The sequence below is a fragment of the Condylostylus longicornis genome, unplaced genomic scaffold (assembly GCF_029603195.1).
Source record: "Condylostylus longicornis isolate FDR11 unplaced genomic scaffold, ASM2960319v2 ptg000244l, whole genome shotgun sequence".
NCBI lineage: Eukaryota > Metazoa > Arthropoda > Insecta > Diptera > Dolichopodidae > Condylostylus > Condylostylus longicornis.
The window spans coordinates 79,229-367,586 of NW_026578211.1; the positions used below are offsets into that span (position 1 = coordinate 79,229).

The following is a 288,358-nucleotide window of genomic DNA, read 5'->3' on the forward strand; positions in this document are numbered from 1 at the left end:
GATAAATTATTGGGAAAATTAAAATAAAAATATAAAAAGAACAAATTTCCATCTGTGTTTTAATTTAGTCATTGTTATATAAGGCTCCATAGTTCCGATTTTTAGTAATTTGGGGTTTTTGTTTCTTCTTTTTTTTTCTCTGTTCGGGTTGAATAGTTCAACAAATTACGACTAGCCAATAGTATTTATTAGACTGTGTAATTTAAAAAAAAAAAAATTTAACAAAAGGGAAATGTAATCATGTTTTGGAAAATTTTACACTACCATTTATAATTATTGGAACGTAAATTAATTACATACATTTTAATTTAAAACTTTTATTATTTTAGTAACAGTAAAAGGATTACCAAAATTATTATTATTATTTGGAATAAAAGAATAGACATGAATGTAAATTTTTTAATGAAATAAACCGTTAAAGAATAATGAACGCTGATATTATAGACATATTAGAGAGAATTAAGCTACAACTATGGAGTGAGTGAAGAATTGAGAGTGGCACCATAAAAGGTTGCTTGATGTTGAGGTTTGAAAACATATAAGGTACTTCTTATAATTAATTTATTTTTGAGTGAAAAAAATACTTGTAACATAAAACATCAGATTCCTTACAAATAGTCACTGTCACTAATAATTCAGGGAACTTTGCAAATTTTTGTACTATAATCTAAAACCAACAATACCTTTGAATTGTTCAATAATGTGCGACATGTATATTGTTATCCCCATGTCTATGGCTAAAATAAGATAGGAATAGTAGTTTAATTCATTATACAATATGTATATATACTAGTATTGAAAAACAAACCTTCGATTCTGAAATTTCTCAGAATTTTTTATTGAATTGAAAATGGTAAAATAACCAGTTCCCACTACAAAAAGAATTAACATTTACATAAAGGTAGAAATTATAAAAATGTTTAGAAATTTAGCAATCAATGACTTCAAATGACTTGTAGGCAATTTTATCGTTTCATACTCGCATATAAATTATAACTATTCAAATACTCAAAGACGATAGTGTTGTTTTTAAAAAATCCTTTTTAATTAAACAAAACTAGATAAAAGAACTTACAATAATCAAGAATAATGTTCAAATTCCTTTTTTTTATAAAGAAATTTAAAACGATTACTTATATTATCATTCCCATTGAATCATATAGGACAGGTCAACGTAACAATTACACAAAAGGACTTAATTTAAACTTTGGTGGTATATTTACTAAAAAACCAGAAATTTGTCTGAAAAAATTATCATAACGATTCTTGAAATTAAAAACAAATTAATTTTATATTCTTATCTTATATGCCTAACAACACTACTTTTATCTCAGCAGGATTTTTTCTTAATACAAGACTAAATTTAAATGCAAGAACTAAAAAAGTTTTAAAATTTTCAAAATAGTTTCATAACTGGAAACCAAAATTACTTCCTAATGACTCAGCAAAAACTAAAAGAAATTTTTCATTACAAAAGAAAAAAACAACAAAAAATTTAGTTTCAATATCGCACACGTAGTTATTCTTTCATATCCGATTCTACCAAAGGGATGCTTAAAACTTCACATAATCGCACAAAACAAAGGATAAAAATCGACCCCTTAAAATTTTGTCGTCTCATATATTCATTTTTACCGAAAAGAAAAGAAATCGAGCATACCTATACATCATAGGTCAGTGTATATGAAAAGTATACAACATTACAAAATAATAAAGACCTCACCTACAACAACATAACCATTAATGACCATCCTCTTTAAAAACTCATCTTTTATAAAGGTAATTTATTTATGTGCGTGCCATACAATTTTCTTTTCCTTTTCTTATTTTTTTCCATTTGTTATCTTACATATAGGTACCAAAAATAATTGGAAAGAAAAAATGTAACAAAAAAAAAATTGGAAAAAAAATAACAGCAAAAATGTCATAAAACCTTAGTGACACCAAGATGCAAACATCCCAAGTAAAGATTTTTTAGGTGATATTAAAGAAATTGTACTTCATCGTTGGACATAGCTATCATAAGTTTTTGAATGTGCGAGAATACAAATATTTGATAACGTTGATAATGAGAACACGAACATTTCAAAAATTAACGGAAGAGTAAAAAAAGGGCTACATTTCGATCACTTAGAATTTAGTAAATAATCAAATGAAAATATAGAAACATAAAGAAAAAGTAATAATCTAGGTTTGAATAATTGACTACAAATGTTTAAACCTTTAAAATAATGCAGGAGTATTTTACAGCAGTAAAGAGTGGCCAGAGTATCCGTTTGTAAAATTTTTAAGAGAGATTAAAAAAAAACATTAACTTCAAAGAAAGCTTTTACACGAATACCTCTACCTAATCGTGGTTTAGAGCCGAATAGGGTCAAGGAGTCTCGGAGAATAATCCCCAAACGACGTCTGAAACCAAAAGATAATAAACCATTTTCCGAAGCACACCCCTTTTATTGAATCCTGGTCAAAATTAAAGAGCTATACGAGTCGTGCTCATAATCAGCTTGACTGGAGGACCAGAAAAATAACTCAATTGCCAACGAAGTATCTGGATACCTGGCCTTCTCCGAATTATTTACACTTGTCTAGATACAACGGAACTCTATCTAGATTGATTTCCTTTCTCAGCAACTCGTGGGATCAAATATTACAGGAATAACATTAACAACACCGATAAGTCTGGTACTCATAAAAAGCAACTTGGCAGAGCCAGCTCCGCACAGTTAAAATGAGCATCTCAAAACGCGAGTCCAACAGAAAAATCGGAGGTAAGCAATAGCAATACGAAATATGATTTCTAAATCTAGCTATTAAAGTGTAATTTTTCATTCATCACTTTCTACACACGAAAAGACAAAATTCTACCTCAAACCTCTATTTTTTACTATTACAAATACATCTTGTTCAAAATAAAATAATTTTTAACGCCAAATAAAAAAATCTGATGTGGTCAGCACATAACCGACCGCATTGTGTATTGTCTAGTTAAATAAAAGTGTTCCAGAATATTATAAAAATGTCTGTTAAATACTTCTTTCCAATTTTTAGGACATTAGTAAGCTTATAGTTAACATACTTAGAAAAATGTAAATTTGGCTCTTAATAGAGTTTCGCTTTGTGCTACCCGAATTCCCTGAAATGCTCGCCAGTTAGTTTCGGTAACAACCAGAACTCAAATATCAAATTTCAAGAAATTCCATCAATTTGTTCTGTGGATATGGTGAAAAATGTAAAATCGGCCCGCAAATCAGTTCTCGAGCCCTGATCTTTCCAAAAAATTTATATGTTCATTATTTTAATACGAGGAGTTTATATATTAAATTTCAATGAAATCGGTTGATTATTTCTCTTTATATACACAAAAATGTATATTTGGCCCGTAGTAAACGTCTAGTTGCCGATGCCTGATTTCTTCCAAAACATACGAATTTTTGCGGACCGTCGAGCTGAGCTTATATATAAAATTTCAAGTAAATCGGTTGAATATTTTCTTCAAAATGTTCAAAAATCTAAAACAGGCCCGCTAAAAAGTGCAGTTCCCGAGGCCTGATATATACCAAAAGTTGATCGATCCGTGCCATGGTGGAAACAAACTTACATATAAAATTTCATCAAAATCGGTTCAGCCGAACTTGAGATACACGCGTGCACACACAGACCGACAGACCGACAGGTTGCTAAAAATAGTTTATTTACACTTCCCTACTATGGAGAAGTACGTTCCCACCGAAAACTCGATATGCAAAATTTGTTGCCATCACATAACCTACCTATTGTTTACACAATACGGTCGGTAAAAATATCAGAAGTATAATTCTCCATAGTTGAATTTTTTTTTAAAATTTAAACGTCAAATTAACGTCATAATGTTATACGAATAAAGTTTTAAAAATAATCGGCAAAAATGGCATTTTTATGGCAAATGTAATATGAAATATGGGAACAGAAAAGAGAAAAATGTATATATGGTAAATATTTATTAAAAGAAGACAAAAAAGGGTCAAAACTTGACGCCATCTGAAGAATTTTTGTGGCGGTTTTTATGTATTTTATTTTTATTGCTTTTTATACTATACTTAAAATATTTTTAAGTAAGAAAGCAATGAATAATGTATATTTCTATTTTATTTTTACCTTGTCTTTATTTTGATTATTTTAAAATGTACCTACTTCGTATAAAATTGCTTTATAAAGGGCAAACACAAAGAGAAAGAAAACGCGTGGTAGTCTGAGTCTGGCGGCTCTTCTTCTTTATAACGAAGTTCTACTATTTATTTATTGTGCTTTTTTTGTGTGTTGTTCACTTACATTCAAACTGGTATCAGTTTCACTTTGCATATATTAATTTTTTTTTTGCTTGTTAATTTACACTACGTTTGGATCGTTTAAAAATGCTTATTTTTTGTTTTACCTACCTTTTAAACTATTTATTTTTCCAATCTAGTTCAATGTTTATGCGAATGTGCATAATATGTAAATGGCGCGCGAATCAAAAGCATTTTATTTGTTTTGTTTTTTTTCTTTTTTCATTCAATATTTTTTTATTCTTTTTCGCCTTTTTTCTGAATTTGAATTTGGTATTCTGTTTGATTTTATTGTTTGCAGAGGCACTGATTATGCAATTTAAATAAATATGTATAAAGAGCGTGTTTATTTGATTAAAATCAGCATTAGCTACATAAAGAGAAAATAAAAAAAAAATATTCAGTCAGACATGAAAATTATGGTGGCGTTTGGTATTTTTTTCTGTTATTTTGTTTACTTATCGTTTTAATATTAATTTTAATAAATTTTGTCTTTTGAATTCCAACTGTAATAAATATTTTATGATTAACGAGACAAAATCATCTTTTATTTATTTAAGGGTACTCTGTGATGAATTCAGGTAGCCATTAAAGATTAATTTTGTTTTTTTTTGTTTGTAGTATGTAATATTGTACGATTTGAATGCTTTTAACTTGTAATGGTTACATCAAACCATGAAATGTGCACTTACATGCACACAAACATGTACGCAATGTATGCAGGAGAACAAAAATTATACACAATTCATACAGAGGTGGAACTACATATTATATGTAAGTGTATATATGTATGTATGGATATGCATTAACATAAATGCAAATATATACAAAAACAAAAAAGATTAAAGCAAATATTGAACATTTGGCATGATAAAAAATCATTAAATTAAATTTTGAAAAAAGTGCATAAATGGAAATATTAAAAATTTAAAAGGATTAACATCAATTAATGGCATTTAACAATAACAATTTCATGTGTATGTGTGTATGTACATATACTATATAAAAATCGCCCCGTTCACGTCGACACGATGAAATTGAGATTGTCATTATTATGGAGAAGCTCATGTCGACAATTTGAGCTTTACTGAGCGATTATTATTTTGCAAGACATATGTGCCAGAAAATAAATGTCAACAAAATCAAAGTGATGAAAATAACTAAGGATAGCGCAACGAATCTGCTGGCTCCTCGTTCCCACAACATGGGCAGTGTAATAAAATGGAGCCCAATAAAGTAACCGAATAAAGGTTCAAGAAGGCAGAATTCGATAGAAAGCGACATATATAAAAAGGAACGAAGATACCCAGAGCAACCAAACTCGGAATATTTCTGATCCTGTCTAAAATCTGCTCTGTTTTTATAAAATAAACTAATGAGAAGGTACAAATGCTTCAGAATATATGTATATCATATATTCTAGCCGATAATTATAAACAATGAGGAACTCTAGATATACTAACAAGCAAGGGAGCTATTAATAAATAGAAAGTGAAGTGGATTGGAAATATTGTAAGAAAACCGACAAACGATCACGGAATCAGAGTGGGCTTATGGTGAGATACGCGAGCTTTAAGAAGATTTATCACCAGAAATACGAGGCGTACATCGGAGGCAAACAACTAGAGTTTGTTATGAGATCATGTCAATCAAATAAAGCAAGGTGGAATAGTCAAGTGGAAGCCGAATTCTTCCAAATGGAAGTACGAAAAAAACAAAATTTTTTGTATTACAATATAGTGGCTAGTGTAAAAAAATATTTAGAAGCTCTGCTTAATGCAATTTCTAAAAGCATTCACAATACTTTGAATATATTTGTAAATTGAAAATATTAATGAATTGCATATTTTAAGTCTTGTGAAACTGCATTTCTATAAATTACTATATAGTTCATCAAAAATTCAATCATTCATTCATTTTGAGGTCAAGAAAAATATTAGACTTTAGATTTACTTAATTTAGAAATCATGTTTTTGAATGAACTATTAACATCTTGTGAATTGTAATGTACATATGTTATGTATTTATTTTTATGCAAATTTTAAAACAAATTTTCCTCGGTCTATCAAAATTATTTTTAATATTACCTTTGAGTGAAGGTTAGAGAACAAGTTTTTTATTTCTTTTTTTTTCGGAAATTATTAGTTACTTATGCTAATAAGATACACAAGCAATATAAGAAACAGATTATTAAAAATTACTGCATTTATACTTTTCCTCTTAGATTGCATTTTTGAAAAGAGTAAACGATAGCATAAATACATTTGTTTTTTCATAAGAAAATTTTTGGATATCTACTTTGAAGCTTTATTAATACACAAGTATTTGGAGCTAAAATTCTATCCAAAATAATGATAATATCGCCCAAAACAAACTGCTAACAATGAATTTTTGCACATTTTCAGTCCTATTACTTAAATTTTTCTAAAGTAATTCCAAAATTTTCCAGTAATGCCAAAATGTAGTTAGTTTACACCTTCCTTGAAAAATTGCGGATAAAACGTAAAATACATTTCACGTTAGGGTGACTCAACCTGCAATTGGCTAATACTTTCCAAAAATGAAGTCTTCCACTATGAACTAGTGTCAAATCAATCTGATTTTTTGCTAGGAATTATTTTCATAGAGGATGTTTTGAATTTTATATCGTAAAGTGTTTGTATATTATTGGCTATTACATCAGCCGTATTAATTTTTTGAATTAATTTTTTGAATTACTTTGGAAATGGTAATAATTTTTGAGGCGCCATATAATTGCCATGGTATCACTGCCATATTATGGTGTCATATTTTATAATTTTCAATAAATATTAATTGGTTATAAAATCAAAACATTTCTATATAATAAAAAAAATGATGATAACCTACTAATAATAATTAAAATAGTGAAATATAAGATGTTTAAAATGACCATCAATAAATATTGACTATCAAACTTTTCAATCAAAATTTTATGAAAATATGCAACTTATGTAAGAAGAAACAAATTATAATGACTGTAAAATGTAGTTAATAGCACATGCGTTAGCTTTTAAATTTCTCGATACATTTGCATAATATTGAATTGGTTGCATACATAAAATATAAAATTTTATTCAAAAATTTTAAAATTCGATTAATGTTTAATGTTGAATTTTTAATTAAACTCATTTATGTATAGCATTGCCAGTGTTTTATCAATTATCATCTTTACTTTAAATGAAATCATTTTGTTATGACATTTTTTTTATCTTTTTAACCTTAGTCACTGTTTGAATTCTCATTTTTATCATAGTGATGTTCGATTTTTCTTGGCTGAAAAATTCAAATATCCTCACAGATAATTATTATATAATATGTAGGGGTGAGGGTATATTCAATGATTTTCCACAACATTGTATGTAACACCAAGAAGAATACATTCGCGATGTCATAAAGTATATATATATATATATATATATATCCTTTCTCAGAATCAAATTCTAAATCTGGCTGTGTTTACCTTTCCGTCCATTTGTTATTGAAGCGCTGTTCAATATTATTGAACAACACAAAGAGTCCATAGTTAAAGAAGAACACAAAGAGTTTGAGATAAAGACTCAAAAATATTTTAAATGCACGAAAGTCGGTATGAAAAATGACGAAGATTCGATCTCTTAAACTGGTACCTCATGTAAAAGTTCAGGGTAGTTGCTTTAAAGAAAACTTCTCAAATATGATTATGCAATGTATACATATAGCTGGAAAGATCTTCAAAATTTCTACTTTTTTTCAACGATTTTTTTCAACATAGCTTTTTTAAGATCACAGGTCGTGGGAAAGATTTTTAAAATATTGAATAGCATTGTTCTCGTGCCGCATTTTCGTGTTGATAGTCTTAAAAAACTCCTAAGTGCAGATTGTTAAGTTGTAGCTTGTAGATCGATATCTTGCTTTCCACATAGGAGAACCGGTTTAAATGAACAGTTAACTTGAAAAATACATTCAATATCCGATTTTAAATTGACTTATTAAATTAATATATTCAATTGTCTAAATTTTTATTATTTTAAATAGCTATCTGAAAACGTTATCCAAAAAAGTGATATTAGCTGAGTAAAAAATTCATTTTGATTTAATTTAAATTGCTATAAGCAACACATTAAAATTAATACCTACATATCTCTAAATCCCTTTTGTTAACCTTCTATTAATCTTTATCTTGTTAATAAAATTGTACAACAATTATTATACATAATCATGTACATATGTACATGATTTTCATAAATTTCAAGCATACTGACAGCTTAGCTTGAGTACCTGTTTTTGATTATTAATTATTATTTAAATGTTAAATTCTCTCTTTTTTTTTTAGCATAAAACTCAAATTTTGACACATTGTACTGTAGAATTAAACATAAAGGAACACTTAATTATAATGCGGCTTAGACAATATTAATTACATTTCTTTATAAACTATTCATTTTCTTCAGATTCCTTTACAATTATTAAATTAATTAATTCAAAAGTTTTAAATAGAATATATTTTTGATTTTTATGTTCTCATATAACATTCATATGATATGTAAGAGAGAACTATAACTACTGACTGACATACGATTTTTTGTATCCCTATTTAAACTACAATTAATCATAGACCTCAACATAATATTTTCTTTATATAATTATAATTTATTTTCTATAATAATAAATGTATATATATGTATGTATAATTATCAAAGAATTAAAAATTAATCTTGTAAATCTTGTTAGTCTTATACACTCTAATTTGATGGAATTTTAGAATATTTTCGTTTTAAGAAGAAAAAAATTGGTGAAGACGACTATATAAAGGAAATGATTTGTGTCTAAAAATTCAATTGTTGAATAAAATATATAAGAATTATATAGAGTATTACAAGGACAGGTGAAATGTATTTTTATTGATATTTAAAATTTTTATACCTGATAATTTACTTATGTCATTTAAAAAAGAATTTTTTTGCAAAAATTAAATCTGAATTTCCGTTCGCCTTGAAATAGCTTCATATATAGTTTAATATCAAATTTTTATATGATTAATGATTTTGCAGTTTTATACGAATATTATACATTTAATATAAGCAATTAACTTAGTCTTTTATAGATAATATTATGAAATTATAAAAATTTTTGATTTTTTTTATAATATATAAGAAAAATGGGGTGAAGAAAGGTAAATAGAAACTAACTAAAAATATAAACACGTCATTTCGAAAAATTGTTTTAATGATATGCAACAAATACTCGTATGTTGAAAAAATCTGATGTGGTCAGCATAAAAACGATCACTTTATGTTATTCGAATTCCCGGAAATTATCGTCAGTAAGTTTGTAGGATATGGCCAAAAAAGTAAAACTGACACCTAATGAGAGTTTCAAGTCAATGCTGCCTGACAAAATTTGAATAGTTGTTTTAAAGCCTATATCTGGAATCGTGGGAAATTTCCCATTTTGAGGGAATTTTGAAGCCTTCAAGGGAAAAAGGCCAAAAATTATCAGAAAATCCATTGAAATTTTATTTTCTCCAATTTATCTATTTTAATTTCTTTTTTTAATTGTGACTAAATGCATTTTTGACACTTGATCAAAAATAAAAAGTTCTATTATTTATTTTGAAGCTCTTAAACTGATATAATGATTATATATATTACAGTTTGAAAGAACCGGTTTAATAAATCATTACTAATTAAGTTATGCAATATTTTTGTTTTGTAAAATGTGTAAAATAACTTCTTAAATGGAAATTACATGGGAAAAATAAAGTTGAAATGGGAAAAAATGGCAATATTTGAATTTAGGGTCGTAAATTGAGCAAGAAAGAATTGGCAACGCACTGCCTAATAAAAGTTCGATGAAATTTCTGAACTGAGTCCCAGAATATTCTCTAAATGCTTTAACATCCTAAATCAAATATATAAAATTTTTTCCTACTTTGCATTCGTAGCGTGCATATCCGGAGAAAAATCGACATTAGAAATTTTGCTGCCATATCACATATAACTGAGCTCTTTTACTGCACATACAGTAACGCAGTCAGCAATTATCATGTTTTGAATATAATCAATCAATAAGAGAAAACTAGCATGTAGTCAACAACTGTAGTCAGATATATAATATAAACATTTAATTCATTAAAAATTAAAGAGATTAACTTTACACACACAACTTATATAGTATAACAATTTAAGATCAAGTTAAGAAGCGAAATTATATGTATAGGTACATTTATGTATGTAGTATACATCGAATGTGTGTATAATTATAATACAATTGAAGATAGTATAGAAATTTGTTAACTAATTATACTGTGATCTAAATGAAAAACACTGAGAGTAAATGAGAGTAAAGATCGAAAAAAATAAAAAAATTTAATGTGCTACTGTCACAAGTCGGTTGTATGGATGTCTGCTAAAATACATTATGTATTTATGTGTATATACTAGCATATATATTAGCATAAAATTGAAAAATTAATGGTTTGCCTGACGCATTGAACTGTGTAAATCCGCCGAATAAGTATGTATAATAAAGTTTCTTTAAAAAAATGAATTGAATTTGAATAGTTTCTGTATATAGACCGTTAAATATATAATTTCTAGATATATGCTCCAATTATATACCATTAAAATATATTTAATTCAATTTAAATCACTTAAATACATATTCGCATAAAAATCTCTTATCATTATTTTTTTAATTAAATAATTCCAAGAAAATACTAACTTTTATACAGAAGCATTTATTATTAGACGCATATTATTTAGACGCATATATCTTTATTATATTATCAAAAGTGTTACAATATTGTTTATTTACTATAATAAAATACAGAAACATTGTTGCATTCTATATTAAAATAAATTGTATTCAACTTATCTATTAATTTCTTTTAATATTTATTACAACATCGCACGTAAATTCATTCTCCCTGTTATACTATATTCTATACTTGTAGTCAATATTAAAATGTTATACTGAATGGAAATACTTAAATATTTATTTCGTATTGCAACATATTCACATATATAAAATCGTATAAAAAATAAACTGGAAGCTTAAAAGATTAATTTTTATTATGATTTCTTTAATACACGCAACTCATCCCTCTTGGCCTGTTTTGTATACGAAAAATAAAACCGAAATCATCTGCTCTTAAATAAGTAATTAACAAAAAAAATTAATTTATCTATTGAGATTAAAGCGTATAGGCCATTATACTTGAAAGATAAATATGTTTAGTTGTCGTGACTTTACGTGTGGGGTCATTTTAGTGAGCTTATTTAATATACTCGTATATGAGCATTTGTGTCCATAATAGCTAAGGTATTTTATTTCTTTATACATACATTTGTGTATGTAGTTAGGCATTATAGAACAAAATTAATTATTCGTTTTGAAAGTGTGGTAAATAGAACATTAAAATAATATTAAATTGCATAGTAAAATAAATTTTGTATGAAATAAAATTTTTTTTGAGATTTCTTCTCTATTTTCTTTAAAGAAAATATTTTATTGATTGAATTTTTGTACATATGGAAAAAAATATTGTTTAAACTTTATCTCGTAAGAGGCATTGATTTGGACTAAAAAATTTTTTTTTAGCTCATTAAGATAACCCTACCGAATCACAGAACGTATTATAGTCCGATAGTATATTTCTTATAAGTCTTATAAGATAGTATATTTCTTATAAGATAGATAAGTACCTAACGACCCTAAAATTTGCTTCTCGCTTACAACGCCTTCAAAACTCCCTTGGTAACAACTCGTCTTCATGTCATAATCTTCTTCTAATTCCAACTTTTATACATTTTTTTTTCTTACATTTAATTTTAATTTTCGATTGACTGATATCCTCAACTACATTACTATATTTTGAATGGCCATGTTTATAAAAAGCATCTGCTTTTTCCTGTTCAAAAAAAAAATTAATATAACATAATATTATTCGTATAACATTTATAGTTAACAGCACATAAGCATGGTCATATAAGTACAACCCAACAATTTCAATAAAATTTAATAATTTTCAAATTGTATAAAAGAAAAAATAAAATTCAATTTGCAAATATTGAACTATAAGCAAAAATTGAGAAAATCCAAATATGGTAGGCAATTATTTGTATAAAGTGACTATACGTATTTCAATGTAAAAATTTCAGTGTAATTGCATAAATATATTTATACGAAATACATAAGTATATAAACGTAAATATGGTGGACTATCGTTAATAATTGCATAATGAAATAGCTTCCCCTTAATTTTCTTAAAGTTAAAAATTCAAGTTCATTAATGGAATAAAAATAATTTAAGATCAACGTGAAAATCAATGCACAAAATTTTTGAAAATTATTAAATAATTCGAATTGTTATTTGATTTGTGACTTTGGAAAAATAAATGTTTAAGCCACTGCTCATACTATGCTTACAATTAAATTCCACACGATTTCAATGAGCAAGACTGGAAAATAAAAATAGGCGTTTCAATGTGAAGTCATTCGACTCTATCTATATAACTATTTCGAACTCCTCTATATAATTCCATATTTTCCCAAACAAACTACCATTTTAATTTTGTTTTGCCATTTCATCATTTTAAACATAAGGTACACAATATGCAGTAGCATTTAAATTCAGATCTTAATTAAAATTTCTTAATTAAAATTCAAGTCATTTAGACCATAAGTCATGCCTTTTTTTACAATTTTCAATCTTAAATTAATAATTTAACAAAATCTTAGTGGAGTGCATAGACAAAAAAAATATTGGGCTCTACATCATTTCCACTTTTTGTCATTAAAACCTGAAACACTTGCATGCTACAAAAATATTTATTTAAATCCAGTAGCTTTATTTTTATATGCTTATGTACAAATCGTGACTTTAGTACTCTTGAGTTTTACAATTTTTACTTTCCTTTAATAAGTTTCAATTTTTTTTTTATATTGTAAAATATTTTCGAAACAATTCTAAAACTTTAAAATTTTATGTAATTTTTCATTGCGTATTTGTCCAAGTTTTCAAATTATGGTCTGTCCAAATAATACAAACAGTATATATGTATAAGTACTCATAGTATTTGATAGCGATCTTTAAGTTATTCATGAAAATTTCAATTTAAGTAAATCTTTAAAAAAAAAAGAAAAACTTCATAATTATACAGCTAGCACAGCTTACTGTAGGATATGCATAGTTAAATTTACAGTATGGAAGCACTTTAACGAGAGTTAATGGAAATTAGCCCCACACCAGTAGCAGAATTAATTTTTGGATAGGCTTAAGTAATAGAAAATTAGTAAACGTTTACATCCATAATTATACAAGTTTAAACTTGAAATCTTTTAAACTAAACACTATAGGATGTCAATTACATAATACAATTTTCAGTGCTATAATATTAATTAACATTAAATCAAAATTCATGAGGAGAGTCACTACCTTCATATAGAATTGTGTAATGAATGATCTGTGTTATACGATATGACTTTTGACCCTGTATTTTATATGGGAAACCAGTTATTTCTCGATATACTTTTGAGTAATCTCATATTCACAATCATACAATTAAAATGGCATTATAAACTTGCTAACTAAAAATAGCCCCATTAATAAAATGAAAGTTGATGGTATAAAAAGTGATAATATTTGTACATACCTACATACATATAAAACCTAGTGAAACCGAATAATTTCAATGACTATTTGGGAATAGAAACTATTCATATAATTAGTGTTGATTCTATATACAATAAACAGAAAGCAATTGTAAGATAAATTTCCAATTATACTATTAAATGTTATAATAATATTTAGTTTTTCTTTCTTTAAAAAGTTTTAAAATAATATTTAAAATTTTTTGAATAATAATTGGTTTCTGTATAATTTTATAAAATCATTGTTAATACAATAGTAAAGTTTTATAATCAAATTAATTTTCAGTTGGATATACGAGTTTTTTTTCTTACAAATTTATTATATGTGTGATTCTGAAACAAAAATTAAGTTTATAATGTTCTGGAAGTAAAAAATATAAATTTTCAAATAATTCTCAATTTTAAAGAAATATAATAGTGTCGAAAAATTTCGGAATATTTAAAATCATCTTAATGAATTATGCTCATAGCATTTACTTCGACAAACTTGGTCCTTCTTCCCGTAAGTGCTTCATAATTGTGCATCTGGAAAATAATATCTGCACAGACAAGTAGTGAACTTATGGTTATATCCGGTTAACTTTTTGAAAAAAAAATAAAATACTCGTATTCTTAGTGTTTTCTGCGCAGGCTATTAACGAGTTGGAAGAACCACAAATTTTTTGACTCTTATATTAGTTCTTTTTTGGAATGCAATTATTTTCTAGTACAAACTTCAACGCAATTGGGCAAAAATTATAAAATGTTGTTAAAATTGTTGAGTACCTTGTAGACGTGAGGGATAAAAATTAGACAAGAAAAGTAACAACAAAAAAATATGCAACCCAAATATTTTCTCTTAACTCTTTTTTTTTCTTGTTTTTTCTTAAATATTTTGTTCCCTATTTTAAAAAAAAAATATTTTCTTGAGTATTTCCTTTATACAATTTTATCAATTTTTTTCTTAAATAATTTCTTAATAAAAATATTTTCATTGGAATCTTTAAATTTTCAAGAGAACTATTTTCGTATAATATGTAAATAATTTATTATTATGTGTACTTACTGGTGAATTCCAATATATTTTTAACGTGATTCAGTTAAAATTACCTTATTTGCTGCTTTTACTCTTTTGCTCTTCTTAAGTAGCAATTTCAAATGCGTAGGTATGTACTTAAATAAAAAAATTACAAAAAAAATTCTGACGTGGTTAGCCTATAACCGACCGCAATATGTATTATATGACTTAGCGAAAGTATTACAGAAGATTATGAAAATGCCTTTTAAAAATTTCTTTCCAAATTCGCTTTGTGCTACCCAATTTCCCTGAAAAATTCGTCAGTTAGTTTTAGTAGCAACCAGAACTTAAGAATTAAATTTTAAGGAATTCCAAAATACCCCAAAATTGATCAATCCATAACATAGCCTAAAAAACCTACCATATATAATTTCATCAAAGTCGGTTCAACCGAATTTAAGACACACGTGTGCAAGCACAGATTGATAGACAGGCAAAAACTCAACATCCGAAATTAGATACCATCAAATAACCACCCTTATTGCATACAATGCAGTTGGATGCAAAAAATAAAAATCAAATTATTTAAAATTTAAATTTTTACCATACTCGTAAAATTATTGAAAAATTTGCAGAATGTTCCATTTATTTGGTATTCCATTTACTTAATTTTCAGTTAATTTCTGCATACTTTTGATATACACCTCAGATTTACTAAACTTGATATTCAATATCAATTACCGTGAAAGACGACAGTACATAACAAAATCTTATACCACAATTTTCACACCAAAACTTTTCTAGTGCCTGGCTGAACTCGGATTCGATTACATATTCGAAAATTAAAGTACAACGTGCTCAATTTTGGTTCAAACATAGAAAAATTATGCCAACTACCGAAGATTCTTGATCCTTTTTACCGAAATGTTAAAAATTTTATTTATCACATTATCGTTAAAGTGCCGTTAGCAACAGTTTTTGAAGCGAGAAACATTAAAAAACTCTTAATGTTAATTATCCGATTATGAAAATTATTGATCTCAAAAAGATTCCGAATCATTGACCAATTTTATGCAAAGATAAGAATTTTAAATGTTCAATTTAAATTTTATAACACAAATCAAAAATAATTCTTATAGTATATGTATAATAATATTTTACCACATATATATATATATATAAATTCATAATGCATAGTTTATTTAAAAAACTCATAGAGCAGGTGGGAAATCTTTATGAATTTCCTTAATGGATCACGCAAACATAACTATCTTAAATCTATAATTTATTGAATAAAAAGCTAACCTTCAACACGAACTTATTCAAATAACAACATAAGATTAATTTGATTTACGAAAAGGGCTAAAACTGTTTTGATATTGAATTGCAAAATTATACAAGAAAAACAAAACGGTCACTTTGAATGAATTATTTCAAATTAACGATTTTCTTTATTATCTTAAAATTACAACCTGTTCACATGCAATCAATATTAGATTTTTCATTTACATTTGCAATATTTAAGCAGATTGGCGGTCATTATGTATGTAGCTATATAGAGAGAAAATATTTAAATTCAAAAAGATAATTAAATTATAGCTACAATAGGTTTTAATTTAATTTCATGCATTGACTGCGATATAACAATAAAGAAATCATAAAATGTATACAGTGAATCCTAGGAATAACTAAGCACGATACAAATTTTATTTTGTCAATAGTTAATAATAAATTACAGTATATCATCAAAAATGTCAAAATACAGCTTATGAACAAATTTCTGCCATTTTAATCTGACAATAGTCTGACTATAAGTCGTAGATAAGTACCTAACAAGCCTAAAATTAGCTTCCCGGCTAGTGACTGGAAAAAATTTGCTTTTTGAAAGAACATTTAAATAAGAACTTAAACTTAGTTGCCATGTACAAATTCGAAATTGAATTATAATGGTAAACTGTATGTTAAGTGATAGTAGAGTTCACACTCACAATATAAAAATCGACTCCCTAAAAGGATATTGTGAATAAAATTTAATACTGATTTGACCGATAAAAATTGTTATTGTAGATTGTAGATTCTAAGGGAACTGAGTGGGGACAGGAGCAAAAAAATTGTTATTGTTCATAAATTTTTGAATAATTAGTGGAGAACTACTGTCAATCTCGAATACGTTTCTACAACACAATCACCAAATGTTTACATAAGTCAATAAATTTACTTTTGCAAAGTCATTTCAAATTACTTGAAAATTTTCCGTGATCATAATTATTGCTTATTTCTCAAATGTGCTCAATTTATGCTGCGAATTCTTATTTTCCAAGTTAATTTTGGTTATAAATTACAATTCTTTCGTAAATGCAACCGGATGTTCAAAAACGTGTTGGAAATTTTAAATTTACTTGACATTTAAATGTCGTATAAGTTATTCCATTTGCATAGCAGTAATTTATTACACCAAGAAATTGACATTCTCTGGATCTGAACAAGTAAATTGTCACACTTGCATGTGATAAAAAAAGGAACAACATTTTTATTATCTTAAAACAAATTAAAGTAAATGAATTTTTATTATTTTCGGTTTTTCTTTTCATTTAAACGTTCGAATTTTAATAACTTTAAAAAATTAATTTAAATGTATTCAAAATGGATTATAAAACAAAAAAAATAAAATCATAATCGATCATTTATACGAGATCATACATATATTAAATTATACAAAGTAACGAACTTGGAATACCGTAGGCTATTAATTGTCATCACTGTATTTTTTTAAAATACAAGTAATAATTTTTTATTTTCGGTATCAGGCTACAACTTAATAAAATCTCTGATCAAAACACCAAGATATTAAAAGATTCTCTATACTCGTACTATATACAATGTATGTTTCTGGTATACAATGACAATCATGCCAATTTAAAAAGAAAAAATTCAATGGTAATAACTTTAAACATCTACGATCTTAATTTTAGATATAAAAATAAATTATCATAAACATTTTATTTAGCATTTCTACTCACCATAGCTTGCAGATAACATGAAAGAAAAATTTAAAAAAATAATTTATAAATTAAAGAATTTACTGAAATGTCGTCATTTTGTCCCCTAATTTTCCATAAAAATTCAAAATTTCATAAAATTATATTATCTTTTGACATGAGAAACGATTAACGATATCCTGTCAGAAATTGGAATATTCTTCTAAATAATTACAATAATATAGAAATAAAGTACAAGAAAAAAAAATATAATTTTAATCTTAATTAAAATAATACAAAGTTTAAGAATCTTGTATAACCCTACTCGATGTTAATTTACAATGTAAATAAACCTACATTATTAAATAAATTAAATTCTCATGTGAATTCAACCATTATGACAATGACGTTTATCGGTCTATACCAGTACTACATATAATTTCATTAAAAATTAAGTTATCAGACCAAAAATATTATAAATTACAATTTTGTATTTATGACATTTTTAAGTTATATTTTTCTATTATATTGTATATAACAGAAACAAAATGTTTAAATAATTGAATTAATTAATATTAATTTACATAATAAACTAAACTGATATAGATATTTTATTCTGAAATTTCAAAAAAAAAAGGGAGAACATTTTGTAGAATCACCTGTCAAATATTATATTTTGTATTGAATTCATTTCATTAATATAAATATCAAATAATTATGAAAATATTGTATAATATAATTTGAATATATAATAATAATGTTAGTCTGTATATTGTACTGCATATTATAAATGAGCAAAAGAATGGTTAAGAATGCAATTAAGTCAACAAAAGCGATTAAACAAACGAAGGTGGGTAAATACATGTTTTGTTTGTAGAACGTGAATTTAACATAATAAATTTTTTGTATTTATTGTACGGACTTTGTGTTTGCCTTACATAATATGTGTAAATTTTGCATAAATTTAGGAGAGATCTTAAAGTTGAATAACAATTAAAGATTAAAAAAAATTGCTTATTAATTTAGTTAGCGAATTTATAGTATGTTTTCCGATTTATACCTTTTTGACATATCAGCTAATTCGAATTGTCAAACTGGCAATTTGACATTTGATAAATTTCTCGTGGTAGAAGAAATAAATTGTCACAGTTCTGCGTTTGCAAAATTTACAAAACTTTTAAGAATTGTAACTTAAACCGGTAGGATTTCCCGTAAAACTAATAGGTTCACTAAGATCTATTCGCCATTAATCGAAAAATGTTTGAGTTTTGTAAAAAAAATGAAATTAATTAGACGGAATGAAATTAATCAGTACTTTTCTGTTAAAATTTTTTTTGGAAATATGCCACAAATAATAATTATTTATTTATCTTTAATTCATTACCATAATTATGTAAATAAAGAAAAACTGTATATGAGTGATCCGTAACTAATAAGGGCATTTTTAATGAAGAATAAATTTGCTTTTGCATAACTAACGCAAGACTCAAATAATTTTGATAGCAAAACTGTCAAAATTGATAGGTGTAGCAAAACAAATTTATGCAATTAATGTGAAAATAAAATTTGAGCCTTACTGTATAAGTTTTTTAAAATATCATTTCAAAACTGTACCATTCATATAGAGTGTGCTACTTTTTACTCCTTCTACTCTTATACTAGTTCCTGCTATCAGGATTTTGGCACTCATATATTAGTTGAATTTCTTCTAAAATAAATAATGAAACTCAGTGTTTTTACAATATTAAAATTATTTATCAATTTCTACCGTAATAATATTATTTCAATTTGACTCCAATGACGAAACAGGTTTTAATAGTTAATATTTTTATAAAAAAAAAATTTGACTATATTTTAATTAAATTGTCAATTTCTCTTTTTCAATTCAAATTCATTCAGTAATTCTTAATAACATTGTGAATTGTACAACATGAATACCTACTGCGGGTAGATTTATTACAATTTTTAATCATTTTTGACATGTATACTTGCAAGAGGAGAATACTGTAATACTCTCTTATATAGTGCATAGTGTTGACATTTAATATCTACAGTGTATACGTACGCATATGAATACAAAGTGCAATAATAATCAATTTCAAGCGCCACATGCCAATTATGTGCAAATAGTGTTTTAGATTCAAATAAAATATATGGAAATTTTTTATCTGTTAGCATTGTGCCGTACAATATTAAATTAGACTTATAAAAGAGAAATGGGGAAAAAAAATTAAAATTTAGAAAAACAAAAAAAAAAACAATTCAGTTTTACAAATTTCGAAAAAAAAGAACTAGTTTTTGTTTTTCTTTCAACAATAGCCATTAAATCAACAAAAATTGTAACTAAGCCGCACTTTTAATGATTTTTATTTTATTTTTTTTTTCTGGTCCCTATAATAAAAATTAATTTTTTATTCATTTACTGCTGTTATACTACTGCTGCTGGAGGTCTAATCCAAAAAATTCTATTATTCTCTATACAAATTTTTTTTTGGTGCGGCGTTTCTTTTCTTGTTTTTGTTTTTATTTTCTTACACTGTTATATAAATCAAAGGGTGGGTGCCCTATTGTTTTCAATATCTATTATGTAATAGAAGTCACAGTGCGTAACTAATGTTCGCGGGTTTTATTTTACTTTCTTTTTTCTCTCGAAAGAAAATAAAAAATAAAAATATTTTAAGTTACTTTTTTTTTTAAATTTTATAAACATTTATAGAAAAAAAAAATATTTAGGGTAATAATTTTTTGATAAGTTTTCTGTTATACCTGTAATAGGCCTTTAATATACCACTTTTGTATTTTGTAATACACAAAAAAAGGTGGCAGAAGTATTAAAAAATGTGTGCACAGAACCTTTAAATGTTGGACCATTGTTATATTTAGTTTTATATCGTAATAGATTAAATTATTTTTATGGAAAAAATAAATAAATTTAAATTAGAAATAAAAATAAAAATTTAATGCAATAAATTTTTCTATAGGATAAAAGAGCACGATCGCGTATGCGTGCATTTATGCTTTTGTTTATATTTTTTGACAATTTTCTTATTTATACCGTATAGCGTTATTTTGATTCGACTATAATAATTAAGATAAGATAAGATATAAAATATATAATATGTGTAAAATAACCGAAAAGGGTAAAAGATTCTAAAAAAACAAAGAACAAAACAAAAGACAGTTTAGATCTGAATTTAAAATAATCAAATAAGGGAGAAGAGAAATGCGATGATTAGAATTTAAGTTGTATGAAATATTGTGATTAGTTTATCGATGAAAATGTCATTATTTTTAAAGAAATATTTATAAACAAACACCATTAACTTTTATGTTATGAATCTGGAAATATTTAAGGTTTAATACATTCCTCAAAACATTCCATTAAAATATTTAATTCCGCTGAACTCGAGAAAATTTTCCCAGGCGATTTCGCGAAACAAAATATTGACGCGGCCAACTATGGTCGATCAACAACAGTTACTCGGTCAATTCTCTGAAATTCCTTCCATCATCGCACGATTCCTCTCTACAAAATTCTTGTCTATAAATAGCTTAGGTGAGGTTAGGTCGACGCGGGTTAAGAACATGCCCAAACTTTTCAGAAACCGACAAAGGTCCCTAGCATTTACATTCGCCAGGTCCGTAGTCTGCAAAAAGAAAAATGACCCAAGACATCTGTTCCTTGACCCGTCTGTTCTTTGCCAAAGCTGTAAGCGAGCAAAAGAGATATACCACCGTTTACTCCTCCACCGTTTTTGTGACTCCTATAACAGCTCCAATGTCTCTACGGTGGAGAAACATCAGATCCCTGGTGCGACGCAGACCATAGTTCTCTGGTTGCGTTACATTGGCGTTACAGCCTCACATGTGGTGAGGCTCGCCCATATTCGATTGGCTTACTCAATTACCGCATCGAATTCCCTATAAATAAAAATTTCCAAATGATTCCCTTTATGTACGTAATACCTTAAAACGATTTAGACCTCAATAACGATTTTTTTCGCCGGATACCCGATTCCACCAAAAAAGTAATGATAAATGGTCCTACAAAATGAAAAGTGACCTTCATTTCTTTGGCATATCATTTCATTTTTAACCAGTTTTTTTTCCAAGTAGATCCTGCTGAGAAGCCTTTATCTGTAAAAATGCCTTTATCTGTAAGAAATATTACAGTCGTGAATAAATTTTAAAATTTTCTAACAATCTCAATTATTTACTCAAGTTTTATAGAATCTTAAATCTCTTCCCACTACGATTTTCTTTGATGTAAAAATATTATTGCAAAGTAGGGCACATACTTTTTTATTACTAATATTTCTTAAAGTACATTTTTCGCATAAAAGAAGGTTCTGATGTAAGATTTAAAATATTTTTGAAATTTCACTTTTTCATCATAAATTCATTCTCTCATTTCATTTAAACAAGCTGTGGGTACTAAAAATTTAAAACAATACACAAAAACTTCACAAACTTTTATCACATTATTAGGTTTTTAATTAAAAATACTTTCAATTCAAAGGTTCTAGATACATACACACGTACCAAAACACTTATATACATATCTATATTCTATCTGTATTTCTTCTAAAGATTTATTTTTGAAAATTGTAACTAAATCTGAATAGACCAGAGCAAAAAAAAATAGCATTTGGAGCTCATTCTACCATAACAACGTAAACCTTAATGAGAAAAAAAGCATTCATTCAGAAGACAAATTACAATAACCGTTATACATACATATATACACAAATTGTATACTAGGGTCTTATATGTAATTTTGGAGAATTCAAACCTAATCTACCATCTTCTCCACAGCAATATTAGTTTTTCTTTTTCTATTTTGGGAGAAAATAATTTAGAAATAATTTTTAAGTCAACCATAAAGTATACAATCGCTCGTATACAAAATACTGATTAAGGCAATTGCTGCATTTTAACCGCAAAATACCACATTCATTTATTGTCTCTAATAATAATTAACTATATATATGTATATAGAAATGTTATACATATACTTATAGTACTTAGTAGTACATTTGTATAATTCTATATCGATATGTCCAATTCCTATTATTACATTTTAAATGAAATATTTTAAGAATGGATAGTTCATATGAATTAGTGTTAGTGTATGAACGAGTACCAGTTAGAAGTACACTTACTGCCTGATATAATTTTAGGCTATGAAAAGCACAGTACGAAAACTTTATTATTCAGTAGATTTCATTATTATTACGTACATAACGTATCTACATAAATAAGAGAATATTGTACATAATAAAGCAATTAGTTTTAGTGTCTAACGGTTTATGTATAAAAATATTTATTATACGCACAAAATGTATGCCGCAATTCTTTTTTTTTGTATAATATTAGTGTGTAATAATCAGATGTATATAATGGCATAAAATTACCATAAAAACGCCATATGAATTATTTTAGTAGGTGTAATACGAATTTTGTAATTAGATTATATTATTGTAATATCCTTTGGTAGACAATAATAATTATTAGATTAAATAAAGTGAAATTGTTTCAATTATATTAGTTGATTTTTTGTGAATAAAACTTCATGCGAGTTTTGTGGTTTTAGAAATACGCATAAGAATTACTTCTTTAAATGAAAACCTGTAAAATTGGTTATTTCTTGTAAAATTATATTACAGTGGGGACTCCATAGCTTGAATCCGTACAACTCAAAAATCTCTTTAACTCGAAGCAATATAGAGCTGCCTTGAAAATTGGCCTCACTTCACATAAATTATTCTATTACTAAAATTGCTTCTAAAGCCAAAATAAAACTCCATAAAAGATTCCATGTAACGAATTCTAAAATTGTCACTGTCGCCGACAAAATTTTCAAAACACACGGTTAGGTATCGAACAATATCGCACTAAAATTAAATGTATTACTTTCCTCCAACTCGAAATATATCCAAATTATCCTGCGACATTGAGTTATGGAGGTTCCACTGTATTTATTGAAAACAATAGGTAGTAAAGCAATTCATTAAGCCCACATGATCTCACAATAAAATTAACACAATAACAATCACATTATACAGCAATTTGAATTTAGACCAGGGACCAAATTTATTTTGGATGTAAATGTTAAAGAATGCTCTACTATTTTGAGTCGAATTCCGGGAAAGTTTAAAAACCACTTCTATAAACACATATATGCACGAATTTTGATATCCTGGAAGCAAATATAAAATGAAGGAACTTGAAAATATTTATTGATTACATCGCAGTAAATTATAGCTATTAGGAAAAATGTAAAATTTGCATGAATTATCAATAAAATCGGAAAGAAAAAAAATTTTTTTTTCTTAATTTACAACATATTTAAATTTAATTAAATTGAAAAGTAAAGAAGTTCTTCACCTTATATTATGATCAATAAATAATAAAAATAAAAAAAATATAATAACAGAAAATTAGTGTTATTGGGTAAAATATTAAAATCAATTAAGCAGACCACCAACATTTATTTCAATTCACATCAAAAAAATTCTACACTTCATCCTTTATAAATTTACACAGGTACACATACATATGTACAAAAATTATATAGATTCATATGTAGATATACGGAAATACATACATACAATGTAAATATTATAAAAGTATTAAAGTGGTATAACAAATTTCTTTCTTCGTTTATTTGTTGTTGGCATATACAGAAATCATTAGGAGAGCTGTTTATTTTACTTTGTTATATGTTATCTAAGTATGTATAAAGAAATGAAATCAAAGATTTGCACAATCGCTACTCTTCACTAATAAATCGGTCACCAAATTGCCCTGAAACTTTAAGAATTTTTTTAAAACGCCTGGTTTCTCAGATCATTTTCTTTTTTTAGAAAACTGCCGCTAGTACCTGACTACCTGACGCCTGGTAGTGATGATCGGAGTCAGAAAAAGAACGAGTTTAATAATCATAGTACATACATATACTGATTTTGTTTGTATAACTAATATTTGATAGATTTTATATAACGTTAAAAAAGAGACCGATTGTGATCACGGGGAAAGGTTTAAGGTCACCGGAAATCTTAATTTTGATATGATCATATGGATTATTAAGAAATTGCGTTAATACTACAATTTCCTTTTTTTGCGCCGGCTCAGCTAGTAATAGAGTAGCTCATGAGTAAATTAATTTTTTTTTAAATACAATATAATTTTTTTAGATACAATATAAGTTTTTATAATTTAGAACCTACAGAAATAATCAAACTTTGTCTTTTGAATAAAATTGCTATGAAGTGAGGTATATTGTTTCATTGCTCATGTAAATTGAATGAGCGCACCGCACCGCACCAGTAATTTCATTTCTACAATTAAACAAAAGCGTAAATATTTGGAGTGCAACTAGTTATAGATACCCTATTATTTACAAGGATTAAATTATACATTTTTTTTATACATTTGTTTCTTCTTATATAAAAAATGTTTTTTCTTATATCTTTGGAAACATTGTTAATCGGGTTACAGCGGCTACTTAAATATTACTGACAAAAAAAAGAACAAAAAGAATACAGAAAGCAAAATAAAAAAAATTATTTCAATTTGTTCTGCATTTTCTCGTTGCCTTGCCAGTGTTACAACACCTGAACTGAAATAATTAAAAAATTAATTATTAAAAATATAAAAGAAGTAAATTAACTTTCATTAAGTTAAAAAAAACAAAGACAAAAAATTAAAATCTTTAAAGGTACCCGCACATTTGAAAACCCACACGTACGCTTTAAGTTTAAATGTTATGAATGTAATACACATACATACATTTTACATTATTTTTATATAAATACGCAGGAAGATGAATTGCATGAGTAAAATTTTACTTATCAAAATTCAATTAAAATTCTTCTTATCTTTATACTTAATATAATTAATAGTTCAATTATATTATAGTACTTTTTAAATATACATACAAACTATTAATTTAATTTTAATAGCAACCTTAATGACTTACCTTATATAAAAAGTCGTCTTGTTTAAAATTACTTAGAATCCCGACACGATTTTTATTACATGTCACCTATACCAATAAAATGTTTAATATCTTAAACATTGAATGAATAAATAATGCTATTTTTATATTGTGTCGTGTCGTGAGTAAGTTTTTGTGCCTTTTAAAAAATTTTTTATCTTAATGTCGCATTATTCCCACTGTCCTATAGTTTTTTTTTTGTTTTTCAAAACTAGCTATGCAGCAAAAATAATTTTGCTATAATAAAATATTTGGAGTTTCTAAAATAATTATAAAATTATTCAAGAATTTCAATTTATATGTGATAATTAATTATATAAGAGCCAAAGCCTCTCTCAGTAACATATTTTAAATAATTTGAAAAAAATTTTAATTAATTTACATAATAGTATTGAAAAATTTTACGTTAGAATGAAAACAAATCGCTATAGCAGTTATTTAAGCCCCATAGGATACACCAAGGCTTCATAGAATGACATAAATATAAAGAGAGCTGTGAAGTACAAGTATGGTTATAAATGTATAGAGAATGCCGACGGCGTATAATTTAAAGCAAAAAATTATTTGCAAAGTCAAATTTAGAGAAAAGAGAAAAGCGTCGAATTTAATCAAATTTTTGAAACGCGGATCCATATTTTACATCCTAAACCGATAGATATTATAAAATTTTATAAGACCTTTGATGATTTAAAAATGAATGTAATGAATGTTGGAATCAGCGCGCATTTAATCAATTACATATTTTAATTCGCCAGGGTAGAATATCTTGAGGGTATAACGTTATAAGTAATATAATTGCATTATTTAGCATAATTTTTAAAAAACGAATATATTTTTAAATAAAGTTTGGTCAAACCAATGGTTTGTATTGTAGCACTTTTCCCTTCAACAAGTGAAAATTCTGCTTTTAAATACAGTCTATGTATACCTATCACATATTCTAAAAATTATTTTCATTCATATACAAAACTATTTCTAGGATTGCATATATTTAGGATGATGCATACATGCAGTCTTTCAAATAAAGCAAAAATTAATATAAAGTGGGTTAACATAATGCTCGATTTTAAGGGTTAATTGTGTGGTTTAAGAAAAATAATTATACTTTTTAATATCATGGAATTTACCGTTAGTTTTTTACGTTAATAGAAATTTGAAAAAGCTTGCGGTTTCGGAAGTATAGGGTGTCAAAAATTCAAATTTTACAAATTTCAAGAGGCGATAACTTGAGAGGGGGTGGAGATGGAAAAAAATTTTCTTCTAACGAAATGAACTATTTGTTAATTTCTAAAAGCTCCTCAAATTGCAAGCTTCTACAGGCTAGGGTCTAAAAGAAAAACGACATCAAAAATTTGGAAAAAAAGGACTTTAGATAACGGTAAATTTGAACGGCCATTTTGTTTTTCTAAAGTTTAGCTATAGTATACCGCGTTAGGGAAAGCAAACCGTTGCCTTTCTACGTTTGCAAAATTTCAAAAATGCTTATGGTTTCATTGCAACAAATAGTTAAAAAAGGCCATTTTTAGGGTTTTGGGGGGATATAACTTCTAGAGGGGGGGAGATAGGTAAAAATTTTGTTCTACGGAAGTAAGTTTCTAGCAAAGATCTATGTACATATAAAATTTCAGCTTTCTATCTTCAAGGGTGTAGAAGTTTTGTAAACAGACACACGGACAGACACACGGACGGACGGACAGAGTGAAACTAATAAGCACTTTTTTTCAAAAAATTTTTGGAAAAGTTCTAAAAAATAGTATTGTGCTGTTTTTGTAACCGGGCACTGCATTTCTTAAATCACCTAGGTTTTAAAAATCTAATTCAAACTTGGCCTCCTTTATGAGTTGTTTTTATTTTCCAAATTAATCAAGGTTCTGGGATTTGCAATTGTAAATAATCATTGAGACGGGCTTAATTAAAGGAAAACCAAAATCAAAGCGGAGTGGTGAGCTCGACATGCATGTGCATGGCTCAGATTTACTATCTCTTAGTGACAGGAACGGGACAGTAAAATCACGTGTCTAAAAATCTTCAGATCACTACTAAAAAATAACAATTGCGCATGTATAAGTGTATTGTTTTGAATTTGGATAGCTCATAATATCATATTATGTAATTTATTATCTCCAACTCTTCCTATTAAGTACATACACACATATTTCTTCCGCGTTTACTCAAATTTAAAAATATTTTGTAAGTTTTTTTTTTAATCAATTTAATAGAGTCATAAATGAAAAACAAAAATATACAAAAAAAAATTGTGTTTGTTTTGATAGTGGAATCCCACAAAATAAAAATTTATGGAGATTCCTAAAATATTTTCAATAATTTCACGTCTAGTCAGCATTTCTTTTGCGATTATATTCATTCATATGTAGACACATATGTATATATATGTATGTACATACATAGTTCTAATTTTTGTTGTTTGTGATGTAATCAAATCGTCCGTCTATATACATAAAAAACAACTCTGTTTAAAATTAGAATGGAATTTATTGTTAACGATAACTTAAATCTTGTTAATCGGATGAATGAACGCATATAGTTCTAATTGCTTTAAAATGCGTAAAATTATTTCTTATAACATCATTAATATCACCCGTTTATTTAACATTATGACATAAGGGGAATATACAAAAATCGGATATACATATCTAGATCTGATTAAAATGAAAATTTATTGATAGAAAATTTTAAAAGAATTTTGTTTTATAAGATGAGAGAGGCTACACACTTTTTTTACAATTTGTTCAGAATGTTACAAATGAATTTGAAAAATATTTTAAAATTTATCATAAGTTGAATTTTATTTTGGAAAATAATAATTACAAATCTAGTGGTTTTAATGTGTTACAAAATAAAGCTAGTCGATTGGGTCTTTGGTATTATGTATGCGTAAATGATATAGAAACTATATGCTGATAACAAGATGATTACGAAGTTACAAAATGTATCAGCTTGCGAAATGGAAAGTAAAGCATTCACGCACATATTGTAGGCTATCAATAAATTTTAAATTTAATGATAGTGTTGGAATATTGAAAGGAAAAGCATGTAGGGTAAGAAATTTTATAAAATAATCAAATAAATTAGACATATTGTGAAATAATTTTCTAAATTGAAATTTTAACATTATGCTGAAGTTTATTACTAATACTTTAATACATTAAAATTCAACGTTAATAAGAAAAATTCTAAGGGAACCGGTATATCATACAAAATCTTATGTAATGATATTTGGAAGCAAATGCTTATAGATTTTGCATTGCCGATTATAACAGGTTTGCATAATCTAAGTTTCAAACTATAGTTAATAGTAAATGCCCTAGCTCAATTCCCGCTATAATCAACGCGTTTCTAATCAAAACTCTTAGATTTAGCCTAGTATATATTACATATATGAAGTTCCGAAGTCTTTGAAAAATTATTTTTTATAGCAAAATTTTATGTAAAACTGACGTGAACCTATGGGAACTCACATTTCGGATGCTGTTTTCGTTTCATGTTGGAACTGAAACTATTTAATTAAATTATAGGAAACTTCGGAACTCTTTGAGAGGAAGTGAAAACTTTTTGTACGTTTTGAATTTTTTTATGCGTTTCCATGAAGTGATGGGCCAATTTGAAATGTATACTATGAAAACCTTTTAACGTATGCATTTAAATTACAATGCAAGACGGGAGGAAGTCAACACAGGATATACACATACATACGTAACAAAATAGAATATCCAATTATGAAAAAAATTTATTAGTAATTGAAATAATTTTAATAGCTTCAATTTGCAAGAACTAATTTTGCAAATATTCAAACAAGTTTTTATTAAATAAATATTCGAAAAATAAAATAGGACCTATATAATTATGCATGGCTATTAAAATTCTTTTTCTTTTTAATCATGAAATGTGCATTTAATTTTTCAGCCGTGTTTCTTATATAACAAAGATTAAAGACAACAACAAAATTTCTTCTATATTCCGCCTTTAAATATTATTAGAATCAAAAAGAAAGGTGCAAATTATTGACTTTTATGGAATATAATAAATAATTTTAAAAGAGAGAGCGTGGTACTTTATAGAGTAATTTATAATTTAAAAATCTAAAAGATATTTTTAAATATACTTAAATAAAAGTCAAATAGAATGTAGACTGAAATCAGTAATAAAAATTGCAAAATATTGTAATCATACACTTACAAATTGTACCAGTTTGTGTCCTTTTTACATTATTATTATATAAAAAGTATTGAGTATACTAAGTCATGTAGAAGATTTTCCATTCTAAATTGAGAAAACAATCTTATGAAAATTAAAATTTTTAAATAGGAACATAGCGTCGTCAATGTTGTTTTGCATTTTGAAATTTTAACACGATTCTTTGATGAAGCGAGTACAAATGCCTGTTTCAGAACTCGTTCAAGAGCTTTATGACCCCCGCAATATATCTATTTAATTTTACCTCTTCAGTAGTTCGAAACTACTTTAGGCACTTAGAATCATTCTACCAAATATAATTATATACTTAAATAGAACATTTGTGTTCTGTGGACAACAAAAATAGTCAATTTTATTTTATGGCGTTTCAGATTTAAAATTTGGAAGTTCCTTACTACTCGTATATTCTGGTTCAGTAGAATATTTTTAAGGTCATATTCTTTATTTGTTATACTGTGGTTGTACAATTCAAAGTTCAGCAATTATTTAACCAACATAATCTAACCCATTTAATTTAATTAAATTAAATTTGTGATTTTCTATGAATAATAAGAGCCTTATGGTGTATCTAGTTTTTGTATTCGCCGAGTGACAAGAAAGTGAGTGACCGATCGAGATACACGTTTAGGCTGTAAATTTTTATAAAGGCTCTTAGATTACTTTCACAAATAAAATTTTTTGGTACTAAATATTTATTAATAATACCTATAGTAGACCGTATCACAAGATTTGTAATTAGAAATACCGATAATTAATTTCAGAAGACCCTAATAAAAAGGGGGATTATTTAGTTCCAGATCATAAAAAATTTTGCAACAAACAACATTCTATACATTATAATTGTAAAATATTTTATAATATAATTAATTAAATGAAAATATTAATAAAATTTTATATCGCCATTTTGATTAAAACTATATTACTTATAAATATAACATTTAATTAAAATACCATTACAATTTACTATCAAAATTATTGATAATATTATAATAATTATATAACAATTATTTTGTATTCATATTTAAAAATATTTTATTAGTTTTCGCTTTTTTGATTTTACAATCTTAAATATTTTTCAATATCGAATGAAATTATTTCATAAAAAACTATATTTATTCGTTTTTGAATTGGCAAATTTACTGTAGGTCTCTTAAAAATTTTTCCCCTTTAAATTTACAAAAAAAAATATTAAGTTTGCTACATACAAATAGTACTAAACGAGCTTCAGTGAATATTTAAGTCAAGAAGAAAGAAGACAAGCACGTTGTTTACAATTTTACATCCAACACCAATTCGCTAATTTCTTTTGTCATTATAACGGAAAGTTGTACACCGCATCCAATTAGGATTTGAAAGACTCGGTTTTCTTCAGACCCTCCGAGTCCAAGTCCTAATAGGTCAGAATCGTCGAGTCCAAGTCCAAATAACTATTTTTTTTTTCGTAGTATTTCGACTACGTATTGAAGAAAAATATACATATATTTTATACCTTGTCAAAAATATCGCTTAAACGTATAATAGCACTTCTCAGTATTTTTAGAAATTGTTTTAAGTATTAAAAATTAAAATAAATTAATTTTCAAAATTTAACGAAAATTACTTTATGATATTGTTAAAAAAATTATTATACATGCCCTTTCAAATTTGTCCAAGTATTTCTCCATAGACTCAGCGAGTCCGGGTTCGAGTACTCGAACCCAAAAAACCCTACATCTAATTTCTCGACCGTCTTCCTTTATTTCACTCCTTTTATTTTCAATTTGTTTCAAATTTTACAAATAATATTACCTTGACTGCCCATCAATATCGATATTCAAAAATCTTTTTAAAAATAATATGCTGCTATGGATAGCATCTTCCTGCTTATTGCTGCTAATGCATACTTCTTCTTGTATATTAATGAGGTTTGATGTTCCATCATCATTACTTCTGGAATCGTCTTCTATAATCTACCTTACCTCAAACCTTCTAATTTCAGAAATTTTGATCTTCATTCAATACTCCAGTCGTGAAAATTTAAAAAAATATTATAAGCTTTCTTCTTTTTTAATAACTTGTTCACTTTTATTTTTCACAGCAGACGTCCCGGTCCGCTCCTTGTATAAATTATCGGTGTCCCATTATTTAAGTAGAAGCTTAAAGAATTCTCATTTTAATCTGAGGCAAGCAAGTAAGTAATTACTCAATCAAATTATTTATTTTTTATTTTCTAACAAAATATTTAGTCATTCCAGTTTTTCTATAATTAATAAAATAAAAGAGCAAAATATTATTAGTTTTTTATTAGTTGAAAAATATTTGACATGACAATAAATCGTAATGTAGTAAGACCATAAATTGTCACAATATATTTTTTTTTCAAATAAATCCATAAAATATAAATTTTCAATTATAAAAACATAAATCGTCAGTATATTGCATAAAAATCGATTTCGAAATTAAAATTTTAATATATTTTTACAATAATTGATTCGAATATAGCTACAGTCAGTGTCAATGGTCTTCCTTAATCAATTTTATTTTGATTAGGCAAACATTTTTTTATAGTATTTCTAATATTTCATATGTTTTATTAAAAATAAAATAAAAATAATTGAATAAATTCCTCATTCCATAGGAATTTCACATGATTATACGCACACACATACGTTATATGTAATTTTACGGTATATGCACATGTAATACTAAAAAGTCAACTCACATTATTTAAAGTAGACTAATATGGAAATAAGCTTGAAAAAAAAATGAAAGCATAAATCATGATTAAACAAAGATGCATAGAAAAGCTTTAAATTGAAATGAGAATTGAAAATTAATGGTATTACAAAAAATATTAAATTAAAAAATCATTTAAAAAGCAAAAAATATTTTTTTTTTTCCATTTTTCATTCAAAATTATTCAAAGAAAACGTATAAACAGTCTTCTTTATTAGCGCATTTAAATTTTTCTTTGAATACGCTTTTCCAAAAAAAATACTAACTGCATAGTTTAGTTAAAAAGGCATTTACACTGGCTCTTTATTTCTATTTCTTATAAGAAAAATTATAGCGAAAAATCATAGTATAGCTTTAAAAATTGAAGATTACTTACTGAAATCTGACGAACACGTGATTATTAGCTTGTCTCTGAACAGTTCGGGTTCACAAAAATACTTATAGTTAAAAAAAAATTTAGAAATACAAAAAAAAATCACGTGAACTCAAAAAATTACATGAGCACTGCTGGTGTTATCTCAAGGAAATATAACCAAATTCGTGGCTATATTCTTTACGCTCTACAAAACATTTTGGGCACAAATACACAATTATGTTTGGACTAGCTTTTTATTTAAATTATTGTGGAGTTCGGCAGGTACACAAAAAGAAATTCGTTTCTCTTTTTCCCTGTGGTTGTTTGGCTGTATACAGAATTAGTTTTTTAATAAAATGAAACCATTATCGGTGCGAGACTATCGGTAGCAGCAGCCTCCTAAATCAAAAACATTCCTTAAAATTTTTATTTTATAATTATCATTAAATTAGTTGCATAATTTCTAGAATGGTACCTTCATTAGGTAGATATTAATATTGTAAACGCTGCTTTACAATCATATTTAATTTCACTTTGCGCATACATATAAGAACAATATCAATTAAACGCTAAATATGAAAATATGCTAACTTGCATATGCACACCAAAATATTACACAGGTATAGGTAATCAAATTAGATACAAAAATTAATGATCACAGATCTATAAAAAAAAATATGCCTATATACAAGTTGAACTGATATTCAAATTAATTTTTCACCAAAACTTCAGAAGAAGAAAATGAGAACAACAAAATGTAGTAAAAATAAAGAAAAAAACTGGGCCACCCATCCAAAATTTGAATTATTATTAAAGCTCATAATTGCTTAAATTTTAATGAATTCAAAATTTTATGTGCTCTGCACTGCATTCTCATATTTTCTATCAACATATCTTAAGTATATTTTTAAAATAAGCAGAAAATAATAATAATATTTCATATATAAAAATACACTAAATTAAATATTAAATTGTTAGGCTGTCTGTCGCATTTACGAAATTTTTCATGCATTATCCAAATTTTTAGTTGAAATAAGCTGCTTTTATAAGCTGCTAATGAAATAACGAAAAATGCAAATTAATCAAAACAAACTATACACTACAGCCTAACTAACCTTGGTACTCTTGAAAATGATCTAATGTACAAAATATAGCTTTCGAAAATTAGACCAGCATGATCGGTTAATATTGGAGTATAACTATTTTGTTAATTAAATTTTTTATTTTAAAAAATTAAAAAAGGAAATGGTTCTCAAAGCTGTGATTGGGAATTGTAATAATTTTAAGTCAAATAATGACTTGATTTCTTCAGTCAAACCCCTAATAAAAATAAAATATTTTATTACTCTAGCAACATATTATAATATTAGACCATCCCATTGAATTCTCTTTTATTGAGTACGACTGACAGAGAAAGATCTAAACTTGTCGACTTAAATGTAAATCATTTCCTCGCATTCTAATTCAAAATTTCTGGGACTTCTTATTTTCGGAATATCTTTTAATGAAAAGCTATATCCAAGAATTTTTACATTGACCGGCATTTGTTACCAACATATAGTACGTTATGGTCACCGAATTTTGCTCACCAAAAATAAATTTTATTTTTTGGATGTACACAATTAAATTTTAGGAAATATGTGCTCTAAGCAAATCTATATATTCTTCCTAGTAAAATTTCTTTTAAAATTTTCAACGCTTTAGGCGTCTTCAATTTAGTTAAACTATAAATGCATAGTATAATCAGTGGAGACCTATATTTGAAAATATCATAATTTCTAAGATCATAGATCAGATATCATGTCAGTAGGTTTGTTTTCTTCATTATTCTTATCATTTTAAAGTTTTGTTTTTTTTCTGAATTTTTCATTCCCAATTATTAATTTTTTTTTTGGATATAGAAGCTCACGACGTGATGTATTTTCAAGAGTTTTCTATATATTCAAAATTAAATATTAAAATTACAAAGGTATGTGATCAAATATGGCTTGACGAATTGTTATTTATATTCATTCATCTACAAGTTTATCTGATTTTTAGTTGTTTCTTAATTTAAATTTAAATAATTAATTTTTTTTAGTGTATATACTTAGAAATGCATCTGCATAATTGCACGCATATATAACGTATTTCATTATCAAACGCAGTTATAAACGCAAGCATATAAATTTTTGTTTTCTGTTTAATCTAAAATTGATAACGCTTATATACACTTGCGTATTTGGATAGCTGTTGCCGGTAATGGTCAAAGAAATAACATTAAAATAAAGGGGAGGGCTTATATAGATCGTTTGTTTTGTTGCCCATTTTTGTAACTTTCTTTGTTTTAGAAACTTTTTTATCACCTGGTTTATTAAATTAATAAAAGAGTTGTAGACCTACATAAGTATGTAGGTACACAATTTTATGCTTTATTATTAATGTTATGGCTTTAAAGATTAAAGATCAAAGATTTTTAGTTTTCTTTTTCATAATTTTATTCTTTTTGAATATGTAGTTTATAAGTTTTTAATTGGATTAACTTTGTTGAATTTAACGGGCATATTTCTATTTTTTTTTTGTCTGTGTGTTACGGTGACATTGCATTTTATTTGTTAAAAGTGAAGTTTCCAAAATATTAATATTTGATTTTTGGGGATTATGTTTTTTTGGTCAATTTACAATATAAATGAGAATCATTAAATAATAGATTAAAATTAATTTGTAAATTCTTTAGCGCCAATTTATTAGAAAATTTTTAATATGTAGAATCTTTCTTTTTTTAAAGGTGTAAAAGAGACCTACAGAAAATTAAAGAAACTTAATTAATTTCAGAACATCGCATTAAGAATAATTTATTGAGAATGGTAATTTTCTAAAATTGTTGTATTATGCGTCTGTTAAAAATTTTAAGAGAAAAATTCTACAATAAATTTATTGTATTAAATTTGAAGGTCTTGGGCAATTGAAGGGCAATTTTTAAAGCGTTAAAAATTAAAGGATTTTATTTTAAAAAACTTAAATTCTATGTTCTTGAATACAAAATAAATGATGGTTCATTTATTTATTTTACTATACTCGGCCATGCATTTGTCCGTCCGTTTTTGAACTTGTTTAACCTCTTAAAGTCCTAAAAATCCTTGTTTTTTAATATTTATTTTAATTAAACCCTGCAAACGCAGAAAAGTAGTGGCTGGTCAATTCCACCGTGACATAGCACAGTGGAATTAACCATTATCTTGAACTCGTTTTTTGATTATGCATTTTCTTCTAGACCGCACATTGTCTGAAATTTTAGTAGTTTTTAGATATTAATAAAAAGTTTATTTCGTTGAAAGGAAATTGTTTTCCATGCTCTCAAAATTTGTAAAATTTGACTTTTCGGCGTCTTATATTCCCGAAGCTGCAAGCTTTTACGAATTTTAATAAATGCAAAAAGCTGACTATAAATGTTGACAGTGCTACTTTATAAGACCTTGGTTTGAATCAATGGTATTATTTTAAATTTTTGTTTAGGGAACCCATAAGTTATAACGTATCATTATAAACATAAGGTATTCAACAAAATGAAATAATTCATCAAGAGGTAAACAGTGCTTCAAACAAGGTTACTGTTATGCAAAAATTATAATCTTTTATATATTATAGGTTTAAATAAAATATTATCACTCCAAACCTTAACGTCGTGCCACTTTTCAACATAATCCTACGAGAACATCTGTAAATTTCAACTTCCTACTTCTAATTCTCTGAAGAAATACTATAATACAAATTTTTACCTGGCCAAGTATACATAGAGCAATATTTTCGATTAAAAATTTATAATATCTTGTATTGGCTTTTTCACTTTTGTCTGCGTAGCGTGAGGATTGGCAGAAAGCTGAACGCATAATTACGGAAGAAAGGATAAGGTGGGCTGTTGGCACTTTCCAGCCCTTCAAGGCGTCGGGAGTGGATGGGATTTCACCAGCACTTCTGCAACGGGGGTTGAAGCCAATTATGCCTTTCTTAATAAGAATATTTAGGAGTAGCTTGGCTCTCGGATACATTCCCGAGTCCTGCTGGGTGGCTATAGTTGTTCTTATTCCCAAAGTGGGAAGAAGGGACATGGTGCCCAAATCATTCAGACCGATTAGCCTCACATCGTTCTTATTGAAGACGATGGAGAAAATAGTTGACAACTATGTCCGGGTGGGACATAGTTGTCAACTATTTTCTCTGTTCCGCCTTGCTACTACCCTAGAAAGCACAATAGAACAGGAAGAGGTGGCGCTATGCGCGTTCCTGGATATCGAGGGGGCCTTCGACAACACTTCTCATGAGGCGATTGCCGGCGCCCTGTGGCGTAACGACGTGGATGATAGCACCTCTCTATGGATGTCCAATATGTTGGCTACGAGAGTTGCGTGGCCAGGGGATGCCCACAAGGTGGGGTTCTGTCTCCGCTAATGTGGAGTTTGGTGGTGAATGAACTCCTTGATTCAGCCTGGAAAGGGGGTATTGGCAACAGGAGATAATGATTATGTCGAATAGCCGGGCTGCGATTGGAGCGCTGAACTCGTTTTCAGTATCCTCTGCGGCAGTATGGGGCTGTTTTGAGAAGCTCAATGAGTTAGGCAGATGCAACCGGGTCACACTGTGTTGGGTGCCGGGCCATGTGGGCGTGGAAGGAAATGAGGCCGCTTGCAAGGATGCGCTTGCAAGGAAGGGGGCAAACACACCTCTTCTTGGGCCGGAGCCCTTCTGCGGAATCGGACCTCATACTATTCGTTGGGAATTGAGGAAGGAATCAGAAAGAAGGCGGTCAGAGCGCTGGAGAAGTCTTCCAGGGCTCCTGCGAGAAGCGATTATGACCAGAAGCGATTTAAGAAAATTATAGGGATCAGCAAGAATCAGGTAAGAGTCCTCACCGGCATTTTGACGAGTCACTGCAGACTTAGGTGACACCTCAGTCGGTTGGGCCTGGAAAATGAGGATACTTGCAGATTCTGTGGGGAGTATGGAGAGACCTCGGTGCACCTCCTGGGGGAGTGTGGCGGGGTTACAGTCTTCTGGTCCTCACAAGTTGCTTGAGTTCATCACGAGGGTGGGTCTCGAGCATGTGTTGTAGGGCATTCCCCGCATTTGGATGGGGGCGAACAATAGATTATTATACGTGGTCGCGGTGCACTGTTGCCCCCGTTGTACAAATCTACACTCTACAAAATGCGTAACGCCAATACTCCCTAATGATGTGAGTGAGAAGGTTTAGATTCACAGTTTTCAATTGCTTTTCGTTGCATTTCTGCTCTAGAATAACGTTCCATTTAATTTTAATAAATGTTTTGATTATTTTTGTGAAAATACTATATGCTGAGCCATATAACTTATATTTAAGCCATCGCTAATTTCACTTAAACTGTTCTTGTTACGTACTTGCTTATGCAGTGCCACCAGCTTCTCCCTTCATTGAAAGTGGGTATAACATTTGTTCTACTTTTTAAAAGAAATAACACTTTACTAAAAAAATACAAGCATACACACTTTGAAAGATTTCCTGAACATCCGCTAATGTTAATAAGATGTCATCAAAATAACTTTCAATTGTTTTCTTCTAAAAAACTATGTTTTAGGGTTTTGAAAGCTTAAACTATGAGACCAACATTTTTGTATTAAATACACTAACAACAACAATTTTCTTAACTCATAAAAGTTCATTCATTTTTCGACTGATTGAAAAGATTTTCACTTCTTATATAATATACCAATTTAATGTTGAGTATAACTAAGCAACTCACGTACACTTTTAAAAAATTAATTATATTTATTAAAATGTTAATCATATAAATTTCAATAACATTTAAATTAACGCTTTTATACTATTGAACATGCGCCATGTGCACAGATTTATTTTGCAAGTGGCTTCAATAAAATCAAAAGAACCGCTGACTGATTTTAAATTTATATTCTTATTATTCATTATTATTATTTAAACCACATAATAAATTTCAAAAAGAAAACATCTTATTCTGACGGCTTCACAAAGAGATTGTTTAAAAATATAATTATTAAGGTATAGAGTAGTAATGAGATCAACCACATTTACTAAATGCATACCACAAGAAGGTTTGTGTTTTAAAGGTCGTCTTATACGTCGTATAATTGGAAAATGTACGTTCAATAGTTATTGCATTTAGCATTATTCTTTACAGTTCCTTGATTTATACATTAAAAATAAATTTGAAATTTTCTTTTTGCGCAAATATGAATATACCCGATACTATTTAAGTGCATTTATACACAAGTATACAATACATAATTAAAATTTAATGCACATTACGTAATGCATAATGAACGTACAAACTTATCTTAAGTATATTTAAAACTATCCATGATGTTAACCCAAGCAACCGCATAGTATTATAATAAAACTGATATACAAATCGCATTCAATTTAATATTAACTTACATGTATATTAAATACGCAATTATGTGCATTAGAAATTCAGAAGCCATAAGTAATTTTTAATTAAGTGGGAAAAAAGTAATTAAACATATTGTTTTCTTTAAAAACGTTATTGAATATTAATGAGCATCTCAACGCAATTTCTTTGATCGGCGGAAGTAAATTCCTTTGTTAATCAAATTTTTTTAGTTGAATGCCGTTCATAAATGCAGAAACAAAATGCGACAAACGGGTAACTAGATCAGTCAACAGGTGAAGCATCATCAAGCAAAGAATATTTTATCATAAGCATATATGAACGTTACATAACGTGTAATTTTAAACACACAGTTACATAATAAGCGTATGTAGGTTTAGTTTAATTGCTTCAGCAGTATCTCCATATAACAAACACCTATAATCCCTAGAGTTTTTTTCGTATAGAGATTTTACTATGGCATAGTATAGAGATTTTCGAAAAAAATGCAACAAGAATGTTATGCACAAGTCACAACACATTCTAAAAATTTAAATATAGCTCCGTTCTCGCAGACCACTGTTAATAATGACATGTGAATTGTCAATATCCACCAAACGTCATTAAAATACAGTTACTATGATTTTGTCACCAAATTAAGATTTTTTTTAAGGTTTTTTTTAGTTTGTTACATGGAGGGCATATTTACTTGAAGTGCAAGTGAATTTTTTGTTATTAAGGAATGGCGTCAAGTAGAAAGCCGTTCTATGGAGATGGCGTTATATAAAGGTTCCTCTGTATTCATTAAGAAAAATCATGAACAAATCAAAAATCTTAAATGAATTCTTCAGTAACTGACAGTCAGTCAGTCACGCGGGACAACAATACAATTATAGGGGACAACTTCTTGAATTATTGTGAGTACTCGCCATGATTTCAACGATGTTTTGTACAGTAATTTTGTAGATAAGTAAAAACTAACATTTAAATTTTGAGTTCCAGAATTTATCTTCGAATTTTCGCAGTACAGCATAACTTTCGCAGGAAGATAAGCATAACTACTATACTAAAATAACAATAAATCAAAGTGTTTTTGCCAAATCAAATTGTATCCAGCTCACATCTAATTAAGAAATTCTGATTTGGAATAATGTATTTGTTTCTTTTTAGTCTTTTTAAAAACTTTTGCTATTATTGCTAACAGTGAATCCGACACCTTTCGTTTTCAACAATAAACATAATTTTTCTTTTAATCCCATAAAGAGATTCAAAAAACAAAACATGGTCCTTATTTAAAGAATCCTAAAACAATATTATCCTTAAGTTTAAGCTTCATTTATCTCTTAAACCATATTGAGCACGTACACAACGCATAAGCATCATCAATATTGTTTGTTGAGCATTCACATATTTTTGTTTTTACATTTTATCACATCGTTTTTATCAATAAATCAAAAACAATGTTTTTTATATGCTTAACTTAACACTATATTCGCATTATTTTAAGATCACCTTGTTTCACATACATTCATACGCATGTTTAGCATTATATTTTAAAAGATCAAGCCGGTCAAGTGTAATGAATTAATAGTAGCATCTGTCTAGCTACTCAATTGTAATGTTTTGTCGATAGATTATATGAAAAGACCAACTACAAAATAAGGAGAATAAAAACAAAGAGGATATTTTTATTTAAAGATTTTAGAAATCTATAAGATTTGAATAAACCGAGGAGATGAAACTCAGCTGTAAAAACACACGTACCGACGTACGCAATATAAATGTTCATATACATATGTGGTTGATATTAATAGATTAACTGTGAGAAGATTTAATGAAAGAAGAAGAGCTAGAGAAAATCAAGTTAATCAAGTGATCAAATCGATCGTGATTCTTTTTTTTATTGCTGTTATCGTTGAGAATCTCTACATATAATTCCGATAATATTCTGTTTTTCATATTTATTTTTTCGTTTATTTATAATTCAAATAATCAAAATAATTTGTTCTCTGCCAATAGATAAGACAAAAAAGCAAATCTTATACCACCATGATAATGGTTACCTTGATGATTACGATATCATTCTCTATCATGATCATTTGATACTCTTATACCATTAATCAATGTAATAAAGATATAGTATTCTTTCCTGAGCAAATTTACATAAATATGTATATACTTTATCTCGAAAAGTTACAATACCAATAAAATAAATACATGCATATATTGTAAAAGCGTTATACTGTTCATGATATCAAAAAAATTTGGCAATAGGAAAAAATGCTATACATTCCGTATGCTGAACGAAGCTTGTTTTTTACAAGAAAACAAGTAGTATTCGTATTGGTAGCAGAAGTAGTAAGAGAGTAGTAGTAATAGTAAGAGAGTAGTAGTAGTAGTCAAACTAACATCTAGTAGTAGTAGTAGTAGTACTAGTCAAACTAAACCAACAAAATTTTGGTAAATTTTCCTAAAATTCTTGTAGCTCGAAAACGGTTCCGATTTAACATTATGTTCTGAGCAAAAATTTTCCACATTTTTGACCCTCTATATATTTAAGCAGTTAATCAAAATTGGATATATAATATTAATCTAGGACTTTTACGGTTTCAGCATTAATCTCATATGTATAATAAGCATTTGTTCTATTTCTTGAATTTTGGAAGAACGAATTTATTGTTATAAAAATATGATGTTCTTGCGATTTAACTATGCCAACGGTGATATCGGAACAAAGGTAAACTATGAGAATGAAACTTTCAACATTGGTAAAGCAATTAATTTTCATCATTAATTTCAAAAATGTTAGCAGAACTTCTCATAAACTATTTATTACACAATGCTAGCATATATTATGCCTCATAGTTTCGAAGATCACTTCCATTCTAATTAAAATTAATAATTAATATTCATAGTTTTTTTATTTGTCATTTTTTGTCTTAATTAACGCGCCTTATTAGATTCTAACTCTTTTTGTATTAAAATTTTAATTTTCGAACGCTTTTAATATGCAGTTACAATATTTAAAAAAAAAATTGTTTTCTTTTTTAACTTTAAGAAAAGGTTTTTGATAAATCAAAATTTTAAAATTCTCAGATTTTAAAAAGATTATTGACCCCGCCAAAACACAATTCATAAATTCAATTTTAAACTTGCATAATATAAAACTGAATTTTAAAATTAAAATTCTGAAGAATAAAAAATAAAGCGGATTCATTTCTCTTATACCTGCTGCATTTTAAAGAATAGTGCTGAAAAGATTCTTTTAAAATTTTGAAAATGAATTTATGTAAATAATTAAAACAAAAAACAATTGGAAAAAAATATATTAATTATGAGAAAAAATTATAAATGTAAAATTTTAAATTTAAACTTTTGAACCCCATACTTATGTGAGAATCTGATAAGGTCAATTAACTTACATAATATTTTTTATAGAAGAAAACTGAAATTTAAAGTATACAAATTAAGCTATTGCGAAAACTTCAAAGTAAAGCTTCTTCAAATATTTAAAATAGTCCTTTCTTACTTGTGCTGCACTACAAGTAAGAAGGGGCTACTTTAACAAGTGTGGTTGTTATTACGACAAGGAAATATTTAGTGTTATCGTTGGTAAATCGATATGATGCGAATTGCTTCTCGGCTTGAATAAATCATGTGATTGGATTCGCAATCCAAAGAAAATGTTGCCTGATGCATATGCCGTCCACATGTCTTTTCACAAGGCTCGTTCAAATATATTAGTATAGTTACAATCTTAGGTAAGTATTATTATTAAACAGCTGAAGTATTTATTATTAAACAGCTGAATATAGGTAAATAATCTATTATTTTAATATTAATATATAAATATATAAATAATTTTTTTCGTTTACAAGTGGAAACACTATTTTTAAAAACAATCTACTGCATTATTTAAATTACTTTCATTTATATACAAAAAAAAATTTATCTAAATTCTAAATAAAATTAAAAAACAAGTTACTTACGTTATTTTTGTATGAAATTCTCTTTTCTTTTGTTCGATTAGTTGAAATTATGATAGCTTAATATGTTGGATGATAAGATAATTTAGTTGACTGTTGGATGCGTGATGCATATTTTTCTTTTTATTGTATTATCTACGACAATTGAAGCGGACTTGTTGTATTGAAAATGAAAATAATGTTGATTAAATCGAAATTGACATCCAACTTTCTAAGTATGAGCCAATATGTTTGAAATGTGTATGTGTTGTATTACGATGAATTTAGGCTGATGTTCATAATGGACATCTAAGCTCCTTAGCAACGATCATTTTTCACATTTTGGCAGTGAAGTATTGCTATTTCATGTGTTCCTATTTACTGTTGAATAATTTTATTGTTTTCTTTTTATGTAAGTAGCAGTAAAATTAACACTTTTTTTCAGCGTTAATGCTTTTATGCTTTGCACGTCTCTACAATCCTGTAGACATATTTTATGTAACTTTTGCAGTTTCTGCGTTTTTCTCTTCGGATTAATTATCGTTAATCATAATTTATGTAATTATAGTTATTATTGTAGTTATTTAATTCATTAATTATTATTTTAGCTATTTGAGTAGATTTAGGTGCAGCTTTATCTAATATGTACGAGCATAATGAAATTATGTTAATTTGTTAATTATTATAATATTATATATTGTATGTATATAATATTAAAATTAAATATATTTTTGAGATAATAATTAGAAGTGCAATTATTATTTTAATTGAGTACTTTTTAATTAGCTAAGATGTTCTTCTTAAGATCAATTTAGGCTGAACCAATTTGAATGAAAACTAACACTTGAACTAACACTTGACTGCTGGATCAAATTTTGGCGAATATCAAGATGTTATACGAGTATTTTGGGAATGTTATGGCTGTTTGATTAGGTGCTAAAGGACCTTTCCATAATATTTTGTAAGAGTTTCGCTGAACTAGAAAATGTACTTTCCGGTTGGTAATTGTTATTATCATTATCTAAAACTATTACACAAACGCGTCATTTTACTTGTCTTAAGAAAGTTATTTTGATACAGAAGCTCAATATCGGAGCAGTTGTTTTGCGAATGAAGACTTATACTAATTCTTATTTTAATATTATATTTCATATTATAATCATCATATTTATTACTATTTACAATATTTTAATGAAATTATAACTTTATTGCTAAATATGTAATTATATTTTCTATTTCCATTTATTTTTGTAATACTTTAAACAACAAAAAAATAAAATCAAACAAATGTAAAGAATATTGCCGAGTATACATAAATTACTATTGAAAATCATGAATAAAGATTGTATAACAAAAAAAAAAACCTTTTAAAAGCAAATTCACGGATAAGAAATTCTATCATCTCTATTTTTAAAAGCCAATTAGTGTAAATGGCTAATAAATTGATGTTCCTGGAGGAAATTTAAATAATCTATATTATAAATTAATTTAAAGGCTTAAGTTAGAATCTAAAAGTTGTATAATTATAACAAAATATATGAAAGCAAAATATTTTTAATTTATAAAAATTTATGGGATCAAATATCACAAATGCTTTAAATTTTAATAAAAATATTAAAGATAATTATTAATTTTTTTTTTCATTTCCATTTTTAAGCAGCATTTTATTTAATAAATTAAATAAATATGAAAAAAATAAAAGAGGAAATAATATGTAGCCTTGATAAAAGTGTTCATGCTAAACGAAATGAACGGAAATTACAATAGTGATCTGAACAACTTTGAGGTTCAATTTGGTATGATATCAATATGTTAGTTGCTGTCCTAAAAATATAACATTAGAATAGCTTTAATTGTACTTTTCGCGCAAAATAACATTCAAAAATACAGAGTGGTATATATTCTATGCTTATTATGTCATTCGGCTTCAAATACATTAACGCAGTATCCTACGAATTTGACATAATCATATCTGTTTGTCATATCAAATTTTTTCCTTCTACCGTTTGTACTCGTATAAACAAGAATGTATATTACAGCAGCCGTACGCAAGTTATAAATTTTTTAATATGGGGAAAAACTGACAACGTGCAAACTAAATTATTGAAAGTTTAAGAAAAAAATATAGAAGAAAAACTGAAAAAAATCCGAGATAGATACCGAAAAAAATTTTAAAATTACTTTTAGGAAGGACGATCTAACAGAGTGCAGAAACTGAAATAAAAATAATGATTAAACAATGTTAAAAAGAAAAGTTGGGAAATTTAGTGCTGCAATAAAAGGAGAACAGAGAGAGCTGAGATTGTACCGAATATGCGAACTTATTAAAATTCTAAAAACCTAAAATTAAAATATTTGGTTACTTAGTATTCAAAAATCTTATTTGAACTTCACTTGTTAGCTCACCTTAGCATGCTCTTAAAACAATCAATAATTTAGAAATTTTATTATATTGATTTTAACTTTATTGTTTAGAACTTCGACCCAAAAAGAAAACCCAATTAAATTAAATACTCCTTTATTGGTGTTGCTTTAACCACTACATTTACTATATTTTCATTTGCACTCATTATTTTACCAAGTGTCAACTTAAACCCATACATATTAATTTTATGACATTAATATAGCTTAAATGAGTTATTGTTATGTTCTTTCTTAATATTAAGGAATTCTCGTCTATATTATGTAGATGATTCAACAAATATTTGAACTCTTGCTTCAAATATGCTTATGAAATTCCTTTTTCTTCCTTTTATATTTTCTTTTATTCTGAAATGTATAATAATTCTTTAATTATAATTTCCATATAAAGTGGATATAAATTATTATTAAAAATTTATGTTACTATAATAGCTTAATTATTCCGCACATACTCTTTTAATATAAATTTATTAAGATTAGTTTGGTTTTGAAACACATATGTATACGGAGGCAGAGGTTATTTATTAAAATTAAAAAATAATATTAATGCAAATTGTATGCCTATATACTTCAGTAAAAAATTTTTAATTTAATTTCTTCTTTGAGAACTTCATTCGCAGAGCTAATTAACATTAACACTCAAAGTAATTGCTTAATATTTCATATTTTATAGCAAATAAATTTCTTATTAGCTACTCCACCTTTTTATTGTGAACTTATTTTTATATGTATATACGAGTTTGAATCTTATAATTTTTCCTAGACAAAATTTTAAATTATTAAGTTCAAGTTCTGGTTAGTTGTATTATAATACTTGAATACAGTGGTAATTGTTAAACTTTTGTTGTTGCATAGGAAGTTTTAGTAAAATTGGATACTATGAAAAATATAAATTTATATTAACCGTGTACCTTTTCTTTTGTTGAACTAGAAGAGATAGAGCGATTCTAAGTGTTTTTTGTTGTGATCATCAAGAATGCATAAAATCAGCTAATGTATGATAATAAGTTGTAGAAAGAAACTATATATGTGTCCTATATTTTTACTAACACTTATACCGTCACCAAGTTGTAACTAAAGCTCATACAATCTACATACATGCGAAAAAATGAGTTATTACAATACTATTATGAAAATACGGGATGAATTCCTTACTTAAAAATGATTGAAAAAGTGTGATTTACTTAAAGAATGCTTGGTGTGCTACATTTTGCCTCTTTTTAATTCCCATATAAAGTGGATATTGTTATAAATGATATTTTCGATACTATCAAAGGTTAATTAAGCGGCACATATACCCTTTCAATATAAATTTATTTATAGTTTATTATGTAGGTTTAGTTTTGACATAATGTATATTCATCATGCTATAATGTGTCTATTATGCAATATAAAGAAATTATTAGTCATGCCATGTGCTTTAATAAAGTAATTTAGAATTAATAATATTATTATTAAACACCGATGTATTTACCACCACCGAGAACGCACGCATTCTTCAATACATCGGTGTTTATTTTCGCCTTTCGAAATTTCATTTGCAGATCTAATTATGACATTAACATTCAAAATAACTAGCCTAGCAATACCAAATAATTAGATTTATACAAATTTTTCCTACACAAAATCTTAAATTATCAAGTTTATTAATATAAAATAATTTTAGCTTATAGACCTATTATATGTAGAATTTGATAAACACTTCACAGAATACTCAACATTCTATACAATTACCTAGTCCCTAAGTTATATTACATTTTATGGTTAGAAACGATCTACTGAATATTGCTGATTACGAATTTAGGGTTTTTTTTTTCTTCTGCGTTATTATGACTTTTTTATTTAGTAAAATTCTGTAATCATACTGTATCAAATCGTTTAAGCCACTCTTTTTAAATGATACTGCATTCAGATTAAAAGCATATCATATAATGAATTTTCTATACAACATGAAGTGTTTTATATAAAATAATTAGCTTTCAATTTCAATAAAAAATTGAAACGAAAATTAAAACGAACATCAATCAAACATTTTTTATGTTCATGTTCGATATCAAACAATACAAAACCAAAAACAAAAAAGAGAAAAGCAAACACTATTCACATTTGTTTTTTGAATGAATTTGATAGCGATGCACGCAAAGTAAAATAAAATTTTGTTTTTATTTTTTTACAAATTTTAGTATCCATTGAGAGTTAGGATAGTAAAGAAGTGATTGTTGCCAATCAGTTTAATAAAATTTTAGTGTAATGTGTAAAAGAACCGCGTAAATTATTACGTTTTGAATTTTTGTTTTTCGTTTTCATTTAATTTTTTTTTTTAGTTATGTTAACATTTTGATTAATTACATATGAATAACATTTTCTTTTACATAGAGTAGTGAAAAAATAAGAATTTATTCAAGAAAAATATTATAAATAAATCATTTTAACGCATTTTGTTGAAATGAAATTGTATTTCATGTAAATTAGTGCAACATAATATTACTCGTATATAAGAAAGAATATTTTAAATAAAAATATGTAATATAATATACAAATATATACGTATATCAATATATATGTATGCATATAAAATATTCATTTTGTTATACATATTAATTAAAATGTGTGCAAATTTATATATGATTGGCATTTCCTGGATTATTGTCGTTGATTACGTTTAATTATATAATATCTATATAGATAGACTATAGGTACCTTAATATACACATACTTATATACAAACGAAAATAATATTCTTAAAATATACATATACATACATAAAGTAAAACAAATTAAAAAGGAATACTTAGCATTAAAATTAGTTTTGAATAAAAAGTGATGAATTATTTTGATCTTTTGAAAAAGATTGAATTTGATAATTAAAAGAAGAAAATTTTGAAATAGGTACTTTGGAATATCAACCTAGTAGGATGATGACATTAAAAATGAATAACTTAAGAATGTTTTCTTATATCAATTGTGGAAATAATAATCGAATTTGGAAAACAGTTTACATAATGCTAACAGGTAAGGAATTTACATTTTATTGCATAAATTCTATGTTCTAGAACTTTGTATTTGGAATAATTAGATATTATAGCACTTAAGGATTAAAGCAACATTTTCATTTAAAATAGATAAGGCATTAGAAATTTGTGAAAAGCAGTTAATATAGGCCATTTATTTTCTAACAGTTAGAAAATATTTAAAATGTTCAAAAAATTTTTTTTCGGATTAATAAATATGGAGTTGAATCCGGTACTATAATGATACTAAAACAAATTATCTTTAACTTTCTTTAAACATTTAAAATATATTAATATTTATAGGCGCATTTTTAGCCCAGTTCCTTAAAAGTTTTGCATTCTAAAACTAAGTTATTACTGAAAGATCATTTTGTTTTACGTAGGTGTATTTATGTATTTTAAATTTGAGATAATAAGAATACAATAAATTTTTTATATACAGGGTGCTTCGTATAAGGTGGAAAGTTATTTCACGGATGATTCTCTGATCAATTTGCAGCAAAACATTGTGAGAGAGAGGGGTGGGGTGGGGTGCGGCAGATATATGCGTTTTCGTTTGTTGAAAAATAAATGTTAAAAGATTTTTCTTGCAGATGAAGGAATACTTATAACTTCGGAACCATGCAACATAGAGTAGCCATTAGAGGCCTATATAAGTAGACATGTTAAGCCCGATTAAAAATTTTTGTTGTGAGTAAAATTTTATCAAGTCTAAGTAGTGGAAAGAAATTTGGTTCGTATTATGAATATCCCAATGGCATTTATTTTTTCATAGACTTCACTAAAAGTAAAGAAATTTAAAACTGTAATTTCAGCGACTAACCGTTATAGGTTATAGAGTTATAGATTTGTGAATATTCTATACACTTTTGTTATATTTATAATAGATTTTAAAATATAATTTTTTTCATTTATATTATAAGTGTAGCTTGTAATTAAGATGCATTAATGAATGATATTTTCATAATGAATTTAATTTAAAAAAATATCAAATTACATAAATATTTGCTTATATTGTATATAAGTATTAACTAGCTACATTGATTCAAATAGGAGGAAATTTAATCTTCTTAATTGATCTTACGGACAATTTTATAAAATTTTGCTAGAAAAAGCTTATTCTGTAATATAAGGATTCCCATTAAATTAAAGTACGTTCTATATAATTATAAACTATATGTAAGTATATAATATTAGATTCTAATTGATTAAACAGATGTTAAAAATTTATACTCATAGTATGAGATTATAAAGCATGCCGGTAATTTTACTTTTGTTATTTTCCCATTTACTTTCACATTGTATACTTACAAACTTTTTAAATTTTTTTTTTTAGATTATAAAATGTATAACAAGAAGTATAATGAGAGATAGTTAAAATAATGCAAATTTTTCTTTATTGCCGTATACTCACATAATATTTTCTATATTTAAGTATACCGGTTATAAAAAAAAAAAATTAAGTCTGAAAATTTTGCAGCTTTAAATGACTGACAAGAAAAAGAAAAAAAATAAAAATTATAGAAATTAATGTTATGAACGAACATTGGACAATAATCCATCATAAATGACAATAAAATTAGCATATTAAGGTATAAGTGTAGGTAATAATAATCAATAAATTCTTTATTTATCATAAATAAAATTTTTATAAAATTTCTCAATAATTATATAGTAGCTTTGTTCGGAATTTTATATTTTAATATCACTACATTTTATACAGAGTGTATCATGCAATACATAACTGATTTGACTTGTACATACAAGTTTCCCATAAAATCGCAATTATACGCATAATAAAATGTTTTAAGCTCAACATTCCTATCATTTTAAGTATAATAATAAATAAGTAGTTCTAAATAAATTATAAGTTAAAATTAAAATATCAAACTAGTAACTTATGCATATAGAGTGTAATTGACAGATAGTGCCTATTCAGAATATTCCTACATGAGTGTCTAATATTAAGTCCATTTAATCCAAGAAAATTTATATTTTTCATATGAATGGCTTATTTAAATAAATTTAATTCAAAAATAAAGAGAAATTATTACTTATGCGCAAGTCACGAATTACTTATATAAAACAAGAATTGAATAATATTGAAATCAAGTTAATTAAACTATAAAGCTTGTATTTATAATTTTTAAAAGGATATTTTAAATCTCTTTTACCTAAATGTTATGATAATTATAGAAATATCATAGAAAGATTTGAACTGATATACTTAATAACAAAACTGGTATTTGATAAGGACTTGAATTCTAGCTATACTTATTTACTTGCTATTTATTTAAAATTTATATGTACATCCATATATTTAGAGCAATTATTGTACTTAAAATTGCACAAAAATATACTGTATTAATTCACAATTCAGCTTAAAATTGTTTAATTGTTGACTTGCAGAATGTTCATCGAAATTACAATTTTTAAATGAAGAATAAAAAATATTTGTCCAGTGTTATAGTAAAATTTCAATAAATACAATTTCAATGAATAAATTTTAATTACATAGCAATCGAAATTTTTAAAATTAAAATTATCAATGAATAATGATGGTGATTTTAGCTTTCCGATTCTATGTACATATGCAAACATCCAGAACTATGTAAGTACTTGTATGTTGCTGAAAATAATCATATTGGCATCTAACTTGCATGTTAATAATAATTTTTTCTCAATTTGCAATCATAGATAACAGCACGAAGCCCATATATTGGTGTAATACGTTTCTTAAATTGCAGCTTATATAAACAAAATAACTTAATTGATTACCTGAGTACAATAAGATTCTTTAACAGTATGCTAATGAATATTACCACCAAATATTTAAAAAAGAAAACAAATAAAATTATTGTTTGAAATTTTTATATTGACTTACACTACGTAAATATTTTACGTACCTACTTATATTTAAATTGCAGTTTACCTTCAAACACCTTTTACTTATACATAACAAAGAATTGATTTATTTCCATACTTCTATATACAAAAATTAATAACATATTTATTAGGAACTTTATGCACGATGTAACAACAGATTTAAGAACCCAAACCCACTTTTTTCACAATATTAGTGTTAAATATCGAACAAACATAAAGTTTTTTTTGGGTCATTTAATATTTTAGGAATTCAAGGCTGTAATGCATTTAAATATAAAATGTACCAAAAATTATAACGTGCTACTGCAGGTATTTATGGTTAAAAAAAAACTTTTAAAATATTTTTATTATACCAAACAAACAATAGTTGATGTTGAAACTTAATTGATCCTACTACAATGAATATGAATTTCATTCAACATTTTCTATATTTTCTATATTCCTATACATATATGTTTCAAGCGAAATTTAATAGAGGATTCCAAATTAAGGGAATCACTAGTATGATACATATCTAATAATCACTAGTGATATTAGTCGCATAAATATATTGTACCACAATAATCGGAAATAAATTTGTGTTCATTATAGATCAAGTCATCACATAAAAATTTATTAAAGCCGTGTGATCACTAAATTCGTAATAATATTACAATTATTCTAATATTTATTATAACTGTAAAATAGATTTACTTATAATTCAAAAATTTATAATATTGACTTTTAGAGTCATCAAGAATATAAATATGTATATATAATTATGTCTATAAGTACTTAGTGTTTTTTTTAAAGCGTTGCTAACGCAATGAAAAATTTATAACAACTTTCAAATATACGTTCATACGTTCATACGGGTATAAAAATTTTAATTAATGTTTACTAATATCGAATTTAACTTTATTTAAACGAATAATTAAATTTTTTTGTATACACAATAATTGGCAACATAATTTTATATGTAACACACTAATATTAATACATATACATACATTCTAATGTAAAAACACAAAAGTGATTATATTAGCTAAAATATTATGGATATTTGGCATTTCCGTTGCTTTCATCTTGCCTGTGTTATAAAAGAAATACAATCGTTTTCATTTGTAATTTATTTTTCCGAAATTTCCACTTTTCTACATGCACATAGGTACATGTAGCTATAATATATTGTAGTTCATAAAATACTCGTATGTTACGTTTTGTATATATTTTTCTCATATATAATATTTTGATTTAATATGTTCTATACATAGCTCGATTGCTGCTAAACTGTAACAACTCAAAATTCTTTAATTTTCACTATACCTTCTTAAAATTTTGTGGTTAATTTTGAAAAATAGGTACAAGTACGAGATCGCAGTTCATAAAGAGAAAAAATATACGAAAATATTAAACATTAAGTATACACAATATTATACTTTGAATTACACACCATAATAATAAAATAAAAAACCTATAATTAATAAAAAAGCACCCTATGACGAGATTCACCTGATATAACAAAATTATGTTTTCTCTATCAAAACTTAGAAATTTTTTCATTAGGAAAATATGGGTTTTCTTTAAGATGAAGAAAAAAATTCAACATTAAATTTAATACCTTTAACTGTAAATTTGCATCTTTTGAGTTCTTACACATTTGCAGCAAGTGGTTTACATTTAGTTATTAATAGATTTAATATTCATTTAGCATAGATTTTATTAAATATTGTGTAAATGTATGTTGTATTTTAATATTCTCTATAATATGGGCTCTTCTACAATTTTTACTCGTTTTATAAAATTTATAAAAGAATAAAAAAAAAATACAGGAATTTCCTAAGTATTTAAAAAAGATTTTCATAATATTTTGTTTATATTTTTGAGGAAAATTCTATTGATCATCCTAGATCATTTTTTGAATACACAATAGCATATTGATATGAGTACATACTCATATACCTAATATACTTATACATTATAAGCACAATATCTCTATGACACGTATGAATACCTATATACATACTTATATGTATATATGAAATTTTTATAGAATCAACAAAAGATTAAAATTATTAAAATTTATTAAGACATAAAATATGAAGGAAATATAAAGTATATATATATACAAAATTAATTTTACATTGCAAATATATTAATAAAGAATAAAAATTCAAAAATTTTTCAAAAATTTTGAAAATTTTCATTTTTTTTTTTGGGTCAATCATGGTCATTTCCACAATAATGTAGGTATATTAAAAAAAAAAGTTTATTATAAATTTTTCACTAAGCTAATTCTGGTTATGGAAAAGATCTTATAATCTTACAAAATATTTTATAAATTATTGTACAAATAATTTAAAATGTTGGTGGTGTTCTACTTTGGAAAGAACAGAAATTTATTGCAAATAAGAATTAAATTATGGTATTTTGAATTCAGAAAAATATAATTTCTTATTTTATAATCGAGAGATACCGGAATAAATAAATTTACATGACCGCAATATTCCAAATCCAAGTCGTTCACTTCTTTAATTAACATTCCCAACAATTGTGCTAATAATTCCCAATAATTGTGCTAATTTAAGAACATTTTGTAAAATTATTGCAACCTCATATAAAATTTTAGAAGTATTAATAATGGAAGAAGACGATAACACTCTACAAGAAGAAGATTAACATATTAATCTTCTTCTTGTCTGCGTATACTTTTCAGGATGTTAGCGATCACATCTCAAGTTATATTTTTTACGCAGTTCTTAATATTCCGCAGCCATGAATGTCTTCGACCTTCAATTTTACTTTTAACAATCAACTGTAGCAGCTCATATTTCGGATATATCATTATATGTCCAAAACAGCTTACTTTTCTTTTTTTAATCGTTAAAAGTAGTTCCTTGTCTCTATATAAATTTCGTAGCGCCTCAACATTTGTTACTCTATTGATATAAGATATTCTGAGCATTCTACGATAGCTCGAATATTTCCAGCTTGTTCATGATTGAAACTTTTAACGTCCACGCTTCTGACTCATATATAAGAGAACTAACCAAACATAACAATTTAAGTAACGTCAGTAATCCAAGATTGATGTTAAGCTCCCGACTGCATAGTACTCCCCCATATCAATTAAAGGCTGATCTGGCTACTTCTATTTTAACTTTTGTATCCTTGTCTGATGTCCGATTGTTAATATTAATACAAAATTGCATTTGCAACGTATTACAGGGTACACAATATTTAACAGTGCATTTCCACATACAGATAATTACACACAATCCAACTGTTACTGTTATATAAAAGACTACTAGCAATACTCTTGTATGAAATCTTTTTAAAAATAAAATTTCTAATTTAAATAAATCAATTTTTTGTTTTTATTTTAAATAAACAAATCGAATTCGTTCCAAATTTTAAAAAATCAACGAAATGCAATTCATTTTTGTTTACTTATATAAAATTTTTTGTTTTACATTTTCATAGATTTTCAAAAGTTACAAAGGGAAAAAATAACGAATGAATTTTCCCTATGTTTCAACTCAATATTAATTTTTTTTTTTTCATTTTCATTTCTTTTTAAATAAACAAATACGTATAATGTGTGCAGCTATGATTCAATCCCTGCGTAGTAAAATATTTTATGTACTTATGCACAAATGAAACACACTATGAATATACGTACACACACATATGTATGTATGTGGGGAAAATGTGGAAAATGAGGAAAATTAATTTTAAATAAAAATATTCAATTCATAATATTGAAAACTCTTTTATTTGGGGGAGAACCTTTTCCACATTTATTTATTTTAAATTCACTTTTTTTTTGTTTTTATTTTGGAAAATTGGAGTTTTTCTTTTTTTACAATGACATTTTGAACTTTGTATAATGTGCTATGATCAAATAAAATTTTTTTTAAAGTAAATAAACATTATATATAAAATTTTATTGAATGCTTTTTCATTACATATGCACTTTATCCATCACGAATTACAAAAATACAAAAATTCAATTTATTTTTTTAAAAAAAAGCAAAAATTAAAGGGAAAAATACAAAGATCATTTCTTTGTTTTATCTGTCTTTTCTTTTTTTGAAATTTAACCTTCACTCAATTATCAAGAGAGATTAACGTAAAATATCATGTGAGATTTAATTCATTCCAAATCAGATTCTATATACGAGTACAAAGGTACATAACGATGAATTTTACTGGTCTGTTACTTCTCATGAAATTTTTGAAAATCAAATTTGCGTATGTCTGCACGTATATACAATTATAAAAACCAATTAAAGTTTTAAAATTTTCTAATAGACTTGAATATCGTACAAAAACTCCAAATTTTACAACAATGCATTTAACATTGTTATAAAATTTATGTTAACTAGTAAAAACGTTTCAGTCGGTATAAACCGATTGAATTATACCCTGCACCTTTTGTTGTTGTATAGCAATTACTCAAATCTGTGAAACCGTTCTATATAGAAACTCCATACCAAAGTTAATATACCCTTCACGAAGTGCAGGGTATAAAACACTAAGTATATGAATATAAAAAAATCTTACGTATCGAATCTAAAGCTTATGTTTAACTGTGTTGAAATTGAAGAAAGCTTTAAGTATTTAGGTATCATAATTAAGACAGAGTTAAAATGGGAACAACAATGCAAATAAAAAGGGCAGAAGAATCTAAGGAGTCCTTAAAGAAGCGTAGAAAAGGGTACCTAATGAGTTAAAAAGATCAATGTATTATAGTCTGTTTCACTGTACAATTATACTTACGATATTAATATACTTATGGGGAAATACATTTTCAAAGAATATCAGCATGTTACAAAAAACACAGAATTGTGCAATCAAAAATCATTTTGGAATAAATAAAAGAACGTCGACGGTGAAAATATATAAAGAGCTACAAATTTTGCACAAATGACGTTACTAAAAAATGGTGCAGGCAGTGCAAATTTACACTCTAAAAAGCCGAATCATCATCACAATAGCAGTTTAACATACAACAATGAAAGTACACTCACACAATACAAGACGTGCTTGATACACATTAAGACAATACACTTACAATATAAATTACATGGCCTAGCTAATGAAGTATTTTCAAGTGCAGTAAAAACATTGAAATTCATATCCAAAGGAATTTAAAACATGCTTGCAAAATAACATTAAAACTAAATTTAATCCTGATACTTCTATACCAATCGGGCCATGTCTTCGAAGAGGTTTTCTAAATATAGTTTGGTGAAAAATTTTAAATATTGTTAGCTTAAATTGAATTTTTAATCTCTGAATCGAATAAGCAGTTAATTTTGACTGGAACCAACGAATGCAAAATATCTTTACGATAAAATCGAACAAATGTTTTACATTGCATTGGTTCGCAGAAATTAAAGAAGTCAATGTTTATAATTTTTAAAATTAAAATTAAATAATAAAATTTTGGTGAATTTTTTTTACATTTTTTATTTTATGTCTTTTTTTGCCACAAAATGATATTCTAAAGAGTTATTTACTAATTAATTAACCTTAATGTGGTGACCGTTGATAAGATCAGACTATAAAATTATATGTAAGAAAATTGTTAATCCCTAATGATCATATCTTTTATTCAAATCCCTAATGATCCATTTTATTTTCTTATGTTTATTCATATATCATGAATAAACATAAGAAAATAAAATGAACTTGATCTTTATTAAAGTTATTAATAATGACAATAATTCTTTCTAATAATTAACATCAAATCTTTTTATTTTATTTTTTTTTTTAGTTTGAACCCTTTCGGCTTATAATTTTCTAAACAAACTTATCAAATATTGTTATATCGTTTAATTGCTTTATGGTATATTTTAATGCTAAGGTAAAATTAAAGAATTAAGCATTTCATGGTTATTTATCTCATTAAATTAAATTAAATTAAATAAATAATATTATTAAATTATTTAACTATAATCTATATATTATATAGCGATTAATTAAATAAATATTTAAAAATATTATTACATGTTTATGTTTAAACGCTTCAAAGGTGCTCATTACTTCAAAATACCTTATAAATATGGGGCCCGAACTCAGTATTATTTTCCTAATGCACAAGAATATTTAATTTTATAAAAAATCCCTTTTGAAATTATTCAATAAATTTTCAACATTAATGTATTATATTTTATCTTTTCATATATTATGTAATTACTAAACTAAAGTTTAAAAGGTTTTACCAGTTTCTCTCACGATTTAAATTGATGACAACCTGTCCAATTTTTCATCTTTTGTTCTTTTTTTTTTGTAGTTTGATTAAAAAATGTAAAATAAATGTGCTTATAAGTTTAATTTTGGTAATATTTCTTGCTTGTATGCTTAAAATTTTCTATATACAAGGCGGTATAGCAAGAAATATAAAAATAATTTCGGTTAAAACCAAATTAAATTTTGTCAAATTTTTTTAGAACCACTTTTCTCACTTTTATCCGGTTACTTTAGAATTTTCTGCATTAAAAAAATTTTCTGAACATAAAATTTGAATACAGAAAATTCAGACATGGTAATGGCTCAATTATTTTTTGCTGAGTCGAGTTTTTGTCTTACAATGAACAAAAATATTTTATTTAGAAATTTACTTCTTCTACTTTTGAACAAAGATTGGAGATTTGAACTGTCAATATATCCGGGGAAAAGCCGTCTGTATGACAAAATTTTCGAAGCAATCTTTTTTATTTAACTATAATGTCCCCAATACTCCCTATTATTTTACGTTGGGAATTTTGGTCATTTTAAAGTCATTTTAAAGTTCAGTTTCAATCCAATCACTTCAAATTTTCTCAGCTGATTTAAAAACAAAATGATATAAAGGTAAACACATATATGTATATAATTTTTTTGAGCAACAATTGCTTTTAATGTTTGTTAAACTATTTCAAACTCGTTAACAGGAAGCGTGCTTATTTACAAACATTTTATTCCCATCAAACTTGTTTTGATATACTTATAATATGGCATGCTCAATTTTAAAATTTTTTTTTTGTGTTTGTAATAATAATTTAACGAGAAATTTAATGACATTTTCAAAGAAAAACTTGACAAACATCTTAAGATGAAATATATCAAAAGATTTGATCTTCTTTATTTCCATGTAAACCTTCGCTTTCAATGCAAATTTAAAGTTAAGATTAAAAAAAAAACAAGAAAAAATTGCAATTTGATTACCATTTTTCTTATATTGACCCTTAATATTGTAGGCACCTATATAGGTGTTCACAGCAAGAATGTACATATGTATGTATATTTATACAATATACCTACATACATATGAACCTGTAAGCGCAAAAGAAAAGGATATTTTGAGAATTACATGGCATGAAAAGACAGGATATAAAAGAATATTTTAATCTTTAAATAGGACGGAAAGAATATAATATATAGGAGAATGAAATGTGTAAAAACAACAAAAAAGAAAAAAAAAACAACATCTTAGTGCATATTATTAAAAACTTGATACAATTAAAATCCACTACCTTACATTAATATTGTAAAATTAAAATACAAATGGTTTTCTCTTCTACGATACATTTGCATTTTTAAAACATACATTTGGTTTATTAATTCAGTTAAATAACCTTTTAAAATACATAATATATAGCACTGTAATTAGATAGATAAATATACATATATAATAGACTTAATATACTATAATATTATAGGCTTTAAGTGAGCTTAAAAGTGAACCATTACTTAATGACATGAATCTGAACAGAAATCTTTTATAAATAAATTTACATTATATATTCTAAATGTAATAATAATAATAATAATAACATTATAAGATTATAATGAAATAGAATAATGAATATAAAATTAACAATTCACTTACCTGCCCCTAAGTTGTTTTAAAAACTATCAAACGAAATTTTTTTTAACCATTTACACTAAATATCAATAATATTATTCATAAATATTTTAATGTATATATAGTAGCTATCTATTTATAAAATAGATTTTTAGAGTCTAAGATTAAATTTCAATTATATTAAAATACTATTGGAATTTAACATCTGCTGCAGATTACATGCGCTAATGTTCATATATTAAAGATTGTTATATGTTCAATTACTTTGGTAGTGTTGACTATTTCTATTAGTCATTAAAACCTTAGGTGGCAGAGAAATCCTACTTATTTAGTGCACATTTTCTTTCTAAGTATATGATTAGTAAATCTTATAAAAAAAAAAAACAATTTTAAATTTATTGTAGAAATTTTAAGATTTTTCAAATCATTGTATCACAAATATTTCAAAACTTTTAAGGTAAAGCTCTTTACGTATACAATTGTTGTGAAACACCCAAAACTGTGTGAGGCTATTAATTATAAGTAAGGTAATCCAAAGAAGTAAAAACTACTTCGGTGCTTTGGCTCCTCTCACGTCTACCCATATAAGATCTTTTGTGATTCTTATCCCCGCCTATATTAGCAGTATTACTAAGCTCTAATAAGTTTCTGTTATCTCGACGGCGAAATTTCTAGAGTCGCAGAACCCCTCCTAAAACAGGGCTCAGTCACAAGTGTTCCATCGAATCGTTCTTCGAGTTTTAAGGTTTATTTTCCATTAAAAAGTGCATGCCAGACTAAATGTGTATAATTAACCCTTCAAATTCTTGCCGGACGCCAGTAAAAATTGAAAATATTAGTGGACACGATATGCGGTAATTTAAATTATCGCATGACTGTATTAACATGCGAGAATTATACCGTGCGGTTTCACATCTTTATTGCTATACTAATATGATTATACTATATGATTGACGTTTATACAAAACGTCAAAAACAATGTAATAATTGAAGAAACTTTTCAAAATTTCCGCAGCAATCATGAAGTTTAAAGATTAAAAAATTTTAATTAAAATAAATGCAATTTTTACATGCCTATTAAAAAAATTAAACTGAAACCCAACATACTTAAAAATATTCAACACTTTATTTAAAAATAAATGGAATTTCAGTAAATATTACCAACAATTCTTAAATACCACCGGTTTTTAAAATAAAATTAGAAAATAGAGCAATAGAATTTTTTAAATTGAGTTCATCAATTGAGATTAACAGGGATTTACACAATTGGCTCATCAGACTTTCATTTGAGAAGAAAAAAAGCGAAGATCTGTTAAATTTCTGAAATTTTAATTCACTTTACATATTTATAAATAATCAAAGAAATAATATTATATAGATGCATTTCAATATTTCATTAATCTCGTAAAATATTTTTAATCCAAATATATCATTTATATTGACCTATTCTATAATATTATAAGATTTGTGTTAAAACAGTCTCACATAAATAGTGAAACGTTCACAAGTACCTTGATTTCATTTTCTCACTTATTTTCAAAAGTTGCATAAAATTTACATGAATCTCTTTTTTTTTATCACATTGCAATAACGCACTTCCATTCAAAAATCTTGTTTTCTTAATTAAAAAGGTGTAATTCAATGTTTGCCTTAAATTGGCTCCTCTGATTGTTTGTCAAAATGATTTTATTCATTTATAAATATGCATTTATAAATTATTTGTAACGTAATTGCTTTTATTCTTTAAGCATAATAATTTTCAGACATAAATTTTACGTATGTGAAACTGTTGTAAATGTAAATTTCAGAATACTTAATAAGTTTTGCATATACACCCTACACTTTACCTACACTCGAAATTTACATGTAAACGTTGCATTTATAAAAAGGAAAAAAATTAATTTCGATATTCAAGAATACGTCGTTTTGAACGAACCCTGATCGAGTGTTGTTGTTTTGGGGATTGTTGAAGGGAGATATTGGCAAAGGAATGCCTTCTCTTCGACCCGGATATATCCCTCAGGGAGTTGAGCATGAGCTGCTCAACACTGAACAAGCCTCGCCCAAACCATTTACACCACCTGACAGCCACAGCAGAACAGCCACGTAGAATATGTATGACTGTCTCCTTGTCATCCTGGCAGAATTTACACAAAAGGGAGTCCGATTTGTTCAATTTCTGCAAGTGATATTTTACCGGACAATGTCCGAGGAAAACCCAGTAAGAACACGAATCCGATTCCAATCCATCTCAAGCAGCTCTGTGAAGGACTTTCTTGAGCAAAATGGAAGTAGCCTCCCAGCGAAAATTTGATTCACCCTCAAGCAGAGCGCTAAGCCCTAAGCTAAGCGCTAAGCCCATTCTCTAAACTATTAATGTCTGCCCCTAATGGCAGACATTGATAGTTTACAGAATGGGATGAACCGAACGAAATGGACATCAGATTCCCTCCACACCAACCCGTCAGCAATCTAGATCCATATTGTTGTTTTATTTCATTGATTTGAATACAGTTCAATCCTATACATTGGATTATTAGAGTTTTGAGTATAGGGTTTACTTTAATATAAATCTCTTACTACGTTATACATACGTAAATATCTTCTTTTATTATTGATTTTGATTTCTTACTCAATGGATTCATCTTGAATTACATGTAGTCACGCCCCTGTAAAATGAAGATTTAAAAATTGTTTTTTTTTGTAAAATTTATTTTAATTAAATCATTCGTAATACTAAACAAATATATATATATATATGTATATACACATATTTAAGCTATAAATAATTATACGTTTAGTATGTAACGAAAAAAAAACACCATGCTCAGTAATTTGTGAGTGATCACAAGTAACATGTACAGATACATAAGAATATATGCGTTCACGTATATTTATTTCAGGATTTTTGCATTTTAATTGCATTGACACGAGAATTATATGACTTAAAATTATAGCACATTTAGTTTCAATTGTGAGAACACATCCCTATGTAATTTTAAATCATCAAGCTGTATCCGTTAATAATTCAAAATTAAGTACATGCTATATACCTATAGTCATAATATTTTCATTAGTAATTATACAAAATACTTTTTGAGCGTTCAATAAATTCAATCAGGTTTAATCTCGAATCAATTAAGGAATCGAATTAACTTAAAAATTTTATAATACACACTTTATAAATTTAATATTTTTGCTTTACCATATACTCATAGCCATTAAAAAAATTTGATTAACATGAAAATTACTTTTTAACATGCAAAAATACTAAAAACTGAAGCAACTTTACATTTACTTACCTAATTATAGCTAATTTCACTTCACATATTAAATTCATTCACCTGAACAATTCTTTTTTTTTTAATTATAAAGTATTCTATATTAAACCTTAAGCGGATTTCTTTGTATAGCTTGTAAACAGAATTTAACATATTTAGAGCAATAAAATTCCAAAAAGAAGGATAAAATTAATCATGGTTGCATTATGACCATCCTATAAGCTACAGATAATATCCCCATCAAATGAAATAAAAAAAAACAAAAAAAAAACATAAAAGTTTTAGCAAATATAGGGTGCAAACTTTGCGCAAAACCACAAAAGAACTGCCACATTCTTGACATACAATTTAGACAAAGACTGATTTTAGCAGGATAGTGCTTCATGACACCGGCTACTACGGCTACCGTTAACATTGACATTTTTTTTGAAAAATGAACAATTTGTTAATAATAGACCTCTATAGCAATTGTTCCCCTGGAACTACACAAAATCACTATTTCAATATAAATATAAATGTCCAGAATACGGTTTTCTTAAACACAAACACGGTGGCCATATTATATCCAAAATCATTTCTACTTTATATTGAACATGTTTGAACATTAATAAAAAAAAATATTTAAGTTTAGTTTCTTGTCTGCTTCTTTCAAATCGCAAGCTATTTCGGTCATGAAAAGTCACCCTGTATTTCATATTTTAACTCTTTTTTTTTAATTACAATTGCAAAACTATGAGTTCGTGCAAACAAATTGTCTTATCTTTTTGTTAAAATCTTTTTGAATCATTATAATTAAAATATTTTACAATTAAATTGGTGTAATGCATACGAGTACATACACAAATGCAATGCTCCCGGAAATACAAAATATTTAAAATTATTTAAATCACAAGTACTTATTGGCCACACGCAGTTTTTTCTTAATATGATGTTAATGGTGCGTTTCGGAATTGAATTTGCAAGAAAATAAAGCAAACTTTTTTACCATATTTAAGTAGTTAGACACGGTTATTATACGTAATTTTCTGAATTTTCAATTTTAGAATTATTCAAATTTAGACCTTTTCTTTGAGAATTCTAAATTTAAGACTTAGACTTTTACGATAACACGATTTTCCAAAAAAAATTTCTCAATTATTGTAAATTGCATTCTCATTTAAGACCACAAGTATTATGCTAGCACAATCATTAACTAAATTTAATTATGACCCATTAAAGCTATTTATATATAGGGCTGCACCTTTAATGGGTTGAATCACAAAGTGAGAAGACACAAAATTCTGTTATTATTTAATTTATAAATGAAATGCACTTTAGAAAGAAGTTATATAACATGACTATCATAACTTTTTAATATTTTGATAATGTTTTTTTTTGTTAAAATTAATTGAAACATTGTTAAGGAAAAAACAACAAAAAAATTATTATAAATTATTTTAAGGAAATACTTGAAAATTATGGCGCCGGAACTATAAAAGATTTTTAATTTAATATTAAAATATGTACATAGTATGTATAGAGAAGTGAAAGAAAATATAGAAATTAAAATAGAAAAAAAAATAAACTAAGAAAATTCCTTTAAGTAAATAGAAAAAAAAAATTAATTGACAATAATTACATGCTTCTATTTTTATATGAAGACATTTTGTATTATTAAAGTATGCATGTATGTTGGTTCAATAAAGAGATTAAAAAATTCTCGTGAGATAAACAAAAAAGAAATTATATGACGTCTACCATATATGAATTTTAATGCAATTTTCTTATATAAACATAAAATATGCGGATTGCACTTATAAAAGTAAATAATATTAAAGTTGAAACATTAAATTTAATGTGATAACGTGAAACTAGTTCTGACAGTAAGACTGGAATATTTTTATTAAAAAAAAAAACAAGAAAATAGGAGTTTCTTTAACATAAATTTTTCAAATTCTTCTATAATTTTAATTAGATGTTTAGGGAAATTTCTTTTTCTTTTTGTTATTTTTAAAGATTTTCTCTTAGAATTTAAATAAATTCTTAATTTTACACAAATAAATCAAAACAGAATCCTTATAGACATGGTGTTTTTTATATAATATTCGAATTTTAAATGTCCATATGGGGAAACCTTAATAATTAAAGCGATCCTTTACAGTCTTACAACTATGTTTGCTTTTTCCTTAATTATAATTAACACTTAAAGTTAATTAAAATAGTTTGATTGTTACAATATATCAAATATGTTAAGTAATTAATATTATTGAATAAACAGCCTAATTCCAGATATTGCTTCTGAATGTTTACAATATGTGAGCATTAATTATATTTATGAAATATTATCTATTTTATGATTTGCAAATTAAAATCTGAATGTTAGTACTTCGGAAATGATTTTGATTTTAAACGTCTCAAAAATTGTAGAGCAGTGCATGTTTATTGTAAATAATTTCTGTCTTGGGTTCAACCATAAATATTTAAAAATATTTACAAATGACGCATCCATTTCAGTGACATTGTGATTACTTTCGGTAATTTTGAAAAATGAGTTGTTCCGGAATTAAAAATTAAATAAAAATAGACTTATAATAAATTTGGCAATCATTTAAATAATTTCAAATCACTCCAATATGAAATTAGAAATCAAATAAGATTCCATTTTTTTTTTTTAACTTTCACAATAAACGAGCACATTTAATAAAATATTATTAATCGATAAAGCGTTCTTGATCTTTCCAAGGTAAATAAATAAATTTTATCTATGTAATCTATTATCATTTTACTATTTTAATAAAATTTTGCTGTGGAGTTGCTCATGTAACAAATCATGTCATTTTAAATCTAAAATAATAATTCAATGTAGATGTTTGAGCTTAGTTTTCAAATAATTGTTTTCATATAAATAAAATATGTATGTATACTAAAATCGATATTAAGGCTCTTTAAAATATGAGCTTCTAATTCCATGTATAGTTTAGAATTTTTATCATTAATTCGGCTACTGGGTTTTATATCATATATGTATGATAAATTAGTGTGCAATATTTTTGTTTTCAAAGGAAAGACGTAGAATATCAGTCCTGAACTGTATAGGTCCAGTCAATATTTATGAAAGTTTAACAATGTTTATTTTAATTTTATTGTGTTCAAATGAAATTTTTTTTATGAAATTTGTAAATTAATATTAAATTTTTCTAAAAGAAAATCGGAGGGCCTACTATGTAATTCGATTTTCTTAAAACAATTCTTATATTCGAAAAAATGGTAAGATATCATCAAATAATTTGTATAGTACTCGTACTACCTTTCTATTTTTGCAAATACGAAAATTGTTTCACAAATTTCGAATTAGATAGTATGGGTCCAGATATTTTAATAGCGTAAATGAATGTTGTTCCCTATTCTGCTATTTTACTAGAAAGTTTAAATTCAATTTCTCCACAACCAGTATTACAATACATTTCCAAATCAAAAGTGACATTAGAAAGTAAAAAAAAAGTTTTCATAAACTTGAAAATATGAAAAAAAAATTCTTATCAATTCAAATAAAATTGTTATGGCCAGCAACACCATTGCATTACAATATTTAATACTCGGTAAAAAATTTTATATCAAATTTATTAGGAAGTCAACAACATGAAAACAATCTATCTATTGACTTAATAAAAAAAAGCAGACCTAGATACCTGCATAGATATCTAAAAAACAACTTAATAAAACAGATAACAGAAAATAAAAAATGATATCGTTTTTCGATCAAATGAAACCTTGATATTGACAACTCTATAATATTGACAAAAATTTTAATATTAAGAATGGAAAATAAATACCCGGTAATTGACTCGTACACTCCGTCACAAAATTACATTTAATAAATTATTAATAATTTTAAATGAAAATTAGATTTTATATAACACTTTACATAAGCAATATGATCTTAACATATTGGAGACCCATTAGAGCGATCTTCCGTATTGTCAGTGCGAATGAATATAACAATTTCCTACTTCGCTCCTGGGAGGAGCGTAAGCCTGGTACATGATATCGTAAAGAAATTATGAACCAGTATCTTGCGTCATTGAGTTTACTATGTGGGTGACGAGCCTACGTAATCAATTAGTATAATAGCGAATAATTAACAATATCATTATACAGTCTTACATTTTCTGGCAAAGACTTCCAAGATAGAATTTGACTCTCTTATATATATAATTGTATACGAAAAGAATGCGCGTGTATAAGCTGTACTAAAATTACCAATTTGCTTATAATAATTTTAAAAATCATTACTCTTATCTTATTTGCTCAATAATTTGTTTACTACTTGAATTCAGTATAACACATTCTATTAATACAATATAAATTTATATGTATATATGTAAATTAATTTTAAACATTCAACTACATCACACACATATAACAAAAATCAATAATATTGTATTTTTTTTTAAGTTGTTTCGCACTTTAATCTAAACCTACCTTTTAAATAACCTAATATAAGTGGATTTTCCACCTGATAATTTTTGAACATAATTTAAAATACATATGCACCTATAACACTAATTTCAGTTAATTATAGGTACTTACACTGTTATACGTCATATGAATTCCAAAATACATATATTATATATATTATATATATGTATATGTACTTTACAAATGTTTTGATATACGCCAAATAGTGTTAATTTAATCGAGATTAATTGTATCAATATTGTAAGCATTCCACAGACGTAAGCATTCCAAAAACCGATCTAAAGTTCAAGTTTTATTAAAAATTTTATAAGAATTTTTTGTTGTGTATTTTGAATTTTATATTCTATAAATAAATTCTTAGGGATAATTTTCAAAAAAAAAATTAGGTTTGTCTTCCATAAACTCTTATATAAAATATGAACTGCTACAAAATTTAATTGTTTCAATAGTAAGCAAACACAGTTGCATTTATAATAAGCAAAGTTTAAGCCGAATAGTATGAGCCTTAGTTCTAAAATTTGTTTATTGCCGAAATGTTTGAGGTGGTTGTGAAAAATTAAAAACAAAATTTTATATGAGTTTATACGTATGCAGAAATAATATTTTTAAGTACATCTGTACTTGTGCTGAGCGTTTTACTTTACGGGAAATCAAATTGTTTTTCGTAGAGAAGATAATCAAGCCGACTAAAAACTATGCATGTATAAATTTCAACAAAAATATCAGAATTCTTTAAAATGACGATATTCAATCTCAAAATAAAACGCCGGAAGATTGAAAAACGTTACATTGATTTTTATTAAAATATCCTGTAACCTGGACTCACACTCGTTGCTGCACCCGTTAATAAACCTATTACATACATACTTACATATTACAGTCCTCAAAACATGAAGCTTAGCGAATCACTTTTAGATTATCAATTAAATCTTAAAATTATAATCTAATTCTTTTTGGGTCTGAGTATATCGAATTATTTTGACATTTGTTATATTTTGGGAATAATATCGAATTATTTTGACAACCCCAAAATATAACAAATGTATACCTTCTGGTATTGAAATTGAAAATTTACAGAAATTAATCAAAAATTTTAATTAACCTCTTAAAGAATTAAAAATTACCAAGTGACACACTTTTTTTTTTGTTATAATTATGTTGTATGTTATGTGAAATTTAATTTATTTGGATTTATTACTTTGATCGCTATACTACGATTACACTTGGTGTCAAAATAAAAACAAAAAAAAAGCGGTATATGTACCCAGGTATATTTTTTAAGCAAAGTCATTGTGTTTTTATTTACTTTTATTTAACATAGAAAATCGCGAAACCGGTAAAAAGCTTGTTATACTCTAATACTTAATACGAAAATATCGAATTTGTTATTAAAACTGATAATTAGAGGTTGTCGACAACAAATCACTGATAGTTGGTTTTTCTCACTATATAAGCATAATGCGTTACTCGCTTCCAAATAAAAAGCTACATATATAATAAGTCCGTATACATATACATATTTTTTTTATCTCCTCCTCGTTTTTTCAATGCTTTAATCCGATTATTGACTTTTTGAAAAATAACATTAAATTCACTTTCAATATTGTGTGTTCAATACAGGGTGAACCTGTAATTTGGTATATAATCTCTTAGGGGCAGAAAAATGGGACAATTTTATGAAAGAAATCGTTCCTGGGGAGAGGCCGCAAATTTTTTTCTGGAAACCGTCCAGTTTACAACTGAATTATCTCGGGAACGGGGCATTGCATAAAAAAAATTTTTAAAAGGTTGAAGACCAACTCAAAATCTTTCAAATTATGAAGAAGAAGACAAAAATTGAATAGGGTAAATTTTTCAATAATTAGTCACTTTATAAAAAATTTTAATTTTTTTTTTCTTTTTGACTTATTTACTCAATAACTTTTTAAGCAATGCCTTAAATGAGCCATTAAATCGATACATCCTTTTGTCGAAACCAAAAACTTTCAACCTGCATTTTGCAAGTTTAAAAATTCATTTGCGGTCCCCATCCGAGGAACGACCTTTTTTCATAAAATTGTCCTACCTTTCTGCCTCGGAGAGGTTATACCTCGTTACAAGTTCACCCTGTATAAAAACATTTTTAAATTTTTTGCGAAAAAAAAGGTTGAAATTTTTTTTTTATTATAAATCGAATAAAAATAAAATTTTCGTATCTCTGATGATATCGAAATTGTAATAAAATTGTATATTATCGATATTAAAATTTACTCAACTAACAAGCTAACACATAAAAATTAAAATTTTACTACCAGATTTGTGGATAATATTAATTGTAAACTAGGCCGTCACCGTTGTAATAAAAAATGTATATTGATCCATCAACAAAGAAACACTTGCCCACTTGCCTGTATACAAAATTTTACATAAATTTTATAAAGTAGTATTTAAAGATTCTGAAAATTTTATGTATTTAAATATGCAGGCGCTAATAAACCAGTAAATGTTATTACTTTTAATGTAAAGTACATGTATTAAAAAGCTATTTGATACTTTGAAATTTTCTTTCAACAATTAATAATTTGTTCTAAAAGCGTTATAAAAATGAGTTCTTATAATATTTATTTTTATAGATTGTATATTTTTAGTTAATAATAAATAATAATATGTAACATTGTTTTTAAACTCTCTTAGTGCAAGAAATATAACCACATTTTTATTGCTAAATAATATTCGTCAGGTGATAATTCTATAAGTATTTCACAAAATTTAATTGGATGAGTTCATAATTAACACTCAAATTATGTGATGGCACCAAATTCTTAGAGATGTCAGTTTGTATATACACGCCTCAATTCCGACTGAATCAATTTTAATGAAAATTTATAACTGAATTTACTTTTCAAAGAAATCAGCTGTCAGCTACTGGGCTTTTACAACGAACAAAAATTACATTTTTGCTCATATATGATATAAATAAACCATACAATGAATTTCCTGGTGCTCGTTTGAGTACATTCTTTTGTTATAATAATATGTAGTCTTTATTTTTATGCATTCTGATTTGAAAATTGCAGTTATATAAGGTATTATTATACATAATTATTCATTTCATAATCTGAGTAACAAAACAGTAAGTTACGTCAGACGAATTGCTGAGGTCTAGCGTCAATTACCACGCACAGTAATATTGCCCGAAAGAGTTACAACAATTATCATTTCGAGGTACAAAATGCAGCTATCAGATTGCCTAGCAAAATCTTTATCATTTGATGAGTACGGAAAATAAATGGTAGCGAGTTAGTAAGAGTTAAAGAAATTACCGCATTTTTGAAGTCATACGTATTTTCCAAAATATTTTGTTCTAATTATCTTGCTATTTCCGAACTATTAAATTTATGATCTAAAATACATTTAAATTATTATTCATTCATCAACATTTCCAATCAATAAATCATTTAAGTAATTTAAATTGGTATTTAAGTTTAATGCATTCATCAACCAAATATTATTATTAAGCGATTGAATATTAATGTGTAAGAAATATAACAGAATTTGATTAAAACTCAATTATAATTTATTAATAATAATTATTATAAATTTATTGAAAAAATAAAGCGAATTTCCATTTTAATAAATATTTTCATCAGTAACGCCTTATACAATATTAATGCAATTGAATTTGATTTTAATAACACTAATATGCTAAAATTCTTTAACTTTTCAGCAACGTAATTTATTATTATACTATACTCTACCTCATATTTTCTATTCCATTATTATTCTAATTCAAAATAAAAAAATGTTCTTTAAAAGAAATTATTCTCAAAATCAATTTAAAACCGGAAAATTTCAAAGAATGTTGTATAGTTTCTAGGCTTCGTATAAAAAAATTGGAAAAAGAAAAATGAGTCTACACACACCATTAGATATCAATTTAAAAAACAATCTTAAATCATTTATACTCTCAAATTCGATTATCTGACTCAGAGTTCTAAGGGAAGTTAAAAAATTTCTCATAGACACTAGCGTTTGTACAATTGTGTATGATGTAAAAAAAAATATTTAAATACCGGTTATATTTTATGCCGGCGACCGGTGTGTGATGTGAATACATAGTCATAACATGTCTTTTACTGTTATCATCACTATTTTATTCTTCCCTATTTTCCTTTCATAACCTCTTCCTTACAAAAATATAAAAATGTACAATTTTCTTGTGCAACAATGTTGCTTAATAAAATTGCAGCTCTTTATTGTAAACATGCAATTCTCGTCAATTTTACTTAAAAGAAAACTAAGGTCCTGTATAAATGTTGTTAATCTTGAAAATAAATTTTTTATAATTTTTGACGAAGGGTATACAAAAATTTATTAATGCATAAATGATTTTGTAAATAATTAATGTTACCAGATATTTATTTTTAATTTACTTAATTTAATCCCTAATTTATAGTTTATTGTATATTTAGGGCTAAGGCAGACATGCTATTTTTAGTTTTGCAACTGTTTGAGTGTTAATTTCTTTTTTATAGGTGTATATTCGAGCGCGCTTACAAGCAACTGTAGGTTCGTATGTAATTAAGCAATCAAACAGTTTGCATTTTTTTTAAAAATTAGCTAATTGTAATTTTTAGTTAACGCACTCGATTTGAATTGACACAATAGTTTAGTAGTTTAGATATGCGCGCAACAATTTTACAATAAAGCAGTAATTGCAAAATTAATAATTGCATATCCGCCTGAACCCTTATCAAATCTGTTGCCTGTTACTTATTAAAATTTAGACAATAATTAATTTCATCGAACAAACCCTAGGTATAAATTTTAAGTAAACTTATTAAATTTTAATTATATTTTTAAAAACAACTTTTAAAATTCGAGGGTATAGAAAAATCCAATTCTTTGGAAATTATATAAAAAGCGTTCTAACAGTCGATTGAATGGCAAATTGAAATGTTTTTATAATTTTTCTTTTTAATGAACCATATGACAGTTTTGTACTTTATGTCAATATTACGAGCATAAATAACTGACACAATTAATTCCGTATAACAGTTAGAAAATTGAATGACATACTCATTAGGAGCTTGAAGACTCCGCCAATTGATGATGATCAACAAATTATCAAGAGCCTTAAAAACAAACCATTGTTCAGGTAGTAGACATTTGTAAAGACATAAAATTATTGTTAAATGTTCCAGACATTTGACAATAATTTTATTAAATGAAGCTGGCAACTTTATGCGACGAATGAAAATATCACATATGATAAATAAATGTAAATTGTTTCGATGAAATGATGGAATACATCTTTAAATTTTATTATCAATACAAAAGTGAATAAAAACAAGAGCTTGGAAAATAAAATTGGTTTCTTTTTATTAAATTAAGTTGTACGTTAAGTTTATGTTCTTATATTTATCAAGTCATTCCATTATAAAAGATTTATAACTCTTTTAAAAGAAATTAGTTGATTTAAAGTTCATAAAACTTAAAACCTTTGAAGTACATTATTTATCGCCAAAGCAGCCACACATTTATTTTATATGAAATGTAGGTATACTTAGTGTAGTAAATTAAATGTTATAGTCGTCGCTTCTATAAGTTACCAATATAATTTTATATAATCAGAAGGTGTTTTTCTTAACAAAGTTTATAAAATTTTTACTAACAAACAAAAATTTCTCAACATTAAACAACATTCGAAACAATGTTATTTTTAGTCCATTCCTTTAAATATAAAATTCTTAAATATTTTTTAAATTACTGTAGTCATGTTTGCCTAAATAATCTTATAGAGAGCGTATACTATGTAACGAAACCTATGTACCCATGTAGTTGTTCATGTAATCATGTTATACGTGTTATTTATAATTTGATATAATTTAAAAATAAAAGTACATACAATATGAAAAAATTTATCGTGTCATAAGATTATTGAAACAATTGTTAAGGAATTTTATTTTTTGTTTTGTTTGATTCTTAAAAAAAATTTCTTTCTTCTTCTTTTAATAATTTATAAACATGAAACTATAAACAGTACTATGAACACATAGTTTTCATAATTGCTTTTCAATTCATTTTGATTAGGATAAATTTTTAAGTGTTGTTTTCATCAATATTATATTGAAATCATTATCTGCTAAAAATTTATATTGTAAGTATGTATATATACGAATTGACAGACTATATTATTAAATATATGCATAAATGATCGAAATAAATAAGATTCAACGACATGAGATAAGATTTAATTTGTTGCAAGAATATTTTATGAAAATACAGTCGGATCTCTATAACACGAATTCCAAATTTGCATCAAAATTAGTTCGTCTTAGACAGAAGGGCTATTAAAAAAAAATAACGAATTAATAATTTAATTTAAAAATTGATTGAAACCATTTAATTAATAAAACCACGCATACAACACCGTTTTTGCCTAAATAAAACAAATGTTTACATTTCGTATGAAAAACAAATCAGTACACTCGTAAAATTTGCAAATCTTCGGGCTAAGAAAAGAGAATTTGCATTTTCTGAATTCGTGTTAAAGAGTTATCAACAGCGTTCCCACTTGGATACAATTGTATCCATTTGGATACATTTTTGCTTTAAATTTGAGCTTGGATACAAAGATACTCAAATCTGCTAAAATGCCGAAATTGGCTACATATTAAAATTTTGCTGAAATATGGATACATTTTTTTTCAAACATTAAATAAATATTACAAAACTGTTAAAATGCTGCTAATATTAAAACGCGTAACTGCTTTATCTTTCAAAAGTGTTATTTGCTGGCATTTCTAAGCAGATTTCCGAGTTTACTAGAAGAAAGTAAGAAATCTGCTTTATTAAATGAGTGCTGTCTCTTCCTGTATCCAAATCTAGAACATTTAGACAAGAACGTACCAGAAATATTTTGGAGTAAGCTAGTTGTAATAGAAAATGCATTGGCTGTACACAGGCGCGGTTCTGATGTATTCGTCGCCCTAAGCGGTTCCTAAAAAGTGCGCCCCCCCCCCCCCCTTCAACCTTTTCACCTATTTTATTACTGTGAACAAAATTTAATAGCATTGCACATTGTGCATCATAAAGCAGTTTCTTGTAACCTTATTGTTCTGAATTATAGAATTAAAGTCTGGAACTAAACTTTCAATTTTTTGTTTTATAAATTCAAAAACAAGGTAATTTATTTAACTGTACGTTTTTTTATGAAGTTATGATCAGATTTATATCAATCACTTAAACTTGATTTTTTGATTTTAACAACCAAAAAATTTACTTTTTGACGTAAGTGAAACTTATTGTAAAAGGTTCTATGAAAATTATATCAAATGAACTTTTTCACAGCTTATTTGAATATGAAAAAAAGTAAAAAATTATTTTTATTTTTATTCGTAATTTTATTTTTATTTTTATAATTATTTTTATTTTTATTCGTAAAATTTGGCTTTTTATTTCACAAATCGCCTGAGAAATGAAGCAGCGTATAAAAAAAGTTTCGACTTGCATTCAAAAATTTAAGGAAAATCAAAGTTTCGTTCTAAAATTTGTGACTTAAAAACTAAGCTTTTCATGTACATAGCTATAAGCTTTTATACTGTTCATTATATTTTTTAGATTTTATTAAAATAAATGCATTTACTGGTATTTATAGGCTCGTGGTTTTGAAATTTCAGAATGTCGTTTTGCTTAACTGTTTTAATTTTGGAGATAAATGTGTGAAGCAAATTATGCGCCATTTCATTTTACTCTTATTTTTTGGATGACTTACACTACATCAATTCAGCATAAAAATTCTTAACATTCACTTGATTATTAAACAACATTTTTTCAATTCAATATAAGTAGTAGATTTTATCAATTAAAATTTAATTCTGTGATTGATAACAGTTTTTTCAAAAACGAAAGCAGAACATAGTAGTAGAAATTCATAACGATCATGTAATTTTAAAATTCATTCAAAATTTTTTGTTGTTAAACAAAAACAAAATATTGGTATACACAATCTCAATATCAAGCTATGCTTTCCATCATTTAAGAATATTGCTCTCATTCTCTTTTTCTAATTTCTTTCTATTCTCATTCTTAATTTGTGTTTTTTTTTGTTTTGTTCTTGTTGTTTACTAATGCAATAGTATACAGAAAAGTAATACATTATAATAATGTGTTTGTTTGTTTGGTGAGTGGGCGCCAACTAAGCAAAAATAAAATTTTGCATGTATGAAACAATTTAAATATAATGTGTACGAACGAGTGTAGCCACTAAGCATAATAAAAACATTGCTTTGTGATATAATTATATGTGTACGAGCGAGTGTTGATAGGGAGCAATCTCAGCAAAATAAAAATTTTGCTTTATGAGATAATTATATGTGTACGCATGAGTGTTGATCTTATTCATATTAGACAATATAAATTATGTGTACATGTGTATTTTTGAATATTTTTATTTGTTGCGTACATTGCTTCTATATATGTATGTATATTATATGAGACGATTTCACTTATATATATGAACGCTTGAATGTATACAGCTGTGTGAAATAATATTCTGTGTTTATAGGCATATACAGTACATAAAAAATAAGAATGAAAGAGTAGTGTAGAGTAAAGAAATGTATGAGTAATTTTAATTCTATGAACATTTTTTGTTATATGGTGCAAATAGAAAATATGTGTAGGAACAAAATATTATGTTTGCATGTAGGTAGATTTTATTAAGTTAATTTCGCTATAAATTGATGTATAAAAAAAAACTTGGAATCCTTTTTTTTGGGTGAAAATTTTTTTTTTTTAAATTTAGGGGTTTTTTAAGTTTTCAATGGCGCCCCTATTTTTTATCGCCCATTGCAAATGCATACTTTGCATGTATGATAAATCCGGGGCTGGCTGTACATATTTTTTAACATTTTTCCATTTTAATGGTAAATTGTCTTTAGCACATAGTTCAACAACATATATGCATATGTTTTTTCTGACCTTAACTTTTTACACATTTAAAATATAATAGAAGTTGTATGTGATTTCTTAAAGAATTTACTATAAATAACAAAACTCATATTGTGGAATAAAGCAAATTAATATTAATTATGGGTTAATTTGCACAAAATAAGACGACTTATTATAATAATGCTATTTTACGAGGTTGGATACATTTTGGATACATTTTTTTCTCGAAATTGGATACATTTTGTTTTTACCGAGTGGGAACACTGGTTATCAAAATGATTTGAGAATTATTCATCTTAGAGAGAATTTTGGTTTATGGATACTCGGTGTAAGGAGATCAAAAATATAAAAAAATTCTCTTCTTAATGTAAAATGCAACAAAACGTTTTATGTTAAGAAGAATTTCGTTTTAAAGAATTTCGCACTTATATGATAGAGGTTTGAATCTGCATTTTGTAATTTAACCGACATTGCCGAGGAAAACTCTCATTTCAGTTTTAATAATGTTCGTATTGAGTAACAGTAAAATATAATCTCCATTTTAAATTTTTTCCGATTGATTTAAAAATGTAACGTACTTTTATATGTTCCTCCTATAAAATAGGTCATTACCATAATAAATTTTAAAGGAGTTTATTAATATGCTAAGTTGCCGTATGTATATTATTATATAGTGAAATAATCCAAAAGAGAAACAAGCAAACTTACTTACAAACAGATAATTAAGCAATATTCGACCATTTCTACTACTGAGAGTACATGAAATTACTGATTTATGTTGGGAAAACAGAAACTTTGAAATTAAGCTTTGCTGATTAAATTGATTTTACTGTATTAAAATTTTATCTTATGTAGCATGCAATACTAAATAAAAATTATGTCTGGAATTTTTATAAATACTGTTATTAAATTTAAATTAGTTTTATTTTATTTGTTTCATATAAATGCATATATTATGTGTGCCAATAATTATATACATGCTATATAACATTGCTTATATACACAATTATATTCATGTACTTGTGCATTGTAATTGTAACCGTTGTAATTGTAAGCATATATATACAATGTTCTTATTTCAATATTTACAATGTTGCAAGAGGTCACGTTTGAAATTTTCATATATACACTTAACTTACATATGTAGGTATATATATATATATATACATACATATGTAAAGCATTAAACAAGTAAAAACATTGTTTTATTATTATCAACAATTTTTAGAAAATAATGTTTAAGATTTCTCTTTTCTCTAAACTATTTTTATCTTTCCTTATACAATGTTTAAGTAATTTTAATTAAAATTGTTATGTAACTCTATGAAATGGTGGTAAAAAGTAGACGTTCCATAAGTATATTCTATGAAAACCATAATAATTGGTACCTATAGGTATGTTGTACATGTATATCAGAAAAACTAGATTCTAATACAATAAAAGAGAGGAACCAACGTTGGAAAATATGATTAAGATTCCACCTACTTCTCTAATATCCATACATTTTTTTTTATTTTCTTTTTATTATACTAACATAATATAACAGTCTTTTTCTACTATACTAGAAGTATAGGCTATTTAGTGTTTTATTTTTACATAAAAATATACAAAAATATTTTATTCTATGCCTAATAGCTATTGAAATCATCACACTTGAGGTCATGTTTTAATTTATTTAATATGTACACATAAAAGTGAACACTGTAAAACTATGTATGTATGTATATACATACATACTATACGTTATTACAACGTGTTTGTAATAATTTTTAAATGAAATTTTCTTACAGGTTTAATATCGTAAAGGCGGTATGCTTTAATTTAAAAATTAATTATTAAAAATGATAAATCATTTATTAATATAAATTAATTTAATATTTTTTTTTATTGTAAAATAATGGCAATAAAATGACGACCTTTACATTATGTGATGTTTTAGTTTTAATGTTAATTATATAATATTAAAACAGAATATTTAAGATTTTATTAGATTATATAAATTATAGGAATTTTAAATTAAATTTATATAGAAGGAGCAAAAATTACAACCTTATATACTTAAAATGAGATCAATGTAACTAAAGTAGTATGTGTTCAAATTTTAAATTAAATTTATGATAATTTATACACATAATTACATCCTTTGTTAAGACTATATCCTTTGTTAAGATTATATAGAAGTAAGCATGTACGAGTACTAACCATTATTATTCTTAAAAAATTTTTGTAAGAGTAACAAGTTATTAAAATACAATAATAAATATACGATTATTACCGACAGCATATCACACAATAAGGGAAGTCATGTGATGGCAACAAATTTCAGATACTGGATTTTCAGTACGGACACGTAAATAAACTATTTGTAGAGAGATTCAGTCTGGTGATCTGTCGATCTGTGTGTACAATTTTATATAACAGTTTATTTTGGCTCTGTCACAGGTTGGAGTATGTCAGGCCGATTTTACATTTTTAAACATGTAGATAGAAATAATTTCCTTTAACAACTAGCAAAATAATTTTTTTTTTCCTGGGAGTTGCATATAGCTGGTATACGATATTGTAGGCAACCATTAACCAGTTTCTTACGTCATTGAGTTTACTAGGTAGGTGGCGAGCCCATAGCAGAATTAATTGAGTGTTCCTAATTTTCTCTACTTTTTTAAGCTTCATCTTGAAAAATCGCAATTTTCTAATACTTATGTAAAAAATTTAAATAATTTTGAACTCACCTAAAATTTCTTTAAAACTTTAAGCATAAAATTCATTTTCGAATATCTTTTGCAACTAATATTTATCGATAATGCTATTTCAGTAGGGTTTACAATTTGTATTTATGGAAAGTACTTTGTATTAAGACCTAAATTAGCAATAAATTGTCTAAAATTCGATACAGAACTCTTAAATGATTAAAACGTCATAATTTAGTATTTATTTTCTAAAATCATTTCATAAAATCAAAGGCGAATTCAATATTTAAATTTTTTTAAGTAACTTAGTTCAACCCGAGAAAAATTCAAAATCCCTTTACAAACTCTATGTTAAGATATCCAACCCCTTTCAATTTTACATTTAAAATAAAAATGAAAAACCATGAGATTGACCACTTAGTAATTTAATATGGGTAAAACTAGTATGTGTACACATACATATGTATAAGAAATCAAAAAATTTTATATCAACGTCATACTCGTACAATTGAAATAAAGGAAATGTCAATTTATTTGCTATGCTCAATTTACATAGAAAAATAAAAAAAAATTTATTCAGTTTTCTAATGCCGGCAGTTGTATGAATTTTTTATTATTGGTTTAAGGATATTTAATGTCAATGATGTAAATAAAATTTTTATTTTCGTTTTGATTTGAGATCACAGGAATAAATAAATAAATTTTTTAGGCAAATATCAATTTATATAGGGTAAAAAAAAACAACAACAATATAACAATAAACTGTTTGTAAATATTTAACAAAGGTTATTTTAAAATTTTATCATAAATTTTGAAAATTTTTCCAAAATCAACAATCTCTCCCATATCAATATTTTCTATATTTCTAGAAGAATAAAATTATGTAGACTTATAAAATTTCCACTTGAGTTCATTCATGTATATTCATATATAGAGCAAGGAAGTCTGTCAAGTTTCTTTAAAAATCGGAAATGAAATCGTAATCGAAAGAGGAGAATATCACTTTTCTGTTGTAGAACTCGTATAAGTGGGAATTTACTAAATTAAATTAAACAAATATAATCTAAAATTGTGCTTATTAAATATTGAAATATTTAAGAAAAAGTTTATAATAGGATGTTTAACTCATCTAACTATGCGGAGTAAGTAAAATATTCATATTTTTAATTTTTAATAAAATTTAAGCATTTACCCGCTTTCAAGTGCCATAAAATATTAGTAATAAACTCATGTACTTGAGTAGTCCAAATAAGTTACGCAGGCCCTTGAAGTATTTTGTTATATACAACTCATTAGTATCATTATGGATACAGGCATAACACCATCGTGTATATCATTGTTATTAAGTAAAAAAATTGTTGAACAATAAGCTTCTATTACATCCAGTGCAAGCCATCCTTTAGAAATTTTCCTTTAAAAGAAAATTTTTGATTATATAACTTTGACTGTGTTAGATAAATCGATACTTTTATACCTATACATCCTATTTATATTTTTATATATTTGTATACCGAAACATCCTATATAAAGCAATTTCAGGGATGTATGCTTTATCAATTTCCAGCAAAAATTGTATGAGTGGAGTGGCGGGGATGCTGATATTCTAATCTTTCGAACTACAGCCTGTTGAAAAAAAGAGTTATCAGATTTTCTCAACATATAAATAAATGCTTGTGCCTTCGAAACCATGTGTCATAGAGTAATTATCGGGATCACAGGTTTTATATGTCATTGATTGCTCTTTATTTGCTGTCTTACAATCAATTTATTGATTTGAGCCATAGGTTTCGGGAGAAAACTTGTCAAAGTCAGAATTTTTCTTATTTTTTCCTGAATCTTTTTTTTAAAACAATTTAAAAACGGTTAAAATTAATCATGAATAACGCCTCCGAAAAGTGTGGATTTTCCAGCATTACTGGATTACCACCTGGGGTATTTAATCCTTGTGTTTTGTTCATTGCATTTGTTTGTTTTACTTCGAAGTTTCTTCTCCTAGCCTTTGAGAATAATTCCCTCGTGCAAGGCAGCACATATAATTTCTGCCGTCCCTCAGGGATCAGTCGCAGACCAGAGAGCCGCTCATTGTGAGTCCGTCGCGTCTAGATTTTCATTTGGATTTTAGTGGGCTCTTACCACAAGCATACCTTACTGCAGATATTTCGTAGCCCAATCCGCTGGGATAAATAACGCCATTTAATATGAGAAAAATTTTTTAAATTGTCTCATTTAATGTAACTGTGTGGATCAAATTTCATTGAAAATCTTCCCATAAATCACTATAATTATACATTTCTAGTATATTTTAAAGTTATACAAAAATAACATTTTTTAAAAATTATTTTCCATAAGCATTTTATTATAGAATTCGATTCCAGTAGCTTAAATAATTTTTTCATCTACATATATCACTTAATAGTGGATTATAGCTCTGTTATACTATACACATGCAATCTATAAATTTTAATCTAAAATTTCCTGCTTAAGAAAAAAGTATCAAATTACTTGCTATCTTTTTACCATTAAACCTGATAGTTTATTGTATAGAGAAAAATTTTTTTTTTATCTTTAAATTTCTAGAAGTACCTATGTATGTTCATATTTATTTATTTATCTTGTTAATAATCGCAATCATTTGTAATATTAGAATCAAAAGCCTGAACCGTTCTAAATTAATATTTTTTTCTTTTTTCTTTAATTTCAGAAACGATAACAAAACTACATTTTCGAAATAAAAAATAAGCAAAAAATTAAAGAAATTAAAAAAAAAATATTAAACGTCCCTAAAAACGTATATAGAAAATATATGTATAAAAGTAAAATTACATTATAACAAATCACTTGTATTGCATGTATACATTGTACCCTTTGTGCAGGCACTCGGATTTCATTATTATTAATGAGAGCATATTTACTATTAGTAATTTTTTCATTACCTTAATTAATTAAAAAAAAAATAAAAGAATCTCAAATCTCAAAATACGTTTAAATACTATTTCTTTCTCCAATTTTTTGCTGCTAACATTCCTGGATTTGATAATTCTTATGCTCCTAACATTCCTGGAAAGTTTAATTTGTAACAAGTACAAATTTAATTTCATCCCGTTAAAGAAAAACTATAGGAATTTTTTACTGAAATATGTTGTTTCCCAACAAGTTTCTAAAAATTAAATTTTTATTCAAATGACAATTCCTATAAAAGTGGCAATGCAAGGATAAGGACAATTATTTGAATATATGTATATATGAAAGGCATTTTCATAAATACAATACTGCAAAACAATAATGGGATACAAACGCAATTAAATACAACTGATTCAACTGCGCTAGCTATAACAATAAAAATATTTTTATGATAGGTTAGCAATGTTTATAAACAAATTTGATTAGCAACATTTGCTTATGAATATAAATATAGCGCAGTTTTCACTATATATCTCGCAATATACTGTGTTTATGAAAAGGCCTAATCCTCTCTTTTATTGGCAGGAGCGTGTGTAGGCTACAATAAGTCGCGAATAGGTGAGGTGGCCTGTAGGATATGTCATCTTGTTCTCTTGGAATTTACCAATCTACTAAAGCCTTCAAAAATTTTGAAATTCAAATGGTATTTTTAAATATGTCTCGTGAACCACAAAAAATTTTTAACGTCTTAATATAAAGCTCAGTAAACAAATAAAAAATTTTGCAGAAAAAATATTTAAAATTTAAAAAAATTAAGAAAAAGTAAAAAAATTGACAGTTTCTAAAATTTGAATACTTATACCAATTAAAAGTATTATGTCCGAAAGTACATAACATACACAATTAAGTAATTATGTGAATTTCAACTATACAATGGAAGTTATGAGCGAGAATAGTCCAAATGAAATTCACAATCATAAATTTGCAACCATTCTTAAAATAACTTTTGCCTCCCTAACTTTTGAAGAGAAATTTTTACTCATTTTATATTCTCTAAGCAATGACATATAATATTGTACACATCACTGAATGGCCCTGTTAGTTATGTCCTTTACCAGGCATCAAACTTTTCAAGTGATTTCTATTACATTGAAAATTTTGCAACAACTGATGAAGATACGGCCTTCATTCGCGTCTATTTCTTAATTTCCTTTTTTTATCAAATTATTTTTTCACAAATTACTTTACATTTGAATGGTATCTAATGCACATTGAATGCCACAATTTAATTCTATTTCGGATTAACATTAAGGTTTCTGTATGCATATTAAGTAATTATCTACACTTTAAAATTCAATTTACCTTTGTGAATTTTTGTTCTTGTTTTTTTTTTACAATTTTTACAATTTTCGTTATTAAAAACAATACAAAGATTAAGTATTGGTCAAGTACAAACGCAGGCTTTTTAAATTTTTCATTATTTTTTTTGCTCATTATTACACTTTTTTCTTACCTTTATTTCACAATATTTTCATTTGAAAAAAGTAAGTGTAAATTACAGGATCGAAACAGGTGCAATTCTTCATGAAGCCTAAAAGTAAAAAGAAAAAACAAAACGCGAAAACATCATCTTTAATAAAATAAAAAAAAAAAAAAGAATTTTTTTTATTAAAAGCAAAATTATCTTTGGAATTCCTTTGAAATTAAAATTAGTTAGGTTAAAAATAAAAAATAATAGTAAAAATAATAAGAGTTAAAAAGGGTAAATACCAGTTGCTTGCATTAAAAAACAGAAATAAAAAAAAACAATTTGTCTGGTTATACTTGCTAGGGCTAGTTAATGCTTCAACATTATCAGGAATTTGCACTGTTTGATTTAATTGAGATTATGCCCGTAATATTATAGCTTTACCATTCCATTAGTAACATCGGGGACATTAAAATATACTGCGTATTATTTGCTCTGTATAATTTTCTAACGAAGCAAGCGAATTCATTAATGATCCGATTGAAAACCCAACACAAAAACTGATCCGATTGAATCTATATTGAATTATTAAAAGTTGAAAAAGAGAACATTTATTACCACGTACCTGTACAAATTTTTTTTTTGATTAGCTATTGTAAGAATCTTGGCACTTAAATGCTTTTTCATAATACTGAATCTAACATTTATGTACTTGTTGTAGTAAAATTGGTGTTTTTTTCTATACCATAGTTGAATCTCGTTAATATATTTATTATATCGCCGAATCTAATATTTAAAAAACCTGAAACTATTAGCTGTTATAACCTCAAAATTGAATGCCATATAAGCAATTGTATCCCTTAGTTGTAACTCAATATTCAATTTTATTCTATAATTTAAGCCTTACAATCTATACAAGCCCACAGTTTCCTCTTTATATGCATAACAAAATCTTTCGATTAAATTTTCTTCTATTTTCAAGTTTTCTTCCCACTTTTGTTTGACATTCATCTAATTAATTCTCTGATATTTTATTGAATTTACGATTTTTATATCCGTACCATTTAATTTCTGCTTTTGTTTATTAACAATCATCCTATTAGTAAAGTTGACATATTTATGAATTTTCTAGAAAAAAATGTCAATGTTATAATTATTTTAAGCTTGGATTAATAGCTAATATGAATGATTTTTGTTATTTATTGACAACAGCTACTTATCTAGGCTAAACAGTGAGTTCATTATATTGTTATGAAAGTACTTTTTAAAATTTTCGATTTCGGTTCGTTTCTTTGCCATTTATTTCTGAATAATTGTTTATAGATTTCCAATACTTAAATTTGAGGCTGATTGAACCCAAGTTCATGTATTTTTCCAAGTATATATTCCAAAGTTTATTCAACTAACCGTTAATTTTGATCTGAATTTTTTAAAATTTCATTCGTTTTTGATCTCGCCACAACGTCGTACTAGGTACTTCTTAAGTTCCAGATAAAAGACATTAAGCTAACTCGACAGGTCTCGTACGTTTAAGTCTCCTAACAAAGTTTTGATTGTCAACCAGACGAGCCGCCTCGACGTTGACCTGTTGGGATAAACTAATTTTATGATTGACTGGTTGCTTTTTAAGTTCGTCTTTGACGCTAAGGATCCTGCAATCTCTGTGTATATCTCAATTACGGACATACCAGGGAGCATTGACGATGTCTCGTAATATCTTATTTTGAAATGTTTGAATACATTAAATGTGAGTCTGCGCAGCGCAACCTCATATTTCAATACCGTAAATCCAGGCTGGCTTAAATATTTGATTATATATCAAAACTTTGTTGTATATTGACAATGAAGAACCCGTCAACCCCTTTTCTTAAATGGTATCTAAAAGCAGAGACTCTATGCTAAATTTTATGCATTGTATTTTCTTCATTCCAAAAACAAAACAACTTTAATTATACTTAACTAGTACATTTGTGGAATAGATATATTGATATTATGATCTATTAGAGTGGAAATTATAAAAGATTCCATACCTGTATTGTGTATTTAGTAATACATATATGTTAACGTTATCATTACGTTGTTTCCTGTACGATGTAGAATTAATCAACAAAATATGAAGGTTTTTTTTGATTTTGTACTTTTATTACCATATTTTTTCGTTATAATTTTGGAAATCGACTTATAACAAGATTACTTTTACTATATTGCTATAAATTATAGTTTATAAAGTTCGTATAACCTTTAATACATTGTTCTCCTTATATTTTCGTTAATAATAACTTTCTGTGTTATACAATCTAAGTTATATAAAGAATCTTGTGCATTCTTAAATTGATTTCAGTTCACACGAATTAGATTGATAGACTCTAACTTTTATATTCAATTATATAGCTTAACCACTGGGTTTACATTGAAATACAAAGACTATCAAGGTACAGAGAAATAATTATCAATAAAAATTAAATAATGTAGGAAAATTTGAATTATAGACTATTTCTTTAGTATAATTATTTATGTACCTACAGTTATTGCAATTTTTAGGTATATTACTGCACTTTTAAATTGCACATGACTAATAAATAGAAAGTTCTTTTAAGTTAACAAACAAAATAACTTTGGTTTTCATAAAATTAATTTCTGTTCTATGTTTTTTTTTATAAAAAGGGTAAAAGACGTTTGACCTATTTTGTTTCTGTTCACAACTTCTTCCAAAATCTTGAATATTATGATTTAATATTCAATAATTTTGATTTTTGCTAAAATATACAATACCCATCAATTTTAAGTACATCACTACATCTGCCTAATTTTAAAAAAAACCTTTCTCGGGATCTGTGACCTTGGAGGACCGGTGTGCAAAAATGATTGTGAATTTCGGGTAGAAATTTCGGAAACCTTTCCAACCACAAATCGAAAGACCATATTTGGTAAACATTTTTTGAAAGTCTTTTTTAGCTCTTCGTAAATAAGAATAGTAAATCCATTTGACTGACATGCCATTAAGTACTGTAAGTATTAGCACCAAATTTTTAATTAAATTTCCAATAATAAAAAGAAAACTTGTACGTTTTTTTAATTAACACAGGGTTTATTATAGAGTTAAAATTATAACTGCTTGTATGTATATAATGCAAACGCTATCTATTTTGAGTGTTGTATGCCGGTCAGTTCACATGAAATTCAAATTGAAAAATACATAAGGTACGTGACTTTCACACTTTTTCATTTTCACAAAGGATAAACCAAAACATATTTGAAATACTTAAACAACCACAAAAATTAAACAACCATAGTACAAACAATATTTTTATGCTATGTAATACACACACAAAATTATGAAAATATTTGTTTAATGAGGAAAAAAGGATTGAATTCTTAAAGTCTCTTATTAGGTTCACTTTCTATGAATTCAATGATAATAAAAAACAAAAATTTCAGAAAATACAAAAGATAATTATGTATTTATCTAGGTTTCAGAGGGTCAATATACTAAGGTACTCATATAATTTATAAAATTTTTCATATTACAATTTTTAAAATTCACTATAATTTTGTTTTATAGTAGAAAATTATAGGGAATTGAAATAAATAAAGATTTAACAATTACTTGACTAATGTATACGAAAAAATAATGTTAGGCCAGTCGAATAGGCACATATACATATATGTGCCATATGTGTCATGTACATGAATAGATGAGATTCCATAGTCTTCTAAAAAGATTAGTACAGATGGTGCATTCATTGTCAAATAAAAATGTTCCTATAAAATACTGGTTTGGAGTATTGCAAGATTTTTTACAAGTTTGAAGTTTCAAATTCAAGTGTGTACTTAATTTGGCATTCGCAATAAGGAATCTAATGTCATAAATTACACATATTCAAAATGCAACTTTCCATAAACATTGTATCTTTAAGCTCACCTCGTAATGAGTCTCAAGCAATTCTCAGTGACTTCCTTTTGTTTTCATACTATTCCAGTGAATTAATTGAGCCTTAAATTAAATTTTAATTTATAAATGTCAATTCTAAAAATTTATAAACATACATTACATATACACACTTATAATATTTTCTGATAAATTAATCAGACGAAATATCACCGCAGATTTAAATTTTCTCATCTGAGTATTGACATTGGAAAAAAAATTTATGTATGCGGTGTATAAAAAACATCAACAAGTTTGAGTTGAAGGAAAGCAAAAACGAATCATTATAAAGTTGGGAAACTTAATTTACTTTTCGAGTTAAATTTCAAACTCATACACATGTACATAATATGAAGTTATATTAAGTATTGCAGACCCAGAAAATTTTTTAGATAAAAACTAAGGTTACCATACCATCTATATTTTTTTTTAATCTTATTTAATTTTAAATTAATTGATAGTTTAAAAGCTTTTGGTTTTGTTTTTGGGAAGCTAAACTTAACCAAGAGCTTCTTATACTACATTCCGAATTTATATTTAAGACAAAATTCTGATCGTTAGAAAAATACAACAATTCATATGGAAGCAGTTTTACAATTCTCCTACTTTCTAACTTTAACCACCAATCAAAATCACCTTTTGGAAACCGCAAGCTTTTTCGAATTTCTATAAACGCTGAAAGCTAAACGCTGAAAATTCCAAACCATTAAAAAATATAATTATTTTTTTTAACTTACACAATTAAACCCTTTAATCCCTCTTTAAATTAATTTTTTGCTTTATTATTTCAAAAACTGCATAAATTGTTCATCCTGAATACATGCAATCCTAGAAATAGTTTCGTACATGGATGAAAATAATTTTAATAGTGTTGTAGGTACACATAGACTGTATTTAATAGCAGTATTTTAACTTGTGGAAGGAAAAAGTGCTATTTTACAAAACTATTGTTTTGATCCAACTTTATTTTCTTCTAATTTTAAAGTCGATCTGATCTGGCAACACTCCAATATTTTAATATCTCTTTTTCAAAAAAAAAAATTTTTTTTTGTAAAATGGCAATCCTTGAATCAGTCAGTAAACAAAGTACATATTTATTTTGAAATTTTAATGTGCATCAAGTGGTTTTCATCAGCACTGTTTCTACTTGTATTTCAATTGTCTGCTCTCCTTTCAGTTACTTGCGTTTTCATTTATTTTTGTTCCTCTTTTTTTGTGAAGAATACCGCACAAGCGGATTTCATTTTTTAAAAAAGATTTTGTTGTAGAATTTTCTTTCTTATTTCTGTTTAACGAAGAAAAAAGTTTATCTTCACATTTTCCCAAAAAAAAAAAATTAAATTGATAATTCAAACTTAAAAGAAAAAAAAAAACGTTGGATTTGTTTGACGGCTTTTATAAATAAATTCGATTATAATTTTTCAAAAAAAAAAAAAAAGAGATTCAAAATGAAGAGAAAAAAGATTTAGCTCCATTCTGATTCAAATTCTTAAGGGACATGTAAAAAAATACAGTCATTTCTGAGGTTAACGAAGGTATATTGTAAGGCGCGCGTATATGGTTTAACAAGAGTCAAAAGTTCAAATTGTGGTAGTATTATTCATATTTTTATTTTGAAATTAAAAGATTTATGTCGATAATAAGTTTGCTTAAATCGCGCTTAATGACAGCTATCACCGTGAATCCTCTAAAAGTCTACCCAAACAGATAGAGCAAGATAACTTTCTAATAAAATAAAGATACATTGATTCCTTTTCATCTTATTTTTTTTGTTTTCTTTTTTTTTTATAAAGTACCATTTCACCATTAAGTTTCTGTGTTAAGGTCTTCAGAATTAATGTTTTAGCTGAAGAAAAAATAATATTTTTTTTTGATAAAGAAAATAAATAATGATGATGATGAATTATAATTTTAATTTGGATTTTTAATGCTTCTGGAATATAAAGACTTTATTTATGTTTAATGCACACTAAATAAAAAAATCTGATATGACCATAGTACATAACCGACCACAACATTTATTATTTTCTGATTTGGCATAGCTGTTGTAGAAGAATAATAAAATTTTGTTTAACCACTTATTTTAAATGTCGAGAAGTTGATATACCTGGACAATTGTGATACTTAGAAAAATTTCATTCTCAGTTGAGATTCATTCATTTTAGGACATTCGTCTTTCCGTCAAATAGAAGTAAATATTAGCCTTCAAGAAACTCCATCACTTAGTTTCTCATAAATATATTAAAAAATGTCAAATAGGGCCCTAGAGATTATTCGGTTTTAGAGCTCTGATATCTAAAAAACTAATTCATAGTTTTAGCAACCATGGTCGACATATTGCATTTCAAGGGAATCGATTGAATATTTCTTCCGAAAATACGATTAGTTGTAAAAGTCCAATTACAGATACGATCCTTCCGAAAAACACCCTGTTGTCGTGTTGTCAAACGGTGTAGTACTCGAAAACTGATATATCCCAAATTTAGTGTTTGACATGACGATAATATAAATAAAGGTATAAATTGTCTGTATAAATCAAAAACGATCACCTAAAATTGAGGTGCATATGAGTGCAAACACAGACGGACCGATACATTAAAAGACCGACGCTTTATCGCTTATTATTTACACTTTCCGAGAAAACTCGACGTTTACAATTCCACCAGAAACTCGACATTTGCAATTTGGTGTAATCACACAACCTTCAAGGAATGTGGTCGATAATAAAATGTAAAGTGGTTCGGATTAACATAAAATTTATAAACGTCGGTATTTTTATAAAATAAAAAATTTAAAAATCTGTTGAAAAAAATGAAAAATATTTTATTAATAATTAAATATTGAAAAATCAGTAAATATTTGGTATGGTTGTGGTTAAATTTAATTCCTGATTAAAGATAACATGATTTAAATTTTGATGTAAGGAATTTTAGGGGATTTTTACTATTGCATTCGGAGTTGATAATAAGCTTCCTATTCGTACTGTAATAAATTATTTAAAGTTAATGGAATTGAATCTGGGTAAAATTAGAAAAATCAGTGTTAATAAAATTTATTTGTCAGGTCTTTTGCGTTATTTTTCTTTAAACAATTCTCTCAAAATTTTGTGAATTGCAAATGATTTTAGCCTCAAGTTTAATTCATTTTTATAATGTGTAGGTGAATACATTTTTACTCCTTATTTCTTTAAACCTAAAATTAATTATTAATTATATAAGCAATATAGGTATACAAGAAATATGCTGGGTTACTTCCACAATTTTAAATTCAAAAATCTTCAAATTAACAAATCTAGTTTGATTCAGCTTCTACAGTACTCAAAATTTGTTACCTCATGTTCATATAAAAAATGAGATCACTATAATTATGACAAATCAAAAATCTCACATGTCAAAAACTTAATACCCTCTTCAAAAACATATAAAAATCCTTTTGCTCTTACGTAAATTTTTTATTTAGAATAAATGGTGAAAAAGGGATAACACAGTAGAATGTTATATTTTATTCTTAATTGTTTTATATACAATTATTACAAAAATTTATAAATCAGGAAGAGGTGTTAAAAAATGAATTTTTGTTTTGCTTTTGAATCACAAAAATGTATGGGAAAATTTTTGAACAACTGCAAAAAACGTGGCAGTTACAAATAAAAGCAATAAAAAGTATTAATTTTGTTTACAAAAAATAATAAAATATACAAAAATGAATTTGAACATGTTAAGAAAATTTTATTTTAAAAAAACATAATGAATTAATTGAAAAGTATAACTACATTTATAGCCAACTATAAGACTCAATTTAAACACTACTAGTAAGTGACCTCTCGATTTTTTATAAATTACCACCATAAGCAAGACCAATAGGAATTGTAATTACACTATAATACTCTAATGCACTTTGAGTAAATGAGCTCGAGTTTTTACTTAATTATATCAGACGATTTACTTAGATTAAACGTAAACAATGATGCTATACGACGCTGAGATAATCGTTATAAATTAATACTCATCATTCTATAGCGGGAAGGAAAGGTTATATTAGTTGGAAATAAAATAGTATATGGGAAATTAGTTTGAAAAATAAAAAAATTTCTAAACAGAATGTTAAGTAAAATATGGTTTACCTTATGACTAAAACAAAAAGTTAATGTATGAAGTTAAGCAAAAATAGCAAAGACAATGTATATTGTATAACTTAGCGAAAGTGTTAAAGAAGATTATGGGAATGACTTTTAAAAGCGCCTTTCCAATTTTAAAAGTTACTTAGCGAATTCTAACCATTAGTGAACATACCTAGAAAAATGTATTTTAGGGTCCTAGTATATAGAGTTTCTCTTTGTGCGAATTCACTCAAAAGCTTTGTCTGTTTGTTTCGGTAATAAACTGAACTAAAATATTAAATTTCAAGAAATTTTGCCAATTAGTTCCGGAAATATGGTAAAAAATTGTAAAGTAGGCCCCTCAGTTCGGTTTCCGAGCCCTGACCGTTCCAAAAAAATTTTTTGTAATACTCCGAATTTAAATAATAAATTTCAAGGAAACTGGTTGATTATTTCCCTTTATATGCACAAAAATGTGAAATCGGCTCTAAAAATAGGCCAGTTGAGATACATGACTGCATACAACGACAGACAGGCCATCTCACCTAAAATAGTTTTTTTACGCTTCTCTACCGCGGAGAAGTGCGTTCTAACCTAAAATTCAACATCCGGAATTTAGTGCCATCACATAACATTCCTTAATGTAAGCAGTGCAGTCGATAAAAAAGCATTACCCAACTTTTAACCGATCAAAGTAGTTTGTATATAAGAGTAGTCGTAAATTTGAAGTTCAAAACGTTAAACGAAAATAATTATTTATGTAGCATATAATTTGCTTCTCACTCTGTTTTTGTTCGCTATTGAAAAGCGATTATAAAAAATGGTGCGTGCATGTTTCTTCTTAAAAGCATTTTATTAAAATTAAAACATGATCTTTGTTTTTATTAAAGTTATAATTATGTTTTTGTATTATTATTTACATTCTTATATATAAAAATAAAAGAAAGGCTTGTTTCCTACTTAAGGATAATCAATAACCCAAACACCCTATACTTGCTATGTTAGGCAATATTTTTGATTTTTGTTTCTTTTTTTTGTTAATTTACCGAATGTAACATGTAAGAGTCATTAATGTATATTCTGGTACATTTTTTAAGGAAGGTTAAGGTTAAGGTTAGGTTTTGTAATTTCTTATTATATTCTTATATAAATTTATAAGTACGTACATAACATACACGGGTGATGTATGTGATGTTTGTGTGCACATTTAACATAACATTGTTTTTATAACGATATTTTATTGCTTGTATAAATTTAAAAATCATAACAAAAATAAAAAGCCGATATCATTTTTTTTTTCGAAGAGAGACGCGTTCTTTTATAATGTATTCCTTTTTGACATGTTTTTTTGTTAACTAAACAAATCTGAAGAAACCACAAACAAATCACACTTTGAAAAAAAAGGTTTTTTTTTTTTGAGTGTTTGCAGTGACTAGACAAGTTTTTGATTTTTATAATAATAAAATAGAAAAAAAAAACAAAACAAAAAATGACTTATTAAAATCAAAATATTTTTCTATAATATTGTGTGTCTATCTAATTCTACATCTATATACTTTTTTTGTAAATCTCACAACAGTCGCTAATATGTTTTCTTCACTATCACTCTGTTCTTTAAGCACTCTCATATTTCCTATTTAATATACATACACTTTATTTTTAGCACACTAAAAATTTTTATTTTCTCCTAACTATAATGGCGAAAATAAAATTTTATGCTACGGAATGCAAAACCGGCAACACCGTAATCAGTTAACAGTCGCTAAAATTCGATATTGAAACACCGGTATTTAAAAAATTATTAATATTTAAGACAAATAAAAATTATTACAATAAAGTCGACATAAAACTCAACAATATAAACCGTAGAGGCTCTGTGTTAAGCTGTTTCAATTCTATTAACAACTGATGCGACACTAGAATTTCTAGTATCAGAACTTAAATAGCAAAAATCTCTACTCATGGAACGAAGAAAGGATTTTTCTAAGATTTTGTAAGATCTTAATACTGGCAAAAAAGAAAATTGTGATGTCTTTCAAGCCCTGACGAAAACGCAAATTACAAAAGAAGTAACTAATATTTTAAAGCAACTACATATTTGACGTAATAACAATACAATGTGACGTATTCTAATTGGAGACGACAAAAATATAATAAGCGATGGCAATTCGGTTATTAAAATCTGTGGCAATAAAATGTCAACATAGTATTATAAGTTTTGGAATCTTCGTGTTCAAATTTATAACATCGCAACTTGCTTATAAATATTGAAACTGAATTATTTTTTCGGATAAAATTTATACAAAATTTCGAAAATTGCAAGTTTAAAATAAATAATCAAATAAAAGTATTGATCAAAATTCTACCCCTCCTTTAGCAGGCTTAAGTATAACTTTTAAAACTTTAAATTCGATTTACTTGAAAGCTGAAATATCGACGTAAAGAATTTTGTAGCATTGGTTCACAAACGGTCATTGACTTAGAAAATTTTGTGAATTTCACTTTTATCGAATACTAACTAAACACCTAACCTTATTTTTAATCCATATTAAAATTGCCATACCTGTTAAAGTGTTTTCCACCAATTATTTCACACTTTTATTTAATCTTTTTTTTTGTTTAAGACAAAGTTCCTATTGTTTTATTTTATTGAATGGCCGACCTAATGCTCATCATATAATTTAAATTTTTTTCTCAAAAGTCAATATTGTTTTATTTGGATTTTTTTTTTTAATTTAAATAATCATTTTACATGTAAATTTAATTTTTAAAGAGAATAATAAAAAATCAACAACAGAAACGTTTAATTTAAAAGCGTAATTAATGTTTTTGTTTTCTGTTCCTTTCATTTGTAACACGTATAAGCGGAAATTATGTGATAAAATCTGGAGTACCTATATAGGGATATAAAGTATTAAGACATTTCAATTATTTGACCCGAATAATTTGTCCATGTCTATATATTATTACTTATATGTACTTATGTATGTTTGAATATGGGTATGTACGAAAATTATCTTAAATTTATAATCCTTTGTTAACTTTGTTTTGTTTTAATGATTGTATTATATAGGCGTTATTTTATTGATGTTAACATATCGACAATGTAATTTTTCTTTAAAACGCTATTGATTCTAAATAAATACTTTTAAATTGACGTGACGGTGTGGTTTTTTTATTGTATTTGTAAATGATTTTGACATTAAGGTGAAATAACTAAAAACGAGCATTGAATACTTATAGACCCTTTGTAGATTCAATAAATTTAATTGTAATTAAATTTTTGTAAATGGTTCCCATTTTTTTCTCATTCTTATATTTTATTGTAAGAATTTTAAATTAATTTTTATGTTCTTTCAATATTTATTATAATTCACAGAAAAGGTGATTGTAACGATCACGATTTCTATGGACGATTGCTATAATAGATTAATTGAAGATAATGAATACATATATATGTATGTACATATGTACCTTAACTTGTATTGCAAAAATTAACTAAATAATTTGAAAAATTATAATTAATAATTTATTGATTTAAAAGACATTTTTTCAATCATAAGTTTAACATTACAGAACTATAATTTTGTAAATAAATTTTTAAATTTTAAATTTTATGAATGAAGAAATAAATAAGCCAAGTAATTTAAATAAAAAATTAGATACTTTTCATAATTGTCAACGATTTGACGATCACATGTTGATGATTTTTGTCATTGGTGTCAGAATCGTAAATTGATGCAATTATTTCCATATGTCAAAGTGACGCTATTTGACATAAACATTATAAAACGTTACAAAATAAATAACACATTTTTTTACAAACTTTAGTTAATATATAATTAATTATCAGACATCTCAGACATCTTGTAAACTCCAAGATTTTTAGCAATATAAAATATTTTGACATCTTTCAGTAACAAAAAAAAATTGCCGCGTTGCATTGATTTTTGCAAATTTTTGCATTAGCAACAGATTTTGAAATCATGATTGACATTTCAAAATGATTAAGTATAAAAGGTTTTTTTTGCCGATTAAGAAAAATACCTTATTCTCTCATTTTTTATCCCAATAGAGTAAGTTCGTAGAGAATAATCAAAAATCGCATATGATACCTGAGTGCTTCGTGAGTGATTGCTAAATTTATTAGTTTTAATTTTCAATTACTCCTGATTCAAATTATATATTTATTCAAGACACTCAAAGCTGGCTGGTAACAAAATTGTTGATGTATTGCTCCTGTTTTATTCGAAGACCACAGAAAGACTCTGTGCAGCGAGAGTCTTACACAACCACTTGATAAACGGCTTCTTCGGCTCTTAAGCTCATAGAGGTGATTTCGCTGTGAAATGTAAACGTAGATGATTGATAATATGAAATTTGATATAGTAGTCATTCACTTTCCGAAAATTCCAAAAAAACTTGTTTAAATACTATCATGCATTTTATCTCTGTAAGCACATTACACCCAAATTCTTAAATTTATTTTACATGTACTCTGGATATTGACTCAAGATATTACATCATAACGAATACTATTTAAATGTGAAAATGATTTTTATAATTTAAATAAATTATAAGTCATCAATTCCATGAAAAAAAAACTTTAAAAAAAATTTTTTTACAATTCGTGTACGTAGATTAAATTTAATGCCAAAGAATTTTGTGTTTTCTATTTATGAATTGAATGAAGCGTTTAAAACTGACTTGCTTGTCTACATAATTAATATTTACTCAGTTTTTTTTTCTAATAAATGCCTACAATCAACAAAAACTAAAAAAATTTTACAGCTGACCAAAAAATTCTTTATAAAAAAATTCATTCAATTTTAGTCAGAAAAAAAAAATACAGCCTTGAAAATTAAAATAATTTTTTTTTATTTTATTTTAAATTATTTTCAATTGAAAATTACTTGAATCAATATTAAACAGAATGAGTAATAGTATAGAATGAGTAAAGTACCCATTTGACACAAATTTTACATCCAACAACATTTGTTGGTACTTACATAAATTTTTTTACATAATTGTGAACATTATTTGTAATTTATATGTATTTAAAATATTGTTTAAAATAACCGAACAAAGTACATATACATACGCAAATTCATGTACGTATATGTTGGTGGTCTACTTGAAATACACAATTAATTAAGTCGACTAAATGAGTAGAGTATGGTATATTACAGTAAATGTGTGTTCATTTACAAATTACACAATTTCCACTAACATTTTAATATTAAACGATTTGATATTGAAAGAAATTGAAATAAAAAAAATTAGGATATCAAGAAATTTATTATTATTGTTTTTATTTAGGGTACACCCTGCTGAGTATTACGAAATATGATTAGTCTGTCTGTATTACATTTACATAGTTGACCACTTTAAAAACGGATACGCTTTGTACTACAATTGAGTAGAAATTCTTTTTACAATATTTTCAAAGCAATTATTCTGCTAAACTGTATTGTTTTGCTCATCCGTCTGTAACTTCTTTTGTGAGTCTGTTTACCGAAAATATGATATAAATATAGAGTTCGTACCAAAACCTATCGTACTTTTTAGTATAGAAATATAGAAAACTTGCGACTTGCCCATTAATACAATTTAATTGCCAATCACTTTCAAACTTAATTTCAGACAAATGCATATACGCATTATGAACATTCACACTGTATGATTGACAAATCTTTTTCAGAAATATTAAAATCAATAATTATTAGAACTAGTTATTTTTCATTAAAAGTATTAGTTTCATATAGTATCATTCAATTCACTACTTCTAATTGATCAAATATGTTAATGTCATGTTATGAAATTATTTGACATAAGTATAATTTATCAAACTGTCTCACACCATACACAACATTTTGTAATTATAAAATGTACACAACATCAAACGAAATTATTTATTACTGTAATTTATTTTTAATTAATTACAAAACAATAATTAATTATTATTGGTGACTAATTATCTTCATATTTTAATTAAAATATAAATACAAATTTGCATGACAATTGACGCAATTTTTTCCTTTAAAATAAATACAATTTTTTTTTATATTTAGATAGTACAACATCATACAATTTATTAATGAATAAAATAAGTTACGCAAACATTTTATTTAGCCATTTTAATTCACGCATTTGGACACTAAAATAGAAAGTGTCACAAGAAAGAATTTCAAACTGATTCCCGCAAATTTAACACTTAAAAAATGATATTCAATCAAATATTGTTAAAACGGTAAAAACTAGTACCCGGTAAAAATTTCAATTTAATTTTAATTTTTTCACCGAAAAATCATTGAGGTCAAATCATGAGTCTTAAAAGTAACAAGAATGTACAGACAAATTAAAATAAAGTTAAGTTAATTTAATATTGTATAGAATGCACCTATTACCCCCTATGACTTGAAGTGTTCCATTTTATTATCACTGAAGGATTAAAATTTATTTTATAAAATGTTATTTGACATCTACATTTAAAATTTTAATTCATGATTTCTGATAATTACAGTATGCATGTACACATACATATATACAGGATGTCTGCAAAGTCGGTAAGTACAGCGAAGAACGAATAAGTTCAACTGTTCGGGACTTGCAAATTTATTGCACTTACGTAAATTTGCATTTATCCGTAGTGCAATTTTTCCCACTTAACGTAGATATCTGCAAAATGGGTTTCCTTTACAGAGAACTAGAAGCTACATATTTTCAAAGTATGTACTCAATCCCTTATTTATTGCATTTTATGAATTCATTCTACCTGCGTGTGTTTTACTCATTTAAAAGATTCTTCATAATTTCATTTTCAATGTAGTAGTGCTATTTATTAAAAGATATTGCTGTTATGTCTTTTAAAATTTAGTGCAAAAATTTTTCAGAGAAGTCATTCATTGTAATTTGGAGACAGAGCTTGTAATTTTAGTTTTATTCCACTTAAAATATTTTTATTCTTATACGTTTTGCTCTTATCCGTTAAAAATTACTAATGGCATATGAAGCGGAACATGGGACTTTGAAAGTGTCAGTTCTAATGGGGTTTTTGCTCATATCAGTTATGAACTTATCTATTCTTGACTGTATACCCTTAATATGTAATCTATAAATAGTATGTAATGTACTAGTTATTTGCAATAATTCTATCACATGCACTTAAATTTAATTATATTATAATATTCGTAGCAGAAAACATGTATATTTCTTAGGCGCATAAGTGCATCGCGTCATGTAAAGTTTAATTATATGCATGCATTAAAATTTTAATAAAATGAAAACGAAAAAGAAATTACAACAAAAATATAAGTTAAAAGGATACAATATTCAATTATTAGCATAAAATTTCACGCACTTGGCAATTTATTTCGATTTTATACAATTTTACAGCTTCTTTACTTTTATTTTGTTTTATTATAGTTTTAATGCACGTGATAACTACATTTGCGTGATATTATTAACTTGTCGATCCGTTTTTAAGGGTTGTGTAGGGTAGGTATCTACATTATTTGCTTGCAATACAATGTTGGTTTCAATCAAACGTTTCAATAACTGATAATTAATACACATTAGACCTATTCATCTCATCAACATTGATCCAATCTCAAAACAGATCTTATACAATAAAACCACTCAAAGAAAGTCTTTGGTATTTTAAAGCCTTAGATGAACTTCAAACGAAGATTCTTTCATATTAAAACAAAAACCTAAGGACTCCCGCGAATGACAAGCATTTCGTTCGTAAATTAGAATATTAAATTTGGAATAACTGTAATGTGCAGATGTTTCAGTAAAAATATGCTGATAAATTACTAAGTCTACTCGTTTTATGTTTATTTATCATTCACTAAAGTTTTAATATTGTTAAAAATTGCAATAATAAAGCTATATCCACCCAATTAATGACATACAATGTATTTACAGTACACTATATTCTTTTACTGTAATTAACTAGAGAATTTTTCTAATTCTTTGGTTAGCATTGGAATGTGTAATATCATGAAATTAATTTTAAATTACAATTTAAGAAAATAAAAATTTATTAGCATTGCACTACATTGAAATACCACAGTGTGTAAAATAACAAGTTATAATAATTATACCTGCATTTGTAATTTTGAATTGAATCCAAAGCACGAGGTTTTTTTTTTATCAACATTTTGAAAATTTGCTTATAATATTTGTTTAGTTTGCTGTTCAATAATAAATAATGTTTTCAATATCATCTTTATCAATTACTGCAATTATAATTTAATTAAATTGCCCTTCTATTATTTGATCAGTTATGTTTCATTCAATTAAACTTAAAGTCATTTTTCAAATGACTTTAAGTTTAATTGAATTGTAAAGAATACAGTAAAATTATAGAATTACAGTTGCACATAATATAAGAAATTTAGTATCTACACTGGCACTTATCAGAAATGTAACAATTATATGTTATTAGTAATGCAACTTTGCTTCCACATTGTAAAAAAGTTCAATTCCAGAATATCGCAGCGGCAGTGCAGAATATACATATGCTGCTTTTATTAATTTTTCAGCCACAAAGATTTTTTAATGCACGTGATATCATATTATTTATTACAGTTTAAACGCACATATGTATATATATTATTCCTACACAATTTTAACATTATAAATAATATGGAATGCCCTAAGAATTTTCACCACTAAATGAATTAAACAAATTAAAAACTGTAGCCAACAACTGTAAACATTAGCAAATTCTCGTATTTATTCAAAAATGATAAAAATGGCGTCAGTATCGCTTATGAACACGATCAGTTTGTTTAGGTATAATAATATGATCCATATCATTATATGTTTAAGATGTCATAAATGTTATTCACTCATGACATCTATATGTATAAAATGTAATATTATTAATATGTACATGCAAAAAATTATGCTCACTAGTCACTTATACCCCATTTATATTTATATGTATATAAGATATACCAAATAAAAAACGCGAATTAAATAATATTTACTCTTGTATACATTATTATAATATTATGTTGGATAATTTGTTATAAACATAATTTACATATCTAAATATTATTGTAAAAATTATGAACATATACATACATACATACAAGAAATAATAATTTAAACAAAGGGATGCAAAATATTTATTTGCAATATTTTTTTAATAAAAAATACCAAACAGACATAAGTGGCATATGTATAACACATTTGTATGAAAGTATATATATACATACATACATATGTATGTGCGTATTACTCATCATTTTGGCGATTAACGTAATTTTCCATTTCAAAAATACTTTTCTTCGAAATCAACTAAATATGTACTTGAGTAAGTCAACAGCATTTGAAAAAAAAAATTTAAATCTAAAAATAAAATCTCATAACATCTAGGTACCATTTAACTAATTTGAAGTCGAACTTATACAGACAGATGTTTACCAGATTTAAAAATTAGTGGTATGTATTTATATAATAAGGTACCCCTAAACTATCGTAAACTGATAGTAGTCAAAAGTTTATTAACGAATATTCTGGATCAAAAACCAGTTTAAACCAGTGATTTTTTCTTTAAAGGATTGATCATAGTTTTATCTCCAAATTGTTTCCAATCCTCTGCCTCATTTTGTTTTGACAGTAATATTAGCAAAATCAATGCCTATTGGCATGTAGTCACAAGAGACTATACCACTTCATTACATATTAGGAAAAAGTAATTTTTAGTGCGGCTTACGCATTGAAATCATGAAATCAAAATTAAGCCGAAATTCGAATTATGAATAAAAGTTATTTTTACCGTCTTCTCAATTTTTAGCACAATAGCTCAATAGCTCAATAACGATTTTTCGTTTACGAACTGTGGTTTAAATAAGAGGGCACTATAAGTTGATCTCCAAAAATGGTTTTCCAATAGCTACATCGTAGGTATACATAGTATGTGTACGTACATAATATATGTTCAAAATATATATGTAAATGTATATAAACTATCTAGATATATATAACATATGAAATTTCATCATTTTTAAATTGATGTCACAACAAGACGCGCGCTATTTATGATTAAATTCGAATAAATAATGTAGAAATATATTTCTACAAAAAAATGGGATCTAAAAATAGATCTTATTTAAAAAGTACAAAAATTTTAAAATATGTATGTAAGTTACTATGTACAAATAAAAATATTCATTTTATACAATAATTGACCTAAATGTTGCACATAATTAATGAAAAATTTGACACTATACAATGCTTTCAAAATAAACCAAATAAAAAACTTCAAAACTAGCTTTTCCACATACCTACTTACATATATACATATATATTAATTTTTTCTTCCTCTGACTTTGTAATTAATTAAATATCTTAATTTACTGAAATTCAACAAATAAAATAAGAGCAAAATTGATAACAATGGCTAAAAATATTTCAGTTCCACAATTAAAACTCAAAGAGAAAAATTCAATATTATCACCATTAAGCTTTAAATATAGAATGTCGTCGTAACCTTTCGTAATAAAAAGATTTTTTTTTATGCATACATATGTACATATGTTCGCATATATAACAAGCATCAGCAAATCAAATAATAAATAGCAATTCAATTAATTAAAAGAATTTTTTAAGTCAATTACTACATTTTTATGATCTGGTACTTTCTGATCTGGTTTTGTACCATACTTTTTTTTAGTCACCATAATGTAATTACATACGGTCCACTGTCAAAAATCAAACAAAATTTTTTTATATAAGTATATGGAATGTTTGACTCGCATATAGTCATGTATACTGTACTGTAAGTGCTTGTGATGTGTACATAACGTGTAAAACGTCCATTATTATTTACATTGAATCCACTTTCCTGGCTACTCTGACTACACTTTAAGTTTGAACTCTTGTACATAAAAAAATTTTATTAAAATTTTTATTTTATTTTATTTTTACCTCATCTGATTTATCGAACATTTAAAAATAGCTTTATGACAAAAAAACGTCACTACTTATTGGTGGCACATCTTTTCAACAATCGAATATCTTATATTGAGGCCGTCAATCATATTATGGTGGTACAAACTATAATAAAAAAAAATGTGACAAAAAATAATTCAAATGTGTAATTGAAAAGACAGCATTTAAAAGTTTATTTCCTAAAATATAATGCTGATTTTAGCTTATATTCACCTGAAAATTTAACAAAAATTTTGGTGATGTTGCTTTTCATAATACAACATTAACTGACAGAATCACTAGATTTTTTGGCGAATTCGTCAGACATAATAAATATACTGAATTACAACGCCTTTGAATTGATTGTACTTGATTGATTGATTGTTCAAGATATTTGTAGAAAATTCATAAGAGTGGGGTCATAGGATAGTAACAATTCTGAAACATATTTAGATATCATATACTTCGTCAAAAGATTTTGTATCAATAGTAGGAGTTTGCCTGTTACACTTTTTTAAAAAGTAGCAGGCTAATAGGCTTATTTTTTAAGAAGTAGCAGTCAAACAGAGTTTGGCAGGCTAAATGTTACTGAAAAATGCTAAAATATTTTAAGATCATGCATAGAAATAATTACTCGTCGTTATGTGGAACGTTACGTGGTCTTCGTTTTATATTCCATACTTCTCCCATTTTTCTCTCTACTTTTGAAAATAAAGAAGAGAATTAAGATTTTCTTTTTATCGCAAGACTCCCGAAAAAATTTTTTATAGTTAAAGTCAAAATATTTTTTTTGGAAAATACAGACCACCACAACCATTAAAATATACCAATTTAAAAAAATGTGTATTTTGAGAATCTACCAAAAAAACAAAGAAATAACAACAAACACGAAAAATGGCAAAACAAAGTAAACAACCTTCATAAATAAATGATGCACGCGAATTAAAATTGAATCACTTAATCAATTTTGTAGTAAATTTTTTTGCCATAAACATTTTTTTTGGTTTTCATTTAATTATAAAGGATAAATGAATGAATAAACGCACTAGTTGAAAATGTTCGATCGGGAGAAAAAAAAAAGCGAAAACGATAAACCTAACAAAACGTTTTTCCTTTCTTTTTCCTTTTTCTTCTTATTATTTTTCCAGTTGATGAATTTTTGAAAAATGTTTTTTAGTGGAAAAAAAAAACGAAACAATACAAAAATTACAAACTAAAAAATTATTACGAAGTCATAAACATTTTGTTTTCTCTCTTTCTTTATTGAATTTTTGCAAATAAAAAAAACATTGAACATATGTGGGTTTGAATAAACAATTTTATTAAAAAATTATGCGAAAATAAAAAGAAAACAAAAACAACAACATATTCTTTTAGGTTGCATAAAATAATTTATGACCGAACAGTTTCAATTTAATGCAATCATGGAGTTTATTAAAAAAAAAAAACAATAATCAGAACTCAGAATTCAGATTTTTCAATAAAAACCGCAGATTTTCGGTTATTTTGGTCTGTTTTTATAGTGAAATGCTAAAATTAATTTTAAAAAATTTTTGTAAAATTTCCTTATTTCCAAAGTCTATGCTAGTTTTTTATCAATTGTTCATCCCGTCATTTATACCTTAATTTCATTGTTTGCTTTTTATCACAGTAAATTTATGAAATATGAATTTCCATTGAGAATATTTGAAATTGTTTTTATTTTTTGTGCTCCTGACCCTGTTACAGATAAAGTTTGAAAATTTCATATGTTGTGAGTTGAATTTTTCACTTTTACAATACAATTATATTTACAAATCATAATATGACTATACATACTAACCAACATTTGAACAACAATTAATTAATTTAAATGAAATATGTATAGGAATCTACAAACTTTCGATTATCATAAATTAAATGAAAAATAAATTTAAATAATTATTCATATTTCTCTATAAGAGCCATTTACATTTTTCTAAACCATTTTTCTAAACAGCCTTTTCCATAGTTTTCTGAAACGCATGTTAATCTGTATGAAAACACTAGGTTTTATTTTTATTTTGGCTTGTCGTGACAGTAACTGTCGTAACAGTAATTTTCATGACAGTAATTGTCGTGAAAGTAATTGTTGTGACAGTGATTGTCGTAACAGTAATTGTCATGACAGTAATTGTCGTGACAATAATTGTCGTGATAGTAAATCATCTAATCTCATTCAAGTGATATACCGTGGCAACATTTATTTAAGTTAAGGAGCATTATTCCTCCTGAAACAGTCAGTATTTAAAATAATATTTATGTACATTGAATATGTTTTTATTTTATCATTATAATTGTATAGTAAAAAATGTAACTGTCGCGACTGACGCGACAATAACTGTTGTGACAGTAATTCTCATAAAAGTAATTGTCGTAACAGTAACTGTTGTGACAGTTATCGCCATGACAGTAATTGTCATAACAGTTATTGTCGTGACAGTAACTATCGTCACAGTAAATCATTTTATTTCATTCAAATTGAAGGTTTATAATTACGTTTCCTGGGAATACATTATTACTGTCATAATTATAAGTGGATTTTTATTATGAGAATTAATTACAAAAAGCTAAGTTAATTGAAATGATTGTGCATACCACATAATTTTCAAATATCTATGCACGACTTATTCTTAAAAAATTATTGTTTCAAATTCTAACAGCATATGTTATAAGTTGTAACAGTAACCTAGTTTGTTCACTAATTATACTTGCCCTTAACAATTAAACAGACAATACACATTACGGTCGGTTTTGTGCTGAACACATCAGATTTTTTTGAGCTAATTTCGAAGTTTTTGTACCTAAATAGCAAGTTCGGCAATTATAATAACGTTAAAATGTAAAACAAAAGCATATTTTATGTTTTAAAAAAAAACAAGCAGATGATTTTCCAATTTACCAAATTTTACAAAATTGCATTAATTTTTATTAAAATGTCCTTTATATTTTGTTTTTTTTTACATAGGCGAGAATAAGTTGTGATTCTGAAAACTATGTGGTAAACAGAATAAAAGTATTTTTTTTTTCAGAGAAAAAAAGTGATTTTTATTATCATATCGCTTTAACCCGCAAATTTCATTGGATGTCTTGGAATTAAAATTGTACATATAATGAATATTAATGTCAGTAAAATTATTATAACAGTTTGGTTTTTAACTAAATTGATTCGAATTATTTTAATGAATTTTTTTTAAATTTTTATTATTAAAACGTTTAACTTGAGTGCCAATAAATTGAAATTATTTAATTGAATCAGAAAAAAAATATAATAATTAATTAATTAAATAATAAAATAATGTAAAATTAATAAGAAGTCACATCTGTGAATATAACAGATTGCAGTAGAATAACAATGATTTCTGGAATTTAAAATTTACCTTTATTGCCAATTTAGTAATTTTGCTACTGACCGAACTTTTTTCGAAGCAATTATCCTATTAAAAAATTTATGCGTTAAGAGTTTTTAATAAGAATTTTTTTCCAATTCCAATGGCATTCAATGTCAATTTAGCATATGTAAATTCAACTCTAATGTCATACATAGTACTCTTTAAGTTGATAAATCTTACAAAAAGATTTATAAATCTCTTTAAATTTTAATACTATAAAAATATCAAGCTAAAGATAGTGGCTTAAATCAATTACCATACCACCTTGTTCATTATCTTAATAAATTATTCATAACAATTCTTATAACAATTTAATTAAAATCCATAAATAATTTTTTTTATTTTTTCTTTTTTTGTTCAACATCTATAGGGATTTTGAAGGATTATCTGTGTAAACAAAATTATAAGCTGCTTACATAATTTTCATTTAAATCAAAATGCAATAATTTTTTTAATAAATGACCCATGAATTTAGTATAACAATTAAAACCATTTACAAATTGTTTCTTTTGTTATAAGAAAACTTCATTTTGTTCTTCTTTTGGTCACATTTTAAATAATATGGCACCCTGGGTATTTATCTTAATTACTTTTATATATACTAATCATAAAAATCTTCAAAAAGAAAACAAAAAATATAAAAATATAAATTTATTACCTTTTATGTTTAATTAAATTACAAAATGACAAAACCCGAACTGAAATAAATTATGTAACTTAATGCAAGTCTTCTTTGTTATCGCCCAGAAGGCAATTTATAATGGGAAACAAAAAGATCGAATATTTCAATACAAAATATGTAAACCCATTTTAAGAAATTAAGTATAACGTTATGTATTTCTATGTGTATGAATGTTATATGAATCGGTTCTATAAAAAGAATTAATGATGTATGGGCCAAATTGGTATTTTTGTTGTCAACTTTTATTATATCTTATTACATCATTTTTGACACATTACAATAAAAAAATTTTTAAATTTTTGCTAAAGGGACCTCCACTTTTTAATTTTATTTTTATTGTGAATCACCAAATTCTCTTTGCACATTACGTACATGTGTATGTATATAGAAATATTAAAGGTTTATAGGGGCGCCAAAAAACGTTTTTTTTTGTTTTCGTAATGAAATTTTAAAATAAAAATGCTAATAAACATCATTTTATTTAAATAAGAAATATTAAAGAGTGTAGAATAAGCTGTTCACATCAGTGTATTAAATTTCTTTTGATGTTTACCCTTTCAAAATATTCAAGCAACAATGATATATGAACGTGCATATGTATGTATGTAAATATTTATTTACACACATAACGTGAATATATTCACTTGGTAACCTTTAATGTCAGTAAAGTCCTTTAATGTCTATTACTTTTAAACAAACACTATACCTATGTACATACTATATAGGTATAGAAACTTAAAAAGTAAACGAAATTAGGTAAGAAATTATTGGATTAGAGAGATTAGAGAGGGCGAATAATTTTTTTTTTTTGCAATATATAATATAAATTAGAGAAATAAGCTTTGATATTAAGGCACATTGAATTTATTGTCAAATATTTTAAGCTCAGAGAAACAAATCAAAATTCAAGAATTAAAAAATTTCATTAATTCTTATTAATTTTTTTCATATTTAGTACAAAATTTTGTCTAATATATTGAATTCAAAGTCATTTAATAGTTCACATGGTAATGCAAAGCAGAAACTGTTAAAGTTCGGATAACGAATATAATGTATGAACATATGTATGTTAATATTATGCTACGACTTCTTATGAAAATTATTGAAAATTATATTAACAAGTTAAACAGATGAATACAGGAGTATAAATATTACAAATTCGATTGCATTTAGAGTAGAAATAACTCTAAACAGAGAGAGAGAGAGAGAGAGCAAGAACATGATTTTAACTGTCACAATTAATTCCCCTTCTTCTCAGTTTCAACATAATATGTATACGTATGTAATGTAGGTATATGTACATGTATACTCCTAGTTTTTAAATTAAACGTGTGAAGTATGAAATCATTTTCTAGGAAGTGAATACTTCTAGTAAATGATTTCATACAGACATACATATATATTTTACAACTAAGTATGTATGTATGTATTTCTACAAGTATACAAACATCAACAATCCTATGAGATATTATAAGTTTTAGATCTAATAAATATCAAGATCAAAATTCAATTATATTGAATTAAGCTCACATTATTTGTCATCAAATTTTGACACATAACACACTGAGAAAAAATAAAAAGAATACTTGGAATAAAGCGTTCTTATCTTATTGAAAGAATAATAAATCTAGTAATTTTAAGGAAAATAAAAATTTTAAATCGATATTTTCATGCTACTTGGAAACTAAGAAGAATGAGGTAGGTACAGCGTATTACAATAATTGTATGGAAACTAATTTGTCATAAAGTAATCAATTATAAAACAAAGTAATATTTAAAATGCATTCATATGGCAAGTAACCAAACTAATATAATGTTAATTATTATATTTGAATTATTACCGAAAAATTTCAATGTATAACAATTCAAAAGGATCCAAGTACTGTTCTTAATGCAACAAATACATACATATGTATACATTAGTATAGTTTAAATAAAATAAAGAATATTGTAATCAAATGGCTTTTATATTATAAATTACTACCTAATTAAAAGTAATTTTTCACAATATTCAAACACAATAAAAAGACAAAAACTATTCTTGTAAAATAGATTGAATCGTTCATCGCACCCTTAAGCCTCTTTCTATATACAAATTAAGTGTATATAGAAACCGTACAAATTTACGTTATTTAAATTTTTTTTTTTTATAAAATTTCTTTATAAACGACCTAATTTATACGAGGCTTAAAAAAAGTTCAATTTAATGTACTCCGTATATGTGAAAACTATGAGGAAAACACAAAATTTATTTTTTCCTATACGGAATTTAATTAAATACATACATATACATAATTTAATAACTATATGTAAGTCTAATTTGAAAAATCGAATAATTCGAATCGATTTTTAATACTTACGATTCTTTCTTTTATATTTAAATTTATTACAATTTTTCTCTACTTTTATATTATTAGTATGTATACAATTAATGTGCGCTGCTCTCTTTTATAAAGAGAAGATAATAAATTTGTGAATAAATTAAATTGTAATAAAAAAATATACATATATATATATATATATATATATATATATTATAATTCCAATGAAAATAGTGAAATTAAAATGAAAATTCATCATAATATTTAAAATGGTAATATCTTAATAAAAATTGAAAGTCTTAACATTTTTATTTTAAACTTTGTGTATACATTTGTATATTGTATGTATGTGTACGTATGTACATAAAACCCAATATAAAAATGGAAGATTTATGGTCAGTTTTACAATATTTCTGTTTTTATTTAAATATCTTTCTGGAAACGATTTATTATAACCATTTAAATCCCTTCAATTCCAAAGATATCTTCACATACGTATACATATATGTCTATATGTTATATGTATTACAAATATAACTGGCATTCAGCTATAAAGATTTCCTATAAGTTAATAAAATTACAGTGAACTCGCAATAAAATGAATTAATTAATTTGGTTCATATAACCGAATTATGGTTAATAAGTATAACAGTATAGTTAATAGCACAAAAAAGAAGCGGGCGTATAACGATACTAGTGAATCTGACCAGTGGTCTAATAGTTATGGATATCGATCCTTTAACCGAAAAATTTTGGGTTCAATCACTTGTCCGGTCACTATAAAAATTATATTTAATATTATATTAGCTTAATATAGCAATATTATAAAATAAAATGTTAATTTGTTTCTCATATACCCACTAATATTCGAAATTGATTGCCACTAATAATATTTAATTTAAAGAAAAAACTTAGGTAGACTATGGCCGCCCTAGTTATTATCAATAATTTGTGGATCTAAAACCGAACTTTAAAAAAAAAGGCAAGTTAAAAGTCATAATGCTCCCTACGGGTGGACAAAAAGTTTTTAATTGGAAAAAATTGGTATTATTCATAATAGCGATTCTACTGTATATTAATAAATATAGAATAATAAGTATAAGGCTTTTAACCTGTAAACGATAACAGATCTTTTTATAGTGTGTGAAAAATTTCAGTTAATATAGAGGTAATTATAATTATATTATAATATGTAACATAAAATTTTACACCGTTAATGGGATTGAAGTTTATATTAAAATTCTTATATATAAATTTTTTAATGGATTTAACTTGAAAAGTTGATGGGCCCAATAAACTAATGGATTTTATTTGAAATGTATACTCTTTTATATGGGGCACAACACATTAAATCTTTTAGGTCGCAGTGTATTATCGCCCAATTTCACGCCCCAATATGCAATGTGCTCTTTTACATATATGTATATACATGGCTGACGAAATTAAAAGTGTTATACTGGTAATTTGGCGAGTGTTATATGAAAATTTCCTTATAAAATTTTAGAAAATAGAATAAAAAAGTAAATTGCATAAAAGTTTTATTACAAAAAAATGATAAAAAAAATTAATCTCCGAGACGGTCCACAATTTTTTTTAATTTTAGAACAATTCATTTGAAATTAAACTGAGAGAGAAAGAGAAAAATTAATATTTCTCTTGAAACATTAATCTGCGTGTCTTTAACATCTTGCTTTAACATAACCTTTACATAATATTAATTAAATTCAAATGGACAAACAATTTTTATTTCTAGGTATAGCTCTACTAGTTTATTACAATTGTAAGGAAAATATAAGAACAAAATTTATAATATAGAAATTTTCATTGATTTTCAAAAATTGAAATGACACAAAACTTAATTCAATAAAGATAAGAAATCATATAATAAAATAAAGATGTTAAAAATTCTGATTCTTTTGCCCACATAAATTATTTTTCATTGATCTCATAATGCCATAGACGTAGCAAGTATAGGGAAGATGCATTAGTATAGTTAGTAGTCGGTATATGTATATAATAGGTAGGTATATATTGGCTGATACAACGTGGGTATAACAAGACATAAAAAATGTACATTTTCATAATGTTAATATTAATGACTCTAGTAGTTGATTATATAAATATATATATAATATAAATTGATAAAGTACATAAAGTAGTTAATCCACTTTGAAAAGAAAACAGCGCTTATATAAGTCGTTTATGTTATAAAAGATTTCAAATAAATTTAAAACATGAATATGAAAAATAATTTCAAAATAATGCATAATATGCTAATTGTATGTATGTATATGTGTATAATGCAGTGATGAAATTTTGAATTCAACAAAATTTTTTCATATATAAAACATAAATTTAAAGTAACATAAAAAATCAATAAAATTCACTGTGATATTAATTAATTTTGTGTGAACACTGAAGTGTAATAAATTATCCACACTGTCTGTATATTCAAACTCAAATGTACATATGTATAAGAAATATAAAATATTTTATTTTTATTTTTATTAAAATGTTTAAGATGCATTCGTCGATGGATTTTATCTAGATTTTATATATCAATTTAAATTGAAAATATAAGAGAAAATAAAGAAATTTTACTTTTTCATAGAAAATTTCTACATACTCTATAAGAATTATAAATGAATGTAAAAATACACTAATAAAAGTGAAACAAGAATCGACAACAAACACACAGCAATTTAAAACCTTAAAACATAAAAAAATGACTTACGCCATTTTTGATTTAACTGTGCTTAACTGATTTAAATGCATATTATGAAGGTTGTGTCGTACCTAAATGCGCATACAGATTACCACTGGTTAGACCTTCATGAGTAAAGAAAACCCATTCTGGAAACCCTAAACGGGAAGTATACCCTTATAGTAATCTTCCATTTAGAGAATTAGTTTTGAAATATTGAAGATTACTTATACTGCTATAGAACATTGCAGAGCTACAAATTCAAATTCCTTTTTATGATCAGAGTATGCTCATAATCGCGATATATCCATACTTGCTCGAAAAACTTTTACCAAGAAACCCAAATTGCAGATCACCTACAAAATTTTTTCATTAGATCATCAATTCGTCACATTCAAAATGAAGTATAAAAGTGTGAAATGCTTCTTTCGACATTTTTGCATCTTTCTCTTCTTCATTAACAAATCATTAAAAAACAAAGGCTAATGGATGCATATATACTATCTATATAATCACAATAATAAATAGCAAAAAATTTTATTTATTGATAGAAAATAACAGATTTTAATATCGTTTTAAGTTTTTATAATGCCTCTAAACGAAATTTTAATTTGCATTCCCAAATATCGTATATAAACTGCAAAATTTAAAAAAGCCTTGAGATATAGATACATAAAATTGATAATAACATACACTTTTCTTATTTCAATTGAAAAACTAACATGATGACACTTAATTAAATAAAAAACAGATTCAATTTTTATGACTCTCGTTGTTCATTCATTCCCTCTAAAGGTATTATTAAGTAAACTAATTATTATTTGAATAAACAAGAATTGCAAGATAATAAAATTTTATGTTCGTGCTTTTTTTCTAACCCTTAAGTGCAAGAATTTAAAGGATACTGAACAATAAAAAAACTTCATTGGTTTGATTAAGCGAATAATGTTACACGATGTAGAATTTTATGTAAAATTAACCATACGGCTTATTAACACTTTATCCACCGGTTGTGGTTGTGGCTGCCACTCAGTAAGTATCGGCTAAGTCGCGCCCGAATTTACTCCCAGTACCGGCTAAATTTTAATGCATTGTGTTATGCTTATTCCTTTTGTTATAAAATGTTATAAAAAGAGCAACCCACTGACAAAAACCGTCGATAACCAAAAGCCGATTAATAGGCTACCGGTCAATAAGCGCTGGCGAACGAAAAGCCGATAAATAGGCTACCGGTCGATGAGCGTAAGGAATCGAAGAGCCGTTAAATAGGCTACCGGTCGATAAGGTGTTAAGAAAAACAAGATGTGGCCACAGATTGATATCAAATTCCTATATGCTTACATTTTTGATAAAAGTAAGCGAGAGGGTCACATGTTCTACTATTTATTTTCTTGTACTATTTTATTTTTTATTATATTACCATAGAACCCTCCGTCTTATTCTTTATGTTCAACAAATATTTACTCTCACGGCAACAGATTTAAGATCTTTCGCACCTCACAAATTACTCGAGTACTTTTAGAGCGACCGGTTTCGAGCGATTGCTGTAGAGTATAGGACATACCACCCCATATCACTGAGATGTGGAGGTGTGTCCTTATACATTGTCACGGTGCACTGTTACCCCCGTTTTACAAATCAACAAATTCTCTACAAATGTGTGGTTAAAATAAATTATTTTTTCGACTAATATAAGTACATAAATATACAAAAATTTTTTGCTTAGCACTTTAATCGCCAAATGAAATTCCAAAATTTGATTAAAGGTAACTGAAATAGTAAATAGTGTCTCTTTGCTATTATAGGACAGGATGCAATAACATTTGTATCTTCATTGAAAACTTTTCCCTTAAAATCTATAAGTATGTACAACAAATTCAATAAAAATTTTTGCTTAATACGTTAGCGTTAATTTTTTATGTTTAAAAATTTTAACTCTCAATACTGTTAAACTCTCAAAACTCAAATGCAATTGAAAATAATAAACTAGAAATGTAAGTAAGAATAAAAATTACAACTTAATTTAACAAATTATTAATTTGATTTGTATCGTCCTTCCTCATATACATTTCTGCACAAAGTATAATAATAATTTATGCATCTATTAATTATTTATTTTTTTTTGTTTTGTTTCAGTTCTGAATATATTACAGAGTCCAATAGTTGCACTCAAATGTTATATATGTGGTGATCCTGACAATGTTTTATTAAATTTTAATATAACTCCACAATTAAATCCAATATCATGTGATGAATTAAATCGTCTCAGAAATGATACGATAGGAATATCAACTACAACAACTACTACAACAGGAATAAAATCAACAACAAAACTAACTAGTCAAGATCAAATGAAATTATTAGAAAAATTCACAATGAAATGCCCGGAAGATTATCAAGGTTGTATAACACAAATTCAAGGTAAGATTTATAAAAATTCCTATAGTGCTATTATGTACGTACAATAATAAATGTACAGGTGTAAATAGAATTATAAAATAAATATTAAAAATTTATATATTAATATTGATGTTAATAAAAAGAAGAAGAAGAGAAAAAAATATAGAAATAGAAAGCGATTCTTAATTATAATTAATTTTTATTCTTTTCTTTTATGCTATTCTCAATTATTATACAATATTTTCCAATTAAAGCTTTAGAGATTACATTTTTTGTTATCAGATGAAAAAAGAATTTATTAAGTATTAAAGCAGGTGCCCTTAATCCCATTTTATATATAATATAGGTAATAATTGTTATATAATTATAGAAAAAAAAGAAAGTAAAATTGAAATTATACCACTATACACCAATTTGGTATATTTGGCAAATATAAAATAAAAATATGGTGTAATGAAAACAAATTGGTTTGGTCAAAATGAAATATCAAGCAAATGAAGACATATTAGTTTAGCAGATCTTCAAACACCGCCTTTTTATGACAAAAATAACACCAACATGAAATATTTAAACCCTTATTTAAATGAATTCCGACTACGTTAAATATATTGCCTGTTGAGCGCCGCTTTCTGTAATCAATTTCATTTTAATTCGAAACCCAATCAGTAGAGAAAAAAATTATTTTCTATTCTATTTATTGTTTATTTATTAATAAAAAAATTTACTAAGACCAAATATTCTATATAATTTTTCATTTTATATATTTTAGATGGAAAAGTTACAAGATCTTGTGATGTAATGCCAATTGATGATTGTGAAACAGCAAATGGTGTAACATATTGTTATTGTTCATATGATCTATGTAATATTGATGATGAAACAAAATCAAATTCAGTTAGTACAAGAACACAAACATCATTTAAAAGTTTAATTATTGAAAAATCATCATATATATCACCATATTTCGATGATGAAGATTATTCGGAAATGTCTGGTGATAAAAATTTAGATATAAAAGAAATTGAATCAGAAAATTCATTTGATACAACAGTAAGTAATTCAGGTTCAATTGATTTAAATCGTATTGCAAAAGAGCATAATGAAAAAAAATCAACAATATTAACAGTTATATCAACAACATTACCAACAAAAAATATAACAACAACAACAACAAATATAAATTCACCACAATTAAATATAATAGTAAGAAATATAACAACAATAAATTCAAATATTAATGAAGACAACAAAACAAAAGCATTTAGTTCAACAACACACAGTTCAACGACAACAATACCAACAACATCAACAACAACAACAACTTCCAATAATAATAATAATTCAATTTATATGAAAGAGAATTCATGGCAAACTTTTCGAATTAAAACTTATGATAATCAAGAAAATAATAATAATCAACAATCAACAACAAAACGAACAATCGATTTATTTCCAACAACAAATATTTATAATCGAAATTCAGATACAAATCGAAATCATTGCAATTTAATTAAATTTTATATTTATTTATTAATAATTCCAATAATTTTAATTATTAAAATTTAAAAAAAAAAATTTTTATTTATTTTAAATATTGTAAAGCAGAATTTTTTTTTTCTCTAAATTCTATATTGCCTATAAAATAATTTTAGTTAAATTAATTTTTTTTTTAATTTAATTTTTTTATTTCCATAAATCTAATTAAAGAAACAATGCATTTTAGGGTAATAATAAAAAACAATTTTAAAAGAATTTTGTTTTTATAAATTTTAAATTAATGTAAAGAAGGAAGAAAAAAAGTATTTTAATGTTTTCTGTGATAATAGAGTTGTTAAAAAAAAAACCTAGATTAATAAGAAAATTACATTCAAAAGTAACTAAATACAAGTAAATAATCATAGCCATTAATATAATAAATATTTGAAAATAAATAATTTTGTATTTTGATCTTTAAATTTATACTATTATATAACAATATATGTAAGGAAGGATATTTTTAACTTTGAATCACATGCAATAGAACTGATTAGTGTTAAACAATTCAAAGGGTTAAGCAAAAGGAAGTCTAAGAGAGGAAGACAAGATTGTATTTTCAATTTTGTTCATGTAGAAAAAATGTATACCAATTGACTTTACTCGAATGACGAATACATAAGTCGTAACTCATAAACAACTATTTTCCATTCGTTTTTTATTCACTTAAAATTTTGTTAGATTTATTGACCATTGAAAATAGTTAGACATAGAAAATACCTTCTAATGAGTAGAATGAACATTATAATATAACAATAAAACAAGTAAAAACGTTTCAGTCGGTATAAACCAACCAAATTATATCCTGCACGTTAGCAATATGAGTTTCAAATTTGTTTTTGAAATCTCTAGAATTAGCTCTTATTGTTAAATATCAAGTATTCGTACCTGACAAACCACTCTTTAGAAACTGCATAGATATGTCTGAACTATAATTGGACACACAACTGCCAAGTTTCATGAATCTGACTTTATTATTTTTTTGAATATTTTAAATTCGCTTTTAGAGTTCCATGGCAGCTACTCAAACTTGTTAGGCCATTCCATCAAAACTTCGGAGATATGTATAGGCTGATATTGGACACACGACTGCCAAGTTTCATAAATCTAAGTCTATTATTTTCTTAAATCATTAAAATTTGCTTTTGGAGTTGTATGGCAGCTACCCGAATCTGTCAAGTCATTCCAACAAAACTTCAGGGATATATGTGACCTATAATTGGACACTGGACTACCAAATTCAGTGTATCTAACTATATTATTTTTCCAAATATTTAAAATTATCTTTTGGAGTTGTATGTAGCAGCCGTCGTTTGCGCAAAAGAAGCAACTTTTGAGTTATCGTGCGATCGGAAGGACGGAGGGATGGACGGACGGACATGTCTAAATCGACACAGAATTTTACGCTGAGCAAGATAATATATGTATATATGTCCGTATCGGAGACGACTCCTTCAAATGGTTACAAACCAAAGTGAATATACCCTTCACGAAGTGCAGGGTATAAAAACATAATAATGAGAAATTTTGGACTAAAATTAATAAAGATATTGAAAAAAAAAAAACAAAACTAACTTCAATATTATTAAATTTTGGTCTAAAAAGCTGAAAAATTTTTATAACTATAGTAACGAAAATAAAAATTACATTTTGTGAGTCATATTCGTCTAGTATAACAGTTATACCATTTACATTATAATGATTTCAAATTTTTTATATTCATCCTAAATGTATGCAATAAAATTTAGTTGTAAGCAAATAAAATGCAAGACTCGATTTTTTTTTATATTAAAAGGTTAGAAACTTTTTTTTAAATAAACTGGTGACAGGAAATATGTAGCAAATTAGAGAAAGATGTTTTAAAGATTTTTTTGGTTTTTTTAGCAAAAGCGCAAGTATAAAAGTGATGAAGAAAATTAAGAAAATTAATTTTCCATTAATTCGACTAAAATTTGAAATTCCTGCACTTACATTTTGTTCATTTTCTTTATATTGAATTTTTCAGCAACTTTTATGTATGTGACGGCTACAAAATATACGCGACTAAATGTGACAATTTTAAGAAATGCGTCTAGCAGAATAATATTATGAATGCTTTCTGTGACAACTATTGAAACGCGTGTCTAGTAGAATAGCAAATTTTTCACCCTCACCAGGAGAATAAGGCTAGAATTCTAGTAGAATAAGGCTTATTGTACCATTTTAAACTAAAAAGTGATAATAATTAACTATTTTAATTATCATTTCTTTTGATCAACTGTACAAATAAGATATTTTACAGGTAAAAAAATCAAATTATCTCATCAAATTTATTAAAAGTTTAGGCAAATGTATCTAGAGAATACTTGACTGTACCAAAACATATTTAGTGAAATGGTGAAGAAGAACTGTAAGTATATTATAAAATGTTCTTTAGTAACTACTTTCCTTACTTACTTTAATAACATCTATGTATTCTCCCTAATCGCATATTATCCATTCGTCCAATCTATTCAAATAAGACCCAGGTGAATTATAGAATTCAATTAACAAAATTTTAGATAAATCACAATATTTTTTTTTTAATCGATTTTAATTAAATATTTTTATTGATCATATTTTATTTTTATTAGTCAGTTGAATTTTTATAATTACTTTAGTATATATATGTAGATATATTTTTTCTTTAAATTTTCTTTCTTCATTTTTTTTTTTTAAATTTTTTTTTTCTTGAATTTTAATTTTAATTTTATACCCTATTTAATATTATAAAAAAAATCTCTAATTTATATTTTCTTTTTAATTAATTATTTAAACTATTTTCCATAAATAATATATAATACATTATTATTATAATTTTTTATTTATTTCAAAAACTTAAAAAAACAATGAAATTATATTGGAAAACTAATATAAGTATATAAGAAAGTAAGTATTAGCAATATAAATTATAATAATATAATTTTAATTTATAAAAAAATTAAAATTATAATGAAATTTTAATAGATTTTATAAAATATAAACTAACATTTTTTTAATTAAAATTAAATAATAATAAAAACAATTGTTTAGCCTTCTTATGAATATACAATTAAAAAACGAGCATAAAACTAAATTTGATTAAACATAATCTCAGAAATACACAGATTTTTTTTTTGTTTTATTTTTTTTTTTTTGTTAATTAACACTTATAATTTATGTTTTTCTAAATTAATTTAGAAAATTAAAATTATAATAATTTTTAACTATTTTATGAAATATTAATTAATTTTCATTTTCTAATTATGTGTTTTTCCATGACATATTCTAATTTTTATATTTAAAATTTTAGATGTTTTAAATAAAAATTATTAAATTTTGTACAAAATACTTTATAATGTTAAAGTTTCCATCTATGTTTTTTCTAAAATAAAATATTAAACTATAGTTTTATTGCAAAAATTAAATTGTTATAAAACAAAAACAGAATTAAAAAATTTATTAAATTTTTATTGCAATTTCATAAAAAACAAAAGTGGCCCATAAACAAAAATATATCTAATTATATTATTTCACTAAATAGCATAGCAATTTAATTTGAATATATATGTACATACATATATATATATATATATATATATATTGCACAAATCAATTATAAAAAAATTGTTGTTTCTTTTCTTTGCACAAAAATTATTTATTATTTTATTATTTTATTTTTCAAATTTATATATATATACATATAGTTATATATTTCTTTTTCTTATTGTACATATACATACATTCTTTTTCTTATTTAATCGTATATTTAATTACATATATATATATTTGCATAATTAAGTAAATATATATAATACATATAATACAATTTTAATTTTTAATTACACTTCAATTGAATTTTTAATATTATTTTTTCTATATGTTTTTTTTTGCATTTTTGCATTTTATAATAATTATTTTTTGTTAATATTAATGTATACCATTCAACAATGTATGTATGTATATATGATAATGTGACAAGAATTTTGGGGCGGAAAAATTTTCATTTCGAAATTCAAGAAAAGAATAATCTTCAAATTAAATAAAAGTAAATGTATTATAAACAACTATGTATAATCATGTTAATTCCTCAATTTTTTTTCCAATACTAGTTTCGAGAACATATTATCAATTTCGTATTATATATATATATATATATATATATATATATATATATGTATCTTTTCCTAAAATTTGTTGAAAAATCGGTTTTATATGGAATTAAATTTCCTTATTAATCTTTGATAATAGTAAGTATAATTGCTCTCCTGATTATTAAATATTAATTTAAAAATTAGTGCTCGAAAAAAATTAGTTAAATATTTTTCGCTCAATTAAAACCATCAAATTCGATTGGATTGGATATTATACGATACTAGCGTTTGTATCAAATTTATAATTTTATTTTTCAATATTAAATTATGAATTTAATATGTTTAGAAATTTATGACATTAATATAACAATATTAGTATTTAATTTCTATTTAAGATAGATAATTAATTATAATACATTATAATTCATTATAATGAAACTTGTTCAGGATAGCTTATCATTGTAATATAAATGTGGCAGCATAAAATTGAAAGAAATGTATCAATTATAATAATTTTTTTACAGGAGAAAAAAAATATACAATAATATTGTAAATATTTTATTATTACATATTATATAGAAAAAAAAATTTTGTTTTGAATTATTAAAATATAAATTAGCAGGAAATTATGGCTAATGTAGTCATAATTTAATATTGAATATAACGACAGCACAAAATTAATGATAGTTTAACTTAAGAAGGTTATAAATTCCATTTTTATTTGTTAATAATCTTAATGTAAGTGATTATCCGTGAATAAACACAGAATGCAATTTTATAATAATAATAATTAAATTAAAAAATTGTGCGTGTATCTTTATAAAAAGCAAATATTAGTAATATTTTATTTACATTGATAATCTATTTATGATTCTAAAATTTATCTAAATTTACTTCATTGTTAAAATTCAATTTAAGCTTAAAATCAATTAAATTTAAGAATAATAAAATTAAATTTTAATAAAATTTTTAATAAAATTGAATATAAAAAATTATTTTGGCTTGAAAAGATACATACAATTTATTTGAATTTTTTTTTTTTATATATCTTAAAAGAAACTAAAAAATTTGGGTTTGTAAAAAAAATCAAATTAATTTTGGCAAAATTTTAATTTAAAAATTATTTATGTACGAGTATGCACGAGCTATACAATTTTGGAATTCCAATTGAAAATTTAACATTATTTAATCAGATTATAATTATACTTCAATTATAATGCAAATTATATGAAATAGTGGAATATTTTATGTAATATTAATTTTTTTAAGCTTAATTTAAGCTTCACTTGAATTTTAAAATCTATTGTTGTATGAAGTCACATTAATTGTTTGTTATCATTGTTGCTTGTTTTTGAATTGTTGAATTTATTCTTAATTGTTTGTTATATATTCTGCTTTTATTTTGTTTCTTGTAAGATTTTCAAATGGTAGCAAATGTATGAATTAAAGCTGCTCTATAAGAATAAATACAACATTCAGAAATTTTTTCTACTAACATTTAAATATAATATATATTTATCCATAAATATTAAATTAAATTTTTATATTAAATTTTTTAGGTTTTTATTTTTCTCCATTTTTTTTTTTACCGTAGATAATTTGCTGTTTTGTTTTTGTCAAAAATTTTAATTTAATATTATATTTTTTTTTTTAAATATTTAATTTTATCTTTTTTTTTCTCTCAAATATCTAATCAGTCAATTTAAATTCTACACTACTTGTAATTTAAAGAAAAACATTTATGTTATATCTGGTTATATTACAATCAAATTGAAATTTCATATATATTTTTTTTTATTTTTTTTCAATTTTTTATTTTGTTTTACTTTTAAATTAGTTTTGCATTTATAAGGAGTTAGGATCATCATTTTTTTTAAAAACTTAAATTTGTATAGTAAAATTTTTTTTTTAAAGATACTTAGTTACTTAAAATTTTAATAATAGAAGAAAGTTAATTTTTTAAATAACATTTCAAGTAGAATTTATATTTAAATCTAAAATTATATCGGAAGTATGTATATTAGTACATAAAAGGATTGTGAAGGATTATTTTAGTTATTACTTTGAATAATTTCCTCTATTTCATACAAAAAAAAAAGTGAAAAATCTTATGAATTAAAATAAAAAATAATATTACTTTTGTTACAATCACATAACATAAATTTATAGAATTTTTTCTTAATTCTAATTGTTTTCAAAGGACTGAATTTTGAAGGTAGCCTTCTTAGTATATTATTTATTAAAATAGATACCATTCAAAATTATTTTGTATACACTTTAGTAATTTATTTTATTAAAAGAAAAATATTTTTTTTATATTTTATATATTATAACAATTTAATTTAAATTCAGCATTAACGAAATTATGTAACAATTTCCATAATATGTATGTAAATGAAAATTATATTAAAAAATAATAATAGTTTTATAATTAATAAAATTTTTTATTTCTATTCCAAAAAATTCATTTGTAAATTCAAATATTTACCGAGATCAGGTGTTTTTTTTTATGATTTAATTTTGAATGAGATGGAATTGATAAAAATATTCATAAATATTTTTTTTTTGAAACAGAAAATTAGTTTTCTTTTTCGAATAAAAAAAGTTAATATGAAAATAAATAAATTTAGATCAATATTATTGAGAAATACAAAATTTAAAATTTTATTTTGCAATATTTTTGAATATAGTTGCAAAAGCCTTTGAATTTTTTTCTTTCTTTTGAATACATAGAGAGACTTTATGTATAATACCAAAAAAATTCGAGTATTTAGCAATAAATACATTTAGAAACTACATAATATACTTTAGATACCGATATTTTTTATTCCGGTATATTATTTTTTTCATTTATAATTCACAAAATTCATATTTCTTAATTATATTTTTATTCTATGAAATATCTACTTATTCTTTGATTGTTGGATTACTACATACAGTTAAAACAAAAATTCATTAAATTTTCAATTCATTGTATTTAATATTACTTATCCGTTTTTAAATTTTTTGTATAGATATATTACTAATCTTTTAAAGATATTTTAAAATTTTGTATAATTATATAATAAAATACATAAAATATTTTTTAAATTTAGATGGTTTTATCACTTGATTTAAAGTATTGAATTTTGATAAAAAATATTAGTATAATGAACAAAAAATTTATATGAAATAATATAACACATTGAGTTGATCCATCTACAGTAAACAATTCTAAAATATATGACCGTGCTTATCGGTGAACACAAGAAAATATTTACGTTAAATCAAACTTTTCATAAAGGCGTAATCCCTTAATTTAAATTAAAGGAACTAGCTATCTCGACTTTAAATTTTGTCTTCTTTGCCAGTAGTTAAGTATTTATTGATTTATTTAATTGATTTAACCATTACTTAGTTACTTGCTGATAAAATCGAACTCAATGTGATAATGTATAAAATTAAAAAGTTTTTTATATTAGAATTTCTCTTATTTGTTTTTGTTTTACAGAATTATAAAAAACTATAATTTAAATTTTAAAAAACAAAAACTTTTTTTATGTAATTTAAAACATATTTTAATATGCTTATAATAATAATATAAAATTATTCAATTAATTTTAATTAATTTTAAATTTTTTATATAAGTGAAAGTTATTTATAGTGTCCACTAATATTTTTCATCAAAATACAATTATAATTCATTTATCAGCTTGTATTTATGTATGTTTGTATGTAAATACATGAAAATTTTGTTATAATTTCAAATTTTGGTAATTTATATTTTATTTTTTAATATTTTTTTTGTTTTTACTATTTAAAATGACATTTACATATCTTACAGGTATATGGTATATTTTAATTTCAATTTTCAAGATTAGTGAGCATCACAATTATGAAACTTTAGTTTCAAATCACTTTTACAAGAATTGAAAACTAAAAATTCAAAATCTTTTCTTAACGCATAACTATAAAACACTTTAATAAAATTGTTTTTTTTAGATAGATACAATTATTATAAAATTAATAAAAAAATGGAAAACTATTTGCTTAATTAAAATATTCAGTAGTGTACAGATTTATTTTACATACTCTTTTATAAATTTCTTATAGATTCTGTACATACTTAAAATGAAAATATTATGTTAGATCAAAATTGAAAATAAATTGTATTTATAAATTTCTCGAATTTTACAAATTTATACTATTAAAAACAAAATTTAATAATTCTATATTGTTCTGTAATTAAATAAGATTAAAAACTTTTAAAAACAATGCGTTAAGAAAATAATTTCTAAAAACTTTCATAATTCTTAACTCTACAAAATTTCTAGAATAATGTTACGACATATTTTTCATTTTAAATTATTCTAAAAATATCAATATCACAAATTTATTCACAACGGATATTAAAAATTCTATTACAAACTTAAGGTGAACTAAAATTAATTTAAAAAAAAATTTGTAATTTAAAAATATTGTAAACTACATAAATTTTTATGTATCAAGCTGAAAACTAAAGAAGTCTAATTACAACTGATATAAATGATTCGAATTTAACAATATTTATCGAGTTTTTTTTTTTTGAAAATATTGAGTTTGCAGTACAATTTATTCATTTTGCTTCCCAAATAACATCACCATAATTTTTTTTCGAACAAGTATGGTAATTTATTAATATGAGCTGCCAATATAAATTTCGAAACATCAAAACAATAATAATAATCTCGAAAGTATTTACTTCTTATATCATCTATACTTTTAGTTATACATCGCCAATTTAAAATTTTCTTGTTTGATCCATTGATAGCTAAAACATAATGACGATTATTATATGTACGCATAATATATTATTATATATAATATAATAGTGCTTACATATTTTTAATAATATCAGTAATAAGTAAAATTCGCAGCATTGTCATATTTAATGTTTCTAAAAATGCTGTTCTAGAAATTTAATTTATTCAGTAGTTAATATTAGTTCAACTCAAGCTTGTACTAATTTCAAAATTATTAAACAATTTCAATTTTTTTATTAATGATCAATCAAATTTATGTCACATTTAAAATAATTACGATTTTCTAATTGTCTTTCACTTAATAATAATTAAGTATTAATTACAATACTATTATTTAATAATTTTTAAATGAATTTTTTATAAATTTCTTAATTTTCAAAGGTTTGTTTAACATTATTGTGAATACAATCGGTTCGAAAATTTCTATTGGAATTTCTAAAATTAAATATTTGATATTGTTTTCATGCCTTAAAAAACGCGTGTAACATTCTTGTATTAAACAAAATTGAATAAATTTTGTTAATTTAGAAAAAAAATTTCAAATGAAATAAATTGTTGAATGAATTTTTTCAAATTTATATCACCTTAGAATGTTAACTATTTGTAAGTATGTATGTCTAATTTAATATAAGGACATATTATCTTTTGTTTTATTCTCAAATAAATCCTTCATTTATATATTTTCATTGGAAATGGTGGGATTAGAAATAATTCACTTAAATATTCTTTAGCGTTTTAAATGTTAAAGTGATTTTGTTTTGCAATTAAAAATTATATTGTAATACATCTAGAATGCAGATTGTATTATTCATATTGTAAAATTATATTATTAGATTATTTTAGATTGCAGATTATATTTTTATATACTAGTATATAATCATTTGAATATAAATTAAATTGAATTGAGAAGAGCACGGAACGAATATTTGTGTAATCAATTTTGAACATTTAATAATAATGAGAGAGGTTTTTGACCAGTTCTTATAAACAGAAAACTTTGAAGTAATTGAAAAAAAAAATAAAAATATATTATCTAATTAAAACAATCCCAGATATTTTACATTACAGCAAAAACTTAATAACATTTTAGAGATTTTAGTTATTTGAATTTCCTTTAAGTTTAAATTAATCAAATTAGCCGTAAAAATAATATTGCACCATTTTACTTATATTTTTCGAATGTTAAAAATTCCTCAATAATAACGATATAAATATATTTAAGTCAATATAATATAAAAAAAATATGAGGCCAAATTAAATTAAAAAAATAGAATGGGAAATTTTTAACATTGAAACAACTCAAAAATCTTGTTTCTCGGTTAAAAATTGGGTATTACTAAAAAACATTAATCCTTTTCATTATAATATTTTAATCACTCTAATTATATAATATTCTTAATTACAATTTTAATTTCTAAAATTGTCCAAAATTTCATTATTCATACAATATAATTTTTATTCAGCCTAAAAAAAATACGACTATCCACTTAATTTAAATTATTAGTAAAATATATATACGTGTCTACTTATTGAAATTTGTACATAAAAAATACAAAGTAAAAACTATTTTCGAACTACAAATAATAATTTAATATTAATAGAAAATTATAATAAAAACAAAATCTATAAAATTCATATTTTGTGTTAAAATAACCAAACTTAAACAAAAAATAAAGGATAATTATAATAAATTATACAATAATTTATGTCATTATCATATTATATCAATTTTACGATAACTTAACCTTTCAAAGGAACGAAAAATCTTTTTGCAGATTTTGATTTGCTTTCCTTCAAATTTCTTTTACCAGTCTTACTAAGTTTCAAATTTCTTTTTAAATTTACATTTGCTTTATCATCAATTTTATAATTATTTTCCATTTTTTCAAGATTTAAATCATTTGAATTTCTATTAATACTAGTGCTCGCATAATTAGATTTTGTTTGTAAACTTTGTTGATTATCTCTGTCATTATAATTCGAATTAATTTGTTTTGAAGTCATTTCCGGTATTGATGATGAATTATCACTTTCATTACATGTTAAATTCATTCTGCTAATTGTATTTCTTGTACGATTTGCTACCGGTTCAATTGGAAAAATTTCTGCTTCGAATTCCATTTGAAGTTTAAGTGCAAATTCATAATCAGATTTTAATAATTCATCTTTTTCTTTAGATCGTGTAGTTCGTTGTAAGTTTGTTTCATTACTTGCCTCAATTTTAAATTTTTTAGTAATATTAATATCACTTTCCAATTTGTTTTCTTCTAAGGTATCTTCGTTTTTACCACCACGTTTGCTTTTATTTTCATTCGAAATACTTGAATTGGCCTCTGTTATAGCATTCTCATTACATTTTCTTTTTGCTCTAAGAACTTTAGTTGATTCTTTAAAACATCCCAAATTATTTTCTTCCAAACCAGTTTCATCCAAGTTTTTATTTTGAACATTAAAACAATCAACAATTTTATCCAGAGCTAAACTATTTATTCTTTTAAAACGTAAAGAATTCAATTTCGAATTTGTTTGAGAGTTAACTTTTTTTGATCTTGAAGCTCTTGTTGACTTTGGTTTATTTTTTTCTGAAACATCAATATCACTGAAATATTCAGATTCATTTGGAATTAAATTTTTCTTTGAAGTTTTAATAATATTTCCTTTTTTCGCAGCTTTTGTTTTATTCCCTTTAGGTGTAAATTTAATTTCACTTTTACTAGAATTTTGTGATTCAAAGTTATCAGTGCTTAGTCTGTAGTTACTTTTTGTAACGCTAGTATCTCTAGATCTTAGTTTTCTTCTAGTGTTTGTAATTTCTTCTTCATTAACTACGATAGCTTCATCAATTTTGTTAGACAAATTTTTATTTCCTTTAAAGCGCTTATTATTTCTAAGATTAAAAACTTCTTCATTGTTAATCGTATCTGCGTGTGTTTTATCCAAATCTGATTTGAAACCTCTAAAACCATGAACATTTGTTTTAAAGTTTTTTAAATTACCTTTTCTTTTAGTTATTTTAGTTAACCGATTTTTAGATTTCGCTTTTAATTTACTTTTAAAACAAATTCCAAATTCACGTTTAACAACAACCTGACATTTTTTTAAATAAAATGCGTTCTTATATTCTTTAGTGGCTTTTTGGTTTAAATTATTTGTTTGCTTGTCTTTAATTTTGTTTTTGCTATTGTTTGTATTCTCAACCAAAGGATACAGATCTAGTTCTGGAATTACACTTGACGATTGAAGTGCAGTTGTTTCATTATTTGAGTAAAATGCAGAACATCTTTTAAATGCCGTTAGAGTTGAGAACAGAATGGGCATTTGCCTAAAATAATATACAATTTATTATAAAATTTTTGATTTTTTAAAAAACACAAAATGTAATAAAAACATAATTATTATATACCCTTTTTTTGGACCTATAAATACATCACATTTTCTTCGTTTGGGTTTAATACGTTTTGGTAATGGCCTTTTTATGACAAGATTTCCCCTATTTCAAATAATAAAATAAAATATGAAATATAATTATATAACATATTATATGTATAAAAATTAATTAAAATCATTTAAAAATATTGATAACAATTCTTAGACTTTTTTCTTTACTTTTTTGGAGTTATTGGCACCGGTTTTATTGGCTTAAAATAGCACATTTCCAAATTCAAACTGTCATTAGATGTTGAGTCACTATTTGGAATACGGTGAGATATTGTTGGAGGTATAGTATTTGTTTGTGTTAATCGCCGTAATATCTCAGTTGATTTTTGTTTATTGTTAGAAGATGTAGAACATTCACCAGCAAATTCTTCATGATGCTGACTTCGAAATGAAGGAATTATTAATGTAGTTGAATTATTTGTCACCACTTTCTGTAATGATGAATTTTTATCTTCATTTTTAGGATCAGTTATAGATTTCGTTGCTGACAATAATGATGATGATACAGTCGTATTTATTGCTTTCGATTCTAATAGAGAGTCTTTTTGCAATAAATTTTTATTAAAGAAGGAAGAAATTGGTGGTAGCTTTTTTAAAGAATTATTCAATGATATTGCACTTGATTTTTTCACTGATAATATTGATGATTGTGAAGGCGACAGCGATATTATACTTGACGAGGAACATTTTCTTGAATGAATTGCTATTGGATAATTTGTTGGTTTTGTATGATGACCAGAGTCAGCGACTAGCATAGTTTTCCCACAATACTCAGAAAAATTAGATGGTGATTTACAAGATTTACCTTAATCATAAAAAAAAAAGTATTATTTCATTACACTTTTTCAAAAAATATTTAAAGTAATTTTGTTACATAGATCTTCTTTAGTTTTTACATCATCTACGTTTTGTAATCTTTTATAATTATGTTTCGTTTCAGAAGTAGAAGAACCTGCAAGAACATTGAATTACTTTGTTATAATTTGATATATAATATTGAATATAAGATGTTACTTTGTTATTAATATTAAATTGCTTTAAAATTTACTTGTATGAAACGGATACTTAAATTAATTACAAATATTAGAATTATAATTAAAGAGTATAGTGGCAACAACGAAAAATTTTAGAAACTATTAGATTCTACAAGTGATTGATGATAAAGATAAAATACTTATTACTTCTTTCATTGGTGCTAAAGCAGCTATTTAACCAATATGTAATCAAATTCTTTGCACATTTTATCATGATCTTTTTATTTAAAATAAAATTATCTTGACAACTAATCTTAGCAATTTATGATTTAACAATAAAAATGCTAAAACAGAAATGCATTCCAGAATTTTGAAAAAGATGTTTAAACTTATTAGCTGCTATAAACATTTTAATTTCCTTAGAACTATTTAAAACATTAACAGTTTTCTGCCTGTTTATAAAAGAATATTTTTATATGGAAAAAATTGTATTATTGCCGTCACATAACTTGAATGCGAAATTATAGTACATAAATATTATGTATATATATAATTAAACGACTGTTACCACAACCACATTTGGTTTCGGTAAAATTCAACTTGGGCTTGTGTGTTTTTTGTTTTTATTGACTTATTTTATAATAAATTCGGTTTCACTTCAAAGTTATAGCAAATTTTTATAAATTTTTATGAATTTCACTAAATTTTTTAATGATTGCTTACCAATTTTAGTAAATAACAAAAAAAAAATTAAAATATCAAGTATAAGATATAAATATAATGTTTACAAGCAACTGAGCAGTGTTACTCGAGTGAGCACTGCACACTATTACTTGAAGGAATATAAGAGACAACAAAATAATGATAAAAATTAAAAATTTTAAAATACTACACGCTACTATTCTGCAAATATTATGGATAAAGACTGTAAATGGAAGCTAAATATGAAACTTTTGAAATACATACACACATGTTTATATATATTTTGTACACAACTCTTTAATTTAAAAAATTTATAATGAAGGTATTTAAGTTATCATATTTAGAGCTTTTAAATTTTCAATCTTATTAAATTTCCTTTTGTTATTCTTCAGACACATAGAATTGCGGAGTCCGTATTTTGACGTCATTCGAAAAGATTTTAATAGAAAATAGTAGAATTTCAGTAAGTAATTATAAAGCATGAAATTAATTCTTGTATACTACGATTACATTTTTATACAAAATTGAAAAAATTTTTTTTACAAAACGGTAGAAAATATTTGAATTCTATTTAAGCCGAAACTTTCAAGCCATAATTGATCGCGACAATTAATTTTGTGAATGTGATACAAGTAAATTGCAAATTATGTAATTTACTCTTATGTCATGGGGGAAATTAGGTGATTAATTAGATCAAAATAATTGAGTTCCTAAATAATTTATATCCACTTAACGAATATTTGGCATCCCCATTTTTAATATTGAATAAATCAGCACTCATTCTGTGTACAAATATAGCTGGGTTAAAAACAAAAAAAAAAACATAAATTTTTAGTGTAAGAACTATTGGTCTCACCAGACCCAAAGAAAATAACTAAAGGGAGTTGAAAATATTTTTTACTTTTGTTTTAATATTGAAATACTTATACTTAAAGGTGAACTCTGAAAACGTCCCCTATTTTTTAACATCACATACTCATCGCACATCATTTATTTCTTTAAGTATTTTCCAATTTTCTGTTATAATATCTTACAAGCAAAATTCGATAGCCACTTTGAATCTTCAAAAATCGAAAGTCTTAGTTCTTATTCGTTAATTTTCTAGCCGCATTCAAAAAACTATGCTTATGTTTAGTTATGCTATAAAAGATACGAGTATAACAGTTTTATACTGTAATAAATAAGAATTGCTTATTACTTGTACATGTGTGTATCTATGCAATTGTTATATTATATACATAGGTATGTAAGTATGCGTATTTATAAATTCGTACTGAATTAATCATAAAAAATAAAATCAAATCGACTGATAAGGAAAAAAAACATTGAATGAAATTTAACTGAAATTTTTAAAATTTATTGATTATTGATTTGTAAGTATACATGTAGGTATGAATATGTATATATATGCTGGTGTTAAAAATATTTTTTGAGCATATTTTGAATTTAACCTTCAAAATTATTATAAGCATATCTGGAATAATTTATCCGTGTATACATATATATATATTTATATACATATTTTTCTAATTTATTTATATATACGTATGTACATAAATATGACTTTTTTTTATTTATAGAAATTGAATTGAACAGAATATGTACATACATATACATATATTGCTATATACCAGTTATGTTTTTATTATGCTGAAATAGGAAACTTTTGCTGATTTAGCATAATTTTTATTCAGAATAATTTTATACTATTAAAGAAATACTCTTCGTATTTATTTCTGGGATTACCAACTCTTCTACTTTTCTAAGAATAGTGTGAAATTACCTGATTTTAATTATTTATAGATTTTCTTCAAAAGTATGAAAGCGCTAAAATAGACACAATATAATAAGGAGTTGTGCAAAAATCTAAACAGTCACTATTACAAATATGTAACGAATAAATAAAAAGATAATTCAACTCATTTAAGATTAAAAGAATGTCAATAATTAGCACATTTTGGAATCATAAATTAATTCACATTTCATTTTAATGATTCCAAATAGTTTAAAAGAAAACTTAAAGTGGAGTTCATTTTAAATATGATATTCTGATATAAAACCAATTGGACAACTAATTGATACGACAAAATGAAAGATTAAATCAATGAGACCGTATTATAGGTAAATGTTTACATATCAGACTGAAATTATGTAATGCAGCTCAAATTTTACGTCAAAATTTAATAATTTGTTACAAAAATTATTACTGAAACAAAAATCAGCTGATTCCTGTTGAAAACTCTCACAAATAATTAATTTCCGTCCACAAAAAGTAGAGTAATTAGAAAAATCTGACAGTAATATTATGCAGGTACTTATACAACTTTCATCAGACTCAGATTTGAAATTATATTTTGTCACATATCAATATAAACACTAACTTAGATTTTGTTGTACACTTAAACAGACACCTCCAGTAAGTATATAAATACATAATTGATGAATAAATTTGTTTAATTAACTACATTAAATTATGAAAAATTATTTATTACTTGATTAACTAAAATAATTTGCTACTTAAAATTAATAACTAAATATGTTAAAATTAATAAATTTCCGAACTGCTACGTAAAAAATTCTAAATTCTTAAAAACTTAAAGTTAGTAGACTTATTCAAATTTTTAATGACGAAATTTAATAATACGAATTTGATTTTTAAAAATGCAAGATTGTGAAATATACGAATACATATTACAAATTTTTTTATTTTATTAGATATGGCAATCTTAATTTTAAATCATTACGTATTTTTTGTTTTGTTTTATTAAATTGCATTGTTATTTTTAACTACAAAGAAACAGCCATGCAGAGAAGTATGCACCGTGTGTATGTGTGTGTATATCTGAATGTGAACATATTAAAATATTATCAACATTAAATTATATACCTACTTTAATTAGTTATCTTGTAAAAGAAATTTTTACATATTATGAAAATTACAAAAATCTCACATTATTTTAATCAATTCGAAATAGAAATTTATAATAGATATAGGTAGGAACCTAGGTAGTAGTACATACTACATTAATATCGTAGAAATTTTTTCAATACCGTACAAAATGCCGGTGTCTAGCTCATACTACAAAATTTTCTTAAATTTTTTTTTTTTTTACTACATATAGGAAACTTGTCTAGAAAAACTACCCACTCACTCACTACCTAGGTATTTAATAAAATTTTTTTTGTTTGTAAGAAGTTTTTAATGTTCATATATTTCATGTATACATATTTGAAATTTAAAATCCCATACTAATTTCCAAAAAAAACTACCAATTTAGAGTATTGAAAGATAGAAAAAAAAAAATTCATAATTTACCATTGAACATGTTATGAAAAATATTAAACATAAACATTTCTTATTTAGTATAGGAAATTTTCTTTTCTTATGAAATTATTTTTGAAATATTTTCCTACCAATTTATTCATGTCGTAATTTAAGCACCTGTTTAAATGGAATATTGAATTTTAATTAAGATTTAATTATTAATTTTTTTTTTACAAATTTACACTAAAAAATTAATACAAACCAAGGTTTTTTAGCTCGTGTTGCCTGCACGAAATTCTCAAAACTTTTACAGTTTTATGCTAATTATGTAAAATTAAATATTCAGCCCCTATAATTTAATTAGAAAATATTTTTATTCTTGAAGAATTTATTGTTTTACGTTGTTCTTTTTGGAATAGGTTATAAAAAATATTTTTCTTTTCTTTTCTTTTTGTAATCATCCAAAAACACTTCTGTTTTATAAGGTGCTCTTGTAAAATTTTTGTATTTTTTTTTTTTGCTTTTTAGTTTTCGATATTGTTTTTAAATTTATTAAGTTTATCACAATTTAATTACATTATATTATTAACATTTAAATTATTTATTAATTTAATATTTCAATAATATATTTTTAATAATAGAATTTAAATTACACACTGAAGAAAAATTAAATTTTTTTTCTTTTCTCTTATATTTATTGAACATGGAAATTTTTTTCAAAAGAGGAGAATTTTTTTTTATGTTCCTTTTTTAATTTTGACATTTAATATCGTAGTATGTATTGTGTGTATATAGAAAAAACATGTGGTAGAGTTTGTAGTAGTAAAAATCGTAAAATCTAATTATATTTACAAATGTGTGAGTAAATTTGTGGAATCTAGTAAAAAAAAAAATAAAATGAAAAATAATATTGATATGACACCCACACATAAGCAATTAAAGAAAAGAAAAATAAAAACTTATCGTCAACACTTGGGACAAACAATTGTCAGCTGTTCACGACAAATTTGTTTGTATTTTGTTTTGATTTATAAACCAAGCGACATCTTTATTATATTTATCGAAAATGAATTAATGAAATATTGTATAAAATAACATATAAATAGATTTCTTCGCAAGACAAAAAATAAAAAATAAATCAGGTAAACTTTAATAAATAATACATAAGCCTCGAGACTAGTTTTCTTGTTATGTTTGACAACTTCAAATTATTTATGTTAAAATCAATACAACTTGTCAGAAAGTTAAATAAAGATTCTTTGTGAAGAAAGCACAGCCAATTTACTAAGTTAAAATTTAACACGATCTCATGACTAGTACGTTAAATTAGAATTTTGGTTTAGCGTTTGTTGTACTATTTCATAAAAACAATATGTCAACACGGGAAAAAATATGTACGTCAAAATGTATAAAAAATGTTGTTTACTTAGAAATTTGTAAGAAACGTTGCAATTTTCAGTTCATATAAAGGAAAAGAGCTTCTAACTTTTCAAAGATTTCGATTTACATTTTATACGAATATCAAAAAGAATTAACCTTAGAAGGCTTAAGTTGAATGATAAAATGTTATGAAGCATTTCAAATTGTTAGTTTTCGTTTTAATTTAATGGTGTACAATTATGTTGTTTGTGCAAGACGCGAAAATAATTTTTTCCAATATTTCTGATCAGTATTTCGTTTTCAATGCTTTAAAAAAACTTGAAAGTTTTCATTAAACAAATCGTGAATTTGATCTGCCAAAAAAAAAAATGATTTTGTCAGAAAAAAAAAGCGTTTTACTATTTAATCAAAAATTTAGTTTTAGCAAAAAAAAACTGACATCTCAGAATTGCTTTTCGTTTTTCGTATGAATTTTTCTATTAAGAATAAATTAGAGCTTAAGAAAAATTAAAGACAGTATGGCATCACCGATTATTTTCATTTTCTTTTATTTATCATTTCGTTCTTTCTATCTCTTTCTATCCAACAAATCATTACTATTATATGTTGTGTATTCTTTTATTCATTCAAATAATTTATGTTTTGTCAATATTAACGCATGTACTATACAAAACATACTCTTAATACTATTACGAATTTACGATTTACGATACAATACTATAAACATGAGAAAGAAAAATTATTGAATGAACAAACGATATGTATCTATTTAAATATTCTGCTTATGCATTATGTATTTTTTATTTTTAATTTTACGGTTTCACGTTACGTCAAAATAAAAATAAACTTGTATTTGTATAGAGAGATATGTACAACACAATTATAGCACATTTTACAATAATATAATGCATTCATATTTATATATTTGTGTATTTTATGAAAATTGTTTAAAAGGACCTTTCAACATTAAACTACACAAAAGAAAAAAAGAAAATATCATATCAGTTGACATGACAGTAATATTTAAACTAATTTTACTTTTAGGAAAATGTAATTTTATATGCATGAATAAATTATGTCTACTTTTCTGAAACGATATTAAAATGTCAAATGTGGAACTTAAGTAGTATGTAATTCTATGATTCCATAGTTGTGCGCATTTTACGATATTATTGGATATTGTGATTATTTGCTGTTAATGTCATAATTTTAAAATGTATAGCAGTTCAATATTACTTTATTTGAATAATGCTTTCTATGATGCCTTTGTTTTTTTATTCCATCTAGATTTTGTTGAATAGATATTATTGTATAACATTGAAAATTTCGGTAACATAATCAGGAAGTTAAATAAAATATAAATATTAAAGTCAAATTTTACATTGTAAATATTTTGATGTAATTTCAAAAACTTTGTTTTTAATTTTGATTTTTACTTTTGTTTCAAATTTTTATTGTATGTAGGTATATAATTTTTACAGAAACATACTTATACATTCAATAACGGTGAACACTAAATAAAGTTTTCCATCTTGTTCCCAAACCAATATTTAAATATTTATAAATTTTTTAATTGTGAATATTTAAAGTTAAGAGATTTTAGATAAAGTGTTATTGTGAATTTCTGAACTCCGAATTAATTCAACATTGTTGACTGTTGCACATATAATATCACTGTCATTTTTTATATTCCATATGTTTTATACCGATGACAGTTGTACATGTACAGTACCACCCAAAAAGTTGAAAAATTGAAAAGTTTCGCAAAAAGTTTACTTCTTAAATGTAAAGGATAAAATTTTGGTCAAATAACGGTAAAAAATATATCTCTCAAGCTAAACATAAGATTCGTTACATTTAAAAGATTTAAATATAATATATTTTTAAAAAGATTAGAAGAAAATATGGCATCAATATGCCGATTGTGTGCAACATTGAGGAAAATTGAGGTAAAATTGTTAATTTTTATTAAAATGCGAATAAGTCTTTATAATTCGGTTTCAGTCTTTTGTAAACTTACACGATACTTCACTTGATATCTGTATGAAATTAGAGAAATGTTGTCAACTTATCGTTCCAAGATCAAATGATGTGCTACCACAAAATGTCTGCAATGAATGCGTACTTAATTTGAATGATTGCTGGAAGTTTTTCCAAAAAGTTCACGAATCGCAAGAATCTTTGTCCAAAATATTTTATATAGATGATAGCACAACAGCAAATGATACTACTGAGAAATATTACGTTCAAAATCAATCCCTTAAGAGCAATGCACATTCGGAAAATAACATAACAAGCAGTAGCGACAATATAAATCATACCCAAAATATGGAAGTTGAAAGGCTTTTGAACAACATTACTATAATTGCTGATAATCGGATATCTAATGAAATAGGACAAAATGTTTCCGATAATGATTCAGAGAATGGCCTTAAAATAGAAATAGCTGAACAATTAACATTTGATGATTTAGATGAAAGTGATTTTGCTATAGCGACTGGTTCAATTGTTACAACAAATGTAAGTCGAACCGATACGAGATTTGTTGAGATACAAGAAGAGGATCAAGAAAATCAAGATATAGCCGAATTACAGCTCCATAATCTACCTACAGAAATTAACGTTGATGAAAATGTTCATGAGACGGAGACTAATAAGTTTGTAGATCAAACAATTGATCAAATAGAGAATCAATTGAATAAAGAAGTAAATATATAACAAACATTTAAATAAGTTTTTAGATTCATATTCAATTAGTAACATTTATAAAAAATATGTAATTTGCAAATATCTCTTTGTAGTATCGAAATGATGAAATGGAAAATAGCAGCAACATGGACAATACAGATAATTCAAATTCTACTTCAATGTTGTCAACATCACTGTCAAGATCTATGATTATGGAAAGTTTGAATGAATCAGATTTGGAAACTTTAGGTTCTTGGAATGATTACATTTGGAAATGTGTTTATTGCCAAGATTTTATATCTGAAAATGTAGATAATCTTCGTCTTCATATTTACTCAGAGCATCAAACTCAGTCAGTAAGATATGTTTGCATTGACTGCCATAAAACATTTGATAAATATTATACTTTTATTAATCACGTAAAATTAAGACATCGAATACAATTACAACTTTGTTGCGATCTTTGTTCAGAATTTTTTGATACCGCAAACATTCTTGCTGAACATAGATCTACAGGTCATGTACAAGAAATTCATTTTGGTAACGTAAAGAAAAGTGAAAATGATTTAACTTACTGTTCTATTTGTGCCAAAGCTTTCAAAAACAAAACGGCTTTAGTTGTTCATGTCAAAGGTCATATACCAAGTGACCAAAAATATAAATTTCCTTGTGATTATTGTGATAAAATATTTGCAACCAAAGCAAATTGGAAAGCACATAATAAAATTCATGTTGGTAAGAAGATGTATTTTTTGATTATAATTTTAATTTTATTTATTGTCGAATTGAATTTTGAAGGTTTGAAAGATTATGTATGTGCTCTTTGTGGAAGAGGTTTTGTACAGAAGGCCAATTTAGATGAACACATGTTAACACATACTGAAGAAAAACCATTTGAATGCGAAGAATGTCATAGACGGTAAGTAATAAAACACAAAAAATTGTATTACTAATTTGTCGAACTATATATTGAATATTTTTTTTTAAATTAAATACTGAAAACCTTTTAGGGTATGTTAATTTATATTATATTAATCTTTAAAGAATTTTTGTTATTATCTAAAATACAGAAATCAATATGTTCAAATCGTAGAAATTTTAAAACTAAAGATGATGAAGATAATAAGTTAAAACTAAAGACGATAATAATGTAAAAATATTAAAGAGGTTGATACTAATGATAGGATTGTTGTAAAATTTTGGAAATATGTTTCATTTTTTAGCTCGAAAATTAAATCGGAAAGCAATAATCTTTTACTGTTCAAAAATTAGTTGCATCACTCATTTATTAAGATATACAACTTTAGTTCGAACATATTTTCGAGTCAGTCAAGTTTTTTTGGGTAACAAATTGGGGGGAAATTTGGGAAATAAATTCATTGAGAAGCTACTGAATAAAAATCCAAACTTTATCGGTGATCGGAATACAAAAACCAGAAGTTCTTGTTGAGATTAACAATTATCTTCAATGTTTGAGCCAATTTTCCAAATTTTTCATAAAGTGTAATGATTTTCGGATTGCATTTTATTTCAACACCCTTAATAACTTAAACAATTTTATTTTAATTACCTTTTCTCTGAAATTATATCTATAATTTCAGAGAAAAAGGATTTCGGAAATAATGGAATACGGGCAAACTAGTTTTACTAACAATTCTAAGTATTCTAAAATTTTTCGTGCTAGTGCCTTTGATTTTTTTTTGTGTTTGTTAGGTAAACGTGCCCTTGCATTAAAGTATTATTAAAAAGAAAGTGCATTGGATTCCGATTAAAACGGCGGATGTTGAAGTAGAATTTTGATAGATAAAGTATATCGTTACCATTTTGCTAAATAACAAGTTATACATTAAACAAAACGATTTTCTTGTTAAGGTCTCTTATTTTTTGATATGATAATATTATTCATCGTTTTTTATATCCATCTGTTCCATATTGAAACATGAAATCTTTATCTTCATAATAAATTTTTTGAGGTACTCTTTTATATGTAGTGTACATTCATATTTGTGTTTGTTTACAATCTTTACAAAAAATGTTCGATTAAAAGATACATAATGACATCTAATAACCATGAGTTATTTACCAAAATTATTCCTGATACGCTTGATTTTATTTAGGAGATGATTACATAAATGAATCATTCCACATATTGAACTATATTTTCGAATAATATGGAAGGAATATTTATTATGCTGGGGTACTCTTGATATGGATAAACAATTATTTTGTAGATGTGCATGCATTCTCTGTTTTTTTTTTTTTTTGTTGCATAAAAACTTGGACTAAATTTAAATTAGGTCCCCAATAAAACAATGAACTATTTTTTATATTTATATAATAGTTTTTAATATTTACTCACCTAAAAAAGATTTTTACCATGTGTATAATTTATGAAAAAGAAAACGAAAAAAAATATGCTTTATTGAAATTTTGTATAAATTTTTTTTTCTGTTCCATGTTTTTCCTCTTTTCTTGTTTTAATTTTATTTAAACAAAAAACAGTTGTTACTAAAACCAGAGTCCACCAATTGGGTAAAGTGACCATCATACACTTTTAAATTTATTTTTTCGTTTTATTTTTGAGTTTTTTTTATTTTGATTTTTTTTGTGTGTGTGGTAAAATATATTTTATATTTTTGAATTTAAAACTGGATTATGTAAAAATATTTTACTGAGGACCGATATGACACCATATGGTTTCCCATATTTTTAAAATATTCATGTTCAAATATATGTTTAACTATATAAGTATATAACAATTTAAGTATATCGTATGTGTATAAATTAATGTTGATTAAAGATTAGTTCCAAAATAACTAACTAGAATTTTTTACTAAAATTTTGAATTGTTTTAGGTAGATAGAATCCAATGAAGAAATTATTTCTTCCGGATAAAATTTTTATCTTTCTCCTTGAAGTTATGTGGTTCGACGACATGTTTAGAATATGATAAGTACGTTAAATTTTTCTACTTCTTTGGCTCTTTGAGTTTTATTAAACTTTTATAAAGGCAATGATGTTAGACTAGTCGTCTTCTTATAAAAAAAAATGTTTTGGGATTCAAATTTTAAGCCTTTATAAATATAATATCGCTTTTCCTTTTTAGGTTTGTCATGCGACTTTCTTTTATACATGGGTTTAATCAATAGCATTTTTAAGTTTTAATTACAAATTTAAATTGAACTAAATGTGGAATTGAATACTTAATATACGATGCATGCAAGCTTCATAAAAATTTATTTTTTAAAAGCATTTAAGAAATTGTGTTTGTCGGGAAATTTGATCATAATTTTTTTTCTTTTCTAGAATTACTATTGATCTCATATTTTATTTTCTTTTCCATTTGAAATTGAGGAATTTGCTTAAATATTTTTTTTTTGAATTTTTTTCGCAACTAGTATTGTTGCTTTGTTTAGTAATGGAAATAGTTTTTGCAATGCGGGCTGATAAAGGGAATGATTTTTGTTAGATTTTTTTTGAATTTCAAATTATTAATTATTACCATAGATCTAAAAAAAAAAAAGTTTAGTATGTTAGTGACGAAAACTTTTATATGTACATGCATGCATTTACATAAGAATCCTTATGTGTTTGAATTTCAAATTTTAATGTTTGCGAATAGATTAAAACGGGATATTTACATTTAATTTGCTTGTTTGTTTTTTTTATGAATGATTCATTTAACATGGAAAAATGTAAAATTGTAAATTTTATGATAATTTTCTTTCTTTTTTTTGTGTATTTTATAATGTAATAATTTCGAAAATAATGTGTGATATAGAATGTTTCTATTTATTTGATTGAATTATCGATGATAATGTAAATAATATGTAAAAAATTCTTAGAGTAAGGAAAATAGAGTAAATGCACAATGTAAAGTTGTTTCAATATTCTTACTGTGTTGTCTATTTAATAGCGGCAAGTTGTTGCACCTTAAGAGCACATTGGCTTGTTGCGGGATTTTATTTCTTCCAGTAAGTAAATTGAATTATGTTCAAATTAAAGTAATTATAAATTGTAAATTTTTTTTTCTTAGAATTGCACGGAAATCTTTCTACAAACTTTATTCAATGCAAAGTTAACGAAAGTTAGACACTTAAGTCGAAAACATTGTCTTTTATTAAACCTGTTGAAAATATTGTCTTTTGTCCTGTAGATTTGAATGGAAAATTATTTTTGATATTTAGTTATTTCAGTAATTTCCGTCACAAAATTTTAGCATTTGTTCTTATAATATTTGAAATGTTGGCTCACAGTTATTTAATTTTATATATCAGACTTCAGAAATTTTCACATATGAAAGTTATGATATATGTATGTCATTAAGTATTGGTTTTGTAAATAAATACACAATTTCAGTTTGATGGCCCGCCTGATAGATATATTTGATTTTAACGGCAACTCAAAGGATCACAATTAACAACTTACTGTTATCAAAGAAAAAATTCACTTTAATTTTAATTTTGTCCCTTAATGTTAGTTCAATAATGCGATAAATGATTTCATAATTTGAATTTTAATCAAATCAAATTTGAACTATATGAATGTACAATTGCATCTGTATATAATATGTGTGTATGCGTATTGTATTTTGTAATTGAAATGTTATAGCTGTCAAAATTAACCTGCTATATTTTATTATCTTATATTTTTCATTATTTACACTTCGTTTATTTTATGTTGTATGTATAAGCATAAGATGAATTGTTGGGAAAAAGTATTGGTTGGATTATATTTCTAAATTAAAATAATATTTTCAAGAAATCTATTATTTTCTATTGTGTAATAAAATAAGAAAGCATTTACAGTGATGTTTGAAATTTTTTAACACCTAGTAATAAAAACTGTTTTGCTATAAATATGGAAATGAATCGAGTGTAATTTTTTTGTGCATTTTTTAAAAAATTTCCAACCTCATATTTCATAGTGGACATGATTAGATACAAAGTTTTACTAAATCTTTACGCTTAGCAATGATATGTTAGTTCATTTGCGTACATTATTACTGAATTTTTTGGCTATATCATTTTTTGAAATACCATAGATCAATGTTACCATAGTGAAAAAGAGAACCATGAAAAGGGCTGTCTAATTATGTACATTATGTACGTATTTTTATGAATATAAAAATGTGTTCCAATAATTTCCAATTTAACAATTTTTAATGGATATTTTCTATATTTCCCCATATGCATATATGTATGCATATATGTATATATGTGCACGAATTCTATATATAAACGATTTCTATTAAAATATGAAGGTACATATATAAAATAATCAATTGAAGGGATATAAGCTAAAATGATTGATTTTATTGAATAAGGTGGACGTTATTGAAAAATAAATAAGATGAAAATATCATAATAAGAAACTAAATCTAATTGAGGATTTCATAAATAGAAAAATTTTAACTAGGAAATATTGGTATTGATGGAGTTATAGAGTTTAATAGCAATCTTTTGTATAGCATAGGATATTAGTGAACGTCAGCTTGTCCATTTTCATTTAGGTTTTTTTTTTCTTACACAATTTTGTTTTTTTGTAATATTGTGAAGACAACAGTAAATTTATATTTGTTTTTTTTTTTCTATTTTTGCATTTTTCTATTTTTCTTCTTAATTTATTTTCTATTAAATTGATGAGTTATTTATGAATGTGAACTTCTTGTGAACGCTTCACAAAATGTTAGAAAATAATCAAATTTTTTATCGTTTTCTAAATTGTACAATAATTATGGAGGGAATTGGTATTATAATGGATTTTTTGAAACTATAATTTCCTAAGATATGAGTTTGCTTGCATGTAATTTAGATTACAAAAGAAAAAGAATGAATTGTTTCTAAGAACATTACACTATCAGAAGCAGCTAGCGTGTTTAAAATAACATATTTCGAACATGTCTAAAGTCTAATATTTAAATACCTTATTTATTCTAAAGAATTATAACATTTTTTAAGTATGTCAAATTTGTTTTTAATAATATTTTTTTACAATTTTATTTTCTATTATAGAAATGCTTAAAAATTTGTCATAATTTTTCTATAATTTAGTATTGTCAGCCAACTTTCTATGGTTGACGTACATACAATTTGAACAAACGTCAACAATATACCTAAAATACGTTTCCTCAATTTGGTTCTTATTTTGTAATTTAATTTTTCAATTTATAAATTTGAGATATGTATGTGTAACTAAAAAAATGCGCGTCATGATAGAAGTTTCAATTAATTGTTAAAAATATGACGAAATAGGAAAACAACTAAATCTCTTTTTAAAAGTAAACTTCAATATGAATATTATACTCTTACAGCAAATTGTAATTAATTTAAAATATGAAATATTTTTATAAATTCTTGTCTAATTGGACATTGTAATAATAAAAGTTCATTTTCTTAATTTAAAAAAAAAATTATTAAAAAAAATCACTTGAAAATTTCAACGGCAACATTCTTTTAATTATTTGCAAATTATTAAATAATTTTCACTTCTTTTGATATTTTCCTTCCCCTTTTCGGAACAATCAGTTTATAAACTGATTGATTTCATTATTAATTTTTGGTCAACATTTGTTTAGTTTATTAGGTCAGTTGAATAAAATTTCAATATGAATAGAAAAATACAATAACCAAGTTTTAAAAATTTTTCACTTCTGTTCAATATGCATTAGAAATAAGAATTATTAACTTCATTTCTTGTTTATGTGACTGGAAATCAGATATAATTGAATGTTTAGAAATTTTTAAACTAAGCTCTCATATTATCTACTGAGTTGGGCTTGTTGGGGTCTCGGGTTGGATTACAGCGTCAATACAAGACCCTAAATAATTCTTCCACACCCTTTTATGCTAGAACAAATAAAAATCTCCTAAACGTAGCCAAGTGGAATATTGTTGAAAAGGTCTTCGCATGGTTTGTTCCTGGATCCTCCTGAAAATAGATTCTGCTAGGGTCGAGGCCCAAAAGTAGGTCCTAAGAAGGTGAAAACAGTTAAATGGGTTATTGTCGGAAAGGTCTTGGTGTGTGCTCTAAATTTTTGTGTGAAACCTCCTGTTAGGATCCAGGTTCAAAAACAGGTCATGAGAAGACAAAACAAATTATAATTGTGGTTATGCGGCACATTGTAGAAAAGGTTTTGGAAAGTCCTACAAGTTTTCTTTTTGAAAAAAATAAAATTAGATAGTTGAAAGATGTCATTTGTAGCTTGAGAGTCGACATATGATGACAATTGACAGATGACAGGTGACATTTGACAGATGACAGCTGACATTTGACAGTTAACAGGTAACATTTGGCAGATGACATTTGACAGATCATATTTGACAGGTGACAGTTGACAGGTGGCGGGAGGCAGTTGACAGTTGAAAAAATACGAAAGAAAGTAATAGCGTAACTTGTATTATTCTTTCGTAGAGAATTGTGCACATTCAATAATTGGTAAATACATACACACATTTAACAAGAACAAAAAAATGACCCCCTCGCAGACCCCCTCCCTTTCGGAAAATCGATTTTCCTGTTCAATTGAATAAAACATCTTAATGAATTTAAATTTTTAGACATGCTAATTTTAGAACTACGTTTTTCTGACGAACTAAACTTTAAAAAAATATTTTGTTTTTGTAGCCTAGGCCGGATTACAGTATATTCATATGTTAGATACTTAAACCATACAAATAATTCTTGTCATCATAAATTTAAATACTTTAAAAGGGAAAACATTCAAACGCGTACAATAAATTTAAAAATTTTTATCGGTCAAACGTGTATCTGTTGAGGTTGTGAATCTAGCTGAAGTTGAATTGTGTGCCATTTATAGAATTTTTTTATCATAAACAAATTAATTTTTTATTGTGTTATTTAAAAGTTTTTTTTCTTTATTAAAAGCATCCTTTTTATTTTGAATTATTTTTCTGAACCTTAATTGCAGTTTTTAAACCAATCATATTTATATAATCTATATTGGATTTAATTAAATTTTCAACAAAACATTTTTTTTTAAATTAAAAGTTAATTGCTTCAGTAGAATGTGCATAGAAAATGTATGGTCGCGTAGATATGTGTAACTCATATGAGTGTACTCGTATAAGAGATTTCATTGAACAATTGAAAATATATTGTAGGTGTGTACATAATATGATCACGGTTATTGCTTTCAATTGAATAGGATAATAAAGAAAAAATTTTGTATGGATGTAGGTAGGATATATGAATTGTGAGTTGTTTAAATGTTTTACGACAATCTCGCAATAGAAAAAAATTGTCCAAAAAGAGAAAAAAATTAGCTTGGTTGCTATAAATACCCTTTATTCAATTGCAAATTTCTGTGCTTTGAAATAGAAAATTTTTTTGATTTTTATTGCATTTTGTTTTGTTTTAAAATAAATTTTTGGATATACATATACCATTTATTATACATATTTGGAAATTTGTATATGTCAACTCTTTTACTCAACTCACTTTTACCTGCAAGAATACTGCAATCTCAAAATTTTATCCAAAAATTTTTGTTATCATTGACAATATGATAAACACGTAATATTAATATCACGGTTATTTTAACACTGGTTTATTTAATGGCATAAAATTTTACATTTCTAGTAATTAAATTTGTTTTGTTATACAGAGTGTTTTAGATTAAAATATTTTCAATAAAATTTTTTTGCTATTATGTAAATTTAGAAAACTATAAGAATGCGATGTTCATTACCATCAGATCGATGTTCAGATCACAATATTTATGGTGAGAATTATGTTCACATGCCAAGGACTGCCATATCGAGAATTGTATTATATTTTTATTTCAGGTACCGTCTTAAATCTGCATGTTGGAGTGATAAATAACATGTACAGTTACATGTTGACATTTTTGAAAAGAATTCTACATTGGAAATTGTTATACTCTATGTTTTTGAGACTATTCGTTTATTATACTAAAATCGAGAAAAACTATTTATTAATGTGATGTTTCTCAATTATTTTTCAATGTGTAAAATATTTTCATTCGGGCGCGACAAAATTGAGTCCGAAAAACCCTGTATATTTATATTACTATTTTGAGGAAACAAAACTTATTTCATATTTAAGTTCCTATAATGGATATGCTATATATATATATGTATATATATATATATATATTTATATTTATTTATTTTTATTGTCTAGCAAGCACGAGCATTAAAAATGTATTATTTGCACACTATATGTAAATACTGTTATACACTTTTGCATTGTGTATACATTGAAAATTTGTATATATATGTCGGTATGTATTTTATACATTTAAATTAGGAAAGAATCTTTTCAATTTATGATTGCTTATTTATGTTTTAAAAATATTAGAAGAATATAAACCCACGATTAAATTCTATATACAAACATATATAATTTCTAAAATAAAATCAAAAGGACATTTTATATTTTTGCTGTTCTTTTTTCGTTTTGACTTCTATTTATAGTTTATTTTAATATTTTATTGAGATTCCTTTAAATATGTATATATGAGAATATGAATAAAATGAAAACTATATGTATATAAAAGGATAATTGCCCCAAAGCTAATATTAAATTATAATTTTGGTTGTTGGACGACAACAATAATAAAATAAAAAATGGTGTTTTTTTTTTGTTTTAATTTGTTTTCGTATTTGTAAACGATCAGAGACGATTTTAATTTTATTTATAATATCGTGACCTGATGTTAAAAATAAATTCATTTTTATTCCCACTTTTATTTAGAAACATTGGGATTTTTGAAATTAGTTTAAAATGAAAATTTTCGTATTTAAATTAAAAAGCACCATAAATTGCTTTTACATATCGTAAACTAAACTGGGTATTTATAGTCTTTATAATTTACATAAATTTAATATTATAAACTTTTAATAACAAAAATGGTTTTTTGTTAAAAATTTCATTTAATAAATTTAAAAATACAAATCACACGTATTATGCATTTAATCATATGGAAAGAATTGTTATGGGGCTTAATATAAAATCTAATTGAAAAGTTTTTAATAGTTGAAATTGGATGTATATACGATCATAATCCTGTTGTTATAAATTTCTGAACTTTTTTGTTATGAATTTCTGAATTGGAAAGTTTAATAAATATTCTTTATTTTTTTTTAATTTGTACTTAAAATTAAAAGTAATTAGTTAATTATAGCTTAGTATTAGTAGTTTTAATGCTAAAGAGAAATGACACCGCAAATTCTCTGTAGCTGTTCATCACAGAGCAAACAATGGTTTAATATATTCTTTTAGAGAAATTAATATAGATCTTTCTATTTTTGGTGTTTTATTGCTTTACTTATTCTCTGTGAAATTAGACTATAGACTGAATTAAGTTCTGAAATCGTTCTGTAGTAAGTATATGTATGTGAGGAACGATTAGATCACTTTCGTGTCTTGTCAGTAATGGCCACATTCAGAGTCAAATAGGCAGTCAAGTTCAGTCCTCAAGACGGAAGAAAGCAGGCCATAGAAACGCATCGGCTGCACGAAAATGTTTCCGTGCATCTTCAGATCCTTTTCGTGCAGCCCATCGTCAAGTTCATTTACCCTGTGACCACTATAGCCGGGAAAACTTGGAAACCGAGCAAACCAGCAAATTATAAACATATTGTAATTCAAATGATATTAAATTTATAAACCATATAAATTATGAATTTTGGTACCTATGTATATGTTTGTGTGTGTGATGATTTGAATGGAATATATTGTAGGGATATTGACTTTATATTTAATATAACGGTTAGAAATAATTTCGATTTTCTAGTTATCCATAAAATTTAATAAAATTTACATTTGATAATTTTTTTTTAAGTAAATTTCAATATTTTAATTCTCATGAACCCGAAAATATTCAAACAATTTTATGTACTCTTACTATTGAATATTAATATTAGCAAATTTCGTACCACAAATTCGATTTTATTAACGATATACATCGTTGAATATTACAAAATTTGAAAAAAAAAGATATTTTAGAAGTTTCCATTTAATATAAGAAACCAAAAATTGCTAAATATGAAATAATCATAGAATTAGAAATTTAATATAATTTTCAATATTTTTGAAATTAATATTTTGCTCTCTAAAGACTAACTTTTTTTCTATTCACCGCATTGCATATAGTAAGGAAGGTATTGTACCCACGCTAAATTCCACATTTGAATTGGAATTCATTTCTTGATTTATAGGAAAACGTAGAGAAACAATTTTTAGCAAGAAATTGTTCAGTGTAATGTACTGGTCTATTTGAATTCTGATTGAACTCATTTGGATGAAAATTTACATTTGAGTTTAGTTTCGACGTTTGGTCAATAAACAAACATGTAATTGCTTGTACATACACGTGTCCTCAAATAAATAATTAACAGATTTCATGTAAATTTTATATTTTTACTTTGATTGTTAACAAAAATATGAAATCGAAAATTTTTCAGGGAATTCGCGGCTGAGAAATCGAATTTTTACTGCATGAGTTTATTTTTATTTGATATTTTTGACTGTATTTAAAAATAAATTAATGAAATTCTTTGACTTTACCGGGAAAGTGTATTCCAAAAATTGAAATTCTATTTTTCACACATTTATGTTTTCCTGAGAATAACAGAAGGTTACAAATTTTCTTAGAATTTGAAATAAAATGTACAAAATGCGTTAAAAATAAATACGTTTTCCAAAATTTCAATAAACTAATAAGAATAGAATTATTGGGATTCTGAAATGAAATCATTAAGAAAACGATACTGTATCGATGACCACATCAAATTTGTTTTCACTATAAATCTCCAAATATCTCCAACTATATATCCATATAGATTTTATTAAAACAAAAAATTAAACGTGATGTTTTCAAATATTAATTAAAATATTCAGTGATTTGAGAAAAAAATAAACTAAAATATTTTTAACTAAAAATATGAATGTTGAGAATTTTAATATTCAGGATGGATTAATTAAACTTGCAATTTTAGTTTTTGTTTTTCCACGATGAATATTGCATATTTGTATATTTTTTTTTCATATAATACTACACCTAACGTTCTTTTAATATTTTACTTAATTTAAATCACTTAAATTGAAAATTTCTATTTTTATGTACACGCTCTAAAAAATTTTTGATATAATCTAATTGCTGTGGCCGCGAAATTTTTCGGGTTATATACATAGGTATATGAAAATTGATTTATTGTATAGATTTTATATATGAGTACCTAATGTATTTTTAGGTTTACCATGATTATATAAATACAGATAACGAATTTATTAACGAGTTTGTAAAATAATTTATTTTGGAAGTTTTTTTGTTTATTCTTATAAAAGCTGAAATTTTAGTCTTTGTCTAATAAATATAATGTTTTAGATTAAGTTTATTAATTTGAAAAAGTCTCGCTGATTCCTAATGATAAATAATATTCGAGTTAGTACTTCCCCTGTTTGGAAAAATAAATAACTATAGAAAAATTACACAAATTTAAAATAGAGAAAATAAATTTAAATGTTATTTTTTCGAACATTTTCACATACAATTCATTAAGTATGATTTTCTAAGATTTTCTAAGAATTCGGGAGAAAATCCAATATTATTTCGATGGATATAAATGAGATTTTCATTAAGAATTTACAAAATTTTGTATCATTACAGTAAAATTGCACAAAATTTTACAGTGAATTTCAACTACATGTATACCCGGAAGAGAACCGTTATTAACACGAAATTTGAATAAATTTTAACTCATATTTACACTTAAAGGGATTATTAATAAAATGGGATCAAATTAATAATTTTTCAAAAAGTACTTTTCCGTCGAATTTGGGTTAAAACGACTTAACTTTTGTATGAATTATTTCATTAATATATCAAAATTTTATTTTGAAAAAAATATATATATATTGCATACTTTACGGGGAAAAAAAACATTTATTAGAAAAAAGCGTTACAACATAGCAATTGATGACAAGATATTTACGGTTAGTTAGAAATTTGAAACAGTTTGTAGTTTTGGAAATAAGACGAACTGAACTTGTAAATTTTACTTACACATTTCGAGAGTCGATAACTTGAAAGGGGAGGAAAAGGAAAAAATTTTTCTATAATAATAAATTATTTATAAATACCTAGCAGCTGCTAAAATTTCAGCAAATTCATTTTGGAATTATAGTGCCGCCATTTTTCTTAGTTTGCGGAATTTAAAATTTTTTTATGGTTTTAGCAGATTTTACATAAAATTATATAATTTCAATTTAATAGGCCAGAAAGAAAGATTACTTGTAGGAAAATAGATTTGTCCGAAAAATATTATAAAGCTTTCAATTTTTTATCACAAAGGGTGTATAGAAGTTTTCTGAATAGACCAACGGACCGATACACGTACCGTCGAACGGAATGATCGGACACGATAAACTGATACACTAATAAGAACTTTTTTTTCAATTTTGTCTAAAACGTGTTTCAATTTAAATCTAAAATTTTAAACAGTTATACTTTTAAATTGTATATCAGTATAACTTTATAGTATACTACGGTTGTAGAAGATAAAAATACTGCATTGTTTTTAATTTTCATTTAAAAGTTTTTTTTACTCAAAATGCTTTTGCTTCTTATAACAAAATTTTTTATTTTTCAAATTTAATTAGTTCGACTCTTTCATAAAATATACAAGTTGCGATGTTAGATAGAACAACTCGAAATTTTTTTTCCTATATATTGCATAAATCAATTGAATTATATTTAAATAAAATATTTCCACGGAAATTTCATTTTATATTAAATACATGCTCAAGTATTTATTGTAGAAAAATTGTAAATATATTTTAATAAAACTTTTATAGTAGAAATTTTCATTTCTTATTATTTAATTTTACTTAGAAAAGAAAGCTATTCAATTTTCATGTTAAAGTTTTCTTTGATCTTTAAAAAAAAATCCTAAATTTTCTATGACTATACATACAACAAACGTATAGATGATGAAAATAAATTATTTGTAAAAATTTTCTGGAAAATATAAAAAAAAATCGAAATATTGTGCACAATATGGTGAATTTTATAATTAAACTTAATTAATGAATTAAAATTAAGCAAACAATTGATTTTTAATTCGACAATTTAATTTCAATATTCAAAATTTGGTTTTGTTGTTTAAACTACAAAACATTTAAACTATTCATACAAATTTTAATAAAAAAATATTAGGTAGATTTTATAAGTCCGGTAGATTTTATACGTCTAAACAGAACTGAGTTACAAAATGATGTGATTAATGATCAAAATTAAAATTCAGAAGCAGTTAATATTTAATTGAATTATTTTGTTAATATAATTTAAATAGGATTACGTCAAATATTGCTCCACATATATGAATATGTATATGTACCTAAATAGAAATATTTGCAAGTAATACAAAACAATGAATTAAAAAATGTTGTTAATTGCAAAAGACGTCCTGGACTGTTTGTGATTCTACAACTACTATGTCCTAGGATAATTTTTTTCATTTCGATTTAATTAATATTGGTATTAAAAATTTTGATTAATATTTCATATAAAAAATTTCGAATTAAATTTAAAATGATTGATTAAAGTTGAGAGCAGCTCTTATATTTCGGAAGTCAATTGTGCAGAGTTAAAATACGGATATTGAAAATTGTATATAATTTTGATGATGTATTACACTTTATAATATACTTAATCTAGTTAATCCGTTTAATATTTACTATAAATGGGTTTTTGGAATGAACTTGGAATACAAATTTTCCCTTAAACTAGGAATCAATAGTCTGGTTTCCTTTGTCATATAATATAGCATTGTAAAAATAACCTTAATTATCGAATAAAATATATCATAGATTTTTTTGATTTTTTTTCTGCTTTATTTTTCTTGTGAGCATAGGCCTTCCACAATGCTTCTCCAACAAACTCTGTTAGGGCTCATTCGTTTTACTCCTGCCCATGTCATGTTCGTCGTGGGGATTTCTTTCTTTATTGTTCTTCGCCATGTATATTCTTGGGTCGTCCAATGATTCTTCTCTCGCAAGGGAGAATACAAAATACAATATCATCGAATTGCTTTCATTTTAAATTTCATCATTTTTTAGAAAATATCAATCGTAATTATGAAATTTGGTTTCCGGTTTTTTTTTTTATAACAACGTTTAAGCAATTTTTTACTGAAATTTAAAATTATACAATAAAAAACCCACAGTACATTAACTGAAGGCAACTTGAAATGCGTTAAAGATTTTATGTTATAAAATCATATGAGACACAAAATACAATATCTAAAATCTTAATCTAAATGCAATCTCAATATTAATTTCGATAATCTCTATTGCTATAATTATTTAAATTTTTAAATATGAATTTAAATTTTTTCTCTTTTATTATAATTTTAATTTAGATTTTAAACTTTTTCATGCACATAAAAATTTATTTTTTATAGTTTAGAATTCATTGTTTTTTATTCATTATTTTAAAGATAATTACTTATGATAACTAAGTATATATATATATATATATATATATTTAAAGCAATATCCTGGGAACATAATAGAAAATGAAACCACATAATTATCTTGAACAAAAGCTTAAAAATAATAATGAAAATAAGGAAAATTTCAAAAGAAAAAAATAATGTGTAAATACAAATAAAAGTAATTTTCAATTTTCTTAAAATAATAAAGTTTTAAAATTATAATATTTGACTGAGTTTAGATATTTACAATAGTGGCCTAAAATATTGAACTTTAGTGGATTAAAACTTGTATGAAAATGATCTATAAGTGAAGAGGTTTGGATAAGCAATTTAAAATTGAAAAAAAAATTCAAGAATAATTCAAGGATTTTCTGTATCATAACAGTCATGCAGTAAGGTCTCATACCTTGCAACAATAAATTCTAACAAAAATTGATGGCACAATATTACTTGGTCAATATTACTTGGTCATCAATTTAATATTTGGTTGTTAGCTGGTTTGGTTATTAACTATCAATTTCGACTATTTGGTGATCAACTTATTTTGTTAATGATCTGTGTATAAGAAAAGTGGAGAGTTAGTTTCGGAAGATCAGTTTACTATCGTTTACTTAACATAATGTTGTTCTACGAGAAAATTTTATTATTCTATGATTAAAACTAAAATCGCATTACAATATACAAAAATTTTATTCAGTTTCTATTATTTCAGTATTTGCTCTATTTTGATATTGTCTTGAAGGCTACAGTGACAACTTATTGGTATTATACTTGCAGAAATACCATTAAATACAAGAATTGAACTGATATAAATTTGTATATGTATTTGAATATTGTAGAATTACTGCAAAAAATAATACTTATTTGGAAAATGTCTAAGCCTCCTAATGGTTCCATCTATATGTTCAATTATGGTTCATGATTTCTGTATTTGAATTTTGGTTTTTAAGCTTAACAAATTTATTTTTTAATATTGTGGCCACATTTTTTTGTCAACTAATATGAAAAGTATAATACAATTTTAATTTTTTTTTTTACTTTGTATTTGTTTTTGTATTCAGATAATCGAACCTATACAAATATAAACTTTATGGTTAAGGAGTTCTTTTCCATATAAAATGTATTTATCTACATATATATAGAATTATTTTAGTTATAGGTTCATGAAGCGAATCCTTTCAATTTTTTCTATTTGACGATTGATATTTAAACTTTATGATTTTAATTTTAAGTCGTTTCCTTGGTTAATAAGGAGTAAAGTATATACGTAAGGATTGTGGAAATTTTATATTTTGTGTTAGATAGAAGAGAAATGGGATTTGTCGAAAAGTTTTTGTTGGTTTTTGGATATAAAAACAAGAAAAAGTTTTTTTTTTTTTATTAAAAACAATGAGAGTTTGTTTTGGATTTGTTAATTATTTTTCTTAATCATTGTTTTGGAGAATATTTAATAAATGAGAAGTAATTTTGAATTTACAGAGATATAGTATACATATATATAAGAGAAGTAATACAATTACAAAAACAAGAAAAACAAATCATTGTCAATATTACTTAGGCGATTATACTTAAAAATAATTTTTTATTGGAATTTTTTATTGAACATTAAGCTCTTATAAACAAAGAATATTGTATTTTTGTGTGTTTGTGTTTTTTGTATATATATATAGAATTTAATTAAAGAAATCTGTTACCTTGCTATGCTATGGTTTTCCATAAATATAAAAATTTTGGATTTGAAAATTAGACTTGTATTTTTAGTTAATTATATTATTTTTAAAAGATACTTTCTCTGTTTATGTTGCAAATTAAATGTTTATGTTATGAAAATGAAATTAAAAATTAATAAAAAGAAATTTTAATGATTTTGTTATATTTAAAAATTTTATATATAATATGTGAATGAATATTGGTGTTAACCAACTAATCAATAACTGAAGGTATACATTGGTCTCAAAAAGAATATTTAAAAAACATTGTCAATTAAAAGAGCTCGTCGGAAGATATTATCACAGAATTATTGCTGATTGAATGGAAAAGAACCTAAGGACTTCTAAAAGAGCTGGAAATATAAGAAGATATAGATCCTGTATAGTGAAGCTGAAGCATTTTCTAATACAATTTTTAAGGAATTGTGTGGGTAAACTAATGGTATGCGTAATTGCTTGTACCTTATTCCAGTCTCCCAAATATAAGCCCCAACAAGATTTATTGGATAGTTGGATTGAGTACGATAGTTTGTAGATAGTTTTAGACAAGTCCACAGTTTTGAAATTTAATTCTGACCTTAAAAATGATAAAATTGAATTTTTAAAATAAAATATAAATTAAGTTGTACTCTGTTTTTCTGCTCATAAATTCTTTTTTGAAGCTCTTCTCTTTCTTGAAACAGGAATTGTGGGGTAAAAGAGTAAATAATATTAGTTACAATGCACTATTGTGCATATACCATTGGAAATATTGGTCGGCCTCTATATAGTTATTCATTAATATTTATTAAGTTAAGCGAATTTCTAGAGCTATGCGCTCTTGTATGCTCAAAATGTTTAACTATTAACTGAATATAATTTTTTTCTGTTCGCAACCAAATTGAACGCAAATTTATGTGTTTTCAAGTACAGGCTTACATTTTTAATAAAAACCTCTTTCAAATTTAATTTACATATAAGCATGAAATTAAAAAAAAAAAAAACACAAATTATTCAGATTTGCATTGATCCCAATTTAATATACAAAAACATAGAATTGTTTTAATGCGAAAAATCAAAATTTATAATATTTAAAAACTAATTCTAAAGTTGAATTTATATTGTTAGTTTATTAAAGCATATACAAAATCAGAATTTATTGAATGGGAATTATATTCGATTTATATTTGAACTTAAAAAAGAAATCGCAAATGTTTATTTTCTCTACCATAAATATTTGAGTCGAATAAATCTTTTTTAAGTAAAAAAAAAACTTTAATACGAAGGTGTAAAAATATTGCATACGTACGTGTTCATGGGTTATTCTTAAAACATAAAATTTAAAAAAAAAAAGTAAATAATTTTATTAAAATAATAAAATTTTTCATCCTTAATGTTAAAAAACATATTTTTTTACCGACCGCATTGCATACAATAAGGCAGCATATCTCATAGCACTAAATTTCAACTCAAAATTTTAAAAGAGTGAACTAGTAAGGGAATGTCAGAGTTCGAAAAATTCACTTTTACTAGGGAATCAGATTTAATCAGATTTTGCATCTTAGAAATTAATTGACAGATTTTCTTGAAATTTAACACTATATTTGAGTTCAGCTTGATACTGGAACTAACTTAGATCCTTTTCAGGGAATTGGGATAGCATAAAGTGAATCTCTTCCAAAACCAAAATTTTAATTTTTCTATTGCGGTCTTTTATAAGTTTTTTTACATCATTTTTTTTGGAATGCGATCTCAAATCAAGCATATAGTTCTTTAATCTGTCATACATCAAAAATTATTCGTTGATGTACCAAACAAACAGATTTTATACAATAGCCATTGAGATAAAAATAAAGTTTATTGCGTCAAATTGTTACCAGGTGAAACAATTTACATTGAAAATATTTGTGTATCCTCTAGATTTTTTTGGAATTCAATCAAATTTTATCGGCTTATTGATCGCATATTACAGAATTTAAATAAGAAATTTGTATATTTAGTTCGATTTAGTCGGTTACTATCTTGTTTTGCTGTCGCAAATATTTAAACTGTTGCAAAATGCATACGTGCATTTTCGTTTTAATATGTATTGGCTATATAGGAATTGTGTTATGTTACTATAAGTAATATGATTAACTAATAGTTTTCAAATCCCATTAATTAGTAATAGTCCTAATCTATAATTAATGGTTACTAATTTAGTAATATTGGTGTATACGTAAAAGGCATGTGAACTTCTGAACTTATGATCTTTTACTTATTTTTGTTCATAATTATTATTTTTATAATCTACTTATAGAACCAGATTGCCATAAATGATTTTATTATCGATTATATGATAATCGTTAAGTTCCTGCAAAATGTGAAAATAAAATATTTTTTCAAATGAAAATTAAGGTATAACTTTTAGGTAATAAATTTTTGTTTCCCTTTTGATTTTAAGATAATTTTTATTGAACTCAGATTTTTACCGGAATTACATGTGTTAATATTTTTTTTTTCATTAATTATCAAAAATAAAAGTTAACTTGCAAAATATACTCGTATGGGTAATATAAGAACCATGAAATATTTTTCATAGAATCATCTACAGTTTTATATTGAAATGTTGTATGAGTAACCGCATATGTACATACATACATACGTTACCATTTCCTTTTCATAAAATAAAAATCTTAAAATTTCAGGGTACAAACATACAATATAAGTATAAAGATATTGCATATACATATACATATTTATTCATTTTTAGCACTCTGTCAGTCTGTCCGTCTGCGGATATGTTTACCACTACACTCTTGAAGATAGTCCATAATCCTAAAAATACCCTTCTTGTACTATTTACTCTACACAAACCATAAAGATTTTTCAAATTTTGCAAATGCAGAGATGTAGTGGTTAGCTTACGTTACTGCGGCATACCGCATTTGAACCTAAAAAAAAAAATGGCCGTTAAAATTTACCGTTATCTAAAATCTGTTTTTTCCAAATTTTTGATGCCGTTGTTCTTTTAGAATTCAGGTTGTAGGAATCTGAAATTTTACCACTTTTTAGATAATAATAAATAGTTAATTTCGTTAGAAGAAAATTTCACCTCAAACCCTATCAAGATAATAACTCTCGAAATTTGTAAAATTTGATTTTTTGGCGACTTATATTTCCGAAATTGAAAGCTTTTCCATGTTTCTATAAATGCAGGCAGTTAACAGTGAATTCCATGCCATTCAAAAGTATATTTATTTTTCTTAATTCACGTAATTACCCCGTAAATTCAAGCATTGTGCTAACACTTGATTTTTTTTTTGCCTCATCCCAAATGTATGTAATTTTCTGGTATATGAATGAAGGTAATGTGCTATATTACAAACCATTAGTTTGATCTAACTTTATTTACGTATGAGTACTTAACGTATATATGTGTATACTAGTTTCAAATTTATAAAAAATTCTCATAAGGATATTTTAATGGTTATGTTATATTGCATGTTTGTTTGAAAGGAAACCATAACCGTATATATCTTTTTTTTTCCAAATAACTATGCAAGGTAAAAAATTTTTGAAAATATAAATTTATTACATAAATACATAATATTTATGTATATATAAATATGATTCTATAGATTATGAATTAAGTACATACCACTACATGTATACATATGTATTTTATTCATTTTTAAATTTTTGGTTTAAGCAATTAGCATAGTATAATGAATTTCATATTAGGTTAAACTCCTCATGTTCGAGATAAAATAATGATTTTCAGTCGAAATATGTATAAGAACAGCTGACATCAAGCATTAATATTTTCGTAATGAATCACTGAATTTTAAATTTATTTCGAAAATTTAAAAATTTTGAAATGAAATTGGAAATTTATCAGCGACTACCAATTTATTGTGGGCTACTACATTTTATAAATGAATCAACATTTTATAAATAAACATTTATAAATAAAAGCTCTTAAATTTAATTGTTGTGAAAATTTGTAAGAAATGATATATGTCTATGTTAAAGATAAATGTGTGTATTGAAAATTTTTTCAATATAGATTTGTGATTAATGAAGTGAGTTGGTTTTTATGAAATAAAATCATTTATATAACAAGTGTTCAAAAAGTTGACCCTGATCCCATCGTTGATAGGTCAAATCATAAAATCATTTTCTTCGTATCATGAAGAACTATATTACTACGTACGTATAGTAGGTACATTTTTTGGCATTCACGCATTTTTGTTAAAATTTATTATTTCCTTCACGCAGCCATTGGTATCGAAAATTAGGTTAGCAATTTGTTAATTTTCTCCTTTTTTTCAATTCTTGATTTTTTCTTTTCTTATTCACTTCATATTATATGTGTGATTGTTGTGTTGTGCGTATGTATATCTTATATATATTTTTATCCTTTTTATATTACTAGTATGTATTTATATTCGATTATATTTTTCTTCTCTAAAATTCGCTCGTATTTTCTTAAAAGAAATAAATCAGCAGCTTAACATTCGAATAATTTATTTTTATTATTTAATTTTTACTGTTAATTTTAACATTATCACGATTTTAACCTATAAGGCAGAAAAGTTAAAAAAGGATGTATGTATGTATAGTATGTATGTATATGAAAATACTTGTATATTATATATGTAATGTATAATAATATTTTTTTTTTTCAATATATAATAACAAATAAGGAATGAACAACAGGAACTTGAAAGAAAGAAAATTTGAAACGTGAAAATCTTAAATTTTTCCCATTTTGAAGGATATTCGTGGCAATGTACACTATATATACAATATATTAATGTTTATATTGTATATGTATATATGTATGTATGTATGATCAATATAACGTGTAGTACAGTTAAGGTTTTTCAACTGCTGTCTTATATTATTGGTTCCCTTATTTGATTTTTATATAATGAGTGATGTAACTGGCAGGTGAACATACGTGTGTATATATACTCATACATTTAGAATATATATATTCTGAAGCTTTGTTTTTATAAGATATATGAAGAGAAAAAATTTAAAATTTTTTAAATGCACGTTCCTTTATGTATGGATGCGTATATGTATGTGTATGTTTGTGTTAAAATTAATTGATATGTGAGAAACGAAATTTAAAGAAATAAATGTTTATTTTTTTCTTTTTAGCTATAATTTAATGTTAAGGATATCTAAGGAAAATATGGTTTTTTTATTGTGTACATATACATATGTACATAGCTCAAAAAAGGAGAGAAGAGAGTTATAAAAAAGAAGGACACAGAAGATTTGAAAACATTTTTTATTTTTAATTTAAAAAAGCAAAGGAAAATAAGAAATAATTTCATTTTTTTTTTGAAAATTCTTTATATTTTTTGAAATTTATTGAGTAATTATAATAATAAGAAAACTTTTAAATTCACTTTAATTGAGTTATTAGATATTTAAGGAATTTTTATTTTCAAACGCCATGTTATACGAATAAATTCATTAGATATTACGAATTATAAGTGTGTAGACGTATGTGTTTCAAAAAGAAAATAAGTAAATTACTTGCTTATGTAATTCGCCGCAGTTAATTTCCGGAATGCGTAAGTCAAAAAATTTAATTCTGAAAAAAAAATATTATTTTTTTGAACTATGAAAATAGTTTCTTATTAATAACTTTAATTAACAGGTTAATTTAATTTTCTTACTTATGCAACCTGGAAGTTTGACCATAACCATACACATATTTCTGATTTTCCTTGAAAGTATCTTTGAAAATAATGTTTTATAGAAAATTTACAATTAAATCAATAATTAAAATTAATTTTATTATTTCTTTTTCTATGGTACCAACGAGTATCAACCGATATTTTATGTATGATCAAATATGAATGTTGTATGGATGATCAAGCGCAAATATTGTATTGACTTAGTGTGGATAATTCAAGTATGGATGTGAATATTGTATGGATGGCAAAGTGTAGTTTAATAATATGTGAAATGCAATTTGCATTTATATGTATAGCTGTTTGTACCGTAATTTGTATTGGTTTTAAACGGTGTAATACGTTGTAATCTACCAGCTTTCCTAATGTACCGTTAATGCTCAGCAGTATTGAAAAATTATAATAATTTAAAAAGAATTTTTAAAAGAGAGTGTATAGAGTTTTTTATGAATTTTTTTTCGAAAACCAAAAAAAATTCAATTTTGGTTAAATAAACATAGAGTTTTTGTAATTTTGAGCAAAAATTTTAATTCGCAATTAAAATGTTTTCTTATAATACTAAATTTTATGTGTAATCCTTAAACTATAAAATACAATCAAAGTTTTATTGTTATATTATATTGTATTAAAAAGTTTAAAATGGCTCCTGTATTAAAATTAAATAAATTTTTTTATTTAAAATTTTAATCTAACATAATATGGAAATATGCAATGTGAAAAATATTATTTTTGGAGAATGTGATGGAGAAAATTAAAACCACTTTATTGCTATATATATATTTACACAGAAATACCTCCGTATATAATACAAGTATATATATGTATATGTACATATACATTATGTTAAAATGTAAAACATAACATTTACAAGTGTAATTATTTTCCATTTAATTAGTTTATTTTTGGCCAATTAATACATAATTGAATTGTTAAATAAATGAAAATCTAATTAGGTATAATATTTAGGAAAATTAATAATAATTAGTTATTACATGTATTGGGTTTGAAAAAGGAAAACATGTGGGTTCGGTTTTATTTGAACTATTAATTGTATAATATCGCGTTCTCATTATATAATTAATTTTTTAATGAATTTGTTCTATATAAATATTTCTACATATGCACATATATACATTATTCTATTCTATATGATAGATTTACCCCAAAAGATTTAATAATGCAATGCAATATTTTCTATACTCGTATAAATAAAACTTTTATAACCCTATTTAGTATATAAATTTGAGGACTTATATATCCATAAGTATAAAAGTGTGAACTGCATTAATAACATAACAATGTGTATTAGATATAGCATTATAGTTGTTAATTGCCATTGGCTTCTCTATTTTTTCATTTTATTTGCATGATTTCAAACAATTTGCCGGAGAAATGAAAAATCAAGTAAATGAATTAAGAAATTAACAAAGATCGACCTCATAAATCTACCATTTGATGTTGATTACAAAGTTAAATATGTCAATGTAGCACTTAATCATTGTTCTTCAAATTATCTTAACAACTACTACTGAAATCGACATTTATTTAAACATGCCATATGATATTAGATTGCCCTGAAAAGCTAGAGTATATAATAACGCCCTAATGATTTCCCGTAAAAGTCGTACTATAATACAAAATTTTCAATTTTAAACTATACATTTGAGTGCTGCATAAATTATAAAAATTAATACGATTTTTTAAATATACGAGTATTCTAGATCCATTCTGTTCTACACACATAATACGTATGACATACGGGCGTAATAAATTATAGCAAAATGAATTTGAAGAGCACAAGCTAAAAAACTATTATAGCTGCAGTGATTTTTATAATTTAATAATATTCAAGGGAAAAATTAAAAAAAAAATCATGAAGTCGTTTTAGCTAAAAAGCAAATCTATTTTTAACTTAACGATTCTGAGGTTTGCAATATTGTTTTATAAATTTTATTTTACAACAAACTATTTATATAGCATGGTACATACATTTCGTAACATATGTATTTTATTTAACTTATTTTTATTGCAATTTACTAATTTTCTACAAATTCATTTTTGCATTTATATCTTAATGGGTAGATAGTGTGCAATATACTCACTTTATTCAAAGTTATAAAGTGAAACTTACAATTACAAAGTAAAAAGTTTATAAATCTTATGTATATAAGTATAGAAACAAATATCTCACTATGTTTGTTTATTACTTATATTACGAAAGCTAAAATTTAATTTATAAACGGATACGGAACGGAATTTCATATACAAATGTTTGTATGTGTAAAATATATGTGATTTATGTATTGGAAATATATGTGGGTATATATGTGGATATATCTGTAGATAATCATTTTAAGATTGTGTATTAAGATTGAAGGATATATGTACATACTAAGCCGCAATAAAATAATTTTAAATTTATATTAGACCATTTAGGCATGGTTTAAATTAACCCACAAATTTAAATTAATAAAATTTTTGGCAAGCAAATTAAAAATTTTACTAAAAAATATCAGGAAAACAGCTAAATTTTAGATAAACTTCTAAATTTCGCAAATTTCTTACGAATTCTTTGCTGTCACTTAAAGTGCACACTCGTATGTCATCATCCATTTCGTTTTTCAGTTTCTTTTTCAGTATAAACAGAAAATTGCTATTTGTGTTTTTTTTAAATGTATTCTTAATTATAACGTGCAATTAAGGAGTAAATTTAAATATGTGGAAACACTTCCAATTACAAATTTCAAAGTTGTTGCACAGACTAGTTTTAAGGCGATCATTTCATATATTTTAGGCTAAAATATTTCATATACAAGCTGCAAATGAACACTTTCAATATAGAAAAGAATTTAAAATCGGTACGCAATATTTTGGAGTTATTCTGTGACAGATTTCACAAACTCTTAATAAATTAATGTATTACAAACACACATAATATTATGTATATGCATAAAACCAAATGTAAACCAACATTTCTAACAAAAATTTACATACATATATACACAAATTATATGAATATCATAGAAAACTATAAAATAATGTTACCATTGGGATTTAAAAATATTTTCTTTTAAAAACTTGAATTTATTACAATAAAATTTAAAAAATTTTATTTTTACTTTTTAAATGAAATATTCATCAATTTTATATAATTATTTTTTATGCTTATTTTTTGTAATTTTAAATCTTTTTACTTAAAATTTAATAGTTTAAAATTTAATTAATATGAAAAATAATTGCAAATATAGAGAAAATTTTCGTTTAAGTTGAAAGAATTTGTAAAAGAATATTATGAAGAATGCAAAATATATGTTTACGTATATATAGTTCATATCTATTGCATACTTAAGGGGTTGGGTTGGAAACATTTTTCGGACGGCGTAAAATTTTCAAAATAAAATTTTTTTACGCGAGCCGTACATTAAAATGTGGCTAAAGCAGAAATGAGATTTATACTTATTATGCTTATTTTTGCATTTCGTGGCGACGCGAATTAAATTCTTTGAATAGACTTATAGATTCTTCATTAATAAAATTAAAAATGTAAAATTCACTTTTCATTAAATTCTTGGCTTTCATCATTAATTTTTCTTTTTTTAAGTCATATTGGTATTTTATTAAATTTTTGTACAATGAAATATGAATTATTTTACTAATAATTTAAAAACAACGTATACTTCTTATTACCTATTTTAGTAAAACGTTATATGGTTGTATATTTCGACGTGTTTATGTCCGAAATGCTCAAATGAACATACAGAAGCAAACTGATGAAATGAAAATGAACGCTACATTTTCTAGTAGAGGATGCGAGGATTAAATTTCCGTAGGTTTCCGTAGGTCACCGACCATTGATTTTTCCAAAAAATATTTTGGTCGTTTAGCAGGCCATACAAAAACTTCTACGGAGATGTATGCGAGCCGCAATTTGCCGACTCATGCATTAGGATAGAAAAAAGGCTATATATGTGATTAACACTTCGGAAATTGTATGCTAAATTTATATATATATACATGCCTCCATACAAATGATATTCATTCACATACCAACATAATATAAATATGTACATACATCTGTATTATATTAAAAGAATTTATTATAAATGAGGATAATATGTACATACATATGTATTCATATATGTATGTATATATAATATATGCACGTATATGTTCATTTATTGTAAGGAAAATCCAGTACGATTAACAATTTAATGTGTTAAATTTTGCTTTAAGCGAACAATTTGTTCGACAATAAACAAAATTGTATACATGTGTACATTTGTATGTATATGTACATATGTAAATCTAGATAGAAACAATGAATTTATTATATTTAATTACTTATAATTGATGTTTTATTGACATCTATCTTTAAGTAAAACATATCTTAAAGGTTAATAATATCATAAATTTTATTGTTTAAGAAATTTATAGTTTTCTCATAAAATTTCTATAATTTCTTTAAGAATTGAAATAAATATTTATTTTTTGTCTATATGTAGAAGTTTTTCATTTAAAATGTCAAGAATGAAGTTTAAATTTCTTATTTTAAATTTATTTGGATATAATGAAATTTTTTATTAATTTTTAAAGTATTGATGAAGTTCATTTTATCATAACTATGTTTAATATAACATTAACGTTAAGTTAATTACAAAAATGGTTGGAGAATAGTGTTGCCAATATATTTGATATTTGCATGTAGAGACTTTAGTATATTTTCAATGAAAAAATATATTAAAAATTTGTAAATTGGCCTTTGCTCTTGAGCAGTAGGAGACTAAAATAAATAAATAAAATAATAAGTAGTATAAATTTCAAGTTTAGAACTTAAAAGTTATTTGGGAGGAGCGTAGTTATTGACTTTGCTTTATTGAACTGACAGTTTACAAATAAATTAATGGCAAAATGTAAAATAGTACATTTATATACTAATAGTACTTATTTATATATGCGCTGAACAATAAGACAAAATACTACCCCAAGGCATTGGTATTTTTTGACTTTTGATGAAATATAACTTTGGAACTTTTAGGAAGTCTTATTTTTTTTAAAAATAAAAATTTAATCCCATTAAGTTGAAAACAGAACAAGAAAGATTTTCTGCGCCGAATAATTCATATAGAATACACATATATTTAAATAGGAATGTCCAGAATTAAGGGAAATTGCCGCGGCGAATTTTACTGTTGGCTTTAAAATAGCCTAAAATCCTGTTTTTGACATCATCTGTTTCCATGTCTCACACCATTGTATGCAAAGTACTTTACAGTTAATTTTGCCATTCTGGGTCAAAACGGAAACCGTCCGCCGTTGCCGTTAAATGCTTTGATTATGTTTTTACAATTAGCACTCTGATATGGTGATTGACTGCAAAGAGCCGCATTCGCTTTCAATAATCTATATTATTTGATATTTAATTTAAAATGCACACAAAAAATTATATTAAAACTAAATTATGCATTTTATTTTATTATTGTTATCAATGGTCTTAGTCTCATCTTCATGTTTCTGAATATGTACGATGTATGTACGCATATGTATGTTGAATATACAACAATTACAATTGAGATTGGATTGAATGCCGTACATATAATTAATTCAATTATATTCCTACTTTATGCATACGTATGTACATACACATATGAATTTATAAAAAAATATAAATATTGAGGAATCACAAAACCTTCCTAATATAATTAAAGCCTATAATGCCAAAAACAAATTTTGTTCATAATTTTCATTTATTCTATTAAAATTTGATTCATTCAGGAAAAATATTAAACAAAACAAAATATGGACCTGAATCTTTTCTACTTTAGCTTTTATTTTATTAATAATTTTATTTAATTTTTTTTCAGTTTTTAAAATTTTAAAGCATAAAAAATTTTAATGAAATTGATTTTTACTGACCTCAATAATTTCAACTATTTTTATATGAGATATTTTTTAATTAAATTTAAAAATGTTATCAATGAAACAAAATCAAAAAAAAATAAAAAGTAAAAATTTGTTCCAAACGGCACATAATCGACCCCATCGTATTTTTTTAGCACTTTTCTAAAAAAATTTTGCAAAAAAGTGCTTATTAGTTTCATTCTGCCCGTTAAACTTCTACACTCTTGAAGATAGAAAGCTAAAATTTCATATGTACATAGATCTTTACTAGCAACTTATTTCGGTGGAAGAAAACTTATACCTATCTTCCTCCTTTAAAAGCTATTGTCCATCAAAGGTCCAAAAATGCCATTTTTAGACTATGATGTTTTTTTTCTAGACGGTAGGTTATAGGAGTCTTAAATTTTAACAGTTCTTAAATATTAATAAATAGTTTAATTCGTTAGAAGAAAAATTTTTCCAACGTCAACCTTTTCTATAGTTATGGGCTCTCATAATTTACAAAATTTGAATTTTTGACTACGAGCTTTTCCAAATTTTTTATAAATGCGGAAAGCTAACGGTAAATATCATGACATTAAAAAAACATAATTATTTTTCTTAACTCACGCAGTAAACCGTAAAAATCGAGTATTATGTTAACATCTGTTTCAATGTTTTTTTTGTCTCATCCTAATTGTATGCAATCTTTTGAAATTTTGTCATATGTGGGAAAAAGTAATTTGAATGATATAGTACTCGTACATAGCAAGATTGCGTTTAAAAGCAATATTTTCATTTGTTGAAGGGAAAAGCGCATCACTACAAACCATTCACCCAACTTTATTAATAACACATAACGTATTTACTAAATATAGTTGTTTTGAGTCAAGCGAAAGAATCGCATGCGAGCAGATATAGCAAATGTTCCTTAGTTACCAGGTCTAATGACGTTGTCATTCGAAACTGTGACGTACATTAGATTTTTAGTGACATAGTCTTTCATTAGTAGAAACTATCGATAAGTAAACTAGATCATTTTGTGAAATTAACAAAATTGTTTATTTTTTTTTACTTTTATAATACGAGTAGCAATTGTTGGAAATATTTTAATGTTTATGTACAATGACATGTCATTACTCTCCCACGTCATCACCTTAGTAATTGAGAAACTTGCTTAATGCATCTTTCTTATATTTGAAATTTAGAGCAATTACAATGTACACATACAATTCACTCGGTAAAAACAAAAATTTTGAAATATGAAAATTTTATTTTTCAATTGGTGTTTTTTTATTTCATTTTCTGTTTCAGTTTGTTTCAAAAATTTTACTGAAAAAATTATATTGAAAATAATTTTATTTTTTGATTCTAACAATATTTTGAATATTTTGAATTTTATATTGAATTTTGTTCATAAAGAGTTAGTATGGGTTTGGTTTTTTAATCGAACTTCTTTCATATTAAGAAATTTTTAAAAATTTTGTACTATTATTTTTCAATTTTCACTTCTTGGTATTAATTTTATAAGAAATTTCAGTTTTAGCCTTTTTTACATTTACGTCAGTAAAAATTAATTGTTAACGATATACGGAGAGCAAGCACACAACCACATTGTTAAAATTGTAATAAAAAATTTACATTCAAATTTCATCAGAAATAAAAATTTGTGTTGATAATTTTTTTTTTTTATAGCAAAAATCTTTTACGAGTATAAGTTCGTTTTGTGAAAAAAAAAAAATTTTTAAATTTTTGATCAGAAATTGAATTAGCAATTGCATAATTTTGGGGGCGTCAAATTGTAATTCAAACAGTTTTTATATACATACATATTTAATTATTGGAACTCATTCCATATTTGAAGAAAAACATGCCTTTTCTCTAATTCACACAAGCTTAACTAAAACTATAACTCATGGCTCTTTGCCGAGAGATCTACTATAACCGGACGAAAAGGAGATTCAAATACATACAATTTATTAAGTGATCAAATTGAGTCCTTTGATTACGCTTTAAATTACGTTTGAACTATCGCAATTTTCATGACTTAATTTTAACTATAAGCAACTTATGATTCATAATATACTTTTTACCGACCGCATTGCATACAATAAATAAGGTTATGTGATGGCAACAAATTTCTGATGCCGAGTTTTTGGTAGGAACGCACTTCTCAATGGCACTGAAATGTATATAAACTATTTTTAGAAGTATGTCGGTCTGTCAGTCTGTGTGCGCACTGGTGTATTTCAAGTTCGACACAACCAATTTTAATGAAATATAACGTGTAAGTTTACTTTGGCAATGGGGCAGATTAATCAACTTTTGGGATATATAAGGCCTCTGGAAGTGGATGTTTTAGCGGGTCGATCTTACATTTTTGCGCATATAAAGAGAAATAATCAATGTCATTGAAACTTAATATTTGAATTCTAGTTGTTACCGAAACTAACTGGTAAACTTTTGAATGAATTTGGGTGACACAAAACAAAACTCAATTACGAGCCAAATTTACATTTTTCGGGGAATGTTAACTAAAAGCTTACTAGTGTACTTAAAATTGTAAAAAAAATTTTTAAATTCATTTTCGGAATCTACTGTAGCACTTTCTCTAGTTAAAGGATAATACACTTAAGTATTGTACTTGATAAAAAAAATTTTTTTTTTTTAAATTTTTATTAATAAATTAAAGAGTACACATAAATGTTTTTTTAAGTATTTTAAAAATTTCGTAAAATTTTACTTTGAAAATTTTTAAGACCTTTTGAAGATGACCTTGTTTAAAAAGTTTTTTGGAAAAAAAAAATTTGTTTAAATTTAACTTATTACTTTGATTTTTTCTCTTCATTAACTGAAAATTTTTTTTTTTGTTCAGCTTGATATCCTTTCATATTTAAGTGTAGGTACTCGTATAGAAAGAACAAAGACTTTATTTGTATGTGTGCATAAGTAATGTCAATATTCAAATTATTTTTTTTTCTTCAAAAACTTTTCTTTTTTTTAAAATTTTTTAAAGAATTTTTTTTTTCTTTTTCAATATTATTTTAAAAAATAAATTTTTGTTTTAACTTAATGAAGCACAAAAATTTTCGTAGAAAAAAAATCAGTGAGATTTTTTTTATTTCGTGTTTTATGTAATGGTTTCATGTAGAAAAGCAAAAATACGGTCTAATTAAAGAAACTCATTTCAAATAAATTTTTAAAAATTATTAAGGAAATTTTAATTTAAAATAAAAGAAATGAAAAATAAAAAAAAAAATTTTTTTATTTTAAAAATTATAAGCTAGAAAATCAAAATGATTATAGTAGTTGGTCAGGGAAATTGTGGGATATTGAGTTTTGCTACAATATAAATTTTTTTAAGATTTCCAATTCACGATTGTTGACAGCAAATTTAACACAATATAAATTTAGATATATATAGATGTATAGATAATATAGATATTCATATAGTTAAAATTTTATAAACTATAATTAATTTTCTAAATTGTAATCATAACCGTGTACATAGTCTTACTTAGTTTGTTAGTGTTGTTATCAAAGTCTTTAAAATTCACTGAAGCTTTCACTTATTGAAATTTATAAGTTTAAAAGAAAATTAGATTCCATACGCTCTATTCTAAACCCCCCATTCAGGGAGCACCAAGAGACTTATTGCCAATTACAACATATTACATCCTCTTTAGAACCAAGCGATATTTTTCGTGAATCCCAGTAGATATATTACACGGATATCCTCAAAAGATCCTACAACTTGCCATTTTTGTTATTGCGTCTAATTCTTAATAAAAATAGTAGAAAATAATTGTGACATGTTTATTATGTAATAAAACACAATTGAAAGTAAAATTGTTTAAGCAAAACTTTGTGCATTCTAGATTTAATTTTTGTACAAAAGAGCAATCACAACTGTGTTAGAAATTGCACTAAGAACTCTTTAATTTTGTGATTATTGGAAAAAAATATTGAGTACAATAATCAATTTGTCATTTCATTGAAATAATTTTTTTTTTAGAATCTATACAAACCAAATTTGATTTACGATTTTTTCGATATTAATGACAACTATGTGGGTGGCTTATATTATTTCGATTGTTTGAGAATATATGTCTACAACAGCCCAAGTTCTTTGCCATGTTACACTCCCAAATTGTTTAAAACGCTACTTTAAGCTTAGTCATCTTCGTAGCTATGCTTACATAATTTTTCTCGATATTCAAAACGTTAAAAGTTTACCGTAATTTTATTTATTCTCTCTCTTACCAATATTGAAAGGATAAATATTTTACAAAACTAATTTTAGAGAAAAAAAAATTTATTTTTTTTAGAGTTCTTAAACCATGGAAAGAAAATAGGAGAAAAAAAAACAAAACAAAAATTCAATGCACGTCTAGTCATCTTTCTTTTCGATTCTCTTCTGTCATTTTATTTTTCTTTTTTTTATTTTTGTTTTATTTTTATTCTTTTGGGTTAATTTTTTCATTTTGTTTTTTATGTATGGATTTTTTGGCTTTTTAATATTATCCTTTTTTTTTAACAGTTATATTTCTCTATTTTTTTTTTTTATTTTCATTTACCAAATCTCCTTTCGCTTTATGCTTTGTTTTATTTTTTCTTTGTTTTCGAAAAAAAAAAAATAATTTTTTTTTTGCTATACACGCCTTACATAACTTTTTCAAATCGTATTGCAATTTTAGAATTGGTCCGATGATGTTTTTCCATTTTTTCCTTTTAGTTTAATATTTTCTATTTATTTTTGTTATTTCTGCTTTTTTATTTTTTTTATTTTCGACATCCTGTGTTCTATGGATGTCCGTCTGTTTTATTATCTCGGTTTAGCTAACTTTTAGTTTTTTACTTTTTTCTTGTTGTTATCCTGGTTCACTAATTTTCTACTTTCGTGTTTTTTCTTTTTTTTTTATACCCTTTCTTTGGTATGGCTTACAATTAGATTTATTTTCTTTTTGCACACATATAGCATTGTGGAAAAAATGAAACAAAAAAGAAAAATGAAAAAGAGAAAGAGAAATTTCCGATAATTGTTGGTTAGTTTTAAAAGAAAAATAGTGAACAGGAATAAAAAAAGCAAAAAAAGCAAAAAAAAAAAAAACATTTTTGTTTGTTTTCAAATTTTCGATCTATTTGCGTGTGTATTTATTGAAGAAATAATGTTTATAAGATGCTTCAGTGACTTAAATGGTTAATAGAGCTTATATTTGGGCGATGTATTGGGCGTTCTCAATCAATCGTTTACAAAAAAAAAAAAATTAGAAAAAAATTCTGTATACATAGATAATATCCAGGATATCTTGTTAGTTTTGTTGAACTACATACATATGTTATGTATATAAATATACGTATATATACATATATGAAATTTAATCTTGGTAATTGGGTACTTTATCAAAAAATATAAAAATTAATCCGCTAGAATAAGTTTCACAGTACACATAATGTTCTTTAAATAAAAAATAATATTTTTCTGGTTATGCACATATTCTGTACAGTTTGTGTGTACGGGTAACAAGTGTATAATATGTGTGTGAAAAATAATATTCTGTATTTATTTTCATTTTGTAACGTTGTTCAATTTTTAGTAACCTTGACCACATAATTTTTGTAACCAAAGAATTTCTAAAATTTTAATTAAAAGTATTTGAAAGAAAATTTTTTAAAATGGTTTTTTTTTTTCAACAAAATTTTTGTTGAAAAAAAAAAAAGCAATTAAAATGAAAAAAATCAAAAATACTTACATATTTTGCTTTAAAATTATTTGGTCTTATTCTTGATACTCTGTGGTAATTAGAATTTACTTTTTTTATAGAAAACCTTTTGCAGTTACATATTTTTCAAGTTGTGTTTCTTGCAATTTTTAATTTATATTTTTTTTTTGTTTTATGAACCTCCTTAACGAAATATAAGAGCCACGTCATAAAAAATTTTCTTGATAGTTCCTCCAAACTGTCGTAAAGAAGACCAATGTGCTGAGATTCGCTCTTTTATATTTCAATAACTGTTCTTATTCCGTATGAACTGCCCCCCATAATACCTCCACACTCATATTCTCGAATCCATTCAGCGGCAGACGTACTAAATTGTTTGCCAGATTAGCATCTCTGGTCGCCAAAGCAGTAGCAAGTCAGTCCGCCGTCTCATTTCTCAGTATCCAGATGTGTCCGGAAACGCAGTGTGCACCCTTAGCGCGTAACTGCATCACTCCACCAAAACGAACTCTACTGAATGAGACCCAAGGACTCCATCGCTGCCTTACTAACCAACATCCGCAACCCGAATTCTCCCGCGTACCTTTTGTAGTCTGAACCATTCGTATGGATGGATAATTTCGCATATTTCTTACCCCTACAGTTCCTCCTTTCATCATAGAACAGTCGGTATAAAGAACCAATTGAATAAATATTTGAGAACCAGTTATTTTTTATTTGAATTAAAATTAGCTAGTGAAATATGTGGATTACTTATCATTTTATTATATTACATTATGTATTTTATAATAAATTTTACCAGTTAGTCATTTTAAATTTCGTTCTATTAGAAATGAATTGATAATTTATGCATAAATTAGACAGTCAACAAAATTTTTTTTATAATAATCTCGTTGATTTTCATAATACTACTGTGATATGTGAAATTGAAATTCACATCATATGTGTGTACTGTTGTTGTTATATACAATTTAAAATTACAGTAATAATATATTGATTATTGATAATTATAATTGTAATTCAATTAGATACGTTCTACATTTTAATGACAATTTAATCAGAATTAATCAAAAATAATGTCAAAATAATTTGAATAAAATTACAATAATATTATCCAGATGTGTGCGACAAGACAACAGAATTACAAATACACATAAGATTTAAAATTTAAAATTATTTATACAAAAAAATCAATTTGTTACATACATAGATGTAATAGTTAATAACAGTAATTTATTTATGTTATTAACAAGTGCTTATCGGTATTAAATTATAAAATTCGTAATATTGGTATTTTATAGCATTCAGAACTTCATATATAAAAATATAATTTTCGAAAATTAATTAATAACAAAAAACAGAATTATATTTAGCTGTTTCTCCCTGTATAGTTGTGTTGTGGAATGCATTCTCTTAAAAAAACTTGAAATGAGTTCTTTCTTTTTTAGATTTTTAAAATGGAGTTTAAATATTTAAGTACGGAAAAATGCTAGCACACTTATTTTGAAATGAATAGAATGACGCATTTCAGGGAATACTATATAGAATGCTAGATACAGGGCCGTTGCTTACAATTTAAAAATATTCATAATTTTTTTCATAATAAGAAGTCGGAGATAATATATATACTAATGAAAGTTCTATGTTAAGTGAAATAACACTAGAGGAAGTTCTAGAGAGGAAAGAAACAAAAAAAGGAATAATGAACTGCTTAAAGTTTTATTTGGGAGAAAAAAGTAAATCGAGACAATTATGTATACATTCATAGTAAGTAAATGATTTACAAAAAAAAGAAACTTTGTTATATGAGGTAAGGTATTGAGACGGAACGTAATAGGAGTGTTTCCTGTATTTATAAAAAAACATAATTCAAAGTAGATACCATTAAAACTCAAATTGAAATCTATATGTAAATGTGAATGTATTTTATATTGCATACATAATGAAGCTGAGCGATGAGATGATTTAATGCTTAAGTTATGTAATATCTAAGTAATGTAAAACCTAAGTTAAATGTGTTATATATGTTAGTGTATTTATTGTTATATACACAAATCGATTTATTGTCTCAATAATTTTTACAGATTCCTTCATTTTTTTCCTCTCTGTTTCATAGAAAAGCAAAGAGAAGCTTTTGTTTTGGAAAAAAAAATTTCAGGAAATTTGAAAAATAAAAACTTGGAAAATGAGGATGAACAAGAGATGAAAATTGTAAAAATGAAATTTTATTGTTAATTTTCTTTTTTATTTTTTATTTGTAAAAGTAATAACAGTAAGAGAAATAAGAGAATTATAAAATTGGAAAATTCATAAGAAAAATGAAATGTGTGTGTGTTTTTGCTTGTGAAGGAAGAAAAAACAATAGCAAACTAAAAATCAAAATTCTAGGAAGTTTTTTTTTTTGCTTTCGTCTAATGTTTGCATTTCTTTTCAAAGGAAAAAATAAAAATAATTCGATTATCGATTTTATTTGTGTGTCCTTAATTTTTTTGTTTTATGTTTTCATTCCAATTTTGATTTTTAATGAAACGGAATAGAATTTTTTTTTTTGCTTTTTTTTTCAATTTTCATTTATTTTGTTCAGGCATCTTATGTTTTGGATTTTTGTCATTTAATTTCTCGTTTTAATAAATCACTAATTGGTATTAATGGTTTATTTTGAGAATTAGAAATATTTCAAATTTCTTTTGTAGAAATTTAACAAATTTTTCTAAATAAGAAATATCCTTACATTATATTACGCTTGTAAATGTACTTGTATATGCATATATATATATATATTGAATGCATTCTATTGAAAATTAATTCTATGAAAATTTTGTGTTAAAAAAAACTTCAAAAATTTAGTTTTTATAGGTGAACAATTTATGAGAAGGAAGGGATTTCCTGTTTGGCGTTCATTATATTTTTGTAAACCTGGTAATGTACAGTATTATTATAGCGAGAACAGATCGAGGACTATCGGGCACATTTGGAAAGATCACCCATCTTATTTAAAATGTTATGTGAACATTTATAGAATGGAAATGTTATTTATTTTTACGGAATAATTTAAAAAATATTTTTTATTGCAATTAAAATCTCCGCAAGTTTTAAAAAGAGAAATTGGTTTCTCTTCCTGATTTTTGCAAAATGTTTGAATTGCTTAATATTCGAATTTTTGTAACGCCATCTCACCTGTTTCACTATTAAAATATTTTAATAAGTACAGTAAAAATTATTTTAACCTATTTAAGGTACATATAGTTTGGGCCTTGTATTGTATTATTAACATGTTTGCAGAAGTATTTCAGGTTTCGTTATTAATTAACTGTTTCGTATAAAATATTTTAAGTTGTCATGAAATTACTAACGTCCTAATGGTTTACTTAATTTTTTCATAATTTCTCTAGAATTTAGTGTTTTAAGGGAATTCGTGAGAAGGATACGAGTTCTTTGAAAGCTGGTTTTATCTATTTTAAAAATGAAAGGATCTTCATTGTTTTGTTCCCCCAGATAGCTACTCATCTTTTATTATTTCATCCAAATTGTAATATATTTTGTAATTTTCTCATTTCCTTAACTATAATACTTTTTTTTTTGCTCAAATCGGCTGTATATATAGATGTGTTTTTACATAATATAGATGTTTGCTTACTAAATTTGTTCAATTTATTTCCTTTTTGTTTTTTGGATTATTATGAAATTTTATGTATAATTTGTTCTAATTATGCGTGTATGAGTTTTGAAAGGCATTTAAACCACAATTGTTCATTTGAATTTGGTATAAAAATTTTAACCATTTATTTTTACTTGAATACTATTGTTGGGTTGAAAAAAATTTTCCACATTTTATTTTTCTTATTTTTATTTTATGTATGTATAGCCTTTGGTAAACCATAGAATATTAATTTTGTACATAATTGAAACGAATTTAATTAACAAAAAAAAAAATATACATAAAAATAAAAAAAAAGGTAAAATAAAATGAAGTTTTTAAAAATAATTATAAAAATTTATTTATTATGTAATTGATTTTTCATTTTATGCAATTTTTATGCATTTGATATTATATTAAAACTTTACTCCTGGAAAGATCAACTGTACATTGTAGGTATTTTTTTTATACAAGATAATAGGAATGAAATTTCATGTGCTCTATATTAAGAGCGATAAGTTTAGAAAGGAAAATATGAAAATTTTTAAATTTTAAACTTGAAAATATTCATTTGTAGGGCATCTGTTTGTTGCATTCTGGAAGCTAGGAAGCATGAATTTTATACACAAATGGGTTTTTCTGAAAAAAAACTATTTCTTTGACAGAAAATATTCTCCTGTTTCTTTCTAAATTTAGTTCTTCCAAAATTATGCAATATAAGGGCATAAATAGAACAATTCATACATTCTGTTTTATCAAAAATTCAATGGCCATTTTATTGTTATTGTCAAATAAAATGCGTAAATATTTACACATTGAAATTTTATTACATTATAATTGAATAAGTTTTGAATTAAAATACTTTTAACAGCGATTCTTGTCCGAACATATTAAATAGTAATACAACAAGAGCAGGCCGAAAAAGGAATAGACTTTGCAGAAAAATCGAATAAAATAATTTTGTGCCGCAATATTAATGTGTGTTCGATATTGTGTCTCATCCGTTAAAATTATTTTTTTCACATTTTTTTTTAAATACCATTGTTTTCAGCTTAAAATATGTAATCAATCAATTTTATTTGAAAAAAAAAAGTCGTAACAAACATAAAACAATTACAATACATCAGAAGTCTATACATGAAGTTCGATATTGTTTAAAATACTTTACTAGCGAACTAACAATATATATACATACATAATGTGTTGTAGGAATAAAATAATATCATTTCTCGAGAATAAAGGATATATCAATCAAATATTCATTTGAAAACTTAATTTTATTATATACATATACAGATATATAAAATTTTTATAATACCCATATTGATGAATGAATTTCTTAAGGATACTTTTAATTTTATTATTGTTTATTTGTTAAAAGGACATCCGTTTTTTTTTATACAAATAATCAATCAAAGTAAAATGCTTGAAAGATTTCATTTACTCTTTTATACATTTTTATAATCCTTTATACGTAATATATATGTATATATTTGTATATATATATATATATATATATATATATATCAATATTTTATACATTAAACAATGAGTAAAACAAAAATTCAATAGGTTTATAAGAAGAAAATGACACTTTTTTCAATAACAACAAAAGTAAAATTAGTGAATAATACAAAATAATTATACAAAGTGATTCACATAAGGTGACTATTAATTTCAGGGATGATTCTTTAATCAATTTCCAGCAAAAAATTGTATGATCCGAAGGGTGAAGAGAGTGCAGATATACTCGTTTTCGAGTTTTTCTTTTTTTTTGAAGAAAAAAAGGTACCAGGTTTTCCTGCATTATGCTTATAACTTCGACACCATGTGATATGTTTTACAGGTGATTGATTGCTTTTTATATTCAGTCTAACAATCAATTTAATTTGACCCATAGTTTTCGAGATAAAGTTCGTCAAATTCAGAATTTTTGGTTTTTTTTTTTTCAATTTTTTTTTGTTGAAAACCAGAAATTTCTTGAAAATTTGTGCTATTTGTTTTTTGTTTTTTTTTTCGTTGCGCTACAATTAGAGCTAAAAATTAACCCATATAATATTTTCCTCTATCTCTAATAGTTTTGGTAGTAAAACATGCGAAAAATGTATAGTTCATACATTCCCCACCGATACGATTATTTGTTAGAAATTGATCAAAGAATTATTCCTGAAATTATTTGCCACCTTAGGCGAAACACTCTTTGTAAAAAGTGTTATAGAAAAGGGTAAGGTTGATAATAAATTGTATATATAAGATTTTAAGAAAAACATGTTTTTGGTTTTAATTTTGGGAAATTTTTATCTGAAAAAAATGTTTCAGTAAAGTTTTTATAAATTTGATAATTTTGGAATCAATTTTTGGTTAAAATGTTACCATAAATATTTTCTTTTTCTAAAATAAAAAAAAAAATGCGGTTCTCTAAAAGAATGCGGCTTTCTTATGCGGCTTGTATATTGTTAATCATGTTTAACTGAATATTTTAGTTTTCCTGTTGACCAAATGCTTTTGCCAATAATTCTTGTGTCAGTAATTCTTATGATTAAACAAAATTGTTATATTAATAATTTTAAAGCTCTTTTTATTAAACATCATTATTAAATTACATAATTTTTTAATTTTTATATTTTAGATTTAAAACTTCTGATCGTTTAGCTAAACATATATCAGTGCACAGTGATTCTAGACCACATAAATGTTCAATATGTGGTAGTTGTTTTCGTGAAAAAGATACATTACGTGTACATTCTCGTATACATACTGGAGAAATGCCATATTCATGTGAATTTTGTGGAAAACGTTTTCGATTTCGAAGTGTATTAAAGGTATAAATTCATGAATAAACAAAAAACAAAAATATAAAGAAATTAAATAAATATGAACGAAACAGTCGGCTCAAATTCAAATCCATAATTTTATAAATTAGTCATTCTTTTACATAAAACACAACTACATACATATATAACAGATATCAACAGTTTATCATAGAAAGTCACCTCTCGTGTCTTTCAATAATATTCATGAAAATTGAATAAAAAAATAAGAAACAAGAAAAATTCTAAAAAAAATACACTCATGTACAAAACACGATTTTCGACTTACAACATTATGACAATAACTGACATGTACTAAGCAGATAAATATGTATTGGTTTTAAAATTAAAGAATTGGAATGAATCTATTCAAAATATATTATGCCTGAAAACCTAATACAATGTTATTCTTCAACATAACCACGATACCTCAATCAATGTCTTATTACTAGACATGTTTTCGCATTGGTTTTGGTATACATTTTTTAAATTGTGATGCTGCATTCGAAATTATGTGCTATTGAAAAGAGTTTCGCTGTCCTATATGATTTAGAATTTCACATTTATATTTGGTCGCTTAAAATTATTAATTTAAACGCTGTTCATAATTAAATTCTTAAAAAATGTAAAAATTTCCAATAATTATGTATGTATGTATGTTCATTGTTTCTAATAATTTGAAATAATATTATTAAAAGAAAAATTGGAACAAAAGGACAAAAGGATATAAAAAAGATAACTGGACACAATATCAATTTGCATTCAATTGTTAATAATTATATACAAATGCATTCTGTTAACTTTTTGGCTTTTATTGTTATATATGAACGTGATTGTTTTTTTCCGGTTTATAATTTCGGAAATTAAAATAATAAACTTAGTGTTCGAAGTGTTCTTTCCAATTCAAATTTCATAAATATTTTTTTTTTTTGTTATTTTTATTGTTTTTTATTTTTATACATTGTTATTATTTTTTTTTATATTTAATTTGAAAATTTGTTTTTGGCTAGACACACCGTCACCAACACACCGGTGAACGACCATATTCATGTTTGGAATGTAATCATCATTTTACCAATTGGCCAAATTACAATAAGCATATGAAACGGCGACATGGTAAGTTTTTAAACTAAAAATTATTAAATTGTTTTGAATTTTAAAAAAATTAAATGAAAATTGAGGTCTTTTATTTTATATATTCGCATTTATTATACAGAAGATTTTATATTTTTTATATGATTACCCAATTTTATTAAAAATTTAAATATAGTTAAATTAAATGGTTTGAATCTTGGATTTAAACTCTAATGTAAATAATGGATCTTAATGTTATACTGCGTATAATTTCATTGCTAGAAAATTGAAAGCATATAGAATACTAACTGTATATTTTTGATTTAGAATATTGTATAATTGGTAAAATTTACTAGAAGCTCTCGTCTGTGTATTGTTTTAGTCGTAAATATGTGTATTTCAGTCTGAACCATGTTCTCATTAGTTAGTTCATTTAGAAATTTGTCTTTTGAACTGAACTGAATTAAACAACTCTTATTATATGTAAGCTAAATTAGATTGTGCTCTAATACATTGTCGAATGTAAAGTTACTTTTTATTACCACAAAATTTTTTAAATATTTTTCAAAAATTTCACATTGTTTTCGTTCCCATTGAAAATAACCAATATTTATTGGACTTTCAAATAGTTATATATATATACATACATAATATATACAAATATTTTAAAATATGAGAGAGAATGAAGCGTGAAAATCAAATTTTTCCTATTAAAATTAATAAATAGTATAAAAAGTGGTAATTTCTTTTGTTCGAATATAAAAGAAAAATGATTTTTAAATTGTTATATGCATTATATACAATTCAAAATGCAATTTGATTTATTTGAATTTATTTCTTTAAAAAACAATAAGGAAATAAGAAAATTATTTTCAATTATTAATAATAATAATGACACTTCCGTTTTATAAATTGAACGGTTGATTGATTCGAAAAATTCATAAATCAATTTTTATTTAAAATGGTTAAACTATATTTATTTATTGAAAACAATAAATTTATAAAATTATATACAGGAATTTAAATTCATATTTTTTATTTTAATTATTATTGTTATTTTAAATTAATATGATGAATTGGTCATATTATAGCATTAATAATTTTATATACACATAAAATTTCCATATAAAATTCACTGTGAAAGTTAATGTCCACAGAATCTTAATTATACATCATCTCACCAATGGTGTTGTGGTTATGGCACGGGTCTTTTAACTGAAGGGCCTCGGCTTCAAACTCTAGTTTGATTATTATAATAACTATACTTAGTATATTATTAAATAAAATGTTAATACAAAAGTAATTACCCATATATTCATAAAATTCGATATTGTATACCAAGAAAAATAAAATAATAAATAATAATAAAAATTACGGCAGGCTGGTCACCGCTTAATTAATTCAATGACCTGTAAAATTTATTCTGTAAATTTGACTGTAACTTCGAAGTCGAACGTGCTAATGTAGTAAAAAAAAAAGATATACGATGGGTCCAAGATGAATGATGATTTTTCTGAAACAGGGTAACAAAATGGACTCACAAATTAAAATGGAGTAATTTTTTTATCTCATTTTAATTGTTCAACCTTGAAAATAGGTTTGGAAAAGTGGCATTTCTTTAAACTTTTTTTTAAAGTTCTTATATTATATTGAAATTTAAAATTCAGAATTAATTGTAATTGAAATTTTCATTTACAGAAAGATTAATTACGTATTGATTAATTTTCTGGATAAATAATGCATTTTGATGAATAGGTTCAATTCCCCAATAGTTTTCTTTGTCCTCCTTTCTATTTGAAAATATTGCATTGCTCTGCTTTGTCCAATTCTAGTCGAAAATGATTTTTTTTTTAAATTATATAAAGAGAATTTTTATATTATGCTAATAAAATTACAACCACTTTAATTATAGAACATTTCAATTTCAAATAAGATAATAAAACTTTTGATTAAAATTAAAATAAGAAATCAAAAAATAAAATCCTTCATATCCTTTGTCCGAATTTATATTAGGTGTTCTTAATAATACAAGAACATCTAAATATTTATATATATTTATTTATTATTTTTATATTTAATTAAATGAAAGGTCACTGTATATAATTTTATATATCCTGTTTATCTTTATTTCATTCTTTCTTTCAAAATTTACACATAAATATTTCTCTTTCTTATTTGCAATGTGTATTACAATTATTATTTTACTTCAATGTTATTTTTTTTTTATTTTTCTCTATTTTATTTATTCACAATGTACAACTATTATATTATGTATATATTTCTATATGTTTATGTGTATTTGGTACGTGTAATCAATTTGCCACAATTTCTACATTATTTTTCTTCCTTATTTTCTCTACTTGAATGATTATAGCATCAACAACGGAAAAAGGAAAACATACACTCTTATTCAATTTATTTATTTTTTCCGTATTTTTCTATTATTTATTTTTATTTATTTATTTTTTTTTTTGCTGTGTACAGTGTACTTCTGCTCTTATAAATATGTATGAGCAAAATATGGTACATCTTATAGTAGAATATTTTATAATTTAGTGTACATAGAAAGTGAAGGCAAGTAATAAGTGAAGGCATTTCAAATTTCAATCAATTGTTAGTATCTATTATTCAGTTTGTTAAATTTTTAGATATCTGTGGAATCAAACAATTTTAAGTTTGAATCAATAGTATAGAAATTCTTGCTACTTGTAATATCTATTGTTATATGAAATTTTAAAAAAAAAATAATTCAGTATAACAGATTGTAAAATACTCGTATATAGGAAAAATATTTTGTTGTGGTTATTTTATGCACATATTTTAATTTTTGTTGTCCTCATAAAATTATAATATTTTTATTTTCATTTAATTATTCTCATTATTATTTTCTATTGATGCATATTTATTAATGTCATATACTTTTTTTATCTTCTATACTTACAATAGGTATAAGCGAAAATATTGACCAGACTGTTTCAAATGTTACCATGAATGTAATTCAAAATGATTTGAATTCCTCACAAGTTGCCAATTCATCAAATTTGTCACCAGCAAGAACATCGGAAAATAATACTATGGCTATAGTAGCTGTCAATAATAGTACTCTTAATAAACAAATAACATCATCATCATCATTGTCATCATCAACATCAGCATTATCTGCATTGAAAGCATCTTCAATATCAAGAATACCAAGGGCAAGAACTGACATAAATCAAACATCAACACCAGTAACACATTAGATAAATCAAAGAAATTGAAACTATTAACTATTTTGAATTTTATAAAATATTTCAATATAATATTAATGTACATACATATAATATATTTAAAGAAACAAGAAAAGAACAAAAATATAAAGGAAGGTTAAAATCTAATAGCAAATTAAATAAATTTGCCACGAGAATGGTATCTGATAAATTAATTTGCAACAACCCAAGATATATAACAATTTTTCAAAACAGAACAATAGTTAAAGAAACAGAATGTTAACAGAGAGTGTGTTAGATGTCATAAAGAAAGGTTTGAAGTAATTGCAGATTTTCTGGAGTTTCAGTCTGCGTTTGCGGCTATTCAGAAACAAAACGTCCATTTTGTAGTTAATAGTTTCAGGAATATAAAAATTAAATTTTGTTACAATATGTTTGCAAAATAGATTTAATAATTTTATTAAATAGTGTATCTTGTCATTTTTGTCAACCAATGTTTGAATGCTGATTATTGTGTGATAATTATTCAAATTTTATAAGTTATTTGTATAAGTAATTGTATTATGACATTTATAATGAATTTAGACCGTTAATTATTCAGGTTAATATTTTGAATTAATTTGTTTTATATACATTTTAAATGTTAAAATCTTTAATGTTATTTGAAAATTATTGCATACATAATAATGTGTTATATTTATTATATTTACAATTTGAAAGCTTGTATGATATATTTTTATTATTCTGTTTTTTGCGTTAGCACTAAATTCAAAATTTTTGCTAACGCTAATTCATTAAATTTAAAAAATAATTTAGAAAATTTGTTATACATACATGTAATATTATTTGTTTCTGTCATATTGTTCTGTCGCCCGGTATGCTCGTTCACTTTTAATTTCTCTTTTATATTATTCTTATTTTATTCAATTTTGTTCGTGCTGCTCACTTTATTTACGTTACATTCTGTACTTATGTAAATAAAATATTCTATAAAGTTGACTTTTTTCTTTTTTGTTTTTAAACAAAAATGGTAATTGTAATTTAATATTGTTTAAAATAAAGAGAGCAGTGCTAAAAATCATTGATATACAAATCAAAGCTTACAAGAAGTTAGTGAAAAAATTTATAGCGTTGTTGAAGAGGATACTCTTTTATTTTTTGTAAAAATGTTATCACAAACTTAAAAGAAAAACTTTCAAAGTATTCTTAATATTTAGTTGCGATAAAGTATAAAAGATTAAATAAAGTTGATTTTCTTTTAAAAAATGAAAACTTTTGTGTATACATATATATATTTACTCAACTATGTATATAATGTATATAATGTTGTTATACTTATTGTAACAGTATATGTCTACTTCATTCTAAAGATTTACGTGTAGAACCTCAACACAATATAATATAATATTAAAAGTCTGTATAACTATTTATACAAATCACATAAAATGTGAAAAACTAAGATTTAAACATCTAGACTACTGTAGTAGTACACTACTACAGTAAAGGGAAATTACTAATTTCCTTATGAAATCAACAAAACCTGAGTAATGAATAAGTAGTCAGTCCATGTGAAAAAAAAAATATTTTTTTCGTTCCATCGTTGAAATGCAAGAAAATGTTGTTGTGTTTATGGATAGAATATTTATAGTAATTGATTATACCATTTTTGTTGTATACATTTCTGGTTCAATTCTTGGACCACCACAATTTTATAATAAGAAAACAAAAAAGAGTGGAGAATACAATTTAAAAGTGTTAAAAGAAAGGTGATATAAATATAATTGATGTATAAAAGCAAATTTGGGGTTACCGATATATTTTAAAATTTTTGTTAGAAATATCACCACAATTTCAATTAAAAATTAATTTATATGATCTTTTTAAAATTAATATAATAAAGTATAATTATTATTAGCATTTAAAATATAAGATCGATTTCAAACTATATCAAAATTTTAATTAAATTTGACTGGTTAATCATCATTGTAATAATTTATTTTGAAATACTTGCACATAATTGTAGTAATAATTATTATATTAATAAAATAATGTAAGACCTGCAATCGGAAATATTTACATTTAACACAAAATTACGTTTGTTTTGCAACCAATTCGTAAATGATGCTTTACAATTAAGATACTTTAGGTTTGAAACCTTTTTAAACACTTTTATTTTGAATTCATCTTTGTTCGATATTAATATTATATAACTTGTTTTATTTGTTTTGTCAAGTTGATTTGAAAAAAATATAATTTTTGTTTTGCAACAAATACTAATATATTGAATGGAAATATATTAAATATTGTGGCGTCTCTTGAAATTGCATTTCTTTAAAAATAAATTTGCTTTGATTTTTTTACAAGTTCCAATGGTTGATTTGCGGTATGAAAAAAATAATATCAATTTCTACTTCTTTTCTATTTTTTTATTATTTATTTTTTGTTGATTCAGTTGAAAATTGTCTTTCTTTGAGATAAGAAATTGAAGAAGACCAAAAAGATAATAAAATAACAAACAAAATAAATATGAATTCTTTATGTTGCAATTCAAGACTGATGCACAAATGCAAAATGAAATTTTATGTGCTAACTTTTTTTAATATTTTACGTTTCTTTATAGAAAAATAGAATATTTTATTACAATATAACAAAAGTGCACAAATAAAAATTAAATTATATTTCAGAGGTGACAAAAAAATTTCTTTATAATTTTTTTTTTATTTTATTTAATTTAATTTTTTTATAATAATTTAAATTCATTTTAAATAAATGATTTTTAATAAAAAAAAATCTATGTAATTGTATTTTAATAAAATAAAATTGAAAGCGAAAAATAAAATATATTAAAATTTAATTCTAATTTAATAGAAATTAGTTGGTTTTTTTGTAATGTTTGTAATAAATATATGCGTGGGTTCTTTGTAATTATAAATTTAATATTGTTTGTTAAAATAATGTATGTGTTAATGAAAACATAATTATATATTTATAATTTTAAATCAGATAAAAATAAAAATACGTAATTTAATAAAATTTTTGAAATGGTTGATAATAATGAATGGTAATGAAGATAATAAAGTAAAATATTTCATTCTTCTATTAAGAATATATTTTAAAAATATATTTTAAATCTATATTTGTATAGAAATTTTATATAAAAATAAATATAAAAAAGCAAAAATTATTTTTGTAAATGTACAAAGTAATAAAAATTTAAATAATTTTCTATAAATACTTTGAATTTTAAAATTTTTCCCATATTTTGTATAAGATGTAAATTTAAAATTCAATTTTTAATAAGGAACAATCGATCTTAATTATTTTGAGCGGAGGGTCGTACTGAAATATATGGGCAAATTTATAATATTGTATAAAATATATTTAAACATAAATATTTATGAGTTATAAATTAGAAATTAAAAATAATTTTAAATAGAAAATAGGATAAAAATAATAAGGCAAAGTAACAAAACAAATTTTTCAAAGTAAAAGTTATAAATTTAAATATTTTCCACCCTCAGAAACTAAAAATAAGACATTAGACGATAGATTAGAACGAAGTAGCAAGAAATGGTGCAAATTATTTGTTTTTTTATAATAAAATTAAAAGTTTGTTACTTGCTTCCATTTATTGTTATATTATTCCGTTTATTATTATAATTTTAAATATTTACTACTATATAACTTGCTTGTCAAACTGATGCTGCAAAATAAATTCTTAGAAATCTAATTTGAATATAAAAGTTTATCAAATATAAAAAAAGTGGATCAAGTGAAAGAATAAATAAATCTTTAGAATAGGTGACGAATTAATATTACATTTATGTGCTTAATAAGGGAACATTATTTAATATTAAGAAAAGGAATACATGGTCCTCTCTATTATAAATTATTTCATTGTGTAAAATCGGGAACAAAAACAAAAAAATTAAAAAATCATTAAATTGTTTAAAAATCTTTGCTTTTTGTTCAAATGAAAATTTTCATTTTAATTATAACAAGCAAATTAGTGACGTTACTAATAAAAATAATAATTTTATTCGGAAGGAAGCTATAATTAATCTTGATTAATCTATTTTAATTTTCAATGAAAATGCAAAAAAAAAAAATAAAATTTTGTATAATTCAGAAAACTTTAATTATAATTTAATGAGTGGGGAAGGAAAAAATTATAACTAATTTTCAATTTTAGCATAATTTTATCCTTATTTTTTTTTGTATGGTTGCTGTTGTTACTAATAAAAACTATAAAAGTTTTAAATTTAGTTTTTTTATATTTTCCATCTATTGCCACCATTTCATTCACCATTATAGCAATACGAAATTCTAATTTTAGTTAATTTAATTTATGCAAATTACTCTTACTGTACTAAATAAAAGAAAATGTAGGAAATGAAATGAAAATTTTTTATTTTTTTTTTCTGTTTAAATTTGGGTCATTGATTATAGAATGTGATTTTTAACACATAAAACAATAATAAAAAAAAATGTTGATTTTACTATAGTTGAAAATTTTTAAAAATTTAAATATTTTTTTTTGTTTTTGGTAATATTTGAAAGGGTACACTATATAGGAACTAGGCGATTTACAAATTTAAAATTCTTTTGGAAAATATTTTCCAATATTTAGCTTACTTATTTCGTATGCAAATATTTGTAGTATTTGTATTTTAATTTGTAGTATTTGTATTTTGTGAATTAATTGTGAAAATAATTGTTAAAATTATTATATTTTCCTGATTTAATTAGTGTAAATCACTTTTATTTAATCAAATTGAATATTTTACGTGATAAAAATAAATTTTTAATTTTATATTCAAATTTTTTGTATTCGAAGAATCGGAAATTATATTATTTAATTTAATTAATTTATGATTGATTTTTTTGTGTTTTATGTTTAAGAGATATTCAAATAAAAAATTTACTTTAATATTTCGAAATATAATTAAATCCAAAAAAAAATTTAAGTAAGGGTGATTTTTTGTGAAATAAGCATGTCATGCGGAGCATGTATTTGTAATGATTTATTTTATCGAACTTAATTTCTTAAAAATTAGATAACAAGATCTTATATGCATAAAATATTATTTTAGCTTATTATATTTGAATATTTTCATTGAAAATCTCTAAAACATTCCGTATATATGCAAAAAAGACTTTTTTTAATTGTATAATCATATAACATACTTACCATTTATATAAGTATATAATATAATATAAATATGCAATTTTAGAATTACAAACTCTAAAACTAAAGTAATGTAAAATTGACAAAAATCCTGCAATGTTATAAAAAATTTTTTGTTATAATTTATAAAATATAGTGTAAATGAAGTATGATTATAGAATTAGAATTCTTGTAACATAAAAGATTAGCGCATTTTAACTTAATTTGTATGCATATAAGGAAAGTTATTATTACAAGTTACAAGTTAAAAAATTTTAGTTGTCCTTGCTCTTTATCGGTTTTCAGGTTATTGCTAGACTTCTATGTATGTACTCGTATAATTAAGCTTCCTTGTGTGGAAGAAGTAAATGTTGTTCTTATAATTTTGGAAATTTTTGCTTTTTAACTAAATATCCTTATGCAAATATTTTTCGATATTATTTTGTAATTTAATAATGTTAGGAAACAAGCAATTTTAAAAAGTTTGTCTTAGTACTATTTATATGTATGTACATATGCAAGTACTATATTTTTCTCAAGAAATAATTTGCTTTATCGAGAATTTTATATTTTTCTAAAATAAGAAATTTTTTAAAATTTTTAAAGAAGTATTATAAACCTAATAATTGAAATTTATGTATAATACTAAATAATTTAACTGATATATAAAACGTAGAAAACAAATACATATATATATATATATATATATATATTTATATTTATACCAATGTTCTATAAGTAGACCAAAGTTATGATATCCTCATATGAATTAAACTGATTTTTACTTTTGAATATTTCCCGTGGTAAAAGAAAAAGTGATGAAAAAATTAAAATTATAAAATTTATTTTCTTTGATAAGCTCCAGCGAAATTGGTATATAGGTTTATGACTATAAACTTTTCAGATACACTTTCATAACATAAATGCATTGTGAAAATATATAACCAGTATCAATTGGCTTGGTATTCTAAGATCAAGATTTATGAATTTTAAGCAACATTTTAGAAAATCAAAAAAATTTTGTTCTTATCTGAAATTTTTGGAAAATGAAAATTTTAGTTAAATTGAACTGTTGAGATTTTTAATCGAAATATTTGATTGTAAAATATTTTGATCAAAAAATAATGTTAAGCAGGAAGTTAAATCCGAAATTAAATAATATTTAAATAATATATTTGAATCTCAGCTATAGTGATATTATAAATTATTTTAGAAGTTGAATGTGAGACTTCTATAAAATTTCAAGAATACTCCAAAATTTATTCGAATTTAAATCGAATATTGTAATAACAAATAAATGACTTATAGAAGTAGGGACTCGTTTATTATTTTGTCGTATACAATCATACAAGAAACTACATGTGTAATGAAAATGTAATAAGAACAACGCGAAATAATATAAAACTATTTATTCTCAGGTGAGAACAAACTTTGAATTTAAATTCATTTCCAAGTTTATTTTTTACAATTTTATTTTTTTTTTCTTTATTTATATGTAATATATACATGAATATTATATATTTGTATATGACTACATTTTTATTATAGAATATTTAAAACCATGTGCATTATAAATCATCTTATATGTTGAGGTTTTATGTAAATGGGCTATAATTTTTTTTTCATACAGAAATTATGACGTTTCTATTATAAAACTTTAAGATAAAATGTATTCATTGTTCTGTGGTTTTAATAAAAAAATTATTATATTTCAGAATTTTGTTTGAAGTAAATGAATCCTATCTAAAATCATATTCAACGTGTTAACTCTGAAATTTCGATTAGGGAATATAAGTATACAGAATATAGACGTTAGACCTTAATACTTTTGTGTAAAATATGCCATCATTTCAAATGATCTATCTATGGGAAGATGAGTTATTTGAATTGCTTATTTAATTTCGAATATATTCGAAACCCTTATATTTGACTTAAAAACCTGTAAGCTCAATAGTACCGTAAATTTGGTTTTTTAAATTTTTATAATTTATAATTTTGAAAAAATGGGTACATTAATCAAATTTTAACAAAGTATAGAGCAACTTTAAGGAAATGTTAGTCCGAAATTAAGAAATTTCAAATACAACTTAAATAAGTTTTCACTTGTAACCACTGAATTAAGTTATTTATGTGTGTTACTATATTTTATATGTTAGTCTTAATAAAAAATAAAACTAAAATAGATTCCATCTTTATTTCTTTTAACTTTTATCTTGTAAGTTTTTAAGATAAAATATAGAAATTACATATAGGAATAAAAGAACTACGATCATAAAAGCCTGATATATGGTGCATTGTAAAAAAAAAAAAAAGAAAAGCAAGTTTGTAGTTAAAATGAAAGTTTTGAATGAACACATTTTTAAAAAAGTTTCTTGGAAAACTTTATTTTTGTTGCAGTTATACTGACAATAATTTAATATCGATATAAGGGCTCTCTTTACATTATTGTAATTGTGTTGTGTAAAATTTTAACTCCATTAGCAATTAGAACGATTCGATGTATAATATTACAAATTTTAATATCGAACAGTTTTTGTTTTGCTTTTGATAAAATTTTTTGTTTTAAGGTAGCTATTTCCTTTCTATAAATAGAATTAGAAGGTTTTGAAAGAATTATTATTGATTTTATATCAAAATCTAATTTAAAAATATTTTGAAGTAAAAATATTAAAAGGTTTTAAGTGCTTTTCAGGAAAAATATTAAAATTTTTAAAGGTTTGCTATTCGTACATTAATTTTAAAAATAAATTAATATTTTTTTTTAATTTCATAAAATATAGGTGTGGCAATAAGTTCTAAAATGTCCACTAAAGCACGATGTGAATTTTAATTACGATATTACGTTTTTATAATTACGATATATTTAATTCTGCATTTGGCATTCTTTAAATAGTTTCAATTCACACTATACAATTATGGACAATTCTACTTTTGTGGATAAATTTACATAGAAAAGTTGGCATAGAATTTTAAGATTTTTACTATATTTAAAGCATGAACAGTTTCTGGTATTACCTTGATTGTGTACCATCAAAACTTGGAAACACTTAATATATAATTTCTTAATTTCGAAATGAAATATGATGAAATATTTAAAATAATATTTTAGTAATGTACTTAAAAATTTCATTTTGAAACACGGGTATTAGGTAATATGACCCAACTTTTTTTTTCTTCTTTGTTTTATATCATAAGATAACGGTAAATCATATTATATATATTTTTTATTTTTACTTATACATATAAGTAAAATATACGTATTTCAAAACTTTGACCTCATTTATGTATATGATCTTAGAACTCTTCCCTAATAGAAATACAAGCAAAAAAAAAAAAGATTCGAAAAATAACACTTTTTCGCTGACTTGATGATTTCAAAGGGATAAAATAATAATAATAAAAAAAAAAAAGGATGATAAAAAGTGAAAAATAAAAATTTTTAACAAAATTTTTGAGGAATGTGAAAAGACATAAAATAAAATCGTACACAGTTATGTACACGAAGTAAAAAAAATATAAAATGAAGTCACTTAAGAAAATAGAAAATAAAAAAAAAAAATTGTTTTTGGGACGAAAATGTCCTTGCGAACATCGAGCTCTTTATATTTTCTTTAGGTTATAAATTTTATTTTCTTTTATGATTTTTCTCGTGTAATACGCTTTAAGTGCAATTCAAGGTGTCCAAGGTTGAAGAGTTTCCACATAAATTTAAAAAAAAAGCAACTATACGTTAAATTTTTATAGCAGCATTGACGAAAATTAAAATATAATTTTTTTTTTGTCAATTTTTTTCATTTTTCTTTTTTAGTATTTTTCCAATAAAATTTCAAAAAGTGCTTATTACATTTACATTTTTGTCAGTACGTCTGTCGGATATTTTATTGTCGGAATTAAATAATAATTATAATTACCATTTCTTTTGGTTGTTGTCCTTTCCCCTAAAGTATGCAATAATTTTTGTGGAATAAAATTGGTTTTGGTATAATACCATTAAATTGATTTGCATAGGGCATAATGTTGCACAATCGATAATTTTTGTAATTATACAATAGAACTATTTTTTTTAAGAGTGGCTCGCTTATACCAAACAACTTTAGACTAACGAGCGTCCGTTGTTGTAAATAGTAGCTTGTTGTGTTATAACACAAATTGGCCTCTATATAGCACTACAAATTATATGCACAACGATAATACGTATGCAAATGAGAATAATGTGAGTAAGAAATTATAGTAGGAAATTGTTTTTTCAAAAAAAAGTATTTTTATTTGTTTGAGAGAAAAGTACTACTTTTCAAATCATTGGTATGATTCGAATTTATTTATTTTTATACCCGTACGAACGTATGTTCGAAGGGTATACTAAATTTGCCTTACCGTTTGTAACGCTAAGAAATAACGGTGTTAGATATAGACTCAAGTGTATGTTTTTGATCAGCGACAAATTCTGAGTTGATTTAGCTTTGTCTGTCCGTCCGTCCGTCCGTCCGTCCGTCCGTCCGAACGATAACTCAAAAACTAATTGAGCTAAGTTCACCAAATTTTCACAAATGATTTACTGTAATAAGTGCCAGAACCCTATTGAAATTGGACGTGATCGGGGTACCGGTTCGGGTAGCTGCCATACAACTTCAAAATTTATTTGACTATATCTCAAAAACTATAAAAGCTGTGATATTGAGATTTCACACAAGTGAACATATTAGTAGGGCCGATGTGCTTGATAAAATTCGCTAAAATTGCTTGGCTCCTTCTGGTAGCTGTCATAAAACTTCAATAGTAGTTTGGCACAACCAGTATTTTGAAAAACACATAGTACTGAAATTTTGCATAAATTAATATACGGCAACACGGCACGGTAATACGGCAACTTAAAGTCATAGTCTGTATATATATAGATCAACTCTACTTTTTTTCTCGTTTAATCTAAAAACATTTTTTTTTTTATAAATTTTTAACATTGAAATTGTATTTTTGATTAAACGTATTTAATTTAAAATTTACTGCAATTTGTTATTTTTTTTTATTAATTTTATTTCTGAAATTTTGCAACTTTATTCCCATATTGCCTGTTCGTATGTATACGTGCATATATAAGTATGTTAAATCATTTATGTTATAGAAAAAGGATTTATGCAAATCATTGTTCCAGATTTTAAAAATATTGTGTTGGTTTTAAAAAAATAAATGAAAAAATATATATAATTAATGATGAGCAGGAGCCGGGTTCGCACTATTGCGAATTTCTTCACGGGGCACTGCCCGGCATAGGCTGGGGAAGTCGGGCTCCCCCCTGTGCAGATTTTGTGGGGGTGGCGATGAGACCGCCGTGCACATTCTCTGCGACTGTCCGGCACTGGCTGTTCGGCGCCGCAATTGTCTTGGACATGGGTCCCTAAGTGTTCGGGAACTGTTGTCCAATTCCCTTAGGGATATCTCCGGCTCTGTGATTGGAACGGGGATATTATAGACGGGAGAGTGGGGTGGCTACAATAAGTCAAAAATGGCTGCGGTGGCTTGGGGGGCTACTCCTGTCCCACTCGGTTCCCTTAGAATCTACAATCTACAATATATAATTAATAATGTAGTTGGCTGGATTTATTAATAATTTTATAATAGCTACACGAATACCTATATATGCAGTCCTTGTGTTTCAAATTATATTTTTTAATAATTAAGTAGAAATTCTCACAAAATAAGTGACTCTTTCAATATTAATTGAAATTTTCAAAAACATTGTGATGTAGGATTGACGAAGTTTTCATATAGTTCCCATAACAAAAAATTAGGTATACATAAGTAGTACACTATGTGGGCATACTTAATTTAATTAAATTTTTTATATAACACATAATTTCTGATATAAGTTGAGTTTGAATAAAAAAAAAACATATGAGATTTATATTATTGATAATTCGTAATTCCGGTAAATATTATGTATAATCGTTTCTTATAAGTTATAGTACAAATTTTAATAAAATATTTATTTACTAAGGGTGAGTATTTCATGAATGAAACACTTGTTATCTTCATGTTCTGTAAATTTTTTTACAAAGAAAAAAAGCATATTTTGGAAAATAATATATGATAAAACTTAATGTATTTACAGCATCGGATCTACCACACATGCATGGTAGGCATTTGCAAAGGGCGCCGGAAAACAGTGACGCCATTTAAACTAAAAAAAAAATTAAATTTTAAAAAATAAAAATTTTTTCCAACTTTTCCAGTATCTATTATTCACAAATAACATGCACCTGTGTTCCAAAAAAAAAAAAGTTTAATTCCAAGCTATCATTTGCATAAATCTTGCACTCGGTATGATAAAATATCGAGAAAGTGATTTATTACGGATAATGTAAAATGTTTATTGCATTTGTGCACTGCATACGACATCGAACAAGCCAGCATCGGGTCTATGTATATGTATATAACATAAGAGAGTGTTCAATGTGTATTTAAATTTTACCTTGCTATATATATAATTTTTATTGTGAACAGACCGGGGCTTGAACCTGAGACCCTTCGGTTAAAGGACCGGTACCATAACCACTGCACTAGCGGTCAGGTTCATTTGAAAATTTAATGTAATTTATTCTACAAAAATTCATTTATTTTCTAATCACACTTAAATCGTTAAAAATTATAAAAAAAATTTCTTAAAATATAAACATAAAAAATAATTAAAACTCTAAAGTATTGATTTTTTTTTAACATAAAAATATGACAATAAAAAATAAAGTTCTTTAAAATTCTTCAATTATCAAGGCGATAATTATTAATTTCATAGTATACAGGGTGAGATCATAATATTATGGATTATATTTTCATGTTAATCGATTTTACTTAAGAGTTTTTCAATTTTCGTTAAGGCGATATTTTCCATTTTTGGATAATAAATAAATAAATATTGTCTTTTTCAATATTTTATAATTAATTTGACCCTTTCTTTTTTATTTAAAAATTCTTTTTTTTTGTGTATAATATCCTTTGGCAAAAAATTCCATTAAAGATTTTTTTTTTTCAAGAAATTTATTCAAGAAAAAAAACTTTTTCTCTCTCAATATCAATCAAAAAGCATTATTCATTGAGAAACTCACAAATTTGTAGGCTTTCATTAATTTTTCAAAAAAAAAAAAAAATAAAAAGAATTTTTTTTTTTCAAATTTATTATTGTTTTTTGTTTTTTTTTTATTAGTGATGAATGAAATAGGTTAAAAATTAAATTAAAGCACCTAAAGGTTAAAAAAATTGTTAAAGAAAATCTTTTATTTTTTTTTTTTTTGTAATTTTTGTTGTCTCTCTTGAGAAAAGGAAAGGATGTTTAATTGAAGTTTTGGGTTGACAGGATATAATGATGACTTTGGGTTAAGGAATTGAAGTTGTTAAAGTTTTTGTTTTTTTCTTGTGTTTAGCCTTATTTTTTTCTTCCCCAATTTATTGGCTAACAATCGGGAATAGTTTTTTATTTATTTTGTTTTTTTGCTACTTTGCCTTAATTTGTGTATATTTGTTTAACCCTTTTTAAGGAAATTTTGACAGCTTTTAAATTTTCCTAGAGATTTTATTAAAACTCTTAAATAGAAATAAAAAAAAAAAAGGTTTGTCATTTACGCAATATTGAAAATTTTTGGTTTTTATTAATGTAATAATGAAATTTTATTGGTTTTTAATTGAATGTTTTCTGTGTAAATTGAGGATTTTCTATGTGATTCTAATTGAAGTTTATTTGAAAAATTGAATTATTTAGTAAAAATGAAAGTAATTTTAGATAAAAACGAGAAAAAAAATAGAGTTGACCTTGTCAACTCTGTGAGACCCGTACGAATTTGTTATCCTATGTGCGAATAAAGATGCCATAACTGACTATGGGACATACTATGACTTTAAGTTGGCGTATTACCATATTAATTTATGCAAAATTTCACCACTATGTTTTTCAAAATACTGTGTGTGCCAAACTACTATTGAAGTTGTATGGCAGGTACCAGAAGGAGCCAAGTGATTTCAACGACTTTTATGAGACACATTGGCCCTATTAATATACTCACTTGTGTGAAATCTCAATATCACAGCTTTTATAGTTTCTGAGATATAGTCAAATAACTTTTGAAGTTGTATGGCAGCTACCCGAACCGGTACCCCGATCACGTCCAATTTAAATAGGGTTCTGGCACTTACTACAATAAATTGTTTGTAAAAATTTGGTGAACTTAGTTCAATTAGTTTTTGAGTTATCGTTGGGACGGACGGACGGACAGACAAAGCTAAATCAACTCAGAATTTGTCGCTGATCAAAAACATACACTTGAGTCTATATCTAAGACCGTTATTTCTCAACGTTACAAACCATAAGGCAAATTTAGTATACCCTTCGAACATACGTTCATACGGGTATAATAAAATAAATTCAAGAACAAATTGTTTAAGTTTTCTTGGAATAACAGAGTTGGAATAATTTATTAAATAAAAAATTAAAAATTTGAACAAAAATGTTGCACTAGTTTGAAGTCTTTTAATTATTACTAAAAATATTACTAATTACCAATACAATGTGCAGTTGTTTGTTTTTATTAATAATTCTTATAGGAATAAGTAAAGCAGAGCGGGTTTCCACCCATAAAGCGGTAGATCATTGGTTCGAATTCAGTTTGAGAACAAGAATTTAATTGTTGAAAAAATTTAATTACGTCATCCATCTGTTCTAAAAGTATATAAAGAGATTTACATAAAAATATTATTCAGGGAGTAATTACGAATATTTCAGGGTTTCATATATACGTTTTCAATTTTATTTATTCTAAAACGAAATATGTAAGTTGTAAATTTCCCAAGTTTTATTTAAAAGAATACTTTATTTAAATTTTACTTTCAAAACAGTAATACAAAAATATTTCCATGCGTCAGCAAACTATTAAAGTTCACATTGAATTTTTCTCAATAGTAGTTTATTTTTAAATTTCTAAAGTTAAGAAATAAAAAGATTTGTAAAGTTTTAAATAATATTTCTAAGGTTATTTTGTTTTCCACCCACTTTTTATATACATATATGTATAATTCGCATTCAATTAACCCCAATTTATAAATTGAAATAGCTGTGTAAGGTATAAACTATTTTAAAAAAGAACAACACATGTCTGGGAAATCACCTTAACGACGTTCTTTAAATTCTATTAAAAATTTTCTTTTGTTTTCTTTTTTTCTTTCTAGTTTTTTTTTTTTTTTTAAGTGGCTATTATGTTGAAATAAAAGAAAAGAAGAAGAAAAGAAGAAAAACGATCATCTTAAAATATCCTTGAAGAATGAAGAAACTTCATTTTGAAAAGCAAAAATGAAAAAAAAAATGAATAAAAGCGCCCGGATTAAATTTACAAAAAAATTAGTTTAAAATGTAAATAAAACCTTTTAGAGCAAAAATAAGAAAAATTAGAGAAAAAATAAGAAAAAATTCGTAACAGCAAAATAAATTTCCTTTTAAAGCTTTACACATTTTCATATCCTCTTTTATTTTCCTGTTGTCCTTTAGGTATACTCTTTGAAAATAATTCTTTGTTTTTTTTCAATGTTAAACAATACTTTGCCTCAAATTAATAGACCAATTCGTTTTATGAAGAAATTCTACACAAACCGTTTGTTCATATTAATTGGTTCAAAATTATTAAGAGTTTTTGTTTTTTGTTTTGTAAAAACAATTAGGAATTTAATTATATTGCGTATATAGAGGAAACTCACATGCATATATGAGAAGGTAAAATAAAATGATTTGCTTAATTCAATTCATTATTGAGTCAGGACCGTCAATTCCAAGATTTATGAAACTATTTGGTACCACTATTAAAATACTGCTGCAGTAGAGTGATTACCAGGAGAACGTAAGTCGATATTTTATAATTTTACTTTGAATAATATTTGCAATTATTTGAATATAATTATTTGAATGTAATTGCATTTAAGAATAAAAGATAAATTGTTTAGACAGCGTGTACTAATTAAGATTCATTTAAAACTTACTTTAATTAATAAAATATGTTGAATATACTGTTTTTACTTATTCTGGATAACTCAAAAATGAATTTTTTCTTTCTAAATATTTAGGGAAATTTTTAATTGATAGTAGAGCAGAAAATTGTATGCTTACTTATGAGATTATTTAAAAAACAGAAATTTTGTATTATATAATATCACCTTGAATAATTTGTAAAATATTGTCATTTTTTCAGCAAACACACAAATCAATTTTCGAAAAAATCAACTTTTAATAAAAATTAAATATATCTATGTATACGTACATATGTGTATTGAAAAATATTCCCAAAACTGACTGACTTCTGTAACTAATGTCAATTTAGAAATTCTCATTTTATAATACAGTTTATTGGAGATTAGTTACGTATATATTATTAGTAATTATATAGACAGAACTGTTACCATATTAACGTATTGACTTCTATTAAACAATTATTGTTAAAATTTTACATTCTTCTGAATTAAGGCTTCTTTAATTCGCATTTTTCCACGAAAATTAAAAAAAAAAAGTAATTATTAATTGCACTCTGTTCGTTCGTCTGTCCGTCTCTCCGTTTAACCGTCCGTCCTTTTATCTGCCTGCCCGTGGACACGTTTACAAAACTTCTACACCCTTGAAGATGGAAACCGAAAATTTCATATGTAAGTTAATCTTTACCGGGAACTTATTTCTGTAAAGAAAATTTTTTAATATCACCCCTCTCTCCCTCCAAAAGTTGTTGCCGAAAAAATATTCTCAAAATTAGTAAATTTTGAATTTTTTGGCGCCTTATTTTTCCGAAGCTACAAGCTTTTTCAAATTTTTATAAATGCAAAAAGCTACCGATAAAAACCATGCCATTAAAATATAAAATTATTTTTCTTAACTCACGCAATTAACCCTTAAATTCGAACATAATGTTAACACATCTATCAGTTTTTATTCTCGTCCTAAAAGTATGCAATATTTGAATAAATAATGAAAATAATTTTAATAATGTAATTGTTTGTTCTTAAAAGCAGTATTTTAACTTGTTGAAAGGAAAAGTGCCAAATTACAAATCGTTGGTTTGACCCAACTTTATTTTATAGTTATTCATATAGTGTTAGTAAAGCATTGCAATAAAAATTCTTTCATAAATATTACAAAAAATTTTCTCAAGTATATTGGATTCCATATATAATATTCAATTTAAAAAAAAAACAAAAAAAAAAAAACTATCAGATTTAAAATGAATTATGTAAACTGTTTTCTTTCTTGGTTTTTCCAAAAAAAAACACAAAATCAAAAACAAACAAAAAAGGATCCTTTTCACTATTAAAATTATGAAGGCGCAACGTATTATCTTTTAACAGCTCATAAAGTTTATTCAAAATCCAAAAGCAGTAAAAACAAATAAAACTAAAGAAGAAAATAATAATAAAATGCTAAAAAAATTTATTCAGTCCCCATGAATTATATTTTTCCAAGTTTTTATTTTTAATTTTACATTATTATTATTTTATGCATATATATATATATATGTATATATATATATATATATAAAATAGCATTTTTCATATATCCTTAAGGCAACAAGATTATTTTATTTTCTTTGGAAACCCGAACGCAATAAAAAAAATGTAAAAAAAAAAACAGGAAAAACGAAAAGTACAAAACTGGATCTCGTAAAGGGAGTTATCTAGAATGCTTTATTTTTTTTTTCAATTTTATTTTGCTGATGCAAAACACAAATTCTGATATTAAATGACGTGGAATTTTCCAAAGAAAAAAAAAACGAAAAAAAGAATCTAGAAATTTAATAAATTTAAAAAGTTAATTTTAAGAAAAATATAATTTTAAAAAATAACAAAATATTATAAAGACCTGTGATTGAATGAGGTCAACCACACAGGAGAATTTAAACTTCTTATCGTTATAGTGTTAAGTCAATTGTTTTGAATTTTAATATATGCACTTCTTTGTACATGATTTAAAGCGATGCAATTTCTCTATTTTCCCTCGTGGTAAATTTTATACTTAACCTTATGGTTATTTTAAGCTCTTGTCGTTGGGATATAAGAGTAAAGCCAGTATATCACCAAGAACTATAGATATTTAAGAAATTCAGGATAAGCCGGCTTTGGGATTCATATTGCAGAATTCACTTTTTATTAAAATTTTTACATTTTTAAGTAAAGTTTGTGTTTTAATACGTATAATTTTTTGAAAGTCATAGCATAGCAAATAACTTTTTAATTAAAATTAGTAATCAATTTGCAATATAAAAATGCTGTTCTTTTGCAAATTCAAATGCATTTTGTGCTATTAATTTTGGATTATGACTAAATGGCATAGTTTTTTCCATGTATTCTAAGTCAAGGTAATGGGTGTCGATGGAACGAAATTGAACTCAATGTCTTGATTTCGAGAAGTCTTAGTCATTGTTTCAAGAATTTCCGATTGTCAAAGTCAGATTTGAAATCAAATTTAAAAATTTGAAACATATATGTATATACTGGTAAAAATTTAAGTTGGTATCATAAATGTTCTATAAATATTCGCAAGTATGTACTATATATTTCTTCATACAGATAAAATATTTGGAATTCAGTAGGGCGATAGTGGTGTCATATTCAATTCTCCAAATTTATGTTTAATATTTCCGATGAGTTCAAAAATAAATTAATTGTAAATAAATTAATTGAGGTTAAAATTGTATTATCTACTGCTCTACGAGCTCAATGGAACAAAAAAATTTAAAAATGGTATTTTCAAAGTCTTAAAAACAGCTGTTTTCATTTTTTAATAAAACGGACGAACTTTAAATTGTTTTGTTCTAGTTTCTTTTTAAATTTTGAAAAAAACAAGAAAAAATCAAGCATAAAACAAAGGAGACCGAAATGAGTAAATCTTAAAGTTTTTTTTTCCACTTTTTTTGTTCTCGCTATATTTTTAGTGTTTATCCTAAACATTATAGAGGAAGAATATTTTGAAAAAGTGAAACTCGTGGTAATAAATCGTAAAAAAATATATAAGTGTATTTGTCGATATAAACTAATATTTTTTAAAAGTGAAAAAGACCTTAAGCGATACAAAAGAAAAATGGAAATAAACAGAAAAAACACCTCTTATTATTCTAGGATAATTTCAACAAAATAATAAAATAAAATAAGAAAAAAAAAATATTTCACTTCCCGTAGTTGTTCTTGTTTTATATTGTTTTTGTAAAAATACGATATCAAAATTTTATGTCTTTATAAGTAAGTATAATAGCTATGTAACTATGTATGTATATTGGATGAAGATATTTTCTATATATAGAATTATGATAGTAGAGGGTGATCAATAATAAATTGTACTAATAAAAGGATGTATTCAATATTTTTCTATTATAATATGAAAAGGATAATTTTTTTTTTATTAATTTTGTTATTGTGATTAAGTGACAAACAAATCCTTCGAAATTATTATTTTTTTTCCATTTTTTTTCTATCTTTTTTTGCAAATTAACTTAATTAATTTGATTTTTATAACAGAAGAGTTTTAATAAGAATTCCTGAACAAATTAACAATTAATAAATAATATTTTTACATAATGATAAAAAATATAAGTGTATTTCAATTGAAATAAGATTTCAAGGAAATCATTATAAAGATTTTTGCAAAAATATACCAAAAATAAATTTTAATTAGGAATATTTTAGATCTATAGAAATTATGAGTACGATTAATATTATAATTTTAATTAAAATATAAAAATATATGTAGATTAAAACCTATGATTTACAAAAATAACTGAAAGCCGTGAATTAATTCATATGAAATAAAGTAGGGAACATGCTACCAAATATTCGGCTTTGTCCTATATATTTCGGTGTCCAAAATATTCGGCTTTGTGCTATATTATTAAAGCGTAAAATTAACTATTGTAGAAATGCCCATATTGACTATTTAACGTTGCTTTAACACAAAAAATATCATGCGAAAGAACGGGAACGAAGACAAGGTATTAGAGAAAAGAAAAGAAAAAGTGAAAGCAGTATACATTGCTAATTCTGTTTGATAGACTTTCTCATTATTTCAATTGCCTTAAAAAATTAAATGGGCTTCTGGAAATGTGTCGGAGGGACATTGTTTGCCTGACAGCAGGTTAAGTATAACCGCCTAACTGTAATAGACTGACTATTGGTGGAACATGCAACTAGGCTGGAATTGTCCTTCGCCACAATGTGATGCAGTTGCCGAGAAATGAACAAAAATAGAATATTTTTCACTATCTCTGCGAATGTCCGGCTCTGATCGAGACCAGACCAATTACCTGTTACAGAGAAAGTGTCAGGAGGCTGGACGAGATATTGAGGATTATTATTGGTGATTTAGAAACCAAATATTCGTCATGAGAATCGGGTGGCTTAGATAGATCACCTGTAATCGAACTCTCATGCAAATAATAAGATGTTATTTTTTAACATTTTGCAATTCTTTTGTTGCGTTTTGTTTTGAATTTTTTGTTGCGTTGCAGATTCTCTGTTATTAATTCTCTTATTATCATTTACAAATGTAAAAATATGTAAACAAGTTATCATTAAATTAAATAAATTTTGTTCTTATTGACTATAAAATAATAAGATTTCAATATAAATAATTTTCTAAAATCCTTTAATACAAAGCATTTTAAAAATTCTATATATATAGGATAGTAATATGTACTTATATATAGGCCAGTAAATTTATATAATCTCTCAATTAACTTATGCTTATTATAATGTTAACTCATACATTATGTATTATGTATTTGAATTCTATAATAGGAAATAGCTAATATAATATGGCATAGTTTTTGTTTTCCCTTTACTAAAGCTCATTAATTATAATACATTATTGGTTTTTTTTTTACATATAACTATTTCCAATGTATTACATAATGTATTATTATTATGTGCAAATATTTATTTATTTATTATATACAAGAAGATATATCTATATATATATATATACCGGAACTTAGAAGAAACAAAATAGATTCTTAAAGAATTCAATAAATAATTGCTTGCTATATGAATTAAATCGAATTTCATCAGATATTCCACAATTTAAAGGATTTTTTTATCTTATTCTTCTATAGATTTTCAATAACTAGTGAAAGTCAAAATGTTTTATTTGATTAAATTTATGTTGGATTAAATTTGATTAAATTTATGTTCTCAAAATAGACTGGAAAGTGGAATATAAAACTTAACGAGGTGAAATCACTACACGTGAATTTCTTTATTATGAAAATTGATAATTCATTTTCGATTTGGATAAATGGCGTCTTAATTGCAAACAAGGCGAAGTATTTGGGAATGACGTTGGACTCAAAGCTCAGATGGAAGGAGCACATATAGAAAAAGAGATCTCAACTCGAGGAGGAATACGAGAAGTTTAAATGGCTTTTGGGAAGTCGTTTTTCGTTATCAATATACAACAAAGTTTTGACATATAATCAAATATTTAAGCCTGTCGGTGCTTACGGTGTTAAATTATGGGGCTGCGCTGTGCGGTATTACTAGACATTGTAAACGCCCTCTGATATGTCCGTAATGCCGATATACACAGGGATCTCATGATTAAACATAAAATGTGTTTATCAAATTATGTCAAGATTGGTTGACAATTAAAACTTTGTTAGGAGACTTAAACGAACGAGATTTCTCCTGAAACATTGTTCCAGATGTTTTTTATCTGGAACAATAAGTACTAAGTACGCTATTGTGCCAGATCAAAAACTTGTAAATAATCAAAAAAGTTGGAAAAATATTAATGGCTAGTCGTTTTTTAGTGGATTTAAGTTCAACACAAGTTCCATAAAAATTACAGGATTTTGTTTTTTGCACTTACATATAAAATACCTCAATAGGAGTTTTATAATCTGTTATATCATTAAAGCATGTGTGTTATACTTAATTGGGGTCAATTTGAATTTCAAAAACATTTTCAATTCCAAAAGCCTATTTTCCGAAATCTGCATCGAAAATCATTAAAAAGTTTTTGTTTCAGTTCTCAAACCCCTATGCTTATGAAATTTTTATGAAAAAATGCAGAACCTTTTTTTTTCATCAATTTTCATAAGGAAGTCATGAATGTTCATCAAATCGAATTTTAAGAATCTATGTGTTAAATTATGTCTAAAGGGAAAATCATCTTTTATTTTTTTTATTATTTTTATACTTTTTATTTTCTTCCGATTTTATTACACTGTCACACACTTTAAATGTCCAGAAAATAGAATAAATAAAGGAAAACAAAAAAAAAAATTATATTTTTTTTTCTCTCTTAAAAATGAGAAACATATTGATTTTTTTTTTTTTTAGAAAATGACTAGAAAAACATTTTTGTTTCTCTTTTTTTTTTGTTATAAATTAAATTCTAACATTTTATATTCTCATATACGATTACATATATGTATGGTATATTGGTCTCATATGTCCCCACCCATTTAATAATATAGTATTGTCCAGTCGGGCACAATGATCTTTAATATATTAATCTTTGATAAAGAATGTTGTAAGGATATATTATGTACGAGTGTATAAATTTATTCTAAAACACAAAAAAAAAATCAAAGAAGAAATATGTGTATAAGAAAAGAAGAAGGCAAAAAAATAAGAGAAATAAAAAACCATAGAGGGTAGACGGAAAATAGTTTCATCCTTTCATCTAAATCAAAAGTCCTTTAATGTCCTTTTTCAGTTTTGTCTCATTAATCTCAATGATATTGGTTTATATATATGTATATATATATATATATATATTGTATGTTTATATAAGTTTTATACTTGTGCGAATGCAAACGAATGAGTGTGAATTCAAAAGTTTCTTTTTTGTTTTGGATATTTATTTTAAGGATAATATAAGAAAAACTTTAAGTTCTTTTTAATTTTTTTTTTTTAGTTTCAAGAATTTTGTTCTGCTATATAAAACTATAGAAAATAAAAGGTGGAGACAGAATTGGGTATTTTTAAGATATTATACAAGAAATCTTAAAAATGGAATCTATATCTATGTAATCATCTCCATTTTAATTTACAAAAAAAAAAAGAAAAATTTTGTTGTTTTAAGAAGTTTTGACTTGTGGTCAGCATGGTCTTATACTTGTACGTAATAAATTTTGGGGTTTTCATATTATGCATAGTTGTGTTTGTATATGCATCTGAGATGGCAATATATGCTAGTACAAAAATTATAAAAAATTTTAAAGAATAAATTGAAATAAAAAAAATTCTTATAAAATATGCAAATTTCAAGTGTTTCCATAATTTTTTTTTGCCTTTGTTTTTAAAGAATGAAGTTTTGGTTGTACATTCTTGTAGATTTACAAAAAATATCTTTATTTTAGAGAAACTAAGTACTTGTAATGTACTTTAAGTAATTTATATGGTATACCTATGGTATTAATTTCAGAAGCTCATATCACATTCATTAATTGTTGAGATTTATTATGGGCACTGCTCCAACAAGATTAGAAACATTTCAACAAAAATGAAAACAAAAATTCCAACAAAATTGGAATTGCTTTTTAATTGTCAGTAAAGTGACAATTTGTTTATAAGAAATTTATAATTTTTAGGATACGAAACAGTAAAATTTTAAAAAACTATTTCTCTATATAGATTTCGAATCATAGAAAATGCGTTTTTTGAAAACTTATTCTATATTGGAACCACAAAGAATTTTGAAAATTTGCAAACTTGCCAAGACATACTGGACATCAATTTTCTTTTAAACAGCAAGCCTTAGAATATTTAAATTTTAAGATATTGCAATTGTATTCATAGGCTTTCATATTATTGTGAAAAAACTACGTTAATTTAGGCAAAGTTTTGCTTTCCATTATGTTTATGAAGAAATTTTAACGAAGTAGTCAATTCCATATTATTTAAATGATGTTATGAAGGTGTAGGAAAACAGCAGAGAGCACCTCAAAAAAGAATCTTGCTATACTTTTTATAAATTTTCAGAAAACTAGTGTAACAAGCTGATAGTGCATTTGATTAATCTGATAATTTTCAGTAATAAACTACTTTATTTTTACTTTTTTTGGTATTTTCTTATTTAATTGTAAAATTTTAAAGCTAGTAAGTTTTGAGATAAGTTGTAAAACGTCTAAATTATGTATGAATTTTAAAACAGATGATTTTTACATTTTAAATTTCAAATTGCTTTTATAATATACACAAACACTATGTATACTGCAAACTTTTTGCACAGCAGCATTTAAGTAAAAATAATCAAGTTTAGAGGTTTTTTGAAAGAAAACAGGATATTAACAATTTGTTTATTTCATTGGAACAAACGTTTTCCTTCGTTTCTCTAATATTTCTGAATGGTACTATTCAAAAAAAGAATATTATAATTTTATCACTATGTGAATATTGTAAAATTTTATTATTTGAATTTTTCAAAAAAACAACCAGCCAATTTATATCCAGCCGGAGCTTATTTAAAGAAATTTGTGGGTAATTGTGGGTAATTTAAAGAAATTTGTGGGATTTGTGATAGATCTAACTCTAATTGCGTTGTAATGAAAAACAAGCAAATCCATATCATCTGGCAATATTGGTTTACTTAAATTTTTAATATTATATAATATTATTTAATGTTATCATTTATATGAACAAAATAAAGGACCTAGTTTATTTCTTAAGTCTATAAAAATCATTCCGATAAAATGATAGAAATAAGAAAAATAAAGAAATTGTAAAACACAATATGTTTGTATGTAAATGAGTGTGTAATCGCATATATTTGTATGTATGGGCAAATAAAAGAAAATCATTTTATGTGTAAATTTTTCTTATTATTCTAGTGTCCTTTTTACTTAATTTTTCTTCCTAAAATTTTTATAATATTTTTTTGATTTTTGTTTTTTTTTTCAAAGTCGTTATTATTGTGTGCATATGTATTTATTAGAATATTATGTTTTGTATAAAATTTTGTGTAAATGTCCTTTTTTTTTTCTTGAGAAAACAAAAAAATTACTATGATAATAATAAACAGTAATGTACTGTTAGTAGTCTTCACATATAAGTAAGTTAGAATGAATAGCCAAAAGAAGAGTGGAAAATAGAATTTTGGAAGTGGATCAAAAAACTTAATAGACCAAAAAATAAGAAATTTGTTTTTGTTTTCAGTGTTGCAAAGATCTGGGGAAAAAGGGGGAAAAAAAAACTGAAAAAATATGAGCAATCTAGAAAAAAAAAAGTAGGAAAAATTGTGAAAAAAAAACGGAAGATATAAACAATCCAAGAAAATTTTTTATGCCATCTTCCCCTCCCTCCCCCTCTCCTTTACTAGACATTTAAGATAATGTTTTCTTTGATTTGTTTTTATCTTGTATTTTTCCTCTTGTGTTCATCGGTAAAAGTTTGATAGTGCTAAATATTTTTAAGGAATTTTAATATGCTAATATGTAGAGAAAGAGGTCCATTCTGGACGGTTTTACATATAATATGATTAAATTTATGCATATAAGTGTTTATTAACAGTAAAATTTCATATGTATGAGAGTAGGCTGATGAAAATAAATTTGTAATCTGTTTGTTTGTTTTCATTTTCTTTCATCTTGTAATAAGAATGGTCAAAATTTTGGTAAACATTTGATTTTGTTTTTTTTGATGCTCTCAAAAGAACGCTTTCTGTAAATATATAGACAAACCGATGTGAACATATGAATCATACCATAATTCTCTTTTTTAATATAAAAGTTATTGGAATTGTCTTTGAATTTCAAAAAATGTAGCTGACACCTTCGATCATTCGTGCCTTCAGTAATTATTGAGTTTTAAAAAAATATAAGAACTATTACATATTATTGGGCTGAATACTATTCATTTACGTCACTAGAAAAAGAAAATTTGAAAATCATGATTTTTCAGTATTTTTTTTTAAATAAACAAAATTTATCCATATTCAAGAAGATTTAGGGTTTCTAAAAAATAATAAAATTTTAAAAAATATTTTTAATTAAAAAGAAAAAATTCTTAATATTTTCTATATTATTCTTATATTCTTTAAGTTTTTTTGTACCAATACCAAGAAAAAGATTTAAGATAGAAAATTTGTAAATTAAAGATTTTCATGTTTTTCTTCTTTGATAGAATTTTAAATTTACAATTTCCTTTATAATTATACAAAAAATTTCTCCTAAGTCTCATTTTTCTCGATTTTATATGGAAAATTTTCTAATAAGAATACTTTAATTGTATATATATATTCTGTTATACAGACTTAAAATAAATAAGTTTTGTACAATTTTAAGGAAATTTTATATTTAAAACAAAAAATTAAAAATCATAGAATAAGAAAAATAGTTTTTTTTATATTGAGTTTTTCACAAACATTCTACTTACTCCCAAGTTACATAGGTTTTTCTAAAGATATGATTCCCAAGTTGTATTGGTATTTGCGTTTTTATTTTTCTTTTCAAAATTTATGATTAATTTTTGAATATATAAAAGTTCATTTCGGTTAGTTTGGGTTCAGGAATTGTGAAAATTTATAGCTTCTTAAAATATAATAAATTTTATAAGAAATTATTAAATATATATATTTGAAAAAATGGGGTGTTTTGCGATTGTATTTTAATTTTTTATTTTCTTTACACATGAAAATGTTTAAAGTGATTTGAGCAGATCTATTCGCATTCTTGGAATTCTTGAAATTTTATTAAATTAAATAAAAACAATCACAATACATTTAAAACTCAAAATAGCGCCTTTAATTATAAATTTTTGTTGTAACATAAAATTGCCTACTTTTAGGTGCGGGATATTATTTTCAGAGAATATGAAGAAATTAATGTGAATTTTGGCTAATTTATGAAAATTTAAATATTTTAATATTTTGATAGATTTTGTTATTTGTTTAATATTACTTTATTAATTGAATTAATATAAATTGACTATTTAATTGAATTAATATAGGAAATGTTTTGAACTTGTTTATGCAAGTTTAGTAAATGTCGATAGATTTCCAATAGCCTAATGAAGAAATAGTAAAAATTTTAATACGCTCATTATTTATTTATTTTTTCTTTACTTGTTTTCTTTTTTGTCGCCTCGGATGTCAAAGATTATTTTTTCAACTCTTTTCTGATGGTATAGAAGAATAAAAATCAAATATTTTTTTTTGGTTTTTTTCATTTCTATTCCCACTTCTCCGTTTAAATAAAAAACAATGAAATATTTAACTCATAATATCTTAAAATATCTCAATATTTATTATAAAAAATTTGACAAAGAGAAAATGATAAATTTAAAAAAAAAAAAATAAATAAATTTAAGTAGATTTCATAATGGAACAAAAATCTAGCTAAGGTTCCATTTCAATGACTGTTGTTCTACTAACATAATTATAGTATAAAAGATTACAATATTAAAAATTTTAAATAAAAATTATAAATGACATTTCTCCTAACTTCAGTAAGACTTCAGTAAGAAGTAGAATTTTTGCAGTATAACAATTAATGATTAGCTTAGCTACTACAAATTTTCATTTTGGGACTTTCAAATGACCACCTTCCTATAGGAATAAAAGTATAACTACATTTTTAAAACAAAACTTGTTAAATTGAAGAAAATATAATTGGCTTCATTCAAATGTTTTGGCTTCATTTGAAAATAAATAATAGTTTCTAACAGTATCAGAACAGAGCCCATCAGAATATCAGTTAAATAAGGTAATTGATTAAATTTTGATAGAATATGGGAAAAATTATAAAAGTAACGCATTAAGTTTCAAAAATTCTTAAAGTAAAATTAGGAAAATTTGGGTTTCTAAACATAGTCTACAGTTTTTATTTTAATTTTTTGGTTTAAATGAAGAATAAAAGAAAATTGTACTTATTTGTAAACCCTTTTTTCAAATGAAACTTGTTTTTTTTTATCTATTTCTATCGACACCCATTTAAATTTGAATTTTTAGAATTATGAATTTATAGATTATACAAAAAAAATATTTAATGTAAGTTACAGTACGTTGTTCTCAAACACTATAGGATTCAATCAATAACCTGATGTTTTTTTTGCTATTCTCTGTAGATTTTTTTTTGCTATCGAATAATTGGTTATAGAATACTAACAATTTAAATATTAGATTTGATATTAAAGCGCCTGTGCAGATCGTATTATTGCATACTATTTTCGACTTGCTCAGCATGGTATTTGGCAAATTCGAAATTGAAAATTTATTAATTTCATAAAAAATTCAATAATCCGACAAAATTTATTAGAATTTACTTCGACCATTACCACATATTTAAACACTAATATTGAGATTTTCAAGTTTTTTTTTGCATAAATGTTTTAGGAGGTGCTGCATTTTATCTATATAATTTAATTTCACTAAATTTCAACTTTTAATTAGTATATTTTAATTATTTATTTTTTTTGAGTAAATGAATATTTCATAGAGAATTTTTTAATTTATATTTTGTGATTCAATTGTAATTTGCAGGAAAAATTTTTTCACAAAACTAAAATTATTTGTTGCCATTCTAAATGGAATAAGAAATTCGTTAATAAATTTTAAAATTCAATAATAAAATACAAAAAAAAAATATTATTGTATGCCAGCTGGTTTTATCTATGTTTGTATGAGCATTATATTCAATTGGCGCCAATAAATTGAAAAGATTAAATAAGAATAAAAAAAAAATTATTAATTTTCACTTCTCTTCGTTTTATTGTTTTTTCCACGTTTGTTTTGTTTCTTTCAGAAAAAAAAAAAACAAAAATAAATTGAGACGAAAAAAGGTTTTAGTTTTTTGAAATTGAAAATGTCTTCAAATTATTTTTTATTTTTCTCTCATTGAGTACACAGTCAGTTGTAAATGTCGTTTGATCGCGAATTAAATGCGAAACTGTAATAAATGAAGAAAAGTAGTTTTTTTTTTTTTGACTGAATATAACAATTTGTGCGAATTTCTTTTTCACTATTTTGGACCTAAAAATTAAATTTAAAATATTTATCGGATCATATAATAAAATATAGCAGCTTGTAGGTCTTGAGCGCTTTGAGAATTCCAACTCGGTATTTTTAATTTGGATACTTTCATTTAAATTGAAAATAATTGTTATACAGTACGTTTAATGTGTAATCGGATTGTTTTTAAATTAAATAATTGAGCATAGATTTTCCAATTTACTCTTTGTATTAAATATTGTTTAAGTCATTTAATTTTTGTATAAAATTAGTATTACCCACTGTATATATTGTGATAAAGTGTAATAAAATTGTGTATACAGGAAAAATTCTTTATATTCTGTCATTAATCATAATAAAAACATATACGTACATTTAGTTATACGATCACATAAATTTTATAATTGTTTATTTTTTGTCTATTTCGGAATTTTTTTCTCATTCGCCTTAAAATTAGTCAGTCTTTCTTTATTTTTTACTTCAAAATAGTTTTCATACAATTTTATTTGATTCCTTTAGGTTTTACCCTTTCTTTTCTACTTCTTACAAGATTTTTTTTTTTCCTTTCAAATTTAATATTTTTATATGTATAATATATTATATTTCTAATTTTTTTCTGTTATACTGGGGTTGAATATTTGAACCACTTATGATGAACCATTTCTTATTTTTGTCCTTTTACTTTTATGTTTTTTTTTGTTGTTCTTGTTTTTATAATAGTTTTGTTGAATGACATTAAGCTTCAGTCATTATTACGACAAGCACTTTATATTTTTTTTTCTCTACATATAAGTATATTGTATAATGGTTTCTCATTTATTTACTTGTGTCTTTTATTATAATGTAAGTATGTGTATGTGAATATTTTTTGTTATTATATGTAGGTATTTGAATACTTTAAGTTTTGTATATATTTATTATTTCATATACTGCTTTTTTTTCTCATTTTTATTTGATTCTTAATCCCAAATAAACGTGTCAATTGCTTATAAAAATTTATTTCATTACATTAAAGAAATTGGCATAGTACAGCATCCTAATTTTAAGTATAAAATTTAAGAGAAAAGAAAAAAAAACTGTTATACTACAACAATATAACTGTAAATTTCTTTTTTATATTTTACTTTTTGTTGACTCCTTTGTGTTTTTTTTTTTCGGAAATAGAATACAGGGTTTAGAGTTATTGCATGTGAATGAATTTAAAAACTTCCTATTTTAATATACAAATATTGTTATACACGGACGTCGTATTAATATCGTAGTTTTAAATTGATCCATTGAAATTCATTACTATATTCGGAAAGTACAAAATTTTTAAATAAATCTGAATAAATTACAAAATATAACAAATTAAACACAATTTAGTAATCATTTTTTCAGAAATATTTTTAAAATTGCACTCAGATAGCATATTAGACCATGAAAAATTTATTGTTGGGAAAAAAGTGAAAATTATGAAGGTATAAAATTCTATTAACACTTCTGTTATATAAAATTACATAAACTGTTATAAAAAATGAATGAGCCCGAATTCCGAGTATTTTAATTTAGCATATCGCCTGGTTGATCTTGAATCAAAATTTAAAAATTTTATTCTAAAATTTTTCAATAATTAACATCCTGTATATTTTGCATCTTTATTAAATGTATGTATATTAATTTAAGTATATCATATATTATAAAAATTTATACAAACATATATAATTTGAATTATTCTTGACAAGAACAACTATAAAAAAAAATGAGGGAAGAAAAAGAGTCGAAAAAGACAAATATTAAGAAGAAAAGAGCTTATAAAACAAGAACAGTTAAATTATACAGTACATTAGTGAATATACATACACACATTTGTATATGTATATTATTATTATGATGAAAAAGTAACAGGAAGACGTTGAATAATATGCTAGCGGAATAAGTATTCAGCAAAACGATCCATTAATGTAAAAGTTTTCTTTATGTTGTTGTCAATAACAATTTTTATTTCTAAGGACATCAATAATTTTTTTTCTTTTGCTTCTTCTAAGTATTTTTTTACGTTTTTGTATCTATGTTAAGTTATTGTATGTCAATGCACATAATATGTGTGCTAAACAAAAAAAATTATACGTTGTGCTGGACACATATATGCCACCCAGATGGAAAAAATTTTTTTAGTTTTTGATATTTGAAAAAAAAATCTCTTTATGTTTAGAATAAGGTGGGAAAATTTTTAGAAACAAGTTCAGCTTAAGCTTAAATTTTCTTAAATTCTTTAAAAGTTGGTAGGGTGGTTTTTATTGAGAATTTACGAGGAAAACGACAGTAAAAGATTCGAAAAAATGTCTGCGTAAACTACCATTTACAGATAGGTTCGTAGATTTTTCAGGGAACCAGTTATGGCGAAAAGATCTCTCTCGGACCACCGCAGCCATTCGCGACTTATTATAGTCGCCTATAATATCTATAAGTAAATTGGACACCATTTTCCGAAAACTTAGGAAACCGTGTCTAAAACAATTGAGGACAGCCAGTACCGGGCAGTTGCAAGGGATGTACACAGCAGTTTCGTCATATCAATCTACAAAAAAGACTACTATAGCATAAAATGCTAAACTTCTATTTGATATAATGTTCGAAATTCTAATAATTATAAAGAAGCTATGTATATGTTCGGGCAACAACGTGTTGAGCTTAGGCACAGGTTTTGGTTTGTAAGTATAGAAGCGTGGGTTTTTTTTAATATAGTTAGTAAGAATTGATCATATATATATACATACCAAATATATATATAATTTAATTTCGAAATTTTCAGATCAATTCATTTACATTTCCTATTACTATATTTTTAATCCTTTGAAAAGCGATAGGGTTTTTGTTTTTTTCTGGAAGAAAATTTACTTTATATCTCTATACAGATATACTGCGTACAAAGTTTTATATATAACATATTAATGTATATATATATATATATATATATATTTATGAAACTATTAGGAAGTAACTAATTTCTGAAAGATAACTAAGGACATACTATTATAGTGCAATAAATATAATATTTCCGGAATTATTTAAGTTTAAGAAAGAGGGAAGAAAAAAATTGAAAAGCAAAATATAACAACTATGTGTGTGCATAATAAATATATACTAAAGTAGCTGAAAGGATTTGGTTAAATTTATATTACTATATTTGTAAAAGTATTTAACCATAGCATTTTTGTGCATATTATTGGAAATCTCTACATTGTCCTATACATCTATACACAAATATAGATTTAAACAAACTCAATTTTCTTTTGTACTGAACAAAACTATAAATGCATATATGAATTGAGAAAAGAAGATTAAGTCAGTAGAAAAAAATAAGAAGGAAGAAGAAGAACAAGAAGAACCATAGAAAAATGTTAAGAGTTTAAATGAAATTTAAAGAAAATTATTTTCAATTTCCATTTTTTTAAGCACATTTTTTTATTTTCCAAAAAAAATATTAATGCAGAAATTAATGTTTGCTGTGTTCTCATTGTCATACAAAAAGGAATTCATTTTCATAACAATTGATCTTTATTTTTTGGATCAATAATTTTAGCATTTTAAAGTTTTTATTATAAAAAATTTATCGTAACTATCGCCTTATTTTATCTTTCGCCTAATTAATTTTGTAATCCTAATGAATGGCCAATTGCAATAAAATATAGAAATTTTTCTTAAAGCTTAAGAAAAAATGCATAATATTTGGAGTTGCACTAGACACTATTCAAGAAAATTTAAGTTTTCGGTAATTTATTTAGGATATTAAGCAAACAAATTATTTCGTTCAAGGGTCCTCTTTTGAAAGAATTCCCTAAATAGTGCAATATTTTTAATTGTTTTACACTAAATATGTTAAAATGTCAGACAATTTTTATGAAACTGAGTTAACAAATTATGCAGTGTCATAAAAACTGAAATGAAGCAAGAGCATAGCAGGGTTGGACGAGATATCGAAAATTGGTATCATGAATTCAAATAGATTCCTCAAGAGAACTGGGTGACATAAATAGGCCACCGGTAATCATATGCTCAATGACTGCCTGGTGATCACGGGGTAGTGGTAGTAAAATGGCATCTTTGTACTGTTGCAGAAGCTACGTCAATCAACTAATCGAAATATAACAGATTGGTATATTTATATCTTGAAAGGAAATTGATCGAAAACAGGAAATTTATTCTTTAATTATTACATAATAGGGCTAGTTCAATCTAGAGATTACACTCAAACATTAAAATTGTGCTTTTCTCAAAACTTTAATAGGATTACGTACTTCTTTTTTTTTTCGAATTAATCAATTTGAAATGCATAATAATTTGAAACTTTAAAAGTATTTTTAGTTTAAATTTTTACAAAGGAAAAATAAAAAAAAAACAAAAAAAAAGGAATTTCAAAAGAAACACATTAAAAAATTTCAACTTAAGCCATTAATCGATTTTAAATAAAGATCCTTACAAAGATTCAAAAATATTTTGTTTTTTAAATAAAATGTTGCAAAAATTCAAAAAAAAAAATTTAAAATAATTAAATTTTTGATATTTTGCAAGAAAAATACTAAAATTTCTTCGATATAATTAAATTCGAAACTAAAATTTGGAAATGATTGTAAAGCAGAATTCAAAATTCATTTTCCACAGTTCGATTGCTGATATTGATTTATTGGTTAATTAAAGAAGTAACAAAAGTGGGTACAGTAAGCCGCTTGCAATCAGAAATTTTGATTTATTTTTGGAGTTACATACGTACATGAGTTTATTAGTTCTGCTTAAATGATATTTTCGTGCATTTTCAAGTATGTACGAACTTTATCAGGAGTTTGACGATTTGGTTTCATTGCCTTTTATTTATGAGTTCAATTAGAAATTCAGTTCACTTAATATAAGTATGCATGAATTCAAACTCGCTAATTATACGAATTTAAAATATTATATTAAGGTAATTTTTAAATGTTTGCCGTCCTTAACACATTTCCCGAGTTCTACGTACTTAATATACATAATTGTATGTGAGTTTAAATATTAATTTCTAAATTTCTGACGACTACTTGTATTTTGACAAAAAAAAACTTTGAAAACTAAAAAATTGATTTTTTCATATTAGAAATTCTTTTTTAAAGAATTTGATTAAATTCCTTTCTAAATTTCGATTAGGAAATTTCATTTAAATTTTTTTAAAATACATACAAAGTTTGGTTTTATTCTTAATGGGAAAAGTTTAGAAAATCAACACTTTTGGTGCTGTTATATTTATGTGAAATAATTTTTCTTATTTTGAATATTGAATAATTTTACGTAAAGTTTTGTTTTTTTTTTATGGAAATTCTAATTAAAAATCAGCAAAATTTTGAAATTTTAGAAAGAAATATTGTTTTATGGTTAACAATGTTGGTTATACAATATTTATAAGAAAATTTGGTTTTATTTGTCAGCCATGTATAGAAGGAGAAACGCAATTTAAAAAATCGTCAACTGGATAACCGTGTAAAATTAAAATAATGCAAAGAAATTATCATGTAATAAGTTACTTTTTCTCCACACTCCTAGTTTTAGTGTTATTTTAAGAATTTACAGTAGAATGTTGACTCAATATGTTTTCTTTCATAAGGTGTTGTAAGAATAACTAATGGAAATTTCTTCATACAATTGCAGAGCAGACGAACGACTTAATCAAAGGAACGAGTTAAGGCAGAAAAATTTATTAAAATTTTTTTCTCCCTGAACTGGACTCAAATCTTCTGGTTTGAGTCCAATTCAAGGAGAAAAATTTTTAGACTAGACGCACGCTCTATACCAACTGTGCTACAGAGGTCTGAAGAAATTACCAGAAAATTGTTCTTCAAATTGTTTTATACAGTAATCTACATGAATAACAAGTATTTGTTTACAAGAAATGCCATATACGATCTTCTATTTGAAACAAACAGTTGCAAGAACATATAAGTAGATATTGTGCCTACTATACACTACTGATATTACTAAAATTACCAATACAATCTGTAGTTGTTTATATATTTATTACGAGTATTGATTTCTTATGAGAACAGCTAATGAAAATTTGTTCATACAATTGCAGAATAGATGGATCTCAAGTAATCAAAGGAATGAATTAAGGCAAAAAAATTTATTAAAAAAATTTTTCGCCTTAAACTGCACTCAAACCAGTATCATATCGCTTTCTAGGCGGACGCTCTATCAACTGAACCGCACAGGTTTATTACCTAAGTATTTTAACTGGAAATTATTTTAAGTAATAGAATATTCGCTAAATGCGGCTCTAAAGATAAAAAATATCAAATTGTGAATCATTTTATAAAACTATTAAATTTTATTTCGTATATGCATTGAAAATTGATTCTATTTTATTTAGTGAAGAGCTTACAAGATACTTTACTTTCGATTTATTCACAAAATAATTAAATTAATTTAGCATAAACAGCATAAGTTAATTAACTATTAAAGTGAATCCTGCATTATTTCTCTGAACATACTGTAAAGTTACTTATTTGCTGTTGAGTATGCTGTTAAAACTAGACAGACATTAAGCAATATTAAAGAAAACTTTAGAAATTTTTGTTTTCGAATTCGAATTTGCAAATTTTTCCTATACATCTAACATTAAGGATAACTGATTGGATTTAGGTAAATCGTATATATACATAAAAAAAAATAAAACAAATTTTTTTTTGTTATTTTTAGAAAAAGGAAGGATTAAAAGCGAAATTAAAAAAAAAATGAAAAACAATAGAAAATTCTTAGTAAATGCAACAGAAAGGGAATTAATTTAAAGTGAGCACACAAAGTATATAGAAAAAATAATCGGGGAAGAACAACAATAGCAAAACTTTTTGTATATGAGTAAATGAATTAGGTATACATTGAGCTAAATAGAATGAGTACAAGTGTTAGAAACAATATATTGGATAAAAAAGTAACCTACTTTTTTTTTTAAGTAAATTTTTCATTCTTTACAACTTTCACTTCTTGCAAAACAAAAGGAGAAATTGTTTTTTATTGTGAATGTTGAATTTATTTTCGCTTTTTCCATTAATTTATTCTTCTTGTTTGTTTGCAAATGAACATGAAAAGGATTAATTACGAATTTGTTGAAAATATTATTTAAAATTTTTTAAAACGTGTTAAAGATCTTGCAGTATCTGTACTTAAAAAAATGTCAATTTTTTTTTTGAGTTTCTAATGGATTTGTATAAAAGAGTTGGTGAATTTTAAAAACATAAATTTACCAACTCTCAATAATTTAATTATCTTAAGCAAATTATAAAAATTAATGAATATATACATAAGTTTGTAAATACATACATGCATTTATACACTCTGCGTCATCAAATTAAACTCAGTTGATTTATTTTACTGATTTTCTTGTTATTGCAATTGTTTTAATTGCAAATTAATTAATTAAACTAAAATACTGTAATTTTGAAATAAATTTTGGAAAAAAATGGAGAAAAACTAGATATAAGTGTGAATCTGAGAGAGCAAAAATTGAATTCTACCATGAAGAAGGAGGTGGCAGCCGATTTATAACTGAACAAATAGACCGGAGTTAAACAGTCGTGGGTAATTTTTTTTGAAAAATCCTTTAATTTATGGAAAAAATTTCAAAGCTCCTGCTTGAAAAGTTTTGTTTCAGAAAAATATAGTTCGGACGGTCTTAAATTCTGCAATCTTTACAACAAAAGTAGTTCAGCAAAATGTGCTCTTAAAATCAGTAATTCGACAGTTTGAAGACTGATCAGATCTGCAAAACATTTACAATGTTTTAAAAGTTTTATGAAAAACCTCCGTACAAACCAACATATAAGTATGATATTATTTTTATATTCTGCGGAAATTTGGTGCTCAATTAATGGAAATAAACTAAAATTTAAATTTCTATAAATAAATTTTGTGTATTGCTCAACAATTGTACAAGTTTGTATGACACCTGCCATAATATATAAAAAAATTGTTTAGCCATATCGTGGAAAGTAAGAAGACCATTTTCGCCATAAAATTTAGTTTATGTCAGGTTCTCAACATCTAAACCCTTTTTTTTTCTACAAGAAATTTTACTAGAAATTTTTTTAATGATTTTTCCTAATATAACACTTTGTAAAACGGTTTAATTTTAATTGTACCTATCATACAGAACATTTTAGAACTCTTGTTCTAAAGTGCATATTAAGAAATTAAAATCAAAACACATGATTTCTCGCATTTCTAGTCACTTATTTGGAGTAACCTCGTGTAAATTATTTTATACGTTCATTACACAACCGCAACAATTTGTGAGTTCATTTAATAAAACAATTTCTTGCCTATATACTCACATTTTGCATAAATATTACAGAAGCAATGACTTCAGATTACTTAATGTAAATATTTGCTTTTCAAACAGCTCCTTTAATCTTCAATATTTTTTGTATTCTATTCGAGAACCATCTTAAATAAAGTATTCTGTTAATTTTGTTACTTCCATATTTTCTTTTTTTTTTAATTTATCAATTTTTCTTATATAACAGTCATCGAATAATGGACAAAAACAAAGAATAATGTTTGTTTTTTTTCTTGTTTTCCTTAATTTTCCCAATAATTCCAGTTGTGCATCAAACTGTTCAGATAACACTCTATAAATTTCATTGTAATGAAACATGGAATTAAAATCGCATCTGATGTCAAATATGACAAATGGTTTTTCCATTTTTCTTTCTAGTATTCTGTTTGTTAGTTGTCACGTACTTTTTTTGTTTTGTTGAATACTGTGAAAAAAGAAAGAAACTAAATTAGAAACAAAAAGTCAAGAAAATTAAATTGAAAACAATGAGTTGAAATTGTACATATCTACTTATATATACATACATATTTATATATATAGATTATAGTGATGGCGGTGGTGGTAATGGCGATATATAGTTGAGATAAAAAAAATGGAATCATGAGTAAAAGGATCAAGAAAAGACAAAAATAATTTTCGTAAATTTAAGATTGTAGAAAGAAGACAAAAGTATATGGAAAAACAAAAAATAAAAAATTAAAATGGAAAATTTTAGTTTTTTGTTTTCCATTTAAAATTTTTGTTTTTTTTTCCCCATTTTCGAGACAAATAACAGTTAAACACGAAAATAATTACAAAATAATTATTTATATCTCATGCTCTCTTTTTTAACTTGTCGAAATATTCTTACTTTTGTATATTGTTCAGTGTAGAAGGAAAAAAAATCGAAAAATAAAGACACCGCATTAGAAAAACTTTTCCGTCATTTTCTCAACATTTTCTTAACTTAAATGTACTTTTGTTTTTCTTATCTTTTCTTTCAAAGTAGTTGTTCTTATTTTCAATTTTAACTTTTATTATTATTTCACTCTATACTTTAGTTTTCAGTTCAAATTAATTGAATAAGGAGGTGAAAAGTTTTCATGAAGATAATTATAGATGGATTATTGTCTCCTATTTCGTTTTATTTTCCTATATTTTCTATCGTATATAATATATACTCGTAATATTTATTATGTGACGTAATGTAGCGTATGAGAAACTATTTTAAAGCATTGTATTATTTTTGTGAATTTTAAAAGTTTTTAAATTAAAAAATTTTAATTATTATGGTTTGTTTTTGATAAAGATTGGTTAAATAAAACTAGATGTTTGTCATATTGTCATAACGAGAGAAGTTATTGTGATAGAAAACACCTCTACATTTTGCTGACACATACATACTCTTTTGTTGAAATTTTCCACGATTGTTATGTATAAATGTGCCTGAATTTCGTTAATACAGCGCTCAATTTCCTCGTCCAAGACGTGGGTGGCCGTGAGCTTGTTAACATAACCTTAAACTTCAAAAAACTTCAAAGAAAAGAATCACTTGTGAATTTGCTGAACCTCAAATGCGACAGTTTTTTTCGATTAACAAAGTTATCAGGATAAAAATGAGCCTCATCGCTGAAGTAGATTTTGCTCGAAAAATTTAATTATATACAAAATATTGCTCAATAATAAAAATACATTGTTCTTTTGCGTAGTGCTTCATTTTTGATAACCCTGAATTTTCAGCTGTCACACTGTATTTTTCTTTTGGTTGGCAACACTTTATCGTACAAATGGCGCAAAATTCAAATCTTGTATGAATTTTGGGACACCCTTTATTTTGCGTTAATATACAAGATCATTCAGTAAATGTTTTCAAAAACGACTCGTTTCGACCTCTTATCAAATTTACTACGGTAGCTATAAGCAAAATCACATTTGAATTTTGTTTTTTTGAAATTTTGCATATTTCTAGGTGCAAATAAATTTATAATGAAAAATAGTTGGAAAAAATTAAAGTCATAGTTTCTTTAACTTTTTTTATATAATGCGGTAATTAAAATTTCAAATTTTCCTCCTTATTTTGTTCATAATAAATGAGATTAGAATTTTAGAATTTATTTTTGTTTGATTCCTGCATATGTTAACTTTATATAACAATATCAAATAAACAATAATTTTGTATTGGAATATTGTTCTCTCTTTAGCTGCTTAAATATTCATAAAAAAAATGGCAGATTTATTTCAAAAATTGAAATATTACATACTAATTCAATGTGATTAAAATAAATGATATATAAAATAATTTTACAACTTTTCCTATTTTTTTGCCTTCATTAATTTTTCCTAGATATGTATGTAGCTAGTTTAATAAAATCATAAATTATTTGACATATTATATATATGTGTAAATGCCAGAAAATAATATTAATACATATTATGTACATACAGATAAATGAAATCCTTGTGGACTTTAACAAACAATATTTCAAATCGATGGATTTAAGGTTTAATAATCACTGTAATTCTTAATAAGTCCTTTATGTTTGTGTACACAATATCGTATATCATGTAAAAAACAAAAATAATATTGGAAACAAGAAAAGAGAACAAGAAAAAAATTATATACAAAAAAAATCCGATTCGATTTGCTGTTGACGTAAATGTCAAATCCAATTATTCAAACATTAAATTTTTTTTTTTGTTTTTGTGCTTTTATACTCACTATTCGCCTGGATTTATGCTTTTCGAAAATATTCAAACATGTAAATAATAATAGATGTGAAAAAATATAGTTGTCGTATTATGTATGTGTGTGTTTATGCGAGTGTGTGTGTGAATATTAGAAAATATATTTATATGATATGTTGTCTTTATTGTATTTTACTTTGTGTTGTAGATAACGCTTTAATCGCCCTCTCCTTTCAACATGTTTTTATTATGATAAAGATTGCAAAAAAAAGGGAAGAAAAAAATTAAGGATTTTTATATAAAATATTGAAGTTTTTCAATAAATCCTTGAGTTAATCCTTTATAAAAAATTGAAGAGAGTCCCATGAAAATTTTTGTAATAAATTATATTCGACCATAAAATTCTGCATGTGTTTGAGTTTTTTTTTTGTAAGGATAAACGTTCTCAGTAAATATGTTATTTTGTATAATGAAAAAAATATTTTTAAGGATTCATTCTTCAATATTTTTGATTTGTAATGTGTCCTGATATTGTAACTATAATTTTAATTTTAATATGAGAATAATGAATTTTAATGTGGAATACAGTATCTTCTTCAAAATGCCATATTTTGCGAGCACATGCTTAATAGGTTGTATAAGGTCAATCGGAATCGCAATTTACGATATAAAAATTTTTAAAATAAAGAAGAAACTTTGGTTTAAGAGAAAATGTTTTCTCCATAACACTTATAAAGAACACTTATGTTGATGAAATACCCTTTTCGGAAAAGCAGTATTTGAATCCTTTTCCTTTTGTATAATCTTATGTATAGACTTATTAATTTACTTTACCTTTTAATTTTAATATTTTCATTAAAATTTCATATATAATATTCATTATTAAAACCCACAGTTCTCATTTGAAATCTACTAATCTCAAATTTGTTATTCAACATTGAAATTTATAATTTTCATTTTGAAATAAAAATGTTATAATTGAAAAATTTCAAAGTTTTACACGAATTCCCAAAATTTTCCCTTTCAACACATACGAATGTGGATTGCATATAAGCTTTAAATTTCTTGCCAAATCAGAAAATCACACAAATTCCAAATTTTAATATATAGTGAAAAAAAAAATTAAAAAGATCAAAATATCAAGTTCTTTGTTTTCAGTTTTTTTCTGACATAAAAATAAGGGTACAAGTTGTTATTTTTCAATGTAAAAATAAAATTTTATTTTAAGAATATTGTCGAACTCTAAAAAATTTACTTTATACTCGCTTACAAGATACTTTACTTTCGATTTATTCACAAAATAATTAAATTAATTTAGCATAAACAGCATAAGTTAATTAACTATTAAAGTGAATCCTGCATTATTTCTCTGAACATACTGTAAAGTTACTTATTTGCTGTTGAGTATGCTGTTAAAACTAGACAGACATTAAGCAATATTAAAGAAAACTTTAGAAATTTTTGTTTTCGAATTCGAATTTGCAAATTTTTCCTATACATCTAACATTAAGGATAACTGATTGGATTTAGGTAAATCGTATATATACATAAAAAAAAATAAAACAAATTTTTTTTTGTTATTTTTAGAAAAAGGAAGGATTAAAAGCGAAATTAAAAAAAAAATGAAAAACAATAGAAAATTCTTAGTAAATGCAACAGAAAGGGAATTAATTTAAAGTGAGCACACAAAGTATATAGAAAAAATAATCGGGGAAGAACAACAATAGCAAAACTTTTTGTATATGAGTAAATGAATTAGGTATACATTGAGCTAAATAGAATGAGTACAAGTGTTAGAAACAATATATTGGATAAAAAAGTAACCTACTTTTTTTTTTAAGTAAATTTTTCATTCTTTACAACTTTCACTTCTTGCAAAACAAAAGGAGAAATTGTTTTTTATTGTGAATGTTGAATTTATTTTCGCTTTTTCCATTAATTTATTCTTCTTGTTTGTTTGCAAATGAACATGAAAAGGATTAATTACGAATTTGTTGAAAATATTATTTAAAATTTTTTAAAACGTGTTAAAGATCTTGCAGTATCTGTACTTAAAAAAATGTCAATTTTTTTTTTGAGTTTCTAATGGATTTGTATAAAAGAGTTGGTGAATTTTAAAAACATAAATTTACCAACTCTCAATAATTTAATTATCTTAAGCAAATTATAAAAATTAATGAATATATACATAAGTTTGTAAATACATACATGCATTTATACACTCTGCGTCATCAAATTAAACTCAGTTGATTTATTTTACTGATTTTCTTGTTATTGCAATTGTTTTAATTGCAAATTAATTAATTAAACTAAAATACTGTAATTTTGAAATAAATTTTGGAAAAAAATGGAGAAAAACTAGATATAAGTGTGAATCTGAGAGAGCAAAAATTGAATTCTACCATGAAGAAGGAGGTGGCAGCCGATTTATAACTGAACAAATAGACCGGAGTTAAACAGTCGTGGGTAATTTTTTTTGAAAAATCCTTTAATTTATGGAAAAAATTTCAAAGCTCCTGCTTGAAAAGTTTTGTTTCAGAAAAATATAGTTCGGACGGTCTTAAATTCTGCAATCTTTACAACAAAAGTAGTTCAGCAAAATGTGCTCTTAAAATCAGTAATTCGACAGTTTGAAGACTGATCAGATCTGCAAAACATTTACAATGTTTTAAAAGTTTTATGAAAAACCTCCGTACAAACCAACATATAAGTATGATATTATTTTTATATTCTGCGGAAATTTGGTGCTCAATTAATGGAAATAAACTAAAATTTAAATTTCTATAAATAAATTTTGTGTATTGCTCAACAATTGTACAAGTTTGTATGACACCTGCCATAATATATAAAAAAATTGTTTAGCCATATCGTGGAAAGTAAGAAGACCATTTTCGCCATAAAATTTAGTTTATGTCAGGTTCTCAACATCTAAACCCTTTTTTTTTCTACAAGAAATTTTACTAGAAATTTTTTTAATGATTTTTCCTAATATAACACTTTGTAAAACGGTTTAATTTTAATTGTACCTATCATACAGAACATTTTAGAACTCTTGTTCTAAAGTGCATATTAAGAAATTAAAATCAAAACACATGATTTCTCGCATTTCTAGTCACTTATTTGGAGTAACCTCGTGTAAATTATTTTATACGTTCATTACACAACCGCAACAATTTGTGAGTTCATTTAATAAAACAATTTCTTGCCTATATACTCACATTTTGCATAAATATTACAGAAGCAATGACTTCAGATTACTTAATGTAAATATTTGCTTTTCAAACAGCTCCTTTAATCTTCAATATTTTTTGTATTCTATTCGAGAACCATCTTAAATAAAGTATTCTGTTAATTTTGTTACTTCCATATTTTCTTTTTTTTTTAATTTATCAATTTTTCTTATATAACAGTCATCGAATAATGGACAAAAACAAAGAATAATGTTTGTTTTTTTTCTTGTTTTCCTTAATTTTCCCAATAATTCCAGTTGTGCATCAAACTGTTCAGATAACACTCTATAAATTTCATTGTAATGAAACATGGAATTAAAATCGCATCTGATGTCAAATATGACAAATGGTTTTTCCATTTTTCTTTCTAGTATTCTGTTTGTTAGTTGTCACGTACTTTTTTTGTTTTGTTGAATACTGTGAAAAAAGAAAGAAACTAAATTAGAAACAAAAAGTCAAGAAAATTAAATTGAAAACAATGAGTTGAAATTGTACATATCTACTTATATATACATACATATTTATATATATAGATTATAGTGATGGCGGTGGTGGTAATGGCGATATATAGTTGAGATAAAAAAAATGGAATCATGAGTAAAAGGATCAAGAAAAGACAAAAATAATTTTCGTAAATTTAAGATTGTAGAAAGAAGACAAAAGTATATGGAAAAACAAAAAATAAAAAATTAAAATGGAAAATTTTAGTTTTTTGTTTTCCATTTAAAATTTTTGTTTTTTTTTTCCCCATTTTCGAGACAAATAACAGTTAAACACGAAAATAATTACAAAATAATTATTTATATCTCATGCTCTCTTTTTTAACTTGTCGAAATATTCTTACTTTTGTATATTGTTCAGTGTAGAAGGAAAAAAAATCGAAAAATAAAGACACCGCATTAGAAAAACTTTTCCGTCATTTTCTCAACATTTTCTTAACTTAAATGTACTTTTGTTTTTCTTATCTTTTCTTTCAAAGTAGTTGTTCTTATTTTCAATTTTAACTTTTATTATTATTTCACTCTATACTTTAGTTTTCAGTTCAAATTAATTGAATAAGGAGGTGAAAAGTTTTCATGAAGATAATTATAGATGGATTATTGTCTCCTATTTCGTTTTATTTTCCTATATTTTCTATCGTATATAATATATACTCGTAATATTTATTATGTGACGTAATGTAGCGTATGAGAAACTATTTTAAAGCATTGTATTATTTTTGTGAATTTTAAAAGTTTTTAAATTAAAAAATTTTAATTATTATGGTTTGTTTTTGATAAAGATTGGTTAAATAAAACTAGATGTTTGTCATATTGTCATAACGAGAGAAGTTATTGTGATAGAAAACACCTCTACATTTTGCTGACACATACATACTCTTTTGTTGAAATTTTCCACGATTGTTATGTATAAATGTGCCTGAATTTCGTTAATACAGCGCTCAATTTCCTCGTCCAAGACGTGGGTGGCCGTGAGCTTGTTAACATAACCTTAAACTTCAAAAAACTTCAAAGAAAAGAATCACTTGTGAATTTGCTGAACCTCAAATGCGACAGTTTTTTTCGATTAACAAAGTTATCAGGATAAAAATGAGCCTCATCGCTGAAGTAGATTTTGCTCGAAAAATTTAATTATATACAAAATATTGCTCAATAATAAAAATACATTGTTCTTTTGCGTAGTGCTTCATTTTTGATAACCCTGAATTTTCAGCTGTCACACTGTATTTTTCTTTTGGTTGGCAACACTTTATCGTACAAATGGCGCAAAATTCAAATCTTGTATGAATTTTGGGACACCCTTTATTTTGCGTTAATATACAAGATCATTCAGTAAATGTTTTCAAAAACGACTCGTTTCGACCTCTTATCAAATTTACTACGGTAGCTATAAGCAAAATCACATTTGAATTTTGTTTTTTTGAAATTTTGCATATTTCTAGGTGCAAATAAATTTATAATGAAAAATAGTTGGAAAAAATTAAAGTCATAGTTTCTTTAACTTTTTTTATATAATGCGGTAATTAAAATTTCAAATTTTCCTCCTTATTTTGTTCATAATAAATGAGATTAGAATTTTAGAATTTATTTTTGTTTGATTCCTGCATATGTTAACTTTATATAACAATATCAAATAAACAATAATTTTGTATTGGAATATTGTTCTCTCTTTAGCTGCTTAAATATTCATAAAAAAAATGGCAGATTTATTTCAAAAATTGAAATATTACATACTAATTCAATGTGATTAAAATAAATGATATATAAAATAATTTTACAACTTTTCCTATTTTTTTGCCTTCATTAATTTTTCCTAGATATGTATGTAGCTAGTTTAATAAAATCATAAATTATTTGACATATTATATATATGTGTAAATGCCAGAAAATAATATTAATACATATTATGTACATACAGATAAATGAAATCCTTGTGGACTTTAACAAACAATATTTCAAATCGATGGATTTAAGGTTTAATAATCACTGTAATTCTTAATAAGTCCTTTATGTTTGTGTACACAATATCGTATATCATGTAAAAAACAAAAATAATATTGGAAACAAGAAAAGAGAACAAGAAAAAAATTATATACAAAAAAAATCCGATTCGATTTGCTGTTGACGTAAATGTCAAATCCAATTATTCAAACATTAAATTTTTTTTTTTGTTTTTGTGCTTTTATACTCACTATTCGCCTGGATTTATGCTTTTCGAAAATATTCAAACATGTAAATAATAATAGATGTGAAAAAATATAGTTGTCGTATTATGTATGTGTGTGTTTATGCGAGTGTGTGTGTGAATATTAGAAAATATATTTATATGATATGTTGTCTTTATTGTATTTTACTTTGTGTTGTAGATAACGCTTTAATCGCCCTCTCCTTTCAACATGTTTTTATTATGATAAAGATTGCAAAAAAAAGGGAAGAAAAAAATTAAGGATTTTTATATAAAATATTGAAGTTTTTCAATAAATCCTTGAGTTAATCCTTTATAAAAAATTGAAGAGAGTCCCATGAAAATTTTTGTAATAAATTATATTCGACCATAAAATTCTGCATGTGTTTGAGTTTTTTTTTTGTAAGGATAAACGTTCTCAGTAAATATGTTATTTTGTATAATGAAAAAAATATTTTTAAGGATTCATTCTTCAATATTTTTGATTTGTAATGTGTCCTGATATTGTAACTATAATTTTAATTTTAATATGAGAATAATGAATTTTAATGTGGAATACAGTATCTTCTTCAAAATGCCATATTTTGCGAGCACATGCTTAATAGGTTGTATAAGGTCAATCGGAATCGCAATTTACGATATAAAAATTTTTAAAATAAAGAAGAAACTTTGGTTTAAGAGAAAATGTTTTCTCCATAACACTTATAAAGAACACTTATGTTGATGAAATACCCTTTTCGGAAAAGCAGTATTTGAATCCTTTTCCTTTTGTATAATCTTATGTATAGACTTATTAATTTACTTTACCTTTTAATTTTAATATTTTCATTAAAATTTCATATATAATATTCATTATTAAAACCCACAGTTCTCATTTGAAATCTACTAATCTCAAATTTGTTATTCAACATTGAAATTTATAATTTTCATTTTGAAATAAAAATGTTATAATTGAAAAATTTCAAAGTTTTACACGAATTCCCAAAATTTTCCCTTTCAACACATACGAATGTGGATTGCATATAAGCTTTAAATTTCTTGCCAAATCAGAAAATCACACAAATTCCAAATTTTAATATATAGTGAAAAAAAAAATTAAAAAGATCAAAATATCAAGTTCTTTGTTTTCAGTTTTTTTCTGACATAAAAATAAGGGTACAAGTTGTTATTTTTCAATGTAAAAATAAAATTTTATTTTAAGAATATTGTCGAACTCTAAAAAATTTACTTTATACTCATATTATTAGTAGAAATAGTAGATTTTACTGAAGCTTTGTTTAGAACGGGGTCACTTTTATTGCGTATAAATAAATTAATACATACCAGGAATGCAGTGCTATACACTACTTCTCGAGTGCTGTAAATTGCAAATTTTAATTCTTAAAATGTTATAAACAAAAGTGGAGCGCTATTCTTTGTCAATTCTAACTATAATTTAAGAAGAGAGATGGGAAAAGTGACCCAAAATATCGGATCGAACATCAAAAGTTCTGTCGTATAAAAGTTATTAAAAAGGTAATCGAAAATTATTTTTTTTTTTTTTGTTTGTTATTTTTCTTTCCAAAATATTATATTATGATGACACAAAGTAAAATTTCATTTATATGATGTTGTGGATTTGATAAAATTTTTCTGTATATTTTTAATAAAATCTAAAATTCTATTGAAAATAATTTTGTTACAGAAATTTTGTTTAGTTCTTATTACATTTTGCCGAAAAATGATATTCTCGTAAAATTTTTTCGAAATACAACAACATTTATGTATACATAATCATAAATGTATGGTATGTGCTCATGAGCATATTGAATGTATTCCAAGTTAAAAAAAATTGGATGTGAACAGCACATAATCGAACGTATTGCAAGTTTTCTGCAAAATATTTAAAAATTTCACATAATCTACTCTTATATTAGTTTAGCGGAAAGTCTAAACAAAGTTGCCATTTTGATATTTATGTATTGCAAATTTTAGAAAATTCTTCTACCTCCTGTTCCAAAATCTAAGTTTGGTTCCTAGCAGAAATTCATTTTCTGGGGAACTATATGTATTAATTTCAAAAAATTGTGTTGCTTTTCTGATCGATTCATAAAACAGACTGTAAGTTGATGGTTTTGATAGATAGGCTCCAGTTGATGGATTGCTCGTACTGACGTAAAATAGACTTAAATATAAATTTTAAAACTATGAATTTTGGTGTGATCACAATACCTATCTTATTATTATAAACAAAGCGGTCGAAATTCAAGCATACTGAACTAATACTGAATATTATAACCAACATTAAATAATCGTATTTTGAATTACTTAAAAAATACATTAATGAAATATAATATTTTTGTTTGAGGTTTAAATTTCTTACAAAATACGCTTGAAGTTCTTGCAGTAACACACATAAAATTTCATTGATATTTTTGTGGTAATTGTTTGTGAGAGAAAAATAAAATTATTTTCGGAACAATGTTACGATAGTTTGAGCACTGAGAAAATAATATTAAATTTTCAAAATTAAATAATTGACACAAACAGGTTTTTTATTAAGGAATCTAATTTTATTTTTTCGAGAAATGAAATGTGAAATTTTCTTATGCAATGTGAAGCTTAGATAATTGTTTTTATAAAATAAACTTACGTTTCAAGGCAAAGTATAGTAAATATCAAAATATTTATTCAAATGATTATGCAAGTGAAAATATTTAAACAAATTTTTCGATTATAATTAGAAATCACCTGACATGAAAGCGAAAAGTAAAAGGTTAAAAATTAAGAAAAATTTAAGAATTTAAACTTTAGAAAATGTTGTAGTAATTCAGTTAAATGATATTGAACATTACTAATAAGGTGTAGATCATGGCCAATGACTTATGAATCCGAAACTTAAAAGAATTTTTTTCAAGAAATATCAAGATCACTGATTTCGTCCACTGAGGGGACATGAACCCAATGCTTCATGTCCCCTCATATGAGCCGTGCATGTTACAAAAAATAGATAGACAGATACATAGATAATAAAATAAAATAATTGAGTAAAAAATAATTGAAATTGTTTCATGTGAGAATTTCATAACGGTGATTGATGAAGAATCAATTTTATTGGTCGTGCCCCTTGTGATGCGAAATTTATAATACAAAACAAAAAATTAATTAATCAATAATATTAATTCAAGGGCAGTGTATCAAATAAAAATTTTGTCCAAAAATTTGAAATTAAAAATGAAAATGTTAATCTAAAAAAAAATAATTTTGATTAAAAAAAAGTTATTTTTTTTGTCTCAAACTTAGAAAAGCATGCAAGGCATTTAGAGTACAAAAACTTATTTTTTTAGCTTTATTTCGCCTTTTAATCTTATATAATACATTTCGTTCAGTTATTATTATTATACAGTGTTCATTTGCAATTTTTCTTAAAATATTATAACTTACTTTACCAGTATTCTCATTGCACACTGTGTAAGGCGTGTTAAACACGAACCTCTACAACTCGAAAATCTCTTTAACTTGAAGCAATATGAGTTCATTTGAAAGTTCATATAATTTTAATAATAAAAATTTTTGAATGACTCGTAATTTTCTTAACTCGTAAGTCTCCTTAACTCCAGGTAAAATTTAGTTTCACATAAGGCGCAAAAATCTCTTTAGCTCGAAAATTTTTTAAAAAAGTCAAATTTTTTATTCAAACAATATATCTAAAAGGAAGTGCCATTCAGAATAAAATGAGACTGAAGAAAAAGAAACAAAAAAGTTTGCCGGCATGTCTGCTTATTGGCGATGAATTTTTCAAAAGCATTATTACGTATCGAAGAAGATCGTATACTAATTATTATGTATAATTCAGTTAACGTTACATAAGTAAGTCTACTTAATTGAATTGGAGAGCTGTTGTAAGTGACTTGATACGCTTTGTTTCAGCTTCGGTTGAAATATTGCAATTTATGAATTAGTTATCTAGAAATATTCCAGAGTTTCTTTTCTCTCAACACGAAATCTCCATAATTCGAAATGGTTTAGTGTAACCCGTACGACTCCCAGTTAAAATTATTAAGACGTCCCACTGTATTTATTTCAGTTCACATCCTTTAGTTTCATATTCTTAAATATTTTCAAATATTCATTATAAATTTAGTCAAATATTTGCAATAGGTAAAATACTATTTTAGAAGCATATTTCGTCAAAGATATTTTGATTTTTGTATCCTATAGTATAAAATGAAAAAAATAATTGAGTTATTTTACTACCTACGCACATATGTACATATTAATATAATTGTAATTAAAATTTTATTTAACATTTAGGACGTGTAATTTCGGAAAACTTATATTTATTTTAAAATTTTGAAAATGTAAACTTGTATAATTAAGAAAAATAAAAATTAATTTGTCATTTAAAAAAAATTTAATACAAAAACAAAAAAAAAAAATATTTTTCACAACTTTTCCGAAAAGTTATACGAAATTGTTTTTATTTTTGTTTCAAGGTGTCGATTATTTTTCGACTATTAAAAAACATTAAAATTATATTAAAAATGGCAATTATAAACGCTAATAAAGATTTTAATTGCTTTAATTGAGTTTTTCAAAATGTTTGTCTTTTTTGTTTTTCATTTTTTTATTTTTAATTTCATTTTCTGCTTTTATTGTCGTAATTGTCACTTATTAAAAAAAAAAAATAAAATTTTTTTTTATTGCATACAACGATAAAATGCTATTCAACAGTGAAAAATCTTATCTTATATCCTTTGAAATTTTTATCTCTATTCTTATCGAATGGTTCGGTCCTTTATTATCTAGAAATAATGATAATTTTATTATTTTATTTTAATAAAAATATTTTCGGTTTTATGTTTTTGGTCTTCTTAAATAAAATGTTGTGATAACTATGATTTTTGGTGTGATTTTCAAAAATATGCTCATGTTAAAGGGATAGAAAAACTTAAGGTTTCATTAGGTTTGAAATTTCTTTGATTCTCATATGTTTATAATGATGAATTGAAAACGAACTTTAAGTTACTAACTAAGGGTGGTTGGTTTATAAAGGAAATTAGAAAAAATAATAAATTAATTTTTTCCCTTACATTCAAAAATTCTCGATATTCAAATCCTTCTATAGCATTTGTTGCTGTAAATTCTTCTGTTTTCCTAATTTAAATTTTATAATCTAAATAATGTAAAATTCTGCACTGTTCAGAATTCCCCTTTAATAATTTCAGCTTAAACTCCTTGAATTTTAGATATTATATTAGTTCTAGCTCTTATAAATACAGCGAGGACGAGTAAAACTATAGAAATTACTTTTTACATTTTGTAGTAATTTAGAAAACTTGCAGTAGTGAATGATTTTTATTGCTTCAGACAGCTTTTAACTTCGTGATAATATGCTTTTTTTTTATATTATTTGTTCACACAATTTTTTAAAATTTTTTCTCTTTTCTGTTTATTATTCTTTTTAGATTCAATTTCTTCTCATTTAGATTTTATATTTTTTATATTTCCTTTTCTGTATAACGTTATTCCTTTCCTTAATATTCCTGTTTTTTTTTTTTTCGGTATAAGTTTGTATTTGCAAATATAAAAATTTCATTTTTATGTTTAACTTAGTGAAAAAGAAAATGGTGGTCTTTTCATTTAATTAAGAAGTCATTTAGAACGCAAATAGCCATAAAAAATTAAAGCGGACAACGAATTTGATGACAGCATTTTCAAAAAAAAAAAAAAAAAAACAAGAAATGAAAAAAGAAAACCAAATTAAAATGAAAATTAAATGGAAGTAATGAAAAACTTAAAAAAAAAATTAAATTACGTATGGAATGAAATTACAAAATGCAAATATTTAAAATTGAGACTGGCAATACTTTGACCGACAATGTTGTATTACCGGGGATCCATGATTTGAAGTGAAAATTCAGAGGTTTTATCAGAAATTTCAGAGATTTTTGGTGTTCAAAAAGTATTGACATATTAATATTGCTGCTATTTTTTAGCTGCTTATTTGCTATACGGAGTTGGAGCATATGTTATTCATTTGATATCACTATTTGAGCTATATTAAATTTAAATAACTGAAAATATGGCTCCCAAGTCAGTGCAGCACATGTTTTGTGGCTAGTAAAAGTTAGGAAACTAAAACTGTATCAGCTGTTCACAGATTAAAATACAAAAGTTATAATTTTTGGGTATTTCCCTAAAAATAATAAAAATTGACAAAAATTATTACCCAATTTCTGTCTCTCATTCCCTTTTGCTGTTTTCATTTTTGAGTTTTCGGGTGGTTGTTTTGTTTAACATAATATGCTTATTTATCGTACATATACACAAAAATATGCATTTTATATTTTTTTTAAGTGAATTTTTTACGGGCTCTACTACATACGTTTTCTCATTATAAAAATTGAGAATAAAAAATTTTCTCTTGAATTGAATTTCGGAATCAGTCATCTACTACATTAGCTGTTTATTTTTATACTGAGTCAACATTCAGTGCATTATAAATAGATCGTGAATATTGGTATAACACTTTGAAATTTTCAATTTCTTGGATAAATTTCTAAGCAGAGTAAAAAGTTTATAATATGGTTTTTAATAGAAAAGTAGCAGAGTATTTAATTGAAACATTTTTTGTGTTTTTTTTTTTTTCATAAGAATGTAGGAATTTTAAAAAAAAAAAAAGTGAAAAAATTTATAATAGAAAAATAAAATTAAATCACAATTTCATTTTAACTTTAAATTATTTGTCATTTTAGTCTACTGAAAATTTAAGTATTTAAATTCCACTTATTAATAATATTGAAATAATTTGATTTATTACGTAACTATAATATAATTATTATACAACAAAGTATTCAGCAAAATATTTTTTTTTTACATTTCTCTCAAAAGATAATTCTATTTAATTATTTTAATTAAATTATTTACAAAAGAATTTTTTAGTTAAATAGAATTTAATATGCGAAATTTTCTTAGTTTATACCTACTCTACTTACTTACAATGGAATTTATATATAACAAAATTTCCATTTTGAACAAAGTAGTGGATAAACGGAAATTGCAATTTTGTTAAAACTTCAGAGATATGAACTTGGAATTTAATATAAAATCAATTAAATTGCGTTCTAAATATTATTGAAGAATTTTTCATCATATTGGAATTTTTGTGATATTCTTGTGTAAATTATTTGAATTCCCGAAATATGTATAACAAATATTTTAACATTGAATGGAACTAGAAATATATTTGAAAATGCATAAAGCATTTTATTTGGATAAATTAGTGCTATGATTTGTATTTGATTAATAATTGATTATAATATTATTAAGTTTATTAATTTTGAATTTAGTTAATTAACACTAATTTACTTAGATATGCACTATTGCCTGACTACTCTTTATATAGAGAAGTTTTATACTTAGGTGTATAATATAATAATATGTGTTTTACTAATAATACTTTGAAATACTCACTCAGTTTCTTTGTTTCATTAAAATTCCATTAAGAATTTTGAAGTACTTTAGTAATTAAAGAATTATTTTTTATACATATAGAAATTGTATGAATTATTTTACATAATACTCTTAAAGGAAATACATTTTAAATGAAATGCAATTATAACTGTTATAATTAAAAGTTAAGTAATAAAACATGTAATTTTTGTTAAAGAAAAGAAAAACAAAAATGATAAGATTCCACCTCCGTTATGAACCAGGTACATGTTTTATTACTTAACTTACTTTTATTTAAAATTTGACCAGTCAAGGATTTAAAATAATAATATAGTGTTATATATAATGTCTTTTAAATTAATAAATGTTATTTATATACATATAGACATTTTTATAAAAAAAATATAGGCCACATATAAAATATGACTTTGTATAAGGGATTTGAATTCTTATAAACGCATAATCCAAGTAAATTTATAAGGAAACTAAGTGCAAAGACTATTAAATTTTTCAAAAATTTCAAAGAAAAAAAAATTGTTTTTAACACTTCCGGATGCAAAAGAATAATAGAAAAATAAAAATGATTTAAAATCCATTTATTTATAGTTTGCTTCATAAGCAACCTATTCACAATATCCAAAGCCATACAATAATAAAGAAAATTCAAAAGATTGAAAAAAAAGTAAAGGATTCTTTTTATTTTTTTTTCTAAATATTTTATAAAAAAAAAAGATTTTTTTCTTCTGCCCCGTCAAGTATTTAATTTCCTGATATTTATACGCTTCGTTTCATTATTATAAGCTTGCTCAAGAAAAAAAAAGAGTAAAATAAAAAAATAAAATAATAAGAAAATTAAGATTTTATTAAATAACTGTAATTTACAAGTATAGAGTCGTAAGAAGAAAATTAAAAAAAAAATTTTATAATACACTCGTATATTTTATGCGACATCATTTTAAGATTATTGTTAACTTTATGTACCCTGTAAATAGAATTCCCGACTAATGTTAATTTTAAATTATGAAATTGTTTCTGATTTCTGAGAAGAAAAAAATTCTTTTATAAAGTTTTCAATGCAATCTACATCAACATTGCGAAAAGGATAAAATGGGGCCTCACCAAAGCAATATAAAAATGTTTTGCTAAAAAAGGATCATTAAATTTTGTTACACAACCTCATGACAAAACCTAGAGTAAAATTCATCCCAAATTGAGATTGGTCTTAAAATCAAGCCTACAATCCAATGTGACCCATAAATCATAATTTTGGTCAATCTTCTCCAGAATTTTACCATTAAGTCTGAAATAGAATAACGCCTACTAGAGAAATTCAATACCTGAAACCTGCCTTTATTGAGCTCCAATATTTATGAATATTTTATATTGCAAGTTATTAGCTTAAGAGTGTTTTTGAAGTCCGCCTGTCCGCCCGTCTACTTAGGAAATTTTTACAAAGTATGACTATAAGTGGAAAATTTCATCACGTACTAAGAAGAATTGAAGCAGGATTAGTCATTGTTTCACATACAATGCAATTCTGTATGTTTAAATAACATTTTCTATAATAATTTTAGTTCGTTTGGTAATCTCATTTTTCATTATTAACTTTATAAAAAAAAAAAAACAAGAAGAAGAAAAAAATTAAAACAAAATTTATTGTATACTCGTAGTTACCCACTAGACGATTATTTTGTGTACGCAAAAGAAAAATACTTACAAACTTTATTACAAGAATCCAAAAAAAAAAAAAAAAAATAGTTATATTGAAAAATCTTATAATGGACTTTTAATGATTTATTAAAGTTTACTGCAAGTGATTTTAATTTCATTTTAACATTAATAACGCAAAAAAAAAAAGAAAAAAATGTGAAAAATTTTTTTGTATGAAACTAGGCGAGAATATAAGTGGTAATTTATCATTTTCTCAATTTTTTACTTCTCCATTTTTAAAACAATTTTATTTTTATTTTCGCTTTAAAATGTCACGTTTATGTACTTGTAGTGGAAAAATTTTTCATTATGAATAAACAAAACTGTTGAAAAACGGATGAAATTTTCCACAGCAAAATCCTTTGAAAATAAAATTTTCTAAATAAAATTATATTCGAAAACTTATAATATAAAAGAAAAAAAAATTTAATTTAGTTTTCTTATTTTTTTTTTTTAATAAAAGTGGAAAAATTTTTCAATTCAACTTTTAAATTATATGCCAGGCGAAGAAACCCTATATAATGTTTTGATGAGGAAAAAATAAAATAGTTTTATTAAAAATTTTTTATAATTTTTATTCAATTTTAAGTTTTTTTTTTAGTTTTTCCTTTAAAGTATGAATAAACTTTTATTTTCAAAAATTTATGGAAATTGTTGTTCATTTAATTAATATTCTCTTAGATTATTGGGCGACCTTTTTTGTTTGGTGTGTTTCAAAACCTTTTAACAGATTTTCAAGGTTATTTCAAGGTTTGTTGAAATTTCTCCGTTCGAGAGAAAAATTATTCTGCGGTAATGATTTTATTTGTTTTCATTGTAAATAATATTATCATTTTCTGAATAATATTGACTGGTGAACATAATAAATTTTTCTGGTAAGCTTACATTTCAAAGCACTCTAGATAAATTCTACAATGCGTAGTTAAAAAACTATGAATATAATATTTATTACTCAACAAATAAAATATTAAAATTATAGAAAAAAATAAGATATAATATTGTTCAAGAGATTTAGTAGTCACAGTTTAAAGATTTTAAATTGGTTCAAAAAATTTAACAATTGTTGTATTCGGATTTGTAACTTCAGATAAATCCATTTGAACAACAAATATTACGAATAATGATAATACACCAACAACCTTAAAAATATATTTGAATTAAATTGAAATTATATTAATATAAAAATTGCTATAGTCTATAATGAAAACTTACTGTCCCCGTTAACATTAAATCTAATTCCATAACTCCACAAGCAGTCTGAACTCGATTATTAACAGTTAATTGAAGTAAAAATCGATTAATCTAAAATATATATATATGAAATAATTTCCAAAAAATAATATTTTATTTAATCATATACAGAAACTTCTTCTTCAGTTGATTCAGCTTCAATATTATTTAAAATAAGACCACAATCTGCTTTCTATAATATTAAAATAAAAATTCATTAATCAATTGAAATTTTTTATAATTAACCATACCTGTTGTGATAATCCATTATTCACATATAATATCATAAAAATTTGTAATATTTTCAATATTGTTAATAAGGATAATCGTAATTTTAAATATAATTTATTGCCTTCATATAAAGAACTTCTTTCAAATATTCTATACCATTGATATAAATAATAAGTTAATGATATATAATTACTAATGAATATGATTACAATTAATAGACCAAAACATTCTGTTATATTTCCAGTTAAAATATCTAATTTTGAAAATAACATACGAAGTTCATTTAAAATTGAATGCATTTGATTTGATGATTTCATATTATCATTCCATTTTATTTGATTTGTTCCAATATCATTTTCAAGTAAATAAATTGTATTATTATAAAAATTTTCATTTAAATCAATATCAGAATTTTTTCTATTAGATTTTGAAAGATCATTCATAATTAAATTAATTTGTTCAAATTTTATAACAATTAAATAAATAGTTGTTGAATATTGTAAAAGAATTAAATTGATCATTATATTCGGTTGAATTTCAATCATAAAATAAATGAAAAATTCAAATAGGTTTGTTTGTTTCCTGATGCAATCCACAATTGATAATATGATACAGATGACGGCTAATAGACAAACTGGAAAATATAAAGGTTTTTTTTTATCAATAATTTTTGATTTTGAATTTATTTTTTATTGAGAACGAAATTTTTGTACCTAAAGATTGCAATTTTAAAAATTAATAAAGAGGTTAAATGGGTTTTTAGTTAAACTATATCTCACACTACATTTCAAAATTTTGAATGTAAATAAAATTACATTTAAACATACGCTTAATACCAACCCTGTTTAATATCACAACTCGGTGAAACTTTTACACATACCCAAATTCGCTTAAGAGAAACTCTCTTACAATCACGTAATTCTCAACATCAAAATGTCTAATTTCATTAATTTCCGCTCACTTAAAATCGAAAAATTAAAATTTTAACAAAAAAAACAAGAGGAAAAATTCCTACTTTTTGTTTAAAAAAGTGTAAATGTTTTTGCTTACGACATTTGTTGATAATTTTTTTTTTAAAACTATTGAAAGTGAACATATTTTGTTTTAGAATTTACCCGTTTAAAAAGCTGATAATTACGATACAATAGTTGTCATTGTTTTCAATTTTTCTATCTGTTAAAATATTTATTTTTTAAAAACATTTTCAGATATTTTCAGAGTAAGCTCGCTTATTTTTACATAATGTGAATTCCAAGAATCCGAACATCACTTGATTTCACAATTCGTTTAGAATTACAAAATCCTGGACATTTTTCTATTAAGCGTTTTTGACTGAAATTAAATGAAAATTTATATATGCCCCTAAAAGTATGCAATATATTTTTATATCCCTTCAATATTATAACAGTGAAAGTAGTATTAATTCTTTACAATACTTGACTTCTTCCTGCATATTTGTATAATATTATTCATTGCAATTAATATTAATAACAAAAATTTTTCAATATAAATTTTTAAAATTAAATAAATTTGTTAAACTTTTAATCTGAACAAATTGAAAGTAAAATAATCCCACGTTTTTATAAAAATAATTTTTTTCTCACAAATTTTTTCTTTTCTTATAATACGATATACAAATTTTTTACAATATTATTGAAAACCAAAATTTTCCATTGTATTTTATATCATTTTAAACAAAATACAATGCATCGGATTTATATGTAAAAAATTTACAATTTAAAATAATAAAGGCATTTGTTTTCACGACTTACCATTTCCGATTAAAAGATTTTTACATTTTTCATTGTATTTTCCATTTTTCATTTTAATTTTAACATAATCCATTATTTCATATTCAATATTAAATAATTTTTTTATATATTTTTTATAATATTTTCTATTTATATATGAGCCAATTATTATAAAATTACATATTAACGCGTTTATCGAATACTGAAGAAAAAATAATGCCATTTCAACTGTTAAAACATTTATGAAATTTTTTTTTACAATATGATTATATGTTAAATAATTTAATAATAAAAGTATAATCCCAGAGTATATAATATGAATGATAATTGTAAATATATTATAAATTTTATAATATAATTTTAATTTTAACTTTTGATTATTAGTTATTTTTCCTATTGTGGTATCCTGTTGCTTACAGCATTTTTTAAAAATATTTTTTAACAATAATATGTTACAATATTTTAATTTTTTTTTACAATATGTTGTTTTATTAATAATATTAATGTGAACATTTCCTGGGGCTGCACCAAATACCTGACATAATAATAGAAAATTTGTTATAGTAAATTCAATAAAATTTAGTTTTTGAATGTTTTCTTTTCCATTAAAACAAGTTTGTTTTTCAAAGTTATTATTTTTTTCAATATTAAAATAGACCATTGTTTAACAATTTTAATTTTACAATGCGTTAGAGAGTACAGTATTTTGCTTATAGGCAAATATAATGTGGGATAACTTAAAAGCAAGTAAATTACAATTGAAATAATAGAAGCATTATTTCAATTGTATTCAAATCAAGAAGATATTAAAGGCAGATATATTATGCTTGCTTATTTTTTTAACATCTTTACGATAGTTGATAGTCTCTTCTAGAAGAGACAAACAAAAAATTCCTCGAACAGATAGTATTCTAGACGAAGCAGCACTTAAATCGCAACAACATACGTGATTTGGATCGAATAATTTATGAATTTGCCGGGCGAAGACGGAGTATAATAAGCCCAATTGGTGACAAAAATGGTAACCTATTGACAAATGAAAAAGCCCGGCTGGTAAGGTGGTTGGAAACACTTAGTCCAAACAGAAAACAGGAAAACTTCCGAAGAACAGGATTTCCGAAGATACTCTGAGCATCAGTGAAATAAGAATAGCCATAAGAACAACCGCAGTAGGTAGTGATTGCATGTCAGCGGAACTGATTCCGGCAGACGAGCTAATTATGCTGCCCAGGTGATAGAACCACACGTAGCACGAGCATGGAGTGAAAAAAGTGTTACGCATTCATGACGAAAAGGCTTAATCATCAAATTACCAGAAAATGGCCACTTGACTTATGAAAACTTGACTTGTGAAAATTGGAGAGGCATCGCACTATTAATAATATGATATACAAAGTCTTTTTAGCAACAATTATCGAGAATTGCTTGACAGAAGATTTGAGACCGCAATACGTGAAGAAAAAGCGAGGCTCTGTTCGCATCGGAGCTGTGTCGACCAACCAAGTAAAATTCGAGTCTTAGTCGAACCGTCAATAGAGCACAGGTCACCGCTACGCTCTTTGACTTCCCAAAGGCTTTCGCATCCGAATCTAGAAATAAACGTAGAAAAAGCCAAGGCGATGAGAACAAATAATACCAACACGACGAATCTTAAGCTCAATGCTCAGCAAATACATTTCGTTAACAGTTTCTGCTACTTGGGTAGTATTATAACACCATGCCCTGAGGTACTTGATAATGTAGTGGTGCAAATAACCGCAATAAGTGAAATGAGTATGCAAATAATTTTTACAATTTTTTCTAGAATTTAAGTGAAACGTCTAATACTGGCATATCAGTTACACCGATGAAATTGTCTGATTCTTTTATTTTAATAACCCGCCGTTGAAACAATTACAATTTATTATAAGAGTGTAATTAACAAAAATTTTATATGGGCATAATTTATGTCAAATGATTAATTATATGTTTACTATTTTAATTGTTCTAAATTATGAAGGTCAAGTTTAATGCGTTAGACAGATTATTAGCAGAATAATAAATTTATTCTATATCATAATGTTTAGTGATATGTATACGAGCAAAGGGGGATTAATCAAGGCCATGTCTGAAAATTTGAAAAGACAAAATAAATTTCTTATAATTGTTTTTGTGTTTAATTGTGATTAATTTGTATATAATAACTTTGAATAACATTGTTATATAAGTATGTTATGTATAAATTATTTTAGTATTAACGTAGACTTGTGGTTGCGTACAGTAATACACAAGTTGTACTCAACATCTAAATTCTGTGAAAAAACACTAACATTTTTTGGAATTAAGACAGATTGGAAATTTGTAATAAAGTGGATTAATTATAATGAAGGTCATAAAATTTATTGTTATACTTTATAAAATTTATTGTTTATGTTATAAAAAACAGAATACTACACAAATCTATCATTACAAGTAAAACCTGCTAACGACGATTTTTTTTTGTTTTTTAATTTTATGAAAAATTCAAATTCTTAATACATAACTCCATTTGGGTATTTTTTGGTAAAGTTTTGGTGTATCTTATTTATTCATGAATTTATTGAAATAAATTTTAAATTTTACAACTTCTTCTCAAATGTATTTTAAATTTAGTTTTTAGAAGCAGTGTTTTTCAACATAAATTTAAATATGTTGTAAATTGTTGATTGTTGAGAAGAGATATGGGGAAAGCAATTCCTCCACTCCGGCCCCTGCAGCTAACCACAGCTTATTGTAACCTTCATATATCAAAATATAGTTTGGTTAACTTAAATTATTCGTAAGTCTATCTTATACATACTGGTAAGTCTATTTAGTCCTAAAATTGTCTGGAAAAAGTTTTATATTATATAATAAAAATATTTTCTCTACAGATAATGAAAATATTTCACAAAAATCAATATTATTGAAATTAAAATTATTTTTATAACATTGATGCCTTCAATAGACAATCTTTATGTTCCAAAAATGAATAATAAAAATTCATTGTTAATTCATGAAATGATCGTTCCATTGAATGATCTCTTTCAATTGAATGCTTTGCTTTTGACTATTTAGCTATGATGTTCCCATTCGTCAAAAATTTATGATAAAAAGAAAGGATGAAAAGAGAACGTTTTAGTAAATTTTAACAATAAAGCAATAATTGTGAATAAAAAAATATTTACTGTTGGACAAACACTTATTGTTGTTGTATAACACTTTGTTATAAGAAAAAATAAAAAAAAAAACTTTTTATTTTTTTAAAGTTTTTCAAAATAAAATTTTTTTTTTTTTGAAAACAAAATTTTTATAAATTTTAGTTCTTAAAAATTTAGATCAAATCAAAGATTAAAATTTTCATATTATGTGTACATAGTTTTATGCCCCATTTGAGTAAACAATTCTTATACAATAATAATTAGAAATGACTTTCCCTTGAAACATATTAATTTTCAATTAAGATAATATCCTTTTTTTTTTTCAAAAAATTTTCTATACTTTATTCAAATATTTTGTGTGTAAATAATTTTTTTATATTTTCTGATATTTTAAGTTCTTGTTGACTTTTTCTGCTTGCCCTTAATAATTTTATATATATGTATAGTTTGATGATTTAATATATTTTTGAACTTTTTAGAATGAAAAGGTAAGTTTTAATATGAAAGACAGTTTTGCAAGGTAATTATAAGATTATAAATATTAGAGTTTCTTAATAGAAGTAATATCATAAATGAAAAATGAATAGAAGAGTACAATATAATAGAAGGGCATAAACGTTGGCCATAATATAAACGAGGCACATAAAACATTTGCAGAATTTGAGCAGAACCAATTACCATTACATTGTTTACAAAGAAACTCTGAATTTGGATTAAATAGTTATATAAATTTAAATTATTTTTACATACGCTTCAGGCATCAAACAAACTCGAACCATGCCTGCTGCCAAATAACACATAATTACTAATAAACGTGAAAATTTCATAGCCATAGTGAATTAATATAAGTAAATCGGCCAGCGTTATATTATACAAGGTTGAATTATTTTAATATTGTTGAACATTATTTATTATTGAATATTATAATTATTTTAAAATGAAAAGCTTTAAGTAATAAAATTTGAAAAAAAAAACTCACTTATTCGAAATTTCCTTCATAAAGTAAAAATAATTTTCATAATACGCTGTCGAATATTTTACCTTCTTTACTACGTGTTTCTGGATATCACAGATCCCTTAAAGTGAATGTATATAATAATATGATGTAAACTTGCATACGACCATAATGATATAATATACATTTTGTTATACTTTATTAAAGTCTATATAGAAAAGTTTAATTCTCAAGTAATTAATTTTATTTTTTGATAGGGATACAAAAGAGGCCAATCCTTTTTCATTAAAAAATCTGATATCATATCATAAATTTATATCATATTATATATATATAGATAGGTGTTATGAAACTTGCGTATATGTTCAATAGTAGTTTTATGAATATTCTCTATTTGTATACATGGTGATTCATACAGAAAGATTCATAATTCTTTAAGGAAAATATATTTTAATATTTTAATGCACTAGACATTAAATTATAAGATTTCGTCAATGTTTTTTTAAGTTGAATTCCTCTTCCGGCCACTAAAAATATATTTTATTTTAAAAATTTTTCATAATTAATTAAAAATTCTCAATAATTAATCTGACTAATTTTTAGTTAGCACCCTGTTTAACTTATATACGATTTGTTTTAAGTTTCATATTTCCAAAAAAATTAAAAAGGAAATATTTTATATTTTATTAAATATATATAAAAGAAATTATAATTATATTTTCTAATCTTTTTGAATAAAATTAATTTCTCCTAGGATCCCTATGGAAAAAATTAAAAAAAAAATTTAATACAGAAAAGTAATTAGGTTGTGTTCTGTTCTTTTTTTCTTAATTGAAATGTCCTTACAACATAATAGAGAAGATTATGAATTAGGTCTATTTTAATTAAATATTATGAACAATTATATACAAACACACAAACCTCTTCATATATAGTTTAAAATATATAGTTAAAAATATCCAAAATTCTCATATTTTCGGGAATCTAAATATAAAATTTGCACATGTACACAATGTTATATAAGTAAATTTTATTTTAATTATTTTGTTGTTGTTGTTGTTAAATAATACGAAAAGGATATTAATATTGATTTTGTCTTTTGGTATTATTTTTTTATTCTTAATTTTGTTTTTTTAATTAAAATGTCGAAAATTTTTGAAAGAGATCATTGAAGCAGTTAATTGTTCATATACAAATTAAATATTGTTATTGTTTTTTGGTTTTAATTTTATTTTTTAAGAAATTTTTTTAATATTTTACTTATGATAGAGTAACAAAATTTTTTTTAATAATTTTGTGAACTGAAAATTAAATTTTAAAAGTGTTCAATTATTTCCTCAATTTAGCAATTTTATTGCCTTGAATTTTATTGAATGACAAGCAATTTAACACAAAGGTATATTGATGACAGTGAATTCATTATGAAGGAGCGATTCACTTGTTAGTAATTTTATTTTTAGCCCAGCATAAGCTACTTAATTACTGTTATGACACTGTATTTATTTATGAGTCAAAAGAAGAGAATAAAAAAAGTTTCTGCTACTACTGTTATGTGTAGTAAGTAGCTCTTTATTGCGGCATATTCAAAATTATAATGAATAACCTAGCTTGTTATAAGTAACTTAAATATTATTAAAAAGATATAATTTTTTATTGAGAATATTAACAAAATTAATGAGGCACGAAAAAGAATTAATTGTAATTCAATTTTGAGCCTAATTGCACCGACCATTTTTTTTTTATCAATTAATTGAAAAATTTGCAAATTTTCTGTTCCACCAAGCTTACATATGAGTCACTAATAAAAAAAGTACTTTTACAAAAATTAAAAATTAAAAGTAAAAGTAAGAGTGTTTACAGCAAAACATTCCTGTTCGACTGATTAAAATAGCAGAGTGTTATTTAATAATAAGGAGCAGGGTGTTCAAAAATAAATTGATTAGTAATTTTATGTTTGATTGTGATAAATGTGGGGACGTGATTTAAAATTTCCTAAAGATCTTCAAATCATTATGCAAGTTTTATTTTACTTTATTTAATATGGACTTTGGTACCTGCCAGCATCTGAAAATATAAAAGATTTTCTAGTCTAATCTAAATATCGAAATATTTTGACTTGATGTCCAAATTAATATATTCGAAATTACAAAAATACTTGCATTACAAGTATAATTATTTACCCATTTAGAATTCATATTGTTTATTTAAGGTGTTTTATATTTAAAATAGTTAAAGTTTGTCAAGTATATGCAAGATCTCGAAAATAATTTTTGTGATCGGAAGTTTTATCTTAGTCCTTTTTCAATAAAATATTTTGAATAAAGTTAAAAAAAATTTTTAATAATTTTTGAAATAAGTTTTAAATGTACACAATGCATACAATGACTATCGATAAGTCCTTTTTACTCTCAAATTTGAAGTGTATATGTAAAAATCTAATGTGTTATACAAGTGTTATAAAGTTAAAAAGTTTTGTCGCATAGAAAAACAAAAATCAAAATAAATATTTTGATTTCAAAAAGTTTAAAACGTAACAAATTTGCCACTTTTGCTACACATAAGAGAAATGCTATAAAAGTTTGTTCAGATCGGAATTAAAATTTCTGTTTTTCATTTAAAGTATTTTATTATTTTTATTGCTTTTTGGACACCATTTTAAAAAAAATTTCAAAATTTAGAGATTGAGAAAAATATTTAAATTTTTTTAATCTTGGTTGTCCGTCAATGCAAAACAAGTTAAGGATTTTGTCGGAGATTTTTTTCAAACATGCCACTATAAAATTATTTTTGTTAGTGGAAAACAGGGTAAATAGCTCTAAAAATTTGACCAATTGCTTCATTACTTCGAAATTTATTTATTGATTCAGTTGCTTCTTTCAATTTTAAATTTTTTGGAATTAATCTTGTAACAGTTCCTTAAATGAATGTGCAGAATAACCTGAAATAATTTTAAGATTTATGAAATTTTTAGAAAGAAATCAAAGAGAATTTCGGAATTTTGAAACTAACGTGTCACAAAATACTCTCTTAGAGTTATATAAGTCTTTTACCATTGTACAACATACGCACAAAATACTTTTTAAGAAATTAGTTAACGTTCTTTTTACTTCATCTAGACCTAGAGTAAAGAGTAAATTTTTATTTTTATTCTAAATTTTATTAAAAAAGTTTACTTAAATTTTTTTTTAGTGTTTTACACGTATTTATGTGTACATGTGTGTTTTAATAATAATATATATATATACTAATTGAAAATAAATGTCCAAAAAAAGTTGTGCAATGTAACTGACATTTTATGATAAGTGTGTATATATAACTTATTTTTTGAACTCTTTTTAGATATGAAACTACAAAGGAAGGGCCTTTGAAAAAAATTTTTGTACAGAGACAAAAAAAACGAACAAATATAAGTGATTGGAAAGAAATTTACAAACATTTAAAAATTTTATGTTTATTTTGCAAAACCAAAAAAAAAGAAAAAACGTAGTAAAAAATGGGTTAACCAAGCAGTCGAAGTTTAAAGGATAAGCATAAACTTTTCTGTTTAATCCTTAACATTTATAGAAAGATTTTTATAATTTTGATTTTTTTCTTTGTTATTTTAGTAAAAGCAGAAGTTTAACCACAAAAAATGTTCTTTATCTTTTTGCTTTTTCAACAAAATTTGTGGAAAATTAAAATTATAATTTAGGAACTCTATAATTTACTTAAGACAAAATCAGAATTATGAAAATATTAATATAGTTAAGATATGAATAAAAATTTGAATGGAACAAATTGAAAAATTGTAATAAAAGAAAGCAATCTGTACTTTATGTATGAACAGAGATCTTAAAGATCTTTAGAATTGTGAACGATTTTGTCTGAATTTAACTTAAATATTTAAAATTAAATTTGATTATCAAATACCTAGTATGATGAAAGCTTTTAATTTTAGATTTTGTGTATATCTATTATCTATAAACAAACTATGGTTACGAATAGTCATCGAGAAAAAAATTACAGGAAGCAAATTAGTAATAATTTAAGTAAATGAACAAATAAATTGGAAAAATAATACTAAATGAAAGTAAATCTGTTCATGTAAATTTCACAAATAAAAATTTAGTGAACCCATTACAACTTAATTTGAATGATGCCAGAGTATCAATTAAAAACACACAGCAAAATACCTAGGTATGACTTTGAATGTCAAGCTCAAATGGAAATAACATGTAAAGAAGAAAATATTAAAATTAGAAAACAAGTAAAGGGAAAACAATTGGCTCCTAAATCTAGGTCTAGATTGGCAACATACAACAATGTTCATATATAACCAAATAATAAAGCCTATATGAACATACGGCTTGCAGCTATAGGGTTGCGTTAACCAAACACACATCGAACAAAAACAAACATTCGAGAACAAGGTCCTCCAGTCTTCATAATATGGTAGGTACTTCCTAGTAAATGCGCAATTGTGACATTCCTAGAGATCTGGGTAAAGTAAGTAAGGAAATAAGGAATTGGAAAACCTCGATTTAGCCTAAAGGGCTGACACAGTACTTCCCGCTTGCAGTCGCCAAAAAAACACTATAGTGCAAAACTTATGGTTAGTCAGTTTGACTAGTTTTAGTTGACTAGTTTTTGACGTCACCAAGTTATTTTTGGTCACAGTCCAAGGTTACCAAATAAATTCATGTGAGGTACTGCTTATCGAACCAGCAAGGTTCCATGTACTCAAAAATTTTCACGAAGGGCCTCAAAAATTGTGATAAAAGTACGCCCAATTGAATTACAATTTTTGTTCGGAGACATTGAAATTTTTTCTGAATCACTTTTTTTTTCAAAATCTAAGCCCTTAACATGTTTTTAAGATTATATTTGAATTTAAAAACATCCTAAGTCCTAAACAGTTATTTCAATACACTGAGAGAAATTATTTTAATAGACCGTGATTTTGTTATGTAAGGTCAACGAATGCTTAATTGTTTTCTTATTTTATTTGTTTTTGCTTTTTTACAAAATAATCTCTTGTGGAAAATTAATAACAAATTCGTTATTTAATTTTCTTATTTTCTCTCAATTTCTGTCTATTTAATCTTTTATTAAATTATGCTCAAGTGTCACCTTTTATTTTTCTCATTTTCTATAAAATCTGAATGGATTTGTTATTTTGTTTCATTATCAAAATCACATTCAATTCTTATTATTATCCTTGTTAAGAGAAAAGTGAAGCGTATCGAAAATAGAGCGCAAAAAATGGGTATTTTATATATATGTATATAGATAGAAAGAGTGAAGAATATAAAATAATAAAAATAATTAAGATTTTTTTTTTTTTACTTTAGTTTTTGTTCGGCTTTGCTTTTTTTTTTGTTTTTGTCCTGTCATTTCATTTTTTCTTTCTTTGTTTTTACCACATTTTTATTTATTTTTATCCATAAATTTTCCTTTTATTTATTTCATATTTTTCAAAAAAATAAGAATTTTTTTTTTCTTTTAATTTTTTGTTTATTTCTTATCTTGTATTATCCTTTAATATTAAAAAAAATAAAACAGAGAGTGGAGAAAACAAAATTAAAAATTTCGCTGCACTGCATAATTTTTGTTGAAGATATAATCAAATAAAGATGGAAATAAGAAGAAAATGTTGAATGCAACAACAGTAACGTCATCTACAAAAACACCATATTATAGCTAGTAATAAATAACTATGATTGTAATAGTGTTTTCAAGTACATAATAAAAATATTTTACAACACTGTAAATAAAAACAATAAATATTTTCAAGAAAGGATTTCTGTATAACAAATTATATAGTTAAGATTTCACGATTTATTTATGGGAAGAAAAAAGTGAAATTGTTGGTTCTAGCATTGCGTTTCTGATAAAATGAAAAAAAAAATGGAATATATTTGAAGTCGAATACTCAAACTACCTTCATAAAACCCTAATCTCGATCAAATGAACTTAGTTATAGTTTAAAAATTTTGTTAGAACAATTTGAAAATTTTTAAAGTAAGCATTTCGAATTTTTAAAAAGACTTGCTATAAACTTTAATGCAACTCTGCATTTTGATTTGTGTCACTGTTCAAAAAATTTTTAAGTGATCGGGAAAACTGTGTGTTGTAGAACTACTTCATTTAGTTGAATTTATGGACAATGTGTATAGATACTAAATTTCTGAAGTATTATAAAAAAATCCCCAACTATAACAATATAAAAATACGGTGATAAAATATTTTTGTATAAATGTACGTATGTCTCTATATTATGTAAACATACAATGTTACAAAATATATTGATGTGTATATATGTATATACAAATATGTACATTTATATTTATAATAAAATTTATAATAATAAATTGAGATTGGCTTGATTTTTTTTTTTGACTGAAGGAAATTCCATATTATACAATTATTTTTCTATTTTGAAAGGCATCAATTTGACAATATATAATTTTTATGAAATCCATGAAATTGAATTTGGAAAATAATTTTAAAAATAGAACAAAATTAGATTAAGGTTTTTATTAGTTTGGATTCAAAACAATTTGCATTAATTACTTAGTACATATTTGTACATCTACTCGTAATTCGATAAGAGCAAAAAATTATTACTGCAATTGTTTGCTACTTATCGAACATCGAACACCGCGATATCGATTACCCGTACTAATAATTTTTGATCGGGTTTTCTGGTGATGAAATAGACACATGTTGACATGCTATATGCATATAACATCTATATCTCAGATATGCAAGGCGAATCTTATAATATTATACATAATTCTTGATATATTTGATTTTCAATTTCAGTCGGCTTAATAGTGTTCGTTTGTCCTTCCATCTTCTGTTTAAGTGATAGTTGAAAAGTATATTGAGCTAGATTAATTAAAATTTTGATAATTAACTTATAATGGTTGTCGCACGAACCTTATTTAATTTGGATCCGAATAAATCAATATTGAATCAATATGCAGGATGGTTCGTCAAATATCAACGGTTTCCGATAGTACTTGATTTTGTATTTTGTGTAATTTCGGAATACCATGCATTCGAACTTTATAAAAAATTTAATTTTTCAGTTTTTTTATTTTCTTTGTGAAAATTTTTAAAAATCCCAGTACTTCAGAAACCATTTAGATTTGAAAACTAGTTCTGAACAAAACTTTTATTTATTTTTGTTGCCCTAAATGAAAGTATATATTATGTCACTGATTACTGAATCACCTTATACATAATTTCAGTATCAAATTTTAATCGACCATATTTCGTATAATTGTTAGTTTGAACTTTGTGTACATTATTTATTGCTTAGTGATTTTGAAGTAAACTTTTAATTTTTTCTAAAAATTTATTTAAAACTAAAAATTTAAGCTAAAAATGTTTAAAATTAAATGATATTTTTTCTAAATATTTAAAAATTAAATTCAAAATCTATACTGTAGTGGCACGCAATAAAAAATCTCTTATAAAACTTACTTATAAAGAAAGGTTTTTAACATTACTTCCGTCTTGTAAAAGTACTGATTTAATTGTTTTTCATGGCGGCATTGTCGTAATACAGTATTGTCGTAAGTGCCACAAAAGATGAAGTTTTTACCTTGAACATTTACCTTGAAACTTTACGTGTTTGTGGTAATCAGTTCCAATATTGTCATGTTGTTTTCAAAATTTATAGTTTTATAATTTTATGTTATGATTTCGAACCCTTTATAATCCTTTAGATTCGATAATAAACAAAAAATTTATAATACTTATGTAAATGTTTATGTATAAGAGTAGAGAAAGAAATGAGCAACAAAGGAAATAAACAAAACAAATAGAAAAATAAAAGAAAAATTTTCTATTTTTTTTTCTCTATTCTTATGGGGCAATAATTTTGCCCTCGTTATTATTTTTGTTTCTTTGTTTTATATGAAAATTTACCAAAAAGGGTTCAATTTTAATTTTTCTTTTTTTGATTTATTTTTGTCTTGCTTTAAAATTTTTAATTTTCATAATAATTATTATTTGTGTTTGCTTAAAATAAAAAATTTTCGAACAAAGGAAGAAATTTTACCCTTAAAAAATATTTTTATTATATTAAGGACATCTTTTGAAAATTTTTTTTTTGAATCGGTTTCTGCACTCTTCTTCGTTTAATAATGAATGTCATTGTGAATGCCATTAAAAATCCTAGTAAAATTTATTCAAATTTTATCATACATATAAAGCAATAGCTAGCAGTAAATTGTTATGATCATGACCGCTCTAAATTGTTTCAAAATTTTTTGTATCTGTTGATTTTTTATTTATTTCGGTTGAAAATATAGTTAGGTTTCTTTGTAGATTTGCAAGTGCATTTTGTTATTCAAAGTGCAATTTTAGTAATATTTTTGTTTTAATTTTTAAAGAGCTTAGTGGGTAAGTAATTTTGTGCCATATAAATCGGTTAAATTCTTCATTTAAGCTAGATATGGAAAGGTTAGCCAGATTAATATTTTTGTGCTGTTTTAAAATTTAACTTACGTCTTCTTGCAAAAACTTTAAAGATAGAAAAATTATGTGTATTTTAATTTTTATTTGAATTTATTAAACATAATTTTATTGACAATTACACTCATCACAAATGCATCAAAAATAATTAATGCCCCTGAATTTATGCAATTTTTTAATGTTTAAATTAATACTAAATTTATTATGAACAATTTTTTCTCTTATAAATTTTTCCTCTTTATATTATATTGTAGACATTAATTGATTTATTAAATGTTTAAATAATAAAATTTTCAAAGTATGATTGGAAAATGCATTTATTTTGCATTTTTAATTTAATAAAAACAAATATAATAAAAACCCGCAAGAAGGGATAACTCTGCTTCTAAGAGTAATGCAAATTCTTGAAATTGATACTCGTAATTAAATTTTAAATCAGTGTTGTTTACACGCATGCAAAAAATCAAAATAATAAATTTATTAGGGATGATGTCGAGAATTTTTATGATGGTTACACATTTTATTTCGTAATTAATGTCAACATAAACTGGAATTGTTCTCTTCAAAATCTGTAATTTTCGACTGGGATTAATTTAATGTGAAATTAATGTTGTTTTTTTCTAGTTTAAACTAGTAACGTAATTGTAATTTTAATCTAATCTAATAATAAATCTAACTTTATGCTAGAAAAAGAGTAAAATGCGCCTAAAATATACGATAAATATAAAATTATTTATGGTTCTATTATAGTTTTGAAGATCTACGTATATAAAATATGGTCACCGCTATTCCAAAATTTTACAGAAAACTTTTACAGAACGTTGCACATTGGAAGCAGATTCCTTTCTCTTTTTGGCATGTAATAGTATTAAATTCATATAAAAATGAATTTGGTTTTATTTTAATGTTATACTGTTATGGAAGAAGTTCTATACGTAAACCATGAAAAATACTTCAACATCAGCACCACCATTAAAGTGAGAAATTTTATTGTAAAATAAACTTTTATTAACAGACAATTTTAGTTTTTCATAGTATAAAATTTCTACTGTTCTTATTTTGACGGTTTTTCCAGTAATTTTCCAGGTAATACAATTTACATCAATTTTCAACTAAAAATTTGTTATGGTTAGTTGACAAGAGGTAAATTAAATGCAAGAATTTATTTCAGATGAAATTTACGTAATATAATGAATTTATTTGGTGGTATTCTCTTGTTTGGTGCTCCTGACAACGGTTTTTGTACATTAAACACTAACAGTGACTTTTTATTTTTGTGAAGTAACATACACGTCAAATTGAAATATATTAATTTGTATGTTAGTTTTTACTCATGTACAATAAAATTTGAAATATACGAGTAGCTATTCCCGACAATTCTCAATTATTATTCTTTTTATTAGCATGGAGTGCAAAAGATATTTTATGTATGTACAATGTACATGGAATTACAAATTCGGAGAATATAATTTTAGTGCGGAGCTTTATAGCTAGTTCATAATGCAAGGCTGTTTTTTATAGCACTAAATTGTTTTTGTGAATAAATAAATGTTTTGTGAAAAATTGACTATTTTAAAAATCTTGCTAAAATTTTTTTATTAGAGACATTTTTTTTAAAAATGTGGCGACTTGACGGAAAGGATCACTTTGTTTTTTATTTTATGAAAGAAATAAATTTCCTAAAATGCATGAGGTTTGTGTAAATTCTTGTTTTTTTATAATTATTTTTAAAATTTGAGTTTTTTATGTGTGGTTCGTATACCATGGCTTTTTTTTCTTACTATTTTGCTAAGCACATATATACCATAATAAAATATTATTTAATTAAATTCCTCTTAGGTTGCTTACCATTAAAAATGAAAATTTTTATAAATATCTCAGAAATATTTATGAGAATAAGTTTTTGCTAGACGTTGACATTCTTACGAGATCTAATTATATGTAATAAAGTTACTATCAAATAAAATACGTCAAAAATATTTTATATGAGTGAAGAGGACATAGTATTAAATTATTCAATTAGCTCATATGCTATCCTATTAGAAAAATTATTATATCTGAATAAAATGAAATTTCTGTAAACTAAGGAAATTATTAAATAAAAATTTATTCTTAACTCTTAATTTATTCTTGAAAAAATTCAATTTAATTTTGGGTTCTTTAAATTAAATTTATTTTAAATAATAAAATATTATGGAAAAACGATCAACTTCGTCTATTACAGTTTTATTACCGGCAGCATTTCATACAATAAGGAAGGTTATTTTTTGTTAGCATAGAACCTGTAAATGGTATTGCACTTTCTCAAAAATAAATTTATAATATTTTCAATAAGCTTTGCCTAAATAGGGTTCTGGCACCTAATGTTTGAAATCATTTGTGAAAAGTTGGTGAGCTTAGCTCAGTTAGTTCTTGAATTATTTTTGGGATGGACGCAAAGATGAGAAAACATGGTTAAATAGACTCAGAATTCATCATTGATCGAAAACATACACTTGAGTCTATATCTCAGACCATTATTTCTTAGCTTTACAAACAATTTACCAAATTTAGAACACTCTTCGAACGTACGTTCTTGAAGGTATAATAAAGAATTAACCAGTTAAAATAATTAATAATAATAAAGCCAATCACAGCCACAGAGGAATTTGTTAATGAGATTTGGTGGGTTACTGCTTTAGAAATAAAAAATTTCTAATCAAGAAAGCAATACAATTATTAATAAAAATTTTATTTCACTTCTTTAGGGGAAATTTATTTTAATTATCCGATTAAAACTATTTGACCAAAAATTTGTTATTGGTTTGCATTTTAATCAAAAAAATCTATACAGTTATTTATACATGTATGTGTGTAGATTAGAATTGTATGCTTTGTACAATGTATGTATGTTTGTGTTCCGCAACAGTTAAACATTTCAATGTTTATTTTTCCTGAAATTGAAAAAAAAATATGCCTTTTTTTTGTTAAATCTTTTGAATAGTTTAGTTCAAAGGAATTAAATAAAAATTTTAAATAAAAAAAAAGTTTTTTTTGCAAAAATTGAAAAAAAAAGTAAAAAAATGAAAGCGAAATTGAAAAATTTTTAATTACCGAAACAATATTAGTTCAGCATTTTTCTCTAAAGAATTTATTCTAAAAAAAAATATTTTTTTTTTCGTTTTCTGTAAATGCTGTGTTTGTTTTTCACGTAAAATTTTGGTATCATGAATTTTATGGTCACTTCCACGATTGTTTTTTGTCGCTGCGCGTGTTAATACCAGGGTGATGAAAAAATAAGTTTTCACAAATTTTCATTAGGTTTGAATAGCCAACTATGTATTACTGATCACATTACTTTTCCTAAGATTTGCCTGATAGTATAAAAAGTTACTTAAAAGTTTTGTTGGAGGAAACCGTGTGTGACTAAGTGGGTTTTTACTAGGAGGCCAAATTCGAGTTTTTTCTCATACACAGGCAGATAGAAATAATTAAACCATATCCCTGAAATTTAATTTTTAAACTTCAATTATTAAAACGATGAACAAGAAAATTTTTTAAAAATATTAGGGTTTGGAACTCGAACTTAATCTTAGTGTCCGATTTTATGATAACAAATATATTTAATGAACTAATGGATGCAATTTGTTGAATTTTGAAATTTGGGTTCTGTTTGCCAATGAAAATAATGTGATCGTTTATGTGCTGGTACATTAGACTTTTTGTAAGTTGCTAAATGATATAATATAAAATATTGAAATTCTTGACTATTACAATATCAAAAAGGATTACTGCTACTTATTTCAGGGTATGCCAATGTTTCAGTTACTGGCAATAGCAAATTGTTGGTTTGTGATTATTTCTGGTTCCATTATAGCAATAGACATATATTTAAGAAAATATTATGTTTAGGAAAAAATAATCTTAGTTAGCAACAAAGTGAGCTCGTTTTGCAAATTGAATTTTTGAAAGTTATTTTTTTTTTTAAATACTATTAGAAATTTGCTAATACCTTAGAGTTTTTTATAATCATACGCATACATGGGTTTTAGTTTCGCCTCAAAATAAATAATTTTAGTTTATTTGCTATTATTCATTCACAAAATTCTTTAATTAATAGAAAATAATGAAAATAATTTTGTAACAGATTCATCCTAAAAAATTTTTACCAATAGAAATAATTGCCGCCAACAAATTTGAAAAAAAAAACACAAGGAATTTGTAGAAAAGAAAAAACAGAAAAATGCCGCTAAATTTTTGTTTTTTCTTTATTTTTATTTTTTTGGAAATATTTTCAATATTATTCCTTTTAGTATTTTTTTCTCGTTCATTCTTTCGGTGTTATTTGTTTTTTTTTTTTTGTATTTTTTCACGTTATTTTACAAACTCTTAATTAAAAACGATTTTCGCTTTGTGTTCCATTTTGCAATGTTGAAATCGGAATGTAATTTAACTCCATTTTTATTTTACGAATACGAATTTTATTTACAAGGTATTATAAAATTACTAATTAGTTTGAAATACCGAGAAATAATGGTCTAATATTCTGACTTAATCATAACATGCGAGTGCTAGTTCATGATTGTCCGCTTTATAGCTTTAAAAATTTTTTTTTGTCAACCAAAACTCAGATTTTGTTGAGTTAGAAGCTTCGAAATTTGGTATATAATTTCGTATTACTCATAGAGTATCATAGAGTTGACAATATCAACTACACTTTTTCATTTTCGTTTCACTTTTTATCTGGAAAATTGATTTTTGTTTTTCATCCTATATTTTTATTTTACTTGACGCATTGGCCATCTAGTTCACAAACAATTGTAGAAACCATTGTAAATTATAATCAAATTTTTTAATATATTTTTTAAGTGTGAGCTTGAAATTTGAAAGTGTAGCAGACCCTTGTTATGCTTATTTTTGTAATAAAAGTATAAAATTTCCAATAAAAATTTTTAATATTTGGTTAATTTCATTCACTGTTTTTGAAATTCAATAATTTTAATTTTTAAAATGACGCTTATGTAGCATTAAATTAAAAAAAAAAAAATATGAATTAAAATATGTAGCTGCCTAAAATTTCAATTTAATATACACAAAGAGAACAAGCGTAAATTTTCTAGTAAGATTTTTTAGTAATAAACTAAGATTGAAATACGAAAGATAAATATTTAGCCAAACAAATTGATTTTCTATTTATTACAAAACTTCACCAACTAAATTGAGTTTGCATTTACGATATGCTTGCCAATTTGTATAAATTAAAATTTATGAAGTGAATTCCTGGTCAGCCTACCATACAATCAAAGTTCAGATACTAGTTTTTAAAAATAATTTGTGCTGATTGAAAATTACATAAATGGAACATTATTTATTTTTTTTTTTTTTTAACCTTTTCAAACTCCAGTTGAGGAGCATAGGGCTTCGATTAAACCTCTCCATCTCTCTCTATTTTGGGCGATAGATCTTATTTGTGCCCAAGTTTTCCCCACTGCTGTTATTTCTTTATCTATCGTTCTACGCCACGTGTTCTTAGGCCTACCGATGCTTCGCCTACCCTGGGGATTCCATTCCAATGCTTGTTTGGCTATGGACTGCTCTGGCCTCCTCAATATGTGGCCTATCCATCTATATTTCTTTTTTCTGACTTCTATTTCTATCGGGTTCTGCTTGCACAGGTCCCATAGGTCACTATTTCTAATTCTATTGGGCCAGAATATTCGACAGATGATGCGGAGGCACTTATTTGTGAAAACCTGCATTTTATTTATGTCTTTCTTGTTAGTGAGCCAGGTTTCACTGCCGTATAGCATTACTGATTTGACGCAAGCGTTGAAGATCCTCAGTTTAACATTCCTGGAAAGTTGCGTGGACTTCCAGATCTTCCATAGTCTAGCAAATGCCGCCCTAGCTTTCTTAAGCTTGTCTTCAATGTCAGCGCCTGCCCCGCCATCTGAACTTATAATGCTCCCCAGGTATGTCACGGAACTCACATCTTCTATTATTTCGCCATCAATTTCAAATTCTTGATGATTTGTTGTATTTATTCTGATGGTCTTTGTTTTCCGCGTGTTTATGTGTAGGCCGACTTCCATTGCGCACTCTTTCAGTTTGTTTAGTTTTTGCTTCATGTTTTCGTATGTGTGTGCAAGTAGGCATACATCATCCGCATACTCCAAATCATCCAGGGTGTTGAAGATGTTCCAGCCGATTCCATTTCTTATATTATTTATTAGGCACTTCTTAATTAGAGTCCGGTAAAAAATGGGACCTTTTTTTGATTTAAAATTTTCTACAATGTTTGATATAAAAAGTCGTGATTTGTGGTTGTACACATGTATTATTTAATTTAAACTTGTAAAATTAATTTGAACGTTAATTCGATTAACGGTGATATTTTTAACTTATTTAAATGTTGATTACCATTTTATGCATTCCTCCATTTTTTTATTTTGTCAGAGAAAAAAACTCGAAATTGAAAAACTGAGTACAAAAAAAAAAGAAAAGTAGAAAGGAATTTAATTGTTCGTGGACGCAAATATAGAACACAAATTGCAAAATATAAAAAAAAAAAATTTTTTCTCATCACTATAGTTTTTAGATTTGTTTTCGTAACTCCATTTTAAATGCGTTGATTATCCTTTTGGTATTTTTCATTTTTCACATTTTTTTTTTCTTCATTTTATAACATTATTTTATCCTCTAGGTTTTGTGTACGTCATGAACTTTATTTCGGGGAAAAAAAAAAAATTTTTTTTATGTACTAAAAATGTTTTTGTATGGGTTAAAAAATATTTTATTTTTTTTCTCTGTTTTATTGTGATATTTAACTTTTACAAAATTTCTGAACAATGTTTGTGTAAACTGAAATCAGTGCTAAGTTGTAAAAAATAAAGCTGTATTTAAATTAAAGATTTGTAAATAGTTTATTTTTTTTTTAAGAAATTAATTTCATTTTTTTTGGGTATTTTAAAATAAAAAATTTTCATTTTTTCAATTGAAAAAATTGCATACTTTTAGGATTAAATAACAAATTTTATTTGAAATCTCTTAAAAAAAATTTTTTATAGTATTTCTTTATTTTGAATTATATAAGGCTAAAAGGCCTAAAATTTTTATTAAAATGAGGTACTGAAAAGCCGAATTTCAGGAGAAAGTTCTGTTTTTAAAATTAATATTGCATTCTTATTTGATTTTGTTTTCTATTTTTCGATATTGTTTTAAAATTAAGTACGTATCTTACAGAAATTCAGAATTTTCGACCTCCAGTTCAGTATATATATATATATATATACGTTAAAAACGTTTTATTAAGCCATATACTATGCGAATTCATTGCGTTTCTTGACTGAAGCCCGACTCTAACATTTTTTTCTCACTAATATACAAAAATGAAAAAACCAAAAAAAAAAATTCACAAAATCTGATATACATAGATACATGAATGAAAATTTAATGTAAGAAAAAATTCATAATAATAGGAAAAATGATTAAAAATTTTTCATTTTTCCAGGATTAATTTATTGTTGTACAATGAAAATGTAATTCGAATTAAGTTAATGGAAAAACTTTTTAATTTTGAAATAATTTTTTTTTTTTTTACATATTTTATTTTAGTTCTCCCCTTTTCGTTCCGTTTCTGATTTTTCTTTAATAATAACAAAAATAAACAGAAAAAAAAAAATTATTGTGAAAATTTTTTAAAAATTTTAACATTGTAAAAATATTTTTGTATAGGGAGAATTTAATAAGAGAAAGGAAATGAAATAGAAAATTTTCTTTTTATAAGTTAAAATATAAAAATATTTTTGTAAATAATAAAGTTAATTTTTCATATTCAAAAGAAGATTTCTAAATTCATTACTAATTTTTTGGTTTTATGAAATAATTTAATTGTTTTGCAAAATTTCAATTTTCTGAGCTTATAATATTGTGTCAATATTTTTCAAGAGTCCCTACTTTATTTCAATTAATCGAAATATATAAGATTTGTCAAAAAATCAAGCTACTAGAGTGAAAATTTAAAATTTCATATCGGAAATGCATAATTCTCTTTTTCAAAACTGGTTTATAACATTTAGGAACAAAATATTATTAACAAAGTTTCACTTTTGGTTAAATGTTATTTTGGTAATTTCGAAATTGGAGATTATTTAAATAATCAAATAAGTGTGGTGACTAAAAATTATTATTTTGATAATAAATAACATATTATATATTTTTATATTGTTTTATTGATTAGAGCTGGAAAATGGGAAAATGAAAATTATCCGCAAAAACATCTAAATTACCCACTCCCATTTTTGTCTAATTGGCAAAATGTCGTGAGTGGATTATTCAACAAACTATTTGAAGGTTAAAACTTAAAAATAATAGAGTTTGAATAATAAACATTGAGTGCGGTTGGCTATGTTGATCAACATAAGTTAACATCAAAATACATTTATTTATTTATTTATTTTTAACAAAAATTGAAATAAGTTTTCTATATACAGAAGAATAGAAAGTGAATCATTTACATGACAAAATATTATTAATAAAATTTTAAATTCGAAATTTGTAATTTTTTATCGTAAGTTCATAAAAATTAAAATTACCCAAAATTACCCAAAATTACCCACAATACAATATTACACAAGGTTTTACCCGATAATATCAAAAACATAACCGCTATTTTGGGTAATTACCAAGATCTCGAAATCCTGTGTGGATGTAAATCGAGCCCCAAGTGTATTTTCTTAATTTCATAACAAATTTATTTATAATTGAATTAAACAGATTTAAAAATTAAGAATTAAATTAAAAAATGACTTAATCCTGTATGTGTGATAGTGGTGTTTTTCTTTTTGTGTTTTACATTACAAGTTTAAATTATTAATATCTGCATACTTAAAATTTTTTCATATAATTTGATAATTAATTCATATTAAAAATTTTCTTAATAATGTGGGTAACAGTCAATGTATTCATTCGCCAGATATCACAAAAAAAAAAAAAAAACAAATTATATTGTTATTTTATGACCCAAGTTTTCGCTGTCTGCTCTTACGCCATTCAATATTAATTTAAGATATATAATAATTTTTGGCTACCTCAACTGTAGTATTATTATAGTTGAACGTTGCATTATTGAATTGTTATGAAACAATAAAATCTTGAAGTTTTATTAATATTCATTAAGAATTTATTGCTCATAAACCCACACTGTTAATTACCATCAAATCATCAGATATTCTACAACAAAGAAGGTCTTTAGTTCTTTCCAAATATTAGATAACTGCATCGCCAGCATAATAATTGGATGGAACCGTATAGTGGCAGACTAACCAAGCCATATATATAAATTTTTAATATATCAGGTCCTAAAATGAATTCAACCACTTTTAATGCTTTCATTTTTTTAATATTGCATTCTAGAATTTAAATATGACTGAAAAAATATTGTTTGAGTATTTGTGTTTATGTTAGTTTTGACATTTTTTTTACAAAAATAAAAAAATTAAAGTTTTTTAGCAATATAATTACCAAAATAAATTTTATTCATAAATGTTAACACTTTCAAAACATATTGTAGAATTTTATATGAGTGTGGTAAACTTTGACTTTCAGCCATCCAGAACATTCGGTATAACACTATAACGTTTGTCTTATTTAGAAATTAAAAATTTTTTTTTCTAGTATATTTAGAAGTTTAATGAACTTTTAGAATAAATTATCAGTCATTTAAAATGCTGATTGCGGTCAACATTTTGTAGTTTAAATTTTTTTTTTTCAATTTCACTATGTTATAGCTGCCTCCATATTTTTATTAAAACACAATAACATAGAACCAAAACAAAAAAATTATATTTTTATAATTAAAATGCAATAAAAAATAATAAAATAATTATTTCTCAAAAAAAAAGAAAGCAAAATAATGATAAAATCACTTTTATATAAAAAAATAGTTACGAGATTATAAAAAAATGTAAAGAAAAGAAGAAAAAAAAATTAATTAATATTCGCATTGTAAAAACAGAGAAAACAAAACCTAAAATATAGAAGAAAATTATGAAAATAGAATTTTCATTTTTTTAGAAAATTTTTTATTCATAACTCTAAAATATAAAAGAATTTCAACAACAGCATCGCATATTATAGTGACATCACCGCATTTTATCTCCATTAAAAATGTCGCACAGTATACTTTATGGACCGCAACATAATTTAAATTTTATAACAACAACTTTACGCAACACATATACACACATCTTTACTTTTTTTTAAAAGCTTATATTGTATTGTTAGAAATGGACAAGATTCATTTTTCTATAATGACAAACATAATAAAATGGTAGAACTATGCAAGCAAAGTGTTTTGATAATTCAAAATTCCGAAAAACAGTGAAATCCATCATAACACTATACCACTTCTATATATTTACGTATATACATAAATATACACAATGGCTATCTTCATAAAAAACAAAATGATTTAAGACTATACAAAATTGTGACAAAGAATGCTACCAAGTGTTTTACGTTGCATCGGGTAGGAAAATGGGTTGCATGGAGGTCACAGAACTATATAAACAATTATTTTTTCTGACTATGTATTTTTTGTATATTTGCAGTTCTTTTCTGCTTTTTCTTTTCTTTTTCTGGTTCCTCATCCTTTAAAAAATTTGTTTTTCTATTGGCTTCCTTAAAAATGTCCTGTGCAATAAATCATAAAAAAAAATTTTTATTTTTGTATTTTTATTTTTTTGATTTTTCTTTTTCATCATTTTTATGTTTGTTTTCGTTCATATTCGCATTCAGTTCATTTAATAATTCCTTTATTCTTTAGCCGTTTTATTAAATTCAATTGTAGTTTGTGTGCAAATGTTTGTTTGTGTATTCTTGTGGTTTCTATACTTGGGGTATTCATTAATTTTTTATCTTTTTTTTTTTGTATTTTTAATTTTATTTTCTACTATTCACTTCCTGTCCATATCATCCTAGCAAAATTTTACTAAAATTGGTGGGAATATGAAAAAAGATTCAGAAAAATAATAGCTATTCCAGTTTTCCATTTATGCTGTAATAAAAAATATTTTCAGTGCTCATGGATGTACAGATTACAGTGTAGTGTTAAAGGATTAATATTATTCTATATATGATCCTATGTATATAATATGCTGTAAAGGGAAAAGGTAAAGAATGAAATGGAAAAATAGCGAAATTGTTCACCAAAAATATTTTTTGCATATACAATTCGAAATATTCAAGTAATTTTTTTCAAAATTGAAGAATTTTTAAAATGCAAATGAAAGAAAAACAAATTAAATTGTTAAAAACAAAAATTCTAAGAGTAAGAATTTTATTGTGTCCTTCTGCAACAATTGTTTCGAAATAAAAACAATCAGAAAGTAAAATAATAAAATATTCTGTAGGTAAAGAATTATCATGGTATGTAGAGAAAAATTAAGAGGGGTAAAATGTTTTTTTTTTTCAAATTTATATAGTATACAGAACAATTTATCATCAACTAGCTTTAAAATGCATTGGAAAGGTTTACTGGACTTTATACATGTATATGGTGTATGGGGGTTTAAATTATATTATACGACAAAATCTAGGAATATATTTAGTAACTTTGTGTGATAAATATTTAAATTTCATGAAATGAAAAATTCTGATTGGTCTTGGGATTTGGAAGAGGAAAAATTTCATATAGGAAAAGTCAAAAATTTCTAAGTTTGCGTTACAATCTTATAAAAATAAAGTGGGAATTGTTGCTAATATGTATGAGTTTTTTCTGTTACCTAGTGTAGGATGAGTTGTTTATAAGGTACATAATAATTTCTAGATAGAAAGCTAATTAATATTAAAATCTGATGTGAAATCAAATTGTCATTACAAACTTAATTTTATAATGCTGAAATATTTTCTAGTAAAATTCAGCACTTATCAAAACTTCATTCAGTAATGAGAACGGTTTAGCTTTTAGATTAAGAGTGGAAAATATTATAACTACTCAGTATATAGAGCGTTCGCCTAGAAAGCGGTAGGTCATTGATTCCAGTCAAGTTCGACGACAAAAATTTTTTAATTTTTCTATTTTGACTCGTTTCTTTGATTAAGACAGAGGATTCTGCAGTTGTCTGAAGGAATTTCCGTTATTTATTATAAAAACTTAATTATAAAGATTAATAACTACACACGGTGTAATTTGTAACACTATGATTACAGTCAAAATTCCCCTTTTTCTGTTCTATTTTATTCTGTTTAAAGACCTAGAGAGTACCAGCTGTTTTACATTTTTGATAAGCATAACTATTCCTCAGATCACATTTAAATTAAATTTTCTAATATTTTTCAGTCAATAAGATCAGGAATTCCTTATAATACAATAATTGCAGCATGAATATTCCACATCCATTAACTTCGTAATTCTTGCTTTCTGTTCTAAATTAAGATGCTTTTATTTTTAAGCTTTAACTAGAGATTCAAGCGCAGGTTATTTTAGCAATAATTGATTGGAAACGTGATGTTGTTCACTAAAATCATAATGACTTTGTATACGACGATGATAGGAATAAAGTAATGGAACTTGATTGACTTTTCATGTTTTCTGCAATATAAAGAATATATAATTATCACGAGTTGTTTGTTATTGGAAGGACATTCTATGATTATGATGATGTCTGCCTGGAATTAAACATTTGAATAATTATGACAGAAATAATAATAAAAGTTAAAAAATATTTTTTTCTGTTTATATTTGAGGTTTGAATTTATTTTGCTTTTGTCTTATATATAATGCTATTAATAAACAAAATTCTTTAACTTCAAATAGCAGAAGGAACAAAATTGAATGGAAAATCAAATTGAAAACAAACAAGTGACAAAGTCAAGTTCAATCTTGTAGTTAACACGGAGGCGAAAGCATATCAGCAAGGACACATGTAATTTAAAATAATAAACAGAATAAATGACTGCTTATTTATAAATAAGTTGGCGGCGGTTCAATATAAAAAACATATTCGATATCAAAATTTAAAAAAAGGAGATTTTATTACCCTTACACTTATTGCAACCAGGCTAACACATTAGAACAGTCATGACAGAATGATCATAGAACAGTCAGTTGAGTGGAACTCGCCGCTGTACACCGCCTTCGTGGACTTTGAAAGGGCCTTCAACACGATTAACCGAGAAGCATTGTGGCGCGCTCTAACAAGCAGAGGAATTCCTCGAAAAATAATAAGCATTAATTATAAATGAAATAAAAATTAGAGCACTATATGAAGAAGCGGAATTGACAGTCCTTCATCATAGGCGCCTGAGCAATCCAATTGTGCTGCGGACTGGAGTTAAGCAGGGATGTCCACTTTCCCCTCTCCTGTTCAACGTGGTGCTTGATGAAGTCATGAAGAAAACAACAAACAGGAATAAGATGGACCCTCACAAATAGATTGGAAGATCTGGAATATGCAGATGATGTAGCTCTTCTCTCACACTTACATAACGAAATGCAGGAAAAAAGAAGAAGTCTAGAGCAAAATGCTGCGCAAGTAGGTCTTCGTATAAACACAAGCATAAAAAAATAAAAAGATAGGCCACACACTTCGGAGGCCAGTAAGTAGCATTCCACGAAGGGCCCATGAATGGAATCCGCAAGGTAAAAGGAGAGTAGGTAAACTCAAAGAAACATGGTAGTAGAAAAAGAAGTGTAGGGTGCCCGTAAAACATGGTCCGAAATAAAAGAAATGGCGCAGAACAGATTCAGACGGCGAAGCTTTGTAAATGCCCTATGCTCCCAAAGTGAGTAGAAAAGGAAAAAAAAAACACCTATTGCAAGCGTAATGAGACCTCTTTTACGCTTATTGACATTTTATTTGTATTTAGTAAATTTTAAAGTTTTAATATTTTCTATTAATAAGCAAAATTTTCCGATTTCACGGAAAAAAGCACGTTTCCCTTTCATTTAAATTTCTTAAAATTTTCTATGTATTGACTAGAGATATATATAATACCTATATAAATTATTAACTAAAATAATTTTATATGAGATTTCTAATTTTTATTGAATATTACAAACTTTTCTATTCAAATATCAAGAAATTCTATAATTAAATTTTATTTTAATATTTCAAAGTTATAACAATGGTCATAAATCATTTTTAATCATTTTTATGTGACAACAACAAGTTGTTAAATTTTTTCTATACATATTCTATAATGTAATATTTTAGATGGTGGACCAACTAATTAAAAAGTTATGACAAAAATATAATAAGTAAGTTAATGATCTACAATAATATTATTACTATTACAATAATAATTATCAGTTCCATTAAGTCAACTTTTATAATTACATATAAAAGTGTGGGGACAAAAATATGAAATTAAATTTATCTTGTTGCAACCAGAAGGAAGCATCATATCATTTCTTTTCTATATATATAACATAATATTTTAAGAGAGTAATTTTTTCTATTAAGATTGCCATAATATTGTCACATATGTCCATCCTCTTATGTAGAAAATAATATCTTCTGAATTTAATTAACATTTTTGTTTTTATTTCATTTAACTTGAGACTTGTATAGTAGTATAATAAAATAACGGGTATTTCATTCCTTTTTTTTATATATCAGATGTAACAGATCTTAACAATAATTGTCACTACCATTTTAGTCTTTCATAAAATTATATTTTTCATACAGTATACTCCAAATGTAGTTAAATGTACACATATTATATTTGTATGTATATGTATATGGTCATTCAGTCTACATTGAAAAATTTCTTGTTTTTTTTTTTTTGTTGTTATGTAAGTTCATCAACTATCATTTAACACTATTTCAGAGATTATTTTAGTCAAAAAAGGCTAAGAATAATTTCATTTTTCTATAAAGTACTCGTAGTAGTAGATACGGCAATATGAGGCAGAAAGGATAATATGAATAGAAAGAAAGAGAAAAATATTATTCACATGTCATGAACTCTTATGAACTTTTCATAATCTTCATAAGAATGATATGAAGAGTGTAAATTTTTTCGTTGAGTAAATTAATTTGACTGAAAAGAGCAAATTTTTTGAATGAGTATTTTTTTTTTTCATAAATTGTATAAAAATTTTGTTTGTTTGTTGGCATTGCATTTAATATTTTTGATTCCACTTTTGTCTTCTTTTTTTCTTTATTACATTATTGTAATAGTCTCACTTTGATGTGAGTAAATTAAAATTGATTGTCTGGAAGAGACAACATAAAGTGTTAATGCCAAAATATCAAAATTGTATAAATATTAATTTAAGTATTAAATAATATTACAGTAAAACTCAGATTTTATTGACTTGTAATTAAAAATATTTATGGTTAGACAGTGTTTATGGATTAAACATTGCCTCATATCAAGAATATTCATTTAAAATAATATATTAAAACTTTTATCAACTTTCACCATTTTCTCATTGAATTTCAAGAACAGTAGATAATTTTGTTTTCTTTGAATCTTTTGTTAGAAATATGTGAATAAAGAAATTTCTATATGCAATTAAAATTGGTAGTTTTTGATATTCTAAACTTGGGGGTTAAATATAATTTTTGCCTTAATTTTGGTTTATTTACCTACTTCACTCCATTTATTGCAGTTACAGCCTACTTGTTGTCCATTTATTACAGTTTATAATAAAAAAAAAACAAAGGTTTAATGCTGAAGTTTATTATAAAAAGTATTTAAGAATATTTTATTGTTCGTTCATCACTTACTTGAATACTAAATGAGTTTTTGGATTTATTTCTAGCACATGTCCAAGAAGAATTCGTAAAAAAAAGTTCCCATTATTTTCACTCCCTACATCCGTATACATCTGTTTACAAAATTTCTATTCCTCTAAAGATAGAGAAGTGAATGCTAGTAATGCTAGTAACTTATTTCTGTAGAAAAAAATTTTTTCTATCTCACCCTCTTTTTACAATAAATAATTTATTTCGTTCTAGAAGAAAATAGTTTTCCATCTCTATTCTTCTCATAAGTTATCGCCTTTTTAAATTTGAAAAATTTCAATGGTCAGCACATCATATTTTCGCCAATTATAAATTAAAGGTACTTTAAATATTTTTTTATCGTCATCCTAAATATATGCAATAATTTATTATATTTTTTTATACTGATGAAAGTACTTATGTACTAAATTAGATTGTTCGTTTTTTTTTTGAAAAAAAAATTTCGCTTGTCCAAAGCAGGAGGCCTACATTACAAACCGTTCGTTTGTATCGAATTTATTTAAACCATATACGATAAAATAATTTTTTCAGTGAATTTCATGTTTTAAAATAAAATTCACTGAAAGAAATTCCATTAAATGCATTTACGATATGGTTTCATAATTTTGTCTTGCACATTTCAATAGCAGATTCAAATGTATGTATATTGTGTGTGTATGTATGTTTTTTTTCTGGTCCATTCAATTGTGTTATTTCTCTAAAAGGACAAACAAATTTTAGAGTGGATAAACAAAAAATATGATACGTTATCTTTTGTTAGCACGTCAGAGTATATAGTGATTTTGTGTTACGAATGATGATTTAAAAGTAAACATTTTTTAGCAGAAAGCTAAACAAATTCTTTACTTCTTTCGCAATTTTCGTGATTTTTATGCTTTTTTATTGCATAAGAGACTAAAAAGAAACGTTTATGTAGATAGTTACATAGTATACTGAATCCATTTATTAAAAAATAAAAAGGGATGATCTGATTGTGTTCTATGTACCTCTTCTCGTTTCAGTTTGTTTTTATTTTGTGTTCGTTGAATTTTTTATATCAATAATAACAGTTATAATAAAAATATTGTTATTATTGTATACAAAAAGGATGTTGATCCTTACTAGCTTCTTTTTACTGGTGTTTTTTGCAGCTTTTGTTGTTGCCTTCTGGTGTACACCGAAAAATTTATGTATGATGAGATGAGATAAAATCTATTTACTAAATAGAGGCCAGACTTAATGTCGTACAGTATATCAAATAACCTATAGGAGAGAATAAATGACTTAAGAGTCAAAGGAGTCAAATTTTTTTGCTCATTTTGTTATGTTTGTTTTAATAATGCATATATGATAAAAATCTTTAAAAAGTAAGAAAAAGGAACAAAAAAAAAAGGAAAACAAAAAAGTAAACAGTAAAAAAAGAATACGGTAATAATGAAAAACTTTTACTCATTGTTTTGTTTGAAAGTCATTTAGAAATTGGTATGAAAGATTACGCTTCTTTGTTATCACAAGAAAAAAATATTAAAAAGCGAAAAAAAAAAATATGAATATAAATATAAAAAATCAACAAGGATTTTTAGTAAAAGGCCAAAAATAAAAAGCAACACAAAAAAACATTTTAATATTTTTTATTTTTGAAATTTTTTATAAAAGAACCATGACATTAATGAAATAACATGGAGTTCCCGGATGCACAAAGTTCATTTTTAATAGAGAGGACTCTGTTAATTTGATCTTATTACTGCAGATATCGCTGTGAAGGTATAATTTCTGCAGTTTAAATTAATTAATATGAAAAATGTAAGTTTCAAAGAGAGACACCATAATATACTCGAATTCAAATTTGAGCTCAATTTGAGTAAGGCTGATTCATTTATTCCATTCTGACGGAAAATATATGAACTAAATATATTAATAATTTATTTTAATTAATTTACCTAAACCAGTTAATAATTTGCTACCTATAAAATGAATAATATTCTCACTTTAACTATTAAAATAATTATGTATTCTGTTCAAAAACGAAAACAACCATCTGTTCTGCAGCTGTATAAAGAAATTTTAACTGTTATAACTGTAACAGTTATAACTGTAATAAGCAAAATACTTGTTAATTAAACAACTCCACGTTGTATTGGTAAAGAATAGGATATTAAGAAAACTTTCTTGTCGTTTACTTTATAATATTGAAATATGCAGGCAACTCTTTAAATTTTCCCATAATGAAAATTTTATTTAAATGATTTGCATATGTGCACTCACATACTCTTAAATGTTGTATGTATAAAATACACAAATTTACATTCATGAATTTTCTTAAAATTTTTAAATAAAAGAAGAAAAAAAATCAAAAAGGAAAATATAACTCATCCTATTTTCAATTCTTCAATTCCCATATTCCCATTTCTCTTCAGGATTTTTGTTTTCTTGTTTTGTACTTTTTTTTCCCATTTCATTTTTCACATTATACAAAATTAAATTGTTTTCGTCTTTTCTCATTTTTTTTCTATTATTTTTCCTATTATTATTTTTTTTTCTTCTTTTCTTTCTCTCTGAATTTCTTTTCTCTTTTTTTCTATTTTATTGTATAGTTTTGATTTCATGTACAATTTCCCTTCTCTTGCATATATCGTATTCGATTTAAAGATAATGATGTAAACGGTGTAAATGTTACAACTGAACATTTTTATATATTTGAAATCTGAAAAGAGAAAAAGAAAAAAAAAAGATATTTTTAAATATCACATGCGGTTATCAGAGGGTCCTGGCGCCTTTTTGAATAGACATCCTGGGAAAGTAACACATACTAACAAAGCAAAAAAAAAAAAGAAAAAAAAATTAAAGAAACAAAAAAATAAACAAAACATATAAAATAAAAAGACCCTGACAAAACGAAATTGAAATGAGTAACAATCATAGATGTTATGTTCAACACATGACTCTGTATCCTGTAAATTGTGACTATGCAATATTTGACTAAAAGTAAATGTGTCTTTTTTTCTACATATATCTATAATTTTATATGCTTATGTGTGTATTGTAGTATTCTATACTATTCTTATAAAATATTTATAAAATAAAGTGTACGGGCTATTGTATAAACAGTGGTGAGTTATTTTTTTTGAGGCAGAGCTAAAATTGTATTTAAATTAGAACCTAAATTGCGCTAAATTTATAGAACTAAAATATTTTAAATTTATTTTAGTTATTTATTATTGTTTCTAATTAATCGTCAACTCCTGAATAAGTTTTATATGATTATTTGTGCGCACATATTTGGGTACAGATCGCCCAATATTGTAATAAATAATGAATTACTGTTATTTCTTTCACACCTTTAAAAAACAATATTAAACTTTTTAAAGAAAAGAAAAGCGAGATGTTATACAGCCACAGAAAAGATATATAGCATGAGCAAAGAAACAAATTGAAAAGAAACGGCAGAAAAAATTTAAACATTTTTGTAAATTAAAATATTATCCGGGCTAATGTTGAACTTTATGTTCTTAAGCATACCATTTACTACCTGAGAAGATGATGGTATGAAGATATTTTAGTAAAAATTTTGGACTATGTGCTGTATTGCCAATAGTGAAAAGTATATTAATTTTGGTATAGAGTTTGTAGCTATAGAGTCGTCTGCTCTATGTTAATATTCTTGCTCATCGTGAAATTTCGTGTTGACTGAAACAAGTCTGTCCAATCCCACCACAACTTCTTAGCGAATGAATGACTTTTAAACCTTTTGACAATGAAACTTTTACGATTATTTCTTTTCTGCCAAGGATATTTGCTGTTCTAATTGGGTCAATTTGAACGAAGAGTTCCGACAGCTTCTCCACGCAATGATATCATAATACTAAATGCTATTAATACTGTGTATTAAATAGAATTTTAAAATATTTATGATTTCAAATAATTTCTAGTAAAACATAGCAAAATTTTTAGATTATGATGAAATTAGTTCGAATTTTTTTGACATTGTTACATTGACTGATCATTTGTTCACTAAATTATATTTTCAACTGTATTTCCTTTTAAATGAATGCATACAATATTTATTCTCTTGTGTACATTATATTTGATAGAAAACGTTAAACTCCATAGTGAATAGAGAATAAAGACGATAGAAAGAAGAGAAACAAAAACAAAACAAAAGAAACAAAATGATTTTTCATCTAGAATGGTTTCAGAAGTTAAGATAAAAAGAAGAAAATGTAAAAAAAAAAGAAAAATAACCATTCATAAGAATTCAATGGAAAAGGACGAAAAGGACGAATACAATATTATCATTTTAGAATACATTGATAAGAGGAGTTTGTATATTTCAAAAAAAAAAAAAAACACACAGAAATATGTAAGTACACATACACACAATATAGTATCTAGACGGAATAGAATGAGTTGCAAAAAAATAAAAAAGTAAGAAGAAGAAAAAGAAAAACTTCAGTTAAACTTCTTTCAGTTCGGTTATAGTTTGTTTGTCCATTTTTTCTTCTTCTTCTTATTCTCTATAATATTTTTCTTTTTGCCGCATCTTCTTTCAATTGAATTAAATCGAGTCTGATAACAAATCTTGACAATAAAAAAAATGTGTATATATATAAAGTAAACACAAAATGGATGACTATGCTATATTTTATCTTATATAGTACAATAAAAATTCTATGACACTGTCAAAAGTCAGGACCTAAAGATAAGATATTTTTAAAACGGTCTTTTGAATAATCGCTTATAGCAAATATAATAACAATAATAATTTATTGATTTGTATTAAAAAAAAAAATTCTTCCTTATAGTCAAAGAGAACCGCGATCATTCATGAATATTATGATACTTTTAATATCTATATAATAATATTAACGATAAAAGTCAATTTAAATAATGTGATTGAATTTTTGTTTTCTTTTTCTAAAAAAATTTTTTTCAGTGAATACACTCTATTCAATAGGATGGTTCATGGCTTAATGTTAAGAATATAGCAAAATTTTTACTACTATTAACTTGTCGACAAATAAAATGTGATTTGCAGTTTTATTTTAACATTTCCGTCCTGTGTATAACATATACGAGTACATAGAAAATATACTGTTTAATATTAAACTTAAAAATTAAGATTTCAATAAAATATTAATAGATTGTGAAAGGACGTATGAAATGCAATTTTGCATAAAGAAAATTTTTAGTAAATTGAAAAGTATACGGAGAGAAATTTGGAGTAAGGAATACCTTATATAGAATAAGCGTACTATTTCATAAATAATTATTTATTAAATTTAATGAGTAATGACCTGTTCTATTAGGTTGTTGACCATTATATGTGAATTTAATTTTATATAGCAAAAAATTTTAAAATTATTACAATTTATTATACAAAATAGTTAGAAATTCAATTTATTATCACCATTATTCTTAGTAGCAATTTATTAGAATATTATAATAGAAGATGATCAAAAATTTTATTTTTTTTTTTAATAAAATTTTTGAATAAGAAGTAGAAGACCATAGAAATTTTTATTAAACTATTATTGAATTTTCTAATATATTAAATAATAATTAAATTTAGATACTAAATTTAAAATAAAATTAGGTTTGTAAGAGTTCTTAATATTTCTACATATATAAGGTTCAGAAGCACCATAAATTTGTAATAATAAAAATTTATTATCTTATTTGGTTATTAAAATTTAATTTATAAAAAAAAAATAATGAATGCAGATTCAAGTCTATGCATATACTTACATAATTCAAAGTTATTAAAGTGAAATATTCCCTAAAGAGTACTCTTATATATAAATTCAAATAAAATCATAAATCAAATAAAATTAATCCTTAAAAATATTTTCAAAAAAATGGGAATTTAGAATTATAATTAAATTTATTATTATTGATAATAAAGCCTAAATACTTATTATGAAAGAATGTATGTATATTAGGCATAAAATTTTATAATAATAATAAAAGTATGTATTTGATTATATAATATGCGTACATGTCTTATCATATATCTGTTAATACAGTTGAATTTCCCTAAATGGAATATGCAAGATGCTTAAAAAACAGATCAGATTACACAAATTTCGAATTATAGAAACCTAGAACTAAAATTTTTACAGAAGATAGGGCTGGTATATTGAATACGAAATAATAATATTCCAAATAATTACTTTGTTCTCAGAAAGAAAATAATAATTTAGTAATTCTTTAGGTCTATTGAATATGAAGAAAATATTAAATTAATAATAGTTGTGTTACAGAATGTCATCTATTTTAATTCTTTTAATCGGTACTAATAAACCAGGAAGAATCGTAAAATTCAGATTTATACTTATGATATTCAAGAGTGCCTATATACATAAAAGCAGCTTGATATAACAATAATAAAATTAGTAAAAATATATGTATATATCATACATATTATATTTTATTTGAAAATATACAAAAATTTTCCGACATTTCTACTAATATACCCAAAATATGATTTCAAATCTTTAGGACCATTGTATGCTATTTAGGCAATTACTTAGATGTTAAATACAATTAGCCATTCTTGAACGTTCACATTTCAAATTACATGCATTCTTATCAAAAAATCAATTTTGACATCCAATGGTCAAGGGATATTTTCAAAAAAATTCGATATTCGGAATATAATTTATAAATTGGGTCAAGTAAATATGTTAGATTTATATATAGTAACAATATTCTAAAATCCGATATACTGACATTCGAATTTTAGAATTGTCTGAATTTAGGAAACTTCCTGTTTGCATATTATAATTCTTAAAATAAATTTATATAAAATAATGCAGAAAATTTATATATTTATAAAAGTTATGAAAAATAATTTTAATATTATATAATATAACAAATATGAAATTTTACATTGTTTTGTATAACAAGAAATCATAATGTGCAAAATCATAATGTGCACAATAATCATAATGTACAAAAGTTAAGTAACTTCAATTAGGATGTACAATATTATTTAATCCTTAAAATTTACCATAAAGAATTTCAGGTGCACAATGTATCTTATATGTTTGTATAAGAATATAATAGAAAGAAATTGTATAAATTTTATATTTAAATTATACTTATACGCAACTATATTACATAAATACATATACTTAAATATAAACGCAATGAATATATTTATATTGCATAATTATCATAATTTTGAAAGATAAATTTCTGACATATTTACGTATATTAATGTATTATTATTATTAAGTTTCAAAAATTTTTTTGTCAAAACTTTAAGATAAATACATAAGTAGGTACATATTACGAGATTATAATTGAGTTTTTGATAATGGTATGGATTATTATTTGAATATTGTTTGACATACACTATACTAAATTTCACAAGAATTAAAAATTATTTGACATTCATAAATAACATAGTTTTGGACCCATGAATTTATTATTTATCTATATCTTTTAAAAATTGTAAATTTATAAGTCGCTGTCCATTCTCATGCATATTCTGCTTATTCTCATAGACATTATTGTTCTAAAAACCAGTTTAAAGGCTCAAATACAACATTCGGAAGGAGATTGTTACATTCCATGTGTTATAATGTGTAAGCGTCTTTCAAAATTATGACTTTCGTATAACACCTTGTAAATGTGCTGCAAAAATGTAATTGATGTTAGTTTTCACATAATAATTGTAATAACGTACATTTTTAATAAAAATTGTAAATATTGAAAAATTTAAATTTTTTGAACTTTCAATTTTAGAACAATATTTAGGCGCGGCTTTTGAATGACCCCATATTTTAATATTTCGAAAATTATAGGTAGATATGAACATGTTGTTTTCTTCCGAAGGACCAATAATCTATAAGTGAAGATTTAATAGATTAAATTAAATTTTTAATTTTTGGAAAATAATTTTAATTTTGTAAAGTACTTTCTAAAAACCGACACTGAAAAAAAAACTAAAATAACAATACACTGAAAATGACCTACTTACAGTAATCTTGTAAAATTTCTGTGTATTGGAAAAGTAATTCTTAAAAAATATTTAGAAATCTTAAAAATCAATAGAAAATTTTCAAAAATTTTTTCAGCTGTGATCACTGCTCTTTTCTTTATTTCCAAAAATTAAATAAAAATCTTATATATTACAATGGATTTTAATCCTAATATCTTAAAAATTTGAATATTGTATTCATTTTAACATTTTTGTTATGATTTGGAATGCATATACCGTATAGGTAGTGATATAGGATAGATAATGTATTCTTTGTTCTGTACATTAAATTTATAAAGTTTTATATTTTTTAAATAAATGTTATACACTCATATAAAATAATCTAAAAGTATAATTGGCTTAAGTTTTGCAATTTTTTTATTTTTAAATTTAAAATTTAAATTTTCTTAAATTTTGTTTTTAGTTTTAGAAGAAATTTTCTTTTTATCTCAAATAATTATACAGAACCAATTTAATTTTAAGAAAATATTTGTACATTTAAAAATATTTAATTTTTATGGGAGAAGGTTATCTTGAAATTATATAAGATTTTTTCTTAATATCTGAAATGTAAAATGTGCAATTGTATATTTTTTGTATTACTTTTTCCGGAATCGATAGAAAAATAGAGGGCTCTAGAAAAACTAATCAAATGGCTTTAATCCGACAACCCAAACTTTAATGTGAATTGAAGGTAGCTGCACAATTAAAATTTAATCAAAAAAAAATTGTTGTTAATTTAGAAATGAATGCGAGTCTTATTGTAATTACAGCTTGATTATTTTTAAATTACGATTTGTAAAATAAATGGCTATGAAATATTTAAAATGTCCTAAAATAATTTTTCTTGTAACAATTAGTAGTCTGTTACAACAGTAATATGTAAAACTAAACATTATTTTGTAAAGGTTTTTAAATTTTAAATTTGGAAAATGTCTTAAAGGATCATTTTCTTTTTAATCGGACATTATTAGTTTCTGATGAAAAATAAGAGGAAGTAAAATGTACGACTGTATATATCTTTTGTATGAGACTATAAAAATATGGGAGTGAAATGGAAATTTTCCTTTTAATCTGAGATAATACAAAAAATTTTTTGTTAAATAAAAAGAAGGATTTTCTAATATAATTTCCAGTTTTCCTTTGTACTACTTGCATTTTCCAAAAAAAAAAGAAAAGAATTTTTTTTTTCTTTCCATTTCATTTTGTTATTTTTTTCATTTTTTAATTTCACCTTCATCATTACGTTTGTATAATCCGAAAATCTCTTCACAAATTAGTTCTTTACTGTTCTTGGCATAAATTCTTTATAATTTGAAAGTATAAAATGTTAAAAATACATGATAATCTAGAGAGTACTTTGGAATGCAGAAAATGAAAATAAGCTTTCTTTATTTTTGATATATCGATTCTCTGGTGTATAAAGGTGAAATAACTGGCAAAATGTTTTTTTTTGGGAAAAATTTTGTTATTTTTGAAAGTTTATAATAATATGAACAAAGAAAGGAAAAAAGGATTTAATAAAAAATTTTTAATATTATTTAAAATTAAAAAATTAGTTCAGAAATATGCCCCCACAATCAAATTTAGAATGTAAGTTTTAACAAAAAATAATTAAGATTTAAGAAATTAAATTTGGAAGGTTTTGGTCGGAGAGTTCTAACGTGAAGTTCTTGAATTCGATTTCGTTTTGATTCTAAATCGGTATGCTTGTGTGTATTGTCAGTGAGATTGCTCTTCTGGAATACTTTTACTAATCTAGACAATATAATTTACCTCTAATTAAGTAGATTTTATGCTTGCAAATACGAGTATTTTAAATAATTAAGCTAAGCTTCTATTGCTTAGCGTTACAAACGGACTGTCTTTTAATACATTGAGACATGCATTCGTACATATAATAAAATATATTTAAAATTAATTAATACAATTAACAATTTAAAATAATTTAACAATGCATTTTATTTGCAATAATCTGACACTGAGCAGTTACAAAGAATGTTAACAAGACTTTCATTACTCTCCCTTCTTGGAATATTCTTCAATCTTCTTGAAATTCTAAATTACGTCCTTTTTTTTGCTTTCGTAAATCAATAACATACTGTTAAAATATCACGTTTAAAATATAATCTTTATTAAAAATGAAGACCATTTCTTACTTATTTTCAAAAATCATTATGAATTGCTACAGCTATAGTCGTATTTAGGATTACATACGAGTATGTATGTGAGTAAAAAGGAACATCATAGCAAGTATAATATGAATAAAGTAGCGAAAACCACAAAATTTTTTTAATTAAAAAAATGAACATGGAATTTATTTGCCTTATATTTTATGTAATAATATGGTCGACATACTTTACTTATACGTATTTATAAATATAATGTTATGTCATGTTTATTTGTATGTATAATTGTTTAATATAAAATTCATATATAGTGTTATAAAAATATGTGCGAATATAAATAATAAATAGTAATATAGCTGTATATGTAGGCATATATTATGTATATGTATGTGTATAAGGATAACATATAAATGTTTTAAATTATCCTTAAAGCAAGGAATTTAATTTGTATATTTTAATAGGATTCATTACTATGCTCTCAATTCAATTTGTGTCTTTTCTTTTCGTGTTTTTATTTATTTTTTCTTCCATTTTTTTTTTTTGTATTCATCATAAACATTTTTGTTATTTTAAAATGCTATATGGTAGATTTCTGTGCAATATCAAATAAAATTTAGAGCGAGCGTTGGTATTCTTATATCTCATTAGCGTAAAGATTTTATAATTACTGCGGTAGTAGAATTTTGAATACCAACAAAATAAATACAAAGTATGGGCATACATAATATTATATTATGTATACATGTTTGTGAGCATATAATATTATAAAATGTAGTACAATAACGTTTATATTATAAAAATTGTATATAAATGCACATATGAGCATAGTATTAGTGATTATTAATATTATGTATTTCATATATTGGTATATATTATGAGCTTTTATGAGATTTCATAAATTTATATATTACATAGCTAGTAATTTATTCAACAAATCAAATTGGGTATAAAATTAAAGGGGGAACTTTAAGAAAATGCTATCGCAAAATATGAAAATTATGACTTTTAAATGATATATAAGTTTAATCATGTGTGTTATATAATCATAAAAACACATGATATTTAATATAATAGCATTTATACTATGTGTATACATTCATACATGCATATTATTTTGATGTTTCCTTGTCATAATCAAGGATCAAGGAGTTTTATTTAATTTATATGTGATTTGAATTGTATTAAAATCGTAATAAAATGTAAAAGATGCAAGTAAGAGAACAAAAAAGTAAAAAAAGAAAAAAAAAAAACGCAGAGAAAAAATTCACACAATGTAGAGACTAAAGAGAGTGAGATGAAAATGAAATTGAAAAGAAGTGTTGAAACACGAATTTCAATAAATGTAAAGGATGTTGTTGGTTTTTTTATGCTGCTTTTTTTTTTTTGGTATTACACTGTTATCCTACTCGTGTCTTTTATTTTTAGATTTATTATAATCGGGCATGTTTGTATATATATGTTATATATGTCCGCTTTACTATGTGAGGGCTATATGAATTGAATATTAACGGAATATGTTTTTATAAGGATAATATTAATTATTTCACTTGAGGTATAAAATAAAAATATGAAATGGTGTTTATAAATTTGTTTTTAATAGTTAAGGGTTATATTGACAAAATTAATAAGAAGTGTGTACGATATACAGATATGAGAGGAAATTTTAGAGCAAAAAATTAGAGAAAAATTTCTAGTTTTTAGGAATTTAGAAAAGCTACGAAGTCTTCTTAATACCGATATATTCAATCTATAAATTGAGCAATCCATTCTTCACTAAAATGGTCTTGCAACTAATATTTTTATATTAATTTTTATAGAATAAAATTTTTTAATATTTAGAAAAACAAGTGAAAATCATATAATTTGACATCGTACATTTTGGGAGGGTATAGAAACTTTTATACAACTTTTATAATAATTTGTAATTTATAAATAAAAAATAAAAGAATAAATAATAGAATATTAAATAATAGTATGTTCTGAATAATCCCATTCACTTAATATATTGAAGAAAAACAGCCATGATAAAATAATTTCGATAACCAGAAATCTTTACTTAGCAGTGCATATCCCACACATTCGTCTAAACAATGAATGAATTCATATATACATATTCATAGGCTCTTCAAATAGTCTGCAATAATTGGAGAATTTTTCAAAAAACAAAAGAAAACAATTTATTAACTACGCTCGTTCGCATAACAAACAACGCGTCGCTTTATATAATATTAATAAATAAGAAAGTGTTTCTGTGGGGGTGTCTTAAATATGAAGGGTACTTTAAAAAAAAGTAAATAAATAATTTTACTTTAATTAGAGGCATAAAATATTGGAAAAATTTATTAATATTATTCAAATATTTTTGCTTTTGTAAGACTTTCGTTCTTATAATTTGTATGATGTTATCATCCACTTGACTACTTGTAAAAAAGGTCATTGACGACGATTTTTAATGAGTAATAATTTCTAATTACCAAAAAATGTCATAACTTTAAAAGTGTTGTAAAACAAATATTTTATAAGTAGCACATTATATTTTGGGACACTTAGGTTTTTACAAAAATTTAACCATTACTCAAATTAAAAATGTCCTGAGTAATTTTTGAATAGAAAATATACTGAAATAGCTTAAAAAATAAAAATCAAATACTTATTCATAATTAAAATTATGAAGAGTCATATATGGAGAAGGAAATAAAACAAAATGTTCAATATGACGGCACGTGTGCATAAGTTCTTCAATAAGATTTTGAAATTTTTATAGAAATTGCTACAATACTAATTTCTTTATTCGTTGTTTCAATATTGCAATTATAAGATTATAGAAAGTACAACAAAATATTTCATTATCCATATATATATGCAATTGTATAATTGCAATAATAGGGAGAAAAAATATACATGACTCAAACATCGTATGTATGTTCAGAAGCTTTTTCAACGGAAATTATATAATACTATTTCTCGTCTTTCTTAAATACATTTAACTACCAACTTCACTAATTGTACATTATAATGGTAATTACTAATTGTTTGTCGTATCTTGCGGTATTAAAAATATACACCTGTTAAATTATATGTGAAATTTTGGAACAGGGAATCGGATAACCGGAGAGTGTTGTGAAAGAATTCCTGGCCTGAAGCTATTTTTTTTAACAAAAGCAAAAATTTGATCAGATATATTGCATACAATTTCTACTCCTGACAAGTAGCATTTTTTTAAATGATTTTGGACTATTATCAGAAGAGCTTCAAGAAGATTATAGGGATGAGTTAAAAATCAATTAAGAATAAAATATATACATAAAAATTTTTTTAATTGCAATTAAATTACAATAACAATTTTTTATTGACTTATACACATTACAAAATTAAAAGTTAATGATTAAAATTTAATAATACAAAATCCATAAAATTATAGCCACATTAGAATAAATTATAAAAGTTTTATTTTTATATTTTAAAAATATTTTTGAGATAATAAAACTTTATTATTTATAAATAGTTTTATCATAACACGAGTACAATAGCAATTTAAAAAAAAACTTCTAGTTTTACTTAAAATCAATGATGACCAAATGAAATTTTCCCTTACAACAAAATATGTAATCATAAAATTAATGAAATATGAGACAACTTTTACGTATTCAAACTTTTTAAGAAGGACATAACGAAAAAACAACTATAATAATGGTCTCTTTAAACTAAACTATTATTCGCTTCATAAATTTTTTCATCATTGCCATCATCACCATTACCATCATCATTATATACTCATAAATACGAAAAAAATCTTGAATTCATTGTTAAATAAAATACTAGTGAATCTATATCAGAAAACATGGGAATTTTTCAAATTTTTGACCAGAGTAAGAAAAGACAAATTTAGCGGAAAAAATAAATGACCAAAAGTTTTTGAAGAGTTTCACTTAATATTTTTGTTTTTTTGTTGTCTGGCAATAAAACAATAAAAAGAAAATATCCTTTATTTTAAATTTGAGACATCCTAGTCCGTACTTCTACAAAATTATTATTATTATTATTTTTTTTTCATCTTCAACTTTTTTATTTGTTTTTTAATACTTGTTTCACTTCATTATTTCTTTTGATTACACTTGTAAATTGAAAGTGATTTGTTTTTATAAATTGCTCAATTTTTGTCATTATTTTTCTGAATTTTGTGAATAGTTTTTGTTTTAAATGTTATTCAAAACATTAACGATAATTTATTATTGAAAAAAAAATTTTTTAGTTTTGCATATGTTGTTAATTTTGTTGTTAAACTACAGCAATAGATAGAAGTATAACATTTATTTTTAATTTTTTTTAATTAAATATTGCCTGACTGTAGGCAAATGAGGAATCAACAATGATTAATTTGATTTGCCAACACATATTTGATATACGGCTTGAATGTATACTATAAAAATTAAGAAACAAGGCTTTATTCCGAAGTATCCCAGATATAATTAAGGCAAACTAATTTCAACTTGTCAAATTGATTATGTCAAAAATGCCAAAAATTTACAATAAAAATGTTAAGATTCCAACACTGACATTCACCCACCTTAATAATGTTTATTAGGTGTGAAAATAAAATGAAAATTAAACAGTAAACACGAAATTTAAAAAAAAAAAGAAAAAATATGTTATGATAGAAGTCATGTAGAGTGAGATTGTATCCAAGATAATTTGAAATAATTTTTGATTTTGGAAAAAAAATGAAACTTACAATATGTGTCACAATAACACTCGAAAATTTAATTACTTGGAAAATTCGATAAAAATCAAATTGTAAAATATTAAATATATATATGTATATATGTATTTATATGGATGGCCAAAAAATAATGGGATATTGTAATTGGAAAATAAAGGCATATTAGTCATTAATCACTTTACATATCAACTAGTTTATATTAATATTTATTTGAAAATTTATCACCAATTTGAAATCCCGATGTAGCACCAAATTTCTTATGTGGAGTTTTCGGTGAAAACGCTCATCTCTATAGCAGAGAAGCACAAATAAACATTCTGTCGTTCTGTCTGTCTGTCGGTCTGTGTGTGGAAGTGTGTGTTTCAAGTTCGACTGAACCTATTTTGAAAAAAATTTTATATGTGAGTTTACTTCAGCTATGTAAATGTTGAAGCTTACTAGGTTCCTTAAAATTGCAAAACTATACATTTTCATAATCTTCTGTAACAGTTTCACTAAACTGCAGTCGGTTATGTACTCTGATTAAATCATATTTTTTTTTGTTCTATTTAAAATAGATTAATGGTCAAGTTTTTTTTTTGTGCCAATTAATAATAAACTTTTAAAAATATAAAATATATTAAATTTATCTATTATTCGCTTCAGTTATTTTAACGAATTGGATTAGATAGGTTTTGCCTTTACAATAATTTTAATTTCTATATTTTAATAAATCATATTATTCATTTTATATACATACATACTTATTTAGAAATTTTAGATTTTAGATTTTGTAAAATTCATAAATTATTACAAAATATTCGTAAATTTTTGTTTTAATATTAAAATTATAAAATATAAAAAAATATTAATACAGATTCCAAATAAAATTTTCTAAAATATAAAAAATTTATTGTAGATAATCAAATAATAGAAAATGCTTAAAATCTAAAATTTATTATTAATAATGCATAAAAATATTTTGAAAAGAGATTATGGGCATTAAATATAATTTTAATTTTTCATTTTTCTATATTGAGCATTCTGTGTGTATACAAGAAGTAATTTGTGAATATTTTCCGGTAATTTTTTTATTTTTGTTTAAAATTTTATGCTCATAAATGAATGCTAAAAATAATTTTCAAAATTTTGGGTTACCGAATTGGAAAAATAAGATATATACAATAATTTTTAAATATTCCGTGGGTGTGAATTAAAATTTTAATATAATTCCATAACATCAGGACGACTATATTACAAAGACAAAGGGTAACAAGAAAGTAGAATAGTCTTGTTCTTTGTAGAGCCCGACACTCGCAGAGATAATGAGGAAGCCAAACCACCCGACTCCAAAGTGGGTGGTTGGGCTTCTTCAAATTTTCACCAAAATCCCGACACTTGGAATATAATGAATTAAAATGATGTCCAAGCTTGGGGACTAGTTCATGAACCGGTCAGTATCTCGTATAAATTTCCATGTCCTGTCGAGACATTGAAGACCAGTACTATATAGAATGGCTCTAACTTTGTGATAATACATAAAATTGGTAACCATTTTTGGATTTATTGAAATATTTTTAAACCGTTATTAATAAAGCTTTTCTGTTTATAAAAGAATTAACAGTAAAATCTATTATCAAACATAATCTTTTTTTCTAAATTCATAATTTATTTAAGAATTTATTGACTTTTTCGAAATAAATTTGAGTTTATGAAATTTGTATATTTGTATATTAAATATACATTATACGTGTTTGAATAATAAATACATAATATTATGTGTACAATAATTTTTTAATATACATACATGTGTACACATAACATATTTATTCAAATAAAGGTTTTGATTTACTTTTCGATTTGTACATGAATTTTTTATAATATCACACCTAAAAAAAACTTTTGTTGAACATGTACCTACAATTTTTATGTATGTAGGTGAAAACTGGAAATGAATGCGTTATTGGTAAAAAATTCAAATTAATTTTTATAATTGTGTTAACTGCGGTTTTGCTATTTAAAAATTGTTTGAGATATGGGTATGTATACACACACATTATTATAATATAATAGTAGGTACATAGTGATATTTTTTTCAACGTAATCAATTTTATTACTCGTATTACATAAGTATGTAACTTAGTTGCATTTTCTAGAATTTCAAAAGCAAATTTTGGATATTTGGTAAATAAGATTTCGTGATATTAAATTGAATGAGATAAAAATGACAAAACAAAATTTTAATAATAAATTACGCCCTTTGCCAGTTTAGTTGTTACACAAAAAAATTTTAAATTTTGAATATACATACACATATGTACACATACATATATTGTATAGTCTCGTTGAAAAATGTATAAGACCTAATTAAAATCTAAAAATTTTATTATTGCGGTTAAATATTAAATTATTTTTAATTATAAATTTTACATAATTTTGTTATTAAAATTGACAACTTTAAGATCACCATCTTAAAATTGTAAAATTTCATTTATCACGATTTTCAATGCAAGATTGTACATGCTCCTTCAAAGAAAATAAAACGATGTTTTATTATGGATGAGTTCACAGTAACGTGTAGAATGCATAATATTCTAAATATTTATATTTTCTCTTCCTTACTCTACTTGAGAACATTAGGTCCTGCCTTATTCCACTTGGCTTTAAAGTCAAGCGTCCATTATACAGGTCATCAAGTTAACTCGAAATAAAAAACCCAGAGAAAAGTCACATAGCATAAATATACATATTATATGTAGCTAATTGTAGGTTGAACATAATAAATCCCTCGCTTTTTTCTGAACAAAAATCCCTTCTCAAATAGAATTATGAAAATCATCCTTAAAAATTCTTTGAAAAGAAAAGTGTAAATGCAAATTTTAGTGGTATCATTTTATAATTTTTTCCCAAAAATTGCATTTTGCGGCAGTGTTACTCTACATGTGTGATTTTTGCATTCGCTTCCTATATAAATTGAAATATTTTTGAATCAATAATATTTTGCTTTCTCATAATTTTATGTTTTGTTTCTTTTTATTACTAAATTATTCAGGTCAGTTGCGTAAAAATTTATTGTTAAAAACCATGTATATACAATAAAGATTTTTGAAAGCACATAAATATGTAAGGATATTTTTTGGTAAATGGACATGGTATATAGATATAAGAATATTATATTTCTGATTCTATATAAAAATTTAAAAGCAACAATTTTTCATTTTTCCTATCTAATGTAGACACTATTCCTGGTGAATTAAATTGGCTTCTGCGAGAAAATATTCAGTCAATTGGAATGCAATAGAAAATTGTTGGTCGATTTTTATATTGTTTACAAGGATAACAAGATAGAATTTTACTTTTAACAATTATTTTTAAAATTTTTGTTGTACTTTTTGATTTATGTATGTTTTGTGTGCTTCTATATAATATATATTACCAATATGTATGCAAATATTATGCATTATAAAAGGACTTTACACAATAATGGATATACTGCATAAATATTATGTTCTCATACTTTTATCAGAAGATAATCCGATATATTTGTGAATAAATTTTAAACTTTTAATTATTTAGGTTAGATTTTCCTAAATATGGCGAAAAATTCCAGATAATTTCTTTTTTTTTTGTTTCATTTTAATAATGTAAAAAAAGATGATTGTATTGATTATTAAAAAAATACCAACAATAATATCTTTGAATTTACAAATTTTATGAAATGTACTCAAATAAAGAATATATTTTGTATGGAATTTGATGATTTACACAAAAATGTAAATGCGGCCATATTGTACCTACATTTTAATTCATATTTCATATTGCATGTAATATATAGATTAAATGTTCAAAATTTGAAGATGAATCTAAATATATTTGAACTAGATATTTGCTGTTAAATTATAAACAATTAATATTGATTTTATTGTATACATATGTGTAGAGTTTTTTTGAAAATTTTGAAATCAGAATTTAGGAAGATGATAGCCATTAAAAGATTTTACTTGGGAACGTTGGTGTAAATGAAAGTATTATTATTTTTTTGCATTTTTCATTGCACTGCGATGTTAAATAAATTCGGAAAACTTTTTTAGAAATCAAATTTTTAAAAAAAATTTCATGAATATTATTTGAAGTCTAAACTCTGCCTGTGAATTAAAATGAAGATTTTGAGGTAAAATTGCACAACCCAAAATTTATATACAGCTTATTATTATAGAGTATACCCGACTCAATTATACTTACGAAGCAAGTTGACACAATGAGTTTAGGCGAACAAATAACCTCCAAGTTTTGAAAACATTTTTGAAAACTTTTTGATTTTTAAATTTGTATATATAACTTGGACAATATGACAGGAAAATTCAATTTGGAAACTCAACTTTTAGATGTTCGCCAGATAAACATGTTATTCCTCACATTATTATATTCATATTATAAATATGAACTTCTTAAATATTTAAACCTTAGACTTAACATTTCTCAAATTAAAACATCGCTAGAAAGGGAATTTATTGCTTTAATGTTAATATTTCCTGAGTTAACAACAAAAACATTCCCAGGTATTAGTAACTTTGAGGCCTCATAACTCGATAACAAATTCCCAACAAAAAAAAAAATATGTCACCATAGAAGTTTCTTGTCCATCTGGACAAATTCTATTACCATACTTGTCGAGCGCCATTCATACATTCTGCATAAATACAAAATTATAACAAAAATTTACATAAAATTTATAAAGTTTTTCAAATTGTTGTCCATATATTTTGGTAAATTTGTTCAATAAAATTGTTACGGTTATTCATCTCGCACAAATGTGACATTTTAATGAAAAAGGATAAAATGTCCTCTCCTTTTATTTTAAATTCAGACATCAATACGAGTATTGTCCTTATTTAAATGCATTGTACAATAACTGATGTAATGTAAAAATCTTTTGTTTTCTTTTTTTTTTTGTAATAAAAATGAGAAAAAAAAAATATAAAATTATGCTGACCTAGAAATCGAAAATATACGTGCGAACGTAAACAGATTGAAAATAATACAAATTTAAATTATTTGCTATTTTTTTTTTTATTATGTTTAAGGTAAAGGATAAAATTTACAATTTTGCATTTAACAAAAAATGATGATAGGTCCTATACAGATGAAGGACACATTATTCTTTTGTATTTACAAGGATATTTTTTTTAAGTTAATATTTAATATGCTGAATTGCAAACATATAACATTTTTTTTTTGTTTCTTTTTTATTTTTAAAATATATGTATATATTTTGTACGTACTATTGAAATGTAAAAATTTTTCCCGGTTGGAGGTGCTACTTCAAGGGATTTCATGATGGTTAGCTTCAAATTTCAATTTATTGGTGATAAAAATTTTGTTTACTGATTGGTACAGCTTAAGGCAGTTGTGAATAACTTTAATTATCAATGAAAATCTGAGATGGCCTTTTAGAAATTTGTACGTGATTTTACCCTAGTATTTAAGAAGATTCTCTATGTCACAATCGGTTGTAAAATACTGTCTACATACAAATGTAATCAAAAATTTACTAAATTAATTGTTCCAGAGGCACTGTTTAAAACTGGCAAAACCTATGAAGGTTCAATTGTGGTGTTATGCTTGAGTTTATTTATGTTATTTGCGGTTTTTGTTACTGATTAGTTCTGAAGTTATAAGCAAAAATGTAAAAATTATTTTAAAAATTTTGTTCAAAAACTCTTAATTTGTTTAATTGAAACCCAAAAATTTCTTAAGAATTTATTAAATTTTACAGATTTTACGGATTACAGTTTTTAAATTCAATTTTCTGTACTTTCTTATCAATCTCATTGCCACGATATTTTTAATCCTTCTTTGAATACGTTTTTGTCAGTAA

The 288,358-nt window shown here is 24.8% G+C and overlaps 3 protein-coding genes across 5 annotated transcripts; 2 read left to right on the forward strand and 1 right to left on the reverse strand.

Annotated features, from left to right (window-relative positions):
• Nucleotides 1-48,809: 48,809 nt before the first annotated feature.
• On the forward strand, nt 48,810-115,525 carry LOC129616598 (putative uncharacterized protein DDB_G0277255). The gene is made up of 3 exons (XM_055532232.1): nt 48,810-48,998; nt 113,677-113,961; nt 114,710-115,525. Exons 1-3 carry the CDS (start codon nt 48,902-48,904, stop codon nt 115,504-115,506), a joined length of 1,179 nt encoding a protein of 392 aa, XP_055388207.1. The 5' UTR covers nt 48,810-48,901; the 3' UTR covers nt 115,507-115,525.
• Nucleotides 115,526-125,678: 10,153 nt separating this feature from the next.
• LOC129616597 (uncharacterized protein MAL13P1.304-like) lies at nt 125,679-133,300 on the reverse strand. 3 transcript variants are annotated; one of them, XM_055532231.1, is made up of 6 exons: nt 132,987-133,300; nt 132,874-132,901; nt 128,658-128,735; nt 127,952-128,588; nt 127,749-127,835; nt 125,679-127,667 (listed from the first exon to the last, which is right to left on the reverse strand). In XM_055532231.1, exons 4-6 carry the CDS (start codon nt 128,536-128,538, stop codon nt 126,086-126,088), a joined length of 2,256 nt encoding a protein of 751 aa, XP_055388206.1. In that variant the 5' UTR covers nt 128,539-128,588; nt 128,658-128,735; nt 132,874-132,901; nt 132,987-133,300; the 3' UTR covers nt 125,679-126,085. The 3 variants fall into 3 exon arrangements, with proteins under 3 accessions (XP_055388206.1, XP_055388205.1, XP_055388204.1); XM_055532230.1 differs by lacking the exon at nt 132,874-132,901; XM_055532229.1 differs by lacking the exons at nt 132,874-132,901; nt 132,987-133,300 and adding an exon at nt 128,965-129,091.
• Nucleotides 133,301-135,846: 2,546 nt separating this feature from the next.
• Nucleotides 135,847-182,484, forward strand: LOC129616599 (zinc finger protein 182-like). Its single transcript, XM_055532233.1, has 7 exons — nt 135,847-136,053; nt 136,109-136,810; nt 136,906-137,527; nt 137,591-137,711; nt 177,525-177,717; nt 178,716-178,821; nt 181,726-182,484. The coding sequence occupies exons 1-7, from the start codon at nt 136,009-136,011 to the stop codon at nt 182,019-182,021; spliced, it is 2,085 nt and encodes a 694-aa protein (XP_055388208.1). The 5' UTR covers nt 135,847-136,008; the 3' UTR covers nt 182,022-182,484.
• Nucleotides 182,485-288,358: the final 105,874 nt, after the last annotated feature.

Excerpts from the sequence above, each read along its gene's own strand:
- LOC129616598 (XM_055532232.1), top strand. The coding sequence starts at position 48,902 with ATGATGACATTAAAAATGAATAACTTAAGAATGTTTTCTTATATCAAT. Across the intron at positions 48,999-113,676 it reads AGTTTACATAATGCTAACAG|TTCTGAATATATTACAGAGT; the intron begins GTAAGGAATTTA and ends GTTTTGTTTCAG. Across the intron at positions 113,962-114,709 it reads TTGTATAACACAAATTCAAG|ATGGAAAAGTTACAAGATCT; the intron begins GTAAGATTTATA and ends TATATATTTTAG.
- LOC129616597 (XM_055532229.1), bottom strand. The coding sequence starts at position 129,031 with ATGATAAAATGTGCAAAGAATTTGATTACATATTGGTTAAATAGCTGC. Across the intron at positions 128,589-128,657 it reads AAAAACTAAAGAAGATCTAT|GTAAATCTTGTAAATCACCA; the intron begins GTAACAAAATTA and ends TTTATGATTAAG. Across the intron at positions 127,668-127,748 it reads TTTATAGGTCCAAAAAAAGG|GCAAATGCCCATTCTGTTCT; the intron begins GTATATAATAAT and ends ATATTATTTTAG.
- LOC129616599 (XM_055532233.1), top strand. The coding sequence starts at position 136,009 with ATGGCATCAATATGCCGATTGTGTGCAACATTGAGGAAAATTGAG. Across the intron at positions 137,528-137,590 it reads ACATAATAAAATTCATGTTG|GTTTGAAAGATTATGTATGT; the intron begins GTAAGAAGATGT and ends TGAATTTTGAAG. Across the intron at positions 177,718-178,715 it reads GATTTCGAAGTGTATTAAAG|ACACACCGTCACCAACACAC; the intron begins GTATAAATTCAT and ends GTTTTTGGCTAG.